General features: G+C 40.2%; 8 protein-coding genes and 2 long non-coding RNA genes across 18 annotated transcripts in view; 9 read left to right on the forward strand and 1 right to left on the reverse strand.

Moving 5' to 3' along the window:
- The first annotated feature begins 23,553 nt into the window (after nt 1-23,553).
- Nucleotides 23,554-143,384, forward strand: celsr3 (cadherin, EGF LAG seven-pass G-type receptor 3). Its single transcript, XM_085144974.1, is given in 39 exon segments — nt 23,554-29,646; nt 50,286-50,629; nt 55,171-55,459; nt 74,234-74,456; nt 79,967-80,082; nt 80,441-80,529; nt 80,851-80,865; nt 81,232-81,389; nt 84,692-84,747; nt 84,750-84,808; nt 84,810-84,855; nt 86,232-86,357; nt 87,393-87,562; nt 88,267-88,452; nt 90,937-91,047; nt 91,199-91,367; nt 102,417-102,558; nt 104,895-105,015; nt 106,749-106,932; nt 108,018-108,119; nt 108,223-108,317; nt 108,684-108,893; nt 114,025-114,223; nt 117,575-117,763; nt 117,856-118,042; nt 118,860-119,027; nt 122,547-122,673; nt 123,637-123,843; nt 128,921-129,095; nt 130,602-130,714; nt 131,179-131,258; nt 131,694-131,820; nt 131,951-132,070; nt 133,193-133,290; nt 133,809-133,900; nt 134,073-134,246; nt 136,180-136,374; nt 138,897-139,959; nt 140,346-143,384. Coding segments are annotated over 39 exon segments (11,973 nt in total). The 5' UTR covers nt 23,554-24,026; the 3' UTR covers nt 140,374-143,384.
- Nucleotides 140,817-149,458, reverse strand: fsbp (fibrinogen silencer binding protein). Of its 2 annotated transcripts, XM_085144980.1 has the most exons (5): nt 149,058-149,458; nt 147,053-147,096; nt 146,763-146,931; nt 145,331-145,375; nt 140,817-145,238 (listed from the first exon to the last, which is right to left on the reverse strand). In XM_085144980.1, the coding sequence occupies exons 1-5, from the start codon at nt 149,260-149,262 to the stop codon at nt 144,877-144,879; spliced, it is 825 nt and encodes a 274-aa protein (XP_085001106.1). In that variant the 5' UTR covers nt 149,263-149,458; the 3' UTR covers nt 140,817-144,876. The 2 variants fall into 2 exon arrangements, with proteins under 2 accessions (XP_085001106.1, XP_085001107.1); XM_085144981.1 differs by lacking the exon at nt 145,331-145,375 and having other exon boundaries at nt 149,058-149,438.
- Nucleotides 149,459-149,772: 314 nt separating this feature from the next.
- wdr6 (WD repeat domain 6) lies at nt 149,773-156,244 on the forward strand. 2 transcript variants are annotated; one of them, XM_085144976.1, is made up of 7 exons: nt 149,773-149,921; nt 150,184-150,335; nt 150,596-150,730; nt 151,071-153,819; nt 154,011-154,088; nt 154,825-154,941; nt 155,174-156,244. In XM_085144976.1, exons 2-7 carry the CDS (start codon nt 150,266-150,268, stop codon nt 156,123-156,125), a joined length of 4,101 nt encoding a protein of 1,366 aa, XP_085001102.1. In that variant the 5' UTR covers nt 149,773-149,921; nt 150,184-150,265; the 3' UTR covers nt 156,126-156,244. The 2 variants fall into 2 exon arrangements, with proteins under 2 accessions (XP_085001102.1, XP_085001101.1); XM_085144975.1 differs by having other exon boundaries at nt 149,774-149,921; nt 150,596-150,727; nt 151,068-153,819.
- A 774-nt stretch (nt 156,245-157,018) lies between these two features.
- On the forward strand, nt 157,019-164,045 carry LOC146495102 (uncharacterized). Its single transcript, XM_085144983.1, has 4 exons — nt 157,019-159,741; nt 161,421-161,487; nt 162,181-162,555; nt 163,233-164,045. The coding sequence occupies exons 2-4, from the start codon at nt 161,436-161,438 to the stop codon at nt 163,448-163,450; spliced, it is 645 nt and encodes a 214-aa protein (XP_085001109.1). The 5' UTR covers nt 157,019-159,741; nt 161,421-161,435; the 3' UTR covers nt 163,451-164,045.
- A 93-nt stretch (nt 164,046-164,138) lies between these two features.
- Nucleotides 164,139-181,594, forward strand: slc26a6.1 (solute carrier family 26 member 6, tandem duplicate 1). 6 transcript variants are annotated; one of them, XM_085144978.1, is made up of 19 exons: nt 164,139-164,254; nt 164,450-164,604; nt 164,704-164,843; nt 165,597-165,707; nt 166,015-166,154; nt 166,322-166,486; nt 167,229-167,381; nt 168,061-168,143; nt 168,753-168,900; nt 173,327-173,440; nt 173,593-173,670; nt 174,078-174,173; nt 174,281-174,387; nt 174,656-174,725; nt 176,739-176,828; nt 177,774-177,935; nt 178,977-179,031; nt 179,425-179,549; nt 180,676-181,594. In XM_085144978.1, exons 2-19 carry the CDS (start codon nt 164,459-164,461, stop codon nt 180,703-180,705), a joined length of 2,013 nt encoding a protein of 670 aa, XP_085001104.1. In that variant the 5' UTR covers nt 164,139-164,254; nt 164,450-164,458; the 3' UTR covers nt 180,706-181,594. The 6 variants fall into 6 exon arrangements, 3 of the variants coding, with proteins under 3 accessions (XP_085001104.1, XP_085001105.1, XP_085001103.1); XM_085144979.1 differs by having other exon boundaries at nt 164,154-164,254; nt 164,459-164,604; XR_014871411.1 differs by lacking the exon at nt 164,139-164,254 and having other exon boundaries at nt 164,304-164,604; nt 180,676-180,825; nt 180,939-181,594.
- Nucleotides 181,595-191,214: 9,620 nt separating this feature from the next.
- On the forward strand, nt 191,215-214,712 carry slc26a6.2 (solute carrier family 26 member 6, tandem duplicate 2). The gene is made up of 20 exons (XM_085145156.1): nt 191,215-191,564; nt 191,744-191,873; nt 194,003-194,142; nt 194,312-194,422; nt 195,498-195,673; nt 196,202-196,366; nt 196,505-196,657; nt 197,841-197,923; nt 198,079-198,226; nt 198,306-198,419; nt 199,625-199,702; nt 200,492-200,587; nt 202,260-202,366; nt 202,829-202,898; nt 204,158-204,250; nt 206,628-206,750; nt 206,903-207,049; nt 207,279-207,333; nt 209,683-209,819; nt 211,925-214,712. The coding sequence occupies exons 2-20, from the start codon at nt 191,746-191,748 to the stop codon at nt 211,946-211,948; spliced, it is 2,148 nt and encodes a 715-aa protein (XP_085001282.1). The 5' UTR covers nt 191,215-191,564; nt 191,744-191,745; the 3' UTR covers nt 211,949-214,712.
- Nucleotides 214,713-214,806: 94 nt separating this feature from the next.
- Nucleotides 214,807-257,008, forward strand: mgll (monoglyceride lipase). 2 transcript variants are annotated; one of them, XM_085145159.1, is made up of 8 exons: nt 214,807-214,932; nt 216,917-217,052; nt 228,071-228,177; nt 233,467-233,603; nt 241,449-241,559; nt 241,993-242,082; nt 244,646-244,861; nt 246,607-257,008. In XM_085145159.1, exons 2-8 carry the CDS (start codon nt 216,925-216,927, stop codon nt 246,736-246,738), a joined length of 921 nt encoding a protein of 306 aa, XP_085001285.1. In that variant the 5' UTR covers nt 214,807-214,932; nt 216,917-216,924; the 3' UTR covers nt 246,739-257,008. The 2 variants fall into 2 exon arrangements, with proteins under 2 accessions (XP_085001285.1, XP_085001284.1); XM_085145158.1 differs by lacking the exon at nt 214,807-214,932 and having other exon boundaries at nt 214,955-217,052.
- Nucleotides 217,059-218,230, forward strand: LOC146495106 (uncharacterized). Its single transcript, XR_014871437.1, has 2 exons — nt 217,059-217,793; nt 217,924-218,230. It is a non-coding gene; the product is annotated as an uncharacterized LOC146495106 (long non-coding RNA).
- On the forward strand, nt 242,089-243,422 carry LOC146495107 (uncharacterized). Its single transcript, XR_014871438.1, has 2 exons — nt 242,089-242,493; nt 242,530-243,422. It is a non-coding gene; the product is annotated as an uncharacterized LOC146495107 (long non-coding RNA).
- A 116-nt stretch (nt 257,009-257,124) lies between the features above and the next one.
- The window catches only part of prkar2aa (protein kinase, cAMP-dependent, regulatory, type II, alpha A), a 44,349-nt gene continuing 13,115 nt past the window's right edge, over nt 257,125-288,358 (forward strand). The window contains exons 1-3 of the mRNA XM_085145157.1: nt 257,125-257,266; nt 258,076-258,347; nt 284,084-284,119. Of these exons, the coding sequence (XP_085001283.1) occupies nt 258,101-258,347; nt 284,084-284,119 (283 nt within the window). The 5' untranslated portion in view covers nt 257,125-257,266; nt 258,076-258,100. The remainder of the gene's footprint in view (nt 257,267-258,075; nt 258,348-284,083; nt 284,120-288,358) is intronic.

A 288,358-nucleotide genomic window follows, 5' to 3' on the forward strand; every position in this document is an offset into this window, starting at 1 on the left:
GGTCCTTAGGGACTAGTAAAGTGCTATACAAGTACAGGCCATTTACCAGTGAAAGTGAATTGTACAAGAAAATCTCATTAAAGTTTAAACCAGATTTTAAACAGGGAAGTTGAAGAGATCCCTGGTTCATTTGCATTTTTATCAGCTCTATTGAATAATTACAGTTCAATTAACCACAAAGAATAGATTTTTTATTTATTTAAACTGACTCCTGAGATCAGAACACAAACAATCAGTCCAGAAACCTTGTGCATGCATGCCTGTGAACCCAATTTCTCCCCAAACTTGCCATGTAAATGGCATTTCTCGTTTCTTATTAGATGCAACCAGAGGGGAAAATAGTGTGAGTAATAAATAACAACAGAACAGCAAAAACCCATTTCCTTTGTGGTGACCTAATAAAATCAAAACAGGTGTAGATATCCTTTCGACAGGTGAATGAAAAATGAAGATCTGGAGCCACAGAGTCAGTGAGACCTCTTGTAAATGTGTACTGTGTTTTATTAGGACAGGACTTTCTCAAGTCTTGGCCACATCACTCAGGAACAGCAGGAGAGCAACTCTAACAGCAGGGTGGAGGCACGTCGGTGCTAGATTTGATGTCCTGACAATTTGACTGGCAGGTTCAGCATGGACTCGGCTCGAACACGCCTTGTTTTATTTAATGGACTTCTGCCCTCTTTTCTCTCACACACACTTGAGCATACAAACACTGTTATTATCTGGTGATATATTTTTTTAGTTTATTAACATCAGATAGTCATGGAAATCCTCTTCACAGGAAAACAGATTAAAATGGTTTGTCAGTACACGCAACACAAAAACAGCAAATCTGCAGATGGAGCTGCTCGCCGTTTGCTGTATTTTACTGTGTGAATCATTTCTGGCTTCACTAATCAACCAATCAACAAAAGGTTTCAGGTCTAATGGACACTGTTATCATTGACGCATGTAAAACTGTCTCCACACACCTTCCTCTGGCTTCTATTACAGCCCAACTAATGTCTGAAGATTTATTGAGGGCATAGAGTAATTTCCTCTTTTGGACTGGGGCACAGGGATCTGATTACATCTGCCACAGATCATACGCAGCCATTTACACAGAGCTGTCTCTTAAGTGTGAATCAAACTGTAAACACTTTGTCATATGTTCAGCCACTTATAGCAAGCAGTGAGGCACACGTGGCTCTTTACTGGAAAAAACACGCGCAGATTCTCTACAGTCACCTAGTTTCTGCAGTTATTTATAGGACAGCTGACCGCTGGCTACGTGTATGTAGGCCATATAGAAAAGTCAGCAAGCAGCAGGATAGTACAAGTAATCGGTTAAGCCCGTATGATTTAAACAATGTTAACATTTGTATCATTGGTAAATCTCTGTGACACACCACACACACACACACACACACACAAACACACACACACACACACACACACACACACACACGTTTTCATATCTCAGCCAGGACATCTAATTGACATAATGCTTTCCCTAGCTGCTTACCCTAACCATAACCTAATTACAACCCTGACACAAAACCACATTTTGGGTCTCAAAATGCTTTCAAACTCCTGGGGACAGGTATTTTGTCCCCATAAGTGACAGTTGGTCCCCGCAAAAATAGTAGCATGCTAATTTTCTGTCCTCACAAAGATGTCTAGACATGTACACACACAGAAATCACCCATGTCAAGGATATCTGTCCTTCACTGATTCGTGAACATAGATGCACTCACAGGTGTTGCCTTGCACAGCAACTGTGTTCAGATGATCATTGCACCTTCTCAAATCATCTTCCTAAAACACGAGGATACGTGCCAGCCATAGCTGGACTGGCCATCGGGCATACCGGGCATTTGCCCGGTGGGCCAATGGTGATTTTTTGTTTTTATGGGCCGACGTTTTTTTGTTTGTTTGTTTTTTTGTAAAGGTATAAACAATGAAAAGTGGTGGATTGGCCAATTGGTCATGATCATGACCAATTGGCCAAGATTGATCGACTCTGGGCAGGACCAATTACAGCCGATGAGGTCGAACTTTAAAGTTCCGTATTTAGGTGTGAAGAAATGCGAATTGTCCCGAACTTCAGCAAAAATTAAAAAAAAAAAGTAAAAGGACACAAAGCTGGAGTTAATCTGTGTCTTTACACTGCAGCTGCCTCTTCTTCTCTCATTCTCTCCCCCTCCATCTCCTGTTGCTACTTCAATCATGAAACTGATCAATGATCAGCTGATTGGCTTTGCTGTCCTAAGTCCCGTCTCGTTTGTTTATCGTTGCATTAAACAACAGCAGCACGTTTAAGCTTGATAAGATGTTGTTATAATTTATTTAATATTACTTTCTAGTATCAACTACACCCTGTGGGTTCAGTGGCGAGCCAATCCCAAGAGAGTGACTGTAGACGGACCAGAGTACGGTGTGGCCAGCTGTGGGATCCATCTTCAGTGAACCTCAGGACTATAACTACATTCCTTGACACAGAAAAGACTAACAAAAATCTACCCGGGTAGTGTTAGAACCAGTGGACAGAAACACACACACAAGGAACTCTAATTTCTCTTTTCATAGAGAAGTGGACTGAGCAACAGGAGCGGAAGCTCTTTAATTGAAACTCTTTGGAGAATTCCCTTAAAGAGGATGTTTGGTTTTGATTTTATTTTTGAGCCCTTTAATGCGCGTTTGTGCACTGTAGGAAGCCGGCTTTAGACAGGCAGGGTTTGTAAACTTTACAACTTTCAATACAGTTTCTATTCAAATCACATCTTATCTATCATTGTGTGGTTCCTTCTCTGCTGATCCTTTCAAGGCTCCATAGTCTTACCTAGAACTTTCTGATACTAGTCCGAAGTTGTCGAGACAATAATTTAATGCGCATCTCATATTATTTAATTGTAATACCTGTTACACTTTTCAGCTTAAAAAAAAAAAAGACAATGCAAACTCAAAATGTCAGGAAAAAAAACACTGGACTTGTATAATGTGACCATAAGACTGCTCTTTCAATAACTCCTCCTGCTAAGAAAAGAGTAAGACAACGACTGTTGGAAACCTCTAAAACAGAAATAGACTGTAAGCTGCAAACAGTCAACTATGACTCTGTGACAGCCGCAGCGTAAAAGCAGATGAGTGCACTGCAAGGAAGCAAGATGTTCATCCTTGCTCAAGAAATAGCTGATCAAAGTGGGTTGTCATATGCCATTTGAGTTGTCATTATTTGGTTGAATGAACTAAAATTGTGCTGAATTGCTGGACCAAATGATGGCAAGGATATTGTTACCAAGACAACCCTCTGTTATGGAGATAACCAAAGAGGTAGTAAGGCTCTTTAACTCTGACACTGAGATGATAGATGGTAAATTCCAGGTAAATGAGTCCACTTTACACCCGTACTTTTTCTTTTTTTGAGGAAAGCTCCCTTTTTGCATGAAAACCTCAATTATTTCTCTGAAAGGTTTTACAGTAACACAGCAATCTTTGGAGTCTCACCAAAGTCCTGTTGAATACATTTATCCTAAGTTGCTCTGTGTGGTAATGGGGCTAAAATGTAAATGTGGAAATGTAAATGCACTGTGATGCCTTGCAGTCTAGGGATACCTATAAAGAATACATGATGAGCCGTTCCCCAACTCTTGTTGAATACTCGTTTCTGTTCTGCTCTAATGCATGTCTCAAGGCCTAACCATGCCCACTCATCCAGTGATCATGTTAAAAAGTGAAGTTTATTCCTTGTATATCCCTATGGGGGGGCTGCTGTTCTGCCATAATAAGAACACTGCTATTGGCTTCAATTATACTGTCAAGTGAATGATTGGAATATTCTATATGTAAGTGGTCTACTGTAAAAAAGTATAATGGGATGTCTATTACTGTGTCTTTTATTTTCAAAATTGGAAGCCGCTAATGCTGAATTGGTGGTTCATAAGTACTCTGCTGAATGGCAGCTTGTCTTTGGTGAAAGAGACTTCTCAGTGAGCTGTGAAGGTAAGCTATTAGAGGGCATTTAAAGATAAATATTTCACATGGAAAACATCAAAAGCTGATAAAGCAAGGTTGTGTGATTTAAGTCATGGTTTAGCTCACTAATTTAGACTCCCCCCCCCCCCCCCCCCCCCCCTTTAGTCTTTATTAGCAGTCAGAATGGCATTCAGTAAATGGCCCAGGGCACAACTGGGCCCAAAAGTGATCTCTGATATTTAAACTGTTGCAAATGACGTGTCAAATAAATATAGAGAGATATGTTTTATGTGTTTTTCTAAGACATTGCAACAAATATCACATCTGAAATGGACAAAAAGGATTGGATAGAGTGGCTGAGTAGTTTCTTTATTCACTATATAACATCTTATATAAGTCTAGGTGACCACAGTCTATTTTCCAAATATTAGACATAAAAAAACCACAGAAACAACATCAGATCTGCAGCCTTCTGAAACATGTGTCACCTGTTTAGCCAAGTGAGTTGGGCTTCACCACCACAAGCTAACCTTAATTGAGTGTGTATATTCTATGTACTGACATCGTACAGCTTTTACATTCAATCGTATGTCTGTGTATTTGTGTATAAGAGCCTTTGTTTTTTTCACACAGGCTCTTCTTCATATCAGCATCCATTTTGGCTTTCCAAGCATATGTGATTAGCAGTTGCTGCTCTTATAGCACGGTGGCCAAAAAATTGGCAGATACATGAAAGTCAGCACAGGGCCAGCACAGACCCTTTGATGATAACATTTCCATAAATCATCACTTCTGACAAAGCACAACTTAGACTCACTGATGTTACACCAAGTTTAAAGGCAGTGAGAGCAGTATTGGAAAAAAAAAATACAAAGATCATGTATCCAACTATTTTTGTAACCTTAAATGTTGTAATCCTATTACTCATGAGGAGTAACTTCCCAATTCTTTACAGCTAAAAATACATATTCCTGCAGCTGGAGTAAATAGTGATCTAATCCAGTCCGGTACAATACCACCTACTGCTCTGCATCTAACCATGAGAGCAAGAATAAATTGCTAAAAGTGTAGTTAGCTCTTTTCCCTGTGCACGACTGTAATCCTGTTGCAGGTAATCAAGAGCCTAACTTTCCAATACTGTGATGTAATAAGACACAGCTCTCCCTCTTGGATTCACTATTGATCCAATTTTGTGTGATTTCCATCTGAGCTCTGGCTGCAGACCGACTCAGCTGATGCCAAACAGACAGCCTGGGTGATGGAGGAAACAGAGCCAGGGCTGCACAAAGCTAAGCTTATCTGAATATGTATGATGTTTGACTCAAGTCCAGACTGAAACAAATCGAAATTGAATGGAATCCAGTGATGAGTGGTACTTAGACTCAGATTACAGATTTAGTTTAGAGGTTGATTACCAGTTTGGTTGTCTGATGTGAGTGTCTCTCTCTCTCTGTGAGTGTCTCTCTCTCCCTGAGTGCAGGAGGGATGTGAAGCAATGCTGGGTGAAATCAGGAGCGAGTAAAGCAGTAAGGAAATTATCCACCAATCCAAAAGGGGATATGTGTTAGAGAGGATTTCCTGTGATCTGCAGTTTTAAATAAATTGAGAGAAAATCAGAAGAGTCTTAAGAAAGCTTTTGTGGACTATTGTTCCATAAATGAACAGTGAAATGCAGAAACCAAATCTATTTTGTGTGCTTTAAAGGGAGGAGATGGAACGGAGAATAAAATAAAACGAAATGAAATAAAATAAAATAACTAATGGTTATATATTGCTGTTGTAGATTATAATAGGTATATATTATATTTCTAATACAGTTGTAACTATTGATTGTTAATTTTCAGCCAAAATATATAATTTATTGAAGAAGCATTTCAGCTTTTTGTACATTCTTGACTTACATCTATTTGGAATATAATAAAAGAGGTAATTACTAATGAACTACTGAACAGAAAATCCTCTGAAGGTGTTTTATTTTCTTGTTTCAGAAAAAAACTGTTTGCACAGTGTCATTGCATTACTGTCATATGCATAATTTTTGCAAATATACATTCCTTGTAGAGAGCTCTTGCTCTGTCCATCATACAGCGCTGTCCCTGTAACCATGTGTAACTAATTTACAACCAATCTGGGTTCCTGAATGTCACGCCTGCTCAGTGGGATATGAGCCCTGCCACCTACTCACAGATTGGAACCAGTTTCATGGAAAAATGTCAGGTTCCTTCCAAAGACTCGCTTCCCCTGTTTCTTGTGGAATCATTGGACTTCAGGCTTGATCAACCAACAGAGAGAATACTGACACCACTTTAGTCAAGCTTAGAGTATTGATAGGAAAAGATGAAAGTTGATTAAAAAAAACCGCATCCATTTCAATAATTATTAGTATGTGGCAGGAAGGTAACTTCAGTCTGCATTTGCAGGTAAGATGTGCAATTCCCCAAAAATGGGGACACTTTGTTAAATAAAACCAAAAAATGTTTGCAAATATCATAAAGCCTCATCTTATTCATAATAGATCACAGAGAAAAAAAACAAACAAAACACATGTTAAAACTGAGACATTTTACTATGTCATGAAAACTGTTAGGTCATTTTGAATTAGCTGGCAGCAACATGTCTCAAACCAATTAGGTCAGGAGTGAAAAAAGTCTGGGAAAGGAGGTAATGCTAAAAAAACAACAGGGGAAACATTTTACAGTTAAAAATTGGGTTAATTTCTGAGTCTCTGAGAAGTAAAGATGGGCAGCAAAAACCTGCATCTGCAAATTGTGGAAGAATTTCAGAATAATGTTTCTCAATGTAAAATCACCAGCACCTTAAATCTCTCATCTCCATCTAAAAGTCTGAGAATCAGGAGAAATCTCTTTGCACAAGGGACAAGGTGTGAAATCAATAGTGGATGCCTGTGATGTTCAGGCCCTTGGGGAGCACTCCATTAAAAAAACAGGCATGATTCAGTCATGGAAATCAGTGCATGGGCTCAGGAACGCTCTCAGAAATCACTGCCTGTGAACACAGTTTGCCATCACAGCCAAAAATACAGGTTATTATACAAACAAGAAGCAACGTTTGAACATAATCCAGAAACACCATCATCTTCTCTGGGCCAATGGAAATTGGAAATTCCTTTTTGGAAAACATGAACATTGCGTTCATCTGGACAAAAGAGGAGAGGAACCATCCAGCTTGTTATCAGTGCTCAGCTCAAAAGTTCGGAGGTATGGAGGTGCATTAGTGGAATTAGGAACTTTACATCTGTAAAGGCACCACCAATACTGAAGGGTATATATAGCAACACTGTAAAACATAAGGTCTGGGGGCCAGAATGGGCCGGCAAAGGAGATCAGAAATTTGGGACTTTTTAACTGTAATTTCATAAGTTTTACAGGTTTTTGTGCTGATAAAGACCTCCTCATTAATGCTACACCAAAGTAATTAAGCTATAGATTTCTGTAATTTTACACACTTACTTCTTAAAATTTAAGCCCAAAGAGTTGTGGTAATAGATAACACTTCATTTTTTTATAAAATAAAATATCTCGGGTTTTGAATGTTTAGTTAAACTTCTGTACACTGGCAGAAGGGTAGTTGTATTTGTCTAGGCCACATAAGCTCAAAATGGACCGTGTGTTCAAAAGATTTGATGCATCATGAAATGAAAGGAAAAATAAATATGACATGAATCTGTTGGTGCTCATTATCTGTCATTACTAAAACCTGTGCAAAGAGCAAGAACAAAGAAAGTAAAGACCTGTGCTGGTTAAAAAGGGGTTTAAATTTGAAATATTTAAAACAATCTCAGTATGAATATTTATTGGATTTTAGCTTGAAAGAGAAAAAGTTAAAAGATCTCTGCTGTTCTGCTTTTTAGACAATAAAATGTCATCCACTGCCTGGAGGTCAAATTACTGCTGAATATTAAGCGAGGTGTGCCACTGCTGTATGTGATCCTGTTGAAAACATTTAATTACAAATGATTTCATTTGTTTTAAAGAGCCTTTATTATAACAATCGAACCCCCTCACCTTTGAGTAATCACACGAGTGAAGCCATTAAATGAAAATTTGATTTGGCTCGAACTGTTAAAAATCCATCTGTGTTTACAGGCTGTTTTGGACTAATTCCAGTTAACACATTACACAAGCTGCCCATGCCCTCACTTGGCACTGAAATCTGTCTGATGACATAAGTTTGCATCATCTGACCTGTCTGAAAAAGCTAATAACACTTCATATGAATATCAAACTGTGTAGATTTAATAACATGAAGCCTTACATGTCACAGACTTCACAAGCTCTTCCAACCTGAGCGCAGAAACAGGGAAGGAGGTTTCCCAGATTTTGGTCTGCTCCCCAAACCTTTGGACTGCGCCTGAATGCTCAGCTGGAAATATGGCAGAAAGCAGCACACGTGGGTGTGGAGAATGACTAAGGTTGTTGTCTGTAATCTCTTTTTCTGCATGAAAAGCAGAACACCCTGCCATCTCTCACGTGTGACCATGAACACTTTTTTTTCCTTTGAGAGAAATTATATAAAACACTCACTGATTGTCCACCATCACCAAATTTACATGAGAAATGATCCTTAAAAGCAAAAATAAGAAAATAATGTAAAAATTCCTATTTTTTATTTTTATAAAACTCTATTTTGCAGCCCCATTTTGCACCTTACTTCTTTCAAAAACTACATTAATAAAAGTGATGTTTCTCACTTTATTATTATTATTATTATTATTATTATTATTATTATTATTATTATTATTATTATTATTATTATTATTATTATTATTATTATTTTAATGCAACAACACTTTTCGTTTATTGGAAAGTGAACCTACCATAGCTAAATTTAGTGCAGGTTAAATAAAGTTAAATAAAATTAATTAAGTAAGTTGGCAAATATCAGAATTTAATGGATTAAGTCCACTTCATGTATATTTCCTGTATGTCCTTTATGTCGTAAGGTAGACCCTACAATAAAACATACAGAGAAAAACCCAACAATCATATGACCCCCTATGAGCAAGCACTTTGGCGACAGTGGGAAAGAAAAACTCCCTTCTTACAGGAAGAAACCTCCGGCAGAACCAGGCTCGGGGAGGGGCGGGGCCATCTGCTGGGACCAGTTGGGGTGAGAGAAGGAAGACAGGATAAAAGGCATGCTGTGGAAGAGAGACAGAGATTAATAACAGGTACGATTTAATGCAGAGAGGTCTATTAACACATAGTGAGTGATAAAGGTGACTGAAGAAGAAATACTTAATGCATCATGGGAGTCTCACAGCAGCCTACGTCTATTGCAGCATAACTAAGGGAGGATTCAGTTACTTGATCCAGCCCTAACTATAAGCTTTAGCAAAAAGAAAAGTTTTAAGCCTAATCTTAATCTTAGAGATAGTGTCTGTCTCCCAAATCCAAACTGGAAGCTGGTTTCACAGAAGAGGGGCCTGAAAACTGAAGGCTCTGCCTCCTGTTCTACGAAGTGCTCTAATTGGGTGATATTGTATTATAAGGTCATAAATCTAAGATGGGGCTGATTATTTAAGACCTTAAATGTGAGGAGCAGGATTTTGAATTCAATTATACAGTCTACATATAAATACAATAACCTTGTATTCAGCTATTAAAAGTCCATTAAAGCTGACAACTTCTGATCTCAACAACCAACCAGCTTTCAAGTGTGTGAGTACATCTCAGTCAAACAACCGTAATTCACATTTTCTTTTTTTCTACTATCATCAGACCAAAATCTCTGCGTGGCCCAAGCTGAATTATCGCCTTAGAGAACTGGCACCTATAGCACTGATGCTGTATTGAGCTTGTGGGGCAACGAGAAGATACGAAGCTTTAAAGTGATGCTAATGGATTCTGCCCTTGTTTCTGATTCCTCTTAGCTTCCCTGCTCTGAATCACAAATATAATTATTCGACCATGGCGCTATTTACATGGAGAAAAACACTGATTCTGTCTCTTTTCATCTGTGTAGGTTGTGTGTGTGTACAAATGCTTCTGTATAATGAGCCCCAACACTATCCCAGCAATTTATTTATTTAAAAAGATGAATTTCTTTAATTTGCAACGCGGTGATAAATAGTTAATGTGGCATTTTGTGTCAAGGGCACTTTACTATCCTAATGTAACTAATTATCCCTCTGTATGGCTTCAATTTACAGCCTGGCATGCTTTAGATATTTGTTCTTTCTTTATGCATATTATGTCGTGATGATGCGTTGACAGAAACGGAGAGCTTTGGCTGCAGGGAGCAGTTGTGTGTTTGTGTTGTGAGCTGGTTAGAAAGTTTTTTGTGCTCTGGAAATGTAAAAGAGGCAAAGAATGAATAACAAGCCCAGATATTTATATCTACACTGCATAATTTCAGCTGCATAAATGTCATCTCTCTCTCACTCTCTTCGCTCATTCTCACCCCCCCATCCAAATCTTCCTTCTTTCTCTGTCAACACACCTTTAAAAAAACCCTGTATGTCATATCCCTTTTCCCCTCCTTCTTTCATTTGATTCACTCCCTGTTAAGTTACCTCTTTCCCATATTGATGTATCCATAACCTGTCCTCTTCTCACTCTCCCTCTCACCCAGTTTCCTATTATTCCCTCTCTCTCTTTTTATTCTGTGATTTAGGTCACCGACTGACTAAAAGACTACACACAGCTGGCCTATAAACCCTCCTTTCCGTCCCCTCCCCTCCTCTCTGTCTCTCACACACGGGATGATGAATCACAGTCTTCCTCTGACATGCCCGTACATGCAGACTCTCCACCCTCATTTAAATCCAATAACTTGTTAGCCAGATACAACACACATACACACTCAGCCACACATTCGGTTGCAGGCAAGGGCGCAGGCACAGGCGCACAAACACACACTTAATCACATAATCTCTACCAGAATAATTAATGACATCATTTTTGGTCGGAGCCACTACAATGGCGGCCAATTGGACGCCAGAGGTAATAAAGAAAGAGCGAGAGTGAGAGACAGAGGATGAAAATGGGAACAAAGGAAGCATGTCTGAAAATTAAAATTACAGAGAGAGGGTGAAGCGAGGAAAGGGCCAGGTAAGGCAGGAAGTGTGGTGTAAACCTATGACATCTGTAAAATGAATAAAAATTCATGTATGAGAAAAAACACTCAGAAAAAAATAGAGAAAAAACAGCACAACACATAATCAGAAATAGAAAATTAACTTATGCAGTTGCAGTAGCTGCAATAAATTAATTCTGACAAGCAGAAAAGGAACATAAAACAATATTGCGACAGCTAAGCCTGAATGTAGTTTGTCATAGTCAAATGAATGACTCACATTAAGGTACTACTACTCACACATCCAGCAACTGAGCAGGTTTTTTAGTCTCATCACCTGTTAGTACATTCAGTGTTTTTTTTTTCTGCAGCAACAATAAAATGTCTGGCTTTTTAGATATTCCTTACTGTTTTTTATTACTTTGGTGCACCACACAGTCTGTTGCAGAGATATGCTGCCTCTGGAAAATCTATTACTTGAACTGTTTGATTAAAACTATTTTTTTCCTCTCATACCCACCAAAAAATAAACACACTTACAGCTTCAAGTCATTTCAGAGTGTTTTATATCAGAATATACACCATATCATCAAAATAATAGCAACATACATGAGAGAAATTGACATAATGTTAGCTAGCAGTTAGCTAGTGCCTGGAGTTTAATTAGCATGGATTAGCATGGTAGCTAATTTAAACATAAAGGATGTCTGAGCATCTGATCATGCTCGATTTTTACAGCCAATTACAGAAGAAACTGGGAATTTATAAATGGAATATTAACAGTAACCCTCACAATCATAGATACGTTCTTTTGTATTTTAACTCTGATCTTGCCAAATGATTGAGCAATGTTAGAAAGGGGCGATAACAAAGCAGAGTTATTACAAAAACTGGATTTTTCATTTAAATAATACAAACTTTTATTATTGCTTATACTTATAATAAGTTGTGTGCTGTAGGGCGGCTTCATTAAATTAATATTAAACACTATTATAGCAGATTCATGTTAAGGTAAGTCCCAGTTCAGGTAAAGCATCGCTGAACAGACAGCGTGTGGAGGAGTGCCATATGCAGTGTGCACCTCTGTAGAAATCTAATAAGACTGTGAGTAATTTTTTTTTCAAAGGACAAAACTAATTTGTTATACAGGCAAGTAATTATGAATAGTTATGAAGAGTTACTTTTCCCAGTGCAGATACGTGCCTACACTGGGAACTAGTGGACAAAACATTAGTTAGACAAGGTTATGGAGCAGTTAAAAAAGATGACCGCTTTTTGCAATGACAGCAAGTTTTGCAACCTAATTGCTTCTGGCTGAGAGGACACCTGATACTACATCCACACTGAGTAAAGTGAGCTCATTTAAACTGAATGGGAACAAGGCAGAGAATGAGAAAAGATGAACTGAGAACAGAGAGAAACGAGTAGCCAGCTGGTAAATCACAGTTATGGATCACAGGAGAAGCTCCACGGGAGGTTTTCACCTCTTTCCTTCCCATCATTCTTTCTTCTTTTCATTATGAGAGGCCCGTCCCCGAAAAGAGGCGAGGCTCATTATTCATGTGCTCGCGACTCTGCTTCTAATTCACACAATCGCAACACACACTGGGCAGCTGCTGCCATATGCCATGTAAAGTGTGTGTGTGTGTGTGTGTGTGTGTGTGTGTGTGTGTGTGTGTGTGTGTGTGTGTGTGTGTGTGTGAACGATGTTAGAGGGGGGCTTTTCCAGCAAGTGGCTCTTCTGTCATTGACTGCCTGTCTGAATAGCAGGACGTGTTCACCTCGCACTCTCTCTTTCTCTCTCTCGCTCTCTCACACACACACACACACACACACACACACACACACACACACACTGTGTGCCACCTCTGTCACCTCCACCCTGTGTTAAATATGCATCACTACTGCATCACTTCCAAACTGGACAGATGAGCAGCCGGCCAGTGGCCACCTGCTGGCCTCCTCAGGATCTCATTGGGTTTTTGAGGGGGGGTTGCCGGGAGGCGGAGGCAGGGTTATAAACAGCCTGTGCCCTGACCCACCACATTCACAAACCCCCTTCATACTCTCTCTGTGGAATGGATAGAAGGAAAAGCAAAAGGCCGAGGGCAGCAGGCAATCAGAGTGTATGCGAGCGGGAAAAAAAGCAATGAGGACGCCAGACGACCTTAAGACTGTCCCTTTCTTTTTTTGTTCCTGTCTGATGCTTATCTGTCTCTCTCTTTGTGCGTGTCTATGCATGACTGTGTGTGTGAGTCTGGGCTCATGTTTTTCTGTACTCGTGTTTCCTCTTTTTTTAGCTTTCTTTTTTTGTCATCTCTCCTGACCTCCGTGCTCACCTTTTCATCTTTCCTGTCTCTCTTTCTTTCTCTGTTTCAGTCACACACGCACACCCATATGCATGCACGCATGCACACAAGAGCAGTAATTCTCCAATCTGTGCATCCCCTCCAATCCTCACATACATACACAGTGCACGCACAGTTTCACTGGCTGTTCCCATGGAAACCCACACCGACAGAAAGAACGCTGGCCTCTGCCTGGAGGCTCGAGGCAGCGAGGAGACTTCCCATGAGGAGTCAGACGGTTATTGATCCATCACCACACGGAGACCAGCCTACTTGCGCGCACACACACACACACACACACACACACACACACACACACACACACACACACACACACACACTGCTACTTTGGCCAGAAGAAGAGATCCACTTAAACAGTCCTCAGTTTTAGCTTTACCAGAGTTTAAGAACAGTAAAAAGTCGCACTTTGGAAAAACAAAACATGTCAGGAGTCATCACTGATAAACACTAACATCCCACCAGCTGTGTCTCTAAGCTGTTTAGAGATACAGTATTTTAAGTGTTGGATGTCACTTTTCCAGCCCATGTATGGGTGGAGGAAAAAAACAAAACAAAACCGCAAAGTTTTCATAATGGTCATTCCAACAAAATCTCCCAGGAAATGCGAGAAAATGTTACAGCTGAGTAATGAAAGAAAAGTCCCCGAAGTCATGTGAAAATTCCAGTTCATGAAATTTCTTGTTGTTGTGCGTAACATACAGGAAACGCAGCACTGCTTCCCCCCAAGCAGAGCGATTTTTGAAACGCAAATGAATGCCTGCTCTCTGCCTCTACTGATTCAATTTGAATGTGGGTTCATAGCACATCTCTCATTGCACACTTGCGGTTTATTCAGCATAAAATAGTTTCTGTCAGCAGCCTTTTGTTTTGTAGGAGTTAACAAAACATCAGGCCATTTCAAACCCATCGAACAATCAGATGAAACTGCGTGAAAGACGCGTCACTTTCCTGTTTAGAGAATACTGTTAGATATTCTGTTCATGTTCATTAATGCAGCTATTAATGGGTTGCAGAGCAGACGGCAGCAGAGTTGATCTGCGGCAGCACCCAGCTGTTCCTGACCCACATTACCTCAACTAACCCGGGAATAAGATTTTCTCATTTGAATTAGGTCTGCTTAATTCTGACTCCATGACGAGTGGTGTGCTATTAAAGGCTGCACACTGACTCATGATATTAACAAGCCAGAGCCAGAGAGTTCATTTTTTAGGGTACTGCCAGTGTCGTGCAGCAAGCAGCTTTCCATGGTCCTGAACAACCAGAACAAACAGCGCTGTAAAGCATGTGTCTGCAATGCATCCCTGTTTTCTGTTTGTTTGTTTTTTGCTATTTGTGTGTGTCTGTGTGTTGTTTTAGTGTCAGTGCCATCACTTTGAACTGACATGTAAAAAATTAGCAGTTGCAGAAATGACAGCTTCAATATTTTTCTCCACTGACATACAAACCAAAAAATGAATGAAAAGTAAAGAATGCATCCTTTTCAGACATAAATAGCTAGCACTTTTCACCCATTGAACTGTACCTGTGAAAAAGAAATCTAGGGGAAATGGAAAAAGAAAAAGGAAAAGAAAAATATTCATGTGTTGAGCAACACTTTGTCAGCCTCGTCCTGCTCACTCTATAATGGCAGACCGGTCTAAAACAGGAATCTGCCCCACTTATCTAGATGCATTTGGTCCATTTATATTAAAAATATAGCTTTTTAAGGTTTGTTCTCAGACTTTCAGATAGTTGGATAGCTTTATGTAATTGCATGACCTGAGTGAGTAGGCTTCTTTTTGTTGTCAAGTTGTACCTGTAATCATAATACATACATACATAATACATAATACAGCCGACAAGTTATGGTGTAATTTCCCTCCATTTCACATGTAAATACAGTATTGTGCAAAATTTTAGGCAGGTGAGGAAAAAATGCTGTAAACAAAGAATGCTTTCAGAAATATAAACGATTGTTTATTGGCCTCAAATGTATTCTGCAGCAGGACAACGACCCCAAACACACAGCCAAAGTCATTAAGAACTATCTTCACTGTAAGGAAGAAGTACTGGAAGTGATGGTATGGCCCCCACAGAGCACTGATCTCAACATCATCGAGTGTGTCTGGGATTAGATGAAGAGACAGAAGGCTGTGAGGAAGCCTACATCCACAGAAGGTCTGTGGTCAGTTCTCCAAGATGTTTGGAACAACTAACCAGCCGAGTTCCTTCAAAAAAATGTGTGCAAGTGTACCAAGAAGAATTGATGCTGTTTTGAAGTCAAAGGGTAGTTACACACCAGATATTGATTTGATTTATATTTCTCTTTTGGTCATCCACTGCATTTTGTTGACTGAAAAAAATAAATGATTAACACTTCCAGTTTTTGTTTACAGCATTTTTTCCTCACCTGCCTAAAACGTTTGCACAGGACTGTATCTAAAATTTAAGGTGCAATTTGTAGTACATAAAATGATCATTTCTAATAAAATGTCAATTTTAGGTGCAGTTAGAAAAATGAAACAATAACTGATAGTTTTATAGGAGAAGTTTTTAAGTCATGGAACTTTTTAATTAAATTCTAAAGAGCTTTGAACACAAATGAAATAAATGCACATGTAAATAAAATAATGGATTTGTCTCGCTGTGGAGGGCCACAAGTTGCCGCAAGTGCCAAATGAATTAAATAAATACACCATTAAGTAATTAATTGAAATGGCAAATTTATAATGCATTAAATGTTTCAAATGAAATGAACTGATATTTAATTAATTCTCTATACTCACTTATTTCCGATTAGATTTTTTTAAATTTGAATGACACATTTAATTCATTATGTAATGATGTAGTTATTTAATTCATTTGGACACTCGTGGTGCTCCAGTTCTCAGCCCTAATAAATAATGCATATTGACAATTTAAGACATAAAAGTCACACTAATGCAGCACAATAGCCTTAACAACAACAATGTGTAATTACAAGCTAAGAAGGAGAAACATTTCCTTAAAATGTCTTTAAGGTACAAAAAGAATGCTCACATATTACAGTTGATGTCTGCTTTCTTTTAAAATATCCCTAAAGTATTTTGAGTAGCATTATTAGTCGTATGTTTTTCTCCTTAAGTATGTGTAAGTTTATGCTTACACACCACTCTGCATCATGAGTTATTATTAATCTCTTCTTTCCCTCACCCCCATCTGCTCACGGCAGAGCCTGAGCCTGGTTCTGCAGGAGGTTTCTTCCTGTTAAAAGGGAGTTTTTCTTTCCCACTGTCTCCAAGCACTTACTCAAAGACAATCATTTGATGGTTGGGGTTTCTCTGTATTATTGTAGGGTCTTTACCACACATTATAAAACGCCTTGAGGCAACTGCTGTTGTGATTTCAAGCTATATAAATAAAATTTATATACTGAATTGATTTGAAAATTACACCCTTATTTCATAAGAATTACATGGTAAATGCTGTGAAGTTACACCATAAATCATAGGCTGTTATGAAGTGGTACCATTGTTGACAATGGTACACTCAAAATTAACATTCTTTATTAAATCTCCATTATGTGGACTTCACCCCCTTCTTTTCCTCTCCTCCATCTCACTCTTTCCTCTCTTCCCCATTCTATGTTTTTAACCTTAAACTACCATTTCATGTCTCAGATTAAGCACTTGTTGCGGCTGTATTTCTGGCAGTGGTTACACTTTCTTGAATATCAATATCCACATTCATGTTTAAAAATGTTAGCTTAGCTATTTCACAGATAATAGCCAGTGTGGGCAGAAGGAAACCTCCGGGGGAAAAGAAAAAAAAATCCCACAGAAATTTTTCATGATTTATGCGTTACAGCAGCTTATCATTCTGCCCCTTTCTCAACCCTTCCACCCTCCTGCCATCAACCTCTCTCTACCTCTCTCTGATGTCAGTGTCCCACTGGGTCCTGTAGTAACTGTCTGTCAGTCATTTTCGTTTAGTGTTTAGCCAGTACCTCCTCTCTGATCCATTAAAAATAGCTGTAAGTGGCACAGCACTCCCTCCACACTGTCACTCAGCGCTCTGTCAATTAGACTTCACCTAATTAATCTGTCCAGTTGCTCAGAATAAAAATAAAGGTACACAAAACAGTTGCACATGCAAGAATGTGAATGGTAAATCCTATTAGGCTGTCATTAGAGAGATAAACAGGAATTATCAAATAAAATGTAAACACGATTTTTAAAATTTTGTGTTTATTTAATGAGGCATGCCGAATCATTTGTGTTTGCTTAATTAGAGCAACAAAGAAGCTGGAATCGGCCACCACTGATTTACGTCAGATTTTGATTTGATTTGACAGCCAGAGCTATTTATAATGTCGTTTTCAAGGGTGGATTGGGGATTCTTCAAGGTCTTAATATCTGTGATGTAATAAGACTGAACATTACTGAGGGCTGAACACACAGAGTTATCACTAGAAGTCCACCTTTTCGGTAGTTCATGCACTCCTCTAGGAATGTGTGTTTTTGTACTTCCAGTGTGTTGTTTAGGTTTAATGAGGGTTTGTCAGGTCACTCGCTCTTCATTAGAGTCTCTGAGCAATAAACTGTTAATTAGCCAATACCGTACCAAGGCTGTAACCACAGAGTCAAAGTGGGTCAACAGTAAGTGTGAGTGTCATAGGTCTTCTATAGGACCTCTGCAAGTTACATAAATTATACGTGCGTGGCAACATACAGTAAATGACTGAAACTTCATTCAGGCTACATGTGGGATTTCTCAGAGATAAAACAGAGTGAAAACATTACATTTACAATAAGCCTGTTCTTAGTTGCTGGCTGAATCTCCAGGTTATTAACTTACCAGGTAACTTTACTATGACAGCTCTGTGTTGGAGATGGATTGAATAACACCATTTCACCTGAACTGACAGTAGAAATGGCTGTCTTACACCTTTAAGAGAAAATATCATTTACTTAAAGGAAAAAAAAAAAAATCAAAACTAATTTTTTCATGCCTGCTCTGGCTGAAGTATGGTGTTAACTTTCTCAACATCAACAACTGGTGGCAACATTAATGAAGCTTAACTCGTTAGTGGAAGTGTCAAGGGCCTGGGTCTGGGGACCCAGGGTTTACGAGCAGGCTATGGACTTGTTTATTTTGGATGGTCATGTGTGTGTGCTGCTGTCCCTTTGTTCTGGTGTGTGTGTGCGTGTGTGTGTGTGTGTGTGTGGGGGGGGGGGGGGGCACCAGAACTGTCTCGCTGCTGCCGGACAGGGCCCAGGGCAGGCCACCTGAGGTGATTTGTTATTGTCGCCGCCCACCGGGTCAACCGCTTGATCTGTTGTTACCGCTGCTGGAAGCGCGGTCAGGCATCTGAAATGTTGAACTGAGATTCTTTTCGTTAGCTTGAGAAAATTTGTTTCTGGCCCTCTGACCTGGACCCCCCACCATGGGTTGTTGAACTTTGTTATTGGATTAGTTGGTGTTTTTGGGGCATCAGGAGCCGGCCCTCAGAGAGGGGAGGGGGGGGGGGGGCGGGGTGTTATGTCAAGGACCCAGGTCTGGGGACCCAGAGTCACTCTGCTTAGGGAGAAGCATTTCCTGTATGTTACGTACAAGAACAAGAAATTTCATGAACTGGAATTTTCACATGACCTCGGGGACTTTTCCTTCATTACTCAGCTGTGACATTTTCTGGTATTTTCTGGGAGATTTTGTTGGAATGATCATTATGTTAGTGGTCCTGGTTTACCTGGGACACCAGGCCTGGAGGGTTGTTCCTGCTATGGGGACCTGCCGCACCTGGAGGCAAAATCACACACCTGCAGCTGATCAAGGCTTGTCGGGGAAGCTACTTAGCAGTGTGGCTGAGCTCCCATCAATGCTGGATCATGGCGTGAGACTTCGCGTCAGTTTCCCAGCTAGTCATTCAGTGAGTGTGAGCTTGCCACATGGAAAATGTTCTGAGATTCCCCAGGAGGAGTGCGGAAACAAGAGGGCAGCAAGCACAGGGTTCACGGACACTAGGAAGCGAGGACACGGAACATGAACGCTGGGAAGAAGACATGGCACAGGAATCTGGGGTGCACGGGAATTTATTGTTGTGTGATTATTTGCTACATTGTAAATAAACGCAGTGTCTGAATCAAAGAGTCGTGCATTGGGTCCTCTTTCCCCACATCCCCACAGTTTGCCTACTGGTGGTGGTCAGAGGGCCCGGTGGCGCCAGTGTTCGGCAGCCTCGCCTCTGTCAGTGCGCCCCAGGGTGGCTGTGGCTACAATGTAGCTTGCCATCACCAGTGTGTGAATGTGTATGTGAATGTGTGTGTGAATGGGTGGATGACTGGATGTGTAAAGCGCTTTGGGGTCCTTAGGGACCAGTAAAGCGCTATACAAATACAGGCCATTTACCATTTACCATTGCATACCATGACAGGAAGTGAATAATGTTTCTATCCTCGTTTTCGATTTTTGAAAATAGATTTTTATTATCTCAGAATATTTTGGAGTCGAAGAGTGTGGCTGTCCCCTCCTATATATATTAGGATTGTGTCCTTGGTTGATGGTGTACTCCTCGGTGCAAATGAGATCTTTGTTGTTTAATGGGCAAATAATTTTATTTTGGTATTCAGCCGGGGTCTGTTTACATCTCAGCAAGTTTCTAAACCAACAGGCTGTTCAAGTTTTCACATTCTGCTGTTATTAGACTCGATATAATTGACTGTCTATCCTCAAGAATAGGACCCAGAATTACTTCATGCCAGAAAATGTTCCTCGGTGGATTCGCTGCTGTCTGGATTTTATGTGCCCTGATAAACTGGAGGCTATTAATACCTCAAAGACTTTCAAGGGCAAATCGGGATTAAATAGTTATAATGTGAAGGGAATTTTTATTTACGTGAAATATGCTTTTTAAATGGCAACTCCCATGGTATTGGTATAGAGAGTATAAGATGAGCTGTACATGCACACTTTGATATTAGCCTATCAAAGAGCTCTGTTACTTTGTAGCGTGTGCTCTAAAAGTGGTTACGTCTTAATATCTCAAGCGCAAACTCTCATGCCGCCAAAAATTTGAATGCCTCAGATTGCTTCATCCTGAAAACAAAGATCCCTAATTACCAGCAATTTTATAGTCTGGCCCAGTTTTAGGACAATAAAATTTCAATTTAAGAATTTAGTGTTAAACGGTTAATGTTTTCTTTGAAATCTGCAGACTTCTTTTGTCAGCTGCAGACACGGGAAATATAACGTAGCTTTTGCATAACTGAGCTGCATTCTCACACTGAAAGAGGATAACAATAAGATTTAATTACTGGTAATTGTGCTGCAGTGACTGAAATTAAAACTGTAACAGCCTTAGTGTGGTAATTTCCTAGCGAGGAATGCTGTAACAATATGCTATTTCATTTTCTGTAGTTTTGGTGACAGTGCAGCAAAAAAAAAAAAAAAGACCTCGCTTTAATTGGAGGCTCAGTCTCCCATGTCGGCAACCACCTGCCCTGATTAAGTGCGCCATGGGCCACTTTGACCTCTGACCTTCACTGACGGGTAGCAAAGAGAAGCTTCCGCGGTGTTTCTGAAAAAGCTATCATTACATCTAAACTGTCATTGCTGAATGGGTAAACTGCATAATACCTGTCACACTGTTTCTCACGCTGCCTAGTCACAACTTGTCTAGACATCCTCATGCTCCCCCGACACGTACCCCTTCCAAATCCTGTTAACGCCGGCAGCCTGCGCCACAATAACCTACATTCCACAGTAATCACACTCACTGACACTGGCGTGCGAGGATGTTGGAAGCACGACAGAAAAAAAAATGGCAGCAAATCCCAGGGACAGAGCGCGAGGGTGGAGGCAGGCTGCTGACACCCAGAGAGGGAGGGAGAGGACTTTTCTTTTCTTTTTTTGTTTATTTTTTAGTGCATCCAAATCTTTTCTGGAAAATGAGGATATGCATTTCGGAGTACCATATTGCTGTGGCGGTGCTCCAAGCTTCTATCAGCTTTGAGGACAAAAGGAAAGAAAGAAAAAGAGAGGCAAGGCTCCAGGCTGACTGAGCCACACACAGACGGATAAACCCACATTCACTGCAGGAACGTTATCTGTGACATTTGTATTTGATTTACACAGCTGCGGTTACATCTCAGCTTAAAGAGGAAAGACAGCTCATTACGATATTTGACCAGTGTGTTTGTGTGTGTCTGTTATAACTGAGGTGTAATCACTTTACATCATGCCCACTTTGAATGTAACGTCCTGTACAACGTATTCTAACTGAATAACAACAGTAAGTCAGAACAATTAGAAAACAATGTTGCATGCACATAGATGGTTGACACAGCTGTTTCACTAGTATCACAAAATAATTCATATCTCTATATTAGAGGCCTTTGGTCAATCATTTTTAACACCCGTTTCTCCAATTGGCTTATAAAAGTCCAATATATTAAATGCTGTCTAGTTAAATAAGAACAAAAATCAAAAAGGAGGTTCAGTTATGCCTGAGCTTCGTGTAAGGGTGGATTCTCATTTTACATTTTGCATGCTAAGACCAGGGCTCCTCAAATGTTTTAGGGCAGGGATTCCTTTGCAAAATAAAATAAATCTAGTTCCCACTCTCACTGCCCAAAATGCCAATTAAAACAGAATGAACTGACTTGCAAATCTTATAAACTTGCATTTTATTCACAGTATTCTATGTTTAACGTGGAGAAAATGATCATGTTAAGAAAAACATTGGCTCATGTTGATTTTGATGGCAGTAACATATCTCAAAAAAGTCAGAGCAGGGCCATTGTTGTTGTTGTTGTTGTTTTTTAAACAACACCTGGGAGATGAGAAGACCAGCTGCTGGACTGTTGGAGAGAATTGAATTGAGGATGTCTCACACAGGTGACTTAATATGCTATTTGGTAAGCATTCCCCATCTGCACATGTGCAATTTTATTTAATATTGCAGGATATTTTTCAACTGGTGGAAAAATTATTTTCATACCATGTTGAGAACCACTGAGTCAGACAAGACTACACGACGAAAACCTCAAGGGAATGAGAAATGAAAGAATTGCTCCGGTTTGGGGATTTCCCTTCATCTTTCTATCACCTTCTATCAAATGTAATAGAAATCAGTGTAACATACAGACTCAAGGAAGGCAAGGACGTGTGAATGCGCATGCATCCACAGATGCTGGCAGCACCATAGGGCTCAGATTTTGGATGCCTTTTTTTTTTCTTTTCTGGGCGCTGATGCCAGAACAGACTGACACGCCTTGTGCATCTCCTCCCATCAACAGGAATAAATCACATTCAGCTTCATCCGTGTCATTAGAAAAACTGCACCACCCAGCCGGCATTACAAATTGGTACTGAATGGGAAGATGGTGAGTAGATAGGGGAAATTTGTAGCCAGCATATTTGCATAATTTTTTTCTCAATAAGTATGAGGAAATGGATCTGCCCATTTAACCATGAGCGAATTAGTGTTAAATTAGGAATGTTGTGGGATTGCGCGCATGTGCCTTTAACACTGATATCATCACAATAATCTTAGAGTAAAAAGTGGAGGTGACACCTCAGGGACTCCCCCCTCTTTCTCTCTCTCTCTCAGTGTGTGTGTGTATATGTGAATTACTCGTGGATGCAAGAGAGAGATGACGTCACTTTTCCTTGAGCTAACCTAAGCTTACATCACCGCACTAGAATATAAGATGCTGCTTGACCGGGTGAGACCAAAGCACATGCAAATGGAGAAGAAGAAAAAACTGAGAAATTGATGTATTTCCAGGAAATGAAACATCCCGAATATATCAATGAAGCAAAATGATTTATTACAGAAGGACTAGACTGAACACTCTTTCCCCTTGCAGTAAAAGTTTCTAAAAATTACTTTTTCTTCTATAATCCATCCAAAACTGCTCGTGTAAAATTTTCTTTTTTAGCATGAAAAATGAAATAAAGTCAAAGTCTAATTTCTAGGACTTCATTGCTGAAGTCCTAGAAGGTGAAAGGTGACAGACCTGAGGAGAAATGTGTTGGGACGACAGTACGGCAGCTGATACGGCGATGACGGCGAGATTGTGTAAGATAAGGGTTTTTTTCTAGCTCATATTCCAGTTGTGGACATGGCGACCGCCGCGGGTGCTGTGTAACAGCCTTGCGCACCGGAGCCAACCATTATCAGAGAGAGAGAGAGAGGGGCTATAGAGATGCAAGCAATAGGGGGAGGGGTGGAAAAGGAGAGAGGAGGAGAGCGTGATTGTGTGAGTGTGTGTGGATGGGTGGATAGTAGCTTGCCACAGCCACTGCTAGAGGAGCGCGCACACACATGCGGACTCACACACACACTCTGAAGGCTAGTGTGTGAGCCAGCCAGCCAGTCAGTCGGTGTGAGTGTGTGAGCCATGTTGGATGTGAATGAACGGGAGGAGAGATGCTGCTGCCGCGCCGCTCCTAACGCTCAGACCTCCAGCTCCACGGACCACAGCGGGTAGATGCCAACTCTCCAGGCTGACAGAGAGACGGGGGAGCCTGGGGGAAGGTGTCGGGCGGTGCTGGCGGTCCTGGAACTGGCCACATAGCCGGAACGAAGGACAGAGAGAAGTAACGGGGGAGAAGGGAAGGCACACTCGTGAGAGAGAAAGAGAGAATAGGCAGAGGTGGAAGAGGGAGAAAGGAGGGGAGACACAGAGAAAGGAGAAGACTAAATGGCTGCACCGCTACCGGGCTTTACCCCGCTCCTGCTCTCATCTCTGGCACTCCACCTGCTTCTCCTCGGCCCTTTGTTCGCGTTCACCCCGGGGACGGTGAATACAGGAGGAGTTTCCAACAGATGGACCCCGGGCCTCTGCTATCGAGACGCCGGTAAAGTGAGCCAGCAGCAACAGCAACACCAGTGCGAGGAGGCAAGGGAGTCGCCGAGGGGCAGCTGGAATCTACGCCCAAGCAGGTGGACCGTGGAGCGGATACAGAGAGAGAGATGCTCGGGAGTGCAGCGCGCGGGAGAGACGCTGAGAGGATATCTGCGCGATGGAGCGAAGGGGAGGCGGAAAGAAGGACCGAAAGGAGTCGGGACGTTTTGGAAGACCGCAGACGGCCCTCCGGCTCCATCGCCACCTACTCTCCAACTCCACCCCGGTATTAGGAGCAGGTTGAACTCCGATGGCGTCGGTGGAGGAGAGAGAGTGGAAAGAGGAAGGCTGGGCAGAAAGGGCGTTGTTTCACCTCCCACTTCACCTGTTTCCACCCCCTCGCTGGTTCAAAACGGTAAAAAACGGGCAGTACAAAGGACTAGAGCGTGCGCGCAACGGTGGCCGGCGTCGCGACCACACCTCGCCAAACGTGGTGCCGCCGGAGCCTTTGTGCACGCCTCTGGCCTGAACGGGGCACCCGGAAGTGGAGGGAGGAGAGGGGGAGAGGTGTGGGAGAGGGCTCCTGAGGTGAAGAGACTGCTTGCTGCATGGTGCTCCCCGACACACTGGCCGTGTCCCGACAAACCACCCCTCTCCGTGGTCAGCACTCCCTCACCTGGCCTCGTCCCAGCTGGTTTCTCTCACTGCATTCATTCTCTTTCTGGATACATTTTACCCCACGCTGATGCTTCAAACACATTCAAACCTACTTTTACCAACAATTCAGACTGTGTCCGGGCATCTCAATTGGATTGCGTGTGTAATTTTCATAACATTCAGCAACAGCTAGTTTACAGGAACGGCAACAAGGCGAAGCGCTGGGATGGCTCAGTCAGCGTGAACAGGAGGGCTGGTAATTGTTCTCATTTGGGCTGGCATAATGTTATCGATCCCAACAGGAGCAGGGAGAGGGGTGACGATAGCGGTTTGACGGGGTGCATTAGAGAGAATGGGGGAGGGCCGAGAGGTGGGGGAGATGAAGGGAGGGAAGCGTACAGGTGTAGCGCGCTGGAGGAGATTAGCAATCTAGGTTGTTGGTTACCTCCTCTCTGTGAAGCAAGGTCTAAGCGTGCCAGAGTTATTCATGAAAGGAAGGAAAGAGAGGTAAATGGTGGGAGAGGGGGAGGGATGAGCCACAGCAGCAAACACATTCATTTATCTAATTATCCGGATAATGGTTTGGCTTTTCTGATACTGAAGCTCTCGTGTAGTACTGATAATGAGCTTCAGCGGGGGAAATCAGAACCAGGAACCGAGGGGCAGAGCAGTCAAACCCGGAGAGAGAGCAGGGCGGACAGTGTGGGTCCCAGTGGTGGCTCTGGTTGTTTAGACAGAGAAGAAATGGGGGGTGGATATTTAGCTGAATTTACTACACCCGAGGGAGGCATAGCTCCGAGGAAGCGCCTCACCCAAATTGCCCTCAGCAGCATTATTTCAGAGACGCCCTGCCAGCAGTCCCCATCCAACAAAACCACCGTCCCCCAAAACGCGTTAAAATACTCTGAATACTCTGGCTCTGAAGTTACTGAAACAGCGCCCACTCAAACAGAAACAGACGAGAGCTGGGAAAGTGGGAGACGAGTCACAGCGCTCAGTCTGTCTGCTGGAAAAGTGAGAGCAACTTCAGAGACACAGTCTGCCGGTGACTCAGGCTTTTCCTCGCCTGCTGAGTTTCCCGCTACATCTCCCAGTCACTCTGAAGCAGTAGTGCAGCCTGCAGCAGAGTACCTGTCGCTCGTCTCGGCAGTTAACCTGACCACATGGTCTGCGCGTTCGCTACACTCTCCCTGTGTAGAGCAGCTTTCAGCACGACGGACAGCTCCTCTAGACGCTGGGCGCGTGTTTTTGTGGAGCAAGTCCAACACTAATAATAATAATAATAATAATAATAATAATAATAATAATAATAATAATAATGAGGAAGAAGAGAGAGGCGGCGGGGGAAATAGATATGAGTCTGAAATAGAAAATTCGCTGTGGCCTGGTCAAACGCAGTGGGAAAGCGCGCAGAGAGCGATGGCTCACCCAGGATGCTCTGGTAGCATTTCCACTGACTGCTCAGCTACCGCGCGCGAGGACGGTGCACATATGCAATTAAAACCCGGTAAGCAAGTGCCACTAGAGCCCGAAGGTGTCAAACAGGCAACGGGGCGGCAGATGGGAGATAAAGGAGAAAGGCAGAGGGAGGAAGAGGGCTTTGAGGGGTCCTCTGTTGCTGCTGCCTCTGTTTGGGGAGGAAAATTTCAGGTGGGGGAGGGCCAGAGAGAGGCGCGGCTGATGGGAGGGAGAGAAACAGGGGCAGAGGAGGAGGAGGAGTGGGAGAGGGGAAGGAGAATAACAAAGGCAAACCAGGCAGAGGAGAATGAGGCAAAGGGAGAGAAGGGTCAGGACAGGGGCAGCAGCACCACCATCACACAGCCAGATAGCAAAATAGGGAAGAAAGAAAGCCAGGGGGATGAAAGCCACCAGGGAGGAGGCAGAGGGGAGGTGGAGGGGAAGGAAAAGAAAAAGCACAGTTCAATGGGAGAGAGGAGCCTGGAACAACTGATAATCGTAGCAGATGATGATACCTCACAGGGAGAGACTGAGAGAAAGATTTTCATGCCATGGTCTCGCTCGAAACGTGCAGCCAATAGGCATCCCCATTTCTCCCAGTACACCTACCAAGTACATGTGGCTGAAAACCAGCCGCCTGGCACATCAGTGATCATCATGTCCGCCTCAGACCCAGATGGAGGAGATGCAGGCAGGCTGAGCTACACAATGGCCCCGCTGATGAACAGTCGATCATCCGACTACTTCCACATTCACCCAGACACCGGGCTCATCACCTCCACTCAGATTCTTGACCGAGAGCATATGGACCTACATTACTTCCGGGTCACGGCGACTGATCATGGCTCCCCTCGCCTCTCTGGCACCACAATGGTGTCCATCACTGTTTCAGACCGGAATGATCACTCTCCTATATTTGAGCAGTCAGAGTACAGGGAGACGATTAGGGAGAATGTGGAGGAAGGCTATCCCATACTACAGCTGAGAGCGACTGACTCAGACTCCCCATCCAATGCCAATATTCGTTACCGGTTTGTTGGTGACTCAGCTACAATGGCACGGGCGGCCTTTGAGATTGACCCTCGCTCTGGCCTCATTACAACCCGTGGGTCAGTGGACCGGGAAACGAATGAACACTACACCCTGCAGGTGGAAGCCAGCGACCAGGGGAAAGATCCGGGGCCGCGCTCTGCTACCGTTAAAGTTTTCATCACCGTGCTGGATGAAAATGACAACGTGCCACAGTTCAGTGAGAAACGCTATGTGGTGGCAGTGAAGGAGAATGTCAGGCCTCATTCTGAAATTCTCCGTGTCAGCGCCACAGACCGGGACAAAGATAGTAATGCTGTTGTTCACTACAACATCATCAGTGGCAACAGCCGTGGGCAGTTTTCCATTGACAGCGTCACTGGTGAGATCCAGGTGGTGGCACCACTAGACTATGAGGCCGAACGAGAGTACACGCTCCGCGTTCGCGCACAGGACAACGGGCGGCCACCCCTTTCTAACAACACTGGGATTGTCAGCGTCCAAGTGACAGACGTCAATGACAATCCACCCATCTTTGTCTCCACACCATTTCAGGCATCAGTGCTTGAGAGTGCCCCGATTGGTAGTTCAATCCTCCACATCCAGGCCATTGATACAGATTCTGGTGACAATGCTCGTCTGGAGTACAGGCTAACTGGCACAAGCTCTGACACCCCATTTGTTATCAATGCGGCAACAGGCTGGGTCACCGTCAAGTCTATTCTTGACAGAGAATCTGTGGAGCACTACTTTTTTGGCGTGGAGGCCAGGGATTATGGCATGCCCCCTCTTTCCGCTACAGCCAGTGTGACTATAACAGTGATGGATGTTAATGACAACCGCCCTGAGTTCCTCCAAAATGAGTACTATGTCAGACTGAACGAGGACGCGGCGGTTGGCACCAGCGTAGTGACTGTCACAGCTGTGGATCGTGACGTCAACAGTGCCGTGACCTACCAGATAACAGGAGGAAACACCAGAAACCGCTTTGCTATCAGCACGGCGGGAGGGGGTGGGCTTCTCTCTCTAGCTCTCCCACTGGACTACAAACAGGAGCGGCGCTACGTTCTCACTGTCACTGCCTCAGACAGAACCCTCCATGACACCTGTCAGGTGCACGTCAACATCACAGACGCCAACACACACCGCCCTGTTTTCCAAAGCGCCCATTACTCTGTTAGTGTGAACGAGGACCAGCCACCTGGAAGCACCATAGTCGTGATCAGTGCCACAGACGACGATGTTGGAGAGAATGCTCGAATCACGTACTTCCTCGAGGACAATATACCGCAATTTCGCATCGACCCAGCAACAGGAGCCATAACGCTCCAGGCAGAGCTTGACTATGAAGACCAGATGACCTACACGTTGGCTATAACAGCCAAAGACAACGGCATCCCGCAGAAATCAGACACGACATACGTTGAGGTGAATGTTAACGATGTCAATGACAACGCTCCTCAGTTCCTCAGTCCCAGGTATCAGGGAACAGTGAGTGAAGATGCCCCTTCCTACACCAGTATTCTCCAAATCTCAGCCACCGATCGGGATGCACACGCCAACGGTCGTGTTCAATACACCTTCCAAAACGGTGAGGATGGGGGTGGAGACTTTACCATTGAACCAAAATCCGGGATCGTCCGAAATAGCAGACGTTTGGATCGCGAGAACGTGCCATTCTATGAGCTCACTGCTTACGCTGTTGATCGCGGTGTACCCTCTCAGCAAACTCCTGTCCACATCCAGGTGACAGTCCTCGATGTGAATGACAACGCCCCTGTATTCCCCGCTGATGACTTTGAGGTTTTAGTAAAAGAAAACAGTGCTGTGGGTTCTGTGGTGGCACAGATAACAGCCACCGACCCTGATGAGGGTGCCAATGCTCAGATCATGTACCAAATTGTAGAGGGCAACATACCAGAGATCTTCCAGATGGACATCTTTTCAGGAGAGCTCACGTCACTCATTGATCTTGACTATGAGACGCGCAATGAGTATGTCATTGTGGTCCAGGCCACGTCAGCACCTTTAGTCAGCCGTGCTACTGTCCGAATCCGATTGGTGGACCAGAACGACAACAGGCCAACTCTACAAGACTTTCAAATCATTTTCAACAACTTTGTTTCCAATCGGTCCAACAGTTTCCCCACTGGGGTAATAGGGAGGGTACCTGCCCACGATCCTGACGTGTCAGACAGACTGTACTACACCATCGAAAGGGGGAATGAGCTTCACCTGCTGCTCCTGAATCACACCAGCGGAGAGATCCGACTGAGCCGAAAACTGGATAACAACAGGCCGTTGGTGGCTCCCATGCTGATCTCCGTCACGGGTAAGAGACCATGAAAGGAAAAAAGTGAGAGAAGGGAGGGAGGGTGCATGTGTGTGAGTGTGTGTTTGCAGTCAGTTTAGGTTGCTCTGCAGCCTTATTCAGTGTAAAAAATATTGTGACGATAAGGAGTCCAACGCCACAGGTTTGTAAGTGAGTGAGAAAGTGGGATGACAAGGCTGCATGTCACTTGGCTGAGCTCTTTGCATTACTTCTACCTTTTCCTTTTGTGTCTTTCTTTTGTCCTTATCAAAGATACATGTTTTAAAAAGTATTTTTAAGTAGGCTGTCTGAAACCCATCCCATGTGCATGTATGCCATGCTGACGCAATGATTTACTGGAGACAAAGCCAAAAAAGAGCAGTATAGACAGATAAAAGGGAAATATTGATCGAAATCGAGCTGTTATTCAGGTTACATTTACCTGAAAGAATGCGAGATAAGAGACTGATGTTGGCCTAACACATTTTCAAAGTGTAGTGAGAAAGACACGTTTTCTGTGTAATGGGGACTTTCTGTGGAAACGAAAACACAACTGAGCAGTAAAAACATTCAAAGGATGGGCTGCTGAGGATAATCTAGGATAATGTGATGTCATATCTAATTTTTGTATCAGTCACCATGGTTGCCATTTTTCCAGACTGTTGTTAACATTGGTGTTTTGTTTTAGGCATTTTTCTTGGTGGAATGGGAACTGCATGTAGTTATAAGCAGAGATCAATATCACAGCACTGCAAACACAGTTTGATTGGCAGGATCCAGGCTAAGTGCAGTCCAAGTTGCCATAGCAATTTTGCACAATTAAAAATCTATCGAGCCGGGAATCGAGAGCGTGCATGACTCTGACAGGAAGAGTCAGATATCCCTGATATCCCATTAAATTGTCTTACTGCTTCGCAAATGCGCTGTCTCTCCTGATGACATATGCCACAGGATCAGCCTCCGTCAGCTTCTCAACATAACTTGTTCATCACGCAGCCGTGAGATGCGCTGAAGAATGAGATTAAACTGAATTCCTGTTTTGTTTTGTATTTTTTTTAAATGAATATTTTAAGATATTTTTTTTTCACACTTTGTTGATTGTTTGTGTGTATTTCTCTCTTAGCTTCGGGATAAAAGAATAAAGCCCTTTTAGGGAGTCAGTAAAGATATTGATGTTAATGATCAAAGCCTTTTGAACACAAAGAAAGGGAAGAGGAAAAGAAACGAGTGCAGCATTGTTGTTTTAAGGACCTGGATAGTGCTGTGTTTGTATTCTGTCATAAAACATTAGTAGATGAATGCTGGCTGGGGACTGTGTGTGACCTCCTACCCTATTTACACTGTTCTGATACCAGCAATGATCACGGTTTATACATATTCCACTTGATGTCATTTTGGATGAGCGAGTGAGGGATCCAAGCAAAGAAGGAAGTAAGAGGAATTAGTAAATTAAAGCAAGCAACCAAGAAATAAGTGATGGAGGAGGTGAAGGGATGAACATGACTGAGTCAATGAGTCACTCATAGTCAGAGCTTTGGACGTGAGATAACTATATTAAGGATATCTGTTCTCAGTGACATTATACAGGTCCAAGACTAGAAGAAACTATCTGAGCCAGAGCATTTGGATCAGTCTGAAGCTTCAGCTTGTACACACACTGACCTCAGTATTTATGACTTTGGCCATGTTTAATATTGTAACAACAAAACTCATAATTCACAATATTTGAAATTTAAAACCCAATGTCACGTTCTTAACTTACACATGATCATAATAACTGCTCTTTAGTGTAGGATAGACATAATGTCCTAGGATGAGGTCCTGGGCTGAATTGTTATCTCAGTCCGCCCCTGAGGCTGCGGATTTACTGTCACACTCAATTTAAACCGAAGATTAAAAAGAAAAATCATTAAAAAAAAGGCCGATTGGGTCAATAAATAAGTCACTGAGTAAATGAGCTGGAGTGTGAGCAAAAGTGCAAGTGAACAAAGGAATTAATATGAATTTGCGCATTTTTAACAAATGAACTAACTTGCGATTAAAGAGGAGCAACGGTGAGTAAGTGAAGAAGTCCGGCAACAAGCGAAACTGCTGAGTGTGTGTGTGTGTGTGTCACAACTGCATGTATGTTTGTATATTTGTGTGCATTCACCCTTGTCTCCATTGGCGTATCACAGTGTGCGCTCAGCTCGCTTGAACCAGACTTATGGATTCATTTCCAATTTTCTCACTGTGTTTCTCTCACGATGAGCATGCTTTGCCTTCTCTCCTCGTTCCTCTCTCTCCCCTCTCTCCATTGCTCCAGGATTTGACAGTTATGAGATTATAATGAAACAACAGTCAGCCAGAGTCAAGTTCGGAGCAAAGCTGTCACTTTCATTGTGTGCTGTGTGTTATCTGTGACTGCCCGTCCCTCCTCTACCCACCGCTTTCTTCTCCTTCTCCTTTTATTCTACCCATCTTTGGGTGGATGAATGAATTCTTCATTTTCATCTTTTGTAATAATTCTTCTGTCCATTTTTGTGGCTTTCCTCCATCAGCCATCTTCTTTCTCAGTTTCTCCCTCTTTCTTTCCCTTCATCCTCTCTTTTCTTCTTCTTTTCTGTTTCCCTCCTTTCCCTTATTCCATATTCACTCATGTGTTATCCTCTCCTCCTCTTCAGTTTCCCTCCTGGCATTCCTCACCTAACATGGGCTGTTCCTCTTCCATGGTGAAACCCTTTCAGCTCTGCTCTTCACTCCACTTCTCCTCTTTTCAGTTTTTCTCTTTCCCTCCTCCCTCTCCTGGTGCGTGGCTGTGCATGTACTGAATGTGTTGTATACTATCAGCAGGCGTGTGCGAGTGTAATTTATGTCTGTGCTTCAACAGCTTTTCTTCCTACTCGTGCTTGCGCATTATTTGCGTGTGTACAGCACTTCTGTGTGCTTCTGTGTTCATAAGTACGTGTGTGTACTCTCTGGTGGCTTTTAGCATTGCACTTGAGGGTGTATTCATATCTTCTCAATGAATAATATCTATGTACGCCAGAGTTCTGGGACGTCTCTCCTCTCTCTGCCCGTCTTGCTTTCTTACTTCCTCACTCGTCCATACTTTCTTTCCTCGCTGTCTTTGTCTTCCTTTTCCATTTCACTCTCATGCTGTCTTTGACAGTTTGTCTCAGTCTGTCGGTTCTCTGGGTAATTGTTGCGTTCGTAGAGATTAAACACACCATTCATGCGCGTGCTGACAACAGTTTAAGGACACACGAACACACATGCATGAAACTGGCTTTACGGTCAGCTGGTTGTGGCAGCAATAGCACTGTTTGGCACCCCAACAGGATCCGTTCAAGGTGCCCTTGAGCAAAGTAACCCCCACCTCCCAACTGCTCCAGTAGCCAGCAGCAGAGATTGTGCTTGTACTGGCAAACTCCCAGTAGTGAATGTGTGTAGCAGTTTTGACTGCACAACAGAGCTTCACTGGAACAGCAAACTCCAGCCTGAGACAAAGACATCATGGCTGTCATGGTCCTGGGTCGAGCGACCCAGTGTTTGAGTTTTATGTATCTTTTGTATTCATTTGTGCCCTAGTTTAGCTCATCTAGTTTATTTTGAGATTGCTGTTTAGTCCTTTGTTCCTTAGTTGTTTATGTCATCTCCCCCTGTACTAAGTCTCCCTGGTTCATGCGTCATGTCTGCGTGGTTATGTTTAGTTCATGTCATGTCTAATCTCCATGTTTCCTGTTTTACTTTGAAAGTCTGTATTCAATGTCAGTGTATTCAGTTTCACTTCTCCTGTCCTGTTGTTAGGTTCATGTGTGTCAGCTGTGCTCCCATGTGTGGCCACTTCCCCTGATCATCCCTCATGTGTATTTAGTCTCTGTGTTTCATACAGTCTGTGTCGCGTCGTCTTTTTTCCCCACCCTCCATGTCCTCACGGCCAGTCTGTACAATCATCGTCATGGTTTTCTGAGTCTCCTTAGTTTATCAGTATGTTTCCCAGTTTAGTTTAGGTTCAGTTTAGTCACGGTGTTTCTGCTTTGTGTTGAGACCTGTCATCAGCCACAATAAAGGCTCGCTTTCAGTTTAAGTTTACTCCGGTCTACTCTCTTGTGTTCGCACCTGGGTCCACCACACACACCACCGCACGGTCTGTCCCCTCAGACCGTGACAATGGCGTCATCATGTTTGAAGGAGTTTTTTGAATAGTCCTTTACCTCAGCAGACAGTTTGAAAAGGCAAAGAAAAACCTCTGATACTTCATAAAATGAATGACGGCTAAATTCTATTTTACTGCTTCAATTTCAGGGTTTTGATATTTTACATGTTAATGCTGAAATTACTAAATTATATACTACTTGCACTGTGAAAGCTAAACAATAACCCAAACGAGACTGTAAAGCAAAAAAAAACAAAAAACAAAAACAAAAAAAGGAGTTAGTGATAATTATTGGCATATTTGTCACTGTATACATATTGTATACACTTTAGATTCACTTTAGAAATTAAGGATGTGTTGATAGTGATGTATAGACTGCACAGATGTTGTGAGCTGGGGCAGTTTGTGTTGTGGATAGGTGGAGCACTGACATACTCGTATGACAATTACTGTGATTGTGGTACATGGAAGACACACGTGCACTGGCGACTTCATCAGTTACATCAAAACTGCTTTATAGTTTTTTGTTGCATGCTTTCAACAAGTAGAGATGATTTGAGCTTCATGACCCGATGTGTTGTCAGAAGATAGGTACACTGGATACTCAGGTCAAGAATACTCAGGTATGCGGTGGCCTTTAAACAACAGTCATGTAGTACAAAGGAGCTCAAAGTGTGCCAAGAAAATATCCCCAACACCATTACACCACCAGCCTGCACTTTTAAAACAAGGATGGAAGTATCCGTGCTTTTATGTTGTTTACACAAAATTGTGATTGTGATGTGAATGTTGTAGCAGAAATCAAGATTCATAAGATCAGGCATTAGTTATCTGTTCTAAGTTGATAGAGGTTGCTGCCAGTGTGGTCTTCAGCTGCTGTAGCACATCTGCTTCAAGGTTTGCTGTGCTGGGTTCAGAGATGCTCTTCTGCAAACCTTGGTTGTGGTGAGCGGATATTTGAGTAGCGGTTGCCTTCTTATCAGTTTGTAGCAGTTCTTCTCTGACCTCTGGCATAAACAAGGCATTTTATTCCATAGAACCGCCGCTCCCTGGATGTTCCCTCTTATTCAGATGACTCTCTGTGAATGTTAAAGATGTCTGTGGAGGAAAATCCCAGCTGATCAGCAGTTTCTGAAATACTCAGTCCAGCCCGTCTGTCACCAACAACCACGTCATGTTCAGAGTCGCTTAAATCACTTTTCTTCCTCGTTCTGATGCATGGTTTGAACTTTAGCAGGTTATCCCGACCATGTCTATATGCTTAAATGCATTGTGTAGCTGCCATGTGATTGGCTGATTTGTGCATAAATGAGCATTAACCTCCTAAGACCCGAACTCTTCCACGGCATTCATTTTTAATTTCTCTTTGATATTTGGGCATATAGGGGCCCGATGAATGTAAAAACAAAGAATTACCAGATTTGATTTTTTACCTTATTTTTGTTTTTAAGAAAAATAAGAGCCACATATGAGGATATTCGTTTAAAATTTTGATAGAACTGTAGCAGTATAATGTCCTCGTAGGTGGATATCAAGCCCTTGTAGAGCAAAATTTAGTATTTTGGTCTAAATAACCCAAGATGTGATGTCCACATATGTGGACGCCAGGTCCTAGGAGGTTAAAGCGGTTGTACCTAATGAAGTGGCTGGTGAATGTATAGGAACTTCCACTAAACTGATTTCACCCTGGAGCTTTGTAATGCATGCGTTAGCAACTAACAAACCAAACTCAAATCAGATTACATCAACGTAAACATACATACACGAGTTTAATTTATTTTGTGGTGCATATGGCATGGTGAATAAACATGTATCATATAAAGTACAGTATAGCAAGCGTACACAGAGGTCAGTGCACAGTGAATTCACTTACTGTACTTATAGGCCACTGCACTGATGTTAACTATAATCTCACAGATGAGTACACTGATGTTTCACGTGTCAGGCACATTTACATGGGGGTCTACTGAGAAATCTAAATGCCCCAGAGCATATGCATTTTAATGTTTATATATGTTTATATATTATAATGTGTTTTTACACAGTGTTATAACCCCTGAGGTAAAACAAAATGAAAATGGAGTCTACATCATTCATATTTCATCACTATTGTTGATGTCATGGTTGAAATCTGTTCTTGCTGTTCCTATTTTTTTATTTTTTTTTGCCTTTTCTATTTTTTCTATTCCACATGTAGCAGATCTTTTAGAGGAAAATACCCAAATTGTGCTGACGAACAAAATTATTGTTTAAGTTGTTTTCAATGGCATGACATTATTTCATAGTGTTTTATATTTAGATTACATTTACAGCTCACTACACAACTACTGCCATTCTTCTTCTTCTTCTTCTTCTTCTTTTTTAATTCTGTACACAACTATTTCGGTCACTTTTATGTGTCTTCCAGGAATCGAAGTAATAAATATCTTCCTCTATGAGATTGACTGACTCACGAGAATGCCTTGGAGCGAAGCATTCTAGTGTCACAACCTGGCTCAGAAGGGCCATGACTAAAGGTGGAGGCACGCTGTTTATCAAACGCAGCCTAAAAATAAAGCTTGAAGATCAGAAAAATCTGTTGTGCAGCACCTGCATTAGATTGAAATTGTGTGTGTGTGTATCATGAGAGAATGAAAAGACATAACCATAAAGAAGCACGGTAGAAGAGCCAGAGATGTACAAACAAATCAGTTTTATAGACTGGGAACACTGGGTGTCCTCCAAGTGTTTAACCCTGAAGTTTGCCTTCAGACAAATTTGGATCATGTCATCTAAATGAGTCATTATGTAGCGTAAAATCAGCTTTATTACCTCCTGCCGTGGTTATCCGATCATGGGAAGCTATGCGGATGTTTTTTGCTAAACCATACACAATACTCGCAAGACACACACGGAGCATGAGCATGTACAAAATGGGCTCAAACCCATATCATGAGTCCATGACATGTACAAAAGCCCACTTACCATCCACACTGTACTACACGTACAGTACATAGCTAACCACAATGTAGCACTTTAGAAAAAACTTCCACCAACCCATTAAAGTCCATTAGATGTCCTCTAAATGTCTCAGTCTGAGCATAGGACTGTCGAGTGTCACATACTTTCTACTCAGAGCGATGCAGAGCCAGATGGCAGGTTTCTCCGGTGGGTAATTAGTGTCATGTAATCATGACATTAAACCTGGAATCTGGACAGGTTTTCATACTGGCCAGTTTCTGTCCCATGTTTCATATCAGTATGTTTTTAAGCTTTGCTCAGCTCTTAATTATGTCATAACTGCAGATACTGGGAAATACAGGTGGTGACTGGTTTTGACGTAAGACCAGTGTCTGTTTATGAGCATTCGTCTGATTTCATGCTGTGGCTTTTCGCTCAGTGAACGTCAGAGACATTTAGTGGTGGATATTAGCTATTTTATGCAAATAAACAGATTAATAAATTGCAGTTGTGTCTGTTCCCCAAGCTTTCATATTTGCAGGATTTGCAATGAAGGATATTTTAAATGTCAGGTTACTTTGCAGTCATGCAGCTCTACAGGTTGCCACCTGGGATCTGCCCTTTATGAATGAAGTCCACTTGATACATATCTTTCTCTCTCTGCTAAGAGTGTGGTTTGAGTGGCAGAATAACTGCTACAAAACAGCGATAAACAAGGCAGCATTATGCACAGGAGGATTTCCGAGGACATGAAAGAATATTCTGACAGACATTTTTACGGAGTTGAGAGCATTACAAATTCATGTTCCCTGTTGAAAGACTTGCAGCTGCTCTGGGACTCCTCTGTTCCTGAAATCTGCTTTTTACACCTTTTTTTTGGCACCTACACTCATTCTGAGCAGCCTAACATGAAAACCTGTCCACTTAAAAGCGTCTTATTAAGATAAGTCTGTGAAGGTTCTCAGTCATCCAGGTCATCGTAGTCAAAGGAGCTTGCAAAGAAAAGCGTCTGGACTTCTTTAAGTTGCTTGAAGACGTTTCACCTCTCATCCGAGAAGCTTCTAAGGTCAAATGGTGGGGAGTCCCAGATTTATTAAGATACCTATTAAGATACCTTCTTATACTGGAGACACATAGTTCTTATCTGTCAATATCTGTCCAGAAAAGAGCTTGAAATAACACAATTTTAAGGCTGAAACTGGTGTAGATTAACCTTTTATAATGGAGGAGCAAAAATCAAATCTTCACATGCAGCCAATTTCTCCAAAACTTCTTGAGCACCCCGTCCTCCACAGGTTTTTTCTTTGAATGCTTGTAATGATTTCCTTTCGCTGAAGAAGAAACATAAAACTCATTAGAAGTTCATCGCAAACTTCAAGTCTCCTAACCTTTGAGGCACGAAGGAGCCAAGTACTGAACGGCAAGAGGAATCATAAGATTTCATAAACAGCAGGGCTTTTTTATGACCTATTTATGCTCATCTGGGGCTAAAGGAGGATGAGAAAGCACAAACTGGAACATGCTAGAATTTCAGTGCTATGTTTAGCGTTGACTCATCAATAAATCATTACCGCATTAGGTTTACGACTCTAACAGGATTATTGTAAACAAACAAGATCACTGCAAGGGGAGAAGCTGGACAGTAACCCACCCTCTCGAGATGCAGAGTTGGATTTAAAAAGGATGTAGCAGGCTGTTTGGTACCACCTTCGGGACAGCTCGGGATTGCTGTCACTTTTTATAGTGGGGGAAATAATTAGTTGATCTCCTGGTGAATCTGTAAGTTTGCAGTCTCTTATTTTTATGCTCATTTCATTTTAATGGAGAGGGACCAAATAGTTAACATTACACAAAAGTTATGAATTGATTTGGATGTCATTGACTAAAATAAGCATTTGATCTCCAAGCCAAACATGACTTAGCACTTGGTGGAGAAACCCTTGCTGGTGAGCACAGTGTTATTTGTAGTTGCTCACCAGGTTTGTGCACATCTCAGGAGGGATTTTGGTCCACTCCTCTTTACAGAAATCTCTGATTCCTTCAGGTTTCTTTGCTGCCAGCCGTCAACTTAAAGCCTGTATAGACACTCCTCTGGCCGTATGTTTTAAGTCATTGTCATGCTGAAAGACCCATCTGCATGAGGAAAGGAGGTTCCTGTCCAACATTTTATGTTACACTGGCCCCTCAATTTATTCTGTACCTTCAGCATAATGTTTTCACCTCCATGCTTGACTGTTGGGATGGCGTTCTGTAGGAAATACGCAGAATTTGTCTTCCCCCAAACACAAGAGCTCATCTGTGCCAGAATTCTGACTGGGTTGTAGGGGATCAAATACGTATTTCACTCAATGACGCACAAATTAATTTATAACTTTTATATAATGTGTTTTCTCTGGAGTTTTGGATGATATTCTGTCTAGAGACTGTTCATTTCTTTGGATGTGAGCAAACTAACAAATTCAGTGGGGGATCAAATAATTTCCCCCCCCACTGCACATGAACTGAACTGAAATATACTTGTGATGCCGTTTCAAATTTGACCTCATACGAACACGTTTGTTATTAATTGGTACTTGGGTGATCAGCTTTGATCACATGGTGCTCCGTAATTGTATCCCTGAATTATTAGTGAAAGAATTGTGAATCACAAGGATATGACACATATTGCTGCTCTTGTAAACAGGGTTTTAATTGGTAGTTAGTTGTCACTGCGTTCTCTAATTCTTTGGACATGTTCAGGTTGGCTGCGTTTTGGGTTGGCTCTAATTATCCCTGCATTAATTTGGATTTGGTCCGGGTATATGTCACACCAACCCACAGAGGTTTATTTGGCATGGATTGTCTTCCATGCCATAATTTAGGATTACATTTTGACTGTATAATTTACGCTTTTCTGCTTTCAGCTTTTCTCTTCTGATTGACGCTGCAGTAACGAGAAAAGACATGACACATGGTGCAATCGGACTAATAAATAGACACAGACACATTTGATTTCAATCTTACCATATGGAACTTGTCTTTAATGTATTTTTCATACATATTTATTCCATTATCTACTAGAAAATTGTGTTATGTAATGCTTATATGTGTATTTTTGTGGCCCATATTGAATCATAACAAATCTCTGAAATAGAATTCGAAAAGATGAAGTTATACATATAAATTTGGTTTAATTCAGAACAGATGTCCATAACTTGGGGGTTTATTATTGCATGCAACTAACCCTTATGCTAACTAGGTAAGTGCCTACACCTGGAGCATTTTTCATTTGCATTTTGCTGGTTAAGCTCCTATCTGTTTCTCCATCTGCCGCTTGGAGGTGGGGGTGGATGTTGACTTGCAGAATTATTTGGAAAAAAATGCACAAAAAAGCCAGCAAAAAAGCGTTGATATGAACACTACATGATGTTGAAGTTGAAGCAATCACAGGGTCTTCTACTGAGAGCATAGTTTCCACTACCTTTTCTCTTTACGTTACAAGCCGAGTACCAGTAATTATAATTTAAAGCATTAGTGAGTATTCTCTCTACATGTGTTTCAATGATTGGCGTACATAAGTAAGCGTCACAGTTGTCCTTATTGCTGCCCCTACTGTGCTGAGTGGACCATTACTGCTGCACTATTACACCGCCCCACAGGAGCAATTGTTTGGAAAATTTAAATTTGGGATCTTCTCAGCTGACAGACGGTCCTAACAGTGATAAGAGCAATGAAAAGCTCCAACAGACACACCCAACCTCAGGAGCTGACTTTAATAGGACAGCAACTGTGGAGCCATAATGCTACGTTCCAAAAACAGCAAATTATTTAACATAAAAGCTGCACCGGGTAGTACCCACAAAGCTCTTTTTTACACCCTTCACTTATTCCCACTCAAACATAACCTTTCTGTTTGTTGCACATCTGCGAGAAAGAGCTGAAAAAGATGCGGGATAAATCTGCAGGATGGAGGACGATGGCTGCTGCTACAAACAGCTGCTAACCAATGTCACGTCTGCATGTCAGCGAGGTCACTGCGGATTTCTTTATAAGTACAAAAAGCATGAGGGGATGTACAAATGTGATATGGGCTAAAAAGCGAGACGTGCATGTGTATCTGGTTGAATGCAAAGGATTAGAGCTTCTGTTGTTAAAGGGCGGTTTAACCCATCATGCTGCTGATGGTGCTGCATGAGCTCGTGTGTTTGTGCGTGTTTTTTTCATGATGTGTTCCACTTTACACTGAAAATAATGAGTGCCCAGACCTCAGGGGCGGAAAGGCTTTAACAAACAAACAGAGCGCAGAAATCAGCTGTCAAGCCAACGCCTGCGTGCATGTGATTGGTAATGATGCATACATCCTGTTTTTCACGCCTGTATTATTTTATCAGCATTAATATATGGGCTCCCTCTCTCTGTTTTATTTGCGTGCGAGCGCCACTTTGCCTGTCTGTACTCTCGCGCGCGCCCTGGGAGGCAAGTCATTACATTTAGGTGACTGTGCTTCAGACCCTCTATCCCGCGCTCTGTTAGCAGAGTTAACTTCAGAGAATTTATGTGTGTTCGAAAAGGGCACCATTTGTTCAGCAGCTACCGCGCCTATTTATTTTCCTGACCTGAGGGCATCTTACGCAGCTTAAAAAGTCCACACAATTTTTTTGTTACATAGCGTTTCGAAATTTCAGCCTGCCCTTGTATTTTGTTAAGGCTTTCTGAGGAGGGTGAACGTGGAGGAGAGGGAGGAAAAAAGGGCAAACAGAGGGATGTGACAACACAGTGTGAAATGGGATTTAAACCCTTGTGGTTGTGAATACATGGGCTGTGAAGTAATGGACTGAAGGCACCATGACAGCATTTAGCGTTTCGGAGATGTGGCATTTGGCTTTTGTTCAGTGGAAATCCAATTTGAGTGTTTTGGGTGTTGCATGGTTGCTGTAATATATCTCCCCTTTTGGGTTTTTTTTCTTTTAATCTCAACTCCATTTACAGTATTGGGAGTGCATACAATTTGAGCCAGACACTTAACAATGGCAGTGCTAATGCCATGTGTGAATGAATTAGCCGTGCGCGGATTTGAACGACTAACCTTGCCAGTGTCAGTGTTTGCGCACATAGCCACAATGAAAATAAAGAGAAAATTAATTTATGTCTGCATATACGTGCGCCACAATCCTCCATTCAAATGCCGCCTTTTAAAATGAATATTGAGTGTCCATCTGTAAGACATTAACTTAAATCACTATATGCTTATGTAACTTAATGGGTGTTTTCTCCATCAGCGGCAATGTGACGATTCTGAATGCAAGAGACATGAATTATATAGTCTAAATACAAAAGAACAGTTTACTTTTACAGTAAGTTCAAGTTCTTTAAGACATGTGGTCTAATATCCAGTGACTAAAAGCATTAACAAAATAAATATTACACTACAGTACTGTGCAAAGGTCTCAAGCTGCCCCTCACTTTGCTTCTGCCTTTTGTTCTGTTTTCTGTCAAGATGATCAGACACCGCTTTAATAATGTTGAGGTCCAAGCTCTTAGAGACCAATCCATGACTGATAGAGTTCTTTTGTGTGTTTTGGTATTCTTTTACTGTGTTTGGGATCATTGTCATTATGAAAAATGAAGCTGTTTTCGGTCAAACACTTTCCCATTATATTGCATCTGGATAAAAACCTGATGATACCTTTCTGTTTTAATTATTCCATCAATTTTGACAAGATCTCCAACACCACTGGCTGAAATGCATCAGCAAACCATGAGAGATCATCCACTGTGTTTTACAGATGGCTGTAGACACTCAGTGTTGCATCACTCTCTTGTCTTCCGTGCGTATTGGCAACAATTTAAACCAAATTCATCACTATAAGTCTTGTCTTGGTTAGTCTTGTCTGATTTGGCATACCTCAGCTTCTTGATTGACAACCTTCCACTGAGATCATTTGATGAGGCTTCAGTGAATGGTAAAAGGATCACCAGAAGGGCCAGATGCTCAGGTCCTGGAGCTCTCAGGTGCTGCGTCACATGTTTGCTGGATTCCTCAAATTTTTTGAGGACACACTGCACAACAAGATATGCCAAAGTTTTTTAGCCAATAGATCTTTGGGGATCACCTTGTTGGTGGAAAAATGTTCTACCTGTCAAACATCGTTTGCAGTTTCGGTCAAAGAAATTAGATCAAATTATGTTCTCATTTCAAACAAAAGCAGCCGAAGAATACCTTTGAAAAACCTCCAGCAAGCCTGTAGAACTACAGTATTGCTCAAGACCATGTTAAAAAATTACCAGACTTTTGCACAGTGCCCTGTCTCCACATACTAACTCAGTGCAGTCTGTTGTACATACTTATATATGCACGATCTGATATCGTCGTGTTGGTGTTGTTCCCAGATCAACATAGTAAATGTTGTTCCAGGATCAACATTGCAAGTGACCAATCAGAATGTTGTGACGTCATACTTTTGCGACTTGGGAAAAACCGCCGTAAAACAAAAAACTGTACTTAAGCTGCGAGAAACCGCTTCTGTCCGCCGATCAACGGACCCTGACCCTAACCCTTTAATAAACGCTAAGCAGAATTGATATTGTCCTTGCAACATTGGAATTTCATAAATGCACGAATGGCTTGGCGCGCCAAAGAATAACGTGACAACAATGTGATTGGTCACTTGCAATGTTGATCCAACACCAACACGACAATATCAGATTATCCCTTATATACATACTTATATAAACTATAATATTCCCATTTCTTCACTTTTATATTTTATATTCCCATCGACTTCCACAGGATCACCAAGGCTGCCCTCCAAAACACTTAACGTCCCACTATAAAACTACAAAAGTATGTCACTGATATTTCCATTTGCTTTTCAAAACACCTGCGCGTTTTGTGATCTTTTTAAAAAAAAATGAAGTCCATCCGAGCAGTATCTCCAAACTCTTGGTGATGTGACTGTCCTCTTCAAGGAAAATGCCTGGGCTCTGCTTTGTGGCCTATCCTTCTTCCAAGTATGGCAGCTTTTAAAAATGCTTCTAGGACTGTTTTTTAACTTCAGCTGTGGGTTTCAATTGTACGCTACTTTGCAGACTATTTCCGTCCGGATTTCCAGGAAGCGAGCTTAGGATGCTCTGACATTCAAGATCCTTTGAGTGTGCTATTAGTCAGGCTACCTGGTGCAGTGAGATAGCACTGAACCCCTTCAACCCTTTGAAACGCTGAGGACCCACAAAGCATCTTAGAACCAGAGCACCGATCAGAGACCAGCCCCTCTTTCACGGTGTGTTCATGTTCAGGAATCCATGGGACCGCACTGATGATTTCTGATCAGTGTGTTTATTCTTAGAGCCTTTATGCACGCCATCCCCAAACTCTCCACCCTCTTTGAAGTGCAGACACATGAAAGGGGAAAGCGTTGGCTCAAAGCCCAAAGGAGCCATGAGAGCTTGCAAACACATCTCCAAGTTGTTATTTACAAAATGCTTTGTTTTCCCATGGTCCGAAAGATGCCAAAATAACCCTCCATTTGCGGCGTTTTCAGTTTGGAGATTATAAAAGTTTCATTGTTTCTATGTGAGCTGAAGTGCAGTGGCGTGAAGACATGGTGATGCATTAGTTATGACTTAGCTTACAGGGGAAGATTACCTTTACTCACCTCTCACCAACAAATCCTGCTCCGTAACCAAGTGGAAGACACAAAGAGGATCAGTTCAAAATTACACATCAGGGTCGCAGACTTATGATGCCTGACGTCTTAGAGTTGTGGGAGGAATTTAAAGGACAGTAAGTCACTTGTGGTCAGGTTTGATAAACTGTTACGTTAACACAGCGGGTTGTGTCTGTTCACACTTTCTTTCTATCTTAAATCAAACTCAACATCAGTTCTGAATAGATTCCTTTAGTTGTAGAAGTCAGACTTGAGGTGAAGTCAAGAATTCAGACGTGGCAGAAATATTCTTTGACTCAAGACTCATTGGACTCAAACAGCCCAGATTTCTCACTCATTTATTAGTTGCAACTTTTAGCCAAACTCGAGTTAGGATGCCAGGTCACGTACCTGTATAGAGCTGACCTTACAGAATGAGGTGATTAGTGAAACGACCTGGTCTGTCAGCACACGGGCACGGTTTGCGTAATTGGTCGTAACAGTTGTGCATGCTGAATTGCTGCTCTTTTCAAGCTCAGTATGTCTGTGTAGAGCGATGCGTGAAGAGCCTCGTGCTAAGTGCATGCTACCCAGATTATTTAAAGTAACGAGAAGAGCCAAATGAAGACGTTTTCTGTGTACATTTATGTGTGTCTGCCAGGTTTAGCGCACTGCATTGTCTGCTGGGGGGTTGATGCTAAAACCATCGAGACAAACAGGCAGTGGTACTATTGAGTGTTTCATTTGAGACTGTTAAATGATTTGTTCAGTTGTCAGATGTTCCTGTTTGAATGCCACTGTTGTCCCCAGTGGGCCAATGAAGGAGGTTCCTAGGAGGCAGTGAAAATATTCAGCGTGTCTGGCGGATGAAATTGTTTTTTTTTCCTGTCAGAAAACATTTGAGAATACAGTTTGCAGGAGGCTAACACGATATGACTATTAAACACATAGCAGTATGCCAACAAATAAAACAAATCAATCGAGAGTTCTGTCAAGTCTTTGTGGTGCAATCTCACAGGTTCCCCATCAATATGATCAATAATAAAAGGGCATAAAGCAGCTGTGGAAAAAAGGTCAAATAATCAGATGAACGGTCACATGTATTCTCCTTTTTTGTTCGAAATTAGACATCTGTTTTGTAGAGAATGTTTGTACATTTCTTTTACTTTTGCCTCTGCCTTTTTATTACCTGTGCCAGGAGGTTGTAATTTTCATAGCATATGCATTTGCGTGTGCATGTCATCATTTCATGTCTTTGAACGCGTGATCTTGAGAAGTTTTAAATGAATTCTGTTTAAACTTCATAAAGTTGTAGAATGGGGTCATGTTAACAATCCGTTAAAATTTGGTTTACACCAAAGTCTTCAGGGTCAACGTGATTGATGATTTATTGGTCGAAAATGGACAAAAACCCATTTAACCTAGAAACTATGATTCTTACAAGTGTGATGTGTATTGTCTACATATACAAAGTACCATATAAGGATTTAAAATATGAGGTCACATTTGACCTCTGACCACTCCTTCAAGGTCAGTAGATTAATCTGATGTTTCTCACTGCCATCGTTTGTACTGACAACATATAGGAATATAGGGAATGATAAATGGGGATTTTAAACATAATGTTACTTGGTGTTTATTACTATTTTAACATTAAAAAAGATAATACTAAACAATGAAATGAATGCTACTCAAATGTAAAAACTGTTCTCAAAATTCAGTCAACAGGCTTTAACAGAAAAAGTAAAAGTCTGCATTTCCAAATGTTTTTTTTCTTACTTCAAACTTCTTAAAGTATGTTGAAAAAAAAAACCCCATAGAAAACACAATGCTATTCCACTCCTTGGTGGAGGATTGTGCTCTTGGAGTGCTTGTTGTTAACAAAAGTTTTTGGGAAAGAGAAAAATCTGCCATGTCCTCACTTCCTGAAAGAGCAGTTTGAGTTTTAACCCTGGAGAACCCATGGGGTCAAATTCGACCCCATGGTTTCCCTAGAAAACCAATGGGGTCGGATCTGACCCCATGGGTTCTCCAGGGTTAGGGTGATAATTTATAGCTGCTTTTTCTCATAGAATCAGATTGATAGGAATCTTAGATTCACGGTGTAGTTTACAGATTTTGCAGTTGTTTTTTTAACCTAATTAGTAAGGGTTGGAAAAGCTGGAGTAGACATTGTTTAAACTTTGAACAGAATTCCGGGCCAGATTAGAATCCAGACACGACAGTCGAATCTGTTTTTCTCATCTCGCTCTCAACAACACTCACATTTTTATCTACTGGATACGAGATATCACTGAAAGCCCGTTCTCCGTGTTTGAGCAAGAGAGGCTTAAAGTTCATTACTTCATGTCACAGATGTCAAAGTTGGCTGTTGGACCAGGATTGGCTTCTAAACTAGTTGTAATGACACAAATCCTGCCCGAAGGTACATGGCTTAAAATCAGACTTTTAAGAGCCTGGATTAATTTAAAAAGGGTCTCCTGATGTCAGATGCTCAACATACATCATGTTGAACAGCAATAGGGTGTGTGTGTGTGAGTGTGTGTGTGTCTATGTAAAAGAGGGTACTACTCGAGCAGATTATCCTGGGTCTTTTCATAGATCCCTGTCTCATTTCAATGACAATGGGAGATCAGTGTCAATTAGTGCCGTGTCTTTGCATTGTGATCCGGAGAGGCGATAATAAAGCTGGGTTTTAGCCCAGGAAGACGAAATGACATTTAATTATTTCACCTAATGCATCCTGTATGTGCTGTACTCTATGACTGTATCAGTTTGATCCAAATGTGTTTCTTTGTGCGCATTATTTCCTCCTTATGCTCTATTAAAATGTCCCCTACAGATTGTTTGCTAGGTTTGCTCCTCCGTCCCCTTCACAGAACCACTCTTCCCTCTGGCTGCTCATTTGTTATGATGGCCTCTGGATTTGAGTGTGTGTATGCGTGCATATGTGTGTGTGTCTGTGTGTGTGTTAGAGGTCAGTGGGGAGTGAGGCTCCTCATAATCCGGTAATCAAACCAGCTGCCACCAGACCCAACCCCCAGCCTCCATACATCCGTCTTTCCATTCTCTCTCGCTCTCGCTGTATGTCTTCCCACATTTATTCCGTTCTTCTGACAGTTTTACGTTCTGTGTTTTGATGTCTTTTTTTTACACGTTAGAGAATCGCCAAATAACCATACATAAATCAAAAATCTAAATAAAAGAATTAGATTTTTTCCCTTTTTAAAACTTAAATAAATTCAATTAATAGCATCCTGAAATATTTTTACTAAAGCATTAACAAAGATAAAGATTTGTGTTTATTTATAGTAGCGTAAACAAATTAAGCCATAATCTCTCGTTTTATTAATCCCTGGTTAAAAGCTCTCTCTCTCTCCCCCTTTTTTCCATTTCAGTTTTCAGTTTTTAATAAACCTTCTTCGCGCTCCTTCACCCTCTACCGCCTCTCTGTCCTCCTGCTCATGTCCATGTCACATCTTCCCTCTATCTCTGTTCACCCCTCACCCTCCACCCATAATGCTCCTTTTTCTCCCTTTCTTTATTTCATTCTTTCATGTCATTTCTTCCGTGTATTGCTTTCTTATGCTGTGTTTGTGTGCATTTGTGTCCCTTTATGGCTTATTTGCCAGCTTGTTGGACCAAATTGCTTTACAGCATACAACACCGCCCAGCAGTACATCCAGTATAGATTAAACACACTTCGTGTCTGCGAATAAAATGGGTGTTTGTGAGGGCTGTGACCTGCTGCGCTTCCAATGAGCTCATTTTGTGGACTCCCAGCGAAAGGAGTGCCCTGTCGAATCTTTAACTAAAGCTGCGTGTGGGAAGATGGAAACCCAACGCTTCCCTACATGAGAACGCTCAGTTTGCACGCCACCTTCTGTGTGACTCACAAATAGATGAAGACTTCAGAGGATCACTTTTCTCTTACTTAACTGTAACACATGATAATGAATTGCATCATCCTTTCTAGAGACTAAAGTGGACCTCAGAGGATTCAGCACTTTTATGCTGCAAATCTCCTATCACCACATCTTATGCCTGACATGTAGGTTCACAGATGATGACTACATTCACACATACGGCAATAGAGAGTGTCTACAGCCATGCTGTTTGATCTTCGGGGCTGTAGTGGAAGTAAGAAGAGCGAAAAAGAAGCACTAAAATACTTTGTGTCATGCTGTCTCCACAGGATTAAGCAAGTGTCAGTGAAAGCTAATGCAAAAAAATAAAGAGTTTATGTGGAGTTGCTGCCCATGTTCATACTCATCGTCTCTGCAACATATACCCTCATTGTATCAGATTTTTCATATTTGATGTTATGAATTTGCTTAAGCTTAGAAAGATTAATGGTCCTGGTTCAATATTAAAGGCAACATTAATTATTAGACAAAAAACCTTTGCTAAGACCAGCTAAACCAAGGATTTTAATACTCTAAAAAACACAGTGTGGGGCTTCTGTGCTTTGTATTTCTAACCAGCAGCACCACCATAAGTCAGTCATATTTTACCATTCCCAGTACATGTAATCCAGTTGTTTCCTCCGGTGCTTACCTAGACATTCAAGCAGACCACAAATCACCTAATAACGGCTGATCTGACGCCAGGCCAGCCTATATCAGCGGTACTTCCTGTTTTTCCATGGGGCTCACTAATTTAAGTTGCTTAAGCTTCCCTGCAGTCGCTGTTGCCTCTGCTACTCACCTTCGCTCCAGCTCCTTTAATGCTATAACTGACTTAATCAGTGTCATATCGGTTGTCACAGATTCCTGCCTTTTTGTTTTTCCCCTGGGGTCCTCATGCTGCTGCCCTCACCTTTCCATCTTTGCATATTTATTTGTTGAAATTTTGTTATGGATAAAAAAAAAAAAAAAATATTTATTACAATAACTTAGGTGGTGTCAAAGCAGACTGCTATATTCAGGCTCCATAAACTCATTTTCTTGTAACTAGACGATCATATATAATACTATTATAATACTGTATAATATGTCATACAGTACTAATTTATCTGTTAGATATCTGTGTGAGAAACTGTCAGTGAACCGCAAATGTAAAAGAAAGTGTAAATAATGTAATTATCTCATAGTAAGTAAAAAATTTTTTAGGTTAAATGTCATTAAAATATTAGAAATTAGGTTAATTTTAATTAAATTTTAAATATGTAAAGAAAAAGCTACAGTTAAACATTAACTGTAAACGATATTATAAAGAGTTGTATCTAAACAATTCAATGAATCCAGTGGATCAGATAATGTTCCTGCTTAGACATTAAGACATCAAAGCTTCCTCCTTCTTATATGAGTTCTAATGTCACAATTCCAATATATTTTAAGGCAAATAAGGATTATTTATGTTTTTGCATTAGCTGTTTTTGCTTCCCTCAGACCATACTGTCATACAGCTAGAATATTTTATATATTTTTTATGTTGTCAAATCTACTTCTAGTGACCAGCACCTCATGGTAACCTTTGGTGTGAATGGATTGTAAACACCACTTTTGTTACATGAATATAAAACTAAAATGAACTCCACCTTTTATCAAGATCAGCTTCAGTCCCGGTCCAGTGATAGAAAACGTAGTTTCTGTGGTATCATCGACACAGAAGCACTGGTAGTTTCAGTTACCTGTGACTTTCTCTCCCACTCTTAATCAATTTAACATAAAATTACATTAATTACATTACGTTAACACGGTTGTGACTACTTCCTGTTTTATCTTTGCATTGGTGAATATCTCTGCTCTTCTGTCGTCTCTGTCGTTCCTCACCTCTTCCTCTGAAGCTTCCTCTCAAAGTTTCTTCTTTCACTCTGTGCCCCGTCCACATCCTGGTCACTGACTGTGCAACTCTGACTTTCTCTCTCTCTTTCTCTTTCCTTATAACTTGCATAAGTTCCTCTTCTATCCGTTCACCTAACTGGCTGCCCTCTGCTATCTTCTTCAACTCTTCAGATGGCGTCCACAGCATTTCGGCTCAGTGTGTTCTCCGCGTCCTCATTATCACAGAGGACATGTTGGGCAGCAGTGTCACTGTCCGCCTTCAGAACATGTCCCAGGAGCACTTCCTGTCACCACTGCTGGGAACCTTCTTGGAAGGTGTGTCCGCTGTTCTCTCAGTTCCTGTTGAGGATGTTTTCATCTTCAACATTCAGCCGGATCTGGATGCAGCACCCGGAGGAATCCTGAATGTCAGCTTCTCTGCCGCGTTGCCGGGTGGACATTTCTTTCCCTCTGAGGCCCTGGAGGAGCAGCTGTACCTGAACAGGCCGAGGCTGACGTCACTGACGCAGATGGAGGTTAGTCCATGTGCAAAAACACACACACAGAGGAATCACACCTCTGAATGTCTGACTTTAACTCCTTCATCACATCACAAAGGCAAAAATGTTGGCAAGCATATAAATACCATTTAACTCTCTCATGTGGTGTTTCTCTGGTTCAAAGCATGGTCTTTTTGCTGTATTGAAAACAAGAATATTCTTTGAGATTAATGAATGTACCTTTAATAATCGCCTTTAAAAATAGCCTTACACTCTTTCAGGCTGCACATGCACTGCATGAAATTATAGGAAGTTAGTTAATAAATATTAATCATTTATGAGGTATAACATTTAATATTTCTTGAAATTATTTATTTTAAAATGTATTGACTTATTAATTCACTTTATTAAAAAGAATGACAGTAAGCCTATGTAACAGAGAAATATTCATTAACTACACCTGTTTAACTGCACATTAATGGAAATATTGATTCAGTCAAACATGGCAGCAACTTAATGAATTTACGCATGCAGACATGGTGAACCCGACCTGTCAAAGTTCAAATCAAGCGTCCAAATGAGAAAGAAAGAAGATTTTAGTGACTTTTGAATGTGGCATTGTTGTTTGTGCCAAATAGGCTGGTCTGAGTGTTTTACACTCTGATCTCCTGGGATTTTCCTACACTAGAGTTTATAAAGAATGTTCTGAAAAAGAGAAAATTTCCAGTGAGTTCCATTTGTGTGGGTGAAAAATGCCTTGTTGATGTCAGCGCTCACAAGACAACAGGGCAACAGTCAACTCAAATAATCACTTGTTGAAACCAAGGTATGCAGAAGAGCATCTCATCAAACCTTGAAGCAGATGGGCTACAGCAGCAGAATAACACCCTGGGTGCTACTCCTCTCAGCTAAGAGCAAGAAACTGAGGCTATAGTTTACATGGGCTCACCAAAAGTGGGCATTAGAAGACTGAACAAATTGTTGTCTGGTCTGACGAGTCCCAATGTCTGTAGTACGGAGCCCCGCAGGGGACATGGGAGAAAAAAAAGATCTCGCAAAACTTTTGCGAGATCTCGCAAAACAAACTCGGGATCTCGCAAAACTTTTGCAAAATCTCGCAAAAGTTGAATTCCAACAATGGCGGCAGCTACTTAGTTGTAATATTACTCTTTCTGGGTCACAAAATACACTTTTAAGATATTTTGAGACGTGAATGTAGTTGTGTAAATGTCAGATACCTGCTCGGTTTACAAGACATCACATATTTGCACGATGTGCCGCTTTCCCGGCACATCGTGCCTCAACCTCCTGGTCGGCTTCGAGCTGGCGGCCTCCGAAGAATGCGGCTAAAACTTTTGCGAGATCTCGCAAAAGTTTTGCGAGATCCCGAGTTTTTTTTGTGAGATCTCGCAAAAGTCCGTCTTAATTTTTTTTTTTCTCCCATGTCCCCTGCGGGGCTCCGTACTGTTGAAATATTTGATGTAAACATAATAAAAACATGTTTTCATCCTACCTTTCATCAGGGGTTCAGGCTGCTGGTGATAGTGTTTTTTTTCCTTGGCACACTCTGTACCAACCCAGAATCGTTTAAAGGCCTCGTCTGAGGGTTACTGACCATATCCATCCCTTTATGACCACGGTGTGCTCTTCCTCTGATGGCTGTTTCTAGCAAGATAATGTTGATTGTCACAAAGCTCACATCATCTCAAACTGGTTTCTTGAACACGACAGTGAGTTCACTGAACTCAAATAGCCTCCACATTCACTTCATGGATGTGCAGCTGGCATTGCTGCAGGAACTGTGTGATGCTGTCATGTCAATATGGAGCAATATCTCCGAGGAATGTTTCCAGCACTTTGTTGAATCAATGCAATGAAGAAGACAGCTCTGATGTGTCTGTGAAGGTTCTCAGTCATCCAGGTCATCGTAGTCAAAGGAGCTTGCAAAGAAAAGCGTCTGGACTTCTTTAAGTTACTTGAAGACGTTTCACCTCTCATCCGAGAAGCTTCTTCAGTTCTAAGGTCAAATGGTGGAGAGTCCCAGATATAAACCTAGTGGAAGTAACCCCCCACAGAGGGACAAAAGGACCTCCTGATGATCCTCTAATCGCCTGAGCCAAGGTGTGAAACTGGGTGTGGGTCCCAATCAGCCAGAGTTTCGGGTGAGTTCATTATGAAACCTGGCCCCACCTTATCATGCGAAATCCTGAGGTCAGATGGCCCAGGATGTGAGTGGGTGTTAAGGCGTCTGGGAAGGGATCTCAAAACTGGATTATAGATGGCAGAGAGTTGGTGTCGTAAACCACCGTCTCTGTTCAAAGATGGTCGCTCACAGTGGACATAGATGGCTTCTTTCACTCCTCTTTCAAACCATCTGTCCTCTCTGTCCAAAATGTGAACATTGGCATCCTCGAAAGAGTGTCCTTTATCCTTAAGATGCAGATGGACAGCTGAGTCTTGTCCTGTGGAGGTGGCTCTTCTGTGTTGTGTCATGCGCTTGTGAAGTGGCTGTTTGGTCTCTCCAATGTAGAGGTCTTGGCATTCCTCGCTGCACTGTACAGCATACACCACACGCCTTAACACCCACTCACATCCTGGGCCATCTGACCTCAGGAATTCGCATGATAAGGTGGGGCCAGGTTTCACAATGAACTCACCCAAAACTCTGGCTGATTGGGACCCACACCCAGTTTCACACCTTGGCTCAGGCGATTAGAGGATCATCAGGGGGTCCTTTTGTCCCTCTGTGGGGGGATACTCTCGCTAGGTTTATATCTGGGACTCTCCACCATTTGACCTTAGAACTGAAGAAGCTTCTCGGATGAGAGGTGAAACATCTTCAAGTAACTTAAAGAAGTCCAGACGCTTTTCTTTGCAAGCTCCTTTGACAGCTCTGATGGCAAAAAGTACTAGCAATGTGTAACTAATAAAGTGGCCTGTGAGTATACATCTGAGCTTGTTGGATGTGAACTAGTAATAACACAATACAGCTTCCTGTGGCACATCAGCCATGTGACTTTACAGAACAATGGGCAAATATGACCATTAAATGTTCTCATGCATGAAATCAGGAACACCTGGACAAGCACATCAGTTATGTAATATTTACACAACCCAAGGGAATCTCGCAGTAAGAGAGAGAGAGATAGAAGCAGAAGGAAGAAGGTGAATGCAGAAGAAGGAAATATTTATAAGGGGTGAGAGAGACACCAGTGGTGAGTGCCTTTGACCTTATCTTAACAGGCACTGTCACACAACCACACATGCAAACAGGATCTTAGCTCTTAAGAAGACACAATCTAGTGAATATATCTGGTCCACTGGCCTTAACAGCAAGCAAAAGCTGTAAATATACTATTTGGGAAAGTGACTGGTTATGCAAAGACACACAGCCCACTGCTGTCACTGTGACTGATAGCTGGGGGGGGGTTGACCTGTGGAGAAGGTTAAGACTGCTAGTATCAGTTAAATGAAGGTAATATGAATATTTTAAGTAAAAAGAACCAAGAAAACCCCAATGTGATAATAAAATGACATTGTTTAAAATGGAATAAATAAAGGTATTCCCATTTTAAATATGTATGTCTAACATTACTGAAGATTACCATTTTGAAGCAATCAAATGATAACCTACACCAGTCAGAAGTGTGAAGCCACCTAACAAGTCAGTTAGTGAGAAACTCCATGATGCAGCTCCTTCCCCAAACTACAGGTATAGACTTTTATAACCAGCCCATACATCATAGCAGAATTCAGAAGAAGGTGGGTTTACCTTACCTGCCTGCACATTTACTGTTTTGATTTATGTGCCAGTAAGTATAATATAGTAAATAAACTTTAAAAGGCTGTGTAGCATTTTTGTTTTTTTGATGCTCCTACCAGTATGACTGTGCCAGTGCCTTACAGTAACATGTTTATATAGCCATGAGCATGTTTTAGTTTTAGCTAGCATGCTAGCATTCAAAACATTAGCATGCTAGCATGTTTAATTCCTCCTAAAAGAAAAAAAACATACTTATTTTTTCTTTCATGTTATTATTTCTACCAGTAAAGGTTTTTAAAATACAAATTCAACCAGTAGCAGATACTGATGGTTGCTTAATTTGTTTTTATATTGTTTTTTCAATTTATGTATTTCCTTGTTTGCCCAAATGATACAAATTAAGTATAAGAAACTGTTTTGGCATCTTTCTTCACTTCATCATAACATGTTACAAATGCATTAAACTGTATCTTTAAGTCATTGTTAAAAATGATACTTTTTAAAAATTTTAATAATCATCAGGGAGATTTTTACTTAATTAACTTCAGTACTAGGTGCTGATAATATTTAATGCACTTTTAGTTATTTGGATTGTTATAGTGATGCTTTTACTTTGAAGATCTGAAGACTTTTTCCACCATTGCTGAAATAGATCACTGGAACACAAAAACAAGAATGATTTCACCGCTTATAAATATTAAAAAGTAACTTTATTATGAGTGATAAAAGAAGCACTGAGTGAGGACGCCTGAAAGTCTAAATTGAGAATATTCCTCACACTACACTGTATATGTTTCCTCTGCTATTGCTCCAGGTCCTCCCGTTTGATGACAACGTGTGCTTGCGGGAGCCTTGCCAGAACTACATGAAGTGCATCTCAGTGCTGCGTTTCAACAGCTCTGCCCCCTTCATCTCCTCACCCTCCATCTTGTTCCGGCCCATCCACCCCATCGCAGGACTACGCTGCCGCTGCCCAGTGGGATTCACGGGTGATTACTGTGAGACAGAGATCAACCTGTGCTACTCCAACCCCTGTCTGAACGGAGGGGTGTGTGCCCGCAGAGAGGGAGGGTACACCTGTATCTGCCGCGAAGACTACACCGGTGAGTAGCGAGGGAGTGTGTGCGTGTGCTGTGTTTGAAAGTGTTTTGTGGAAAAGTCTGTTTTTGTCTGACGAACAATGTGATATATTCATAAACAGTTTGTTTCAAGAAACTGTAGAATAAACCAGGTTTAATATAAGGCTGAGTCATTCTTGCCTTGTCAGTTAAATTTAATAGAACTGATTTATATCTAATCAGCTTAGTCCTAGTCCTTTTTTTCAACTAATTGACATTTCCAGTAGTGAGTCTGCTTTAATGAAGATGTGCTTGGAAAATGAGTGCAGGTCTTATTAGCAGTTCTTCTAGATCAAGCTTTGAGGGAAATCCTCAGAGGAAAGCTTTCATATTCTTGGTTATGATACAAAAACCAGACTGTTTAAAAAGCTTACAACACTTAAAAAGAAGCACTTTCATCGGCTTAAAAGTGGAAAATTCTACTGCAAATTACTGTTTGTATGTTCCCATTGTGCCAGCATAGATTTCCACGCCCAAGTTTCCTCCCAAACTCAAACTTGTTAGCAATGATTCTAAATTGTAAAATTTGGACCCTGTATTGGCTCCAGCCTCTAAGTTCACTCTTAGTGAAGTGATGAAAAAATTGATGAATAAACAGTCTGTGTTAAGGAAAGTCAGCTATTTATGACTGCACTTTATGCGTGCAGTATTTCCTGTTTTATTTTGATAGTCTCTCATCCTGTGTGCATAGAGTTGAGTTTTGCTTGCTCTGTCTTGTTAGTGAGTAATTAGCTACAGCTGTGTACACCTGTGGTCCACCCTCTCGTTATCCTGTGTGTGTAGTTAAGTCTTCAGTTTTTCTCTGTTCTTCGATGTCTCATCACAGTTTGCTGTGTGTTTCCATGTGTTCAGTGTGGTGTCTGTCGTTTGTTCCTCATTCCAAGTTCCTAGTTTCTCGTTTTTGGAGTTTTGTACTATTGTATTTCTTTAGTGTCTGGTAGTTACAGTAAATAAAGCTGCCTCTTTTAGTTACCCCTTTGTTCCCGAGTCCTGCCTTTGGATCCTACCTCTGGTTACCACACAGCGCCGCCTTCTGTTATGCAGCTAGGTACTATAGATGTGCAAAGATTAGCAGCTAGCTGTGAAATGAAGTAAATTCTCTGTTCTCCAATCGTCCAGATGCATCTTCACAGCATCTTCTTCCTCTTTTTACTCTTGTTGCTCTCCCCCCAAACACATCTGGCCAATAAACAAACTGGATATTCTCACATAGTTTTTAGAGATGCATTTTGGTTCACTTACAGTTCATTTGGATTTTTCTATATGTGAAAGCAAACCAATCCTCAGGGAAAAGCTACAAGTTTAGAAACTCATCAACTGATCTTTTTGTTCCGTAGTATTCACAAAGTCACAGTGATCTTTCGAAAGTTTCAAACCTTCAAATGAAATGCTTTGATTTTTTAAATATTATCTATCTATCTATCTATCTATCTATCTATCTATCTATCTATCTATCTATCTATCTATCTATCTATCTATCTATCTATCTATCTATCTATCTATCTCTATATATATAGATATATATATATATATGTGTATGTATATATATATATATTAGGGGTGCAACGATACTCGTATCGATATTGAACCGTTCGATACAGTGCTTTCGGTTCGGTACGCATATGTATCGAACAATACAACATTTTTAATTTATTTTATCAACTTTCCTTCTGACGGTGCTGTCTGTGTTGAGCGCTCAGTGGATCTGCGCTCGACACTGCAGCCTAGGCGGAGTAGTCGAACACAGATTCACTGAGCGCAGGGCAAGCTAGCCAGAAGTTAAGCGCATCATGGACTAAAGTAAAACAGTATGTTGGATGTGCCAGCAATGCTCAATTACATGGGCAGTTAGCTCGTTAACATGTTGGCCGTCCAGCCCCACGCACGGGGCGATCCGCGGTAGCTCGTTAACGGAGATTTGCCGTGTTGTGGCGTTAACCTCATTTCAGATTAACGCTGACAGCACTAGTGGGAACACAACGAATATGACTGCACATTTACGCCGACATCATCCTAGTGCAAAGACAAGTAGAAGCAGACAAAAACAACAAGCAGGCATGCTACAAACTTTACCCGAGTCATTTAGACAGCCGTTAGCACATGATTCTCCTTATGGGGACCTGATATGTTTAATATGCTGCTGAGAATATAGCCCAGAAGAAGCGTATAGTATAGCTTTTATTTTGGAAAGAGCCATTTCTCTGTAATAAACTCTCTTTTCCAAAGATGAGTGATTCCTCAATCAGATACAGGGCTCGCAAAATCGGGCTGCCCTGCCCTGCCCGTCGGCCTATCGTAGGAAGGAAAAATATATGTCAATGCTTTTGCATTCTTTCGGAAATGTAGCTGGGTAATTATGTCATTGGCATCGGTGAGCCACTGTCAATATGTGACATATTGAAATCGCGTTTGAATTTGCGCTTGTTTTTTGCTTTCACTTTGCAATCGCGTGAACTGTGTATAGAGAGCGACAGCACTGATTGGTGAGTGATGATAATTTGCACACCAATTCCTCTGACATCGTCTTATCAATCGTTAGCTTACTATGCAAACATGACAAGTGAAATCTCCCGCAGCAAGCTTAAACATGTGAGAGGTTGATTGCGCAGAGAATCGCTGAGCGTTATGTGAGTGCCTGTGTAAAAGCAGCAGGATATATGTTTTAGTTCTGCTGAGCCAAATAAGACAGGTCAGGGTGAAGAAGTGACAGCCAAAGAAAAGCTTACCACAAAACGGAAAAGTTATGACAAATCAGACTATAAGGCAAAAAGAAAGTGCAGCTTTATGGTTTCATGGACAAAAGAATTTCTGTGGCTGCAATATGACGAGCTAAATAACCAGGGCTGCACATAAGTGGTCCGCAGGTGCGCATTCGCTGTCAAAATAAAAAACGCGCACAAGATAAGAAGTTGCAACGTGTGTTTGCGTACATAAGATTTTATGGAGGAGGACAGACATTTGTTTAGAACTCTTAAAGATGTCGAAGAAGCTCCTTTAAGCAATTACTTTGGTGTTCTTCCACCTCCAAAGAAATGTCAGAAGGAGTCCGAACCACAAAAGAAGCTCGTATTCTCGGAAAAGTGGTTGCAGGAGGTGAGCTGTCTTCAAACAAATGATGAACGCACAGAGATGTGGTGCAGAATGTGCCGTGAAAATTTAATAAATGACAAATTAATAAAAAGGCATGAACATTTTTTTTGTATCAAAAAAATATCGAACCGTGACACCAAAGTATCGAACCGAACCAAACCGTGAATTTTGTGTATCGTTGCACCCCTAATATATATATATATATATATATATATATATATATATATATATATATATATATATATATATAATACACATGCTGTAATGATAGGCCGGAGGCAGCATTTGTGTGTTCAAATTGTATTACCTGCCTGTCATTGGTTTGAATGCAGTGGCCACAGACAAGAAGAGAGGTGTATTTTCAAAGGAAAAAAATGCAGTGGAGTGTGTCTTTGTGTGTTTGTCTGTTTGTGTCTGATTCTAGCCTTTAATACTGCGCTCTGAAAACTAAAACTGACTGTGTGCGTCTTTGTTCATGTCCCACACTGACTTCCGTTTTGATCTGTGCTGTTTTCACTCTTGTGTCATGTTGAGCTGAACAACATGAAAACACACACTCTGCCTCCTGGGAGAGCTTTCTCCTCCTCAGCCCTCTACCTGTTACTTAGTCTTTTGTACTCACACACACAAACACACACATATGCACATGCACGCTAGCGCCACTGCCACGCTTACCGTTTTTTAATCTGTTGCCTTTTCATACACACTCTAACACACACACACAGTGCTTCGTTCTTTCTTACCTTTCCAAAACACCGGACTTATTTCAACAGGACTCCGATTTTTCCCTTCCCTTCATACTGCTGCATTGCTTCTGCTATTGAGTGGCTGTGGGAGAGGGTAGAAGCTATGAATGTCAGCGTGTGTGTCTGGGGGATATTTCACATTGCCTTTTATTTCGAATCAAAAGAGAGCTGGGGGAGTGAAGCAACACTTTTCTTTCATGAGAGAGACAGAGTGTTTTCCGAACTCCCACCGAGGCAGACAAGAAAAAAGAAAAAGAGATGAGGAGAGAGATAGCAAATGAGCAAAGGAGAAACGGAGGTAGAAAGAGACGTAGAGCAAGTGGGAGGGAGACAAAAAGTGGAGTATGATGAGAAAAGGGAAACAGAGATGGAGAGAGGCGAGAAAGTTTAAGAAGTGGAGAGAAATTTGTAAAAGATGGATAAAAGGAACTTGAAGAAGAAGGAGAGGTATTAAAAGCACGAGGAAGAGAAAAGATTTTTTTTTTTTATAGATCACTGGATTGCAGATGATACCAGAAAGAAATTGGTAATTGAAATGGAAATAGAAATTTCTGACAGTATGTGATCCATGCTTACAGCGTCCACAGGAGCAGAAAACACATTTAAGTGAGGGGGCACAGGGTGGACAGAGAGAAATGACACAAAGTGTAAAAGATTGGATAGCAAAGAAGACAGCAGAGCTTAAAAGATGAAGGAAAAGAAGGAGGGGAGACGGCTATGGCAGCATAGTAAAAAATTAGGGAGATGGATGAGAATAACACGGACGAGGAGCTATAGGGGGAAAAAACGGAGAGGCATCTATGAGAGAGTGGGAAAGAGCGGTGAAAGAGGGAGTGAAGGAAATCAGATGGATTCTGGGCAGTCATTGTTGTGCTTTTCCTGCGTAGGCGTCGGGTGTTACAGTGTCTTGACAATACCCCGGAGCTATTGGGAAGAGGAAAAGAAGGAATACAACAACTAAACAGGGACGAATTGATTCCCAAACACTGAACTCTCCTGACTAAGTTTGTGCTGCTGCTCATTTTTCCATCCTGCCATTATCCATCCCCCCATATGCTCCTTTGCAGCTTTGAATTGGGTTCCCTGAATATCTGTGGATTGCTCACACAGGCAGGAGGTAGGCCTGAGGTTTTGACCGAGTCGGAAAACTTTCTGTTTCCATTGAGGGAGAAACTCAAAAGATCTGAGTCAGGTGTGATCTCTGAAGCACTTGCTGTTTCTTCAGGGTTGGTGGAGCACAGTATGCCCATCACAAAGAGCATAAGCTGCATCTTTATCATGATTGAGCATCTTCGCCTCCTTCACCAATGAGGTTTTCATAGTACATGTAACCTCAGGCTAACCTTTCTCTAAACTCCACATTTAACCTCGGGATAAGTCATACTTGACACGGGATAAGTCATACTTGACACTTTAAAGGCGGGTTACCACGGCTTTTTACCCAAGCTGTGTAAAAAGGTTCACACTACCTTTGTGGTGCCAACTGCAGATCTACAGCACTAAGATACTGCATCAGCAGGGGTCGTACTATTCAGCTGAGTACTGAATCCCCAGGGTTAGCCCGGGGTTTTAAATGAAACCGTGACACCTTATATGTTAAACCCAGTATGTTAGAGTCAAGGATTAAAGAATTTTAGATTAAAAACAGGATTTTGTTTGGCCTTTTTCACAGAGGATCTTCAGGTATATCTAATAAAACTAGTGAATCTCCTGCACCCAAGTTTGTCCTGTAACACGACCCTTTCAACCCAGTTTTACCACCTATTTTCTTTTCTTACTGTTACATGTTAAAAATTCTTTGTGGAAAAGTATCAATGAACTTGTATTTATAGTCTCTTGTCCCAGTCTTGCCAATGCTACTTCGCTGTGTGCACCACTTTGCCCCTCCACCGAGCACATGCATGGTGACCTTGAGGAAACAAACTAAAGGACAAACCAGCACAATGGCAAATTACTGCAGTGCTGTAACCACACTGCATTTCTTTTTTTAATCAAATTTTTGGGGTTGACAAACAAATCTTTGCACGTCTATAACAGTGCCTGCCAAGCCAAAGGAAGGGGAAACATTCAATGGTCAATTTCAGGTTTAGGCAAGATTGTTTAGCTGTCTGCCATCATTGTTTACAGTGGCCCTCAGAGGTCAAATCCATTTCAATTCAAGAAAACACCAGCAAACAGAAAAAAGCTGCAAAAACGCACAAAACACAATAAAAGTAGAATAAAAGATAACCAAACTGTTTTTGGGGAGCCAATAATGTGACGGAACAGCTGCAAAAGTAACAAGCTAACAGTAAACGGCTAATAGCAACCAAATATGTATCTGTAGTATTACATGAATTGTGATATTTTGTATCTTTTTCTCTCTCACACCACAGATGATCCATCTGTGCTTTTGCAGCGTTTATCTGTATACTGGTGAGTCATTAACGGAGCCTTATGAATAAATTTGTGTTTTTAGAGAAGCGCCCCACATTTTTACCAACTAGCATTAGCATTTGAAATGCTAACCTCTGATTTATACCTCTCAAAACTATTTCCCATCATCCTTCTGCAGATATCAAAGTCCTTCTAATTTGAGCTTTAACAAACTCTTTGTGACCTGAGATCTGTGAACTTTAGTAAAATGAGTTTAAAGTGGGAATAGAAAAATTTTCACCTAACTAGCGAATGGGTAAGCTTCTTTGTACCTGCCGTCCATTCAGATGTCTGTCTGGGGAATCCAATACATTTAAACTTTAAATTCAAACTGCATGCTCCACAGACTGAATTGTGTGTGTCTGTTGTTCTATTTATTTATTTATCGAATTACATTATTTCTTTTACCCTTTATAGTATTAAATGGTGGTCTTAAAAAGACTACCATCTGAGCATGAAGAGATGCAGGTTGTGGTGATAAAAAGTAGAAAAAACAGGGGCATTGCCACTAACTGAAGTAATTGAATGCTTTTTAAAGCTTTTACTTCTCTAATCACTTTTCCCAAGGTGACATACATAGCAAGGAAATTATAGTTCTTACCTTTATTTGTACAAAACTCAGCTGAAGCTCTGTGTTTCTATTCATAAAAAATGTAATATTTCTTGCCTTGAGCATTCATTTCTTTGAAAAACATGCTAAGCTTACAGTGCTGAAAGGGATGTGCAACAGTCATTAACCCTGAAAACAGGAAAAAGACCTCAGCGGTATAAAGACAAGTTCCCAGTACACCTTAAAGGCAGAGATAACAGCTGACTAAAAGAGCGGATATCTGATCCTCCTTACAAAGTGAAAGAAAAGACTCAGAAGCGATAAAGACAGATGCACATTATGCAGATTTAGTAAGATATACTACACCTCGGAGAGCTGGGACATGCAAAGAGAAGATGACAAAAAGAGAGAAATTGGCATGGCTGCAGACTAAATAAATTTGTGAAAAGATAAAATGGGAATAGATGGCTTACGTAGAAATTAAATCTCTTGGTTGTGGGGAAGCAGTTTGTATGTTAGATAGCGGAAATCTGAGAAACAGAAGAGGAGGGAAGGTGATGCGGTAGGCAGAGTAGAGATTAGTTTTGGGTGCGATAAAGAAGATATGCATGTTACACGGAGAAATTCAATCCAGTAGGCAGAGATGGAAACCAGAGCACACACTAAGAACAAATAGGCAATGTTTAAGCTGGTGAAGAATAATCTAAATGCATATGGAGGTTTTAGCTTTTTGTAGGAAGTGGAGAAGGTTTAGAGAGAAAAAGAAATGGGATGAGGAGTGAGTGACTGAGAAAGAATGGGTTGCAGCAAGACTGAAGTTCAGGCTGTGAGACTAAATTAGTTTGAATTAGGAAAGAGAGAGAATAAAGAAAGGGAGAATGAATAAGGAGGGAATTAGTTTGGGGAATGAAATGAAGAGTTGAGCATTTAATGCAGAAGAAGAGTGCATGAATTTAATGTGTGTGAGACAAACTGGGAAGTATAGAGGATATATAGAAGAGATATGAACTAAAGCAAATAATGAATATGGAACACCTCAAGCAAGAGAAAGGAAATTTGAGAAATGAAGTTGCAGTTTTTTGTAGCACTAACCTTTAGAGCAGGCGTGCATGGTGCACATCAATCCTGCTGTATCATTGAAAGGAAATCAGTAATTCTCCTTAAATCACTTTGACAGAGCGCTTCATACAAAGAGAAAGAATCCGTAATGTTGCACATTTTGAGGCTCAAGAACATTAACAATGTGCATTAATTATCTTTGCTCATAGTGACCACTCTACTTATTTGGTTTTTTGGTTTTAATCACACCGTTAATTGACACTTACTTATCTGCATCAAACTTAATTAACCACTTTTATACACCGCTATAAATGCTGTTCCAATACTAGAATTTCAAATGAAATAGTAAACTACTCATTACATTATAAAAATATTTTAAAGCTGTATTTTTTTTTAAACATGAAAGTGAAAACAATATAAACATTTACATCAATGATGGCACTGCTTTAGTTTTCTGATTTAGTGTAAGGTCGTCTGCCTTTGTTTCTCTCTAGATAAACATATTTCTCAGCTTCAAATTCAATATCAGTTTTAGACACCAAGATGGACCTTTGTTGCTGTTTATGTGAACAGTTTGAACAGTTTCTATCCTCTAGGAAATACATTTCAAACTGAAGGATGGCATGAGCACCAAAAACAGTTGTATGACTGGCCCCCTGAACAGCTGGCGTTCTACTGTCCTATATACCTGCTTACTGTATCACATATGCTGGGGGAGAAAGAGCAAAAAGAGGGTTTGGTGAAGAAGACCTAATCTAACCAGAATGCAAACTAAATTAACAATAGAGCTCACAAAAACAGTACACAAATTAAAATTTGATCAAAAGTCTGGTGTGAATTTTAAACCAACAATCTGTGGATTATTTTCTGAGGGGAACATTTAAGTAAAGCAGAAAAGATATTCACCTAACTCACTATATTCCCAAAGACAGAAGAGACTCAAATTTAGCACAGACAACTAAAAAGCAATCCAAATGAAAACTAAATTAGTTTTAAAAAGATAAGACGCAACGTCAGACCTGACAAGGAAAACGAATTAAGCGTCAAAGACGAGGAGCTTTAACGATAAGACAAAGACAATATTTGAGGAAAAAACTAATGAGAGGTTGTAAAAGGTGAAATTAAGATCATTAACCACAACGGGGAACAAAAAAGACGTGGTGGTGAGTATTCTATAGAAAGATGGAGTTAAGAGAAAGAATAAAAGATAAAGAGGAGTTTAGAAAAGTTTCTGGAGAGGGTTAAACTGGGAGAGTATGTGGGAGAAGAGAGCTTTGAGTTTTGTGGGGAAGATAAAACCAGGCCGGATGGGTGAGAGTGCAGGAGAGGGAGATAATAGCATAAGATGGATTATTCAGAGAGTGACATGTGTTTTAGAGGTCATTAATAGAATAAAAGTGTGTGTGTGTGTGTGTGTGTGTGTGTGTGTGTGTGTGTGTGTGTGTGTCAGAGGTAACAAAGAATAAAGTGTCTGCCAGAGCAATAAGACCAGTTGGTTTCAGGAAAGAGCACAGATAGCACGGGAGGAAATAAAGGAAATAGAAACATATAAATACATAACATAATAGAGTAGGTGTAATGGAAATATGTGCATTAAATGGGGAAAAAAACACTTTGCAGGGGATGTGATATGTGGAGTCGACTAGGCTAAATGCATTAAACAGTGTGAGAGGAAGGGAAAAGGAGGCTAAATTAGTTTTAGGAAGATAAGTTGGGGAGCAGGAGGTAAGAGGAGGAAGTTCACATATCTTGGTTCCTCTCTGGTTTTATACATGTATATAAATAGTTGTGATTTCTTCATGTACCCATAAATGCCATAAATGCATGGTTGACAGCTGTAATTCAAAATCATGTTTGGTGATTCGGGCGTTTGCTTACTCTGTAAAGCGAGTGTGTATAGCGCTGGTATTTTTAGGATCCTCTGAGTTTGTTGCCTGATCTGTTTGTACCATCAGTTTCTTTACATCACAGACCTTCACTTCAGTGGTCCATGCAAAAGTCTAGAAGCAATTATGTGGTTTAATGAACCAGTCTCACCATTAGGTACACTGATCATTTTCTACTTCACTACATAAAACTGATTTCGTTTAAAGCTAAATTTAATCTTGTATAAATCTTATATTTTTGCTGGTTCTTTACCTCACAAAATAAAGTGCCTAAAACAATTCAAAATATAGCTGCAGCTATAACATTTACTTTAATACACAAATAGTTGTTATATTAAAAATTGTGATCATTTGTCCAGTTGCTTTTGAGCCCTGGAAATTGGTGTTTGTATATAGAAATGACTGTAATTCTTAAACTGTTAATACAATACCATGTTAAAACCAAAGAATTCATGTTGAAAGTCTGCAGTTCACAATTTGATTGTTTCATTTAACACCTACTATAGAAGTGCACCTATAAAAAAGAGGAAAATAAACATAATTGTTCAAGTTCTACTTTACAGTACTACATTTATTTATGTTCGGAAATATATAACTTTGGTGGTTAGCACTGTTGCCTCACAGCAAGAAGGTCCTGAGCTCAATTCCACGATCAGGCCGGGGTCTTTCTGTGTGGAGTTTGCATGTTTTCCACGTGTGGCTTCGTTCCGGGTACTCTGGCTTCCTCCCACAGTCCAAAGACATGCAGTTAGTGGGGATAGGTCAATTGAAAAATCTGAATTGCCTGTGTGAATGGTTGTCTGTGTCTGTGTGTTAGCCCTGTGACAGACTAGCGACCTGTCCAGGGTGTACCCTGCCTCTAACCCTAAGACAGCTGGAATAGGCTCCAGCCCCCCTGTGACCATGAAAAGGATAAGCAGCAAAGAATGGATGGATGGATTTGAATACATTAATTATCTATTTGTTTTTTAGTAATTACTCTCTTAGCTTTAGCTTTCTGAAAGTGTTTTAAAAGTGGATCATAGAAATAAGGACTAAAAAAACTGATGTTACACAAAGCAGTCAAAATCACTCTATGCATCCGTAATAACTACTACATTAATTCATAAAATAACTCATCTAATGTGCGGCACTCGTAACAAAAGTTACAGTTTCTGTTTACACAGTGATATTTTGATAGTTATTTAAACTCATTCAGATAAGGACGAGGGGGTACAGAGTCGTAGAAATTATGTATGGCGCAATAAAATGGAGGAACAGAAAATGAAAAAGAGGGCGAACAGAAGAATAAGCAAGAAAAGCCTAGAGGCTGAAGAGAGAAGGTTAAAGAGAATCAAAAATCAATGTGGGAAGTGATTGTTATCAATGTCCGTCATCTGATCTCATGAAAAAGGAAGAAACAGAGGGGCAAGAGAGAGTTGTGACAGAGATGGCAGCAGATGAAAGTTGAAATGGGAACACTGAAAAAGACCAAACACGTGAAGGAAAGAGGGGGAGCAAACAAAAGAGGACAAATGCTCAAGAGTTAAAATTTTGTTTAAAAAAAAGCTTTGAGAGGGAATACATGTGTATGGGAGGGAAATACAGCTCACAAGAAACAGAAATAAGTCAATACCAAGTAAATGAATAAACAATATAGGGCAGAGGAAGAGAAATACAAAAGCATGAAGAAAAAAAGTGCCTGAACAAAGGAAAACGGAGAAATTTAGAGACTGAAGAGGAGGAGAGAAAATATGGGAGAGGGAGGAAGTATAAAAAGTGCAAATCGAAGTTGTTAAGTAAGGAACAAACAAAATGTTTTCACAAATCAAACCAAATGTGTTGAATGGCTGGTTTTTTTGAAGGGCTGAGGACGAAATCCAGCCCAAAAATCAGTGTGTGTGGAGTTAAGTTCAAGAAATGAGCGCAGAAGACTGATTTTCATCTCAGCTTGAGGCTAACGGCTCGAGGCTACATTAGAAGTGCAGCTGGTGGAGTTGAATTCTGGGTAATATAGGGACCGATTTTTCTTTTCTTTTCCTAAGAAGCGGACAATATCTCCCTCATCTATTGTGAGCCTGCAGTGTTAAATTGGTGGAGCACTCTTCTCAGCAGAGGCACACGCTGCAGCGATATCATACAAACAAATCTCGAGCTGCATGACATGCGGTGAATAATCGAACAAATAAGATGTTATGATAAAGGCGTTCCTTTAGATGACACATCTTGGAAGAATGATGGACTATCAGCGGGCTGAAGTCACCTGATGATGTCATCCTGATTCCCATCCAAGCTTTGATTTCCAGTTTAAGGTCTCAGCAGCGTCTATTGACAGCTATTGACTTATTGATTTTTTTTAAGCTGTAGCTTTAACCTACAGCCTTTCTTTTTGCCATATGAGTTGTTTTTTTAAAAATGGTTTCATTTCTTGTGATATAAATGAACCTAATAAAGAAAAAGATTTTAGAATTTCCTCTTTCGGACCCCACAAATAAGGGTGGAAACTGAAAAATAATACGCTCGGTAATATAGGCTGGAGCCCGTACTTCCATCAGTGAGTCCTGGCTTGCCTATTAGGTTTGGCCCCTTTTTATCAAGTTTAAAACTGTAATAATAGTCTTTCAGTTTTGTGTCTCTGTGCAGTGCAAAGCTTTCTATATGTGGTGTTGTTTGCTTTTTTTTTCTCATGACAGCTACATGACCTTTTGTCAGTTTATTCCAAGTAAACACATCATGATAAAATCCATTACTTCTTATACATGAAAAAGTTTTTTTTTTTCTAAGAATCCATCCCTATTGAGTTATTATTTAGAATACAGCTTGTAAGATAATTCATAAAGAGTATCAGCTTAATGGAAGCTATCGCTGTTTAATATCAGATTCATGCAAAACATCACAAATTGGATCATATATTTGGGTTGTACACTATAGGTAACTGAACACCAAAAATAAAGGAGCACAAGCAAGACCTATAGAGGTGATACAAGAGGAAGAAGAAGGGGGGGACAACTGGGAGTGCGCTAGTCTCGAGGGATGCACCATGTGTTGAGGTGGAGGAGGAGGGTTATGGGGTGGGCGATTGGGCGGAGCGAACTAAGATGCCGGCGGTGGTTGAAGAATACTGGCTTTGATGAATAAAACATCTGAATGAATGAAGGGGTGGTGTGAATGCATTAAGCCTGGCATGGGGGGGGGGGGGGGGGGGGAGAGAGAGGAAAAAAAGAAGATGGTACAAGATGAAGGGAGGAAGGAGAAAGGAAGAGCAAAGCGTGGGGCGTTTTATATATAGAGATATAAGGTGGAAGTTAGAAAAAGGAAGGAAGAAACAAAGGGCGAGGAGAGGATGCAGGGAGGGGAGGAAACAATGAGGTGATTGAAAATAGTGCTCGGTCTCAAACAACAAAGGGAGCGTGGAAGCTCAGACAGAAGTTTTCAGACTTGAATATTTTTTTCTCTGAATTGTTTTGAGCTGGTTTGTTTGTGAGTAAATGGCAGAAATAGACTTTTAAAAAATACAATAAGATGTAAAAAAGTGCGGCTATTTAGAAGATAAAATAGAAAAATGGGCCTAACTATCAAAAGTGAAATTACAAATTGTGCAAAAGGATCCTATTAAAACCCGTCCCTGTGATTCTAACTTCTAAAATATGAAGATTTGCTGCGTTTCTCTGATTCATTTCATTGTACATGTAATTTCCAAGCTTTCACTTTGACCTCTGTTTTCTTGTCATGTTATTAATTTAAAAAAGAAGAAGAAGAAAGAGTTGCATCCCTGCTCGGTGCAGCTGCAGCGGGTTGGCGTGTATTACCTTCTTAAAATGTAAATAACAAAGCAAGAAAATGCACTTGTTACTTTTTAGTAGTGGGATATTTTCATGATGCTGAGTTTTGTCTGTGTGTGATTCTTTGTTTGGCTGGGTGTATGTATTAAGGTAGCAGTGTCTTATTTGTGTGGGCGTGTGCATTTCCATTCTTGTCTGCTCGTTAAAAACCATCTGTCCATGTTCGCAAAGTGTTTGTGGGGAATTTTAAGTGCTATCTTGCTATCGGACACCCACGTTTTTAGCAATCGCTTGACCTTTCTGTCTTTGTGTGAGTTAAAACGCAGAGCCAAATGAGGAATTACAAACTCTCTGTCCTGCCTTTTGTGTGTGTGTGTGTGTGTGTGTGTGTGTGTGTGTGTCTGTGTGTGTGCGTGCGTGCGTGGTCAAAAGACCATTGTTGAGTCAGTCTGAGATCACATCTGCTCTGCTTTACTTCTTGTAATTCCAGTATGTGTGTGTGTGTGTGTGTTATTTTTGGTACTGTAAAAATGTATCCAAAGGTTGTTTTTATTTTCTCGTCAGTCTTCCGTCACTTTTACTTTCAGTTAGTCAGCTCGGTGTGCATAACGAATCAGCATGTGCCTGTGTTGTGTGTGTGTGTTTGCAGGTGTCTGTAAGTCTCACTGCCTGCATAATTCATGAGCATTAATGTCTATTTATTTATTTTAATATTAATGAGAGGGTCTGTACGGGTGAGTGGGTGCAACACACAAAAGCAGGGAAGTGGTGCTGCGTTAGTGAGTGTGTGTTGTGTTGTGTGTCTGTGGGGTGTCTCAGTTTAATTGGTTCCCTGTTGTGTGCGCTTACATTGAAGTATACGTTTCGCGTGAAATCGGAGAGAGGATGAGAGAAGCTTAAACAAGGACAGACACGTGATAATTTGAATGTCCTTGGGCTGTTGTTAGATGGGCTGGGTGTTTGACTGGGCATCTCACTGTGTGTGTGTGTGTGTGTGTGTGTGTGTGTGTGTGTATGTGTGTGTGTGTCCATCCTCAGGCTGATTTGATAGTGTGTGAGAGAGTACGTTTGTCAGCCAAAACCAGCAGATATCAGCTGCCTGGTGGCACATGGGGGAAGGTGTTGTGGGAAAACGGGTTGGATGAAATGAAAAAGATGTTAAAATGACTGATAGGGAAGTTATCGTTTGGATTTGAAGTCAAGGCGAAAAAGAGCATGCAGTGGAGGACAGGTGGATGCTGGAGAGGTGGAGGAAAGGACTAATGGCAGGGGAGAGGTGACATATTTAGCAAATTATATCACTAATTCTTTTGCGAGATTAAAATGCTTAATCACTGTTCCTTTCAGTTTATGTGGTGTGCGTCACACGTAGTCAGTATCAGTGTGTATCGAGTCTGACTGCTCGTACTTTTATAGCTTCTGTCTTTGTGTCTCTGACTGGCAGTGCATTTGTGTGTGTGGTCATGACTCACCCTCAAATTCCTGTGTGTTTGTGCGTGATGTGTGTCAGATATTATTTGTATCTGCTGAAAGGTGAGGATGTTTATTGACTTACACACGCATGATTTATTGTTGTTGTTTTTTTAGTTGTGTGTGTGCAATAATGTTAAGATGTGAGAAGTCTGCCAGTGGGTATGCTGGCACAAACTAAAAGCAGTGCAAACATAGTGCCAACAGAGACAGTAACACGATAAAACCCGACAGGCTCGAGGGCAGGAGCAATGATCCATGTGTGTTTGCATGTTTGTGTGTGTGTGTGTTCGTGTGTACGTGTGACACAGAGAAAAAGAGAATCGAAGAAAGGACATGAAATTGAGTGTGTGTGTTTATGTGTTAAAAATAATGAATTGAATTTATTATTTATATGTTTGGTTATGCGTTTTGTTTATTTGGTATCTTCCTGGGGTTGTGTGTGTGTGTGTGTGTGTGTGTGTGTGTGTGTGTGTGTGTGTGTGTGTGTGTGTGTGTGTGTGTGTTTGAAGCCATCCCCAGGTTCTAAAGTTGGTCCTCAAGGAGCCATCTATCTTAAGGCTAGTTTCAAACCCTGTCTGCTCTGGTGATGTGGAGGCCACTGGGTGTGGGTGTTTTTTGTGTGTAGCTGCTAAATGTCAGACAATGTGTGTGTCCAAATATGCTCCAGGAAAGGTGAAAACCATGAAAGAGAGAGCGTATTCCTTCATACCTTTTTATGTGGTTGACTGAATATGTGCCTCTGTGTGTGTGTCTGTGTGTGTGTGTGTGCTGTGTGGGTGTTTATGCCTCTTGAGACACTCTAGACTGGAGCTTCTTTGACTGGCAGCCAAATCTGTTTATTCTCGTCTGCAGATTTGCTCATGTTGTTTTTGTTATTCAGCAAATCCCCCCCACCCTCCTCAACCCCCTTTTCTATCATAAATTCCAAATGTTATACAGTCTTATTGTTGACAGGTGAAATCTTGCAGCTGTAATTTTGTTGTTTTAAAAAAAAAATACATGCAGTTTGTGTTTGTTTGAGTGATGGTAAATGTTAGTTCCTGCGCAACAGTTACTCTTACTACTGCTTCTCAGGAATCAGCACCCTGCCGTTCCCATTGGCTAATCAGGGAATAATTTACATTGAAAGCGCTTGAATGCGGTTGAATGCTTGATAGGAAAGGAAATCTGCCACTGCCACTTAAACGTTTAACATGGGAAAAAGACCTGTTGCTTTACAGGAAAGGTAATTTTCATGAGCCTCATTGTACCACCTGTAGGGAGACATTTCTCAGGCGACATATATATAAGTCCTGTGCTGAGGGTAATGAACCTGCGCAAACCAGCAGCGGTGAGCGTGAAAGCTACGTTTCTCTGATTCATTTCACTGTCTATCATATATGATGATGATCAGAGCTTAATGTACAACGTTATCCTAATTTAAATTTTATGCCCTTTAAGTATTTATTATTGCCTGTGCTCCTTTGCAGAATTAAAATCTGAGGGTTCCTAAAACAGGAACCTCATGTAATTTACTTTTTCTAAACTCATTCTTCAGAAACCTTTTTTATTTCAGTTTCTTTGCCTTTATTCTTATAATATCCCTAATGTTTCTTTTGTATTCAAGTCAGGTTACATACTTAGACAGGTAATATTTTTTTCTTCCTTAAGAAACTCTTGTGTGACTTTGGCAGTGTGCTTTGGATGATTGCTGTGATGGAAAAATTCAGTCAGGCTTCTGGAGGCTGTGGGAAGAGAAGTCGTCTTCTCAGACAGTATTTTGGTATATCCACAGGCGCTGACTAAAAATGCCAGTTTGCAATCATTTTACCCTATTATTGCACTACTACCTCTGTGCAGTCACTGCAGTAGTCCTAACCAGGCTCATACTTAACATGCTGGACCCCGTGATAGCCAGAGGAATACACCACACGTTTGAGCTAATGTAATGCAAAAGTGTGATACCATTAACCACAAGGCCTCTTGTTAGCTGCTTTAGTAAAAAAGTTAAAGTTGTAATTTTATGCTGAAGAGCAGTAAAGTTTAGCTGCAGTACAGTGATGTTGTTGTTATGCATCATTGTTGTTTCTACTGTATATTAGGCCCAGTATTTTCTTACTCAGGAGGCAATTTATGGGAAAAAAATAGAAAAAAAAAAGTTTTTCCTGAGTTCACCAGCAGACTTTCAGACCTTGAGAGTCAATAAATATCTGAAATGACTTGGCACACTAATGTGTTACAGCACTCTTCCCTCCCCAGCGGGGGTAAAATTTTTTTTAGCAGAGGCAGGAACATGCAGACCAGAGTGGGAGGAGTGGGAAGAGCATTTCCCTCGGCCAATCACACCCTGGTCTCACTGAAATATTTATTTTGATTATTCATAATGATATACACTTACCAGCCACTTTATTAGGTACACTTTGCCAAGACTGGGTTGGATCTCCTTTTGCCTTCAGAACTGCCATTATTCTTCATGGCATAGACTCAACAAGGTGCTGGAAAATTACACATATTCTGTTCCATACTGACCAAGTCTACATGCATAAATGCGTTGAGTTGCTGAGTAGATATTTGTGTTTACGAGCATGTGCCAAATCTGCCTATTTAACCCTAATGATTGCCAGACATTTGTTTTTAAACTGAGGTGTTTATTGCTACATTTGAGCAGTTTATTGCCTAAAAATGCATTGTGCAATTTATTTTTGATGGTTGGCATTACAGGGTTGTAGAGAGTTTGCGCATGTCTCACCATAAGTTTCAGCCTCTTTTGCAGTTAGATTGAATATAAGACATTGTTACTTTAGTGCTTAGCCCCCAAATTCTAAAAGGTCAGGTCAAAATATTGGTGATTTAAAAAGAAAAAAAGTAGTGTTGCTAGAAACTCTCCTGCTTTTCCGATAATATTACAGCTACCTGTCAACATTGATGAGACAAACACAGCCCACCCTGTCTCCAGCGAATGCATTAAAAAGTGATGATACAGCACTATGAAGCAAATCTCTTTAATCAAACTCAGACTCTAACTTCACTGTAACACACTGACTATGCATAAATTATAAAACTATCTGAAAGTTTGTGTTTTATGTGCAGTCTGTATGAGTAATTTTGAACATTTTCTCACTTAAACCATGAGGGAGTAAAGCAAGGGAGTAAACTGAAAACAGAAAACAGCTTAGTATAAATGAACAGGAAGTGCATTTTTGATTTTACTGTGGGAGAATAAAACAAGATGTATTCACACAAAATATTGCTGTAATACTTACAGCATGTTGAGAAAAACTTAAACCGTGGCTCATATTTCCCGCTCATTATCCCCACCATGCTCAGATCGGTAAATTATTTAAATCAAGACAGTGTTTTATTTCAACTTTAATCAGGGATTTGTTGCACTGGAGGTTTAGTGGATTTTTCAGTTGTGCTCTGCTGCTCTGAACAATGTTTTGTTGCACAGCACCTGTGTGTTTTGACAGACCTGCCAATGGGAGCAGTGAGGTCAGATCCTGTGAATATTAATTGCCTGTGAAACAAGCTTTGAAATGGCAAAAGTGCCAGGATACTGGTGGGAATTTATTTATTTATTTGTTTATTTGATGTTAGCCTTTTAAATTGGTGCAGAAAACAATGGTGGAAATGTTCATAAATACCAAGAATGTTTATTTTTATCAGAATCTGTTGCATTGGTGTTTCTGCATATATACAGAAACTTTGAGCGAAAGTTAGATTAACTACTGAGAGATTTACGGCTTTTATGGTCGCTTTGGTTGGCTAACACTAACATTGTGGGGGTTTTTCTGTTTCAGGTGATCGTTGTGAGTTTGACCACCGGCAGGGCAGGTGTATGCCAGGTGTGTGTCGTAATGGAGGGACGTGCCGGGAGCTTTCGGGTGGGGGTTTCCGATGTGAGTGCCCGGCAGGAGCCTATGAGCGACCGTACTGCACCGTCACCGCCCGGTCCTTCCCGCCCAAGTCCTTTGTCATGTTCCGGGGGCTCAGACAGAGATTTCACCTCTCCATCTCATTAACGTGAGTAGACTTGAGTAAACATTCTGTCATTTCCTTTCCTGTCTTCTTCTCTATTATTTTTTTGTCTCTTCTTTCAGCTTCCATCAGATATAGCAGGATGGATCACTCTCTGATTCCCTCTTATAGTGTCTCCACTTTTCTTTAAGCTGTTTTTTAAAACTATATCATCTCCATCTTGGAGAGTGATCCTTTTATTTATGGCTTCCCTGTATCCTCCCTCTACTTTGCTTCTTTAAAAGCATTGCTTCTCCATTTAATCCCATCTGCTTTGCTTTGCTGTCTTTCTTTCTCTTCTATGTTCTTATCTTCCATCTGACCATCCTGCTGCAAAAGCTCTGAAAGGAGATGACTTTATGGTTGGAACGCTTCTTTTTAATATTAAATTACCAACTCAGAAAAAAACATGCTTCTTAGTCAGTGGGGCTATTGGGGAAGAAGTGACTATGTATGAATGAGAAGGTAAAATGTTAAGTAAGCAGCTCATGTTAGCACAGCATATCAGAACAAACACCACCTGTCAAGCATGATGGTACAGGGCTGATGAATTGGGTTTTGTTCATGTGAGGTTATATTCGAGCCCTGGTTAGGACCAGAATATTTTTTTAATATGTCCTGATATGTAAACACAACTTTCAGCTGCTCCCTCATCGTGAGTCATCACAGTGGGTAACTGCATGTTTGGTTTTTACAATAGATACCTTTCCTCACACAACCCCCAAGAGATTTGTGTCTCCTCCTTAGGTTAAACCAGTAATCTTTTGCTTGTTAGGGTAGGCTGACGTGTAGTCCACCACAGTGTGGAGCCACATGATGTCCTGGCATGTTTTACCTTACCAGTCACAGACTGTGTACATTCTTTTAATCATGCGTGTACAAATGTGTATGGGGCACATTTGCCGCAAGATTTTGGCCAAGATTTCAAGAATCTCAGCATTTCTACACAAGTTATTTTCATCATAATTTTTTTATTTACTAAGATTGTAAATTAAACCTCGGCACTGACTTTACCTACAAGAGAATTTGTGCAATACTTTCCGTTTTGCTTGGCTCACTCACAGCACGTTTTTATTTGAGTTAACACTTTCTGCCTGAGCATATATGTAATGCTAATGTTGTGGCAGAGGTCAGTGACTCCTTTTACCCATCCAAAATCATTTTTCAGTTGCTGCTTGCCTCTAGACATACAAAGCCCCCAAGAGAATTGAAGTGGTGCTTAAGAGTGGTCAGGCAGGGTTATGGGATGGATGGTTGCCATGGGTGATGTCGTCTAATGATAGTTGCTAGGGTGATGTTGCCCATGGGGTTGTTGCTAAGCTGATGTGGCTACCATGGAGTAGTTGCCGTGAGACATTGCGGTCACTGTATTGCTTGCTAAATGAGCATTATTGGTGCATAAAAGCACTACATGTGGTTTCTTCTGTTGATTTGTGGTCACCATTAGTTAAGTTAAGGAATGAAGCATGAAGGGCATGTTTTCTTTTTTTTAAGAGAAGCTTGCTTTATGAGCATTTAGCAGGTATCGTGTTAACATTTCTCTGTGTGTTGTTGTTGGTTTAAAAGAGTCCCACGCTGGGTGGAAAAATCTGTGTATAGAAAGGAGTTAATCTTCCATTTTCTTTTAGTAATTTTAATCAAGGACTTCTTGAGAAAAGCATTGATTTCTTTGAACAGATAATGTGTGGTCTTTTTCAGCACCATGCTTTCACATTTGTTCAAACCCAGTCAGATCTGTGAGTTTTGTTCTTAGTGTGTAGTTCTACTTTATGGCAGCACCAAGCAGCAAGACTGAAAAATGAAGCCAGCAAAGTGCCAAAAAAAACTGCAGTTCCTTGAGTCGCCACTGGAGTCTGAGAACTTTAAAACTTGGTACAAAAAGCAGCTTTGGTTTCTAGTTAAATTCCCCCTTGATGATTTTTTTAAAAAATTTAGAATGGTCTTTTATTAGTTTTTGTTAAACTGTAATAATTCTTAAATCATTGGGTGTAGTAACATTTTAAATGGAATTAAATTCAAATAAATAGCATGGTTTGCTTTGTGCGCAGTGGTACCACAGTGCTAGAGGTCTGTGCTCCAGTTTTCATGAAGAAAATTCCAGTATTTTATTTACATGTTACTAAATAGCAGTAACCATTCACAACTGGTGGGGAAATAATTACTTGGTGGTTGCCATCTGGTCTCATGTTTGCATTAGCTGAGAACTTACGGCTTCATACTGCCATCCAAATATGTTTACTTTTGGCTCCATGTGAATAATATGGCAGCTTCCTACATGCTAATCCTGAAGCTTCAAGGGAAAGACTAACAAGCTAATGTGTGACATCACATTGGCTACGTCCATCTTTTATGTACATTATAGGGGGGATATAACTATATGGAAGACAAATTATTATGAAAATAGATAAACATGTTTTAAATTTAAGCTCCTGTTTCATGTGTTAATTGAGGGCAAAATAGACTTCCCTCCACAAGATGCCTTTTTTAGGTTTCTATAGATCTAACTGCATATGAAAGCATAAGCGACAATATGACTCTGCTCTCTATGAATACGAAACCACTGCCATGACTTGAGCTCAAGTTTTTAATACATTTGAAAGGCAGTTGCATGAGAGAGAGTGTGTGCATGTCAGTGTTTGTTTTCTTTTCTTCAGCTCTGCTTGAAATTGACTGCTAAGATAACCGAGTTTAAGGAATAAAAATGATCATAAACACATGATATTCCATCTTGTAGGTTATTGCTTTTGGGAATAAGTCACATCATATTAATTTGTTTAATGCAGTTCTTGGCGGCACGTAATGAATTTCACAAACAGCAATAACACTGACAAAAACAGACCTGCTGAACATATAAAGCATGCTTCTTTGCATTTATTTACTCCTTCGGCTCCTCTGTGTCTCCGCTTGGCTGACTCCACACATTATCTCCAGTTACTCTATCAAAGCTCAGGTTACAATTTTTATTTTTATTTTTATTTTAGCTATTTCTGGTGGCACGGATAGATTAGATATGCATACTAGATATTTTGGCACAGTGCAGTCGGAGCGACAGCAAATCCATACAAAGAAGGCACATATTTGCTAACCAGAAACCCTGGGTTTATTTTAGACAATGCCAGCGTCCTCAGATTCACCAGAACGGCGATAAGATGCTCTTATTTCCTTACAATTCTATAGTGCAGGAATGATTTCTATTGGAATTTAAACCAAGAAAATAAAATGCAGATATGATCATTTTAACTCAACAAAATAGGAAACAGTAGAAGAATATATTTCTTCAACAACTTAAAACCGTTTGAAAGGCAGACATTTATAACCATGCTGCTCTAGGGCTTCTTTCCTGTAGCTGAACCTGACCTCCTGCATCTGTGCGCTGGATTTATTTGACTCTCTAGCGGAGTTGGGCTGGATCCAATTTGTGACACCACTGAACCTCACTGAAAGTAGAGAAACCTTGAATAAAAATTTCCCTGCAGGTGCTATTTGTCAGCTGCCTACAAATTGCAGTGTACGATTTTAAAATTGAGGCGCTCAGTTGAAGGGAATAGTAAAAAACAGGCAAACTGTTGTGGTATCATGTTTAAAACAACATCTCAGTACTTTTTAATGTGGACATTTTATGCAGTGAGAATCTTTTCTGTATCTTGCCACCAGGACAGAGTATTTCTCATCTGTTCTGTGCAAAATAGACTTTTTATTTGCGTCTGAGCAGCTGAGGGAGAGGAAGACTCCAGCAGTATGGTTTATTAACTCTGGCATAGTCTGAATACCTTTTGTTCTTCCGCACTAGCCAGGAGTCATTTTTGTTCTGCTGTGTCTGAGATAGATTTTTGTTTCTGTTTCTTCCTGTATCGGAGTGAAAAATATAATTTAAAATGTGTCATATTCTCTCTGCATGCATATAAAAATGTACAGCCATGGTAAAAAGAGAGTACACCCTCTATCAATGCTAAGGTAATAAAAATTCTTATCAGGTTTTAAAATTATTTAAATATAGCTGTTGTCGTCTGGGGTCGTTGTGTTTTGGACTTTCAAATTTTCCTAATTCATTATTGTTTTGTACTTTGAAAGTAGGTTTTTGTTTCTGTCTTTGGTTTTCTTGTCCTTTTGAGTTTTTGAATCCCCATCGGTTTCCTGTTGTATTATTTTATGTATTTGGTGTAGTCACAAATTACGTTAGGTTTCTTAGTTCTCTCCCTGTCCTCTTAGCTTCTTCTCTGTGTTTTTGCCTTTAATATCATGTTGAGTCAGTCTTGTCTTTGTGTCAGTTTGCTCTTTTGCATGTGTCAAGCTGATCTGTCTTAATCCTGGTCCTTATATTAGTTACTTCCTGTTTTATTGTGATAGTCACTCATCTCTGTGCTTTATGTTTAGTTTTGCTTCCCTTGTCTCGTTATGCCTAATTTGTTCCTGCTGTGTTCCAAGCTTACTTCACTCCCCTAATCACTCTCCTGTGTATATATTTTGCCGGTCTCCCTTTGTCCTTTGTTGGAGCATCAGCTCATTTTCCCAGTGATTCTGGTTCCTTGTGCAGCCTAATGTCTTTCTAAGTGTCTTCATTGTTTAGAAGTTTTCAGTTGCTTTTGCATTTTATGCTTACTTTTGTTTTGTGGATCGTCTAATAAACAGCTCGCTTTTTGTTAAGATTATTTCGTCTCCAAGCACCTACATTTGGGTCCTCAACATCACACTTGGCCTGTTCATCCCACAGACCATAACAACCGTAAATGCACAACAGTGCACAACATCTTACACCACGTCATTATGTATTTAACAAGAATTAATCCAGAATGCTTTTTTTGGCAGCTTCAAAGCAAGTCCCCAGTTGGTATGAGGTGCTGATATTTGGCTTTCTCTTTGACTTTCTAGGTTTGGCAGGTGTGCAAACATAAGCCGAGCTGCCATGTTCTTTTTAGACAGAAGAGACTTTCTCTTGGCAGCCCTTCCAAACATCCATACTAGTTCAGTCTTTTTCTAATTATACTGTAATGAATGTTAATATTTAACATGCTAACTGAGGCCTGTACCTCTTGGGTTTTTGCAATTTCTCTGAGCATGACACGGTCTGGATGAATTTCCGGTTATGTCCACTCCTGCACAACAAAGATTCTCAGCTGTCTTGAATGTTCTCCACTTGTAAATAATCTTTCTCTGTGTATGCTTGGATAAGGCTTTTTAATGCTTTAATGCTTCAGAGGCTGATGGGCAGAAACAGTTGCTTCTTTACAATCGTTGCTGACGTCCTTCGTGTTTGGCATTGCGTTGACACACCCCAATGCTTCAGACCAACAAACTGCCAAAACTTCTACTTTTATAGCGGTAGTCATACTGATTATGATGATCAATTAATCACCGATCATCACAATTTGATCATCGATGCTAAGCATTAAGGGTGTACTTAGTCTTTCACTCCTTACCTAACAGTTTTCTTTTTACCATGGCTGTGTTAATAAATTCTCTACTGCATACAGCATTTGTCAATAAACTTCAAATATCTATGTGCATGCGTCTTTTAGATTTGCCACTCTGGAGAACAGTGGTCTTCTCTTCTATAATGGACGCTTTAACGAGAAACATGACTTCATTGCCTTAGAGATCCAAGAAGGACAAGTGGTGTTCAAATACTCCACAGGTATTGTATCTTTATGTGCACTCTTGTTTGGTTTTGTTTGCATGAAATTTGTGCTCTATAAACAGAGACCATATGTCTGCTGTTGCTGTTTGCTTTTCTTTTGACCCATGAACATGTGCAGCAGGCCTGTAAAAACAAGCGTTCCTCCTGAGACACAAAAATCTGTTTATCTAAGTGTGGATTCAGGTAATGAATGCTGCTGATTTGGTCTTTGCAAACAGTTCTTACAGAGGTTTTGGGGTAATTGTAAATAAAGCGGATATATTTGGAGCATCCGCACCCTTAAAAAAAGAGGAGACCCATAAGAGCTACATTTGAATTCATTTTAATGACATATTCTTCATTTACCCGTCTCTAGGTGAGTCATCCACCCAGGTGAGTCCCTTCCTGCCAGGGGGTGTGAGCGATGGTAACTGGCATACAGTTCACATCCACTACTACAACAAGGTGGGTTTACATCCCAATCCCATCTTCATTGTGATTCTTGCATTTGAGCTTCCACTTTGGATTCTTGATGTCTGTACTATTAGGGTTTGTTTTTCTTATGTGATTTTATTTTGCACTTAGTAAATTTGACTTGTTTTTATTGGTACTTTTGATGCGTCGGCAGAATAGTTTCTCAGCCTTCGAGCCGACGAAGCACTTTGAATTGAGCCAAAGTGTTTGTGTCTACACGACTATGTGGGTGTTTGCGTGTCATCATTTTTATTCATGCATATTCGCCGCACATCTCCTTTAATTTTCTTCATGTTCTTTTATTTTCCTCAGCCTGCTACACGTTATGTGAGTATGAGCGTGTGTCAGAGCGCATATACACTTTCTCCTTTCTTAGCTTCTTTTGCTCCTCCTTTCTTTCACCAGCAGACAGTAAGGAGAATGAATGCGCTGTCTTTCTGCTCTTAGTCTGTTCTCTTGCCCATGTGTTTGTTTTTTCTTCCTGTATGTCCTACTAACCAAAGCTTCTCCCTTTTTTCTTCCTGTCATTGTGCAAAGTATCAGTGTAAATACTAATCTCATGTGTTTACTGCTAGTTTGTATCTGATGTAATGTTTTAATGCAATGACGAAAACTCTAGATTTAGTGAATGCTCTTGTATTTCTTGAATGTTGACTGGTTTTCTGTTTCTTTGGACTGTGTCTGGATGTCCAGCCCAAGCGCAGTATGAGTGGTGAGGCTCAGGGTCCGTCAGATGAGAAGATTGCTGTGGTGAGCGTCGATGACTGTGATACAGCCTTGTCACTTCGCTTTGGTACGCAGCTTGGAAATTACAGCTGTGCTGCACAGGGCAAACAAACCAGCAGTAAGAAGTAAGTTTTTTTCTTTTTTCACTTCTTAATTGCAACACTTTACTGGGACCCAAACTTCTAATGGTCATATACCAATGTCAGCCAGTTTCTCAGCCATAACCATCGATGGTACAAAAAATGGATGCAAATTACAGAAAACTGTAAAAAAAAGTGCAAATGCAAGTGCCGTATACCTGCTTTCTATCTGAAGGCAGCCAGACAGTGTTACAAAACAACTTAAGGTCCTATAGAAGTATATGGGATGGGTATAATAACGGATTGGATTTATATAGCGCTTTTCAAGGCACCTAAAGCGCTTTACAACTCCATTATTCATTCACTCTCACATTCACACAAGCTACAGTTGTAGCCACAGCTGCCCTGGGGCAGACTGACAGAAGCGAGGCTGCTATATCGCGCCATCGGCCCCTCTGGCCAACACCAGTAGGCAGTAGGGTAAAGTGTCTTGCCCATGGACACAACGACCAGGACAGAGAGCCCGGGGATTGAACCGGCGACCTTCCGGTTACAGATGCGCTTCCCATCCCCCAGCGCCATGGTCACCCCGGGTATGTGTTCTGTAAACACTTTCCTGCTGACTTTCTGGACTCAGTCACTCATTTCAGGCATTACTGAATAGAAAATAGTAAGCTTGAGCTAAAAAAAACTTGCAATCTGGGATGCAGCAAAGTACTATAGATGGCCAGTGCAACATCTGGCCAATGACCGGACTGAACATTCTCATGTAATTTGTAGTGACGCATTTTGGTTCATTTGGATTTTCCTCAATATGAAAAGAAACTAAATCGCAGGGAAAAGTTTACAAGCTCATCAACTGATTTGGACCAGAGTAAACAAACTTTAGGAGTGAAAACGCCCCACCTCATACTGTGTTTCAAAATATGTGTGAGCTAATGTACAAAAGACTGTCCTGCGCTATCATGCTAGGAGTACTTTCTGGCACACGCCATGACTTTGAGATCAGTGTTTATGCTGTGTCAGTATGCTAATATCAGATACAAACTGCTACAAGTAGCTGGTTATCTGCACGCAGCTCACTTCAGCCGTTTGCTGACTTGAGTGATCGGGTGACTCAGTTTCTAGCTAATGTAAGCTGGGTTTGCTTGCTTTTAGCGCTGTAAGAGAGGCATTGTGGCAAAGCTGGAGAGGAAGCATAAGTATCGCATCCTTTAGCTTTTATCACAACCGTTTGACTGAATTCAGGCTCTTAAATTCAGAGACTTAAATTTCTCAGTTGTAAGACGTTGAAGCAGAGCGTAGGAGGACTACAGTGTAACACTGTAGCTTGTTCTATAGCATAAGCTTTGGTATATTTATACTGAGATAACTAATATTTTAACATGAAATGAATCTATGAAATCTTTTGGTCAAAATGATAAATAAATACTGAATGATTAATTTAAAAAAAGAACCTTAGGATGAATTCCTGCAGGTAAATTTGTTCTTTTGCCATCAGCATTGCAAATGAAAGGATGAATAGTAACTGACCCAGAGCTGTGGGAGGTGTTTTCACAGGATTTGCCAGCTTCTTTGCAAAGACAACTTTCATTAAACATAATCTGTGACTGAACAGAAGCTTAACAGATATTCAAAGACAATTTCCACTGAGTAGAAAACCAATAAAGCTGGTCATTATGTGCAGCTATGAGCAACATGCTGGCCAGCTGGTAGCTTTTTAAGCTATCTAAAGGTAAAGTAAAGTGAGTGTGTGAAGTGACTGAGGGTAGCAGCATTACATTGGGAGATACATGCATTCACCGAGCATGTCTGTGTTCGCTTAATTACCAATTAAAGTTTCATACATCTGAAATGCTAAAGTTTAAACAAAATATTTATCCAGGCTTGTGGAAAATTACCTACAGCAGAGATCAATATTTTGAAAAGAAAACAGAAAGGTGTTACATGTTAAACAACGTTAAAAAACGCGCTGAAAGTTTAGAAATCTGACAGGATTTTAAAGTAACGATCAGGGTGATGAGGTGACGGTAGGGGAGCTATGCGGGGGACTCAAGGCTTTAATGAGGCACGACTCTTTGACGTCTCTATGCTCCTTCATGTCTGTCTGTATCTCTCTGATGGTCTTGTTACCAGGCGTCTCATTCTGCTACACGGATATGTTCGTTTCTTTTCACTATCTCCGCTCATCTCTCCGTCTCACACACACAATCTCTTAGGTGTGACTAAAAGATCCAAATAGTTGGTTTTAAATGCGTTGCACTGCCTGTTCCATCTGACCTTGTCGAACTTTTGTTCATTCTTTCTCAGCTACAGTTTGTGTGTGTCTAACAAACGAATATCTCCATATATACTAACAAGTGCAAGAAAACACATACACACAAAGCGTATCCGCACATGCACTGAAAGAGCAGCCTGTCATAGTGTTGATGTCTGGCCTCTGTAAGCTGTAATCACGTTTGCCGCGTCTGTCAGCACTAAGTGAGGCTGAGGGAAAAGAAGACGGATCAAAGAGGAAGGCTAAAGACTAACACGTCAACCTTCTCTTCCTCCTGCTCCCTTTCCATTTCTCCACCCGCCTCTTGCTCAGTCTTGACATTCTCTGCCAGTGACGTCCTCTGCTGACAAAACTTTGTCTCTCTTTGGTTCTCACTCAGCGCAGTCCCGTAACTGTCACTTTCTATCCCTCCAAAATTTTCCTCCTCGTATTCCCTCTTTCCTTCCCAATACCGTCTGTCTCGTCATCTGCTCTCTTGACATTTGGTGTAACTCACACTTAATCTCTTGTTTGTTCATCTATCTTTCAAGCTCTTTTCTTCCTTTGGCATTGCCATTTCCCCCTCTTCCTCCTAGAGCAAGCTGCACTTGTATCTACCACCTTTTATTGTGTCTCCTTTCTCCTTCTTCATCTTGTCATCCACCTCTACCTCTTCTCTCAAGACGGTTGCTGTAACTCCTGTTTAATCTCCTGTTTGTTCATCCGTCTCTTCATCTGTCTTCTTTTCTTTCTCAGTGTACTTGTGTTCAATCTGTCTGTCCCTTCTCTGTTTCCATTTTTACCTTAAAAAACACCATCATCTAATTTATCCTTAACATCCCTTGCTTTTCTGTGATTTCGATTCTGAATGACACATTTCATCTACCTCTGATGACATGTTTAATCTCTAGGTTTGTTTAATCCCTCTCTCGTACCCTCTTTCATGTTCTTCCTTCTTTTCACCCCTTCTTCTTTCATCCCTCTCTCCTTCCTCTCTTACTTGAAGAAGAATAATCCTGTGTTTCTTCCATAACCCCATTTGTTCTCCACTATATTTACTCATATTGCTTTCTACCTTTGTGTTTCTTAGGTCTCTGGACTTGACTGGTCCATTATTTCTGGGTGGAGTCCCTAATGTGCCAGACAACTTCCCTTTGGCACCAGGGAGTTTATTGGTTGCATGAAAGAGCTGCACATCGATAGCAAACCTGCTGGACATGGCTGGATTTATCGCCAATAATGGAACGCTTCCTGGTCAGTGCTGGGAACCATGTTTGCTTTCCTTCAAACATGTATTATTGTGCATTAGTAACATTTAGCTCCTTCTCAATAGCCTTTTCGCCCATCTTGTGCCAAAACACACACAAACGTTAGTATTTAAATGAAGTAGTTTTTAAGGGTTTGTGTGCTACGAACCACTTTGTGCTTCTAAATATTATAGGAAACAATAATGGGGTAGAGCCACATCTTTATAGTCATATATAGTTAGGCTTCATTGCACTGAAATTGGATTTTCACTGATGGACTGGGTGCTTGCATTACGTTTTTATTATAGTCAGTGAAATGAAAGGAAAACATTTGTTATACGTCGTTGTTTTGTTGTGTTACTATGTGTAACTGTTTGCATATCTTTCATTTTCATATCGTATTTTTGAGGACTTCCAGTCGCATTCAGGGCAAATCTGTCCGATTTAAAGATAAAACACTCAGAAATATTGTGTTTTACATCCGATTGCCTCAAGGCCTTATGACATCGTGGCTCAAGAGTTGGGAGTTCGCCTTGTAATCGGAAGATTGCCGGTTCAAGCCCCTGGCTTGGACAGTCTCGGTCGTTGTGTCCTTGGGCAAGACACTTCACCCGTTGCCTACTGGTGGTGGTCAGAGGGGCCGGTGGCGCCAGTGTTCGGCAGCCTCGCCTCTGTCAGTGTGCCCCAGGGTAGCTGTGGCTACAATGTAGCTTGCCATCACCAGTGTGTGAATGTGTGTGTGAATGGGTGGATGACTGGATATGTAAAGCGCTTTGGGGTCCTTAGGGACTAGTAAAGCGCTATATAAATACAGGCCATTTACCATTTACCATCCTCCACACTATTCACTTGAACATATAAAAATGATGATCACCACTTTTCATTGAATTTTGAGTGTTTTTAACTAGACTGAAAACTTTAAACACCCTGAATTACTCCGACTGAGGAGTTTTAGTTTTAGAAAAACATTTCCTTAACATTTGTTTTAGTCAATTATTTATTTAATTACGCTTTGCCTGACCAGTGGGTTGTTGTGTTCGGCGTTCCAAAGACTTGTTGGCAACAGGGAACTTGTAGAGGTCCCTCTGATGGACAAACAGTGTAACATCAACACTCATTACATGGTTGAAGGGTGTTTCTCCATCATCTTATTTACCTTTTAATTTGATCATTTATTGGTCATTGTAGGTATTTGTCATTCCTGGTGTCATTATGATACCAACAGATCAACAAATAGCCTAAAAATCGGTTGAACTTTATTTTGAAAATGCTTGTGTATGTGGGTAATGTTATAAAGCTCACAGTGACAGCATGAAGACTTATCATGTACAGTATGTTGCAATTCATTTTTATAACTTCAGTGATCTCTGCTGCTTCCACTAGGCTGCAGTGCCAAACATCCCTTCTGTAAGTCCAACCCGTGTCAGAACGGAGGAACCTGCAGGGTGAGCTGGGAGACTTTCTCCTGTGACTGTCCCCTAGGATACGGTGGGAAGGACTGCAGCCACGGTAAGAGGCCGGGATTTGTCTTATCCCGTAGCCCTACAGTAACTACACTAATAGCAACCTTTAACAATGTTAATTTTATCATGCCACTTCAGCATAATTATTAGTAAGTAGCAAGACAGTTGCTGGTGGAACGAGCCTTTTCTAGCAGTGGCTGTGATTTTAACGTTTTATTTTTAAAAACTGATTTTCACAGGACTTTGTTTTTCGGCTGTAATTATACTAACACTTCATTAATTTGTTCACAGCTTACCTAAGCTTAAATGCCCCAGATAACACCTTTTCACTTAATGTGGCTCAGTGAGAGTGAGAGTATGCTCAGTGAGCATAATATGAATGCACCGTCTTAAATAAAAAGGAAGAATTGATGATGGAAAAATACAGTCCAACAGACTGAGCTAAGAATAAATTTAGCCCATGAGACAGTTGTTACTAGATATCTGGCTGTTTTTCCTGTGTATAACTGAACCGTAATAAACCTTTAGAGATTTCCCTCTCATGAGTGGACATTCACTAGCCCAGGTGGTTTTACTCATTTATTTTTACTGGCATGTCTTGATTGCGAGCACAGACGTCGAACTCTAAGGGGAAATAAAGCGGCAAGATTCACTTGAGGGGGAAAAAAAGAAAAAAAAAACATGGTGTTTATTGATCTCAGTGACAAATGTTCACAAGTTCTGGGACTTAGTTGTATACCTCAGAGACTGCAGTGTAACATATGTTTCATCATTTAATTTTGGAAGCTTTTATACCTTTGATTGGTAATTAAACAACAGAGAGCAAACAACTGAGGAAGCTGTTTGGGCACGAAATGCATTAAAGATCACGTCATGCCCGAACAGACATGGTCTGTTTGTCCTTCAAACCACCAAACCAATAGTCCATTGATGCTACATGTGCTTTGAAAAACACACAATATTAAAGTGAACAACTACAAGAATTATGTTGCAGACTGATGGATAAGGAAAACAGTCTCATCTGGAAATTGTTTCGGAAATTTCACAAATTTTCATTTTCGTTTTTTTCTCTTCGCCTCAGTGATGACACACGTACACCGCTTTCTGGGTAACAGCGCCCTCTGGTGGGACCTGAAGAATGACGTAACCATCTCCGCACCCTGGTACCTCGGCCTGGTGTTCAGAACCAGAGCCCGTGAAGGGACTTTGCTGCAGGCCCAGGCTGGCCAGTATATCAGCCTTGTGTTCCAGGTGGGCACGAACACATTTAACATTTAAGAGGCAAGGCCGAGATGGTTAGCCGAGGAGGGATATTGAGGATGTTGAAGATAAAACTGCAGAGGGTTGATGTAACGGAGGAGGGATGGGCTGAGATGTATTGGGATAATCTGCTGTGACGACCTTTAAAGGGAGCACCCAAAAGAAGAAGAAGTAGTATTCGTGGAAATTCAGTGGTTTACATTTTAATAATAATAAAAGAGTCTACAGCTGGGACTACTGTTCCCTTTTAAATAACACCAGGCTCCATGGAGTCTGAAAGCAGTTCACATTTCTTTAAAAGTATCCATATCTGGTGTTGAAGGAGCTTCTTATGTTTCACCCTCTGAAACACTGACTGTGAGTACATCTATAAATGGTGCCCGTCCTTTCACCAACCTTTCCACCATCACCAGAAACTCAAAAAGCTTTAACTGCATTAGGCTAAAACACAATTTGATCTTGTTTATATACGTTAAGTTTCAGATGCTAAATCCAAAGAGCGTTTTAAATTAGCAGAATCTCGGTGGAAGCTGAGCCAAGACGTCGGATTTCACGCTCCTACACACCTTCACACTCACACAGTCATAGCAGTGGGTCGTTTTTTTCTCCCTCTCCCTCTTTTTTCTTCTTTTTGTTTTTCTTTTAATGTGACTTGCGAATTTTATTTATTCATTTATTCTTCTCGCTCTCATCAGGTAATTAATGGTCAGCTGGTCTTTTCGGTGACCCGTGGCTCAACCAGACCGGTGCGTTTGCGGTTGGATCAGGTTCAAGTGGCAGACGGCCGGTGGCACGACCTCCAGCTGGAGCTGCGAGACGTTCGCAGTGGCCGCGAGACTCGCTATGTCGCCACACTTCGGCTGGACTTTGGTCTCTATCAGGTAGTGCAAATTATCATCGAAATCTCAAAGTGTTTTTAATCCAACTTTAATGTCCAGCTATCAGGGAGCACACTTACACTAGAGGCACATAGTACAGTCGATTTTTTTTAAAGGGGAGAAAATTAAAGTCCTTTAATAGCTTGAAAAAAAAAGTAAATTAAATATTAAATTTATCCTGCAAGCACAGTTTAAATGAATAAGAAGGTTTTTTTGTCGTATCTGCTTTATGAAATCAATAAGGCTTAATTTGGCTTAAAAATTAATTTTTTTGACTGTGTTCAAATTAAAAGAGGCAGTTCTTTTTTCCCAGTTGTAATTCTCCATTTATTCTGTCTGTTTGAAATATGCAGCTCCTTGATGGGCTATATTATTCGGTGTAATCGCCAGAGAAGTACTTAATTGAAATTTTAAAGCATTTAATATGAATAGAGGCAAGCAAACCTATTTAATTTCCTCTAATCCAGAATGTCCCCATACGCACAGACGTCTCTCTCACTTCCTGCTTTGAGCCAAAGCGATGAAGGATGTATTTTAGGATGCTAAACATGAATAAATAAATAACCAATCGTATGAATTCCTTAAATTAAGAAAGATATTAGTTTATTGTAGGTTGAGCTGGTGAATTTTTGCGAAAACCACCCATCAGACGACCCCTTGTAAGCAGCACTAGGCAACGGTGGGAAGGAAGAACTCCCTTTCAACAGGATGAAACCATGCTCAGGGAAGGGCAGCCATCTGCTGCAATTGGCTGAGGGATGGGTTGGAGAGAAAAGTAAAAAAAAAGAACATAGGGAGACGGAGGACACGTGTAATGATATGCAGTGATGTATAAACACATGGAGGGGAAAAAGACGTCAGTGGAGAAGAAATAATCAGCGCGTTACAGAAAGTCCTTCAGCAGACTGAGCTCATTGTAACATGAGAAGAAGCTAGTTTAGGGTCACCTAATCAGCTCTAACTGTAAGCTTTATTGAAATAAAAGGTTTTATGTCTAATCTTAAAAATACTGGCATACATAGCAGCTAAAAGGAAATGGCAAGGTTTTGGCGTGCTTGGTCAACAGGTGCTTAATAAAGTACTCTTGCAGTCTGTGTTTTTGAAAGCAATGTTTGGCAGGGTTAAAGTTTTAGCTGAGATTCTAATATCAGAGTTCATTTTCCTTAATTTACCTTACATATGAGCCATGGGTATAATTCGCACGACATGAAAAAAGTCTTTGGAACATACAAAAACGTATTTCACACACGTCTTAAGGTATATTCATAGTACATTTCAAGTATATTTCATCAAAACTAAACCTTGTTATCTTCCTATCTTTTTATTTCTTACTGCATTATTACTTCTCCCTCCTTCTGTTCTTTGCCTAACAATCCTTGACAGTGTTATACAACATCCTGCCTTTTTAAAAGAAATACAAAGCCTATCTCAAAGAAACACATACGCACATACATATAAATGTTTAGAACATATACAGGTTTTTCTATAATCCTGCAGAGCGTCAGACTCCCCAAGATGTGGGCTTCTAATCCTCGTTTCACTAATCTCCAGTGGATTATTATGTCAGATTGTACTGTGCGATGTTTGTTTGCATGCATGTGCTCGTATGATGTATGCGCCTGTACATATGTGGCAGTGACATGAACGCAGAGAAGCACGTGCACAACCACCGTCCGTATTATAATCATCTTTGGCTCTGTTTAAGCAAACACAAACAGCCTTTGTCGTGTTTTTATGTCGTGCTATTCCCTAAATCGTCTGCCAGCATGTTATGTCTTTTATCTGTTCATTGTAGTTCACCAGGCTATTCTCCAAAGTGCATCAAGTAGCACACTGAGCAAATGGTGCAGAAAAACATTTCAAATACAAAATTATTAAACAATTAAACGGCAGTTGCCTTTGAAAGGGGTTTTGGCACATGTGCCGCTGTTATCAGACATATCTCAGCTTCCATTTTAGCATCTTCTACTGCTGCTGAAACGGTGATGAATGCGGCTCATTGATTTTGCTTTCATGATCCTCGCAAGCCAAGTTGCCTGTCAACATTTCTTCACAATTCTGCTGGAGTTATCACTTGAGCATTGACCTTCTCTGCAGTGATTGCATATTATGGTTTTCTTCTGTTTAATGAAGCCAATCATTCAGTCGAATCCTTTTCACGCTCGTCTCCACCTCCCCTTCTATTTGACTGACACAAGCCTCATAATAACCTGGCGCTGCTCGCTGATATATCGGTAAATAAAAATATAGCGGTTTCTGGAAATCAATAATCCTTCCAGGAAAAAAAATCGTATCTTTTTCTGTTCATTTTGATGTAAACTCATAACAGAAACATCTTTTTAATTACGTTTTTACTGATGGTCACTTGCTTGTAACTATTTTTTTTTACCCTTCATAGCTGAGTGTGTTTGCTGCTATTAATAATCATATTCTTTTCCTTTCCTGTCTCCATCTGTTCCCCCACCTCTTTCCTTCTTTCCCCATTAGGGAACAGTGATAGTGGGAAATGAGATTCATGGTTTGAAGGTGAAACATCTGCATGTTGGAGGAGTGCTGGGATCTGGGGAGGTTCAGAACGGGATAAGAGGATGCATACAGGTAAAGGATGGAGTTTTTAACTCATACAGTGAAGATAAAAACTAAAAGTAAAAAATGACTCTGAGATAGGCCGGTGAATACGCTAATACAGCTGCTATTGTTTTTGTGTGTTGTGTCGAGATAACGTGACCCTCACTTTCTCTTCCTACAGGGCGTTCGATTGGGCGTGAGACCGGACGCCCCCGCTCTGCCCCGCCCCTCTAGAGCTGTCAAAGTGGAAACTGGCTGCAGTGTCGGTAATCCCTGCCTCTCGTCTCCCTGTCCAGCTCATAGCCGTTGTTCCGACCAATGGGAGAGGCACACCTGTCTATGTGAACCCGGTGAGTGAAGCAGATGGTGTGGGCTTTGCAGTTGAGCTTAAGCGAAGTATAGAGACGTCTATTTACAGATGTAAACTAACATGCAGTATGATGGGGGTCTCGAGTTATTAGCCATTTTTAAAAACAACCTTTTTGTTCAAGAAAAAATTACTAATATTTTGACTTGTGATGTAAAACTGTACCATTATTGGCTTGATGAACGCGCATGTACGAATGTTGTAGGTTTGTAAAAAAATTTATTTAATATAAGTGTTAGTGTGTTGTTTTCATGCTAGCGTCACACTAAGGAAAACAGTTACTGGAGACCGTGGCACGAGTGAAATGTGACTGTTTTTGGTACGTCAAGACAGCGATAAAACGGCATGAGGTTCGGCAATTACTTATAATCTGTTTGTGATAACACAACAGTTAACCGATAAATCATGAAAAATCACAAGTCTGTTTCCACCTGTTGCAAATCTGTTACTGTCCACATGTACATAAATACACTACTCACATTCACAGTCCAGCCAGAACCAGCCATAGATTTGAAATAGAAATTCAGAAATTCCTCCACAAATGGTGACATAATTGCTACAAAAAAGATAATTTAACTGAAAAATTATATGGACACTTGGCAACCTTGCTTTTATATAGGGATGTAAGTAGAGCCGGTTTGCAATCAGCTAAATTGAGTCCTATAATGCAAAGAGATGTGTTGCAGACAAGTTGCACTCCTCAGGTCAGACAGACTTAGACTGATTGCAGATGTCTTGGCAATCTGTATGAGAGTGACTGCAGTCGATCTGAGTCAGGCCCTGATTATGTGGAGACAGGTTGCTTCCCACCATGCGACCTGCGCATTGATTGAAAGCGGTCGTGCAGATGTTGAGGGTGTTGCAGTTAGTCTTTGCACCTGCTTGTAAGTGGTCTGCGAAGCTGCAGTGAGGCTGCCATCATATTTTTCCTCTTGTGTGCCGTTAGAGAGCGTTGATGTCGTGTTTGCAGCAGTGGGTAGCTTTTTGCGGCATCATTTTTTTTCTTTGTACAGTCAGATAATTTTGTGACATAATGCTCCTCCCACCCCTAAATGACCCCCCCCCCCCAGAAAATAAATAAATAAATAAATAAATAAATACATTTAAGATTGCTTCACCATCTTTGTCCCGTCTCCTGCCTTAACCAACGTCTTGGTAAATGTAGTATGCATTTTTTTCCACCCTCGGTCTTACAGCTACAGAATAATGCAACATGGTCCCAGAAATATGTGAATTTGTAACACCTAGAACAAAGATCAGCACATTTAACAAGTCTCTTATTAAATGTGAAGACACAACATCACTGCTAACTTTTTCACTACAGGTGAAACTAATAGTCATAGTACCCTGCTCCCAAAACAACTACAAAAATGCTAAAAAAGGATTGATGTGATGTGAATATTGTAAAATGAATAGATTAACAGACAAAATGTAACACACCAAAAAGTATTTTCCATTGTTGTGCGCTAGCCTCCGTGCCAGGCAAAATGGTCTAAAGTTTTGACCGTTGTAGACATTCAATGTAAAATAGCTGAGGTTTGAGAGTTAAAGGTTAAAGAAGCCAGCTTACTGAGAAACAACAAAAAAGGGGAGTAATTATAATGTGTCCATATGCGTAGGCGTCTCCCAGTGCTGTAACTGGGTTAAACTGATATTTGGGTTTGCATAATGAGTCCCCATCCACCTGAGACCAAGAGAAAGAGACCGACTGCAGGCTAACTTCCAAAAGCTCCTTAGTAAGGTGAATATAATGAGGTGGAATTAATGTGGAGGAAAAGAATATGATTAAAAGAGAAGGAGAGGGGTGGAGAAGTAAAGAGACAGAGGAGAGAGTAAGGAAAGTGTATAATGTATAGAGAGATGCAGGGAGGAAAAAAAACAATTGAAAGATGAAAAATGTAGAGGAGGAACAAAGGGAGTGAAAATATTAATGATTAATGAACAGAAAAAGGCGGGTGACAGAAATAGTGTAAAAAAAAGGAAAAACACAAAGTTTGGAGGAAGGAAGGGGAAAAAAAGAGGGCGCGAGAAAGTCAAATCAAACAGCCTGAAAACACTAGTGACACGTCTGGGAATATACGTACACAGGGATGAACTTAGAGTTGAGAGAAAATTAACATGACAGCTGCACACATGAGAGAGAAGCAAGAAAGAAGAACAGCGTAAGGAGTGATATTCGATATTTATTTGGAGCTAGCAGTTAGCAGCAGTGCATGCAACAGAAGCTCTTCAGCTCTATACATCTCAGTATTGATGTAACATGTAAGGCCAGCTGAACGGGAGGCGATTAAGAGAGATTATTTATATTATGGGTAAAAGGGTGAGGATACAAAAGACTGGCTGGCAGGTTAGCAGAAAAAGAACCATTAAAGAGAAAACCAGAAGAAAGACAAAAGTTGCCTATCCACGTTTTGAGATTAGTCACCTTCCTTCAAATCTGCCTCAATATTTCTTCAGATTTTTTCTGTACATGTAGAAAAAACTATTCTCTTCATTTTTTTCATAAAACTCAAATATTTCTTTGAGATTAGGAAGAACTTTTGTAATGTAAAGCAAACACCAGCGACAGAAACAGTAAATTATAATCAGGCAGCATCCTCTAAGGCTGAGACGTGAAGCGGAGACTGAAATGCAAAAAAACTCAAGTTCAATAAGTTTCTATTTGAGGCTGTTTCCACATACGGGTCAATGCCAGTAGACCCAATGATGAAACGTCTGGATGGGCACCTTTCTCTCTTTATAGAAAAAAAATGTGCTCAAAGCCTGACAATAAGAAAACAAAGTTTAAAGCATTTTATTATGAAAAATCTACTGATTTCTTTCTTATAACTCATTTGTTAAAGGATCAAAATTATGAAATGTGTTTTCAGTTTTCTTGTTTCCTGTTTTTTCATTAGCCAAAATTCAGTGTAGTGAATTTCAGCTTTACTCCCTCGTCTAAGTATGGCCAAAATGAAGAACCCGAGTCCACAAATTAAATGGTTATATCCAGTTTATGGTTACCACACAAAACTAACTGGAAAAGTGAAAACTCATCCATCCGTCCATTCATTCATTATCTTAATCACTTAGTCCTCTGTCACACAGGCCTACAGACTGATTGGTTACCCTCCCCAGGGATTCCTTGACTAGTTTGCAAGTGGTTGTTAAAGGTTGCAGGCGATTGCTGCAACCTCTAGCACCAGTTGAAATTGGTCACAAAGAGATTGGTGCCTCAAAAACCTCCATGTGATTACTTTGGTTGCTAGCAGATTCCCATAGGGACCCATAGTATGTATGAAAAGTGCCATCTTGTCTGCAAACATTCACCTTTAACTCTTTCAGCTGTAGTGAAACTTGGAAAAAGTGCAACACAGAGAATGGAGAACATTCGCCTTCAGCAAGTAAAAGTTGCGCGAACGGCACTAGTTTCACTTAAGACAAACATTCTCTGAATGATGGAAATTTTGCAAATTTCACAGAGACAATCACAATCACAGCAATCACTCACCTACAAGTCAGAGAATTACCATTTTTCCTCTTTGCCTGGTGGTTGCCATATGGTTGTTGAATTTCTAGGTCTATGAGACTGGGGCTTCATGCAGTTTTGGTTTGGGGGAGACCCTGCAACAGATTGCCAGTTTGTCACAGGCCTAAATTAGAGAGATGGACATCAATCAGCCAGTTTTGAATCACATGGAGAGAACACAACAGACCAGCAGATTCAAACCCAGGACTTTCTTGTTATAACGCAGCGCTAACAGTGCTGTTCTGTAGAAGTACAGGATGTGATTAGGTTGCCATTCCACTCTTTAAAAACAGACAAGCAAAATGGGTCACAGTTGTCACATATCAGACTGATTTTGCTTTGTAAGGAAAAGCAGCAAGCTTGAAATGAGATTCATGAGATTGGTAGTATGTCGTGCTTTTTAGCCGAAGGTGCCTGATTGCTAGGTCAGACTACCTCAGCACACAAGAAGAAATAAATAAATGAACATAGCAGCTTACACCCGCCCACGTCTGTGAAAACAAAATACAGGAAAGAGCATCAAGTCTTCTGCATAGACTGCTACCACAGCAGCTACCTTTAGGAGGCAGAAGTAGGTGATGAAAAGTTATCCAGGAAAGAAAAAGTGATGAAAATGCTCATGATGCTTGAGGGAGTGAAAGAGGAGTCAGTTTGACTATGTGGAGGATAAAGTAAGACAGCCTCAGGCCTTGACAGCATGGTAGAGGAAGCAGAGAGGCACTGCTATCCCTGTAGCATCCTGTACCAGCCCGCAAGCTAATGCTAACACCTAGACTTATTAACTTGGAGCATGCACTCAGACTCGGCACACACACACAGATGCCTTCACACCAAGACTCAACCACACACACACACACACACACACACACACACACACACACACACACACACACACACACACACACACACACACAGCGTTTCCACAAACTTAATATGCGTGCACTTATTTACTGTACACACATGCGCTTTCATTATCATTACATTTCATCAGCACAATGAGCATTAAAAATTGAGACCGTTATAGAATGAATGCTGCTTAGAGACAAATCAAAGTTTAATAACGGCAGAGGGAGAAAGAAGTAGATGTGCACTCTGAATAATTCCCTTTCATGTGTGTGTTTGTGTGTTTTGCCCTGGTGCTGAAGTTAGCTTAATGGGTCTCGTGTAACTGACAGCGCATCTGACCTGCAAAAGGCCTCCTAGAAGAATCACACACACACACTGAAACAAGGTTCTGCATGACGAAGCAAGGAGATATCTGCCTTCTCGTCTCCTCACTGTCTGTGTGTGTGCGTGTGTTTGTGAGAAAGCATACAGCAAGTATGACTATGTGCGTGTTGCTGCCAGCTGCTTCAGACTAATTGGCCGCTGTGAAAAATGAGATCTAATATGAAAAATTGCAGCCATGTTGATTTATGTCCATTTGAGTTCTCGGACTGTTTAGAAGCCCACACGATCATATGCAGAAAACACAATTGGAGAACGAGAACTCTTGTAACTGCTTTTACTGCAGTAGAGAGTAATTCATCAGTGTTTTTGCCTTTTGTCAAGTTGTTAGAGACTGTAAACAAGTGCCAAATAAATATTTCTTTAAATGGAGTTTGACGGGGGAAGTGCATTGTGGTTTTGGCGTGGTGTGCAGCTGCAGTGTATTAAACTCCGTGCCTCTGGGAAAAGTGGTGGAGATGTATGAGCTTCGAGTTGTAGTTTCCTGTGCTCTAACCTGGAAGAACAGGCCAGTAGATGCCAGATCCTCAGGGTGCTGAATCAGGGTAAAGTTGAACTCTGTGACAAATGACTCCTCAACTGGAAGTGTCATTTATTGATCAGATGTGATATCAAAATAAAAAACATACAGGTAGACCACTGTTATATGACTATATGAATTGTGCACTGCAAGTACTGTGTAGTGTGTACTTCTTTAATCAAAAATATATCTGAAATGATTGCAGGTCGGAGATATAAAGTGTGTAATAACATCATGACACTGAGTAATGTCTGTAGGGGATACAATGTCACAAGTAAAAGCACTTTACAATAGCTTTACTACATTAACTCTGGCTCCAAATCAGCAGCAACATCTGCAGCAAAGTATTCGCTTCAGCAGCAGAGCCAGAACATTTTTATGAAGTTGATCGGGCTGAGACCATTACTTTCATGGTGCATAAAGATAACACAGGAAGTGATCCTTCAGGTCTTAGGCCTACAGAAAATCACTATAGGCACTTAACTTATAACTAGTGCTGTCAGCGTTAATCTTGTTAAAATGACGTTAACACCATAACCGAAAAATCTCTGTTAGCGAGTTAGCGCGGATCGCCCTGTGCGTGGGGCTGCACAGCGTCAACACGTTAGCTCGTTAACGCATTAATGCATCAAAAGAAAGAGCAGGAAGTTAGATTTGTAACACTTTCAGATGATGTGAAAACACTGATGGCTGGAATATTTCATCATTAGTGTTAATCAGTCGATGAAGCTCTCAAGAAAGTCAAGTCAAATAGTTGATGTCACTGTTAAAATGTGTGTTTGTGGGAACAACAGCATGGTGAAAGGGTTCTGCTCTGATAGAAAAGGAGAAATTAAGGACTTTAACAACTGTTCATTGATTTTTGTGGGGTAGCTAGAGGGTTGGCCATACATCAGTGTGTGGTGTTCATGGCCTCCTCTTGACGCTTTCTTTTACCCAGCAAATATTTCTACATTGAAAAACTATCGGGTGGAGCTCTTCTGTAGATGTCTAATCATGGTTGAAAAATACATACTCAAATTACGGTTTGAGTAAGATGGTGGAGGTCGCGGTGATGCCAGTTGGAGGTCAGACATACAGAAGGAGGTTCATTCCTTCTGTATGTCTGAATTAGAGTAGAGTCTGTTTTGTTTTTAATCAATAAAGAGACAAAGAGTAGAATACAACAAAATTAAAAAGTTTCTTGAAAAGAGACAAACTCATTAGCAGTGAATCAAACTCTGACACACAGCTTCATGCTTTTGGGTCCACAACTGAAATGACTGAACTAATTGACTTGTCGTTTGATTGATCCCGAGTTTATGATGGTAACATCATGACCAGAGTAAGGATAACTGTAAGAGTCTGATTCATTCAGTTCACCATGCAGCGAATGAAACAGAACTTAAATGTATAAAACGGCAGCTTAACTGTGTTGTAATACTCATCTGTGTATTACAAAAAAACCCCAAAAAGATAAATGCAATTTCTTCCTTGTTATGAACTGATCTATATCTCTCACGTTCAAAAACACAGTATCATGTGATCTCTATGGAAACATCGCTGACATCTGCCTGGCTCCGGTTCAGTTTTTGGCATTGTTCCACGACCAGTTTTATCAGAGAGACGACACTGGGGTTTCGGTCGTGTTTGCTTGTCAACCTCTTGATGCTATGCAGCAGGGCACAGTGGGTTGCCTTTGCACAGAAAGTTCCTGCTAAAACATGTAACTAAAACAGCACAAACCGAACTAAAAGTTCAGTGCATATTTGAACGAGTGCTTTCTTTCTTTCATCGTGAGCCGCCGTTGTCACAGAGTTGCTGAACTCGGCGCTCAGTGTGAGCATTTTGTTTGGGAAATTTCGACACGCACAATCTTTCCACTGTCAGAGAAGACAGTTGGATACACAGAGGATGAATGGACGGTTCAGTGAACAGATGACTCATTGGTCTTTCCTGATTGTAGTCATGTGGAGAAGTCAAGCTGATGTTGTGTTACAGGAAAGTCAGACGCGAAGCTGTGAGTCACGCTGAATGTGTGTAGCGCTTGAGAAGCACAACTTTTCAAACAAACCCCTGCACCCTGACTGCGAAAGATGAAAAACGCATGCACGCCACTCTTTGTTCTTCAGGCTTGAGCCTTTCTCTCGCTCTCGTGTTGTGTCGAGAAGGCCAGTGTCATTATATGCGTCTGAAAACAGCCAAGGCCGTTGTCGTCTCCCTTTTTTCTGTTGCCATGGTGAAACTGTAAAGATGTATAGTGCTGATAGAAGAGTGTATGCGTGTGTGAATGTGTGTGTGTGTTCAAGAGAAAGCAACAGACGTGGAGAACAATAAAATTAAAGGTGGAGAAGACAGAAAATAGGCACAATGTTTTTGTGCATTTGTTGTTAGAAGAAATTGTGAGATGAATAATTGGAAACTGAACAATGGCTGCAATTAGCTTCACTGTGTGACGTTTGGAGATGACGCTGGGTTAGTGTCTGTTTTTTTTAAAAAAAAATTATATAGCATGTTTGGGTTTGATTATGTACATAGAGCATAAAAAGTTAGAAGGCCATGCAATTACTGAAAAAGGATTCATTTGAATGCTGGTGTAAGTGAATACTGAGTACAAGCAGAAGCCAAGGCCACAGGCTTGAAAGCAAAGCGCCTTCTGTATTTTCTTTAGACGGACAAGTGAAAGCAGACCTTGCACATGTTTGTCTGCTTCGCTGAGAGGAATGCAGACCTCAATAAGCTGCACGCACGCATCAGCCAGTCACACTTCGATCTGCAGAGACGTCCTTCTGTTCTGTGCCAGTAAATTAAAAAGAGGGCCTGAAAGCCAAGCTGGCTTAAGACACGAGGTGAAAGCAGAGATTTGTTGATCGGTCTGGAGCTCTGGATAAAATATGATGAAAACAAGTTGTTTGTGTTTGTGTTGTACAAGCAATCAATCATGACTGATTGGTGAGGACAAATTGTTTGACTCTCTAATGCTGTCAGGTAAGAATTTAGATTTTCTAAAACCTTGGTTTATGACAACCTCGGCTTCACGTTGTGTTTATTAGTAATTAACATGCCTGATGTAGCAAAGACCTTTAATTCCCACGGCAGCCATAAACAAATGCACAATAGGTCCACATACAATAAAGGCATGAGACTGTGCTACCTCATTAGATAGAAATCCAGGCATTTACATGTTATTTCTGTCAATTTGATAACCACAACCTTGCTAAACAAAAATATATGTTAAGTAAATGAAACCTCAAATAATAAAATATTGGCAGATTTTTCTGTGGCTCCACAGTTGAAGACGAGAATCCCCCGAGAAGGAAAAACCCAGCTGTATCAGTTGGATACATTATTAATTATTACAGGCAAATATTAGTTTTATTTTTATTATTCATTTGAGTCTGTGGAGTGTTTTATTTTAAATTCATTGCTTGTATTTCTGGCTTCACGTGAGTGTAGATTCTTTTGTCATTGAGTAGTCCTGTAATATTTAAGTCCCCCTATTAAAAAAGGCTCCCTAATGACTAAATAGCACAATTATGCTCTTTTTAATTTAGTGTGTATGTGAAGTGTATGACGGCTTCGTTCCTCATGCTGCACACAAGTATACCTTGGGAGTGTGCCTGTGTGTTGTTGAAGTGGCTTGTTCAGCTGTGTTGAAGTGTACTGTCTTTGCTTTTTATGTAGCACATTTCTGTGCTGTTATGAAAAAGAGACATTTACACTTTCTTTTCCAGTGACATTATATTGCTTTTAGTTTTTCTGCACGTGACTTGTTGTCCATAAGTGGCACAGATGTTCCTGTACGCTATCTCAGCTGCTTGGTTGTGCCTCAGTGCGCACGCAAGGTCCACATACAGTAAATATCCTGCTACTAAGTAGTACAGTCTACAGGTCCTATCTGCTTTGGTAGACTCCTGCCTCTATGCGTCTGGTGCTCAGGGCCTGTTCTTGTGCTGCCGTGATCAGAGCCTCTGTTCTGTCCTTTTAGCTGTCCTTTTCTGGCCACTGGTAAGATTTCTTGATGTCAGCCACTTCCTCTATTGTCAGTGGTTCATCCCATTCAGGGCCTTGGTCGTGTAGATTGCACCTCTTTCTGTTCCTCACCGTCTGTCTTCAGCTGCCTGAGGCATTCTTGGAGCAGCTCTTCTTGGGCGCCTGATATATTCACAGATGCTCCATGTTTCATTCTGGATTGTGTGTCTGACACTCACTAATTCTCGCCCTCACCATTTGCAGTGCTCATAGAGCCTCAGGTTGCTGGACTTCCAGTTGTGAGGAGTTTTTGTTTCTTCACATCAGTGGCATCTCTCTCCTCCTGTGGTCAGCTTGGTACTACAGTGGGGTATGTGCTGAGCAGTAGGGAGGATGTATTGATGGCTTGGATCTTATTCCTACCATTCAGCTGGCTTTTTAAAACCGTCTTATCTTCTGGAAGTATTTGTGGCTGACCTGTGTGCATCGTTATCATGGTTCCCCTTGAATTGTGGGATACCCAGGTACTTGTAGCTGTCCCATATATCTGCTATTCCTCCTTCTGGTGGCTCCACCCCTTCAGTCGAGGAAATCTTCTCTCTCTTTTTTACCATTTGGCCAGAATTACCAAAATATACCCACTTATCCAGGCTAAATGGCATCCTGATGTCCTCGCCATCGATCCTGATGAGGAGGATTGGTGAGTGTGAGGTGACTGATGGTCACTCCAGTCCTGAATTTATATCTGTATCCAGTCTTAGTGATGAGCAGGCTTACAGGACTGACGCCTGTGCAGAACAGCAGTGTGAACAGTGATATATTTTGCATTTGATAGTGACACGTGTGGTTATTACCAGGTACTTCTTGGTGAGTTTGGATGTTGGCTTTCTGCCCATCCATAGTTCTCACATGTGTGGCATATACCCTCTCATTGGGTCGGCATATGTGATACATAATAGCATCTCTGCATCAGTTCTATATTATCAGCCGTTGTCCATGGATGCTTTGTTCCAGTAGCCTACTTCCCATCAACATGTCTTGGTTCCTCCACACCTGACGTGCATATATATTGCCGTATAGCAAGTGGAATGTTTTCTTGATGCGACTGTTGTACTTGTTTTGAACTCGGAAAAAAAAAACAAAAAAAGGAAGAAGCACTGTGTTAGTGTTTCAGCGGCTGACAGTGTAGCAATGCACCGTTGCGGCATGCTTTCCAGTGGCTCGCCCAGCCGAAGTGCGTCAGGAGAATGACATTTGTGATAATCGCTGTTTGATGTTTGAGATGTTTACTTGCGAGTTGACAGGTTATTATGTGTGGTACACAGATGGAAGACGCAGCGTCATGCTGAATATTAAGATCTCAGTGTTTGCTGTGTTCTGCTTTTATTTCATCAAATTACTTGGAAGGGAAGCTCTTTACACACTAAGGTTGTCTTTATTTTTCTGTAGATGATTGTTTCCAAAATAAATCAGTTTTTTAACGTTAATAAAACTTGGACATACTCAGTGTTAATATTTAGGTAGCAGTAGGATGAATGGATATTTTCTTAGACCCACTTAAATATGCATAACAAGTCTCCTGATAATTTTTCTTATAAGTTATTATAGCAAATAAAATTGAGGGTTAATAAGCCTATTTACTGACTTCCTCCCTGTGTCCATAGAGTTTAAAGGATGTGCCACATGCTCAGGCGGAAGATACATGTCCAGTGAATTTAATCAAAAATATTATTTAATATAACCTGCAAAACAAAACAAAAAACATTTAAGAACCAAGTTTACTTACTGTGCTGAAGGTTTTTGACATCTCTCTTTGTGTCTCTCAGGTTATTATGGGAAAAGCTGCACTGACGCCTGTCATCTAAATCCATGTGAGAATGAGGCTCACTGCCACAGGAAGCCCAGCTCTTCCCATGGATACATTTGTGACTGCGGAGACAACCACTACGGGCAATACTGCCAGCACAGGTACACAGGCAAACGCCCACACAACTGATGTAACATTTGAACTTCGGGTTACCTGCGAGGTGCCAACACAGACTACAACTCTTTGTAGTCTCTAGCCCACTTAAGCTCTGTTCAGTTATGTGCGTGTCTTGGTAGCTTTAGTTCAGCCTTGTTGCCCCACATCTCCAGCGTTCCATGTAATCCACTGTGGGATGAGCGGAGTCTCAAGTCAAAACACACACACTCAGAGGTTATCTGTGGTTATGTTAAACTGTGTGAAGTAAGCGTAACCCTGACCTGACCCCGCGCCTCTTTCCTGCCTGTGAAATCCACACAGCTTAAGATTTATCTCATGAGCTGCTCATTGTGTGAGCTTTTGTCCCAGATGAACATCTTTGATCTGGTGTGTTTTTCACAAAGACACATATTTTCACCTGCAAAAGAAATAATAATAATAATAATAATAATAATGCATTGGATTTATATAGCACTTTTCAAGGCACCCAAAGCGCTTTACAATGCCACTATTCATTCACTCTCACATTCACACACTGGTGGAGGCAAGCTACGGTTGTAGCCACAGCTGCCCTGGGGCAGACTGACAGAAGCGAGGCTGCCATATCGCACCGTTGGCCCCTCTGGCCAACACCAGTAGGCGGTAGGGTAAAGTGCCTTGCCCAAGGACACAACGACCAGGACAGGAAATATCATAAAGTTTTTCCATATATTTGATTGGCAGACAGTGAGAATTGTATGAAAATTAAATCAGCACTAAGACTGGATTTATAATAATTTTACAAAGATTATGCAACAAGGACTACTTCTGTCTGTCATCGTCACTTTGGGCGATGATTGACAGCTATTTGCATCAGAATCAGAATCAGAATCGTGTTTATTGGCCAAGTATATGTGCAGACACATACAGGGAATTTGGTTCCGGTAGATGGTGGCTCTCAAGCACAACAATGTAAATCACACACACACACACACACACACACACACACACACACACACACACACACACACACACACACACACACACACACGTGTCTATATACACACATTACACATACATACACATACATACACAAAGCTGAGTAAACCAACTATAAATAACTAATCTAAACTTATATACATAAAATACAGAAATGAAATGAGGTGGAATGAATACTACAGAAATTTGCATGAAGGTTTCTGCAAAGGTAAATCTTGCTGCTCTAGGTCTTTTAGTAATGGTTCCCTGCAAAACAGTGCATCGATAATGTTAAAAGCATACATGTATTTCCTGGGGCACGATTGAGCCTAGCTTACCAATATCCATATCACAATGATGAGCCAGTTCCTATAGAACAAAAGTTCAGACTAACATGTAAAAATTAAAAGTTTTAGCTGTTTTAAAGCAAACGTGAAAAATAATCTTAAATGACTTGCCAGTTTGAACACATTTCTCATTAAGGAAAGACCCCTACAAGGCATATATTCATCAAAGCACAGCTGGAGCAGCTTCCGCTTAAGGCCCTGTCTTTGTTTCTGTGCACCCTGAGTTATGATCAGACAAAGTATTTTGCATTTAAGCCGCCAAAAATACACAACAGGGAGAGTCAACCCTGATATTCAGTTACAAATCACTCACATCTGAATTTTGCTCTCTGAGACTTTCCACAAGGTGCAATTAAGAGATGTGCACAACAGTCTGCATTAACTGCGAGAAGCACTCATCTCCTCAGTGAACCATTAGACGCTAGACATTAGAGTCTAGGAGGAAAGCACATTAGCTGAGATGTGAGCAAATGAGAAGTGTAGTGAACATAAAAAAAGTTATTTTTATTTAAGTAAGAGTTGAAATTCAGTGGCAGTTTAGTAGTTTGAGAAAACAGGTTTTAAAACGAATCAGTGAGCTTAATAAATTTTTAAATGGGTGAAGGAGGCTTTCCTGTTTAATATGCGACTGTTCAAAGTGTGGCTGTGCCAGCAATAAGTAACATTTAAAGTTTGTGGCTATGTAGGAAGTCTAATGCACCTTGTAAACCTTATTGTTAAATGTTAATCGATATATTGTGTATAATCATATCTTGTTTCTGTGTCTCAGCAAAAGTGCAAGTTCTTTGTTTGTACATCTACCTCCACATGTCAGTATTAATATTTCCTCCCAGTTCGATCCATACCTTTGCTTCCTTCATTTCATACTTGTTTCTTTCATCTCTTTGTTCCCACCAATTATTTGGAAATCAGAGGGAATGTTGAATCCTTTGAAGAACGATTAAAAGTTTTTGACAGGCTGTGTTGCTCAGTTGGTGTTTTTCTCTTTTATCTGATCTATCTTGTGTTAATGACTCTGTGTCTCTGTGTGCGTGTAGGATTGATCATCAGTGTCCCAGGGGTTGGTGGGGATCTCCAACCTGTGGACCGTGCCACTGTGACACCAATAAAGGTTTCGATCCTGACTGTAATAAGACCAGCGGACAGTGTCAGTGCAAGGTAACCAGGAGAAACACACAAAGTACATACAACGATGTTGTGAAAGGTAGTAGAAATACTTTTTTTTCCCCCTCTGGGTGTGTCGGTTTCCTCTGGATATTCCTCCCATAGTCCCTAAGCTGGATAAGGTGTTAAGAAATTAGATGAATGGATGGGTAGTTGTTGTATTACTTAAATCCTGGAGCTGCTCAAAAAGTCATTACAACACATTTTGCTATGGAACCAAATATTTAAAATTGTCATGTTTAAAATTTATGCTGTTTAGATTAAAAATACCTAATTAGTAAATTGATCATCTGCAGACCACCTAGTAAATGCCTCTCAGGTTGATAGGCTATCCAGATGTATATATAACAGCAACCACGATATGTTGATCATCCATAGATATTGAAATTTCCGATCCGTAAATACACGCGTATTGATATACTCCTCTGTAGCTGCTATATTGAATCCTGTTTTATCTAGGCTTTAATCCTGAAGATAATCTTTAATCTGTGTGATTTCCCCTAAATCCACACCTCGTGACTACATGAAGCACACATGATCACAGATCGGGGTCCAAGGGTTAAATTGGGAGGTTTTACTGAACAATCTCTATATTGAATTCCAGCTGGCAAGTAGTGTGTAGGTGGCATAAACAATGAGTGTGTCGGAAATGTGGTGCCTTTTCTCTATAGCCGATCACCATGTTGATTTGACCCCGGACAAAGTAGTTAACAACAATTTAGATTCAATTTGAAGTTACTTTATTCTTCTCATTGTTGTGCTAACACAACAATGCTTTCATTTAGCCTACGTGCCAATCATGTCGAGGCAAGTATTTCAGTGGATATCTTAAAGTAAGGTTTAAAATGAGATCTTAACAGATTTATTTTTCTATACATTAACAGTTACTTTGGGAAGTCCTTCAGAATTACATTACATACACTGGCGATGCTGCACCATCATCCTCTAACCTGGTATTATTCTTGTCCTTACTGCAGAGTTAGGTCTCATTCACATAGGCCTAGACACTGGCTGGCAACCTGCCTGGCAACCACCAGTTGCTAGGGAAAAATGTATAATTCCCAACTAGATGCAAGTGGTTGTTGCAAGTAGCTGGCAGATGCATTGAAAACAACTACTAAAATTGCAGTGACACAGGCCTGGAGACTGGTGAGTGACCCAATCATAGTCTGTTGGGAAGATGTCTGCAACTTGTCTGCAACTACTTGCTAAGCTGTGAAGAGTGCTACGCAAACAGAAAGTGGGGAATGTTGTGTCTTTTGAAATGTGTTGGTTTCAGAGGTAAAGAGCCAGCTTTTGTTTTAAAGGTGAACATTCTTACTTCCAAGTTCCACTACCGCTTGATGGTACACAGACAATTCAGTGTCTTCCAGACTTGGAAGACAACAGACAACTTTGGCAATCTGCTAGCGATCAAAGCAATCATAAGAAAGTTTTGGTGCTGTAACAACCTGCAAACACTTGCCACAAATTGTTTCTAGAGACCAGGCGGGTCGTCATATCTAGTGGTGTGTGAGGCAAAGGCATCAATATCCTCTGTATTCTCAAGCTGTGCAAACTAAATCATCAACTGTAATGCATTGATTGATGCTCTTCAACTCTCTCTTATACATGGCTCCCCATCTGATTCACTGTATAAATCTCACAGTCATGCACGCTGATGTAATTGTAACACGCTGATAGTTTGTACGGTTGAGACTCATGTGTCCGTCCATGTGTATATTCAGGAGTTCCACTTCCGTCCGCGAAACTCGGACACCTGCCTGCCGTGCGACTGCTACCCAGTGGGGTCCTTCTCGCGGGCATGCGACCCAGAGTCAGGACAGTGTCAGTGCAGGCCTGGCGTAATTGGTCGCCAGTGCAACTCATGCGACAACCCTTTTGCTGAGGTCACAAACTCAGGCTGTGAAGGTGAGAAAAAGAAGCAGGTCAACTGAGTTTGTAATTTGTGTTTGTTTATTTTTAGCTTATTTTCTTTAAAAAAAAGAAAGAAAAAAAAAGAAGCAAGCACCAGCGGGAGCTCTGAACTGTGTGTGTGTGTGTTTATTGTCATATTTTGCATCTCACTGTTGCCTGTTGAGATTACTCCTGTTTACACAACAGGGGGCTACATCATTCATTCATTCATCTGCTGATGTGAAGCTCCGTATCATATCTGAGGTGTCACCGCTTGCGGGTGAAAAAAATCAAATAAATAAATAAAAAACTTCAGTAATTCTAAAAACTGCCTGAAGGCAATATTAGTGTGAGGGAGTGAATCACTCGTAGAAAACGATTTGCTTTATGTTAAAAGTGTGTCACTGTCACAGCTCCATTGATAAAAACCAAGTAAATGAAAAAATCAGCTGCTTTTGTTCCGAGTTGGATTTAGTATTAAACCTTTTCTGCGAAGTCGTAGTTCCCAAAAGTTGCCAAAACAATTTCATCATCCGTGTATCTTTTGTGGGACTGTCAGTAGACTGGTGGCAAACTCCAGATGACTTTAAACAAGGTGTATAATTTTTAAAATGGGTTCAAAAGCCTTCAGACTAAATTATCTGTAGAGACAAAGACATGTGAATGACAATAATGAGCCACTTCTGAGCTTTTACCCTATTTACCTTCCATTGTGTAATCACAGGATTCCTGTTTCTCTGCTGTTCCATCTTTTTAAAAATGGTCATGTTTGTCAAGTCTCTGCCTGAGCCCGGGGACACAAAGAAACTGTTAATTATAGTCATCGTCTATTTAACAGCTTCCAGTTGATTCTCTCTCCCTTTTTTCCCCTGTTCTGTGCACCTTTGTCAGTTCCAGCGTCTCTACTTGTAATTACTTCTTTTAGTGAGACGCTGCTGTTTTATTCTCTACAATCATTTTCATTTTCTTCTCTGCAAGTCAAAAGAAAAACTTTTTAAAAAAAAAATGTATTTACATTGTGAGTCATATTTTGTCATGATTTTAAATGGAAAAGGTTGTTGAGCTGATAAGAATTTTAATTGGTGTTCTCTCTCCCGCAGTCATTTATGATGGTTGTCCAAAGACCATTACTCAGGGGATCTGGTGGCCACGTACCAAGTTCAACCTGCCTGCCGCGGTGCCCTGCCCCAAAGGCTCTGTCGGTCCGTATACATTAACACAAATGCATTCAAACACATTGATTTTTCATGCCAAATCATTGTGAGGAGACATTTAAAAAAAAAATCATGTTTCTCCTCTTTGCAGGTGCTGCCATTAGACACTGTGATGCGGAGAGAGGCTGGTTGGAGCCGGACCTTTGCAACTGCACTTCACCTCCGTTTGTGGAGCTCAGTGCTGCTGTACGTAGACCGCTAATGACAGTAATACAACAACTAATTCACTTTTTAACTCCATTAAAAGTTTGTTCTAAACATCTAAAATCTAAATTTCTCCTGCAGGAATATTTCAATTAAGTTTTTAATTTCATTTATTTAAAATAAACAGTAACAGGAACCAATATTTTTAATATGCAGCTGGAACGCTTTCTCAGAGATTTCCAGTTTAATTCCTGTCTTGAAGGAATTCTTCAGTCTGAAAATTATTCAAGGACAGATTTGCCTGTTGGACAGACAGTTGAAATGCTCACGCATGCAAATATGTCATCTGGCATTAAATCTCTTCATTCATTCAATAAATATTTTTCTCGCGTCTGGATGTTTGTGTAGCTTGATTCCCTGGAGCGCAACGAGACAGAGCTGAACACCATCATGGAGAAGAAGCTTGCCCACCAGCTCCGTGATGTAACCGAGGCTACCACCCGGCTCTATGGCAATGACCTGCAGATAGCTGAGCGGCTGCTGTCACGCCTACTTACATTTGAGACCCAGCAGAGTGGCTTCGGACTTACCGCCACCCAGGACGCGTACTTCAACGAGGTAAAAATTACATATTCTTGAAAATTCCTTTATCCTCTCCTGTTAGAGTCTTTACAAAGACACACTCTGCTTGAGTCTGTGTATTTTAGACTGATGTATTGAGGATGCACGTGTTGTGAAAAAAGGAAGACATTTTGCATTAACAGGGGCTGTTTACTGGTTCTTGATGATTCATCCTTTCTGATCTAAATCTAAGTGACGTCATGGAAAAAGTGTGGAAAGCAGCATTCACACAGACGATACAAACAATACAGCGAACACCATCATGAGCAGTTCAAGGACAACTTCTAGGTATATTGATAAAATGCTGCATTTAGTGAGCAAAAGCAGGACTGTTTAAAATACAGATGAAGTGCAAGCTGTGAAAGGTGTTGGAAGAATCCAGGTGTAAAAGTAAGGGGTGTTTTCATGTGTGAAAATCAAAAGTTTTTCTAAATCTCATTTTATTGGCAGCTTTTATCAGTATGTCAATAGATTTAAGTGTAACTTAACAAGCGGATCACTAAGGAAAGCGTCCAACTAACTACTCTAAATGACCTCGTGAATATGATGCGAAATTATTAATAATATCTGCTCTCTTGGTGCAAAATTAAATATTACAATAAAACATTAAGGTTTGAGTTAAAATCTGGAATGATGCGGACTTTGTGTTACTATACTACTGCCGCTAGCAACTACAAATCTGCACAGAATCTCCCAGAGGACATAAAATAGCTGCTGTTATTTAAAACTCTAGCTATGATTGATACACTCTACTATTATGGGGTACAGACCCAGACTAGATATTACAACGAGATGTCTTTTCTCAGAAATTTGGAAGTAATGTTGCTATGGCGATGTGGTGACAGTAACTCATGAAGTATTGCAGCGCGTCATCTCCGCATATTAACTGACAGGATCTCGTTTTACCTGATGCCGACGCCTTCAGCTGAGGATGCACCAGCTGACAGGCGATAATTTAAAACTTGTTGGCATTCTGACATAAAGGCGGTAACCAGACATCTCTGTTTTATTTTGCCATAAATATTTAAGCTTATATATCAAACTCAGCTGACAAGGAATGAGCTGCTCCTGTTCCATACATCACGAGTAAGTGGCTGAAGAATCCAGGAATGCAGGACCCCCTCCTGCTAGCTTCAGCCTTCCAAACTGCTCGCTGACATGAAACTGACAGCTCACTCGCTTATAATACTTTACTGCGGTAGTTACACTTATTGTAATTCATGAGGTGAATTTAAATTGTAATTCCCGCTGGAACATTTTCTCTCCACGTCACTCAAACGGTTGTAAGAGTCGTAAAGCATAATGTGGGATTTCTGCTGGAAACAAGCGATTTTTCTCATGGTTATTAATTGAAACCTCACGACATTTTTCCCTCATATGTCTTTAACTGATGAGTTGGCTCCTGCTTTTTAATGTTTCAGCCAGGGTGTGATTTATTCACTTTAATTAGGGACCTTAGTGGGCAATAAAAAGATGTATCTCTCTCCAGTACAGTATCCACAGCAGACAGCAGGATGCGATTCATAATTCATGCTAACAGGGAGGATTTTTAGCCACCCAATGGTAACCGTGAGCAGTAGAAAGTGAGCGGTTATATTTTATTCTCCCGTAGTCTGAGCACAAAATGTCATTTGTGCCTATTTAGATGTTAAAGTTCCGTAATGCAATCCCCCCCAGTGTTTTCCCACTGACATTTGCTTTGTTACTCCACTGATTCTGCATAACGCGCTTGAACTAGTCTGAGTTTAAGGTGCTGGTTTTTTGTTACATCTGAGCCACAAATCTGGTGGCTAGGAGACAGAAAGTGCACAGCAACACACTGGAGTAAGACTTCACCCTCCCTTCACTTTTCTTTCTTTTTATAAAGTCGTCTTAAACCTGTGTATGTGAATTTGTTGTGCCACTCAAAAGGTATCTTAGCAAACACAGTCCACACACACACACACACACACACACACACATACACACACACACACACACACACACACACACACACACACACACACACACACAGACAGTTGCTATGGCAACTCAGCAGCAGTATTAATGATGTCCTAGAGTGAGAGAAAACAAAAACCTTTTCCTGCCTGTCCTTTCATTTAACCTGACAGTAAATCAGAAACACGGCCATTAGGGCTTCGCAATTGGTTAGCTGGTTTGTAGTGTCACAAAGCCGCTATACGGTGTGTTGCCACATTAGCACATTAATGCCCGGCTCACCTGACTCATAACCTCGGCTTCTGGCTGTAAAACAGTTGTGCTGCCTGCGTCTGGAGGTAATGAGGTAGCTTTTGGTTTATTATGGCATCACTAAAGGGAAGCTACAGGCCGCCCTCTTTTTTTCTTCTCAACAATAGAAAATTTATATCGGATGATACTTGACACAACATTTTAAACAACAGCAGCTATTAGGCCAAGACGAACAGGTAATGCCGAACACAGTTTCTATAGTAACCCAGCGGTGGTAATAGAGCCCCGTGGCTTCAGCAGAGATGAAGGGAAGCGGGGAGGAAAGTAGAGTTTTCACATCAGGTATGTAGCAGTGAACGAAAGAAGATGAAAACCTTTCATGTTCAAGCTGTGATCAAATCTATCTGAATGCTGCTGTATGATAGGAGACGGCTGGGGCTCACATTTTGTCAAGTACGTGACAGCACAGCGACAGAATCTTTAAAATGTACTTGTAGTTTCTCTTAAATGAAGCGAAAGAAGCGCCGAAGAGCTGAATTGAAAAAGACAATTTTTCTAAATTGCATGTTGCAAAAAAAAGGTAGCCCCTCTTTCTCTCTCCGTCATTCATGCTGCCTTTGTGAATCTCTCTTTCTGGATTCCCGTCATCCGTGGCCTCTATACTGTTTCACTCTCCTTTTCTTTCCCCCCTTCACCCTCTTTCTTTTCAATAAAGTTTATATGGGCTCTCGCCGGGTGTTGAGCTCAAGAGCTGCCTATTTTCCAATTTTCAATTTTCCAGTTTTCTCTAAGTGCAGATGGAGGTTTAACTGGGCGTGCTTTCTAGGAGAACAGCAAGCATTTTCATTCAGAGGATAATTTATTCATAGCAGTCACAATCTCTCACTACACGTGCTGAAACATTTACTGCACAGAGGTCATCTTCAAAAGTAGTTGTAGTCACATACAGGTAATGCTGTACGTGACTCGATAGCCTCTAACGGATGATAAGAAGGGAGCACAAAAAACTAGAACCGTCACATTGTTCATTTTGTCCTTTCTCCCACCTCCAACAATCCTTTTCTTCACTCTATTTTTCCATCTCATCGCAACTTTCCACCTCCCTACCTCTGTGCCTTCTGCCTGTGACTTCTCATCTCTCTTATTCTCTCTTTTTTCTCCTCTTTTCACTCACTCACGCACAAATTCTCTTCTTGAATCTTTCTTTATCTCCCCCAACAATTCATGCATTCTTTCTATGCTGCACTGCATGTACTTGTACCTTGTTTGCCTGACGGTTGTGTCATATGTTATTTTTTCCTTTCTTTTCTCCCCAGAGCAATATATTACACTGCAGTACTTTATTAGGTCTGACTGCAAGGGATCCTCCCTGTCTCTCTCTTTCTCTCTTTTCCACTGATATTTCTCTTTGTTCAGCCCTTCTTGCAAGGCTGTGCAGTCCAGACTAATCTCTAAGAGGCTTCCATCCATAGTCACCAATTCTCCGTAAAAAAGCAATGACATGGGAGCACTGACAGTGGTGAAGCTTGTTCTAATTGGGGTCAGGACTTAGCTTGGATTTTTTTTATCACAGTTGTGCTCAAAGCAGCCAGACAAACGGCGTGACGATGGAGCGTACTTCTCATCTGCTCAACCAGAACCAGATTCTCGTGTTCTGACCTTTAATTCCTCGTTTTTCTCCCACTGTTAAACTTTATTGTCTGAATTGTCTCCCTGTGTGCCTTCGCCGTCTCTTATTTCCTCTATCTTTTGTCTTTCCTCCACAATTTTGTGTTTAATATCATTATGCAGTTAAATTTAAAATTGTGTTTCATTATTTATCTTTAAAAAAACAACAACATAAAAAACAAAAACAGCGCTACCAGCACAGGGACACCTTTATAGATTTGATTTATGCTGTTATAAAGACATGCAGGTTTTCACACAGTCAGCTTGGCTAAAACTAAACGTGATCCTGCCTGTTTACTATGTTTAATGTAAAGTCTTCAATACTGTAAAACCTTAAATTAGTTTCCTTTATATAACTTAGGTGTAAGGTGTAGGTGTATCAGTATCACTATAATAGTAATTTTGTAGGAATGGGCTATAAATGTTTTTTTTTTAAATATAGAGAATATAAATTATTTATTTACAGGAGATCATACAAACAATGTACTTCAGATGCAATGTGCACCTCACAAAAAAGGAAAGAAAAATAAGAAAATATTAAAATGTTTGTCATAACCCAACCACACGCCAAAAATACAACAATGCAAAATGTGTTTATTCAAATAATCATTCATTAATAAAAAAATATGTTTGGTGCAAACTGAATGGATACCAATCAAATTCCCTTAATGTTTCAATGTTTCACATTGTACTTGTGCAAAAAAAAAAAAATTTACTTCAAATCTTGGGCATACCCAGGACATGCTGGAGTGATTTCATCCCCTGGCTGGCCTGGGAAAGCCTCTGTGTTCCCCTGGATAAGTGGAAGAAAATGGATGGATGGATGCATTTTGGGCAAAACATTTTTGAGTGCAGTCTCAGCAGGCTTCAAGTAGTATTCCAGTCATATGCAAACCAACATAATCTGTTCCCTGAAAGTCTCAGAACTACTCCGGTATAACAGACGTCATCAGAGGATTCAGTGTTGTTAGCAGAAAACACCATAGCTGATTGTCCTCTGTCCACAAGTCAACTTTTATTTGAGTCTTTAACCAGTGTTTAAGCAGCTGTCTGCCTCCGTGTGGGACCAAAGAACTTAAATATATATATTTTGTCACCGTTCACAGTCTCAGACTGATAATATTTAACATTTTTTAACAGTTGTTATTAACTATGAAGCTCGTCTGTCCTTGAAGACAGTGCAGCGAAGCACCTCCTAAGAAGCCATGATACTTTTTTTTCTGTTTTTATTTCTGCTTTTATTAATTCTTTATCCTTCTGCTGGTGCCAGAATGTCCTGCGAGGCTGCAGTGTGCTGTTGGGTCCGAGCACCTCTGGGCTTTGGCGTGCTCTCGCTCAGAGTCAGAACCACATCCCAGGCGGCGGTCCGGGAGCGCTGACGGAGCTACTGGAGCAGTACGCCAAGAATCTGGCTCAGAACATGAAACTCACCTACCTCAACCCGGTGGCGCTGGTTGCTCCCAACATTGGTGAGTTTGGACTGCAGATGCAGACATGCAGACACAATACAATAATTAATCACTGATCACACCCCCAAATTAAACGAGACAGTAATGAAATCTCAATCTTTGCAAATGATATGCTTCAGTTTTCTCACAATACTGTAAATCGCTGCTGTGAAATCAGCGATAATGAGTCATTGTAAAGCATGGGGATGAACAGCACTAATGCGAGTGATGATGATGGCACAGCCAGAATGTTGGCAGCACCACAGAGAGATGGATTTCACACTCCCACTCAGACAGCAGCTAATGCTTTCAGCACATCCACAACCCCCCCGAAGCGCCGCAGCACTGGCCAACATACATCATCTACATATACAGATGCCAGACAGACACATGCATCTCACACAAAAAACACATACACGCTGGCGTTTAACATCACTGGACATGCAAAGCTCCTAAGAGTCAAGGTTATTAAAGTTTCATTTAGTTTCTGCCATCTCTTCACTTGTGCTTTTTGCTCTTATCCACATTTTTCTGTCACTTTCACAGTGTCAAAAAATGCTGTTAGATAATCTGCACCGCTTACAAGACGAGGTGTTGAAGTGGCAACAGCAGCAGCAGCTTTGGCAGGGATCAAGCCAGTGACAATGAATTTCACACTCGGTTAATGCTCTTAACTGCACACGCCGATTGAATTCCTTCAAAATACTTTACACCCAAAAACTCATCAAAGTATCCAGCTGCTGAATTTTGCCTCAGCAGCTTCTTCTTGTGTACCTTTGGCCACACAGTCAGTAATCTCCTCATGACGTACCTTTGTTGGCTAATATTGACTTACCACTTGAACTTCTATATGTTTGTGAATCTTTTTGTTAGTTATACCTGCGTTTGCTCTTGGATTCTTTCAAAATCGAGTTATTTAACTCTGAATCGAAGCCAAGGCGACAAGCAAAGAGCAGCAGTGAAGGCAATACTAATGAGAAACATGACTGACGCAAGTTTTTTCACTCCAGCAAACACACAAACACGTGGCTGATGCTCCAAGCTAAACGGGTAAAAATGAATAACATGGGAGAGGATGTGGACGAACTTGATGGGTTGTCAGCCTTCGGTTAATTTTGATTTTTGCTGCTTTTGTTGATGATGCTGGCAGTAAAACCCCATATTTGCAATTTCTTACATTTTATTTAACAAATAAACCACTTTACATGAATATTATCGGATAAACTCTCATGCCTCTCACACCAACAGATTGATTGCTATTTGCTGGATCAAATGTTTCGTCGTTATTGAACGCTCCATGCTGACGTACTTCCACTCTGTGTGCGTGTTTGGGAATTTTTATATTCTCTTGCTACCTAATGATTCACTAATCCATAGGAGAAATAATATTTTTAATGACACAGCTAAAAATGACAATTGTTCTATGACTGAATCAAAGAGGAAAAGCTAAACTTAAATAAAACAGACAAATCAAGTAGCTGTATGAGCTGTCTCGTATTACTTTTAATGACTCAAGGTCACACGGGTCTGACACGCAAGCTGCTTCGACGCTTAATGGCACAGAAGAAGATAAGAGTGCTGGTTGGGGCTGCACGATTATGGCTAAAACGATGATCACAGTCCTTTTGTCCAATATTGCAGTGAATAAACAGAACACTGGTTCAGCATCTTCACATCTCTACAAATCTCTGCACAGAAACAAAATTTTTCCTCCTCATTTCCTTAAATTCAGTGCAGCTCTTTGAAGAAATTTTTTTTAAACTGTACCAAAACACAAAATTAAATCAAGAGGTCATATTCCTTTTAATCTCTTCAAACTACCATTTGCAGACAAATATGTGTTTGTACATATACATCATTCATTGTACCTACATGATGGATGTGAATAAAACTCATATTGCGTTTATAAAATAAATAGGAAAATACCATATCGTTTGTCCAGTGTGTCGACAATGTTATTGAAGCCTTCGTTACTCTAACTGTCTTCGGCCGTGTTGGTGATTTCAGTTGGTCAGTGTGAGCTGGATGGATACATAGACTGCTTTTATGGATGTATGAGCTGATGTTGAATGAGCCGTGTCAGCAAGCATTGCCTTGTTTTCTTTGTCCTGCATTCATCATGCTGCAGTTTGCGGTGTTTTTCCAGGGGGTTGAATGTTGATTTGAATTTGAAGTGAAATTTGAATTTCAACGTAGTGTTACTCATGGGTGCATGGAACAGCTGTGATTGGCACATACAGACACACGGTCAGGCACTAATTTAGGGGACGCTTGATTTGCTTTTGCTTTGTATTTTAATTGGCAAAGCAGTGTTAGATGGTCATATATGTCCAAAGTTTGAGATAATGAGGTCAGCATATGTAAAAGTAACCCATCAAGTTTCTGATTCCTCTAATTGCTTGGATTCAGTTTTTTTTCCTACTTTTTTTCCTAGTCAGTTAGCTTAATGTTGGAGAATATTCTTGATATAGTTTGTGTACTAAGAGAAACATCATGGGTAGTATTGTTAAGAGACAGTTTATCCCATAATGATTTCAGGGTTATTTTCAGGTAATGACCCAGTGTGGGGGTTCTTTCATTCTTCTTCTTCTTGATGGATGTATTTTTTTTCATCACAGTGAAATATGAGCAGTTATAAATGGAGGCTGTAAGCCAGACTGCCCATAACTGTCTTTGTTACGTGTTGATGACCAGGCTCTGGATGCTGTACTGGGGTCAGCATGCACTCAGGTTTATCACCAGTTTGGGTTCTGGGCTAGCTTTGTGTTAGCATGCTATTTGTGCAGATGCTTGCAAAAAGCTAAAGTTTTGTAGGCAGTGTAATGCAGTTGTTTCTCTCTTAGATGCAAGTAAAAGTAATTTCCATATCTCTGCTGTTAATCACTTTACTGTTTTCCTCCTGCACACAAACTGAAAGGAGCTCATTTTAACGCAAGTGGACAGGATGAAAAAAATGTGTTTGTTTGAGGAGTTTTTCCTTCTGTCCATTTGTCCACAGCAATGCATTACATTACTGTGTTACTGAAAAATGTAATACAATTACAGTAACATGTTTCTTTGTGACATGCGACACCCAAAATATGGTGAAATAGGGACCAGTGACATTGGTTTGCTGTGATTGTGACACTTTGTCTTATAAAGGTTACTACAATGAGCATAGCTTAAAATCAGGATAAGGACTATCTTTCCACTTTTTAACATACTTTTAAAATCAGAAAGCGAATGCATCACTGCTGCTATCTAAAGTGTAAGATACATGTTATTTTAACCAGTCATATTATGCTAATGTAACAACATAATTACCCAACATCTGTGGGAATTTCATCCAAAAATGTGTTTTTATGTGTCTGTTGCTGCATGTTTCTTCATCAGTTATGAACCTGGACCGCATGGAGAACCACACCCACGTGCGGAGGCGTTTCCCACGCTACCACACCACCCCGTTTCGTGGTCAGGCTTTTTGGGATCCCTATACTCATGTGATACTGCCCCCTGCTGCCCTGGTGCCACAACGGCAGCGGCTGCATAACTGGAAGGAGAAGGAGAGGACAGAAAAAGAACGTAAGAACAGACACACACACTGAATAAAAACCTTCAGAGTGTTTCGGGCTGAACCCAAGAAACATATTCTGACTCAAATTTTTCAGTTTCAGCCTCAGATCCTCAAAACACCGCTTCGGCGCCTGTCAGTATCTCGGCCAATCAGACAGGAGAATACACTGCGGCAAAACATACTGCTGCGTTGCCTGAGCCGCCCATAACCATCGTGATCCTGCTCATTTACCGAAGTCTGGGTGCTGCCCTTCCTCCCAAGTACCACACAGACAGACGAGGAGTGAGGTGGGAATCTGAAACACACAGAACACTAAAGAAAATCTCATTACTGCAACTCCAAAAACTTCTCATGATTTATGCCCGTATGTCTTTGATTTGGTGCTAATCAGTCTGCAAAAATTGCTTTTAAATAACGTGAGCATCACATCATTAAATATGGATCATTATCTTTCAATTCTAGCATCAACATGCCGGGATTTTACATATATATGTGTATAAAAAAGATCCAATGACGATAATTCATGCTATTGATCATTTAGTCTCCAAAAGTGGGAACAAAAGGTTGAAAAAGATCCATCACTGAAGCCCAAACCCACATCTTCAGGTTGCTTGTTTGTATGCGCAACCATGAAAGACACATATGAAACACGCAACACGGTATCAGATCTTTGCAAGTAGGACATGTTTGGCATCTTTGCTCATAAATGATTAAAAGAAGTTGTGGCTAATTGAATTCATAGTCATATGAGGAACACTGGTAGGTCAGCAGAGTATCTGCATCAGGACTAATTCCAGCAATCTTTTCTCTGTTTTAATCATCCTACCTTTACTTTGTTTTCTCTCTTCTTCCCTTCTGCTGTCCCCCACTTCTCCTCTGGGCCTAATTACCGAGTAACAAGCTGTCCACTTCTCAGTTGGTATCAATAATAAGTCTTTTGTGTCTTATCTGGTTTACAAAACACACTCTTCTTTTTTTTCGGTTTGTCTCTTTTTTTTGGTTACTGTGTCTCTGCCTTTTTTAGCATCCTAACCAGGATATCAAACTCTGCTTTCTGTCTGATCTGGAGGATGTGTTGTAACTTCTGTACTGTCTCTCCTTCAGGCTTCCCAGACATCCAGTAATGAACTCCCCGGTGGTCACTATCTCTGTCTACAACAACCAGACGTTTGTGGGCGGACATTTAGAGCAACCCATCTTACTGGAGTTCAAGCTGCTAGAGACGGCCAATCGCAGCAAGCCTCTGTGTGTACAATGGAACCACAGCAGCCCGTGAGTACATAACATGCGATGTTTCGCACTGTATTGATACTGTCGATACTGAAGTCCAGGGTATTGCGGTATGTCACTGCGTGATTAAAAGATACACTACTGTGTAGAGTTTGGAAATATCAAACTGTCATTTTTGAAATTTGCTAAATGCAAATATCTTAAACTTCAGATTTGAAGTTAATATGATGACTTTGGGTTTTGTCTTGTTGGCTTTAAAATATAAAATATATCTTTATTCAGACTTTCTTGCACTGCTGTTGAGGCAGCTGTTAAGTGTCCACTGTTGTAAGTTAGGATGCACAAGAACAAGAACTAGAAATGGTCTGACAAACACAGTGGGCTGAATCCAAAGAAACCCAGAAAATAAGTAAATAAGTAAAAACTTGTGCAGCAGGCTGGTCCATTGTGACAAAATTTCATTGCAGGAACTTAAAATAATATTCAGTAGTTTGTTTGACCCCCATGTGCTTTGATGAGGGGGGCTGACAATGTTGGGGCATTTTGTAGCTCTGGCAGTTCTCATTCTATTCATTCTATACGTCCTTGCACAAAGGAGCAGTTACTATCAGCAGGAGTCCTGCTGATAGTAACTAGTAACTATAGTAACTCCTGGAATCTCCTCCATGTTCTTGAGACTGTGCTGGAAACACAGCAAACTTTCAATGGCAATCGCACGTATTGATGAGCCATCCTAGTTGGACTACTTGTGCAACCTCTGTAGGCTCAAGGTATCGCCTCATCCTACCACTAGTGACATTGACTCAAGTCAAATGCAAAAAAAACAAAAATTAAGAAAGAATCAGAAAATATACCAATATCCTAAAAGTTGAATTAGCCTGATCATATACACTGATTAAAAAGTCTTTAATTTTTTTTAGCAGCACATATAATGAAGCCACACCTACTATCTTTACCACAGTAAAAACTACCATACTAAACCATTATAAAATTTGATTTGATTTGATTTGATATACCTTTATTAGTCCCACAAGGGGAAATTTCATAAGGCTGCCAACCTATTGCACGCAATGGCGGCGCCATCTTACCCTCCGACCATACATACATTACACAAAACATCACATGGGGAAGGCAGGTCAGAGAGGTATAACAATGGAAAATGCACCACATGAGAAAAGATAAGGAGAAAAAAATAACTCCCCCCAGACTGAGCTCCAACAGGGAGATCAGTTTGAGAACAGAAAAAAACACCTCTGCACATAGCACATGAAAAAACTCTTAATACACCAAAGAAACACATGAGAAGCAACAGGGGTGGGTAAAGGGTGCAGCATCGGAAGGGAATAAGTGTCAAAGGCATTTGGAAAGGGAGGGGGGATGAGTGTGTGCATATCATGTATATGTATGTGTGTGCGTGTCCAGAGTTCAGCTGAGACAGTGTCCTTCGCCCTGCTAGGCTAAGTAAACAGTCTTCCAGCCAACCCAGGTGGCCTTGCATGGAATGGGAAGGAACAGTCTAAAAACAGTCGTTATCAGGGTGTTTTGTTCAGCTCCGGCCTTGAGACCGCAGCTGGCGCCAAAGGGGTATCCGCATAAGTGATGGTGGTTTTTACTTTAGTGCGAACAGCTCAAATGAATTTCAAAGCAGTTCTACAGTCCAACACTGGTCTCTCAATCTCCCGTTGGAGAGCCGCGAGCTTCGCCATACTTGCGTTCTGTGATGTTGTCATTTCATGTGCTCAAGGAGCCGATTCTGAGAACTCACGGCAGTGTGCCTCCCCAAGATGTCATCCAATTTGCGCCCAGAGATGTTATTCCGAGCTAGCCCTTCCGAGATGTATCCAGTCTGCAGTCAGAGATCTTATTCTGAGTATTCACAGCAGCCGTAGCCTCTCCAAGATCTTATCCGTGCTGCACTCAATGAGCCCATTTTGAGAAACTCACGCCTCTTCCCATTATTTCTATCCCAGCGGGCAGCCTTGTGGGGGTTTGAACAGCCGGTTCCGCTTTCTTAATTCTTCGATAAGTCAGGGCCAAGTCAGCTCCGATCCGCCAGAACCCTGTTACCATGGTTCCGAATAGGTAGATATCTTCAGCACTCAGGCTCACCCAAGCCCAAACGTCTCGTTGAGAAAGGGGTGTCAATTGCATTTAGGGACCAGTTGATCCAATCCATAATTCCTCTTTTAGGTTTTAGAGAACAGACTGTGTGAGAGTGTTCCAGGGAAAAGTAATACAAAAAACACGAGACTAGACAAGGACATAAGAGGCTAAGCAGGGAAGCTAAGGGAGAGGAGGAGGAGGAGAGGAGAAAAGTAAAAGTAGACGGGAGTGTCTGATCTGCTTTTAAAATACACTTTAGCCAAAGGATTATTTCAAATGCTCACTGAACACCTTCTGATGTACACATATTTGACACAGAAGTCTAATTAGCAACTCAATGCGTTTAGGTATTTAGACGTGGTCAAGATGACCTGCTGAAGTTTAAACTGAGCATTAGACTAGTGAAGAAAGATGATTTAAGTGATTTTGAACCTGGTGTGGTCTTTGGTGCCACATGTCCTGGTATGAATAATTCAAACTGTTACCTACACAACAGGATGAACTAGGATTTTAATAGAAGATTAGAGTTAGCAGCAGTTCTTTGGGTGAAAATGCCTTGAGGTCAGAGGAGAATGGCCAGACTGCTTTGAGCTGACTGGAAGGCAAAGGTATCTGAAATATCCATTCACTGAAAGAAAGGTACACAAAAGAGCATCTCTGAATGCACAGTATGCCCATCTTGAAGCAGATCTATTTAACCTTTATTTATACAGGTAATCCCATTGAGACTCAATGTCTCATTTAGAAGAGAGGCCGGTTTCAGACAAACAATAAACGATGGCCTGCGGCGGCAGATGACCACACCCAGTGGGTGCCACTCCTGTTAGCTAAGAACAGGATATTGAAAGGATAGACCCATCTTATAGCCTTGGATCAATGTTTCAGGCTGCTGCTGCTGGTGTAATGGTGTGGGATATAGTCTTTGCACATTTTGGCCCCTTAGTACCAGCTGAGGATCATTTAAACATCACAACTTTCTTTCAGTACTGTTGCTCACCACATCCATCCCTTTATGACAACAGTATATCCATCTTCTGATAGCTGCATCCAGCGGGATAAAATGGTTTTGGGATGCGTTGTAACAGGAGATGTGCAGCTGAAAATTCTGCAGCAGCTATGTCAATATGTATGGAAATATTTTTATGTCATATAAAAATGCGTGAGCAAAAACTAATCAGAGCAAATGATTTAATTTCACAAGAGCAATTAAATTCCTCGCGTGTAATCTCTGAGGAATGTTTCCAGCACCTTGTTGAATCTGTGCCACAAAGAATTACAGCAGTTCTGAAAACAAAACAGGGGTCCGACCTGGTACTAACAAGGTGTACCTAATAAAGTGTCCACCGAGTGTTGTTTTGAGAGCATGTGACTTCTATTAATTATGAAAAACTGACACATGGGCAGCAGCAGGACATCCTTCTTGAAATGTTGCTTATTATTCCGTCTCTGTCCCTGCAGGTATGAGATGGGAGGTTGCTGGACGGTGAGAGACTGTATGGTGGTGTACAGAAACACGTCTCATGTGCGCTGTCAGTGCCAGAGACTGGGCACCTTTGGCGTGCTGATGGACAGTTCGCAGAGAGAGGTTAGTGATCAGTCAGTCAAGCGCTACTTACTTTTAATCAAGATAAATCAAGATAAGTCTTAATCTTCTCTCGTTCCCTGACCCTTTCTGTAGTAATCAAGCATTTCCCTTAAGTGAACCTTTTACTTCACCATGCCTGCCACTTTGCCCCAACACATTTTTTTTTTCATTTAACAGTGTCAGCTGGTAATTGCCCAGTTTGAAGAAGGGGAAAAAATGTCTACAAATCCTGACTGACATTCAGGAGGCTGAAGAAAGGCCTTGTTACAGTTGTAGAAGATTTTCACAGCTTAATGTAAAACCCCTTACCCACCGCTCCCAAGCATACTAAGTTGAAGATGTGTCAGATCTCGAGAAAGGGAGCGTGTGGAATCAGAAACATCATTGTCTTGACGATTTCCATTTCTCCAAACTGGAAACAGTTATATAAGATTAAGTAATTCATCATCATTAGTCTGGTGGTATGGTGGGGTATCTTATTCTCACTCACTTGAGATGCTGCAGGGAAGCCCAGTTTGCCCAAATGGAATTCTGGTGGTGTCTGCTATGTTTGCTGGCAGCAGAGGCTTCCAGAGGAGGCAAATGCACGTGCTGAATTGATTTTATACTCTAGTTTCTCCTGACAGATAAGCTTGGTCTGCTAGCTAGCTTTTGTTTGTCGTCTGATTCCTCTGTTTTTTTTTCCTGACTGCTTCAAGAAAAATATATTTTTTAGATGTTTTTAATAAAGGGATTTAATCATGTACTTACCTTTCATTAGATTTCTTTTCTATAGATCGCATACTTGGTTGTCATATAAATATTGTCAGTTCACACTGATGGCAGACAGGAGAGTTCAGATAGAGATGTTGCATTTCAATGCAGTTGTAACGATTCATCTTGTTGGATTGAAGTTTCTTTTTTCAACAAGTTTTCTCCCTCCTCTTCCTTTCACCCCCCTCCTTTGCATCTCTCTGTGAGTAGCAGTTGGAGGGCGACCTGGAGACGCTGGCCCTGGTCACATACTCTTCTTTGTGCGTCTCCATGCTGGCGCTGCTCCTCACTGTCCTGGTGCTTTCCTGTCTCCGGGGCCTGAAGTCTAACACCAGGAGCATCCATTCAAACACAGCGGCAGCCATGTTTTTATCAGAGCTGGTGTTTTTGCTTGGGGTCAATCAGACTGAACAACAGGTATGTACTGGCGGGGGTGGGCTTTCTGCATCCATCTTTTTTCTGTTGCCTATAGCTTTAGTTCCTTTTTTCACACCACTGCACAGTCAGTCACCACTTTATCCAGTGTACAGTCATGGTAAAAACAGAGTCCAACTTCTGTCATATCTAGATAGATAACCTGTGATGAACAGAAAAGTTATTATTTATTTAACAATAACAGAGCCACGTTGCAAAAGCACTGTTAGAAGACATCATTTTCTGTCCTACTTTGTCAATCTTTCACGTTGTTGTGGAGGAGTTTACTACTCTTTACAGCATTGCTTCAGGTCGTTGAGGTTTGCAGGCATTTGTGTATGTACAGCTCTCCTAAAGTGGCACCACATTTCAGTCAAGGTGAAGTCTGGCCTTTGACTCAGACATTGCAATACTTGGATTCTTTTCTTTTTCAGGCGTTCTGCTGTAGTGCTTGGGATCATTATCCTGTTTGGGACAGGCTTTAGCTGTTGGACAGATGGCCTCAGATCTGACTCTAGAATACTTTGGTATACAGAGGTCAACTCAATGAGTGCGAGGTCCTGTGACTGCAAAACAAGCCCAGATACTCACCTCTCCACCACTGTGCTTGACAGTTGGTATGGGGTGTTTCTTCGAACATGGTGCTGTATACTATAGGCCAGGGGTGGGCAATTCCAGGCCCCGAGGGCCGGTGTCCTGCAGGTTTTAGATCTCACCTTGGGTCAACACACCTTAATTACATGATTAGTTTGTTACCAGGCCTCTGGAGAACTTCAGGAGCTAATTTAGCCATTTAAATCAGCTGTGTTGGTTCAAGGACACATCTAAAACCTGCAGGGACACCGGCCCTCGAGGCCTGGAGTTGCCCACCCCTGCTATAGGCCAACGTCTCCACTTTGGTCTCGTTTATTCAAAGGGCGTTGCAAAGTCTTGTGGTTTGTTCAGCTTTTCAAACCTGAGCTATGCTGCCATGTTATTTTTAGAGAGTAGAGAATTTCTTCTGGCAAGCCTTCCAAACATGTCATACTTGTTCATGATGCTTGTAGAGTCTGAGATGTAGCTCTTGGTTTTTGTTTTTGTTTTTTTGCGATTTCTCTGAGCATGCCCACTCCTGGGAAGATTGGCAACTATCTTGATTTTTTTTTTTACCAATCACAAAATAACAAAGGCTCATACTTTCTTTGTTTTTCCTCCAGTGTGTTACGGAAGCAGCCTTCCGTTGTGAGCATCCTCTTCACATAGGTCCATATCTTTGATAAAGACTGGGCTCACACTAAGTATTTTTTCTAAAAGTAGACTTGTTTGTATGTTTGTTTTGCCCATGGAGTATCGCACTGCATTGCAATAGTTCTTCTTGCATTGGACAGACAGAGATTCAACATCCATCTATTCTTACTGTATTTATTTTTCCCAATTGATTGGAAATGGCCTTCTAACCCTTGCCAGACTGTTGGGCAGCAAGAATCATTTCTCTAAAATTAAAATCTTTGGCACACAGTTGGATGCTCCAGACCAGACAAACTTCTGGTTTTATAGAGGTGCCTACACCTGCTGATGATCTATTAACCAAGTAATCAAGGAGCTGATTATTTCTACTGCATCTCAATGCATAAAACCTTAAAATCTTAAAGAGGTTGTACTTTGTTTTTGCCATGGCTGTGGTGTATATCTAATTTTTAGCGACATTTAGATTTACAAGTTCATTCATCTTCAAATAGTATCTGGCAGTGGCCATGTTTTTTCTTAAACTGTTGCCAAAAACAATATCATAAGATGTTCACTCTTTGCAGTTTTGATGTCGACAGCTCTTCTTGCCTCCGAGTATTTTGTTTTTCTTCCTCTTTCTTATCCTCTGCTTGGGTGCTTCCTGTCGCTCTTCGCTCTGTGCTTCACTACATCACACTATCCTCTTTCCTTTACGTTAAGTCCTCTATCTTTTTTCTCGTCCTCTGCCAATTTTTTTTGACCACTATATCTCTCAGTTTTATTGCATCACACGTTTCTAAATAAAGTGTGTTTAAAGAGCAGCGAGTCTTGTCGAGAGGGTACTCCAAATATGTGCTCACTCAGCATGAAATCCAATTAATTAATCTTTATCCCCCACATAGTCGGCAGTACTGCTCTTACAGTGTGACTGGTTACTTCTAGCTGAACAATATGTTCTCTAATTCATGTACTCCATGCTTGGGAGAGCATTTTAGCGCTTGCAGCGGTTGTGTGTTAGTTTTTATGCGCCTGTGCATATTTAGTCTTTCCATGCTTATGTGTATGGCTCGTAGTGTTTGCTTTTTGTGTGTGTGTGGGAGTGTGAGATTCATCAGCTGGCTGTATTACTGCCAAGGCGGCTGCTTTTTCTGTGTCATCTTTGGCTCTTCTTTGGAAATGAGCGTCTTTTAACCTCTGGGACTTAAATGTCTACTCTCCTTAATTTTCTTCTGAGTTGTATTCATTATAGATTTCATAAGCAAATGGGCCAGTTCATCCATTATCATCTATGATAATATGACAGTCATATTTTATATTAACTTCTTTGAGACAAACTTATTTTAATACATAAATGTTTGTCTAAATCATCATTTGTCAACCTACAATACTCGCATGGCCTTTTTGGGGGGTACTTTTCTGTGTTGAGTGCAGATTGCAGTCACATTTCAGAAAATCAGAGCTTGTAGAAACTCACATGTGCTCAGAAGATGGTTGCTCATTAAACTGAGGGTTCAGTGAACTTGAACAACTTTGCCAGAGGACATCAAAGCAAATCTGATGTCAGTCTTTGCAGTTTAAAGCAAATAGACTGCCTAAGCTTTTTGAAACTGTAATCTAAAAGACTATGCAACAGCTCCGCTCTCCTCTGTTTAAAGTACAGAGCATCAGTGGTGGACCTGCCAGTTCTGGTATTTTATGGCAAATACCAGTTGGGCTCCATGGCGCTAGGCAGTAAGAACTGATCCCATCAGAGGGCAGTGGGCCCTCCGGTCACCGCAATTAAGTCTGTTTCTGAGAGGTCATTCTGTAGAGCTCTGGCAGTGCTTATCCTGTTCCTCTTTACACAGAGGAGCAGATACTGGGGCTGCTGATGGGTTAAGGAAACTCAGTGGCCCTGTCCAGAGTTACCGCTAGCCTTCATGATCTCAAGACTGCGCTGGGAGACAAAGCAAACCTTCTGGCATTTATACTTATTGATCCATCCGCTTCCATCCTGGAGGAAAACTGACGCTATCAGTCATGGACATTATTTTAAGCAGTGTGGGATCATTTTGACAGAGAATGCAATAAAAGGCAGCCAACATCCAAAGATGAGCTTTGAATGTCTTCCACAAAGCCTGGAAAACTATTCCTGGAGACTACGTAAAGAAATTACAAGATGCCTAAGAATAAAGGTGATCAGACCAAATATTGACTTAAAAGCTTGTTAAAACTATACAAAATCTTTATTTGTCTCATGTACTATGTTTCGATTTATATTTGCACAGCAAATCACTGCATCTGCATCTACATTTGCACATTACTGCACCTTGTCTCGTCTTTGTGTATGTTAAGAACGCATTTGGCTACAAGGTCACGTACTGACACGCCTGTCAGGTTCCCACAGACATCTTATTTAGTTGTGCATTTTCAAGCTGTTTTCTGAGGCTGGTTTAGATTTTAAACAAACACCACTGCAGTTCTCTTAGACGAAGTTGACTTGCTTTTTCAAAGTGCTGTAATTCAGTGCCACTTGAGTTTGAATGGCATCGTCCTCATCTGGTCAAACAAATCAATTCAGACTAAAAGGCTGCAGAGTTCAAATAAACCACTTGAGCCATTCTTGAATGCAGCCTGAAGGTAATTTCACAGAAAGCCAAAATGTTAATGCTCTGCATTATTCATGGGGAAGCCAAGTATCGCTGCCAAACCAACCAGCAGCACCTAACTAAAGATGGCTTTGAAGTTTATCTCCTGCCTTTACTGGGATTCATTCCTGATGATATGCAATCTAGACGAATGACCTCAGAAATGAGTCCTGCGGCAGATTACGTCATCCTTTTATTTATACAGTGTCCAAGTTATTGTCAGTAAAGCAACATTTTCTATGTGAAAATGAGGCATAGATTAACCATCACCTGACACACCAGATGGTTTGTTTAACAGAACCATCTGAAAAGTCGTCCTTGGAAACTGTTTGGAAAAGGGTAGGCACGCACTTGGCAGGATTTGCCATCTGTCTATTACTGTCGATCATTGGCAGCCAATCAAAAGATTTGTTTTTGAACAAATAATCAGTTCCCTCTGTTGTCACCATCAGCTTTCATAAAACACATCCAGACATACCAGTAGATCCTCACAGGACGCTTACTGTGACTGTGGATTGGAAGTAAGGTCATAGCTTGAACCCAAGCATAGTTGCCTCACACCTCGATTTATATCTCTCCGTTATTGCTCAAAAATGCAAGGTGTATTTTTTTCGGTTGAGCTAATTGTTCCCCTTAAACAACGAATTTGCATTATTTTTGTTTTCTTGATGCTTTTATTGTCGTAAATACATCATGTTTAAAAATAGCTGTTAAACTTCTACAATCACAATTAATATAAAGGCGACATTACCTGTTTGGGCATTATTTACCTTCCTCTGCAGATGGTGCAAATTTTCGTAATCGGAATCATAATTAAAAGACTCTTGGGTGTTATTGGTAAAATTCAGCTCTTACAACATCATTTACATTCTTTATTTTTTATGCTTTTCCTGGACAAATTGTAACATGCTGCCGTTATCGCTGTTCATTAGATGCATTAGTAATGTAATCATGAACGGCTGTTATTTCATTGCTGACACCTGCTTTGCTGTAATAAAGACTCGTTGGTTGGTTGCCAAGACATCTGTATTTCAGCTGTCGCACAATCCTTGAAAGGATTATGTTTTTTTATCTTTTCACTGCTAACGCATCTTTCCTGCCTTTCCCCCTTAGCCTACCCCTTTCATTCCTCTCTCTCTCGCCTCTTAATCGTTTTTTGCCACTTTCCTTCTGCTAACTATAATTTCCTGCTCCTCCCCTTTTCCTTTTTTTAATCACTCTTTTTAAAAAAAAACCTCTCCCCTCAGTTCCTGTGTACGGTCGTCGCCATCCTGTTGCATTACTTCTTCATGTCCACGTTCGCCTGGATGTTCGTGGAAGGTCTTCATATCTACCGAATGCAAACAGAGCAACGCAACATCAACTATGGAGCCATGAGATTCTATTACGCCATTGGCTGGGGCGTTCCCGCCATTATCACAGGTAACACAGTCATGTAGACATGCAGGCACGCAGTCCTCGATATGGCCTAGGAACATGTTTGTGCAGCCATGTAAAAGCAGACAGTCACAACCCTGTTCTTGCCACAGCTGCACAATAATGATTTTCTTATATGAGCACAGGCACACACACACACACATACATGCATAGTGAGTCTGGCTGTGTAGATAAGGTGTCCTATTGACATTTGGATTAAACAGGTTTCAGTGGTATTTTATAACAGAGACAGTAAAGCAGAGATACTAATGCAAGCAATTTCTGCCATGACACAGTTTAAGCAAGTCACATCTTTCTACTTTCTTCTCTATCCCCTTCACACACACGCACAAACACACACACACAAACACACACGCCAAGATTGGTAGTTTGCATCCAGGCTCATAACATACTGTCAGCTTCCCTTTATCTGTTGCTGTTTGTGTCACTGTCTGTCTCTCAAATCTACACACACACACACACACACACACACACACACACACACACACACACACACACACACACACACACACACACACAAGAATGGATGTGTCTCCCACCATCATAAACACACTTTAGCACATGTCTCTTCCCTCGGGCTGTGAGGTGTGTTTATCTGTCTTTGTTGAGGCTTCTTCTGTCTTTTCTTTTGCAATTTATTTCTAAATATTCTTTATAGCCACGCCTGTCAAAACATCGACAGTTTCATCCAAACAAGGATACATGACTGATAAAGATATCACAGTTCAAGTCACAAATTTCCTACTAACCACATCTGGTGCTTATATGGAGCACTGGTGCCTCAGGTTCTACACTGAATCTGTGCTGTAAGTGCATGCGCACACGAAAGAAACTTCAGGTGAAACCGTTTTTGTGTATCCCCGCTCAACATAAAGAAAAAGACAAGTCAGACTATCACGTATCCCTCCTGCTGCCACATACTGCCGTTATCATGCAGATCACCTATGATGCACTCCAGACCTGACCATGAGCACCGTTAGCTTACAGCCTGATCTTCTCCTGACTCTGACAGTCAGTGAATTTTTGTTTGTGAACTTGATTCACATGATTCAACCAGAAGCTGAAAATCAGGGGGTGAAACATTTCTGCTCTGATTTGGAATAATGTGTCATATAGGTCATACGAAGTTAAATTAAAAAGAGAAATGATGGTTTGTGTCTTTGCCGTTTAATCGTAGCAGCTTAGTGCTCAAAGTTCAGCAGAATTTAACATTTAAAATCTAAAGATCCAAAGATGTAATCAAATATTTAGAGAGTGCTTTCAGGAGCTAATTTTCTCTAAGTCCTTGATTTATAAATCTAAAAATATTCATTTAATAAAAGCTAAAAACATACCTAACATTCATAGAAGTGTTGTGGTGTTCCAATAATGGCCTGCAGTCACTGCCTATACTGTTTCCCTATCTTTGAGGCTGCTGTCTCTCTGTGAGTGACAGCAGAAGACATCACAGAGCTGATCTGTCTAATCTCACCGCACATCTGTTTGCTTTAGGCCTGGCGGTAGGTTTGGACCCAGAGGGTTATGGAAACCCAGACTTCTGTTGGATATCCATCTATGACAAACTAATCTGGAGCTTCGCTGGTCCCATCGGCATCGTCATACTGGTAAACATCTCTCTGTTTGTCTGACACATGGCAGTGAACTCTACGTGCACACAGACTTAAATGATATGAATGAAATCTCAACCTGCACTTTCTCAAGTAAACATAGGTTTAAACCTAATTAACATTCACAAGTGGCAGCCCTCCAAATGGATTTTAGAAAGGCGACCCACTTGAGCCCAATCATTTCATTCAGGCCTTTCGAAACTTCACTTCAAGACATTTGATGCAGTGCTTTAAAGTGAATGATTACAGCGTATTACAGTCACACCTGTGAATCCACTTTTTCTTTTTTTACTTTTTTATACTGTCAGAGACTTGAATGGCTTTGCTTTTATTAAACGTATCTTTTCCCTCCTATGTGACTAATTTATCCACATTGATTTTGTCCTAGTCGTTGCTAATGGCCGTAGTGGATTAGCTGAAATCCATTTAAATGTTTTGTGTATTGATCTTTCACTTTTCAGTTGAATGGGGGCATTTTCACCATTGTAGCCAAGATGTCGTGTAACCCATCTCAGAAGGAGACCAAGAAACTTCCTGTCATGTAAGTGTCTGCCTTGACACTATTCTCACTTTAAAAAAGTGACCTTGAAGCCTACCTTCCAAAGTACAATCCTTTTCTTGTGTTTTGTGCTGTTTCAGGCTTCAAAGGGTCCTATATAAAATTCCCGAGTTTCTCTAAAGTAGTCTTTCAGATTTGAGCTGTATGATAAGAATTGCTCTGTAGTTCCTCCAGTGCTTCTACTGTCGTCCATTAGTGTGGTTGCTCTTTGCTGTCTCTATATTTCTCTGTTACCCTAATCATGATGACATATAGTGAAAACATCATTATTGTGTTATAAATAAAGGTTTAGTGTGATATAATGCTGCAGTCGACTGGCGTATGCATCAGAGTGTATCACAGATTCATTCTGGCGAATCCAATTCTAATCTTTTTTCTCCTCCACTGCCCTCTTTGCTTCTGTCTGCCTCTCTGCAGCGCCACTATCCGCAATGCCTTCTTGCTGTTGCTGGTGGCCACCTCTACCTGGCTGTGTGGTCTGATGGCTGTAAATAACAGCATACTGGCTTTCTACTACATATTTAATGTCCTCTGCCTAGTACAGGTACAGACAAAGCATGATCAGATACACAACAAAGTGCGATCTCTACCTGTAGCTTTTGAATCTTGTTTGTCAGTCTGTGTGTTTTTGTTTTTGTTATTTTTATTTTATATCTCTTTATCATCTTTCCCAGGGTCTGTCAGTGATGCTAGTCTTCACCGTGTTCAACTCAGAAGTTCAGGAGGCATGGAGAGTCGCCTGTTTGGGTAAAAAGAGTCCTGGAGAAGATCCCCCAAGACCACCGCAGAGCACAGTAAGTCCAACATACATAAATATCCAGTTTGCGAGCATATCTATACTACTACCGCTAAAGCGAAACACCTTTTTTCATTTGTTTCTTGAATTAGCCTGACTGTTGAATCATTAATATACTGCATTAGCAGAATGCATGCACAAAAGTATAGCAAAATGAAGATGAAAACTAATTGTTATCATTTAAAAGAACTATGGTATCCAAAAGATTATTATCATTATTATTGCACAGTGATGACAAGCTAAGTGAATCTAAGATCATAATGCGAAGGCATAAATGTCCTAGCTGCGTGATCCTTAAAGCCATTTACTAAGTTTTCTCCTGCTGCTGTGCCCATTACTAGACAGCACAATAGCCCTCCTGCCCTGAATTTCTCCTTCCCTCTATCCTTCCATCAATCTTTCCTGTCGTGTCTCTGTCCTCTCCAGCTGCCCTCAGGGTTCCTAGCTGACCCACATAAAACATTATACCAGCCAGTGGATCCCTGCCTGCTCTTTAGCCCGCTTTCGCAAAAGCACTGTGCAGTGCCGATTTAATGATGCTTTTATGCGCGTGTATGAAATGCTATCCTACTTTCACATCTCTCCTTACTTCCCATGTCTCGTGTGTGTGTGTATGTGTGTGTGTGTGTGTGCGTATAAATTCTCAGCCGTCAGCATCAGAATCTTTACTATTGCTTATGTGTGTTTGAACTTTGTATATGTATACATGTTCCATATTTCCTTTGAATCTCTGTCAGTGCAGTGAACCCCATACAGTTTGTTGCCAGTTTGTGTGCCTGAGATGTTGGTGTGTATGTGTGGGGAAGTTTACGTGTGTGCGCGTATGAGATGTGTTGTTTCCACCCTTTTAAACCCCATTTCCTCCAAAGGTCTTCCTCTCTATTACTGAGTCATATGGGCAAAATTCAAGACTATTATTATGTGCACTATGCTGTTTTTAGCACTGATGTATTATATGTATGGATGACCCATATTAGCGTCCTTTTGTGATTTATCAACAGATAACAGAAGTCTTGTCACATCTCAGAGTCTTATGTTCCACATGCCTAGCCTCCTGGACACAAGTTGAAAGCTGGGAGCTATTTTCTAAAGCTTCTTGTGTGTGTTTTTGTGTGCTCAGGCACAGAACCCCTATCACAACGCTTCACTGTTGGAGCAGAGCGGGCTGCACCGCATCACACTGGGAACCTCCACAATCTCCTCCGTCAGCTCTGCCAGGTATCTGAACGCATGCACGCATGAATGGACACGTGTCACAGTTTTTACCAATATATTAAGGTAGATGTGCACATCGTGGTGGTTTAATGTCATAAAATATAACAAAAATAAATTGATGCTTGAGAAACAAGGATAGTCTATCATTCAGATGGGATTCTGGCGGGTTTGTTGGGTCTGTGGTTTTTGGATAAAGTTGCCTTAGGGAGGAAATTCCCTCCCTGCATATAACCCTGTTTTTCATTTTGTGGGTCAGTGGGATAAAGATGAAGAAGATTAAACTGAACAATGTACTGTACTGCATGTAGAGCAACACTAATGTACCCTGAGAGTGGCTGTTAATGTCTTCATGGCTCAGTGACTGTCTGTCTTAATACCATGTCTTGGCCTGTATGAAGAGTGCACACGAGTATTTGTGTTTGAAAGGACTCTCGCTTTTTTTCAAATATGTATCTGCCTGTTTCTGTGTGCTTCTATTGTTTGTGTGTGTTCGCCTAACTTCTCTTCTACTCCCCTGTTAGAGAAAACCTTTTGGCTCGTCAGACTCTGGAGCAAAACATCGTCCACACTGGTGCAACCGACCTGGATGTAGCCATGTTCCACAGAGACGGGGGTGAATATGCATAATGAGCAGACATGAATCTCAGAAAAACAAAGACTTTATCTCTGCCTATATTTAACTAAGGATCAAGAACATTTACTCAAGAATACCAACACATCAGCCCTATCCTTTTCCTCACTTTCTCACTCCCGCTTTATCGTCCCTTCTCCCTTTCTTTATCCAGGTGAAGATTCCGACTCAGACTCGGATCTCTCTATGGAGGAAGAGCGCAGTCTCTCCATTCCTTCTTCGGAAAGCGAGGACAACGTCCGTCTCCGTGGCCGCATTCAGCGGCGATTCAAGCGCTCCAATCATGGCGAGCGCCTGCTCACAGAGCCCGCCAACAACGGCACCAAAGGTAGATTTTCCGTGTTACCGAGTCTATTTTTGACATTTTTATTGTTTAAAGTCAGTAATGGAGAAGTGTCTCATTAGGAGTGCTTCATCACCGAAAGCCTAAGAGTTATGGGTCCCATCAAAATGTTCTGCTATGTCTGGATGTCTTTTGTTGGCACAAAACATTTAATTTTTTCACTTTTTTTTAAAGACTACTTTCAAATGTTCATCCTCGGTATGTTTGAAAGGTAATTAAAGTTTACAAAGAGCTCCTTTACAGAGTAATAAAGCTTTAATCAGGTTGAGTTCATAGCAATTACAAGAACACAGAGTCAGTGTGCAGACTCAAGGCAACAGCAGATTACTATAACTTCAATATAAACTTTTAAAACTGCTCCTGCAGCATAATTCAATTATCTGCAATATCACTGTGTTTTTATAGTGTGTATTATGTGTCCAAACAACACATATTAAACATATGGATTCTGCCGGTCTGTGAAATAGCATTTAAATCATTTGTATATTGCATATTTGTATATTGTGCGCTATGTGTAAGCAAGAATAGCATCCACCTCCAGGAAGAGGAAATGTCAATGCAGGCATACATTAATCAATACACTCCTTCTTGTGATACACAATAACAAGTTTATCATGCATAATATATGAGTTTATGCACGTCATAGTGTGTGATATAAATGTCACGCAAGTACAGTTTCCGTGAAACGTTTCACTCTGAGAAAATGCCAAATATCTGCAAATCTATAAATCCATTTAACCAATCAATTCTTAGCTTCTTAAGCCGCTGGGGTCACACGAACTCTGTTCAGAGTCTAACCAGACCACAGCCATCGTTCAATAGAGGAAGGCAAGATCCAGATGGCTGTTACAGTCTGATCAATACATCAGTGCAGTCAAACTGAAGGGCCTGAAACATTTTGGCTTTTTACTGGAAGGTCAAAGTCTGAATGCGTCCAGTTCTCTGTGACAAAGCATTAACCCCTGCATCTCCACAGTGTTCGAGGACTGCACCGGGAATGTGTTCAGGACAACAATATGAATAGATTTTCTTTCTTTTTTTATAACCCGGTGCCGATGATCTTTTGTTTTATTTACAGTCACAGCAGGCTTGCTGATTTTAAAAGCCTGAAAAAGATGAAAGCATTTGATGTATCAGTGATGCTTGCTCTCATACATGTTACAGCTGGAGGGAATAATCATTATTTCATTTCTTTGTAGTTCTGACGATGGATTATTTAGGAAGTTAATCATTTAAGCAAAATGTAAAATATTCTTTGGTTAATAAGTTAAAAATGAAATACATGAAGTTTTCCCCTTTAGTTTAAAAAAAGATTCATTTAAAAAGTAATTTTGAAATAAATTGATGAATCTTTACTTGCAGCCTAAATTCTTCATCCACACAACTTTTCACAATTATTAAATCCTTACCACTGATAATATCCTTTACAAAATGTCTCTGTCTCGTTCTCCTTAAATCAGCTTCTGCTGTGCATGCTAAAAACTCGAGTTCATGGGTCGTTTGCAGCGGCCTGAAAAATGTCCTTTTTGACACTTTTAATTAACTCTGGCTTCTGATTTGATAATGAACATATGCTATTTTGTATGCTGACAACTGCTATTAGTTGCAGACATCTGTTTTTGTGTTCTTGGGGACGTGCATGAGGCAATAAAATGAAACTAAAAAGATGAGAATATGATCCATTAGAATATAGCTTTTTATGACTGTTTTTTATAGGCTATAATAAAAATAACAACTATTTTAGTGACGACTGCATTAATAGTGATTTAGACTACTTCCCAATAAGGTCTCCTTTGTTTTGTTACTGCTCACTACTTAATGATCAGACATAGATTTCGGTTAGATTTCCCTCATGAGGTGTCACTGATGTTAAGTTTGCCAGTAACCACAGAGAGTTTATTCTTTCCCTGTACGACAGAGCTGGATGGCAACGATCTTTTATCCTATTGGCCAGCTTTGGAAGAGTGCGAGGCACGCACTCTGCAGAAGTGGGGCTCAGAGCGCCCCCTGGGGGCAGATTACAGCAAGGACGCAGCAAATAACAACCAGCTAGACGCAGCGCTCACTAGTGGAGACGAGAACGGCCTCACCCAGCCACACAGGCACCGCAAAGGTGAGAGACACATGTGAACAACTAGACACAGTTGGAAGGGTACACATACACTTTAGATCGTGCCTTTTTTTTACTTCCATCCATCCATCCATTCGCTTCCGCTTCTCCTTTTCAGGGTCGTGGGGGGCGCTGGAGCCTTTCCCAGCTGTCATAGGGCGAGAGGCGGGGTACACCTTGGACAGGTTGCCAGTCTGTCGCAGGGCTAACACACAGGGACAGACAACCATTCGCGCTCACATTCACTCGCACATTCACACCTAATGGCAATTTGGATTTTCCAATTAACCTATCCCCACAAGCTCCATGTCTTTGGACGGTGGGAGGAAGCCGGAGTACCCGGAGGGAACCCACACAAACACGAGGAGAACATGCAAACTCCACACAGAAAGACCCCGGGCTGATGTTGGAATTGAACTCAGGACCTTCATGCTGTGCCTTATTTTACTTTTATATGTAAATTAAAGCTTTAGATACAGACTCATGCAAGGTACAAACAGCAAAATGGAAAACAGTGATGACTATTCTGAAACAATGAAACTTGTTCCCTCCGGGTACTCCGGCTTCCTCCCACCGTCCAAAGACATGCAGTTTGTGGGGATAGGTTAATTGATTAGTCTAAATTGCCCATAGGTGTGAATGTGAGTGTGAATGGCTGTCTGTCTCTGTGTGTTAGCCCTGCTACAGACTGTCGACCTGTCCAGGGTGTACCCCGCCTCTCACCCTATGACAGCTGGGATAGGCTCCAGCACCCCCCGCGACCCTGAAAAGGATAAGCGGAAGCGAACGGATGGATGGAACTTTAATGTGACGTTAACAGACTCTTGCTACTTTTATTTCTTCTTTTTTTGTCATCATTATAAATATCTACTTGGTAAAAGTCATTGACTGTCAGACAGACTGGGCCTCTGCATATCAGTGCCTGGTCTGAGTATCCTAAATCTGTGATCTTCTTCATCCTGTTATCTAATGAGTGTCTCCAGATATCCTGTCTGTGTAATGCAGAATGGGACATTTTGCCAAGAGGGAGATGGAGGTGGTGTCAGCTGCATGAGCTGAACCAGCAAAGCATAATTTAAACCAAAGTTCAATAACCGAGAATTTATCTGCTGTTTGTGCAGTTTGTCTCATATATGGGTTGATTATCTCAGTTCATCTTCGGGGTGACCCAGAGATCCGTCACTCACTCAAATATTTCTTTTATTTTGGACCTTACTTTAGCTTTTTTGTTCCTGTAGTGCTGTAAATGTACAACCTGATAGTTTTCTTGTTGTCATTTATACTTTGATAACCACATGTGTATTACATACAGATGTTTTGTATCCTAACATAACATAGTCATTGTTGCATTCCTGTCAACTCGAAGCAGTTTGACCAATCTCCTCTGTCTGCTGACATCGACAGGGCATTCTCTGTAAACCATAGTGATGGTCGTGTGGGATAAATCCTAATAGATCAGCAGTTTCTGAAATACTTAGAACAACGAACACCATGAACAACCATGTTCAGAGTCACTTTCCTCATTCTGATTCTCAGTTTGAACTTTAGCAGGTCGTTTTGACCATGTCTACATGCCTGAATGCACGGGAGTTCTTGCCATTTGATTGGCTCGTTAGATATTTGTGTTGACAAGCTGCCGAACAGGTGTACCTAACAAAGTGTCTATTGACTGTATGAAATATAATATGCATACTCAGCACTCATATAGTATATAACTGGCATGTGCACATGTAGAAATAAAGGCCCAATCAGATGCAAGTAAGAAAAAGAAAAGGTTGTAGCCTGAAAGCATGAGTGACATTTCAGGGAATGAATATAGCCATATACCCAGTCATATACCGACAAATGAACACCCGCGTAGGCATGCAGAAGTGGTTTAATGTGAGAAGTCCTGCTTTTTGGTAAATGTGATAGTTGTGTGACTCATCTCTGCCATCGTCTGCCTCTTTCTAAATGGCTCCTCTTCATCATTTGATTTCTTCCGCTTTTCTTCGTCTTCTTCTCTCATCGTGAGACTTTTACAATGTAAATGCCTGTCCTTACATTGTAAGGCAGATTCTCTCAAAAGTCTTAAGCTTCATGTAATCACAGTCACTGGAAAAAACATTTTTACTAGGCTTACTATGTTGTTGCCAAACCACGGTCGAATTGGAACAGTCCAGCGTCCCACGATGGATTAACAGCCAATAAGGTCACAGCTGCGACAGGTTTTAGGTGTCACGACAGACTGACAGTTGATCTAATCAACAACCCAGTATTTTTTGAAAATGAGCGCTCGTGAGCACCTGTTATGTGCAGATTTACTTAAGAAGACGAGGCTAAGACAGCTTGTATTTCTCTGAAAGCTCTCTTTGTATCCTCAGGTTTCCTGATTTGATTATTTTAAGCCAGTTATTGTGATAGATGGATGATTCATCCAGTGACCTAATGGAATCTAATCTCTTCTTCAGGTTTCTCCTTCTTCTCCGTTTCTACCACTAACGCCTTCCTCTTTTTTTCTTGTGGTTTCATTTTCTTTGTCCCAGGAATCCTCAAGAACCGTCTTGGCTGTCCTCCCGCACTCCAGGGTCTTTCCAGTATGGGCCGGGTCCCCAGTGAGCTCAACTGGTACCGAACCTCTACTCTTGGCCACCGAGGTGTTCCTGCTGCCTCCTACGGTCGTATGTACTCTGCCACAGCTGGTGCCACTGGAGGCTCCGGCTCTCTCTCCCAGCCAGCTTCCCGCTACTCCTCTAGGGAGCACCTGGACTCGCTTGCACGGAGGCAGCTGTCCAGGGATCCACTCGGGAGGCAGACGGTCGGAGGATCAAGAGACCGGTTGGACTGCCGAGGCTCCAGGGACAACCTGGATCTCTTACCCAGGAGGAGAGAGCTGGGGCTGGGGCCAGGGTCAATGTTAGGGACCCTGGATCACCAGCGAGTCTCATTATCCAGGGAGAACTTGACAGGATCCAGGGACAGACTGGACAACCACCATGCTACTGGCTTCCACGGATCGGGGGAGGATGTGAGTGGAAACGGAGGGTCTGTCGGTGCCGGGATTGAGGGATACCTCGGCGGATCAAGGTTGCAGCTGAGCTCACTGACTCGGCGACAGGCCTCATCCCGGGAGCACCTCGAAGAAGCTCTCGTGAGCAGTAGATCAAGGGAGCAACTTGACACCAATGGAATGGGAGCCCAGGCCCAGCCGTGTCGGGAGTGGCTCCGCACTCTGCCACCCCGCCAGCCTTCACACCCTGACCAGCCGCCCTCCTCTTCTCCTCCTCCCCCGATATCTGAGGAGCCTCAGCAGGAGCACCTACCTCCTTCAGCTCACGCCAGAGGACGACTGGACTCAGCTTCATGTAGGTTTCCTGGTCAGGTCGCCACCCAGGTCGCAGGTTCAAATCCAAACCCCTTGGGTCGACAACCGTCCAGTGAACACCTGGATATTCTTTCCTCCATTTTAGCATCCTTCAATTCCTCTGTCCTCACTCCTCCCCCTGCTGCCCCAAACACTGGTCCAAACGGCTCCGTCCACGGACCCTCCCCATCCCCGTCCCAGTCTGCCACCTCCCATAGCATATCTGAAGTCTCCCCTGACTCGGAGTAAGTCCTTCTGAGTGGAAAATGCACCCTCAACCCACTCTCCTCCTGTCCTTTTCTCACATGCATCTTCTTCTCTTCCTCTTTTCTCCAGCATCTGTCATCTTGGACTTTTGACTTGTGCTGTTCTAGTTTGTTTATCTCAGCCTTCCCCAACCCTTACGGCAGGCTTGCTGTGTTCCAGCTTCTTTATCATCTCTTCCCATGTGTCTCAGTCTATTTTCTTCTGTTTTCCATCTCACTCTTCTCTCCCTCTCTTTTTCTTTGTCCTTTTGCCTGCAAAGCTCATTTCCATTTTACTTCTGTAGTGTCACTGTGAACTTGAATTTACAATTAGTGAAGGGCTGTACAGACGTAGTGATGACTCATTTTTCTTTCCTTCACCTTAGAGCCAACAGAAGTGAGGGACAGTCTTGATGACAACCTCCGCATCCCTTAATGCATTGCTACAGTGCTGGGGTCACATTGGACATGTTCAAAGGTCACGGATGGACCTGAAGCACCGGGACAACCTGGAACATTCGAGGACAGGGAAACAAAACCGAGACAGAGGAAACGCAGAGACACAAAGACGGACAAAACATCCAATGATAACACAGATTCAAGAGAAAGTCAGTGGGCGGCGTGTACTGTGTAAAGAGTTTTCGAGTGTCACCGCCCACGGCGAACGACGATGTTTCTGTGGACGATGAGTCAACCACCTCTACTACCTACAAACTCTTAAAGGCAAAAACACAAACTCCTCAGATTTCAAACAAACGAGATCCGTCAAAATGAAAAAAAAAAAAGAAACTGTAAATAACATTTTTATACATTTTGTATCTTTTTCATTGGAGATGAAGAAGAAATCTCTTGTGATGTTTCTTTTTTTTTTTTTAAATGACTGTGCTCATGTGAGGTTGTGAGTGAGGTTGGTGTGAGTGCAGTCTTGGTCGTTGCTGAGGGGGGGGGGGGATCCCCCTCCCCACAAAAAGAAAAAAAACTCCCCAAATTTCTCCCTAAAAAAGGTTTTCCCTACAAACATTTCTTCACACACATCAACTTTATGTATAGCGACAGGGGTCTGGCAATAGAATCGAATGAGATTATCGAAACCGCGAGATGTGGTTGGAGGGAAAGTATCAAAGCAGGAGGAGGAAGTGATTGTAAATAGAAGGAGGAGTTATTTTAAGAGATTTGATGGAGCGAGATGATTGTTCAGAGAAAAAGACTGAAGGTTTAAAGTTGGCGGCTCAACAGTTAAAAAGCTCAGTCACAAGTGTCAGTGCATCAGCTCTGTGCTGTATATGAATGTGACCTTGTCATCTATCTGTGTATCTTCATGCCTGGTGCTATCTGAACCAGACCATATCAGATGGCTGATATTACAAGACCATATCTGTAGCGTTCTGGAGACCTGGTGGGTGAAGGTTGATTTCTCTGTCTGCCTCTCTGGATGAGGATGTATCGCGTAACAACCGTTTAAATCCCCTCAAAGTTTTGTGCACTTTGATGCCTGCCTCGAGGGACGACACAGGTGCAGCCGAACCTCAAGACCATTCGTAAAAGCTTCTCCGCAAAACTAAACCAAAGGGACTTAAAATCTGTATGAAACCCTGATATTCTTCTGTTTCCTCTGATGGAAATGATTTGTGCAGGGCGCGTTGTAGCTCAGTTTTGTTAAATCATGATCTTTTTCAGTAAGAAGTCTCAAATGAAAAGCTGTTTCTCTTCATGAGGCCGTGATCAGCGCTACTACATAACCCGCATAACTGTTTGGCATTTTATTTTACCCGCGTAGTACATAAGCAAGCGGATTTTCATGTGGGAAGGGAGCGGATAAGACTCATCGTAACACACTCAGATATTTGTTTGAAGACATGAAAGCAGCCCTGTGGTATGTTCACAGCATGGTGCCAACCTGAATATTTAAATTGCTCCTTTATATTTGAGAAATTCAACAGAAAAGAAGCTCATGCTTCAGAAACAATCCAACACGAGCCCACAAAAAAAACATGAAAACTGATTTTTATTTATTTAGATTCTCATTTAGATGGTTTCACAAAAAACGAGTTATCTTTCAAGATCCGTCAAAGCTTCTGCGGCAGATTGCAGAGGGGAGAGGAGATGTCAGCTGTGTCAGCGCTAAAAGCCTCTAAGTGGTTTCGAGATGCAGGTCTTTCCATCAGCAGCTGCATCTTTCTCGCAGCTGTCGGAGGAAGCCCAGAGTTCAGCCCTTAAGGTAACAACACATGGGCGTTTTCAGGAGTGGAGACGGGGACAGGGAGGCTTTTTTCTATAGAAAACTACAGAGGGTTGTAAAAACTGAAGGAAAATGGGAGTTCTGTGTTGCCAACATGTGTTGTCTGTGTCTTTGAGCAGAAAACAGCCAAAAGCCAATGCAAAAAGTAATAAATAAAAAAAATAAGGCTAAGATATTGCATAACGGGAAAGATTTTTTTTAAAAAGATACCAAATCAGGCAAGGTTGCAAGAAGAACAAATTGGGTCAGGAAACATGACTGCAGAAATGTAGCCGCAGGGAGGAAGGCGTGGATGTTACTCATCACAGGGAGACAGAGAAAAAAAAGACACGTGGATGGAAACGCTCGAACTGGAAATAAACACACACCTTACAAATAAGTGCATATCTGCCTGCTCTGACCGCTGCTCTGTCGGTCCCGTGTCCCTGAGACGTGACAAGCACAACCTATTTGCGACAGTATTATTGCCAAAAAAGTCCCGAGTGCAGCGCAACACCACCCACCGGTCTGTTAGCCTGACAAATCCTATTTTCTTCTCCATCTATATTTTTCTTCAGCTGACCTTCAACTTTGAAAGACATGAGATTTACTTTATTTATTGATAATTTATTGACACTGTATTGGTTATTTATTTTCGCCATCTGAATGAGAGGATGTTGAGGAAGCGCGTGTGTGTGTGTGTGCACGCGTGTGTGCGCAAATGTTCTTGTTGTCATATGTAACATTTCCTGTCATCTGACTCTCACGGCTACAAATCCACAGATGAAAGGCAAGAAAAGAATCCGAACTTACACCTGGAATTCAAATCTGAAGAGTTTAGTCAGTATTCAAACTGGATCTGTTGTCTAATCTTAACTGTTAATCTATCCAATTAATGTGCTGAAATAACAGAGGACTCTTAACTACAGGTTTAACAGTAGTTCGGACCAATCCGAGCCACAGAAGCGAGGGCAGACAAACAAACAAGCAAAAACCAACAACAACAACAAAAGATGATTAGAGACAAAAAAGAGAGGAACATAGAGAGGTGGAGAGATGATGGGAGGTTGTATTTGTTAGCTTGTGTGTTCATTATTGGATGCCTTCTATCTTGCCGTCTGGATGGAAACAGCTGTTCCCCTGTTACCGCGGAAACAAGAGAAATGTTGGACATTAAAAAAGAAAAAAAATGACTTATTCCTACAAGGCTCTGTGTTCTTTCTGATTATTCTTGTCTGGGAGACACAAAGAGGTTTGCTGTTTCATATTCATGCCAACAGACATTTTCAGGTGTAGAAAAAGTGAGCGGAGGAAAGATCCTGTGACAGGGGGACACGTTTTTCTCTAGAAGGCTCCTCTACCTGACTTGCGTTGACTCTCAAAGTATTCTGTCACATTCAGAGACATCAGAGGAGGGCGGAGACGTTTAGCTCAAGAGACGGCGGGGATCAGCGGCGCATACATAAATACATAGAATCTTAAGATTTTAACCTGCGCAGGGCTGAAGCAAAAACTCATAAGTGCTCTTATTAGATTATTAATGTTACCGCTTGGTCACAGCCAGGTTCATTAGGCACTGATGTGCAGTAGTAAAGCTAAAAATATTTGATCTAAAATGTTGGGATCCGAAGGGGGGGGGGGGGGGGGGGGGGGAATGGACATTTTTGCCAAAAGTTGGCTGTGAAGATCAATACCACTCTTTTCTGAGTGTCAGCTGGCATAAAGCAGAGGGAGAGCAGCCATTTTTCAAAGCGTTGCATTTTTCATCTATTCTCTAAGTGTTTGAACTGTACCAGGGGCCTTAACAGCATTCATCAAAAAGATAATAGCCTCTTTTGGTGTTTTTGACGATCGCTGAATGCGCCTAATTATTTTGCTGCAGATACTCTTAAAGAGTTTTTTTTTTTTTAACCCCTCCTACCACCACAGTCCCAGCAGAGAACTTTAAAAATGGCCAAAAGAATGTGGACACAAGGCAACCTGACCTTCTGTCCATGTACTCCAGTGTATTTGTAGGTAAGTGGTGTGATCCAATACTTTCCTCTATATGCTGTCTTACAACTCAATATTACAGACCTCTCATTTTCATAAGAAGACGCACAACAATCACAGGTTTGCACATACATCAGTGTGGTACCTGTTTCTCCCACTTATTTATTCACTTACATATTTGTTTACTTACATATCAAAAACAAAGTTAAAGCATGCACTACAAAAGTCTGTTAAAAGATTGTCCTTTCAGGAATGTCATTTCGTCCCATGTGCGTGTCACCTGCGTACATTCTTCTTTTAAAATAACCTTGAACGAGCTTTGACCTTTAAAAAAATAAAAATAAAAAATACAGCGTTAAGACGATCAATGAAAATTGATTTTTTTCAATCCGGGGCTAGATTGTGATAGATGACACATAAAACAGGGTTGTCATTACAAACCATTTCAACAAGGAGTATAAAGTGACTTACAGTTATCCGTACTGTTGTGTAGTTTTTAAAGATTCGTTCAAAAACTGCTTAAAATGTTTCTCTATTAAGATGGAACTCACATTGCAGAGGGATTGGTTGACGTGATTACAACAATTGTTGCTCAATGTGAAACTCTTCAGCAGCAATGTGTAAAAAAACCCCAAAAAGTAGTGTCATGGCGTATACACAAAACAATACAAGAATGACACTCGGAAAAATAGAAACATTTGAGCGTATCAGCCAGTCGGGTCAGACGTTTTCTCCGCTTCGTCGCCACTACTGGAGGAAGATGGCGGCACGTCCTCGCCCATCCTCTTTAGCTTGGCCTTGTAGTAGGCCTTCTTCATCCTGAAGGCTTTCTCCTTCTGCCGGGCTGCTCTCCTCTTCTCCCTCACCAGCTCCTGCTCCCACGCCAGCACCTTCATCCTATTCTCCCACTCCAGGATCTTCATCTGCTGCTGCTGCTCCAGAGCCTCCGATCTCTGCTGGTGCTCCAGTCTGGACAGGTCTACGGAGTCGCGCTGAGCTGGGCGGCGCCTGGCGTCTTCCGTCTTGCTGCCTGATGGTTGGAGATGCTGGCTGCTGAGCCTGGAGGTGCCTGAGAGGTCAAAGTTCAAAAACTTCACTGTGGTTTGTACTAAAAAGCACGATCTGAGGTTTGCAAGGCAACTTTAGATTCACTTTTCTTACTTTCAAGGCTGTTTAACACCAGGAGCTGCAGTTTAGAGAATAAGGCTGAAATTTAAAAAAAACAAAAACACTTTAATCCCAGTCAGATCTCCCTGTGTCTTAATGCCAGAGCAAAGCTGATAAACCTATCGTCTTACAGTTTTAACCTGGACTATATTTTGAAAATCCTCAGATTTATTTAGGATAATAGTTTTTCCTTCTTGCGAGCCGCTTTGCGATCTGATGCAGGCACAGCTGTGCTTACTGTTAGACTCAAAAAGCCCAAGTTGGCTCACCAAAGGTATACCTTGTCACAGGTAAACAAAGCAAAACTAAATAAATACAGCACGTTATAGTTTGTGTTAGATTTAATATGTGTCACAGGGCTTAGATGTGAAATGCTATGAATTAATTAGAAAAGTTTCTTAATAAAGTGGGTTAATGAAAACAGACTTGAACGTGCTTTTGCAGTACAGCCACAGGTGTAAGCGGATGATTTATACATCCATGTGTGAGGTTGTCATACAGTGTCTGGGTCAATTCAATAACTGTATCATCGATGGAAAATCTATTTAGAACTCTGTAAAGAAAGATTCTAATTTACTGACCTGAATGCTTCTTCTGGATCTATCCCGATCACTTTTGCCTAAATTTATGAAATTATCAATGCTAAAAAGTACTGTACTGCATGTGATACCATCAGGAAAGACTGTCAGCATGAAACACACACAAACAGTAAAAACATCCCTGGATAGAAAAACGTAACCTGAAGAAAGATTTCTAAAGACTAGCTCACCTATGAGAGTTCAGGCTGTGTTTGGTCACACCAAACAATGACTTTCAAGCTCGTCAGAACTGTGTATACTTTACTTTTTGCCTCATATATTACATTTAAGTAATATATGACGAGTGGCTCGAGATTTTTGCACAGTACTGCAGGTTGTCAAAACATTCAATTTCAGCCACAAAAGGGGAGCCTCAGAGCTAAATTAGAGGAAAAGCAGAGGAATGAACTAAACAGCTATTTAGTCTCATATTTATGATGCACAGTGGTACACATCATGGTACACGGGCACTCCAAACAGCATACCCCTGCTATTAATTGGGCTATCAATCTTCTTAATGACAGTAATTTATTTAGGTTGGTCACATGGGCTGCTTCTTCCCATTCACAATCTTCTAATAAGCATTCAACACTAAAGCCATCTCTGCAGCAAAACAGCTATAACTTATTGAAGTCTGTGTATAATTACGCCCTTTCCTCCTCACCCTTAGTAATGTTAACTGAGCCAATTATCTCCTTCAGCTCAAGGTTATTGTTTCTTAATTAAGAGCGGAGTATTAATCAAGTTAATAGTAGAATATCCCACTATTTGCCCACAGAAAGTTCCCTGCGCAAGGGTTTCCAAGCAACACATGCTCAAGCAGCTTGCAGGGTGTTATTTGTTGGTACCTGGTGCTGTGAAGTAGGCAGCAGGGAATGCCACATCCTGTAGCTCTGCATTGTGGGAGGTGGAGTTTGTAGAGGGGCTGTGGTGCAGATCTGACCAGTCGTTGCCTGTTATTCTGTCCAAGGCGTCACGCTGGAGGCAGATGGCCACTTGCTCCTTGCTGTCCTCTGCCTAAGGAGGCGAGCCATTTGGTGTTTCTGGGATTAATGTTTCTGTCTGAATCTAAGGTGTCATGAGCAGCTCCAGGTTTACCTCTTAAATAAAATGAAACCAAAACTTTAAAAGTAATTACCTGATTCACGCTGCCATTCACCTGTCCTGTCACCATCAAACAGCCTGATAATAAGGAAGAAAAAAAAAAAAAAGGATAAGGAGACAACCAGGGAGGGACTGCAAGTATATGTCTATCAGAAAAATGAACAAAGAGCGCCTCCTTCTGGTGGACACAAGCACAACATCACCATAAAGCACCTTACTCAATCATGACGGCCATCAACAGAAGCAGAAATGATATCGGAGCTTCTGCAAAGCAAACCTAGAAAGTAAAAAAGTCCACAAAGTAAGTGCTGTCAGTAACCTGGTGGCAGGTGCACTAAATGGAATGAAGTGAAAAGTGTAAAACGTTTAACATTTCTTGGTGTAGATGAGCAGTATCGTGAAAAAGGGGGACAGTCATAAAATGAGCACAGTCCTTTTAATCGCTCTGTAAACAGAGTGAAACAAGATGATTTCAGTACTACACTTGTGACTTGATATTTTTGTGATTTTTAACATTTTACTCATTATTCTGAGTATTGCAATAACATATATTGTGATTTATCACCGTTTTTCAACTGCAAATAATGTTGCAGTTACATGCAACGTGCTTCGTATAAAGCAGCAATTAACTGTGACAAATCACTGAAAATTATATATGTGCTACTGTCTACACAGAGAGAAATTTACATCTAATTATTATATTAGTGCTCAACAACCTTCCTGTTCTTTAGGACCAGAGTACAAGCAAACTCTGACCCCAAAACCATCAAACACACTTTTCTTGATAAAGTTATCTCCTAATTCAAAGCAAGCTCATGGCTCAGTCACATGAGTAAAAATAGGACAACAACCTTCTTACATCAACACACACACACACACACACACACACACACACACACACACACACACACAAAATTACTTTTCACAGGTCAAATAACAGGAGGCAACCTTTCTGCAATAAGTCGCAGTCTGACTTAGACCAACTGCAATCACTCTCAGACTGACTGTCGAATCTGAAGGTTTGCAAAATAACTGTTGTCTAATTTATGAAGGCGGACAGATCACCAACATGTCACCATCAGTCTGAACGAGTCTGTGTCAGTGAGCATGACTCCAGGGGACTTGAATCAACAGGCTGCTAGCTGGTTGTACTTTAATTACATTCCTATAGAACATGAAGGCTAATATCATATTAGAAAATGTGAAAAATCCCAATAATATCATATCGTGGTGTGCCTGATGATTCCCACCTCTCACTGTTAAACACACTTTTCATGCCTGTGCTCCCAGGTTATTTAATTACATCAAAGACATAACAACAACAATAATAATTTTTCATTAAATAAAAAAAATATATATAATGCTAAAGAGCTCTAAAAGAAAGAGAAAAACCCGGAAAAACAAACCTTTAAGTTACCTGGATTTGTTTTACAGGGTCAGTAAACGAATGAATGAGATATTGGGTGTTCCAACTTTCTGTTAAACAAACACAAACATCATTACAGTCTTAATTAATTACCCTAATTAAATCCATTGCTTAACCCCTCAAACTACGCCGTAGACCAAACTAATGCACCTTATATTCATTGTATTCTAAAAATGTATTTAATGAGCCATAATTTAATAATAATAGAAACATAGTTGCTATCCCAGGAGGAAGTCTTATTACTTCAGCGGACTCTGGATGCTGGCTGCTGCTCCTTGCTATTGTTTTTAGGCTACAATGACACGGGATATAAAACCTTAAATCAAAGACATAACAGACATCATATAAAGCAACTCTGAAATTGCATAAACTGTACAGCTGTGCTCGGTGATGTCCTGATGACCGCTCGTCCTGGGACAGATGTTTTTACACTCCTGTCTAGACTGGTGTAGCCACACGCACACACACCAACGATAACACCACATCACGATTAAACCATCTGAACAAACAGCGATGAAGCAGTTATCACACCAAGATCTCGTGAATTCTCTTAACAGATTTCTGTCATTCCTTTCAAGATGTTCTCCAGTCTGAAAAACTGGAAGTGACCCACCTTCCAGCAGCTTGCGGACCGCTGCTTTGTGGCCAGCTCCCCCTGCGTGGCTGGTAAGGGCAGCCTCGCCCATCGTCTGAAGTTTGATTGATTTGCAACAGGCCCTGCATCGGGCAAAATGAATGTCCTGGACGTCCTTAACCAGCCAGTCCTTGTAAACATCCTTTGCGAGCCAGGAATCTTGGAATTTACATTTGCCAGGCATAGCTAGCTCTAAAAGTTAGCTGGACCGCTACCTCCCAGCCTGGAGCAACCTCTTACCTTATGTACTGCCTCGTGATGCGTTCACGTGTTCTGCGAGGATTTGCAGACACAATTACGCTGTTGCGCACGTATCTTTTGGCATTAGGTTACAAAATATCGTGAAAACGTTATAATTTAAACGCTGAGATAATTAACATGACTTTCCAGTTATGTACCCCAAATCCCACTGAAGTAGGCAACGCAGTAGAATCAGAGTGCCTGAATCTCATCACTACAGGTGCAGCTGTGGAATTAAAATGATAATAATGGCTTTTTGTATAAAGAAGTGGGGGTAAAAGCGCTTTGAAACTTCTTAGTAGGTATCATGGTATTTTAAGATCAATGCCTGCGACTGAAGGCTACTGACTGAGTTTTATCGAACATCCTTAAACGCAGCATAACATAGAAGGCTGTCCCTCACGTGCACAGAGTTCACCAATAAAAATACGATTAACCTCCTACTAGCCAATCAGCGTTGAGAAAGCCGGTAGTCCAGCTTGATTGGTTGAAACCCGGCAAGAACGACTGTACAGAAACACATGGGTACCAGACTGCCTTTTGGTGGACGTTAATAATGATCTTATAACGTTTCTGAACAGTTTCCTGCATTTGGGAGCGTGTGTAAGTAGGCACGTCGAGATATTATTGTTTACCTGTTAAAGTTTTCTGCCGTTCGATATCTTATTCCTTTCCAAATAAGACAAGAATAACTCCTCCTGTTAGCTTGTTTTGCTAATCATAAGGGTAATCTTCACTCAGCATTGGACTTTAGTAAATACAACAGCAGACTGCTCTACCCGGAGTCTCAGCATGCTTTACAGTTTTGTTAAAACTGCATATCTTCCCTTCATAATGGTCTTATTTTTTCGGCTGCTCTCTTTAGGGGTCGCCACAGCGGGTCATCTGTCTGTATCGCACCGTATCCCCGTCATGTGCCTTTGTTGACCGCAGTTAATCTTTAAGTGATGGAGACGGTGGCCCTGGTTGCTCCAGTTACAGCTTTGGAGTTCCTTCAGGATGCGTTTCTAATTAAAGGTTAGTGTTCAACATACAAGATAAGTAGTTATTCTTGTGATGCTCTGCTGTGTTTTTCCACAGTGCTCCTATATTAACTGCATTTTTGTTAAAAGTTCTTTATTGTTAAACTTTAACTTATTCAGAACTTCTTCATTTTGTATCTGTGTCACATTCTCTTTGTAACTCTGGTTGCTGTAATGGTTAGCTTGAACTTTAGAATTCCAAATTTTGTACATTATTGCATAATACAAACACGCACAACTTTTCTTTCGTGGCAGGTGAGGGTCCGGTCTTGTCGGTGTACAGACTCAAGCCTTGCCCTAAAGCCTGTGCCTCATTGAGCGTTCTCCATCATTACCGGATTCATGGAATAAGACCTAGAAGGTGGGAAGCTGAGCCACCACGGAGTGCTGGTTAGTATAAGCTGTTAGTATGAGCTGTTTCTTGTTTCGTTTGATTGTTTTTACTATATGTTAATATGTAGAGAAAATTATTTACAGAGCAATAAGAAAGTGAAAGAAAGGCAAGTCTGGAACCAAGAATGGATTCTCAGCAATGATAAAAGTTAAATTATAAGCAGTTAAAGGTATGCTTGCAGGTGTTAGATTAAATTGAGGATATATACATATTATCTTTATTGGACAATTATTTATTGCGTATTAAAAGTCTTTATTCACGTAAAGCCTCCAGCTATTTTTGCTCTAATTTTTTAAAATTTTAATATATATAATTTTTTTTGCTCTTATTCACCAGCACTGAGCACTACAGAGCCAAATGTCTGTGACCTTGCAGTATTTGGAGGCAAAGCTGTGAGGCTTGTAAGGTTCCGTGTGGAGGATGGGGAGCATCTTCGCCTGGAGGTCCTGGGTCCCCTCATGGAGCTACAGGACTGGGCTCTGGATGTCCGCTGGCTCTCTGGAGGCAAACAGCCACTGCTGTGTGTGGCTCTTGCTCATAATAGTGCTCTTCTCTTGGATGTCACAAAAGGAAATGCCGTGGTGCAGCGTTCCTGTCTGGAGGGGTGTTTGTTGTACTCTTCTCTCCTTCTGGTTCATGAATCCTGGGTGGATACTGTCATAGTTGGGGGGACTGTGTTCAATCAGCTGGTTCTCTGGAAGCCCGGAGGAGGAGACAAAAGTGGCAATCCTGAAAACAAAGCTCCAATTGAAAGGCGTCTACTGGGCCACACTGGGGTCATCTTCAGTATCTCTTACCTCCAGGAGAAAGGATATTTAGCTTCAGCCTCTGATGACCGCAGTGTACGGGTGTGGGGTGTTGGCACTTTAGGTGGGCCTGAAGGGAAATGTGGGGACTTGAACCCAGTTTGTTTAAGGATCCTATATGGACATCAGGCCAGGGTGTTCTCAGTCCGTCTCTCATTAGGGAATATCTTCAGCGCTGGGGAAGATGGCACCTGTTTAGTCTGGGACTGGGCTGGAAGCGGGAACGTGGTTCGCACGTTGAAGGGACACCGAGCAGGGGGTGTTCGTGCACTGGCAGTCAGCGAGGGAGAGGACGCGAGCTGGGTGGCTACAGGAGGGGCGGATGGAGGGGTAAGGTTGTGGAGAGTGGAGGGCAATGAGAGGAAGGAGTGTCTAGAGGAGGAGGCAGTGACAGAGAAACTGACCGACCTGAAATTTCCTGGTCAAGGCCTGCCTAAAGTTGTTTGCTTAGCAGGAGAAGAGGATGGCAGTACAAGCTGGAGTCAGTGTAAGCCTGTAGTTTGCACTGACAAAGGAATAGTTTACCAATATAGTGTTGGGAAGTGGGAAGTAGTGTGGAATGGGACTCCAGAGTTTCAGTCCTACTGTGTGATGGAAACGATAACTATCACTGTGAAGGAGTCGACAACCAAAGTTGATTTGTGTGCTGTGGGAAACCTCAGTGGGTGCTTACAGATCTTTCCCATGTCTCATCCTCAGTCTGGAATTCTGCTTACTTGTGGATCAGGGAAGATCCATAGTCTTATTTGGCAGAAGGAAAAAGAGCGTGCGTATTTGTTAGCTTCAGCTGCTGAAGGACGTGTCTATCGCTGGTGTGTAGAGACAAAATTCAATGAAACCTGTTCTTTAGCTCTCAGCATCACTGCTCTACCTTCTTTCCTCCTGCCCTCGTGCGCTAAGCGCTGGCTTACAGCTGCAGTGCGCCTCCAGCGCAGGTCAAGGGAGGTGCTTTGGGTGTGTGGAGACAGGAGAGGATCCCTGCTTCTGTTTCAGGAAAGAGAAAACTCAAAGCAAAGAAAAGGAGATGGTGAGGAAACAAATGAAGAATTACTGACAGATGGTAAACAAGGTGACGATGAGGAAGGCGGGCCTGAGGGAGAGGGGAAAGGCAAGTTGGAGAATGAAGGAAGCAAAGAGGTGCATGACCTTTTGCTGCATCCTCTGAGCTGTCTGTTTGGGGTGCACGGGAAACAAGGCGTAACCTCAGTGTATGAGTACCAAGGCTTGTTCTATAGCACTGGCAGGGACGGCTGTGTTAGAGTTTTCAGAGTGCGTCCATCGTCACCAAAGAATCTTGAAGAAAGTAGAGAAGATAACGCTGCGGAAAAACGTGAAATGAATGAAGAAAGGCTTCAGCTGGAGGTTCTCAGGGTCCAGCGTGCCTGCAAAGGAATGGAGTGGCTGGAGAGGATTTTAATTCTTGAACCTGAAAAAGAAGTTGAGGAGAAGGAGGAGGAAGAGGTCACAGAGGAATATGAAGAGCTATATAACAAAGAACACCAATTGACCGAACAGGTGCAGGTTAAAGGGGAGGAGGCAGAAGAAGAGCGCTTCAGAGAAGTAGAGAAGGAAGGCAGAGAAGCCAGATTTGTAATTGTCGGCTTTCATGCAGTCCATTTTGTTGTTTGGGATCCGGTGAGGCAGGAGAGACTGTTAGCAGTGCCTTGTGGTGGGGGGCACCGCTCTTGGAGTCTGTGGCCATCCCTCAAAGGAATTTGGCTCGGATATGGAGCTTTGGTGTTTATCAAGCAAGGGGCTGTCCTGGCTTCACAGCCCCCCGGAGAAGCAATGGGTTGGGATGGAAAGACAGGAAGGGCTGGAGGAACAGGACTGAAAGATGGAGTCCATGGAAGAGGAATTGGGTGTGTATGCAGGCTGGGGAGGATAACAGACTTTGGGAACGGGAATCAGGCAAACCACTGGGAGTTAGTAGTGACAGGTGGAGAGGACACTAGCCTGAGTGTCCTGGCGGTACATCCCTTTTCTGGCAATATTAAAGTTCTTTCAGTTATTACCGACCACATCTCGAGCATCCGCACGGTGACTGCGATTGTTCGCCCAGAGGGGGGGAGTGAAAGCCAGTCAAAGCCTCTCTCTGCTCTGCTCGTGTCGGCCGGTGGGCGGGCTCAAATCCAAGTTTACCGGCTGTTAATTGTTTGGGACGGGCAGAGACGGGCTCCTTCCTGTCAGGTGATCCAGGTAGCCAGTCACCGTTTGGACAAAGAGTGGGAGAGGCGGCGCAACAGACACAAGATGGTGAAAATGGACCCGGAAACGAGGCAAGTTTTTTAAAGCTAGTGTTTAAATAGCCTCTGACCTCTTGTTATTTGTTCTCTGCATATATTTTCTCTTCCTCACAAAGACAATCTGCTGTTTTTGTTTGGGTTTTTTTAGCTGAATATAACTTCCGTGTTTTTGTTTTTTGCATTTTAAAAAATGCACCTCTGATTACAGCTCTGTGTGTTTTCAGGTACATGTCTGCGACAGTGGTGAATGAAGAAGTAAACCGTGTCCTCGTGGCTCTGTCCTGCAGTGACGGGGCTGTCAGGTCGGTATTCATCACAGCAAGAGTTCACACAGCTGGAATTTTCATTGAAGCTGCAGAAAAGAGAAAATCAGAGTGTCTTCGCATTGAGTTGATGCTCTCAAAAAGGATTATATTCAGTACTGGGGTGATGGTACTGGTGATTATAATAACCATAATGATGAATGTAACAGAATCAAAGGCTTTACATTTCATTTATGTGTGTCTGATTGTGTATTGTGGCAATAATGAGCTGCAATCATCAGTTTTGTATTTTCAAGTATTTTTGCTCAATTTGCCAACATGTGTACCATGCGGTCACAGACGTTAACATATGTGTAAGGAAATATGCATTGATCCTGCAAGATCTTATGTGGTCAGAACATCAGTATAATAACCAGCATTATAAATTTTTACCTAGTTATAGTACAAAATCTCTTCCTCCCTCACACTTGTTTATTTGGGCTGAACAATGGAGTTTTTGGAGTTTAACATATTATTCTGTAAACATCTTACTCGTATGTTTATTTTGTATTCTCATATAGCCTGGTATTGAATTTAGTCAAGTTATACTGTGGTAAGTTTTAGCATAGATTTTTAATCTTATTTTACATGTATATTCAGATAATTAAAAGAAAATATGGTCATTAAAAGTCGATTGGGAAATTAAAGGAACTGTTTTGGTAATCATGTACATGAACCCTGTGTGCTGCTATAGTTTCTAATGTTCTCCGTAATACTCTTCTCACTGTTTTTCCAGACTGTTCTCTGTCAATGAAGCGAAAGGTCAAATCGATTTGCTGTGGGAAACATTCTACCATCAGCGCTGTGTACTCAGTGTCGCCACCTGGAGCCTGGAGGATGACAAAGGCAACAGGTTATGACTGTGATTGCTCATCTTTTTTTCCTGGGTTGTTATGTCATGCTTTACAGAACCAGACCAATGCTTTTGCTGTTTAATCTTTTTAGACTTAAAGTGAAATATATATTTTTAAAAGCGGCTGGCGTATTAATACTACAGATGTACAGTATTTAGGAAAGCATGGAGAAAGTAGTTCTTTTTTTTTAACACTTAGTTTTATATCTATAACTGTGTGTCTCTCTTGCAGGTATAAGCTGCTGTTCAGCGCTGCGACTGATGGGAAAATCGCAGTGTGGAATTTGACCAACTCTTTGTCCTCATCAACGGATAATTCGAGCTGTGCTGCAACATCACCAGTCCCCTGCCTCGATGTTCCCACCCACCAGAGTGGGATTAACTCATTGGCTGTTTGGGCAGAAAAAATGGGACAACAACAGGGTAGTTGCCTGGTAACTGTTGCTAGCGGAGGAGATGATGGACAGCTGACTGTGTCCACAATCGGGGTGCAGCACTCAGAAGGTGGGAAAATCGGGAGCCAAGTAGGGTTTTCTCAGATTTCTGAGTCTCAGCCTCTCCTACAAAAGCAGCTCCCGTGTCTAGACAGGCTTCAGATTCATCTCCACTCCCAGTGCCACATACCACTGGCCCATGCTGCCCCTCTAACAGCACTGAAGGTCCTGAGACCAGACCTCTTGGTCTCCACTTCCTCAGATCAGAGGGTTTGCCTTTGGAAGGTCTGCAGTAACAGTATCAGCCACTATGGGGCACTGTGCTCCCACGTTGCTGATGCTGCAGGGCTCGCAGTCTGGGAAAGTGAGAAAGGAAATCAGAAAGTGAAGATAGGATTTGAGTCTGAGCAGGAGAATGCTGGAAGGCTCAAGAGGGATAAAGAAACAGCTGATGAGAAAAGCGGTAAAGAACCTGTTGAGGTAGAGAGCGAGACAGGTGACCCAGTTAGTAAGACTACTGGTGAGAAAGAAGAGACGGGCACAAGTCCAAGAAATCAACCAGAGAATGACTGCGTAGGTAAGCCAGCGAGTGCAGTAAAGCCTGAGACAGGTCTGAGGGAGCGATGGGCGCTCGTCTGCGGTCAGGGCTTCCAGCTACTACGAGTCAAGAATCCGGAGATGGATGCAGAGAAAAACGGAGAAAAGGGAAAGCTGGCTGAGCGAATTAAAGTGACTCTCCAAGAAAAATGATTCTGAATAAAAAGATTAAAGATACTTTTATAAAAACTTCACAAAGGGACATATTTTTTTTAATTATTTCTCAATTACCTGTCTTAATTGCAGCTGTATACTTTGATGTAAATGTATGTTTCTGGTAATTGTTTAAAGTATTTATTCTCTAGTTTTTGTTTCTTTATTTTTTGTTGCATGAAAATGATAAAAACATTTATTCCCAGTCAGGACTGGACTGGGACAAAATATCAGCCCGGGCATTTTGACTAAAAACAGCCCACCAGGTATTATAGGAAAAGCTTTAAAGCCTTTGAATGAAAACAAATGCTGTCGTGACAGTGATGTATGCTGTCTTGTTGGTATATATATGTATCAATCTAGTAAACTTAAACCTACACCATCCTCCCTATTCTGGTATTTTAAACAGTACTTACCGGAAATATCAAATTACATATACCTAACTAGCAGGGTTGCCAACTCCCAGCAAAAAAGTAGGGAACCACACCCCACCCTCTGCCTCATGATGCTGTAATCGACTTTAATTTATTGCCAGGGTAAAACAAATGCACAGAAACCAATTATTTTTCTACAGTAATTAAATAGATTCAACATCTTTCCGCAACAGAATTGCAGACTGCACACATGGTGCCTTCCCAAAGGAAAAAGTACTATAGCTTATTAGGGCATATATTAGACTTAATATTTACTATATACAATAATGAATTTTTATATATTTTACATCAAATGACCACTTTGGTTGTAAGATTCGGTTGTATTATTGAAACCTAGAAATTTCCAATGAGAATAAGAAAGAAAAGTATTTCTCTGTGCTCCCCCCCCCCCCCCCCCCTTTCACTGTTAATGCCCTACCTGCCCCCCTGGCAAAACTTTGCTAGACCCGCCCCTGCACAGTTACCAACTGTTAGCTAAGTAGAAAAGGATTCTGGTGTTATTTGTCTCTCAGAAACAGTTCATAACTTCCCTTCCACTCATTCATGTCAACTAACAGGTAAACCCGTTTCTCCATCACCTGTTCAGCTCTGATGTTTCAGTAAGGACATCTCCTGGTTTCATCTGCATGTTTCCCTCTCACTAGATATCGGTTGGGATATCTGGTGAGAGGGAAACTGTGTGTTGACCAGCACCTTTAAGGCTGTGGCTCCAGCAAACGTCAGTTGATCCTAGAAAGTAATATTAAATAAATTATAACAACGTCTTATCAAGCTTAAACGTGCTGCTGTTGTTTAGCGCGACGATAAACAAACGAGACGGGACTTAGGACAGCAAAGCCGATCAGCTGATCATTGATCAGTCTCATGATTGAAGTAGCAACAGGAGATGGAGGGTGAGAGAATGAGAGAAGAAGAGGCAGCTGCAGCGTAAAGACACAGATTAACTCCAGCTTTGTGTCTCTTTGCTTTTTTTTTTTTTTTAATTTTTGCTGAAGTTCGGGACAATTCGCGTTTCTTTACACCTAAAGAAACGCGCTTTAAAGTTCGACCTCATCGGCTGTAATTGGTCCTGCCCAGAGTCGATCATGACCAATTAGCCAATCCACCACCTTTCATTGTTTATACCGTTACAAACAAACAAACAAACAAACAAAAAAACGTCGGCCCATAAAAACGAAAAATCACCATTGGCCCACCGCCGATGGCCAGTCCAGCTATGTTCCCAGTGTAATTAAATGAAAGATTAAAAATGTTCTTTAATTTGTCTTAACTGATTTCAGATAGTTTAAAAAGCAAACAATTTATTAATTTCGTAGATGTGAGCAGCTATTTCTTTTCTGGTGTTTCCTTTAAGAAAACACTGAAAGCATTCACGGCACAGAGAACATTAAAAAACCATCTCTGATGTGTTTGTGGCATCTGTGGCCTACTTTAGGGAATAGTACCAAGCTGCACAAAGATGGCTGAAGTGACTGGAGTTATTTTTAATACAGTATGGTGCATCTCATCCAGCCAGGAAATAAAGGCCTTTTTGTTTTTAGATGAAGAGTCTTGGGAGTTCATTTCTCCACACAGTAAAAACCTCAAAACAGAAATTTGCAGCGTAAATCTAGGCTATCACCTCACCTACTCCCAAGATTTGTCCTCAAGCAAGGTACTTAAATTCAGATTGGTTTATGTTCCCAAAATGTGTCTGTCTACCATTGTGATGGGCTTAAAGCTAGACATAAAAATGCCAACTGTCAAAATAATTGTCACAGGACCAATTATTTGAGATTAGAAGTCTCAGGAATCTCCTCTGAGACCTGACTAATCTGCAGCAGAGGCTCCCACTTTGTCACGCAGAAACCATGAGGGTTTAAAAAAGTAATTGTAGTTTGAGTCAGTTCATAGTGTCAGTATGCTGTGTGTTATTGGCTGAAAGCGAGGATTTATATAACCACTCCTGCCTATACTGTGTATTTGCGCATTTGTTTATAAAATGCAAATGTAGTGCTTTGAGATGAGATGCTTAAGTGGCACGTTGATATGAGACTGTGTGTGTGTGTGGCACGCAAATGTAGCTGTGGAAGATGCCAAAGAGAATATTCACCTCAGGCATGTTAAATGTCAAAAAGTGCAAAAGAGTGTGTGCTTAAATGTGTGTTGATTCACTGTCACCTGCTTGGAATTTAACTACGAACACAGATGAAGTGCCCACCTGCACTGTGTGTGTGTGTGTGTGTGTGTGTGTGTGTGTGTGTGTGTTTGCTTGTATTCCTCATGTTGTGGGGACATTATAAAGTCAGTCACATGTGGGGACAGGGGGAGGGTGAAAAACAAGTCCTCCTAATATTAGTATTAGATTACTACACTTAAAAGTGAATTCCTGGTTTATTATTAGACTTCCAATAAATTATGGCAAGTCCATGTAATGTCCTCAGAAGTAATGGAAACAGGACTCTGTGATGATTGCTGGTTACTTGACACATGGTCTAAACGCTGGGATTACTGACATTAGCTAAATTAGATTCCAGTGTGTGCACATATCTGGATGTGTACGCACTTGGACGGCTGTGTGCAGGTTGGGGCACACGGAGGGGGCCGACTGCAGGTGTCCATGAATATTTTAATATTTCAGTCTTGTCTCATATTGCTTTCTGTTGACCTCCCATCTCACTGCCTGCCACTCACAATGAAAGAAGAAGGAAGAGAGAGGAAGGAGGAAACGGCGAGTAAAAGAGAGGGAGGGTGTTGAAGAAGAGGGACCTGAAAGAGAACGGAGAAGACGGCTTCTTGCACCATTTCCCATAGCTCTCTTTGTGACCACAACTGTCAGTTAGGAAGGAAGAAAAGATGAGGGGCTAGGGTGAGTGAGCGCATGAGTGCTTGCATGGTGAGGGTGGTGGGGGGCTTCTTGCTGCTGGTTTTTGTTGTTTGAGGAGCGAGAGAGGCAGGATTGTAGGATAATACAGGGGTAAAAAAAATTTTTACACTTTATGAAAACCTTTTTGTTTGTTTAGTTTTTCGCCTGTGGTTTTCAAGCAGGAGAGTGGAAATAAAAATAATAAAAATCCAGTTTCAGAGATCTTCACAGACTGGTGTGGGGAAGTGTGAGCTGGGAAATTGCCCCTGAGTCTTCTGACCCACTGACCCTGTGTCAGCGTCTGCAGAAGGAGGAGCATTTTACATCTATCAGAGAGGTACACTCGCTCTCTCTCCTGGCTTTTCATCACTGTTTCTGATGTTGATCCATTACTTCTTGTTGTTTGTATTGCTGAGATGTGTTGTTTGTTTATTTGTTTTCCCTTTTTGTTCCTCAACTTTAATGGGTAATACTCAAATATTATCTGTGTACAGTACCACGCAAAAGTAATGATTACTTTATATTTTTTCCTTCCAAGCCAGCCAACCCATTCTTGTAAATTTGTTCTGTCTTTAGGCACTTTGTTACTAGCAGCCTGTGACAGAAGCACATCATTTTTCATATTTCATTAGTCAAAGATAACACGTTTATATGTGTGTGTGTATTGGATATAAATTAAACTGTCTGCCTTAATCTTAAGCCAGACACTACAGCTTATATACAGCTCACCTGCCCTAACTATAAGCTAAAAAAGAGCTTATAGTTAGGGCAGGTGACCCTGAACCACTCCTGAATTATGATCCTATAGGCTCAGATTGCTACAGGACTTGCACAGCACTTCACGTTCTTCTTTTCTCACTTCTTTTTATTTCCCACCTATTTATATATCGCTACAAGATGTCGTTAAACTTTGCCTGTTTTTCCTTCTCACAGTTACAAAGTGCTTGCTTTTAGGGAGTTATTTGATTCTAGGGCTTTTCTCTCAAATACTCTGGGCTCTTTAAGCATCTTGAGGAAAACTGTTTTTGTGATCCGGTGCTTTTACCTTCATTTAAAGGAATTGGACAAGTGAAGGACGACAGAAGTAATGACAGGCCTAAGGAGGGGAAAAAAAGCTTCAACAGAAAAACAGTATGGGAAAGTCATGTCCCCAAGAAATAGGGGGGGGGGGGGGGGGGGGGGGATACAGCAAAGACCTGACACAAGACCTGAGAGATGCATCTGGCCCTTCAGTTGATCCATCTACTGTTCACTGAAGGGCCAGTGCAGGGTCTCAGTGAAGGGTGGCTGTCAAGAAGCCATTCATAAGAAGGGAAACAGGGAGAAAAGGCTGATATATGTCAATTTACACAAGAATTGGACTTAAAATCAGTCACAACAGGCCTTAGGAATGAATCTCAATTTGAAAGTTTTGGTTCAAATCATCAACATGAACAACAGTGAGTCTCTACAGCCATCTGTAAAACCTGGTAGAGCTTCCATCATGTTAGACTTCAACATTACTGAAGCAGTGTGGGATCATCTTGACAGAGAACGGAACAAAAAGCAGCCAACGTCCAAAGAAGAGCTTTGAATGTCCTTCAAAAAAGCCTGGCCACGTGTACCTGGAGACTGCTTAAATAAATTAGAATAAAGCCTAAGAGAGACTGTACTGAAGAATAAAGGTGGTCTTACAAAATATTGACTTTCATCCTTTATTAGAATTGTACAAACAGTTTTTGCCTTGTATGTATTTACATTTATGTTTGCACATTTCAACAAATCACTGCAAATCCTTCTTAATTCACTTACAAATATAAAGAAATCAGGGCTGGGAGGAGAGCTTTGCTTTGGTGTCAACATGTCTATTAGTCTTAACAATATTTATCTTTTGTCTTAACCCAAATCCAAAAGTATGGTATGAAAGGAATTCCATCCAGCAACTGTTTCTTTCTCTAAAAGTGGACTGCCTTGCAGATAGACTCAGTGTGATCCCTACAGCTACAAAGATTAAAGAAAATGTATATTTGCTCTCAGGCTCCTGGACTGGTAATGTCACCTGACCGCCTGCCTTCCATTGGTTCATCTGGGACTAAATCAACAGGTAATCAATGAGATTCAAGGACTATATTACTGAAGAGTTAGATAAAGTGATCTAACTCACAGCTATTATAATTAATGAGTGTTTTATTTTGTGCAATGTGGTTATTTCTGTGGCAGAGTTGCCCTTTTGACAGTGCAAGCTCTCCGCGAACAAAATGATGCAAGTTATGAAATCATACAAGCAGAAGTTTTCATGTAACATAAATCCAACTCAAATTGTGTCACCTCTTTATAGACATGTCTTTATCTCACCACATGACAATATTCTGACACTGGTCAACAAATGCACTTTGTTGAACACTGTCCTTTTCAATGTGCTATAGAAAAAAAGATTGATTGATTGAATGAGGATTTTGCTACTGGGACTCTTTAACCTGCACTGTGAAAATGTTCACTTGCTCACCTTTTTTTATTTAGCGCTTTCCATTTTTATGGCATGATGTTCAAAGTATTGGACAATGAGGATTTCAGCATTTAAGAAATATGTTTTCAAGATTAGACTTTCCATACTTTTCTCCAACAAATCAAGGCAACGTCAGCGATAAGCATGGGGATAGACTTCATCAAAAAATGAAAGTTATGGAAAAATTATATTAGGGAAATCAAATCAGTTCTTGTTAGTGCATTAGTTCCAATTAGAGTTTATTGACAAAGCAAAAGTTTCTCTTACCATCTCCACTGCTTTTGTTTACAGCCAAGCCAACCCCCTCCTCTCCAGGTCTCTGGCACCCCCACCAGTCCAGTCGCAGAAAGCGTAACAGACAGCAGAAGGCTTCTTTCTCCTCTGACACTCACCCTCATCCAGGACCCTCCTCCATCCTCCTCTCAGACGCCACCATGACTCCTTGGGGAGGGCTGGCTCTATCTGAGTCCTGCTTTGACTCAATTCCCAAAATACTTACTCCACGACCCTCTCCACCTCCACCCCCAGCCTCTCCTGTTCCCGAGCAAATACCGTCAGCTACCCCATATCATGGCAGGAGACAAGAAGAAGACAAAGACAGTTCAGGCTCAAGTTTTAACTCTCAAATTCCATCTCCACCTGTGGCAGTCACGCAAAACAGCGCAGGTACGACTACAAAAAGGGACAGCCATTACCAAACAAAACCAGATGACAATATTACTTAAAGTCTAATGAGTCCAGCTACACACATAAGGTCCCTGCAGGAACACTTGGTAGTGATTGATACCTAATAGCTGATAGTTAATTTAATGGAGCCTGTAAAATTTAAAAATAATTCAAATAAGATCACTCACACACTTTAGTATACTGTAATTATGCTTTACGATACAAAGAAAAAGTTGGCAGCAGACAGATTATTTAAAAAAATGTTTTTCATGATTAATTATTAATGCTAAATGGATCTTTGTGTGGTAACTACACACCCAGTGTTATCACATGTAACGCATTAATTATTATTAATTATTATGTTTCCTTGTTATTAACTATGATAACTTTAGTGCTACATTGTGTGTCTTATAAAAAGACTTTGACGTGTTACATTATACAAAGCACATAAATAGAGTGAATGCAGCTAAAAATCATGTTAGCCTAGCTTTGAGTTACATTGTAAGAAGAGGAACAGAGGCATCAGTTATCAGTTAATCTGACTCATTTAACATGTATCTCCTGTTGATATTATTGTGATATAAAATATGTAATATTCTATATTTAATATTGTCCTTTAACTGTCTGTGTTTTAATCACTACTGGCCCTGCCCTAACCAGAACATCTTTTTGCACAGGTGGAGCAGCTAAAGATTTGCAGTTGAGGCGGAGGGTGTTGCCTCAGTGTCGGCTTCCTCGTGCCCCCCGTCTCCCACCGCTTCACCCCGTCACTGACCTCAGTTTCTCTCGGAGCTTCACTTTCTCCTTCTTCGAGCTGCCGCTGCACCAGTCTCCTCGCTGGCGTGCCGAGCGTGTCAAAAACCTCTTATTGCTTTTGAAACAGATACACTACTGAAGACGCAGAGCTGCGTGCTCCTACTGATAGTTCAAATCTGCCTTTGTTGAGTATATTATTGTATTAGTAAAATGTGATATTTTATTTTCAAAGTAAGAGTGATGGGTGAGGGATTTATTTATTTTTTTGGCACAATAAGATAAGACAATAAGACTGCATGTTATTCTATTCAATCGTGTTCATTGCTTTTCGAAAGCTGGATTTTATTTGTTTGATGTTTTGAAATTTATTTAAAAAAAATAGTTTCTAAGGGTGTGAGTTCATTCCTCTGGTTTTCAGCTCCACAGCGATTTACTAACTTTCCTGTTTTAGATATATATATATGTGTATATTTATGAAATAAAAACAACTTTACTATCACTCTAGTTGCTCTGTTTTATCAGCTTTCTCTGTTTTAATGGCTTCTGTTTCATACATATAGACCTCCTGTAGATTCTCATTTACTCTCTATCACCTTATCCTTGCCTACCTTTCTCACCCTGTTCTCTCTCTCTCCCTCTCTCGCTCTCTCTCACACACACACAAACACACTTGCACACACACGTGAGTCTGTGGAAGCTGAGCTGGAATAATAGAGGCATTCAGAGGTACTGAATGAGCTGGTGAATGGGAGGAGAAAGGGGCTGTAAACTAACTGTAATGTCCAGAGTTCAAGGCTCTTTTCCCCTTTCCGTGACTCACGTGTGAAAGCGTGTGAAAGCCTGTGAAAGCGTGTGTGTGTGCTTTACCCTAATACATGCAGACTCTCACTGTCACCCAAGTGATCTCTTTGTAATAATGCGGCTTCTTGCTGATAGAGATTAAGTAAGTCTTTTTTCATTCACTGCTTTAATTTGTTTAAGTTTTCCTGAAGAAGTGCTTCTTTTCGCTTTTGTCATGTGACTTTATTCACAGATTTGGCACACATGACAACAGGTCAGCGGGGCACATTAAACAAACACACAGTGTTCAAACACAGGCAGAATGAAACTTCACTGTGCTCTCAGTAATCTTCCACAGTTATTTCAGATGGACAACGTTGAGCAAAATGACCGGCCACGCTCCAGGCAGCTTGTTCTCGCACACGCCCTGGACGAAGCACAGCTGGATCTCCTCGGGCAGAGGCTAGAAAAGAAGTGTCTGTCACTTTCAGAGAGGGTAAAGTCACAATGTCGGTGAGTCAAAGGATAATATTTTTTTGGCCTTACTGCGTTTGACCCAGCCGTGTCTATCTGAGGCTTTATAGCTGATAGCTTGTGCGTGTTTTCTTCCAGGTGTTCTGGTTCCAGGATAAAAAGCTTCGTGCTGGAGGTTATTCCCATCCTGTCATGGCTCCCACATTACTCCGTCAGACACAACGCCGTCGGAGATCTGGTGTCTGGCATCAGCGTTGGGATCATGCATCTACCCCAGGGTTAGGCTACAGCAACAGATAAAAGAGTATCATAAAAGTCATAAAAGAGTCTAAACTACAGTCTGCCACAATACCTTCACTCACAAATCTATAAAGGCTTCCTTTTTTTTTTTTTTTTTACTTTATCTCATTAAGATTTACAATATGACTTTGATTGACAGAGACTAAAGAACTATAATAATCTTTAACCAACAATAAATTATTAAATCCATCAAACTTTCACATAGATCTTTGTGGCAACTTTGTGGCCCTAACCTTCATTTAAGCACTTAAGTGAGCTGTTTCTTTCTTGTAAAATTTAATATGCTGAATCCAAATATAACATCTAAAATAGCTAATTCACAATCACGTTTAAGTTTCTGCATTTTACAGCCTGTAAGGTTAAGGTGTAGTGTGTAGGTGGGAGGTTGTGATGCAGAGAAACATTGCTTTCATTGGATAAATATGTAAGCCTGGCCACACGTTTTAATTATTTAAAAATGGAAACTGCAACTGCCAGTTCTAGAGGTCACAGCACATTGTGAAAGAAAATAATTAAAAAACATATAACGTTGCGTTGCAGCATTACAGACAAAGTGTCAAATTGAGCTAAGATTTATCATTTCAAGTTCATATCAGACTTCATATGAACCCAGTTTCATTCAAATTTGCTGAATGGTTTAGAATGAGTGTAAATGTGAATATTGGCACCTATATTATCCACAGATTTATTCAACACTGATTTGCACAGCCGCCTCCTTTATTCTTTTCCAGGTATGGCCAATGCCATGTTGGCAGGAATTCCTCCAGCATTTGGTCTGTACGCTTCTCTTTATCCTCTGATCGTCTACTTCATCTTTGGCACATCCAGACACCTCTCCATCGGTGATTCTTACATTTGACGCTTTTCTGGATTTTCCTACAGTCATTCCATACAGTGACGTTTCCATGAGCACCTCTGAAAATCTCTTAGGAATTTTTTCTGTTGCAAAAGAATAATTTAATCGTTTAAAAAGTATTTGTCTTATTCAATCGTTTTACTAATTAAAGCCTAATTCGGTAACTAAAGATACTTCAGGAAAGAGTAAAGTAGTTCTGCTGCTCTGTGTGTGTGTGTGTGTGTGTGTGTGTGTGTGTGTGTGTGTGTGTGTGTGTGTGTGTGTGTGTGTGTGTGTGTGTGTGAGTGTGACAGGTCCCTTTGCCGTCCTGTCCATCATGATTGGGACTGTGACAGCTAATGTGGAGTTGCTTAGCGACGGTGATGAAGCAGCTGTTGAAGCAGCCAAAGTAAACGTAACGGTGCAAGTCACCTTCCTTTGTGGCCTAATACAAGTACGCACAAACACACACATACACACACACACACACACATCCAGAATTGTGATTCTGATATTTTGTAAACTACCATTCATTTATTTTTTAATTAATTAAGACTAGAGTGGCACTCAGTCAAAATGGAAATACTAAACCTTCTTGTGTCTGCGTTTGTGTGTCTTTAGCTCCTTTTGTACCTGCTGCGGGGAGGTGTTGTGTGCCGCTGGCTGTCGGATCATGTAATCAGAGCCTACACCACAGCAGTCGGCCTGCACATGATCATCGTACAGCTGCCACTAATGACAGGAGCACCAGTACAGAAACATACTGGACAGCTGGCTTTACCTAGGGTCAGTTGAAACATCTGCACTATCATGCACATGCATGCCACCTTTGAGCTGAAATAAGTAAGCCCAGAAACAAGAAACAGTGGAAAGCATCATCTTTTTTTCTAGATTTTGTGTAAAAAAAACCTCTCTGTGACCTTTTTTTTAATCAGGAATAAAGAAATAATCTAATGACACCTCCTAACTGCATGGGCCGTGGCTGTAAATTGATTTCTTTTTTCTTTGGCACTACGTGGTGCAAATTAAACTCCTTCAAAGACACATCGTGTCACCTCTACACTGACAGCATTGCACTTCTTAAGTGTCAGGGTGTTTTCTCAGCACTTTGCAGGTGGTTGATTTCCTCCAGAGCCACTGAACTGTAAGGTTTGATGTGCACTAGAGCACATGAATCTGAAAATGTGAAAACCATTTAGTTGGGCATTTCGACATGTAAGTATATTCTTTTGGAGCTGCCTCAGGTGGCCGTAAGAGGAAATGCAGTTTCCTGCTGCGTTATTAAAGCAGGTCCTATAATTTGAAAGTGCAGCTGGAAGGATTGATGCAACATTTTCCATTTTCACAGTAGTGCTAGTCAGCCACTTCAATGAGTGTGAGCCGTTTGGTTCCACCTTCAGAGAGGAAGGGTTTCTCCTGAATCTTGCAAATCATGGGATAACTCTGTGTGTGTGTGTGTGTGTGTGTGTGTGTGTGTGTGTGTGTGTGTGTGTGTGTGTGTGTGTGTGCGTGTGTGTGTGTCTTGCAGACTTTCATAGATGTTCTGTATGGAGTGACCAATGCTGTAACAGGAACTCTGTTAGTCTCTTTGGTTTCTTTGGTGATGCTCATCGGAGGCAAACTGCTGAATGAGCGGTTTAAGAACAAACTGCCTGTCGCCATACCATGGGAGCTTATACTGGTGACACACACACCGACACACACACATGCACACACACACACAAACACATAAACAGTAGACTCATGTCCATAAGATGCACCCAGATGGACAGATGCCACGGTGATGAACTGATGAATGACTCATAATTATATAATAATCTGTTTTTATCTCCAAAGCCACGATTCTCCACATACAGCAAATATGTGCACCTGGACACTGGTTAATCATCATTCTCTTGTCTGATGTGTTGATAAGAATTGAATTTGTTTGTTTTTACTGCTTCTCAGTTCTTCAAGTAATTTAAAGATTTCAATTTAGGATTACTGTAACATTTTTTTTAATGTAATTACAGCTGTGTAATTACACAGCTATTTAATTTTATAACAAAAAAAGAGAGCGAGAGAGGTAAAAAACGTACTGCATGCAAAAGAACTCCGGACATTTGATCTGTTTTTTATGCTTCATGTTTTCAGTTATATACAATTGTAGGTTTTGTAGTATATCATAGGGGAAAAGCTTTAAGACAAAGGCTAGTTTTATCAGTTAATAGACAAGACTCTGATCATATATCTGTTTATGTCAGTGTGTACTTGAACTGACCGATTTATGTGATATTGGGATGCAGATTACTTTATATTCTTCTTTTCCAAAGTGAACATTCAGTGCAGAAAATGTCACTTCCACTGCTTTTCTCTCATAGATTGTTCTCAGCACCCTCCTGTCAGTACAGATGGATCTGGCTGGACAGCACAGAGTCCAGGTGGTGGGACACATACCCAGTGGGTCAGTAGAACTGGGTTATTATTTGTTTGCTTTAGTCATTTAGATTTGCTTTTTCTTTTTTTTTTAAAAAAATCAAATAGTCACGATTGTCAATGATTGTCAAGCTGGAAATGCTAACTTCTAACTGTCAAATGTAATATTCCCTCCAACACAAAAGCAACAAAAAGACTCTGAAAAATCCTTTTAGAATAATGGTCTGAAATGAATCATTTTAATGTGACTCCAGAAAAATTTAATTCTCTCTAACTCAAAGTGAGTCAAGTAGATTTTTGGCAGAAAAAGACATTATACTGCTTTTATTTACCTATTAGCTTTAAAGTGTTAATATCATGCAAAGAAAAATGACACATAACATCTAAACTGTGGCTCACAAATATTTCTATGAGAAGAAAAGTATCAGTTCTTCATGCTTTTGTTGTCATATTGCAAATGTGCTGCTAGCTTTGTCACATTGTACCTGACAGCTTTAAGAAAATGCTGTGTTATGATGAATAATTCACAAGGTAGTCATAATTCTTTATAATACTGTATATCATAATTTCTTTCCTTTTAATAATATCTTAGTCACTGAGTCAAAGAACCTCTCCTCCTCCTCCTGCTCCTCTCCAGCCTGTCTCCCCCAGCTCTTCCCTCCTTGTCTCAGTTCAGAGAGCTTTTCATTCCAGCTCTGTCCATGGCTTTGATTGGCTTCAGTTTCCTCTCAGCCATGGGCTCAATGTTTGCCAACAAACATGGCTACTGTGTGGACCCGAGTCAGGTACATTCACCCCAATAACAGTTTAACTCAGATCAGAAAATACATACTCTGTTATTTGTTTCAATATTGTGCAGAGAAACTGAGAGAAGTGAAGGTAATTAAAGGTGTTTTAACCCTTGTGATGTCCACGGGTCATTTTTGTCCTCTAAAGAAATCTTTTGCTATCAAAAATGTGTTTTTTATTCATTAAATGGTCTGAAAATAACAGAAGTTATTCATTACTATACTATGCGTGATTGGAATAAGTTTTAAGTAATTTGATTTATTTATGGGGTTTTTATTGGATTTTATAACAGCTGCTGTCCTCAGGGGTCAAAAATGACCCCAAAGTACAAAGTGTTGCAAAGAGCCGTATTTTCACAACATACTGCTTTCAAACATCTTTGATCTTGGATCACTGATGTGTGGGGTCAAGCACTGGTCATAACAACCAAAACAACAACAACAACAGGCAGCACAATGAGGAGGCAGGTGCTCTATATTCAATGAAAGTTTATTTACACAGCACCGAATCACAACAACAGTCGCATCAAAGTGCTTCGTATTGTAAGGTCGACCCTACAATAATACATACACAGAAAGTAGCTCACAAGCCTCCATTGCACTAGAGATTTGCATACTTTGATGAGCATACATTTTTTTACCATGTTGTGCAAAGCAATGACCAGCAGGACAAAGCACATATTGTCCTCTAGTATAATGAGGAGGGAGAATCAATGTTCAGGAAGATCCAGGGTTAGAAGATAATGAAAATATAGCCAATATTTAGAGCACATGTTAACCTTTCTCTGAAAAAGCACATCACCCACCTGCAGAAGTGGAAGAAGGCTATGAAGTGAAGGAAAGTGATGAAGAATCTGAACTATGTTCAAGTAGGTTCTCAGGCCTCCAGGGCTTGGTAGTCTGAGGAGCTTGGAAAGAAAGTGACTGGGCTTCTTGAAGTTTCTTGAATTTTCAGGATGTGAAACTGAAATAGAAGATGTGTCAGAGGACTGCACATCTTCTATTTTAATTATGATGAAGACAAAGAATCAAGCAGGAAAGAGGAGTCAGCTGAGACAGAGGAATATTTGCAGTAATGTGAGGAAACATTGATCTGGTCTTCTATCCTTCCCAGTGTCAGACGATGCATGACTCTCTCATGGGCCTCAGAGAAAGACGATCTACCACAGTCCAAGCACATGTGCCAGGTCCCATACTCCTTCAGTTACTTTTCTACTCGAGTACTGAAAGCATTACACACAGTGTATTCTGCTTGTATTCTGCCTTTGAACGTTTACATGCCAATGGATGCATCAGAGACCAAGTTGGGGTTCAGTAACTTGCCCAAGGACACCTTGGTAAGAACTCCAGACTAGAGCACACAGAGATTGAACCAACAACCATCCAATCAGCAGATGACCTGCTCTACAGCCAACTCAATGACGAACAAGGAGGGACAACGAGAGAGGAAGAAAAATGGACCGAATGCAGCTGTAGGCGTATGTGTGTGTGTTGATTCTTACTGCCGAGCATCCAGTAGAGTCGCTACGGCCAGTTTATGACATCCTGAGTCTGGTAGAGTAGTTTTAAAGGTGACACAAGATTAATCATAGAAGCACAAAAAGGATATCATTTCTTGATAAAGACACAATAGATGATCATCGTTCATGACACAAACGTGCTCCCATTTGAGGTGTATGGAGCAAGTGGGCGTGTCTCCTGCTGTGATGTCAGACCCTGGTACTGATCTGACTGTATGAGCACCAAGTCCCCTTCAGAGGACTCTGTCCAACAGAACATCCAAGTAAACCAGGGATGAGATAAAAACATGGGCAGCATGTGATGCAGGTCCAGCTGTACATGGAACATGCTAGTGTACGATGGCAAACCGTCTCCTGCAGTCAGGACACGCCAGTTGTCCCTAACATTGCAGAAGGTTTCCAAAAGAAAACAATCACCTGTAACAACTTGTTTACTGTATATGACCCTTGGCCTGCAAGTGCAGAAAGAAAGCTGTCCATGATGGGACCAGTGCAGAGGAATAAACCTGAGCTTCCTCCTGATGGGACCAGTACAGAGGAATGAACCTGAGCTTCCTCCTGCACTTGGGTAAAACATGGACACGCCTTTGTTCTTGCTTCAGGCTCTCATGTGTTCACTCAGACTCATGCCCTGGTGTCCTATCATGCCAAAATATAGAAAACTGTCAGGTAATGAGTTGGAATAAAGTTGAATAAAACCTTGAAACACAGAGATGGATGATATTTTATACTTCTTGCTTTATAAACAGTCAAAGCAAACGGGGTCATTTTTGAGCCCAGAGGACAACAGATGTGATTATTTGCTGCCAGTAAAAAACTTTAAGTAGTTTAAAAACAGCTTTCTAAATTAACTTTGACATAAACCCGTCTGTGATCATCTGTTAAAGCAACCGACTCTGGTTGTGAAACGATAATCACGATAACTGATGATTTAATTTATTTTTTACCCAAAAACAAAGAAAAAAAATCATTTTTATGAGGTTTTTATCAGACTTAAATTTGAAATGGAATAAAAAAAATGTTTAAAAATGTTTGAATTAAGTTTTAATTAAAAGTGGGGGAAAAAATCGACTTCATATTAATTAAGTATCAATCAAACCAGATGGGGACATTTTTGACCCCTGAGGACCACAGGTGTGATTATGTGCTGCCATATAAAATTTATAAATGGTTCAAAAAAAACTTTCTCACTAAAGTTCAACATACAGCACTCTGTAGTTATTCAGATAGTCAAAATTATCTGAACATTTAAATATTTTATTTTCTCAATTTGTTTTTGCTCAAAAACACAGTGTACTTTATGTAAACAAGGTGTGGTGGCCCTAAAATGTAAAATGTTGGGTAAATTTTGTGTTAATGTGTTGGTCTTAAATAAAACTAAGGTGTAACACTGAATTGATTGACAATTTATAATTTATACTTGAAAAAACAGTCAAATGAAGTGGGGACATTTTTGACCCCTGAGGACCACGGGTGTTATTATGTGCTGCCATTTAAAATTTATAAACGCTTGAAAAAAAACTTTCTCACTAAAGTTCAACATACAGCACTCTTTAGTTAGACAAATAGTCAAAATTATCTAAACAATTAAATATTTTATTTTCTTGTTTTATTTACACTCGAAAACACAGTGTACTTTATGTAAACAAGGTGTGGTGGCCCTAAAATGTAAAATGTTGGGTAAATTTTGTGTTAATGTGTTGGTCTTAAGTAAAACTAAGATGTAACACTGAATTGATTGACAATTTATACTTTATACTTTAAAAAACAGTCAAATGAAGTGGGGACATTTTTGACCCCTGAGGACCACAGGTGTGATTATGTGCTGCCATTTAAAAAATTTAAATGGTTCAAAAAAAAAATTCTCACTAAAGTTCAACATACAGCACTCTGTAGTTAGTCAGATAGTCAAAATTATCTAAACAATTAAATATTTAATTTTCTTGTTTTATTTTCGCTTAAAAAACAGGGTGTATTTTTTGTAAACAAGGTGTGGTGGCCCTAAAATGTAAAATGTTGGGTAAATTTTGTGTTAATGTGTTGGTCTTAAGTAAAACTAAGGTGTAACACTGACTTGATTGACAATTTATACTTTATACTTTAAAAAACAGTCAAATGAAGTGGGGACATTTTTGACCCCTGAGGACCACAGGTGTGATTATGTGCTGCCATTTAAAAAATTTAAATGGTTCAAAAAAAAAAATTCTCACTAAAGTTCAACATACAGCACTCTGTAGTTAGTCAGATAGTCAAAATTATCTAAACAATTAAATATTTAATTTTCTTGTTTTATTTTCGCTTAAAAAACAGGGTGTATTTTTTGTAAACAAGGTGTGGTGGCCCTAAAATGTAAAATGTTGGGTAAATTTTGTGTTAATGTGTTGGTCTTAAGTAAAACTAAGATGTAACACTGAATTGATTGACAATTTATACTTTATACTTTAAAAAACACTCAAATGAAGCGGGGACAGTTTTGACCCCTGATCACCCCAGTTGTATGGAAATCGGGGGGACATTATGAGGGTTAATGAAACTGCACTTCCAGTGCCTTCTGGAGATTTCTGCAAATGTAGGCACACTTGCTGAACCTCAGTGATGACGCAAGCTTTGATTCCCTTCAAACTCTTTTTTTGAAGTTTGTCTGACTTTCCTGGATGAATCTTCTTTGAACAATTCACTGCAACTACTTCCTTTTTTAGCCTCATTGTTAAATCTGCTGTAGAGACGACTGAGAGTAAGTCAGAGTTTTCTGCCCGTGCATCCCAGGGCAGGGCAAAAATGAAGAGTAGGGTGATGTACTGTAGATACAGAACATGTAGAAATCAAATATAAGTGATAAATGTGATGTAGCTAGTCATTTAGCCATTTAAAGATGTGGACTCAGCTGTATGTCCCTGCCTCAGGACCTGCTGGCCCTGGGTCTGTGTAACACCATTGGAGGGATGTTTCAGTGCTTTGCTGTCAGCTGCTCCTTTTCTCGCAGCACGATCCAGGAAAGCATCGGTGTCAAAACACAGGTCAATTATCTTTTTCAGAAGTCCAGCTCCCTTCAGCTAAACACATTTTTAATCAGGCTAAAATAGCACCTACTAAAACGTTATGAGTCTCATAATGTGCTGTAAGTCATTTTCTTCTTTGCTTGCGGTGTTCTTTTTGTTCATATTCTTAGATGGCTGGTCTGGTGTCAGCTCTGTTGATTCTGACAGTCTTGTTGGAGATTGGTTATCTCTTCGAGCAGCTGCCAAAGGTAAAGCGAATCTAACATAACAGGTATTATTAATGTTTATTATACAAGTTGTTGCAGCTAGAGTTCAAATCACCAGACTCTCACCCATGGCAGTCACATTTTCCAGAAAGCAACAGAGAAATGGAATATTTAAAGTTTTTAGTATTATTTTGATGATAAGTAAGAACTTCTTTCTGGCAAGTTTACACGTGATTACAGGACATGAAATGAGGTGAGTCAATGTCTCGTAACGCTAAGAGAATGAGACAACAAAGCAATCCACTGTTGTTGTAATGGAAACAAATGCCGCAGAAGTTTGTGTTTGCAGTTCTGCAGGCACCTTTACTTTCCCTAAAGCATGGAAACGATCACCAGGGTGATTCACGTGTCTAAGCCAATGTTGGGTAATGGTTTGCTGTGTGTACCAGGCAGTGCTGGCAGTGATTATCGTGGTGAACCTTCAGGGCATACTGGCTCAGTTCAGAGATGTGCGTCTGCTCTGGAAATCTGACAGATTAGACCTGGTGGGCTTGGCACACACACATCGATAATCATTGCACAGAAACAGCTACAAACACCATTCCAGGACTGATCCAGGAATTTTCCCTCTCATCTCCCTGCTTTCCTTTAGCTCGTGTGGATAGTGTCACTGACATCCACCTTCATTTTTAACTTGGATCTGGGTCTGGCTGTGGCTGTCGTCTTCTCTCTGGTCACACTCCTTTACAGGACACAACAGTGAGTGAATGTGATTTTACAAACCTTACATGGAGCATTTTGGACCAAAAGAAAAAAATGATCACTGTATTTATTTTGGAGTGAAAATCCAGAAGTCCCTGCCAACATTTATTATGTTTTCACAAAGTCATTGCTTCACATACTTTTATATGGTTTAAAAGGTTCCATTGTCTGTTTCTCTCCCCCCTCAGGACTCAGGACGACATGTGCACTCATCAGTATTCCCCTCTGTCTCTCTCACACTTTTCATCTTGTCCTCATCTTCCAGCTCCACCACCGTTGTTTTGGGTCACATTCCTGGTACAGACTGTTACAGAGATGTGGAGCTCTACCTTGAGGTAAACTTCAGAAAAATATAAATCCATCTCACAACAACAAAAAGAAAATCAGAAAATCATTAAAACACAACCCCAGTGAAGTCCCTGTTCTGTTTTGTTACAGTTTTAACTTTGAAATCTTTTCCAAGCGACTATAAACGTTGAGAACATGACTGTCGTTGATCTAAAGAAGAGATTCTTTGAAATTCTTATAAGGTCAGAGTATCAATGAGGTTTCACTACACAGCTGCAGAACTGACTGAATTTAAACTCTCTTCAGACTTCTTATTACACTTTTATTTGGGGTTTCCCCTCCTTCAGCATCTCTCTGTGATTTAAGCCCATTTCCATGATCAGGTTCAGTTTTACACACCCTTTATATTTGCTCGTTAAGGCGAAGTATTCCTCGTATCCAGATGTGTAAAATATGTCTGTAGGATGAGGGTTAATAATCCAGTCGTTCATAATTGGGTCATGGGCTATTAAAATGTGAAGAGCTACAACGATTTATTGATTGGCAGAGATGAATCACGCTGACATTACACGACTCCTGATGATCCTGGCTGGCTGCAGTCTGTGAGCTAGCGTATGTAAAGTGGTATCAGTATGAAAGCCAGTCAATTATGAATTCTCCACAGCTTGTTTTGTATCTGCACATCAATCTTTCAGACAGAGGCTGGTGTGCAAATTAGCATAAACACAGCAACATCAACGTCAGCGTGAAAGACTTTTTGTAGATTTTTTTGACATAATGGAAAAGCCTTTGGGAAATACGTAGATATATTTAAGCTGGAATATTTCAGTAGCTGTGTATGCATGCATCACAGCTATTAAATCCCTTCGCCCTCATCAAACCGTTGTTTATGTTGATGATATAAAGTACTAAACCCCCCACTGACAGATAAAGCATACAAACTGACACCCAATAACAAACCACATTTTCTTCCTCAGGTCAGGTTTTATTAAGTGAAACTGTCACAGAGCCAAAACCTACTAAAAATATACCCCAGGCTGAAACCGACCATCTGTCACACATCAAAACACCAAACTGCAACCCAAGGCAATCTGTCTGGGCACAGAGCATCAGTGACTTCCTCTCAACTTCTCACTCTCTGTTCCCTCCACTCGATTCTCTCCTCAGTCTGTTACTCTGGTGGCTGCTGCACATCTCCCCTCTGTGTATGTTCTTCCTCTTACATCATAGATGCTGTGGTATTGTATACAGTGGAATTCCCTGTAGAAGACCCTACATGAATCACAGATTCCCCAGCAAAAGATCCAGATTAGCTGACAAAAAAAGAACCCATGTCTCTAAAGTCTAAATACAAACAGCCATTTTCTTACTCTTTAACTTAGCGGTTAGCAGTTAAGTCTCAGGGTCATGTTATATTTGAGCAATAAGAAACAGCCTTTTTTTTCTATAGCTATATAGACTTAAACTGTTTGACCCTAAAATGAAGAAGAATTTAAGTCTTTATGTGTATAGATATTTAATGGTAACAATAATGAATATTTCCAAAAGTTGATTCTGTTCATCTGAACGTAGCGTTTTCTGGGAGAAACGTTTCGTCACTCATCCAAGTGACTTCTTCAGTCTCAGCTGACTGCAGGTTTCCCCAATCTTATAAATAGACTGAAGAAGTCACTTGGATGAGTGACGAAACGTTTCTCCCAGAAAACGCTACGTCCAGATGAACAGAATCAACTTTTGGAGATTTATTTTCCTGGATGATTGAGAATGCATCAAGACGAAATAATGAATATTAAGTCTGTCCATACATCTGCTGAAAATATAACAGCAAAATAGAGAACATATACAAATACCTTCATCAATATCTAGTAGCATCTTTTTTTAATGAACAGAGGAGATGGCACAGGTGTTACCCTACTGTACTGCACACATCTGTTTTTCTAATGTCCCTTAATGTGAGTGCACCAGACTTTTGCTGCAAGTACTGCCCATGTGTCACTACAGTAACCTGTTACACTGTGGATGCTGTCCACTGTTAAATGCATGTCTGTTTTCCTTAACAGGCGAAGCAAATTCCAGGTGTGACGATACTCACATGTTCAAGTCCACTTTACTTTGCCAACTCTGAACTGGTGTTCACAAAGATCAGACAGGTGCCAATACACACACACACATACACGTATGCACACACACATTGAGCTCAGAGACAGGTGATTTAGGTGACTTTGAACGTAGGATGAGAAAAGACAGGCTGGACTGAGTATTTCACAAACTGCTGATCTACTGCAATTTTCCCACAAGACCATCTCTACAGTTTGCAAAGAATGGGATGAAAGAGAGAAAATATCCTGTGAGCAGCAGTTCTAAAGGAAGAATGGCCTTTTTATGTCAGAGGTCAGAGGAAAATGACTCGACATGGTAGACATGGTAACAGAAAAACGACAGTAAATCAAATAATCACAGATCACAACCATGAAGAGCATCTCTGAACACAAATGTCGAAGCAAACGAACTGCAGCACCACAGGACCACACTGAGTACCACTCCTGTCAGCTAAAGACAAAAAACCGAAGCTGCAATTTGGCAAAACTGGACAGTAGAAAATTAGAAAAATGTACCCTCATCCGATGAGTTTTGATTTCTGCTGCAATGTTCAGATGGGAGGGTCAGGATTTGGTGTAAACAACATGAAAACTTGGCACCATCCTACCTTGTATCAACAGTTCACTGTATTCAGATGATCTCCATGGTCACCAGATCCCATAGCGCACCGTTTGGATGTGGTGAAATTTGAGATTCACGTGAAGGATGTGCAGCCGACAAATCTGCAGCAACTGTGTGATGCTGGCACGTCAGCGTGGGACCAAAATCTCTGAGGAATGTTTCCAGAAACTGAATCGGTGAAAATGTCCATTGAGTGTAACTCTGAGTTTCATCGCCAGCCCCATGCTTATGCAATGTGCTTGTATGTGTGTGGATTTGTGCACTGGATTTGATCCCTCTAGTTGAAATAGAAAAAAAGCATGTTTGAAGCACTGAAATGTAAATTTTTCACTTGTAACTTTTCCTCTTCACTTCTTTCCTCTTGCAACTTGGAGACGGTGAATCATGGTCAGAAGGAAAACTCAGCTGGAGTTCACATCGTTGCTTCTTCGGTTTCTTCCCCCCCAGCGCAGACACACATGCACACCTACTGCTTGGTTCTGGATCTCAGCTCTGTTACCTTCATGGACTCTGTGGCCATGACGGCACTTTGCAAGGTGAAGAGAGAAGTGCAGGATGGATGCAGCTAATGCATTTCTATGAAGTTTCATGTTGAATAAATTACGTTACTTTAAACATGGAAGAAATAATTTATTTGTTTGATATATTTATATTTACTCTAAACAGCCTAAAGGGAACTTATTCTCTGAGGCACTGTCATAGTGGGCAGTATTGTAGGTTTTTTATTTGTTCTCTGAAAAAAACTTCTCTTTCCACTATCACCCAGAAAAAAAAAATTACTGAATAAAATCTATAGAAGCCAGTAACATGCTACAAATAATGCTAATGCTAATGTAAATGGGTAAGATGCTAAATAATGACAAGATAATTAAACAAGACTAGAGTCTACAAGACTCCAGGTCAAACAGAGTCCAGATATATTTTTCTGAGACAATATTTCTAAGTTCCTGAAATTTATCTTCATGTTTGAAAGTAAAGTGAAATGTTTTTTTGCAGGTTTTTTTGTGTGTGATGGAGCAGATCAGTGTTGTGTCAGCAGCAAATGTGGAGAATATGATGGAAACTACAACAGACTGAAGCTGAATGAACAAAATAATGACATTTTCTTTCTCACTAAACTAAAGCTTTTCTTTACCTACAACTTTTTGTCACATTTGTCAAAGATAAGACAGAAAATATAGTTTAGAGAAATATTCAGTCAGTTGTTTTACGTCAATATCACTAAAAATAAATTCAGCTTTAGAAATTGGATCACCAAACAGATGTATTCACTAACTTCTCAAGGCTTCAGGAGGGAAAAAGAGCTGTCAGCCTTGTATCTTTTTGCTGATCAAAGATATTAGCAAGAAATGATTATGTAAGAAAAGACCAGCGTATACTGATTGCGTGTGAGATTTAAAAAAAACACGCGATTAACAACGTCACATGTGTGCATGTTGACGCAGAGCTTTTGCATAATTCTTATCTAATGGATAAGGAGAATTGAAACCTATTTGTCCCACTATGTATACATGTGCTTTTATATGATATTGTTTATATGGTCACAAGATCCCTATGTTTGTGTGTGTATTCACCAGGTTGTAGAAGTCTTGGACATCCAGGGTGTCGGTGTTTTTCTGGCAGCTTGCCCAGGTCAGCCTCATGTTTCATGCGCTCTTACTGTATCTCCCACAGAGTGACTTATCTTCTATTTCTCTCTCACACACTCATTCACGCACACACCCACACACACACCCTCCGTTTCTCTTGGGTTTGGCTGTTACTGTTTCCACAGGTCAGGTTCTCACAACCCCTCCCAACTGGAGCTTTGCTTCAAGCTTCTTTTTCTTTCATTTTGAACTTCATGTAGCTACCGCATTTTTTTTCTTTAGGAGCTTTTTTTGTATGTCAGTGCACACACGGCAGGTTGTGTCTTTCTAATGAGACATGGGAGTGTAGAAGCATTTTCCATGTGATTAACATCAGTAAATATTTCAAATTATGCTGTAAATTCTGTCATTTCTAATTCTCTCTGCATGTTTACAGAGAAAGTTTTATCCCAGCTCCAGACTCAGGGTTGTATACCAGACAGCCTGCCCCGCTCCTGTCTCTTTCCATCGGTCCATCATGCCGTCCAGCACTGCCTCACCATCCTGCCCAGGTCTCTGGAGGTACGCACCATATATCTCTCTCTCTCTCGCTCTCTCTATATATATATATATATATAGATAGATAGATAGATAGATAGATAGATAGATAGATAGATAGATAGATAGATAGAAAGAAAGAAAGAAAGAAAGAAAATTCTTTTATTCTGCCTATCGCAACTGCTCAACTCCACTTTTATCAGGACAAAAGGTCTCACAGACATACCTGTATCAAACTTTCTGGCTGCTTTTGTTACTGTTGTATATAAAATTTTGCCCTTACATATTAAGGTCATCAGTATGAGTCTATGGTGCTATCTATCTATCTATCTATCTATCTATCTATCTATCTATCTATCTATCTATCTATCTATCTATCTATCTATCTATCTATCTATCTATCTATCTATCTATCTATCTATCTATCTATCTATCTAATATTTAAAAATATGTGTTTTGTTGAGCAGCAGGTTTTCTGCTGTGTTTGTGTAGCCACATCGAACATGTAACTGTTTACAGCTCCTCTCTACTGTACTACTGCATCTGTGAAACTGACTCACTCACTTGAGAGTGTAGTGAGTACAGGCTGAAAAATACTAAGTGTGAAAATGCAAATTGAAAAAAGAAAAGACAAGAAAGAAGGGTAGGGGTGTAATTAGTTAGAGGTGAATTTAGCAGACTGTAGGCTGGTACACTGTCTCTGATTGAGGCGGGAGGATGTGAGTCTTTTCAGTTGCATTTTAGATCATGTATGAAGGTGATTGGATCTGGCTGACCAGAGGAGACAGTGTGGATCACAAAATATTATTCCTGTGTCCAAAAACTCTCTTTGCTCATTCAATCATTTCACCCAATATAAAATTAAAATGCTTAGTCATAGTTACCAGTAAACTGAGATTTTGGACACTTATTGTCACAGGTGCAGTCACAGCTCTTGGGAGAATTGTATGCGTGTTGTGAATACTATGTTTGTTTTGTTCTGTTGGGGGGATTTTTACACTCACAACTATTGAACTGTAAATCTGGTGAACTGATATTTTGCTGCGCTGGTTTTCTTTCCTTTAAATTGCTCATTTAAACTGTAATCTGCTATTGTGTGCTTTTCAACATATTTAAAGATTTTCTCTGTTTATTCTTTGCTTCTAACCAGGAAATCAACTCGGACACAAGCGTTTGTTAAAACAACAAAGGGACAATAATCCTGCATAAAGCAGACCCCAAACACAACCCTGGGGTGGACGGCGTCCATTTATTTTTGACAGAAATGCTCTTTTGCATTTGCATGTTGCACATTTCTCAGGTTGGCTTTTCTCAGTCTTTGCTTTTTTGTATTTCCACAAATAAATGTAACAACAAATGTATTCTCCATTTCATGCTGTTATTAAAGATTCTGAAATTTTGCTGATTTTCAAGGCAGAGTGAAAAGTATGAATCTCCTGGTTTTGAGCCTAGTACACCTGCTGCTCCGCAGCACTATCTGTCACACCAGAAAGGACTCAAACCCAAACATCCTAGCTTTGAAGAGAAGCGCCTTATCCATTAAGCTGTTGAGACTTGATAATACCTGATGACAATGCAGACACAGAGCGCTGATGGGCATTTTGTATGTTCTGTGAGTATATATACAGAATTGCTAGTCTACTGCATGAAACTACACAAAACAAAACAGTTTACAGTGCTGAACGTTAGAGTATAAATAAAAGACATGTTTTACCTGTACATACTAGTGACAGATCTCCTTCACTTTCACTGTTATGTTCAAATGGCACTTTGTACAATTCTTTCATGCGCATTTCTTTTCTCTTGAGCACTCTGTCAGTTGTTGCAATTGACACAGATCCAATATTGCCAAATACACCGTTATCCTCTATGACAGTGCTTTGGGTTTCTTTCAACTTTATTGCATTGTTTGCAATCACCATTGCACAAATGGCTTCCTCTTGCTGTGGGGTAAAAAGGGGTCCTCTTCCACCTCCACGAGGTAATCTTTCAATCCTTTGTGGTGCAGATTACAGTAAAATTACAGTAATCTACACTCAACATGAGATATTATGAGATGTTGGATTACTTTCCAATACTATACATATCTGTTCTCCCTATGAAATGTTTGAATGATTGAATTCCCAGTGGTTCTTTCAACATTTGGTTGCACCCTCCCTCATCCATTGTGAGGCCGTGATTGACAACATGGTCAACAAGTGTTGCCCTAATTTCATTAGGAATCGGCCCATGTATTTTGGCGTCTTCTCCCTCTTCCCCTGTTTTGTCCCCCCCCCCCCCCACATCCTCACCCCTCTTCCACGATGCTGACTGTCAAGAGATTTATTCTAAAGACACTTCTTCAGCTAAGAATCTAAAGGTAGAAACACACAGACGCTGCAGTTTTTACTTGCAAGGGCATGATCACAGAACGCTCACACCAGAGTGGGGGCCCTGTGATGTGCGCTTTGTTCCTGCACTTGCCTTCATTTATATACAAAAGTAATACAACAGTGAATACGTCTATTCATTAACAGAGGAATGTTAGTATGTAGGGAGTGAAGATAAAAGTGGTTCAGGTGTATGTGTGTGTGTGTGTTATTCTGAAGGACGTGGACCCTCTTCTTGAAGATAAGAGCATCCAGCTCCCCTCTTCCTGGCAGGAGTGATAACAGTGATAACAGCTTGCTCAGCTATTATCACTGTGAGAAAGAATTTATAAAGCAAGTCTTGATTCCAACAACAGTCTAAGTCATAAAAGGGTCATCATGCAGTATTCTATAATATGCAAACTTATATCACTAAAAGATTATACTGACTACTAAGTACAATTTTATATTGACACTGACCTTCCATTTTTGTGTCACAGAATTGTAGAAATGGTACACACTATGTCCTGCTCAGTTCATATAGGCTTCCCAATTGAGGGTTCATGGGATTGATCCATGAGTGATTGTGAACAAGCGGCTTGGCATTGGTTACAACTAATACTTCACACACCTCCTTGTCAGTGAAAGCTGAAGTTCACCTGAGAGAAATTGTTCAATTTCCGGGACATTTCCAGGAAAAAATAATAATTAAAAAAAGTATAACATTTGCTTGACAGCATTTGAAAACTATACTTGTATATAATGACTCAAGCAATGAAATGAAGACAATTAGTTTTATTGGGAACAACTATTCAGCATCCAAAAGTATAGTTCATTTTGACTGACATGACATAAGCAAATGATAATGTTGTCGATGGCAGAGAATTGTATGAAAGCAACTGATACATGTCCAAGAGCACTTACAATTTGTTCAGAGGAAGGAGAAATTGCTATGATGTGCTTAATGTGCACAAATGACTAAATGTTGTTGAGGTTTCACTAATGGCTTTGAGAATTTTCATTCTGATCTGAGAAAAGCACCAAAGCGACTGAGAAAAACTGTAACTAACTATGACTAACTATAACCTATGCAATATAGAGTAATCCATAAAGATATACGAGATTTGAATGTGATGCACAGTCTTCAGAATGTGGTAACAGCATACCTATTGTCATGGTCCGGAGTCTGTTACTCCGTGTTTTAGTTTATTATTATTCTGTGGTTTTGTTTATTCTGGGTTTTTGTACTCTGCTTTTTCACGTTTCATGTTCCTATGTTCGGTGTCCCCCAGTCTGTGTCAAGTTTGTGTGTGTGTGTTGTGTCATTACGTGTATGTGTTTCCTGTTTTACTTTGAAGGTCTCTGTCTGATGTCAGTGCGTTCTGTTTACGTTTCCCATGCCTCGTCAGCTGAGATGTCTCCCAGGTGTGTTTCCCTCCTGTTTCCCATCCCCTGATTGCTGGTCTGTGTATTTATAGTGTGTGTTCCCTCGTCCTCGTTGCTGGTTCGTCTGCGTTATTCCCCTCCATCATTCTGTGTAATTCCCTGTGTATCCCTACATCGCCATTTCTGGTTAGTCTCTGTTAGTTTTTCCCTGTTTAGGTCATACTTCTCCAGGCTTCTTGAAGGGCATTCAAAGCTCTTCTTCAGATGAAAGACATGTGGATGAGAAAGAACCAGTACTTTCTGATGAATGTCATTGCTGGATTTATTAAAGCGGAAAAAGACATACATGTTTTAGCCATAAGCCATCATTAGCATAACGTAAAACAAAAAGCAGTGACAATATATAAGGAGAGGTCCAAACGCCTATTCGAGTCCTCTCATCAAACACTGAATAATCATGTATCTTTGTGAGAATAATTTGAGCACACTCCCAATGTCAGTATCACTTAAAGACAATCTTATTAGAAACATAATAAAATTGTGCATTACAAAGTTTTCATTGATTTTAAAAGAATGTATGTAACAATCTCTATGTGAGTTTTCAAGGTTACTGACGTGACATTGCAAATGTGTGTGTGGTGTGTCGAACCATGTTGGAAAAAGGTCAGGATGAGGTCTATGAACCTTCACTATCATTAACTTTGACAGGATTACCCCGTTGACTCACTTAATCCCTGACACTGGCTCAGGAAGTAATGACCAGCCTAGTTAGTGTACTATTCCCTGTAGCTTCACATTATCACGTCGCTATGGCGACTAAACAACAAGAGTTGGAACCATGTGATAAAAATCCAGGTTGGTCAGGTTTGTAACACATGCACCAAAGCCATACTGCCATGAACTATGTGACTGGATTGTGACACCCTGTTTTTGTTTTCATGCATTTTTAAAGTTATACAATGATTTAATGCACACAATAATGCAGGTTAACAATACAGCTTGTATTTAATGACCGGCTCAGTCGTCTCCGTCGTCGCCGCCGCTGCCTTCCGCTGCCTTCCGCGCGGCCGGCCTCTGGACCGGCTCAGCCGTCCCCTTCGCTGACGACGGTGAAGGACCAGTCACTGGGTAAAACTATGTCACTGGGTAAAACTATGTTACTGGGTATAACTATGCAAAACTGAACAAAAATAAATTCTCTCTCTCTTTTTTTTTTAGAAAATGTTTGATGAATTGTAAATGTGTTTACACATCATGATGTGCAACTGTAATTAATGATTCACCATTTCAAACATAATATCCAAGATGATTAAACTGATATTACAGCCATAACAGATCCCCTCCCTTTACTGTTCTCTTAAACATCAACTTGATTTCAGGTAGCAGTCATGTGTCTTTCCAAGAAATTGTTCTCGAGTTCAAAGATTAAATCTGAGCAAAGTTCATGGTTTGAATGCTGCTATGTTCAAATGAACATGCTGCTATATATTCTCTTTACTTTTCATGTAGATCCTTCTCATTAAAATATACTGATAAAAGTTGTACAAAAGGTTAGACCCTTCTCAGTCTTATCAATAGACAAAGGGGCCCCATTATAAGACCTGTTAATATTCTTTCCTGAGGAAGAAACCTCACCAGATATCTCTACTGTGCCTTTTGCAAAACACTGAAGACAAGAGTCAATCTCATTTGTGAGTAGGAATGAGAATTGATAAGAATTACATCCAATTCCATAATCGATATTACTTATCGATTCGATTCCTTATTAATTCTCGATTCTAGATTGGGTTCTCACTAGCTCTGCATTTAGAGTTACCACCATCACTAAGCAGCATATCAAAGACATTACATTTGAGCAAATTAATTGCATGTTGTCTGGTCAAATGTTTGCGTACGCTGGAGGTATTTCATCTCTTTGTTAAGATCAGTGTCAGGTCAATACTCAAAAAAGTAACACTTTTATTAAAGGTAATGCAGTACGTTACTTAATTACTCCAAGAAGAAAATAATTCATTATACTCTTCATAACATTACTTTCATCTTACTCTGTAAAATGACCTGAAGTACACTGTCTTATAATAACCATTTCACAATATAAACTTGAGGCTACAGCCCCACACACCAACACAAATCCCTATCCTGATGAGGACACATATATGAACAGAAAGCCAACAGCACAAATGAAAGAGGAAGCATATGTTTCTTCTAATGTAGAAACATGGACCGATAGAAATGGAGGCTGCAGCCTGACTGCTCATCCGTTTGTTACCTGATGAAGTTCAGCATCAGCTTCACCGCAGCTCACAAATGATGGCTCACTTGAGCCGTCCTGGGCTGAGGTCGGCATTCCATCAGCTTTAGCATCACTCTGGGTTAGATTAGGCTAGGCTAAATTAGGCTAGGTTAGGCTAGATTAGCATTAGCATGCTGTCTGTGCAGGTGTTTGCAAAGAGCCAAAGTTGTGGTGGTAGCATAATGCAGCTGTTTCTGTTCTGGATGCAGTTTGCACTTTACCATTATGCCCTTGTCCTTTAGAGCAATAAAAATAGAAGTAAGGTCCATACCCATGATGCAAACTGTCCTGCTATTTTCCTCCGCTGACAACTGAAATTAGCTGAATGTAGTGCAAGTGCAAGAATCGGTGAGTCCAAGGGATTCGACTACTAGGAACTGGTTCTTGAAGAGAACTGGTTCTCAATTCCCATCCCTTTTCATGTGACATCATCCTCTGGGGTCTTGGTCATTGTTTTCAGTCGTATCACATATTAGCGCTCAGTTACACAGGCCTAAGGACTGATCAGGGTTCCCATGGCAACCTCCAGACAGCAGAACAAAATATGTATTCCCCAGCTGGTTTGCGAGTACTTGCTGGGTGAAATCGGCCACAATGTGGGTGCTGTATCTCTTTGTGGCCTTCCAGTTGCTTTGGCTGCTAACAGATTGCCACAGTAGTTTGCATGGAAAATGGCAACTTGTCTGCAAACACTTGCAACATGTTTGGCAATGAACAGCGAAACCGCAGAATGTCTAAAGCCAACCACAAATTTTTCTCCATTGGAGTAAAAGTTGTCCCTTATGTGCAACCAACACAGTTCAAAAGGCACAACTTTTACTTTGAAAGTGAAAAGTCTCTGTTTGTGGTTGGATTTGCTCTTTTTCAGGTTTCACTACAGCTCAGGCAGCAAATGGTAAATGATTGCAAACGAGTCTGGGTGTTCCATGCAAACTATTGGCGACTGTCACCAATGCTTATGGTATACTTATACTTGTGTTTATAAGTATTTCGACAGTGCTAGATTTTAACCAAAGCACTTTTATCTAATGTTCACACACACACTTACACTCCAATGGGGCAACTCTGGCTTTACTATCTTGCCCAAGGATACTTCGACATGCAGACTGGAGGAGCCTGAGATTAAACCAGCAACTTCCAATTTGCAGACAACTGTGTCTCTCTGTGTGTCCCGGTACTCTGAAGTACTTCATTCCAGATGTATGTTCACTTTGAAATAACTATATGCATGCTGTATTAAAATGCCAAGCTTTGGCTTTTCTTTGAGAGTAACTTCCTATAAATAGATTGTGTACATAATGTCGAGATCAAAAAGTAATTGGACACGAAGTCAGTAAAAGTTATTATATTTCATATTGTGTGGAAAATGCTTTTACTTTTTGACCCACAGACATCAGCAGATGGTTTGCCTCTTCCCCGGTGAAGCTCTCCCTGTCATTCACAGCAGTCACTGTCAGCTTTTGGTTTTTTGGGGACTCAATCAATCAAAAATATGCAACCTCTTCACCATGTGTTCACATTGGCAGTATGAATGATGAAATGTCATCTCATGAGTTTTGATGAATTTGGCTGAATCTGAGCACTCATTTTGCTTGCATCTTGGCATTCACCCCATTGCTTCTGCCAGCAGTAAATCCTCAATAAATGTCATGTTGCCAGTGTCTTTGGCAGCTATACATGCCCAAGTAACTTTGATGTCTCTCTAACACATTAATGCTTTGATTGAATCACGTTATTCATATTATTTACTTGTATAGTCAATTTTTTAAATTGACAGGTAATTCCATCTCAGCGTAACAAGTGACTATCAACTCTCAATGAGTTTTTTCCTTCGTGAACTTATGCTGAAATAAATCAAAACTGCCCACAATATGTTATATTGCAGATGAAGTACTATTCATTAACTGCACAAATATTGTGTTCTGCATGCTAGTACTACAACTAGCATGCAGAATGTAATACGAATACTGTGCCATACTAGTACTATTGTTGCAGTACTGGTATACTGCAATAAACATAGTGGAACATACATTACAAACAGTGCATAGTGGAATCTAAATGGATCTGAATGGTGTCTAAATACACTTCAGAGCTTCATTACAGAAGAAAAGCACACAAGTTTGTAAAAATCTTTGTGTGTGTGTTGATTTTTGTGTGAAATCGCTTCCCATTGTAGTTACTATTAACATGACAGCGATGAGGAAAGCTAAAATTAAAATGCATATAACTGCTATCACAGTTGGTTAACAGTTATCTGGATGAAGTTTATGATGTGGGTTTCCAAATACAGATCATTAACTTTGACTAAATTATCTTTTTCAGAGAGACTGCAAATCTAAGTCACTGGGTCAGGAAGCAATGAATAGCCTAGCTCCACGCCGTTGCATTACTGTTGCAAACTAATCAGTAAGACCCAGTTGAATATCAACCAGGTTTCTGGTACTGGCTGTGCGTGTTTTTCTAAGAAAATGTCCATAGGTGGAAAGATTAAGTCTGAGCAAAGTTCACTGTGATGTTAAAAACCCTTCTAGATAAAATAGATAAAACCTTTTTTTATCAGTCAACAAAGAGGCAACTTTCAGAAGTTGATATTCTTTCCTAAGGACAAAATCCCACCAGATGTGTCTGCTGTGCCTTTTGTGACATGAAGTAAGAAGCACTGAAAACGAGAAACTAATTTGTAAGTTCTTAACCTTCTGGGCTCTTGGCCATTACTGCTCTGTACAGATGTGTCTGATGTTTCATGTTACTGTGTAAAAATGTTTAAATTCAAATGATTTTAACAAAAACGTAATGTTCTTTTTAACACGAGTTCCTTTGCAATGCTAACACAAAACCGTCTTTAGTTTCTTTAAACGGTGCATTATGTTTAAAGCAGTTCTATATCAGCCTGTCAAAAAATCAATACAGTAAAAAGTGTTGTTGCTGTTGTTTAAACTGTGTTGAATTTCAGTCTTTTTGAAATGCTATATGCTCCGTTTACTATTAACATGACAATGATGAGTAAAATAAATGTATATACAATACAAAGTAAAGGTCTGGAGTCATCCTTCATTTTATTACATTTTATTTAAAAAAATGGGAAATACTGTATGTGCAGTGATTTATTGAAAAATGTGTATAGATACATAGAAATCAGAGCTTCTACAAGTCTAATAATCATCAATATTTGGTATAATTACCTTTATTCTTCAACACAGTCTGAAGTCTCTTAGCCAGCTTTCTTATACTTTCTTTAAGTAATACTTCTCCAGGCTTCTTGAAGGGCATTCAAAGCTCTTCTTCAGATGAAAGACATGTGGATGAGAAAGAACCAGTACTTTCTGATGAATGTCATTGCTGGATTTATTAAAGAGGAAAAAGACATACATGTTTTAACGATGAGCCATCATTAGCATAACGTAAAACAAAAAGCAGTGACAATATATAAGGGGAGGTCCAAACGATTCTAAACTATTCGAGTCCTCTCATCAAACAAATCTTTGTGAGAATAATTTGAGCACACTCCCAATGTCAGTATCACTTAAAGACAATCTTATTAGAAACATAATAAAATTGTGCATTACAAAGTTTTCATTGATTTTAAAAGAATGTATGTAACAATCTCTATGTGAGTTTTCAAGGTTACTGACGTGACATTGCAAATGTGTGTGTGGTGTGTCGAACCATGTTGGAAAAAGGTCAGGATGAGGTCTATGAACCTTCACTATCATTAACTTTGACAGGATTACCCCGTTGACTCACTTAATCCCTGACACTGGCTCAGGAAGTAATGACCAGCCTAGTTAGTGTACTATTTCCTGTAGCTTCACATTATCACGTCGCTATGGCGACTAAACAACAAGAGTTGGAACCATGTGATAAAAATCCAGGTTGGTCAGGTTTGTAACACATGCACCAAAGCCATACTGCCATGAACTATGTGACTGGATTGTGACACCCTGTTTTTGTTTTCATGCATTTTTAAAGTTATACAATGATTTAATGCACACAATAATGCAGGTTAACAATACAGCTTGTATTTAATGACCGGCTCAGTCGTCTCCGTCGTCGCCGCCGCTGCCTTCCGCTGCCTTCCGCGCTTTTTTTTTTTTTTTTTTAGAAAATGTTTGATGAATTGTAAATGTGTTTACACATCATGATGTGCAACTGTAATTAATGATTCCCCATTTCAAACATAATATCCAAGATGATTAAACTGATATTACAGCCATAACAGATCCCCTCCCTTTACTGTTCTCTTAAATATCAACTTGATTTCAGGTAGCAGTCATGTGTCTTTCCAAGAAATTGTTCTCGAGTTCAAAGATTAAATCTGAGCAAAGTTCATGGTTTGAATGCTGCTATGTTCAAATGAACATGCTGCTATATATTCTCTTTACTTTTCATGTAGATCCTTCTCATTAAAATATACTGATAAAAGTTGTACAAAAGGTTAGACCCTTCTCAGTCTTATCAATAGACAAAGGGGCCCCATTATAAGACCTGTTAATATTCTTTCCTGAGGAAGAAACCTCACCAGATATCTCTACTGTGCCTTTTGCAAAACACTGAAGACAAGAGTCAATCTCATTTGTGAGTAGGAATGAGAATTGATAAGAATTACATCCAATTCCATAATCGATATTACTTATCGATTCGATTGCTTATTAATTCTTGATTCTAGATTGGGTTCTCACTAGCTCTGCATTTAGAGTTACCACCATCACTAAGCAGCATATCAAAGACATTACATTTGTACAAATTAATTGCATGTTGTCTGGTCAAATGTTTGCGTACGCTGGAGGTATTTCATCTCTTTGTTAAGATCAGTGTCAGGTCAATACTCAAAAAAGTAACACTTTTATTAAAGGTAATGCAGTACGTTACTTAATTACTCCAAGAAGAAAATAATTCATTATACTCTTCATAACATTACTTTCATCTTACTCTGTAAAATGACCTGAAGTACACTGTTTTTGTTTTCATGCATTTTTAAAGTTATACAATGATTTAATGCACACAATAATGCAGGTTAACAATACAGCTTGTATTTAATGACAGGGATGTGTGGATATCCCCAAATAATATTACATTTAGCTATAGAATCTATATGGTTACAGAATATATGTGAAACTAGTGTGTAAGAGGGGTGATAAGGATGTGTGTATTTGAGGTTTTTTTTTATATGAGTATTTATTTCATATATTTATAAATTTCATCTCTAAGATTTAGTGTGTAATGTGAGGGAGGACAAATATGAATAAGCAACGACAGGATCATAAAGCTCCAAGTCCAAAAATAAAACCTACTATATTTCTGGTTGGTTATCAGTTTATGCAGTGATCTGTAATTATCCTTCAGTGTGACCACAAATAAATCAAACAAATCTGACTCTGCTGAAAGGACCAATATCTTTAATCATGCACAGATAAAACATAGAACACAGATAAGGCGCAATAAAGGAAACTAATGCGTAGCAATTCAGTCTGTAGTTATCTCATAGGTTAACCTGTGTGCGTCTGCTGTCTATACCACAAAGTCTTTTATGGTAGTACCATAACATGCCAGAGTACAAATGTATTCTGAGACAAACCATGATTAACAATAAATAAATAAATAATTTTAAGTACAACATGAGCGATGGAAATCCCTCATTAAATCATAAAACAAAAATGTTCTGAACATTTTTCTACCATGTCTGTTTTCACTTGTACAGCACGTACAAGGAACTTTGTCCTCTTCCTCGACTGACATGTGCTGTGTCAAATCTAGAGTTGTCTTCAAGGTCTCAAAGCAATTAGACCACAAGACAGACAGCAACTACCCTCAGACAAGTTGGGGAGAGAGGAGCTCAGGAGCTCTCTTGGCTTTCAGAATAAAACTTTGCCTTTATCTCTTTGCTACAAAAAAAAGAATATAGAAATACATAGAAATACCGTCACTACTTGCAGCCACTTGGATCTGATGCAGAAGATTTTATTTGATGCCTGTGCACCATTGTCCACAAGAAGGATTTATTTATCCCAATAGGTATGTACAACTTTATTACTAGCTTTTGATACAGCTGCAGACATAACAAGGTAGTTACTGACAAATGTTTAAAGATTTTCACACATTATTTTCCCCCCACAATAATTATATTTTATCATGATAATTTTTCAATAATGTCTAAAGTACTGGCAAAGATAAGAAGCATTTTTGTACTTCAGCCATGGCAGAGAGAAGGCGAATGAGTTACAGCGTCCACAGGGAGGTCCTGGATGAAAAAGCAATGGATGAGATGGGACAAAAGTCTGTATCAAAAACATCTCTGCGTGAGAAGGTCAAAAAGTCAGTAAGGTAAAGCACTTTACAGTATATTTAATCAACTGTATATCTCATCACATTCACAAATGACATTAACATTATAAACAATAAGCGTTCTACTGATGAATGATATCAGCAGACATACTCCAGTTTTACAGTTGATCATAGAAACGATGAGATCAATGAACCGAACAAAAAAAAAAAAAGTATATAGACGAGTAACATCAGCATCACCACAGGTATTATGCCAAAAAATGTATTTCTAAAGACCACAAGCTGGCTGTACACATGCATATATCTGCTGTAAAGTCTTTAACTTCATGTGGCTGTCCGACTGTGTAGAAAGGGCGATGGCTCACTTTTGGGACCAGCCTCAAGTGGCTATCCTAGGAACTGCAATTAGAGATTGAATTCATAGCTCTTGATCACATAAACCAAATCAAACTCAAAGAAAAGTGTTAAGTCTTGCTTTATCTAATTATTGCATGCAAAAGCCATATTGAAGTATGAGTCTCACTTCACACTTTTGTTAAAGCGTCTGCACTGGTCTACACTTAGGTTAAGATATTTTTAAATTAAAAAATTTTAATTTTAAAAATTTAAAAATCTTGATTCTTGTTTTTATGGCCTTAAGAGTTAAAGCTCCCCCACATCAGTCTACTCCACTCCTATTCTCCAAACCGGATCCTTAGGTCAGCAGATAGAGGTCTTCTGCTGAAAATTAAGGGGGATTGCGATCCTTAGCGACAAAATTGTGGAACAGCTGATTAGGGATGGGTATTGATAAGATTTTCACGATTCCGATTCCATTTTCGATTCTGTTTAACGATTCGATTCTTTATCGATTCTCTTATCGATTATTTTTTTTTTTAAAAAAGGAGAACACTAAGGTCAATTAGCTTAGATCTTTGTTTTACATCTTCTCTTTGAACAAGATAGAAATTTAGGAGTAACATGGCCTTACAAACCCAACAGTGAGATCTTAACAGATCCAACCTACGGCTCTTCAATGGGGTGTCACAGGGTCCCCAGGAAAAAAAATTGTGAATGTAAAATAATAAAATAAATATTCTTCTGTAGCAATAACAAAGTATAACATAAATTATTCAGTAGCAATTACACAAGAATATCCAATAATGTTCCTGCCTACAATTAAACACATTCACTTACCGAAAATCGGGGGCATCTGCTGTGGCAAATGGGTGCAAGCCTTTGACCACAAACTTAGTCACAGCTCGGTGACATTCGTCTATCCTGGCCTGAAAGGAGACGCTACCGGTAGACTGCAGCGAGAACTGCCAGCATCTGAGCCAGACTCTGTCTGTCTGTCTCATCGTGGTCACCTAAATGCACAGTAATGGCAGGTTTTGTAATAAGGCAGATCGCGCTAACATAATATGCACTGTTAGTTGATTATTTACCTGCCGTATTAACGGGAGAGGACGTGCAAACGTTACCGCTGCTGCTGGGTTGAGATTCACGAGTCCGGAGCGGAATTAAAAACACGACATTCATTTAAGGTCATCGTGTGTTTTGTGAGCAAATGCTTTTGCATATTCGTAGTGTTTCCTCCATTAAATTAAATATCTACTTTGCAAGTATTGCAAGTTGCCCTGTTGTCATCCGTTCTCGTAAAGTATAACCAAACTTTTTAGCGTTTGAGCCGCCATGTTTCCTGCCAGGTAAGCGACGCTCCGCAACGTGGTGACGTCATTCGGGGCGACTGGAATCGATAAGGGAATCGTTTGCAAAAATGGCAAACGATTCCAAGGAATTGAAACAGTGGGAACCGGTTCTCAACAAGAACCGGTTTTCGATACCCATCCCTACAGCTGATATCGCTCTATTCTCACCCTCGACTTTGTGGCATACAACATCTGAAAACACATCTTTTCAGACAGGCACTTGGGTAATGTCTCTGTGTTTTATGTTGTTTTACTTGATTTAGGTGTGCTCATTTTGTATGCCTCTGTAAAGCACATAGTGGCTGGTTTTCGTCTTACTTATTAACTTTTTCAGTAGTTCAGTAAAAAAGCTGGAGTCATCAGAAGTGGTTTGGCATCAACTTCATGATTAATAAAAAAGCTTATCCCTGAAGTATTTTCTTTTAAATATCACTTTTTGCATCTATTTTTACCCTCTGCTGACACAAAACACATCAGGTGTTCTGGCCACCGGATGAAGAGCTGCCTGCTGGGTACTGTTCCTATTTTGTCATGGCTTCCCCGTTACCCCATCAGAGAAAATGCCTTGGGTGACCTGATCTCTGGGATAAGTGTGGGCATCATGCAGCTGCCACAGGGTGAGATGAAAGTTCAAGAGATAGTAGGAGAGCTAGATATAGGTATAATGTTCTAATTTGTTTATCATAAACTGCAGTCAAAAATGTTTCTTCTCCATTGTTGAAATAATAAAATGTTTCTTTATCTATTATAAAAAGTGTAGAAAATCCTCTGTTCCTATCACTGCAGGTATGGCCTACGCCTTGCTGGCTTCTGTTCCTCCAGTATTTGGCCTGTACTCATCCTTCTACCCAGTCCTTATCTACTTCATCTTTGGCACATCCAAACACATCTCAGTTGGTATGTAATAGTTTATGGTTGCATGTTCTATTACAGCTTGGTATTAAACTAGCAATAATGTGGCAACAGATAGTTACTACTATTAATTACAAATTAACATACAAGTAAATATCTTGCCTCAATATTGGTTATATATGACTAATATTACCTTGAAATGTGTGTATCACAACAGAAAGTGATGGTAATAATACTTATTCATACTTATACAAACGTATGTCTATGAGAGAAAAAGACGAAGAGTAATAGTACTTTGGTATGTTAATAATTAAAATATTAATGATGACCTGATATCAATAAAATGGTAACCTTTACACCTTTGAATTTTCATATGCTGACATTAGTAGTAAAGTTGACGAGATGGTGACCCCAAATCAAAAAGGTGATATTAGGTGATTTCTTTTATATTTAACAAATAAAAAGGTGAAATTAATTCCATCGTAAATCCCCAGCATTCTATAGTGTTCAAAGGTTTAAAGGTACAACACTACTCAGCATTATGTTTAATGTTGTGTGATAATTACCTGGAAACATGTGACAACTACATTCAACAACCACTATGGAGAGTGCCGTAGTTTTACAAGATTATTATGTTGGTCAGCAAATGCCTAATTTTATATTTTAAAGTCTAAAAGTTTGCTTACATGCGCATTTGTGGACATATTAGAAAATATTCAGTAAGACGTTGTTGTAGAGACACATCAACACTTGTCTAAAATAAAAGTTTTTGTAAATCTATTTATAATATTTGTTTCCTAAATCACTAGACGACATTAAAAGGCATCACACTTGGAAAAGTTGCCTTTTAAACTGGCTATTCAAAAAGGAAACAACTTGGAAGCGAAGTAACATTAATCAGAACGAATGGAGACTTTATACCCTAGTGATATGATTCCCTCAGAGCAAAGTCCAAATGACTTCATGTTTGTGAAGGACCCATCAGTTTCCAGGCTGAAATAAATCAGTAAAATAAAAAAATCTGTAATAATAAAATTATTAATCAGTGGAATAACATGTTGCTTCACTATGTTTTCATAACGCCGCCTAATAGAAATCATTTTCTATCTCTGTTTTTTAGGAACATATGCAGTGATGAGCGTGATGATAGGAGGAGTGACTGAGCGACTGGCCCCAGACTCAAACTTTATGACATGGGACAATGTGACCAACACCAGTATAATTGACACAGTTGCCCGTGATGAGGAAAGGGTCCGAGTGGCTGCAGCTGTCACATTTATATCTGGGTTATTTCAAGTAAATATTTGAAATCACTCAAAATTTCCACCCTGCATTCGTAAATTTTGGAGCCATAAAGGGGCACTTGTCTCACTGAGTTTGGATGTTTCTTTTGAACAAATGGAAATATCTTGTCACCATCAACAGGCAGCTGCTGCTCAAACATTAGTGAATAAAGTATAATGCTGTGCAAATGCTAATAAGCTTACATAGCTCTTTGAGGCCCATCTGCCTGACAGCAAATGCTTTTAGACTTCAGTTTCAATATGTTATTGATTACTTCAAAAGAATGAAAAGAAGCTTCTCGTTGCATGAGCCTGCAGGGACTCTGGGAACTTCAGCCTGCAAACTGATGATGTTTTTGAGTCCAACGGCTAAAAGGGTCAATTTAATCTAGTTCATTAATTTTAAACACTATTTTTTTGCATTTCTAATAATTTGCACAGCTCCTGTGTCATGAATGTGAAATGCAAATGAGTGTTCTGAGCATTCACTTTTGCAGCTACTGCATGTTAATCTCCACTGATTCATGTGATGTGTGTGTAGATTCTACTCGGTCTGGTCCAGTTTGGTTTTGTGGTAACCTACTTGTCTGAGCCACTGGTCCGAGGTTATACCACAGGAGCTGCTATCCATGTCATCGTGTCTCAGCTCAAATACACCTTTGGCGTTAACCCTGTGAGACATAATGGACCTTTATCCCTGATATATGTAAGAATTACATTAACTTAACCATTTAGTGCTCTTGCTGGCAATTTTATGTACTCTTTATTTTGAATGTTTTGTATTTTAGATCCATTCAATTATTCACCTATTTTAGCAGTCATTTTCTTGCTCCTGTCTTCCTAGACTGTATTGGAGATATGCTATCTCCTCCCAGAGTCAAACATCGGCACTCTTGTAATCAGTGTTATTACCATACTCGGCCTTATCGCTGCTAAGGAGTTCAACGCATTTTTGGGCAAGAAAATACCCGTTCCTATACCCGTGGAGCTGATTGCTGTAAGTATGCAAGAATACAAACAGTACTGTGCAAGTCTTGAGTCACACTTTATATCTTTATATATTACTTCCAATGAGCCAAACATGTCTTCAACAATAGTTCTCTAGTCTTTTTCAAGGTCGAGGTTTTTTGTTTGTTTTTTTAAACACTGGCTGTTTTTTCTCTCATTTTCAATCCTTCTTTGTACCCGACCATTTCACAGAATTGTGTTTTGTTTGTTAACCCATTTAACACCAACCTATGAATCATTGGCCAGTGGTGTACTTATTTGGTACCCTGAGGTACCCCTAAACAAGGTACCTTCCCTGCCCACTGCTTCACTGAGTGAATGGGTTAAATGCAGAGAGGATTTCCCCATGGGGATCAATAAAGTATATATGTTATTTATATGGTTGGCTCAACAACAACAAAAATCCATTTTCAATATGTGTCACATACACAAATGCCAGCAAAGAGCTGACAGATGCATCTGACCTCTACTGCTCACTGAAGCCTCATCATTAACAGTCTCAGTGGAAGAGTGGCTGTCAAGAAGACAATTTATACAAGAACTGGACTAAAAGTCAGCAACTGCAGGTCTTGTGAATTAGTAATCCAAATTTGAAAATTCTGTCGTCAAGATGACAACAGCGTCTACAGTCCAGCTGTAAAACACGGGGTGGCTCTCTCATGGTTTGAGGCAGCATTTCAGCCAGTGGTGTTGGCGGTCATTTATGACCACAGAAAAGCACCATCACAGTTTGATCCACCATGCAATACCACCTGGAAAGCATCTGATTAACAACAACTTCATTTTCCAGCATGGCAATGAGTGCAAACACACTCCCATTGTGGGAAAAGCATACATACAAGAGAACAATATCCCAGACCTCGATATTATTGAAGCAGTGTAGCATCATTTTGACTCGAAAGGAATAAAAGGCAGAAACATCCAAAGAAGCCTGGAGAACTATTCCTCAAGACTAGTTGAAAATTTCAAAAAAATAAAAATGAATATTAAAATAGCAACCCTCAAGTTTGTAAGAATTGTACTGATTATATTTTTGTTTGCACCTTACAATTAATCGCTACACTTAATCCCTATTTTCCAAGTAAAATATAAAGAAACTGAGTATTGCTCAAGACTTTGTACTGAAAAATACAAAATGTGTACCCTGAAAATTACTATTATTTTATTTCCAGATCGTTATAGCTACAGTTATCGCATGGCAATTTAACCTGCAGCAGGAATATGGAGTGGATGTAGTGGGAGTTATTCCCTCAGGGTGAGAAACAAACACACACACGCGCACACACAGGCACGCACGCATGCGCACACACACACACACACACACACACACACACACACACACACACACACACACACACACACTATGAAAAGTAACGCTTTTCTTGACTCTTGTCTCTTCCTGTATATCAGTCTCCAGCCACCTGTTTTCCCAGACACCTCTATTTTTGGCCAAGTGATCGGTGATGGCTTTGCTCTGTCTGTGGTTGGCTACGGCATCGCCATCTCTCTGGGACGAATCTTTGCCCTAAAATATGGATACAAGGTTGACAGCAACCAGGTAGGATGATTACAGGCGGACACAAACATGAAGTGATACTTTAGTACACTGTAAATAAAAAGTGTGTTTCATGTTTTAGGAACTAATTGCTCTGGGTCTGAGTAACTCCATTGGAGGAATTTTTCAGTGTTTTACTGTCAGCTGCTCCATGTCTCGCACTATGGTTCAGGAAAGTGCAGGGGGCAAAACTCAGGTCAGTAGAGAGTTCAAAAAACTCTCTCTTGTTTTCTCACCTATCATTCCTAGTATCCATGTTAAAGAATACACCCACAACCAGCAAGCACCAAAAGAAGTTTAAAGCTGGGATATGGAACCTGTTTTTGGTGTGTTTGAAATTAAAAAACAACCCCAGGATAATTATTCAGCATCTTGCAACTCAATTGATCTAAAACAAAAAACAAAAAACACTCTTGCACCTCCTTTTGGTTCAATGTTCACCTTTTAGAAAATCTAGGCCATGACAGGAGTCTTGTTTACAAACCAAATCAATGAGTAGTATAAAACAGTATGAAAAATGTATAACAGGGAAAAATGTTTTGTAGATGACTCTCATCTGAAGAAGCCAATATTAGGAGCTCAAATCCCATGTGGAGTCAGATGCACTGACTTACTTTTGGTGGATTCTACATGTAGCTCTAAGTGAGAAAAACAATTTGAAATGATCTCTTTTCTAGAGATCAAAATCTCTTACTTGGGAGACCTTTGCCCCACATAAATCAACCCAGAACCAACTATTTTAGCTCCACACATTATACCACAAACTCTGTAATGTATGAATCTGATATTTTGCCCTAAACAAACCACAAAATATCATGAAACTCTGTTCCCTTGCCATAGCCTTCAACTGATTTAGTAAATCCAATAAAGATAGAACGGTTTTCTTTATTTGTCTTTTGTAACATTTGCCGCTTTCCCCATCTTTGTTCTGCTATCTTTGATATTTGAACGCTAATGATGTTTGATGCTTTGCTATATTTAAGCTCTAAAGGGATGCTTCATGAAATCATTGAAAGCATAAACATTCTCATCCCTGCACTTCGCTCTGCCTCTAGCGAAAAACAAAGATCACAAAGGTTAAATGCAATGAACCACACATCATAATTAACGTTACTCTGATACAGTGCATGATTAAAAAACGCTTAGGGAATTGATTTTTTTTTTCTCATCATCAAACTCCACCTACACAAGTACAAATTTACTGAAAGGCTAAACTGATTTAGTCTGACAGCACCATTAATCAGCCAAGGGCTATCGAGGAGAGGAGAGGGTTCAATCGATGTGAGTTCGCTTTATAATCATATTCAAACTAATGACCCTGACATCAAGCAACTGTTTCGCCGATCTCACTGTCCTGATTGCCATTCACTGTGTGCATATTTCCCCGCCTCTTCGCTCCAGGTCGCTGGGGCTCTGTCAGCAGTAGTGATCCTTTTTATCACGTTGTGGATTGGATCACTCTTTGAAGATCTGCCCAAGGTACTCTGTGTGTATGCATGTGTGTGCATGTTCCTGTCTAACTATCCTTGTGAGGACTGAAATCTGCATTTTACTATACTTGTGAGAACCAACAGTCACTTGTAAGGACACTCACCGGTCCTCACAAGTTTGAAGGCCTTTTTGAGGCTCAAAAAGTGCTAGTGTCAGGGTTACAATTAGGTTATGGTTAAGTTTAGGGTAAGGGTTAGGGTTAGGCATTCATTTTTAATGGTTAGGGTTAGGTTAATCAGAATCAGAATACTTTATTGATCCCTGGGGGAAATTTGTTTTTGTTACAGTGCTCCATTATAAACCAACATTAACAAGACAGACAATACGCTAACTAAGAATAGTACACTATATACATATATATATATACAAAATCACTCATTAATAAATAGCTGGAAAAGGGGCTAGGGAAACCATTATGTCAATGAAGGTCCTCACTAAGATAGCTGAACGGGGTTGTGTGTGTGTGTGTGTGTGTGTGTGTGTGTGTGTGTGTGTGTGTGTGTGTGTGTGCGATCATAAGCATACGCATGCTAATCTCTTAGCCTTAGGTAAAAAACAACAGCTGAGGTTATGTTGTCAAAATGCACAAACAGGTATTTCTTCTGTCTCAGGCTAAAGTTATCAGCTACTTTTAGAAAATAGTTTTTTTAAGCCCAAACATGGACTGAGCATGATGTAATAACTACTATTAAACAGTACTTCAGTGAGAGGCTAATGAAACTCGTTTCGACTGTTTCGAGAAACGTTTCCACTTAAACCGTTTCCCTGATTTTGCAGGCGGTCTTGGCTGCCATCATCCATGTCAACCTCCATAGCATGATGAAGCAGTTCTTGGACATCCCTGCTTTGTGGAAAACCAACAGAGTGGATATGGTGAGTGCACTAAAAAGGCCACAAGGAAGTGGTTAATGCAGCAAAGGTATTTTACTGTGTTAACATAGCATATCATGTACTGCATATACTGCATATCTTCCTTACCTGCTTCACAGTGCCATTTTATAGAAATGATTTGGAATACAAACTACCTGGATGAGCAACTCCATATAAGAAATAATCCTGGCTTCATATGTTTCAGCTAATTTCCTTGGAATTAGCTAAAAAAAAACAAACAAACAAACAAAAAACTGTTAAGCAAATGATGCCCATAAAATTAATGACAGTTTTCTGCCAACATGTGTACATGTACAACATGTGACCTGCTAATAACAATCATATGTTTGCTTCCTCACAACAGTCCCCCATTCGCTGTGGAACGTTTATGTAGGTCTTTGGACTACAAGTATGCAGGCAGACAGGCTTGTGTGAAATAAAAACCAACAGTGCACAGCCCAGTGGCATTGACACAGGTAGAATGGCCAATGATAGAAAAGTGGACTTGAACAATAAAGATAGCAACATTTCACCACAGGGAGGAAAATGCAGAAAAAACTTCAATGACTTTTTATTTCAAATTACAATGTAATTATATTTACAAATACTGTATATTGTATAGTATTATGTGTTTTAATACTATGCAATACTATATAAGTATAATCTACAAATACTTAAAGGTAGGCACACTAGAATGAGATGTCAGGTTATTACAGGATATAGAAAAATAATTATACTATAAGTAAATTAAAGTACAGCGTAAGTAATTTTTAAAATTGTGCAATTTCATTGTAAATTTGCAGAAATACTAATTATATTTCCCCATCTCACATCCAACCAATGCTGTGATGGTGATGTGTGTGATAGAGCTTCTTTTATTCCACTGGCCCTTTACTTTGCCAATATAAATGTCACAGCGACTGTTCTCCCTTACCAATTTACAAGAAAAAATAATAACTGTCAACATTTTTAGACTTATGTCACTTCATATTGATAGAGACAAGTCTTAATTTTTTCCCCACAATCACTGTTCAAACATAACTTTTAAAAGGACTGTAAAGGAAAGAAGTGTCTCCTTTACTGTGAAATACTCAAGATTTAGAGGTTTAGCCTCTTTATAATATGACCTTGGTCCCCCAAAGTAATGTGCACGTACAGTGTAAAATGGGGAAGTATTGTTGTTTTTCAGTAAAATTATCAAGAAATTTAACAGTACCTAAAATTAATTCTGCAGTACCATGATTAATTGTAGTATAAATAATTACAAATACTTATACAAAGTACTAGAAGTAATCATTGTTATTTATTTAATTACATTTATTATTTAAATATAATTGTAAAAAATACAATAAATATAATTTTTTAATAATCAGTCATTTAATTTCAAATAAAACTGAAACATTGAAATTTCATTTAACTTTAAGCGAATGACGTCTTTGGTCTGGTGTCATATTATAAAGTGTTTCTGGCAATGTTGCCCTCTTTTTTTCATGCTATCAAATCTATTCTGGGCTTCACAGGTAGGGGGCGTTAAAGAGACCGAGACTAACGTCTTTCAAATATAATAGAGGCAGGGAAACAATGTACAGGATGTGACAAATGAGGCACTTTTTTTTTTTATTACAGCAGACCACAGGCGTAAGCTATTCCTTATGCTCTCTGTTTCTCTTTGCAGCTGGTCTGGGTGGCCACCTTCATCCTCACCTTGCTGTTAAACCCTGACATAGGACTGGCTGCATCCATTGGTTTCTCCTTGCTTACTGTCATCTTCAGGACACAGCTGTAGGCACACTTTGCGTTGGGTTATACATATATTCACAATTAATTATGTTTTTTCACAACCATGTGGTCTGTCCTGACCCATGTGTTCATGTCAGCATGTCAGCACAACTTCACTACAAGTACGCAAACAAGACATGTGCACCAAAAGAAAACAATAGCTGCTTTTTTTGTTACTGGTTTGGTCCTCAGCTTGCCAAACAGCCATACACAGCACTATCTTATATACACTTCCCTCTGTAAACATGGCCTGCACGTATCTATGTATCTATATATATACATACATAGATATATATCTATATCTATATCTATCTCTATATAGATATAGATATAGATATAGGGAAGTGTCCAGTTGAACATTAAAACTCACTACAATTCAAACTGATTAATGGCCTACAATGGTCTATTAATGGATTAAAGCATTATAAATTGTTAATTAAGGTTTTCCATGTGTGACTATTTCAGACCTAAATATTCCATACTAGGGCAGGTCCCTGAAACTGACATTTACAAGCCACTGGACGAATACCATCAGGTACAGAACTGCTTTTTTTTTTTGCTTTTTAAATAAACTGAAAATGGAATGGAAAATGAGCACTGGTACAAAAATGAACAGCATGTTTTTAGTGTAGTTACTCTTATATCATACTGATACTATATAAAATGTCTTCTTTTATTATTATTTCAAAATTTCAGTTTAGCTAGTCCCAGCAGTCGGCCATGAAAGACTTTTTCTAATCACATTACATCTCTGTACTTTAAATAGTGTTGTATTATCAAGTTTTAAATATCATTTTTCAAAAGTGAATTACTTAATAAGTGTTGTTTTTATTCTGTCAGAATTTTACTTGGTTTGGTCATTGATGGGGAAAGCATGGATATGTAACAGATGAAATAATGATGAAACAATGAAGTTTTTTCTCACAGCAGTTTAGTTTTTGTAGTTCCACAAAGACAGTTTAACAAAAACTACAAATTCCTCATTGGCTGGGATGTAAATTTAAGATGCTTCCTGTTTTTTAGTTAATTAAAAATCTCCAAACCATATTGGTAGCTTATGCCCAGTGGATGGTGATCAGGGGTGGAGGCCCAGTTTACAATGAGGTATGCTGCAGTTATAGGGGCATCACAAACAGCCTTCCTAGGAAGCTCTACGCCGGGGTACTGGAGACAAGATTTCATCCATTAGTCGAACCTTGGATACAGGACATTTGGTACTCATACAATAATAGTGAGAGGTTGGCCTGTGTTACCACCAACAAATCAGACCATTTCCTGGTGGAGCTGGACTCCATTCACGATAGAGGGAACAAGTCATTTTGTCTGTTTTGGTTAAGCAGACTATTTAAAACAAGCTACATTCACACCTTCACCTATGGCCACAACCTCTGGGTAGTGACCAAAAGAATGAGATCACTGATCCAAGCCATGGAAATGAGCTTTCTTAGACATGGGATGAGGTTTTGTGACATTTAGGGGATTTTATTAACTAAAATGAGCCAGTTGTTGAGATGGTTTAGGCATCTGACCAGGATGCCTTCAGGACATATGGTAAAGTGAGGTGTTTTCGGCAAGCTTCAGGACCTAGAACACACTGGAGAGAATTCACTGGCATGGATGGATGGATGGATGGATGGATGGATGGATGGATGGATATATTGATATTAGATAAATTGCTATGAAATTATGAACAAAAATCCATATATCTGATTGGTCAGGTGTAACCTTTACTTCATACTAAAGCCATAATGGAATGTTTTGATTGATTAGCCTGTTTAATCCATTCGATTTCAGGTGAGGCGAGTGCCAGGGATTTTGATCTTCCGTTCCTCTGCCACCCTCTACTTTGCCAATGCTGAGATGTACCAGGAAGCCTTGAACTCAAAGGTGGGAACACAGATATCCTAAACCGAAGCTTCAAACCAAATCTTAATCCTAAAAAAAGTTTTTTTTTAAAAAGTGACAAGAAAATGTCTTTTAAAAACATCATTACTCTTAAATTCTCACAAAGAGCACAAATTAACTTACGTGGGTGCATTCACCCCCAAAAGACCATAAAGCCAAAAACAAAACACAGTATCAGTTTACAAAGCACAGCATGACATACTAAAAGCTCAGATTTAAATGAATACACAGAAACAGCACACCAAAGCTACACACACACACACACACGGAGAAAAAGAAGCAGCCAAACACATCATGTCGCCGTTTCCGTGCAATTAACTCCTCTTTTAAAAACATGATTTCTGACACACTAATAGCCAACCAGACTTGTCACCAATTCACACATCACAACTGTGACAGACATTGTTCGCAATGTCATTCTCTTCTCTCATTTTTTTCCCCACTCAGCTTTTGTTTAAAACACCCCATCCCACTCGCTCCTACGCTTTCTTCCTGCCCCTCCTCTTCTGTCACGCCGCTTTGGGGTCAGTGGGAAGACAGACAGAGGGAAGTTGGAAATAGGATGACAAAAGATGCGGAGAGGGAAGGCACAGACACTGAATAAGCGAAGGAGATAATGGAAATGTTTCATTCATTAAAATGTCAGCATGTCAAAGTCAAAGGGTTGCTTTCATGCACAAATAAGCTCTTGCTGAGCAGTCTGGCAGAGGCTGCAGGTTTGTTTGCAAGGTGAGACAGACTCAGGTGCTTTTGTGACACCAGTTCTGACGCGTTCTCGAGAAATGTAAGATTACTCCCTGCGTGTCCTCACCGGCACTAACGAAGCTTATGAGCCATGCTGTTACAGGATTGTTACTGCTCCAACTAGTGATGTCATTCAGCACAAAATTCCACACAGAAAAGCCCCAGCAATCAAGCCCAGGACCTTGTTGCTGTAGGCTAACAGTCCTAACCACTGGACACTACACTGCCCACTTTGAGAATCTTGTTATATCAAAGTATACAACAACGGGAAAGAAATAGCCAAAGTATGTCCTTATATACTTTTTACTCAGTTTTACTCTTGATGTTAGAACTATAATTAGGGCCAGTCTCGTAACATGAACGTTACAATTTACTCCTGTAAAAATAAGTCATATATAGCAAAGACCAAGCCTCATAAAAATGCAGTGCATGACACTAAGATACACACTAAGTTACATTTTTTGCCATGCATTCGAATTACAATTTGCTAGAAATATAAAGGATCATCATTTAAATTAAAAATAAAGTTGGATCAGGCATGCCCAATTTTGTCTTTTTCTCTACAACAAGTTCTTTATTATTTTTTTTTGCCTGTCCCGTTTGGCTCCTTAGGCGTCAGAATTGTTGTCTGAAGGCCAACAAAGATACCCAACAGATTTACTTTATCAAGTGGATCATCACGACCTTGCCATATTGGTCCATTTGATCGACCTTTGTTGTTGTTATTTATTTTGTTTTATTTTATTTTTAGTTGTTACAGATGGGACAGACATGGCTGGGGGATAGGAAAGGGAGAAAGAAAGATGAAGGAAAAGAAAAACCGAGGGGAAGACGGACAGTGAGAAAGGGCACTCAAAAAAAACAACTCCCAGACCACCTGTTGAGAGAAAAAAAGACAAAACAAGCAAAAATAAAGAGCGCAACATAATAAACACAACACCATCGCATTAATCTAGCTAAGTGTAAATACCAGTAAATACTAAATATTGAAAGTAGTTGTGCAGCACGCAGGACCGACGGCGCACAATGTGCTTTGTGGTAGCAGCCAAGAAAGGTGAAGTTTGTGTGTATGAACAGTGAACACCTGTGTGCACACCTGTGTGGATGAGCGCGTTTGTATTCAAAAGGTTTCTCTGTGTAAAAAGGTTTCTGCAAGTAATGGTAGACTTACAACAAGTAAGTCAAGTAAAAGAAAGAAATCCATTACCATTCCTAATAATCAGTCATTGTATTGTAACAGTGACTCCATTCATTCAAGCTGCTGTCTACCACACCTCTGCTGCTTGGTTGTTTGTCGTGGTTATATTATGTTGGTGCTAAAAAGAAACTGGACTGACTGAACTGGCCAAACTGGCTGAGAATCCCCACACAAAAGTTTAAGCACCCAACATAATGTATCACCTAAAGGTGAATGGTAATTTGTCTCTTCTTGTGTTAGCCCTGTGACACGCCGACTCACTTTCTAGGGTGTACCCCATTAGTTTCCCATTATTAAAACACCAACCAAACACTTTAAGTTTACGGCTTAACAAAAGGTTTTAGTTTTTTTATCAGACAGGGTAACTAGCAGTGGTATTAAGTAACCGATCTGACTGTTCTTTGTTTTGTTTTGTAGTCTGGCTTTGATATTACAAAGCTCCTGTCAGCAAAGAAAAAACTGGAAGCCAAAAAGCAGAGACACGAGAAAAAAGAAGCCAAGAGAGTCAAAAAAGAGCTCAAGAAGAATGGGGTGGATGTGGTAAGGACAAACTAAGAGATGACAGATTTAGAGGACTTTATTTCACATTCGAATGCAAGAGCTTCCTTCCACAAATACCTGTTTCAGCATTCCAGACCCTATAGCTTCGATTGTGGTCGTCTTAAATGTCACTTTGATTAATATCTACCCAGAACAGGGAGCCAAACATGGAGGAGCAGAACCATGTGTCTGTCATTGAAGTAGATGCTGAGCGGGACCCCTCACTCCCAAGAGCCATTGTTCTCGACCTTGGCCCTGTCAACTTCCTGGACACCGTGGGGGTCAAGACACTACGAAGTGTAAGGACAGATCAGTCACATTTACATGCATATATACAAAAAGAGCAAAATGTAACATCTTTTTCAAATGCTTAACAAAACTGAAGACAACTGCTAACTGCAAAAATCAATCCCTCTGTCCCTTTTGTTAAAATTTAGCTCTCAGGTGGTAAATTTCTGAATCAAATCATGAGAATAATGAGATCATTCACAGTTTGTCCCTCTCTCTGTGCTTTTTTGTGTGTTTCAGATTCGGAGAGACTACGGAGAAATTGGAGTGGAGGTGTTTCTTGCTGGTTGCCAAAGTAAGTCCAGTTACTTTCAACACTCTCACTGGAAATAAATGCAATACACTTTATTATGACTTTATAAGGATTTGGTAGATATAATTTTCCATGTGCAGTTTTCTAAGAACCCATTTGTCTTTTTGCCTTGTAGTGATCTAAAAATACCTTCTGAAAACCATTAAGGTGGAACAGAAATACTCCCAAATAATATTACTTTTTACTCTTACACATGCAGTCCTGATCTACTCGGTCACATGCAATCTGAGGCGTTCAATGACAGTAGATGTTATAGTGCATAAAGTACCTGACATGTTTTCTTTTTTCAGAAGACTATGTAATTAGCCCTATTCATGGCAAGCTAACACATATTTTTAAAATGACATCTGGTCTAACTAATGTGTTTTAAAGCCTTTACTCTCAGTTTTTATTTTTTGACATAATAGCCTCCTAATTTAGGCCTTACTTGCAGTATGTGGACAAAACACATTTCTCTGGAACCCGGCTGTGTGGAGGTGGGGATCTTATTTCACAGAATCAGCGCCTGCACTTAATACAGGCTCGGGACTTAGCAGTTAGACAAAACCAAGAAGGACAAAAGACAAAAACAGAAAGTGTTAAAGTGAACTTTGAACTTAAGAAAACAACTAAAGAAAACCAAGGAAAAGAATTACACAGGACAGGAAGCAAATGGCAAATGGCTGGATGGCTCTAAGGACCAAAACAAATTCTGTTTTTCCTCGCTTTTTCTGGAACGTGTCAGTTTAACTGAGAAAGAAATGACATGGAAGTGTTTGTATGACAGCCTTAATAAGAGCTGTTTGAGTTCTTGGAAGTACCAAGGAAAGGCGCTTCGTTTATTACTTCCTCTAGCAGAGGACACATTGCTCCATCCTCTATGAAAGGGAAGAAATGATTTCATTTCATAATTCACAGCAATAACAATCCAGCCATTCATAAAAACCATTTCTGTATTTCCAGAATTTGGGATGATCATGAACATAATGAGAAATAGGGTGGCTGTAATTTATTAGGCAGAGCGTTGGTGATTCGATCCCTGGCTGCTCCAGTCTTCATCCCAAATATCCTTGGGCAAGATAATCCCAAGTTGCTCTTCAATGCATCTATTGGAGTATGAATGTGTGTGAAAGTTAGATGGAAAACACTTAAGCACAAAAAAAAACCTTGTGTAACTGGGTGAATGAGTATAAAGTGCTTTGAGCGCTAAAGTTCTGCAGAAAGGCGCTGTATAAGAACCAGTCCATATATGTCTGAGCCTTTGTGATAAAAGGTGAACACAGAGAATTTTACTTCAGATATAGAAATCCTAGGCAAAGAGGATAATAGATCACATCTAGCAGAACTAAAAAAGAAAAGAAAAAAGAAGAAGATTTATTTCATTTTGTGGGGTATATTTTCCTGTTTCTTTCAAATTAAAGGCATCATAATTGCAAAATTACTGATGTGATGAGGAAAGACAAGTCTGACTGTGAAACTGCATGCTTATTGACTAATAACTCCTGACTGACAGCTCGTAAGCCCATGAGGTTTCTTACCACAGACAATCGTCTGTCCTGAAACATGCTAGCCTATGACCAAGATTTAATGTAACCACGATTTTATTTTTGATTCACTGTGATCCAAAAAGTGCGACTAAGCCCACAAACTCGACAGGAAATTGTTCCCAAAGGTCCCATCAGAAAGCCATTTTTCCATTGACCTCTATACGACCAGAAGTCTTTTTACGACCACAGCTATCGCCATCTGGTGGGCTTCAGACAGAATGCAGCTTTTAGGCGCTTCCACAGTGACTTCGTTTTTCTGACCTGGAAGCTACCACCATGTTTGATCCTGTCTATGATTCGAATGTTTCCTATGAAAACAATGAACAAATGCAAGAATTAAAAATAGTAGAGTATATTACATTTTAAATACAGCAAGTCCCATGAGGAAAACAGTCTCAGTCACTGAAAGACAGTTAAAGTATACATAAACACGCATAAATAAAGAAAGGAAGACACAAGCAGGAAGGCGCGGAAGGAGGGGGGAAGTGAACACTAGGAAAAAGCACAATGAAAGCCAAAGAAAATTGTGGAGCTCATAACAAGTTTATTGTTAGTTAATATTTACACAGGTAGGAATTTTATACGAGAGCAGCCCTTCCTGTTTCTCCGTTCTCTCCTTTTCACATTTAAGACCTTGTTTCTTTTTCTGCTCTCCATGCTCCACTCTGTGCCTCCATCTCTTGTTTCTATTCTATTGCTTTTCTTCCTACACCGACATGCTCAATTACCCATTTCATCTTCCTCCAGCTTTCTTCGCACGTCTCTTTTTGTGTCTTCATCTCTGCCTCTCTCTGTGTCTGTCTAGGCGGTGTGGTGGATAACCTTCAGACCGCAGGTTTCTTTAATGACAAAGTAACAAAGTCTTGTCTTTTCACCACCGTCCACGATGCCGTTCTGTACTGTCAGTCTGCCATAACACAGAGCCAAAGCATGGAATATAAGGTATGAGCACTCAAGCATACACATCATGGCACATGATGGAGGATGTCAAATGCACTTTGATGTTATATAAAGTGATGAAGAATGCAAAGAATAAATCCTTTGCACTTAAACCTCCAAAGCAGGAAACTTTCTTTGATATTTATTTGTTGCAAGTCATTAAGCTGTACAGCATTGTTGCTTTCTCAAACACCCAACCTCTAATTTGATGTTTGTGGGTAGCTAAATTTGCAGGAAGCTGATGTTACTGTTTCTTCCTATGAGTTAGATGGGCATATTCTCAAATCTGTCCATTAAATAAGAAGTCGAAGGAGCCAGAAGGTGCTTATTATAGCGTGCTTTTAACAGTGGGAGCGGTTATATCTATGTTTGCATGCTTTGTTTTCTTGTAATGTTTAACTTTAAAGTCTTTGCTTCCATCTTGCTGTAATCACCATGTGGAAAATGTGAAGCCACATTCCTAATTACCTTACTTCATTGCTAACTATATTAGGGGAGTGATTGAGTTCACTTGCAGTCAGTGGTGTGGAAATTATTCATTAAGCTAATCTTTATAGACAATAATTAAAATGTTTTTTCGGGATTGGTTCATTGATCCTTAATATGTCCAAGTAGTGTGACCTGCACCTCAAATTGACTGCACAACAGATGGGTGATGGCAGATGGGTGTTGGAAAAACATGGCAAACATTTTCTTTATTTTGAAATTTATTGAGTATCTACATGTATTTTTCTGTGGTTTAACTCAAAGTTCAATTTAAAACACCAGAATTTTTCACCTCGTGTATACATTTAAGTATCAGAAATGCTTCACACACCCACCACACACCATCAGTCTCTGTCTGAAGGCAAATTACATTCTGCCTACACCAGGCCAGTGTGTGTGCACGCACGCGTGTGCATACGTGTGTGTACGTCTGTGAGCTAATCTCATTTATTCACCTGTGCTTCCATGCATGTCCGCAAATTGTTCGGCGTGTATGCTTTTGTTTCTGCCTGGTCTGCCTCGGTATTTAATTGTTTACGTGTCTTAATGTTTCTGTTCCTGTACAAAGACAAAGGAACAAAGACTATTCAGGGTGTAAAATACAATTAACAGAAGCAAAGCCCTTTCACAGAAGAAGTGGGAAGCTCACACAAAAACACACACATATAGCTGTCTAATTTTCCACTGCTACTAGCTTAACCTAGCATTGTGAATTATATTGATTGGCTGATGAATGCTAACATCAGCAGCTTTCACTAATGTTGTTCCTTATTGTGATCCTAACTGGGATAGCTGATCAAATACACACAAACATGTTGGGATACCGGTGATGTAAAAGTCGACCGCTGGTCTCACACACACAAAAAGCAAACACAAAACAAAATCACACATAGTCATGTGCACACAGAATTCCCTTTGAATCCGCATAAACAGCCTATACTATATACTGATACCAGTGTGGATCCATACTGTGGGTTTACATGCAGATGAGAGGTTTTTGGAAGGTGATAATATAAGAAGCAGGAGAAGGCAGTCTATCTCCCACACTACACAGACAAATGCACATAAGGAACTGCTTTGCCATGAAAACTTGTGTAAAGAGGCTCCCTGTGCACGACTTGGTGCTGGTGTCAATGCCAGAGGAGGCTTCGAGATCTGCAGTTATTGAGTCAGAAGAGTGTTGGAGACTTTTACTCACTATGTGATTCAGCACTGTGCTTCCCTGTCGTATACGTTTACATTGTCTGCCACTTTGTGGCTGGGTTGTTGTGACAGCTAAATGCTTCCCCTTTTTCAACAACAACACCACTTACATGGTCATTGAATATCTAGACCCACGTCTTGCAACAGTGGCAAACTGTTACAGCACTATGTGCAATTTCAGTAAGAGCTTTAGGAGAACCCAGTCTTTCACAAATGTCTGTGACAGACTGCATGGCTAGGGTTTGGCAATGGAACTAAAAACACCTGAATTCAAAAAGGGAGAACATGGTGAATCTCCAGTTCACTTAATTTGAAATCTATCATGTTACTCTCTCTAAGGTAAACTTTAACTGAAAAAATTAATATAACAATATTGTGGAGCTTCTTCTATATTTGATCACTCCTGTTTTATTTCACAGGAGATTGCTGCAACATATTTTTGAGTCCACAGAGGAAACAATATGATATTATAAAGAAGTGACAGACACTCTGTCTGTTGGAGGAGTTATCCATGGAGCTTCAGAACTGAATCTACCTTCTGTCTCAAACACAGAGACATTTACACACAGTACAACAAACACAGTACACATCATGTGTATGCATATGCACAGCTATCTGTTATATGTGTACGATTATATGGTTATAAGACTTTGTATGTAATAGAAGTCACTGTAATAAGCTTCACTTTTCTGATCAATATTATATGCAAATTTTTTTAAACCTTTAAGTGCATTAGATTAATTTAATTTCACATTATCTGTAAAAGTATACTATCCTTCCAGTATGTGCGCATCCATATAGGTAATGGTCTGCATATTATATGGTGCTCTGTGTATAGACATATAGACTCTAATCAATCAATCAGTCAATCAAATAATATGTATAGATTGTTTTTCTCCTGTGTAATTTTTAGACGAACCTTGCGTGTGTTTTTTGGTTTTGTTTATGTTGTGTTAGTGTTTTGTTTAGTTTTTTACTGTTAATCATTACATAAATGCTTGCCATGATAGATTATTTATGAAGGCAGCGTTCGTGCTCTTACATGGAAAAATAAATATTATTTTAAGATACTTTTTGTCTGTTGCTTCTTCCAAGGAAGACGTTTCATTCTGTGTCACAACAACAGGAAATCTCTCGACGCTTTTGAAACAGTCTGGGCAGATGACGCAGTTGTGGATGTAGGATATTCTGTTCTCTCTGAACTGGGACTGGCTGCCTAAATATAAACAGACACCGTTCATCATATTTTGACTCTTTAACGTTAGGCATGGTCAAAAGAAAGGCATGTGACTGAATAGATTCCAGCTGTCTTCACTCTTAGATCTGCCTATGTCTGCTGTTGGTCACGGGTGTGCATACGAAGTGAGCGAAGAATAAAAACATTTCTATCCAGTGTTTCACCCAAAAAAGATTTGCCTCTGCTGTTAAGCAAAACCGGGTGTAATGAGTCATTGTTTATTGCAATAGGAAAACAATGAATCATATTTAGCTGTAACAAAACAGTCCATTTTCCCATAAAGGTTTCCATTAAAATGCCCTTTTTGTTCTTTGGCATAAAAACAAACCTCCTATTTTCTGTGTTTACTTTCAGAGTTCAAAAAACATACAGCCTATACATATTAAATAAGTAACAGCATGGTTCTGCTCTAACACTTAGAGTATGTTTTGGTTAGCAGCCATGTAAAAAAACAGCAATGCTTTGAAGTCCTCTCGGATTAAAGATTTACACCATGACATTTCTACATAACTGTAACAAGGTAAGAAATTAAACCACTAGAAGTCAGGTTTGATATTGTCAGATGTATATATGCTGGGTGAGAATGAATCTTGCCCTAAACCAACTACTATTACCATGTGGGTGGTGATAAGTTCTGAAACCAGGATCTTTTTCCAACATTAAATCTGCACTAATCGGTATGTTAAATAAATAAGAGCTGCCATGATTGTGTGCAGTGTTACAGTGGTCACTATAAATGTCAGCCCCACAGAGAGGTGGTTAGAAACACAAGTGATTGTTAATATTGCTCTTTGTCAACAGAATATGCAAACACCTACTTAAAGTGTCCAAGCAGAACTTTCTGGTAATATTCTGTTTTGTTTCTTTCATATTCTTCCTTACCTTTAATGAGTAAAAGGAATTTGTGACACATTCACTACTGCAAATTAAAAGGGTAGCCCAAATATAAACTCAGGGGACATTTCATTAGGTGATGTGATCAGTGTGGATAAAATCTTTTAGCGACATTTCCAGTAACTTGCTGAATATTTGCCATGAAGAATGACGGCATACCTAAATAAAGTTGCCGTGAAGCATGTGCTTCATTAATGGAATGCCAGTGTTTATCCTAAAGAGAGACTGGACTGAGATTATTTTTTTAATCTTTGCCCATCTACTTCTGCTTATGTATGTTTTATATATATATGTGTGTGTGTATTTAAGATTGTGTACATTGTTCACATCACCTCCACAAAAATGTAAACTGTAGAGCATGTGGTTGGAAGAACTGTATTGTTTGTAATTCAGGTCTTAATGTGAAATATATGAAAATTTTGCATGAAACATATGAAACAGGGCTGTATATATGACATAGTGATTGTAGTACTATTATAGTACTAGCCAGTACAGTTGACTATATTAAAGAATCAGGTATGTGACAGAAACCGTGCAGTTATTTTTCCACCATTGCAGGTCTGTGAGTTACCCATGGCTAGTTCTACTGTCATTTTCAGATGTAAGCACAATATGTCTGTTTCCTGTATTGTATGATTTTCATCATTTTCTGTACGTGACATTTTCTGACTTTTCTCAAGCAAGGTAGGCGGAAGCAAGTATACTCTGCTTCTCGTAATAGAGCACGGCCTTACAATGGCTTTGTTTGAGAACATGTTCATCTACATTCTACAAATTTATTTTAGCTCAAAAAGGAATGCAGAGACTATAAATACCATGCCAAGAAGAAACATCCCATACCGAGAAGTACTTTAACCTAACCCTAGAGCTGTAACATGGGGCTGTTTTGGAGGACAATCACCCGACTTGTTTTGTGGTGTCAAATGGAGCAGGCGCTCCATTGCAAAGAATGCATGGGGGATGCCCATGGTACTATTAATAAGTAAATATTAATGGGTCTGGTATGTTCCAATGTGAGTCATGTGGGCTGGGTTATTTTTTTAAGTGTGTGCTAAATGAGGCTAAATAGAAAGGGCGCATCCCCGCGTCTGGGGAAAAAGTATATGTGAGTATCGGCTCTCTGTGCGTATGTATGAGAGAGAGAGAGGGCGTGTGTGAATACTTTAGGTTCTCCCTCAAACGCCGCCGATTGCATTCTTCTCTTGACGGGCGGCGAGAGGAGAGCGTCGAAGCGAGAGGCAAGGAGAGCAAGAGAGAGATTAAGGCTGAAACTTCTCTGCAGACGCTCCTGAACAGGTCAGCTCCTGAACGCTGAACGCTGAACACTGAACGCTTCATATTCTTAGAATATCCTTTTAATACTTCTGCATATGGGGAATTACAGTGCGGGACCCTTCTACTGTTTTTCTCCAGCATCGACACAATGTTATTGCTTTAACCAGTGAAACTTGTTTTGTGGTGGGTTCATGCGCATCCAATATAATTTCAGGCTTTCATTCATCATTTCATCATAAATGTGAGTGGTACTGTTGCAGCGCAGAGATCCACTGGTATCGATACGCTGCGCATAGCAGAGGAATCGATGAATTAAAAGCTAGTAGGTATCAGGGATGCGTGCAGGAACCAATCATTTGCTCTCCTTACTGGAGGCACGCAATTGATGTCCCATCCTCGCGCATCTCAGTTATTTTTCGTATTTATTGGCGCACGGAGACGGGAATGTTTGATTGCAGCACAAAATGAAAAAAAAAAAAAAATCGGGGGGGTTTGCACACACATGTCGCCAATTTGTTCCAGTAATGAACAGTCTGCACGAACGGAAGCTTATTTCCGCCTGTGTGCGACACATGAATACTGTTACTCACTGACTTATTTGCCCTCTTATGATCCTGTCAAAAGCACCTGACGCGAGCCACGTTTCCCCGCATAGAAAACGACACGGAGCGCATTGCTGAGGGAAAACTATCAATCACAATCCATTCTCTTACACCCGAATATGGATGTCCGGACATCACTGGCTACTGGTATTGAACCTAAATTAACAATGGAAATGTTGAGCGGAAGTAGATATAGAGTTTACTCACATTGTAGCTAAGTATTTCTTTCCTTTAATTAAATCTATAAATAAATAAAAGGTTGGGTTGCAGTTCACCAAAACTGAAAGGGACGACGCGATATCTCAGAAAACTGCTTCACACCAGAGCTATTTTTTTTTTATCTCAGGTGATTTGCCAAGTGTTACACACGCCGCCCTCTTCGTTGTAAACCAACAATACTATGCAGACTGACACAGTGTATTCAGATAGACCTAGAAAAAAAAGCCTCAATGATGCAAGACATGAAGGAAAAGAGAGAAGGAGGAAGGGGTGTTGTGTAGAAGAAAGAAGTAGGATATACTAAGATTTGTAGAGCAGTAGAAAAGGTAGAATAACTGGAAAGGCATATCCCTCTTTTTTGAATTTTGATTTTTTTTTCCTGCGGCATTTACAGCATAACTAATCCAGTTTATACAGTTTAGAACTACTGAGAATCTTCTTCTTCTTCTTCTTCTTCCGGCTGCTCCCTTTAGGGGGCGCCACAGCGAATCACCTGCCTGTATCTCACCCCATCACCAGCATCCTCCTCTGTCACACTAACCCTCTCCCTCCTTCACTACATCCATCAGTCTCCTCGGTGGTCTTCCTCTCTTCTTCTTCCTTACATGGCACCTCCATCTTCGACACTGTCCAGCATATCCACCATCCCTCCTCCGGACGTGCCAAAACTACCCCAGCCTTGCCTCTCCAACTTTGCCTGATAATTTATAACCTGTGGAAACTAAACAAGTAAACATTCATTTATATTTCATCAGAGCTTTCCCGCGCTTTTTGTCATCTCGTTTTCGTGCACGACAGTGTAGTAACGCAGTTCTGTGACATCGCAGGCGCAGTGTAGGAGTCTAAACTCAATTAGAGAGAGAAGGGTTAAAGAAAGAGAGAGCACGTGGAGAGAGAGAGCGAGAGAGCCCATATGGTCTCGTGACGTAACGACGGACGCTCGAGCCTCTGCTTGTGTGTGTTTATGTGTGTGCGTGTGCGCGCGCGCTCTGCTTAGAATCCGGATCCTAATAATACTCTTTAGTTGAACACACTGTCGCCGCCGCGTGCTTACAGTAATTAAACAACAACAAAAACAACAATGAACGCCGTGACCGCCGCGTCCTGCCTGCTCGTCGCCGGCTTCAGCTTCTACCTCTACGGCAGCGACGTGTTGTCATCGCTGCTCCGTGTCTCTGTTACAGACTCCTCCATGCCCGAGCCGGGAGCTGCTCCGCGGCGAAGTCCGCAGGGAGTCCCCTACTCTGACCTGCCGCACATCGTCAACGCAGACGGATTGCACCTGTTCTGCCGCTACTGGGAACCCACCGGCCAGCCAAGGTCAGTGAAACGGGAACTAAATGTGTGGCTGCGTTCACTCTCTGTGTGTCCCTTTGTTAGCCCATAATCTGTTGGTCTGCAGAGGAGTGTGCGGCTGTCATTTAAAATAAAAATTTTAATTGTGTTCACATGATTGCTCTCCTGTGAGTCACATGATGACTTTTTGACGCTTAATTTTCAGACATGCGCGCAGTCCACTATTACAGAGTTTGTTCCGTTCAGTGTAAAACCGGCACCAGTGCAAACAGTTTGAGTTCATTTATTTGTATAAATGAGAAGTTCACTCAAGTTTCACTTTCAAACCGCCTCCCAGAAGGAACTCTGCGACTGGTTAAACAAGTTCAAGAGCTCTCCAATCACAACTCGCCGTCTTCTAAGCTAGTACAGGAAACCAGAATATGTACTTGCAGATGAGATATGAGGCCTAACATCGTCTGAAAAGCACCCAAGATTAAAAACAGGCTGTGTGCAGTAAATCAGCATTAATGAGTCTCTTTGTCTGACCCATGCTCAGAGACATTTTAATTGTGTTAATCTCCTCATAAAGGGGTGACCAGATGCACCAGTGACAAACACTGGGCCATGGTGATTCACTAACACACACAAAAAAGCAGATCCAGGATCAGTTGATTTGAATTTATATATAAGCCTGCAAAGCTGATCTTTTTTAAACAAAGCTAAAATATCACACGGTTATCTCTCCTCATAGAAGCTTCATTTGACAACATCAAAAGTGTTTTTGTAAGAAGACGCCCTTGACACAAATCTAAAACCATACAGAGACTGCATACATCATCTCTGTATAAGGAACCTCATATGGAGCCAAGCATGTCTTCCATCTGAGCTGCAGCTGCTCGTAGGGACACACGAGAGAACCAATGAATGAGCTGAGAGTGTCGCTCCAGACTACAGCTCCTTTTCAAAACCTGTCCCAGCAGGAGGAATTACTGGTTTTACAGCATCGGCATTTGTCCACCCTGTATTCGCAGGCGCTTGAGTTTTTAAGGTTGTATCCTTTCGCCTTCCCAGCAACAGTGAACGGCATCATAGTTCATGTGCGAAAGGCCTCAAATCCTGACTCATCCGGCATTCTGGTGTGTGAAAGAGTGTAAATGGCACTCCTGCCTCTTAGCCAAAAAGACATCAGACAACAGAGCTGGTTGATTAATGGGTCGAGTTTGTTAAAAAAACACACTGACTGGTTTGATAGTGAAACTTTCCACAGTCTGCTGTTAGAGGCCCTTTCGCTATCACTCACACACTTCGAACATTTTGAAGTCTGCAGCCTCTGCACATGTGGCTGTGGCATGAAACAGAACGCAGAGGTCACATTCGTTTACAAATCACACTGTCACATGCTGGACGAGAGCACAAAAAGACAGATGTGGAAGTACCACCAAACATCTGGAATCAAGTTATTACTGCTCACCCATACGTCTCAGGGGAGCAACGACTCATTAACTCATACTGTGTATACGCCTTTGCTGTAAAATTGTGTATTTGCTCCATAAACTCCATCTTATAGTTTACCACAGCATGTGTGAATGTATGCATGTTTACTCTGCACGCATACATTATTTGTGTGTTTATAGCTGTGTATGTGAGTAGCCTAGATAGCTCTATATTCTAGCTTTTACTAAAACATAAATGTGCAAGTGGGACAAAAATTACTGCTTGTTATTGCTCACAGATCCACTGTGGACTAAAGCCTCACTGTAGTCACATGAAAACACCAAAATCACCCAACAATATTGTAAGGCTTGTAAATATGGTATCTGGTCTTGGCTCATACTTTAGTCCTGCACATGCTAGGTGAGTTTATTTGAGTTTAGTGTCTTGCAAGATCACATTTAACAAGTAGAGCTATAAAATAGCCAACTCTCTGACTGGTGGACAAGCCACCGAAGCCACCTTGTCAATAGAGTATTTGGAAATAGGCAGTATGATTGTTGTTTGTGGTCCCCAATGTCCCCAGTGTCAAAAATACATAAATAAAAAAATGAATTCCAGTGGCCGATCATCTCAGCTGATGATTTCTCCTCCTAATCATATGTAAGAGAAGTTAAAAGCTGAATCATTGCAGAATTAAAATAGCTGCAGAGTCCTCTGTGTTGTAACACTTTTAGAGCAGAGCTTTGCCTGGCTTATATAAGAGCGTTCTCACTGGAGGGCCAGCCAATGAGCACGCTAAAACTGCATGCAGGGATGGTAACAGGGAGACATGCAAGAGTCAGTTTAATGATGTAATGTGTATTGCCCAACTCTTACTTAAAGACTGATACAATAATGCGTAGTTATATAGCTGAATTCAGCTATATAACTTACAGCTATATAATATTTTTCTTGGTGTTTTGTGGGCAACGTTTTACAGCCTCCTAATCAGCAGTTTATTAACAATGTCAAGTGAATAAACCCCAGAAGCTGCATTAAAAATGTTTACAGGATGCTTAAACTCTTCAGTGAAACCCAGACTTATAAAATTCTTTATTTGAGACAGCAGCTCCTGTACGTTAGACGAGGTAGGTTTATTAGTTTTAAATGATCACAGGTGGTCGTCTAACTGTTCTCTGTATTACTTTAGGGTCTTTACCTTGAAAATATAAAGCAGCTTGCAGTGATTATTGTTGTGATTTGGTGAACTGAATAGACCACCAAGATATCCATATGTTCTTCAAGATATCCAAACGTTATCCCTGTTAGTTCAGAGTTAACAGCAGCATCTCCCAAAACTTAGTGTGATCTAAATCTCTCGTTGTAAAATCAAAGTTGGACAGTGAAGGTACAACTGCCGAGGACAAAGCGGCACTCAGTCTTTTGTCTGTCGTACGGCCTACGCTTAAGAAATTCTCTCCTGTTTTTACATGTTTCACAATGACTTTTCTGTAGTCTGGATGATGGATCCACAGGCTCACAGCTACCCACTCACTGCAGTAATCAGATTAGTAATTTAACACAAAGTGACACAGTGTGTCCAATTTGTGAAGTCTTTGTAAGTGCAGCTTAGCCAGAAACTTTTTAACAATATTATGTGTTCATGTGTTATTAACAAGGGCTTACAGTTGTTATCTAAGCAGAACTATATCTGAACTGGTATATACTGTACCTAGGGGAAAGATGAATATGTTATAGGTTAATAGATTGTTCCTGAAAGCAGCAGCAGGAGTATTTATCTTTTTCACTTTTGTGATAAGAATAGTTTCACGTCGGCCTCAGTAGCACCTCGTGTAGAGATAAACTCTGAGGATCAAAGAAATCTCCAGACAGGGTGTTTTCCTTTTGACAGTTTATTAAAAACAGCGAAGGGTTTGTGTGGTTATGAATAGAGTGTAGCAATGATAATGACATTATGTGATCATCTAGGACTACAGCTTATTATTTTATTTATCATGTTTTTGCCAGTGAATCAGACAATGATAAAAATGAGAATTTCATGAAGGCAAAGTGACCTCACAGCTACTTTCACCACGGCTGTTAACATCACCAAAGTTATGAAGACAGGTGTTGTAACCATGGTAGCAGGCCAGCAATTAATGACTCATATCTGTGTGGGCCATGTAGTTTATTGCATGTGATGTTTGATTAGTGACGAAGCAGAAGCTGAGCACATGGTTGGAAAGCAAATGTATGCACTGGAAACTTCAGCTCCTGAAAGCATGTCAAGGCAGGTGTTTACCAGGCAGCCAGCACCACGCACCTTTGTAGAGCTTGTACAGAATCAAGCTTCCACAAATCCTTGATTATTGCTGTTTAATTAACGAGATAATCCTGCATGGAGCAATAGCCACACGCTCTGACTGATGGACATGTACGATATTTAGGTAACTTCTAGGGTGGCTTTGCTGTTGTTCAACATTTTCCAGAGTGAAATAATAACTAGTTTCGTAAACACTAACACTGACTACTGTTATAAACCTTATCAGTGCTCCTCTGTTTTTATATCTTATTTCACGTTTAACTTGTACTAAATAAGACATTTTCATTCTTAAGTTAAATAAGGCTCTGTTACCTTCACTCTGTTGTTGCCATTTCATTTAATGATGCATGGAGAATGCAGATGTACAGAATAGATTTTTATGTTCACAAGCTGTTAACTGGCTTTATCTTTTATTATACAACGTAAAGCCATATTATATAGTTCTTTATTTTTTTCAGTATTTGTTATTTGCATTAGGATTAGAGGAAAGGTAAAAGGTCAAAGGCTTCTGAAAGTTCTTTCACTAGAAGCAGGAAGTAGGTGAAAAGTCGACGGGTGGACTACTTGGATATAAACAATGATTGACAGATCTTCCACTACTTGGATGGACACTAGTATACCACACACACATACATTGTACACCTTTATTTTTACAGAATACAGCACACAAATATGTACACGTACACCAATCAGGCATCACATTATGACCTTTCTATCAGAACCAGCAATTTGAGCTACAGTTTTTCAGTAATTTGAGCTACAGTGGCTCGTGCTTTGGATCGGTCCACATGGGCTAGCCTTTGCTCCCCACATGCATCAGTCAGCCTTGGCTGCCTATGACCCTGTTGATGGTTCACCACTGTTCCTTCCTTGGACCACTTTTGATAGATACTGACCACTGCAGACCGACACTGACACCCCACAAGAGCTGCTCATTTCCACTGTATCCATGATACATGATACAGATACTGTATGAAGACAAAAGATGCACTGCATCGTATTTCTTTTCGTGTTGGAGCTTGGGGGGAAATTAGGCTGAGTAATTGAGTATAAAATATGAGCACCATGTGAAATTTCCCAAATGGGTAAATCCAGTTGCCAGCTGGGATAATTTACTGTAAATTAATATAGAAAAGAGAAAAAAAAGAACTGACTCCAAGTGATCTACTAAACAGTAAGTAATCATTTTTGCATAATTATCACCTCCAGCAGCCTTTACATTAAATGAGTTGAGCCATGGATTTTCCAATTGAAAGCATAAATAGCCATTTAGATACTTCAGGTGGTTATGGTAGGTAATTTGGTAACACTTATGATAACAGTGATGTATAGTAACAGCAAGTAGCGATAAAAAACATATTAAAATGCAGTAAGATAGCAAATGAAGTGCTATAGCATTACATCACCATTGGTTTAAATTAGAAACGAGAACAAATATGCAACAGGTGTAAGTGGATACCTGTGCAATATGACTTAAATGTCAAATTATTCAAAATTGTAATAGCTTCATATTTCAGACATATGTATTAGTTCCAATGATTTCCAGTGTTCTTGGTCTATCTGCATGTCTGTATTTGGGCTCCTTGGGGGAAATAATTTCTACTAAATAAAAAATCTGAACAAGACACTTCAAAAAAATGGAGAAGGATACAGACAGAACAGTGATAAAATAAGAATCAGTCACAATCGAGCTGCCGCAGTAATCAGGAGGTACAAAATGAGTACAGTGCAGTTTATCACAGTAGCTGTGTGGCTCTGCTTTTAAAATGATGTCAGAGATGGTGCACCTCATGAGCAGTCAAGCCCCATAAAACTCTGGGAAAGTGCTTCAGTCTTGGCACAAGAGAATTTTGTGTGTAAATGTGAAGATGTAAAAGTCTTAATATCGGAAGTACAGTTTTTTGGTCAATTCAGATCAATGTACATTTCTTCAGCTCAGACGGTGTCCAGCATGTTTGGTGTGAAGCTCCAGTAAATGCTTAAGAGGTGGGAGTGTGATAATGTAATGGCTATTTACATTTATAGGCAGCACCACAGGAGCCTGTGGGTATACCAAAATAGGGACTGACTGACTCTCACAGTCTCCAAAAACCTGACAGGAGAGGAATATTCCAGCTTGTTAACAATTCAAACCATGTAGCTAAAATCAAATTATGGCTGGGCCAAGTATGTTGACCGACTTCCAGTCGGTCAACATACTTGGCCTGGCCACAACCATTTGGGGTTATTTTAAAGAGAAAAGTTGTGCAATAGGAAAAAATGCTTTTGTGTGCGTTACTCGTGTCCTCCATGCTGAGGGGGATTGAATCCATCATTAACACTCTTTGTGCCAATGACAAAATATTCCAGCAATCAGTGTTTTTATATTATGGATTAGTGTTAAAAGTCGAACTTTCTGCTTTTTATTTTGATATAGAGTGCTTATCAAATTTATTAGACCACCAAAATTTATGCTACAGCTGTCCTGAATTAGTATTGGTGATTACCAAAATAATGTTTCAGTAACGGTTAATCCACCTGCATGCACAGGCTCTAAACTGTAATCCTGCTCACTCAGTTTAAAAGTAACATGATTAGTGGAAGGTGAAACAATTGTGGTTCATTTATTCCTGTTTACTGTATGAAACAGAGGAACAGGTTAACATGTTAATGTGAAGACATTATTACACACGCTGCCTGTAACTCATGTATGGTAACGTCGTTCCTCTCAGGATGTTTTTGCACTGGACGCTGACTGCAGACCAGTTCACTTCATTTATCTTTTGATATGAAGCCCTGCTTTACATGTGCATCTCGTGCCTGAGCCGATGTCCTTCTGCTTGAAAGTAGACAGCTGGCAAATGTACTGTGACATTTCATTTTTAAACCTTTCACAAACAACGGGCTGTTTGACATTAAATTAATACCATTTGTTGGAATTTCAACAGCATGTGCACTCTTTAATTGAACTAATCGTTTTTTTTTTTATTTGAAATGTTTCACGGTGCAGAAGAGTATTATTTATCTAAAGACCGTAAATATTTAGCCATTTTTTCTGGTTTGAGTTTTCATTTCACTGGTGTAAACTTTCTCGGTAAACATCTTGACATTAAATAACCGTCGGCTGACCGTCTCTCCTCAATATTTAGTCTTGGTGGAAAAACGGCAGCGTCGGCCTCTGAGATATAAGTCTGCCTTCAACATCGTCTGGAGCAAGAGAGTCAGAAAGAAATTAATCCACAGAAACAAAAAGATTAGTGGAAGAAAGCCAAATAAAAAATATCTGAGCCCATGAGCATGACAGGGGCCCAGTCCTCAGCCCTCAACAGATGACACACTGACACTGCAACACAAGTCTATAATCTTGACATCAGGAGCCATGGGTGTGGTTCACTATGCAAGAAATGAGACAGAACTGACATTTGGACATTTGGAGCCTTCTCAAGGCTCTTTTAATACTAGTCTGTGTACACGGAGAGACCTTTGTGTGGACATCTGGTCCTTAGCAAAATTAGCTTTGTACTGAAATGTAATTTTGTATTAATGTATTAAAAATAAATAAAAATAAAAAAGAAATCTTTGTAAAAAGACAGCTTGGGTGTACCACTATAAAATGTGCACTTTGCAGTGTTTTGCCATCATACTGCCACCAGTTTTTACCCTCAAGATAACATTGCTGTCTCAACCATGTTTACTGGGTTTCTGATGAGACTGCCTGCAGTCTGTCTCCCTCATTTCTTTCCATCACACAGCAGTCGCTCTCTTGTCTGATTGCGTGTGTGTTTTTTACTGTCAAGCACACCTTTGCACACCTTCTATAATAACACCACCATTTCTAGCGTAGCTTTCCATAGCAGTTTGTCACAGTTTCTCTCTCTCCAAACCTCCTTGTCATTTTCCGCCTGTCACATCGTTCTTCTCTGTCATATCCACTTTGTTTTGCTCCGATTGCATCAAATCTTCCTGTCACCTTGGAAGTTACTGACTCATACGAAAGTCTGAAGGTCTGAAATGTCTTGAATCGAGCAGACTTGTTACAATGCAGTCTTTGTGTGTCTTCTACCACTGCATTTCATGCTGCAGAGTTAAAGAACTTGTATAGCAGTGCAAGGTGCTTTGAATCCTGGATTTCTTCCAGTCACCTGTTGCATTAAAAATAATCTCATGTTGTGCAAAAGGCATGCTCTCTATATAGACCACTGTTAAAAACAAAAATGTAGAACTTGACAGGACACCAACTGCAAACCCCATATAGTACTTGTATTGTGCATTATTTTTAATCCAATGACATTTCATCGCTGTGAGGCTTTCTCAGATTAAGCTCTGTGACATGCTTAAATGCCTAGAGCCAGACAGCATAAATAAACCTGTGGAAAGAGTTCCTGTGGAAAAATGTACAAGGACTTATTTGTGTCCCCCGTTTTACTGTTTGCGAGCATCAAAATGCCAGAAATGATTTAACTTTGCATTTGAACTGGAGAATTTGAGCTCTGCTGGTAGGTTCTATAATCTTGCTTGTAGTCCATCAGCATTGTGTTAGGGGATTAGCTCCTTGGTTTTGTTTAGGCCTGTGGTTGTTTAGAGTAGCTCTGAGTAGAGCCAGTGGGAGGCATGAGTGTTTTAATAAGGCTGGTTATAAGCCATGCTGTTCCAGCAGCTAAAACTGTGTGAGAGACAAGTGGATCTCTGGTTCCCATGAGAGAAAAGACAGAATAAAAAGAAATAATGAGAATGGGTGAGAAAAGTCTTTTTTTTGTATGATTTAAGTATTTCAGCTTCATGTATGAAATAATCCGAGCTCTAATTCATTATGCAAAAGAGTCATCATGCAAGTGTAATGAGCCACACCAGGATACAGCTTAGAGATCATTTGCAGCTGCTCCAGCTTTCAAGACATCAAGAGAAAAACCTCCAATTCTAAACATCATTAATTCAACATACAGATTCAACATACAGAACTGCAACAGACTTCTTTCCTGTGGACAGACGAGACCAAAGTAGAGATGTTTAGTCATAGTGCACAGCACCATTTTTGGCAAAAAATTAAACATAGTATTTGTGTGCAAACAACATACCAACTGTCAAGAATGGTGGTGGAGGGTGGATGATTTGGGCCTGTTGTGCAGCTACAGCATGTGGGCACCTTGCAGTCACTGAATTGACTATGAGCTCCTCCTTACCAACGTATTCTAGAGTTAATGTGAGCCGATCTGTCCGAAAGCTAAAGCTTGACCCAACCTGGGCTGTACAACAGGACTGCACAGAGTCCTGTGAAAACTCCAATTAAAGTTGTATATCGCATGTGTGTCTTCTCAGACATACAATATGCACCTATAGCTTGAATGGTTCGTGTAGTTGTATGAGTGTAAAGTGTAAATTCCAGATATCGTCTAATCCAATTATCCAAAAGTGCATTCTGACAGGACACGTGGCTAACATTTGATATTTTGAAACTCCTATTGTTCTTCTTCTGTAGCGAGAACTCGTCCACTCAGTTAAAGGTAAGGTTTGTATTTCACAAAGAGTCAAATGTCAAAATGCCACAGTCTTCTGAACTATTTGCAAGTAATTGATTCAAGCGAACTCCTCCTGCCTCTTCCTAGAAGACATTTAGCAAAGTGAAATTGCTTGCTTTGCAAGGCTGACCCAACACACCACTGCGGCCTGAATATTTCTGAAAACGATTCTTCTGGAGATTCCTGCTGTTGAATGAATAGAAACATATGTTAAGATTCAGTTAAATCCTTACATCTCTTTCTGTTAGCTGCCAGCAGACAGTAGCTACACAGATGAAGCGCCATTAAGCTAAAACCTACTGAAGGATGAGAAAGACGGAGAAAACTGGAAGAAAGAGGAAGAAAATGATAAGATCCCACAGACATAGGAGGCATTTGAAAAGCAAAGACACCAAATTAGCAAAGTGGGCGTGTATCCTATTGTTCACCATGCAGTTGTCTTTACGGTGAACTTAGACTAACCCCAATAATCCCCTGCTGCCCCTTGGCATGTGTGTTACACAATATTATCCTCATACAAAGATGGTCATTCACACACGTGCTTTTTTTTGCAAGCTGAGGAACATGTAGCCCGAAGCGACGGCTCTCTCTCAAAAAAAAAAACAAAAACAAAAAAAACGAGGAAAAGAGCTGTTAGTGAAATTTGCTAATGAAGCCTGATGAACATCTTCTTCTATTATACTCCTCTGCATCCACCCCTCAGCTTGCCTCACACTTTCAGTCCCTTTCCTCCTGTTTCACTTGGTTCCTTTTTTCCCTCCCTCTGAATACATTTGGGCTAATTGTCTGCTGCTGATTGAAGCTTTCACAGCCTTCTCAGTGCTGCTGCTGCTGCTGCTGCTTAGAGTGGGAAAAAAACGCTTGAGCATTTTGGTGCCGCTCTGCTGCTTAATATGCACCGATAGCAGAGGCAAAACCTTTTAAAAGAAACTTGTCTGACAGGAGAAGACTAGACTGTTAATTAGCAAAAGATATCCCTTTCTGAGTAAACAGGAACTAATAGCCTCATGTCACAAAGTACCTTTAATGTTTGAAATATAAAATTGTCTATTTGGGTGTAGAAGAAGAAATGATGCTTTGTTATATTTAGGGGGGCGTTAAGCAAGGCACTGAGTCTCTACATGCTTTGAAGAATAGTATGTTGTTGTAAGATTCTGAAAACTTGTTACACATCACTGACAGTGATTGTTGCAGTAGAAATACTTGTCAACTGTGTAACTTCTAGAGCAAATGAATCTTTTCTCTCTATGCTATCCTTGTGATGGACATGTGCAGTGTGTACCTTATCTCTTGCTCATTGTCAGTTAGAACAGGCTCCAACTTGTGTCCTGCTTCGAATGGATAAGCAGCAAAAAAAGAAACAGATGAAAATGGGTGAGCAGTGATGGCTCACTCTTTGTTTTACTGGACTCCTCTGATTCTGTTTTGAGTTGAAGAGGAAGGGATTGGTTGAGGCAGGCATGCAGGCAGATGGACGATAGCTGTTATCTCTGAAAACACAGCCTGCCCATTCTTTATCTGCCATTTTTTCCCAATGTCCGGCTTCACAATCCCCCCTTGACACACGTACGCAAATACATTGATGCACATCCAGTCAAGTAAGTGGTGGGCAGATGCGTGAATTAAATCCTACTGTTAATAGGTTTCTTTTAGATTACATTTAGATGATGCTTTTCCATCCATGAACAATTCTACTTTAACCCCATTTTAAGTGGTCAGTGCAGGAGTTTATCAGGAAATCTAGGAAGTACGGTTCTGCACAAAAAACGGGATAAAGGTCTGTGTTTGTGAAAAGCTAAACAATTTTTTCGTGTGTTTTTTCCTCTCAGGGCTCTGGTATTTATTGCCCATGGAGCTGGGGAACATTGTGGCCCATATGATGAGATGGCACAGAGACTGAAAGAACTCTCCTTCCTGGTATTTGCACACGACCACGGTGAGTGACAGACATGTAAATCACAGTGCTGTTTTGCATCCATGCATTTACACTTCATTTTTTATCAGTAGTTTGCATGCAAAGCAACTGGCACAGAAAATCCATCACTAAGGAGAACTAAGGCTATCAGGGAGAATTAATTCGTTTTCATTTTCCCCTGTTGTTCCACGGCACTGCCTCTCTGCATTATTGTTTTAATGCCATGTCGAGGAAAACTTCACATTCAAGGCTGGCTGTAATAATGAAACTTGTGACTTGTGGTTTAGAAACAATCCAACTGACCTCTTGGCAAAAGAAAAGAGCCCAGACAAGAATCAGACAAGACACAGCGTGCTTTAGGCTTTGGGTTTCGGTTTAATGAAACAACATCTCTGTTAAAGATCACCCTTAATAGCACTCTCGAAATCTTTTCATTAACTATGAAACTCTTGCGATAGATTGGTACTTTAACGCATTCTATTCAATCCAAAATCATGAAGACTTTCCATAATTGTTCATCAGCTGAAAAGGCTGATTGAGTGGATTCATTAAAGTTTAAAAACTGGCTTATCGTGGTACTAAACTGTGAACTTTTTGAGTAATATGTGGACTGTGAAATGACACACAGAAACTGGCTATGGTGGTGCTTTAAATTACACAGTAACCACCAATATTTTGAAATTTACCTATTAAACATTATGTGCCTAAATGTTGCGCCTTTGAGAAAGGCGCCTGTAATTGTGCAGCTACGCTGTGGGTTTGGGTTTACTGAGGTCAGTAAATCTTTGCTATAGACTGAGACATCTCCACATATACTTAGGAGCAGAAGTCATAAAAAGAACTTCATGAATTTTCATAGTATTTACCGTTTATAGAGAAATGACTCACGTAGTGACTTGGTCGGGGGGAAGTGAAAGCTTTTGGGATTTCCCTGATCAACACCTTTGAACATTTACGGCACATTTCCGCCCTTGTTTGAAACGATCAGTTGACAGACTACAGTGACCACCTTGGTTGTATTTCCTCAAAAACAAAAGAAAAAAAAGAGAAATGAACCCAGGCACACTTTGGGCCATTTCTTCCTCTCTGACATTGCTCCCAGTGTAGATACTTATATTTGAAGTCATAGTTGTTTTATGCAAAGCCATCAGAAATCCATGCCAGCACCAATAAAGTAAGAGATAAGCTCAGAGGAATGCAATTCAGATGGATTGGACAATCTGGGAGCAGTTCTCAAATGGAACTGACTTCACCTTAAAAGCACTTGATATAGTTTATAAAGCATAATCTAGTCACTACATGCTCAATGTGTTCACTTAAAAAAGAAAATGTAAAATTCTTTGAAATGAAAGGTTTGGGTAGAAAGAGAAGGACACAGAGTGTTAGCTTTTTAGTCGATAGTAATTAGGTAATGGCTTGTTAGTCAGTAGTAATTAGATAAAGGGAAATGTCTGTCCCGATGCCTCCATCAACAAGGAACGATGTGCTCGTAGGCTAAATACAGCAGGGACGTTTAAATCCATGTGACTGTGCAGCAGTTGCCGTTGAACGGCAGTCTGTGCACTCAATAAAACTCCATAATAACAACAAAAAGAGTGAGAATGAGATGACAAAAAAGTCTCAGTGGCAGAAATGTGAAAATATTTACAGAGGTGAAGATCCTAATAAAGAGCTGACAGATAATAAACTGGAGTGAATGATAAGGACGGCTGAGGCTGCTCGCAGAGGAGCAGTTTGTTCAATGTCTCGCAGTAAAATGTCACACTGTTAAATGGAAAATACTGAACTGGAACAAGTCCCTGTAGACTCCAGTTTTTCATCTATTTTGTCCACATTTACACACACACACACATCGCCTTGGGCAGCTCTTGATAGAGTTTGCAGATGAGATCTTTCACTCTTTCTCCTTTTTTCTGTCTCTTGTGTTTTCTTTTTAGTTATTGGCCGGTAAGGTTTTCATTCATTCACACCCTGCATTGACTGGTGTTTTTTTTTCTTTTTTCTATCTAGAACAGGCTGCATCTTTCTTTTTTTTTTTTACCAGTTAACAATATTTACAGATCAGGCTGCAGATGGCTGTTGTTTCTTTGAAAGTTACTGATTTACAGAATGCAAAAGCAAAATGCAAACTTCAAAAACCAGGTAGCTAGCAAATATTAATAATAACCTTTGTAGTTCTTATTATCTTTATATGCTTTATTACAAGTGAGTGCCGATTTTAACCACCTTCCTGATCTGGATCTTAGATCTCTGAGAGCGTGAGATCTGTTGATCTGCCATGCTCTGGGGGCTGTAACGCTTACTGGAAATCGTTTATGTAAGGGGCATCTCTGAAGAAATGCTCTTCACGGCTTTTTGACTTTGCATCTCATAATGCAAATGCAGATACTATGATGGGCTAATAAAAAGGACCTCCCTCTCTCCTACATGAAAAGCTCAGTCGTAACCTGACTCATTCACTGCAAGAATCACAGGTTAGAACTTAAAGTCCCCGATGCTGTAAACCATATTACTGAGGCAACAAGGCATTTTCAGATACTTATTGACTGGTTATGGCCACAGAGAGTCCAAAAGCCTGCTGTGTTTCTCAGTAAATGTGTGAGGGTTTGTCTCCTTCCCTGTCTGGAAATTTGCAGAGATGTGGGTAAAAAGAGCAGTGACACACCAGAGGTGAATCCCTCCGCAGGAAAACAAAAAGTCTTTGAAGCAAAGCAGTTTTCCATTTGTCTATACTTTGGTAAACAAGGGAAAGAAATTCCCAGATTCCCTGAGCTCGACAAAAGTTCTGAATCTATTTAGGTACCGTTCATAATTATTCTGTAAATGCCGGGCTGACATTCATTATTTTCACTCTCCTCTGATTCATAACTGTTTCTAAAATCTTTGTATGTAACATGCACATTTGTTCAAAGCAAAAAGGATGAGGAAATAGGACTTTTTTGGTGGTGAGGGTTGGTTGTTTTCTTTTTACCTGTTGCAGCTTTTGTAATGAAATGGTTTGTTGGATCTGAGTCCTGGAATGTTCTCATGGTCTTATCATAACCATCAGTTGTCTAAAAGGTTAAGTGTGTGCGGGGATATGTGTGTTTTCCAGAATACCTGTTATTACCTGTACTAACAGAAGATATGGATTTAATGGGGTGAGAAGCCATTGAAAGAATAGAGCGGTGGTGGTTTACTGTGCATTGATCTCAAGTTTGCACCACTCCATCACTGAAGCTGTGATTGGACATTGATTTGCACACAGTGATGATTGCTTTTGATGCTATTGATGGACATGAAAGCACTGAGGGTGAAGACGTGCTCTTGTACAACCCCTTTTCCAAAGAAGCTGGAATGATGAAAAACAAAAGGACAAAAAGACAAACTATCAGATGTTAAAAAAAGGAAATATTATTCTTTTTAGAAAAATTGGGTGACATGTTTGGACTTCTTGCAGGCCAGTTTAGCACCTGGATTTTTCTTCTTTTTTTTTTTTACTATGAACCCGTGCTGTGGTGATGTGGTTTGGCATTGTCTTACTAAATAAATAAACAAACCTTTTCCTGGAAAAGATGTTTTCTGTATTTCAGAGCTTGGATATATTGTATGTGTTTTGACATTCATGATAAGAGAGCAGCTGAGCTGTCAGGTGACCACCACCTGGTGGTGAGTTGGATCTTGTGGTGCAGAAGGATGCTGGGTAAGCCTGGCGTGCCAAAACGTTTAGTTTGAGGATGTGCTGCGAGCACATAGCAGAGGCCCCTACCCCAGAGATCTTCAACTCCCACCATCAGCAGAGATTTGACACCATCCTGAGGGAGGTTGTGGACATTGAGCCTGAATAGATCCACACCTCAGATGAGCTACAGCTGTGAGGGGGCATGTGCCTGCAGTGGTGGACATTTCCGAATGAGATGCTGGACCCCAGCCATCAAGCTGAAAGAAAGAGTCCTGTTGACCTTGGTTGGTTGGAATTCGTAGGCTGGAAGGTACCTGCAACTCAAGCCATGCGTGGCTTGTTCTAAGGAGGAGATTGAATATGATTTTCAGTCAGGCAAAGCGGAATCTGGTAAACTGTCCAACTACTCTTGATGCTGTGGGACTGTCTTAGATGACACACCTCTGAAATAGGACATGGAAGTTTGGGACAGTGCCTGTAGACACTTGTGTTCCAACTTGCTGGGGATTGCCCTGCCTACCTGGGGTTGCCCTAGAGAGGAAAGATGGCAGAATGTTCACATACTGTTCAGCATTTATGGTTAGCCAGGCCATGTAAAAAACTACTCTTCTCATACCATAATGGATGCTTATATGTAGCCACTGAGTTCTAGTTTCATAGCCCTTTTCTTGCTTAGAGACTTCTCTGAATTCTTCTAATCCCATGTCATGTATTTGTTATCTAGATAATGAAATCCACTAATGCTCTGCAATTTTACAACAAAAAAAAGAAAAAAAAGAAACATCACAAACTTCTTAAAAGCGGTAAACCCTTCCACATGTTTACTTGAAAACATCTTGAAATTCAAAATAAGCATACATTTTTTGAATGCGTCCCATCTTTTTTGGAGTGTTTTATAGGAAGCATGCATTTCTAAACACTGACACACTTTCAACATTACAGAGCCAACGGGAGAAGGTGTGAGATGCACATGTGAATGTTTATTAGCTAGTGTTATTGGGTTGGTGGTTACCATGGCAGCCAGCCTCACCTCTCAGTTATTGGTGCAGAAAGCCTGAGGACAGCACATATATAATATATGGATGTGCACATACATATTCAGATATTTTCCCTCCTCTCCATCTGTCAAGCTCACTTTTATCATCTCTGTCTTCGTCTTTTCTTGCCTTCATCTTCTTGTTTGCCCCCTTTTCCCTCCTCTTTTGTCTTGAACCATCATTTTTTTCACTTCATCTCTTCCCCCATACTTTTCCTCTACTAGTCCATTTTATTCTTACTCTCCCCATTTTTTCTGTTTCCCTTTCCATCATTTCCTTTATTTTTCTTTACTTCTCTCATAACCAAAGCAGAAGGCTTCCCCTTGAGTTGAATTGTATGTGGATGCAGTCAGTCCTTAAAAAGTTTAAGGAATAAATGTAAAACATATTTTTATAGTATGCCTGTGATTTGCCTTTTATTCTCATGCAGTAACCCTTTCAACAGTTTTGTGTTTAATTCAACTTGTTGAACTGCTATAAGCTATCACTCTAGACTTATAATTACCCTTGTATCATGCTACTTTGCCCTCTTTTCCTAAAAAAATGTGACGTTTTCTTGTTTTTGAAGGTCTTAAATAATGTGTTAAACTTTCCTGATTCTTTCTTCCACAGTTGGCCATGGCCAGAGCGAAGGTGACAGAATGACCATTAAGGACTTTCAGATTTATATCAGAGACTCCCTTCAGCACATTGACCTGATGAAGTCTCGCCACCCTGACCTGCCTGTATTTATTGTGGGCCACTCCATGGTAAGACACTTTCCATGAATGTGTGTCAGTTCCTGGAATAAACCATGCGTGTCTTTGGAATTGTTTGCACAATGATGTCTTGTCTTGTTCTGTGTCCTGGGAGCAGTGTTGTCTTTTGATCAGGTTGGTTTTCCTGTTTTGTTTGGTGTTAAATTGCATAATGTGCCTGAGATCCTCATACAGTATGCTTGACACAAATAGAGCGAGAGAGCTGGCTAAAACCAATGTGCAAGTCCCGCTCAAGCACACATTTGATGAGGCTTCCTATGACATTTTGACATGTAAATGAGGAAAGTGTTCCTCGTCTAGTTGCATGGTTTACTGCTGCTCTGGACATGCAAGTCTAGATAAACTGGTTGTTGAATATCAGCAGAATCAGGCATTTTTTAAGTAGCAGTGATTAAGTAAAATACTAAGTAAAATACTTAGTAACTTGCTACCTTTAATTATTAATTGACTTGCCAGGAGAACCGCACACAGTTTCTCTGTATAATGGTCAAACTTTACCTATCATGTAAAGTAAAACAGACCAACAGTTCAGGGAAGGCTTGCGAAGTTCGCTGTTCTTGGTAAACCCCAGTTTACCTTTCACCTTTCACACAGTGCCACAGATTCCTGAGAGCCTGCAGCTGCTACGGAAAACCTCCAACAGGGCAGTTGCAGGTTCAGTGACCTGCTCAAGGGCAAATGTGTATGTATGGCAGACACAGACAGAGAGTGTTCACTTTCGTCAGTCTGCGTAGAAATCTTCTATTGACCTGCCTCATCATTGACTAGCCTATGTGTTATTATCCACTAATGAAACAGATTTACCTAGCAAAATGAAAGCATTACGGATTCCAGTATCATCTACATTACATCTGAATAGAAGCTAAAGCTAGCTGCTGTACAAGCAAGGAGCTGGTGCTAAGTAATGAGCTACTGGCTGCTGTATTTTACCTGCAGTCCTTCAGAATTATTTGTTGTTTTTTTTTCCATTTTAAATACAGCCAACTAACTTTCAAAACCCTATATTAAACTTAACAGACCGTTATGCTAGCTGCTTGTCATTCTCGAAGCTAAACGTATTACCCCTTGACTTGTTCTTATATTGTACTTTTCTACTCTAATTGAGTGGTCAAAAGACTCTTTGCTACAAGCAAATTCAGTGAAATGCAGTATTAGTTGTTCATTTAACTGAACCAATTAAGCGTAGACTCCACTTGTTTTCCTCAAAGCTTATCCAGCTGGGCTTGCATATCCGGGCTAGTGCTAATTGAAATGGCAGTTCATTACATAGCTCACTCAGAGAAGCATAGAATCTTTAATTCTCACATAAATAGCTATGGCCAGTTAACAATCGTTAATTGACTTCACAGTGGACTGTGGAGGGAGAGCTACAGGGTGTGAACTCCATACAGAAAGGCCTAACCAGGAGGTTCACTGGGCAGTGCACCACAAAGTTGCTCTACTTTCTTAAACAACGCTGACACACCCAAAGAAAAATTCCTAAACTAAGAATTAAAGCTTCGCTTTAATCCCTTGTTAACCGTAACAGTTAAGTTCAGCAGAAAAAGTTATGCTGGGTCTTCAGCTGGTTTAAACTTCAGTGCAGCGAACATGAAAAGAAAATTCAAATAGCCTTTACTGTGGCTCTGTGAATTCGGCAGACACAAAACTGAACCAGAATTCTCATTAAAAATAATTAGACAACGCCTGGAAAGCTTCAAGGCCAGCTTTGGAGCTATTTTTAACTGATTGGTTTATTCTGTGTTCACAGCCTCTCGTTGTTGTGCTCTGCGACCCAACTCTCAGCACAGCTAACAGATCACAAATGGTAGTGATGAGTTATATAATAAATGACTACTGTCAGTGTTTCTAGGTCGAATCACTTTGTACTCCCGTGAACTTGTTTCGGTTAGATGAGCAAGTCGCTCCGATTCTGCATGCGAACATTTTTTATGCTTTCATATGTGAGACTTTATGTTTCATAAGGAAACTGACATCACACACTGAAGTCAAAATCTAAAACAATAAGTCCTTTGATTATTGCGCTGTGCAAGTCAGAACGCTTCGAAACGAACCCAAGTATGCTTTCAAAATTTTTTAGTGCACAGCTGCAGGTATCAAGCAGAGAATTGTGAGTTCATTGCAGAACTGTTTCGCCATGCCTTCCAGCAGAGCTCTACATGCTGGTGTATAAATACTGGCTCATGAAGCTCTGTTTTTGTGATTAGGACCTTTAGTTCATTCAGACAATCACTAGCTAAGTTCAGGATATACTTTTTTGTATTATTTTCTGCTATAAAGATTTTAAGTGCTATGTTTTGCATCTAACTGTCCTCTATTAGAGATAACAGCTCCTTCTTTGATGTCTTTCTTTTAAATAGGTCATATTTACTGTCGTCACTTGGGCCTTTAGTTGCTTCAAACAACATGCTGTTTAATTAATGGGTCCGCCTTGGCGAGCCATTTATGGCTCATGCGCTTTAGTGCAGTAGGACTGTATACAGACTGAGGCTGTGATGAAGGGATCTTAGAAGCACAGAAGTACATACTTTGTGTAAACTCCATTGTGGGATCCCAGGCTGAGGCAGAGTGCTTGTTTAGACAGCAGATTCTGTAAATATTAAGAGACAGCTGAGCAAAGTCACAGCAAAACCTCTTTCTTTTCCAACTTCTTTCTCTATTTTTCATCATCCCTCACTTTCCTGCTTCTTTTGGACTTCTAATAAATTCATTGAGTGTGTCTCCTTTGGCCTTTTCTGTTGCTGGCTAAGGATTATACTTGTGTATGTGCACATGGACAGTTGTGGACACCCTAGATATTCTTCAAATCTGCCTGAGGGAAGCGTGTTACATTGTACGTCTGTGCAGCAGGGAGCTTCTTGTTCCCCTTCTGGTGATGAAAATTAAATCACTCAGACTGAAGCAGACCCTACTTACTCATGGACACTGAAAGTCATAAGACTCTCAAGTTATTGGTTTAGACTCAGGTCCTTCTTTTTTTTTTTTTTTTTTTTTTTTGTTGGTACCACCTGTGATAGCAATGGAAATGAAATTGACTGGGATTTATGTAGCTTTTTCTCATCTGACTGACTACTCGAAGCACAGAGAGGCCCCAGCTGGAGATAAACCTATTTTAACTTTCTCAAAGGCAGTTTTGAGTATCTGGGCTTGTGTCTGTCTATCTGCATTGATGTCTATTGACAGCAACAATGCAAGAAACTAAACAGCAGGGGTGTCAAATATAAAGCCCAGGGGCCAGAATTGGTCTGACAAAGACTCCAGTCCATCTCACTGGACTAAGACCTCAATTATGGCCAAACCACAGTTACTACCACAAATAATTATTATGTGGAAAACAATGAAATGACTGAAAAGTTCCTATTTTTCACATTTTTTTACAATGGGTCCCCAGTAACAAAAAATATCTGAATATTTTCTGTTAATTGACAAAAACTTTCAGTTTTCTAATTACATGGCAGTCTGGGCAATTAGCTTTTTGCTGACAGAATAATTTCATTTACAACAACAGCATTTCAATGCTGTGTAGAAAAATGACCTACTGTTATAATTGCTCTTCTTTTTCTTATATTAAGAAATCACCAGGATTAAAAATGCAGGTAAACTTCTGCACAGTGAAAGACAGAAAGGGTCCGGCCTGCTTAAGATTAAAGTGAGCTGTAAGTGGCGCACGATGTAAAATGAGTTAGACATCCCTGTCGAACAGTCATGAAACTTCACAAGCGTAATTGAGATTTAACTAAAGCCAAGTTTGGAAATGACTCACTTGTGTATTAGACCCATAAATACAAGTATACATGTAAAAATGAAGTAGTTACTGCTCTAGGGTCTATGGGGGTGGCTGTGTTTTTGTGTAAAGACCACAAACACCGTCCATTTCAGTGACTCCGATCAGCTGAGGTAATACATTGCAGGCTGGAAGCAGCCACACCCATAATGATGCACAACTTTTAGCTTGTGCTAAAATTAAATTAAATCAATTTAATGGTGTGAGTTATAAAAGTCAGCTTTATTTTTAACCCCGTTGCTTGTTGCTAGACAACATCAGAGGGGTTTTGTAAGGTTTTTTAGGTTACAGCTGGAACCAGAGGAAAATCCTAAAAAAAACACCCTGAAGATGAAGTCAGTTGTGTAGTTGACTGTGTAGTGTAGAAATGGGTGTGTCTGAGGTTTCACTGGTGTCACTAATGTCAGTTGGGCACTAGTTTCCCTTTCCATTTAGTTTCATATCCTTCTCCCTAGATATAACTTTTTTTTTTTCCATTTTCATCTCTCTTCATTTCATCCTCTGCTACATTCTTGTTTCCTTTGAAACAAATAAAAACCCAAGCTCAGTTTTCAGGAAACCTGCCGCGGGTCAAGTGATGTGCAACTGTGTTTTTACAGGCCTCATTTCCCAGTTTCCCGGTGTTTTCACTTTGCATCCTGTTTCTATTAGTCTGTTCCTCTGCTTCTTCAGTTTTATAAATCTCTCAGGCCACGATGACGCAAAAAATCCAAACGACAACACAATAGAGACCACCTGGGTATTCTGCTGTGTGTGTTGAGAGGCTGCTCGAGTGATAACATCCTGTAATGTAGTCGGCAGAGTCAAGTTAGTCTGTTCTAACATCATCAAAATGTTAATTTATAGTTATTCACAATTGTACCATGTTTTTCATGATATTTTATATTTTATTATATTTATTAAGACCTGTGAAACAGGAAAAAGTCTGTTAAATTTCAGATTCTTTGATCCTATAGTGTAATTTATGTCACAGTAGTCTGAAAGTGATTTTCGACCTACTGATGACCATGTAAACCTCAGAACATGAGCATTTTTGTAGCGTGAGTTTAAGTTTTTAGCTCAAGCTATTTACAGCTTGATGAAAAAAAATACCACAATTCATTTTCACAGTTTCCAGAACACATAAACATGTGTGAGAACTTTTAAACGTGCGACAGCAAGAACTAAAAAACACATTACGGTTGCAAATTTACACAAAACCAAACACTCGACTTTTTTCAGGGGCTCCGCTGTATCTCTTTTGGTTGAGCAGTGACACAGAAGTTTTCAGCAGTTTGTCCACGTTGTATCTGCTCGTGGGATGCTGTAAAATCCCTTCAGCTTTGGCGTCTTCCCACTCGTACTCATTTCTTTCTTTCTCCATCAGTATTTCTGGCCGAGGCTTACTTGTCCTTCCTCTGTGACAGCCTTTTATGTAACGGTTCAGCAGTGCTTAGGAACTATTTGTTCAGCTTCTAAGCCCTCTGTCTCATCTCCCCTCAGTATCCATTACTCACACTAAACAAAAATTCCCTTTGTGATGCACCTTCAATGGCTTCAATAAAAACGCTTCTTCATTTCTAATCGGCTTGGAAAACTTCCATATAATGGGTGACATTTTTTTAATTTGAAACATCAGTTCAAGTTAAACATCTCTTGGTGCAGTCCCTAATTTGTCCTCTTGGCACCATTGAACAACACCATTGCATTAAGGGAATGTCTTCAGTTGTTTTTGTTGTTTTTTTTGTTTTTTCTATTAGTGGTGAGTTCATACTGAATGCAACAGGTGTTCACTTATTGGCCATATAATGTTTATTAAGCCTACATCATATAATGCCGCTATTTTAGCCTTCTAGTCTCTTCTGTGCTCTCTGTTTACACCATGCAGTGTTAGTGGGGCAGCTGTACAGTCCATATAATATCAGAGTGTTAGCTCCTTGGGCTATTTTTTGACAGTTCGAGTCCACCCACTGACAGTGTGTAGCACTGTGTACAATACCAGCATTCATCTTGTCAACTCAAGTTCAGAGGTAGAAGAGTGTATAGGGCCTCTTATCAGCTTCTGAAAGAGCCTCTCTGTCCCAGTCATCCATCTGTCACTCTGTCTCCCTCTCTTCCCTTCCCTATTCACACTTATCTCACTCTATCAGTGCAGACCCTTTGACACAACTGCATTCATTGGCATTTTTTGTTGATATTTAACAGGCACTAAATATGCTGAACCAATCAGCCACTTTGCAGCTTTTAGCAGCCCCACCACCACCACCAAAAAAATGCAACTTGAAGTTGAGCATTACTTCTGTTTTTGCAGCAGTGCGTCCTGGTGTTCACATGTAGATGTTTTGACTTGTTGTTCACTGTATGTGTGCATGTTTTAGCGAAAGACAAAAATAAAAAGAAAGGGGAGATTCAGGCAGCTGCCCTCTTTTTTTCATACTCCCTGTGTGTTTGCATGCAGGCGGCGATGCGCGAGCGTGCACTTGTGTCTTTACAGAGTGAAGTTTTCTGGTGGGAACGGTTTTGTCTTCCTTTCGGTACCCTTTTTCAACAAAGCGAGGCTGTGATTGGCCCCCGGGCTGATGAATATTCACGTAGGTGACAAAGAAAGCTCCCCACATAAACAAAGTTGAAGCCAATTAGTCTCCCACACAGAATCACTGTGCTCCCGTGCGTGTGTGTGTCATGCACTCGTTGCGTACGAGAGGAGAATCCGTGCCAGAGTCGACCCCGACGAATCGATTTAGGTTTTGGCTGCCATGGAGCTGCTAATTGTCGTGGCCCTACGTTACAGAATTGAAATCACAATATGAAAAAAATGTCAGCGTGGGTGCTAAAGTGTGGCCCTGGTGCGTATGTTCTGTGGAGCTCAGCAGTGTTGTGCCTCCGGGGCCCATGGTCCCACACTGACATTTCTCTGTGTGGAACAATAGCAAGAAAAAATAGGGTTGGAGATCTACACAAAAGATGGCTTGTTTCATGTTAGCTGTGACCTCTGAATAGTTTTCCTACTGCTCCTCGCATCAAGACCTTTCACCTACTTTAGGACCTTTCCACTTTGATCACATGAGAAAAGACACTCCTTTTCCTCTATTGGAGACTAAAGAAGTAAGACGTGCCGAGTCTGTCTCCTTACTGAAACCCTGTCTTTATAACTAATGCTGTTATCTGTGGTTTTCTGTTTTTTGTTAAATTTTTTCTCATTTTTTCGATTTATTTGGGGTCCCTTGAGATCAATATGCTTTCTTTTTAAATAACAAGATATCATACATCGTACATGATGAGGTTACTACTGCACTGATCTGTACACAGCGACCAGTGACAACATCCACTGAGGTGAAATCTCCATGACTACCATTTTCTTTTTTTATTTTAGATATATGTGCTTTTTTTCCTTTGGCCTTTAGTGAGTGCTCTCACCTTTATTTTGGTGTGTTATATAGTTCATTATCAAACAACAGCTGTCGACCGTAGCACCGCAGAATCTTTCATCTACTCATGACTGGAGGCTCATGCTCGTGAGAGCATGACAGGATATAAACATTACAGCATCCTCCCTCTGCTGAGCTGTGTTGTTAGCTAGCTGCTTCTTTTGATAGGCGGATAAAAACAGAAGTACAAAGAAAAATTAGTTCTTACATAAAGAAAGCTGTGCACAACAAGTAGGCTATGATTTCTGGTAATTTACATGAATGTTGGCGTTATTAAATGTGTTTTTTGTACACCACCAGGCAGCTGCCATTCAGTCTTATATTATTTAAGAAAAGAAAGTCGATTTTTCCCAAACCAGGATTTTCACACGTTAAAAAAAATGTTGTACATGCCAAAAGTAAAATATGTTAAGTTTTACTTTTCTAGATAATTTTAAATAATGTAACCAAGTTTGGTAACCGCAAGAATCTTCATATCATATTTTACATACAACATCTTTAAGCAGCATATAAAATTAAAGAGGAAAATTCTAAATTAAGTGACAGAAGCATAGCATGCGGGCAATAGATTTAAATAAATAGCTTGACAAATATTATTTGTATTACAGTTTCATTAAGCTAATATGTTCTGCATTTCTTTTATAGGGTGGTGCTATCTCAATCCTGACAGCCTGTGAAAGACCTGGTGATTTTGCTGGAGTGGTTCTGATAGCTCCCCTGGTCCAGATGAACCCGGAGTCAGCCACACCATTCAAGGTACCACATACCAATCACCGACCCTTTAAACCACTATTCTCTTCTTTCTGTTCTTTTTCTCTCCTCTCCCAACCCAAGAGGCAGTTATCTTACTTTACTCAGGTTTGCTGTGGATGGTGTCTATAATACTTATAATACTGGCACCTTTTATTTTGTGTGTCTCAAAGGTAACAATCAGTTCAGGTATCACTAGAGCTGCATAAATGGCCTCTCACTGAGCCTTTGATACAAGTATGTCCCAAGTGTGGCCAATCTCTGACAAATCTCATAGAGGAGGCTGTTTTAACAGAAATAAATGACTTTTTTATTCCCTATTTTAAAAAGTCTAATACTAATACATAATACTGCAATATTTAAAACCAAAATAGGAGAAGGAAACAGTCTTCATGAATGATGTCACATGAAAATAAGCTATGCTCTTCTCTGTTTGTAGGTTTTCATGGCAAAACTGCTGAACCACATGCTGCCCAGCCTCACTATGGGCTCCATCGAGTCCAAATGGCTCTCACGGGACAAGAGGCAGGTGAGAGACTGATGCTGGCAATGTGTGTTTTGGGTGGCTGAGCACTCTTGTTGTTTGAAATTGAAATATCACTCACGGAGATTGTGGGAAATAGAATTTACAAGGTGTAAATTTGTCCGCGGTAGATTGTCTACGCTCATGTCAAGTCACACTTTTTTATTGTCCAATCCCATGCCAAAACACCACATCTTTGTAGACACTGTACGCCTTTTCCAAACAGCAGGACAGGTTTGGGTGCGTCTGTTGGTTGTGTTATTTTGTAAACACAGTACATGCTACACACCCATACTTTGTAGTGCCCCTAGAGACATCCCTGGAGAAACAGAAACAAATTCTCATGGTATGTCACCACGCCTAAATTTTGTGTGTGTGTGCGTGCGTGCGTGCGTGCGTGCGTGCGTGCGTGCGTGCGTGTGTGTGTGTGTGTGTGTGTGTGTGTATGCCTAGTTTACATCAACATTCCTACATCCTGCTGCTTCTGCTTCCTACAGTCAGTCAGAGGAAGTTGTGTTCTTCCAGATACAGGAATAAACAATAGCAGATAAATACTGAATCAAAGGATGTAATCATGTAACATGTAATCTAGGCACACAGGTATCCAACTGCATAATGAGACTATGTGATACGATATTGTTACTAGAATGAAAGTTGCATGGGTGGATCATACTTTGCTCAGATTTCTCACTGTGACCTTTTCTTCATGTGTTTTCAGTAAAGTAGAAAGCTCAATTTCACAACTGAATATGAAACCGTTCGGTAGCCTTATGTTGTTTTATTCATTGTGAGCGGGGATCAGTGGGAATGAACGTCTCAGTCAAGTTCGGTACATAAATGTTCATGGCCTCAAGATGTTCTTTCACCAAAAGAAAGGAGACTAAATGAAATTTGCTGTTGCAGGATTTATATTTCTTTTTTCAGCATCTACCACCAATCAGCTCACAAACGATCTTATGATCAGTAGAACTTTTTGATCAGTAGAACATTTGCTCTCAAAACCACCGGGCGTCACTACTTAAGAGCTTATCACACAGTTAAATCCATCCACACTTCAAACTGCTAATCACACCAGACACACAGGCTGTTTTTGAGCTTAATGAATACTTTTTTGTATTGGTCCTTTTTGCTCCTGTAACTGCAAGTCATTGTTATTTAGCGAACACGCAGTGACACTAGTTGTGTAATATTCAAGATGCACAAAACAGTGTCCACTGATCAGTTTGCTGACTGTCGCATAACAAACAAATGCAAAACGTTACTAATTTTAAAATGAGTGATGATAAAGCATGAGGGAGAACCATAAATGAAGCATTGATGCACATACATAAAGATACAAAGTTCCACCATGCTACAAGACCCTGCAGCAGTTACATTCTTGCACGTTATCTTTAAAACGTGAAATACAATCATTAACATTTAATACAGAAAACAGTGGAAAAAAAATAGGTTGAAAAGAAATAATAAACTATTGCTCTCATCAAAAGATTTTGAAGTTAATTTATTTCATTTTGTAGCCCAAAGTTTTCGATGATAGATTAGATGGAAGGACGTCATCTACAGCACGAGGTTTCACAGTCTCCTAGGCTGATGTAGTGTCATTAGTCAAGCCGCCTGTGACACTAGAGGAATGCTCTTTCTGTCAAAGTCAGCCACAGCTGTGCTTACATAGATGCTGAATAGACATGAGTAACTGTATGACTTATGTGACAGCTACTTGTAACTACATGTTTAATGTCAGAGAAACAGGGAATTCCCTCTGCGATTTACCTCCTTAGCCTCCTTTTTCCTCCTTTTTCCTTTCTGCTTCCTTTTAACGTAACTCCACTTTATCATCCTGCTTCGCTCACATTTTTATTTCTAAATAAAACTCCCTGTCCATTTATTAGCGACCATTTGTTCCCGCTTCCCCTCCAACTGCCACAGATTTCCCAGGAGTCTTTTCATTTTCATGCCCATATTTTCTCCCCGAGAACAACTTTTCTCCCTTCAGCGTTATGCCATATTTGGAGAAAACTACATTATGTATTTGCTTGTTCATTCTAGGCTGTGCACACCCTTTCTAAATGTGTAACAGATATCTTCTCATAGTTATATATTGCGAGAAATTAGAAAATGATTAGGCTTGCAAGATCTTGCCTCTATTACAAGTTGCATCAACATTTAAGTGGGGTTTTTATTGAGCATTCTAACAAATTAAAATTAAAAAAATTCAATATTAATTTACTTGTATGAGTTTAAATTTGTACTATTTTTTTTCTGGCTGACACGTTTGTGCAATTTATTGCCCACAGTAGCGCTGCATGCATCTAATTGTACACAGACTCTCACTGATGATGTAGAGGTGTCAAAAACTTAAAAACTTGGCATTACAAGGTTGAAGGAACATTTGTGCTCTATGAAAGGATTGCTGAGTTGAGTTAAGCCTGACCAAAATTATTTCTCTGAGCTTAATTAGAAAGAGGAACGGCAGGAATGAAGTTACATTGATATCAGTCCAACATCCGGTGGAGAGAGATGAGAAACCAAAGCATCTCCACCCTGGCTTCTTTTGTTTCTCTCCTGTCAGGTGGAGGCATATGACGCTGATGAGCTAAACTATCACGGCGGGGTGCGAGTATCATTCGCCATGCAGCTGATGGCGGCAGTGGAGCGTATGCAGAGGGAGATCCCATCCATCAGCTGGCCCTTCCTGCTCCTTCACGGTGACGCCGACAAACTCTGTGACATCAGAGGCTCCAGGATGATGTATGACAATTCACCGAGTACAGACAAGAAAATCAAGGTGTGTATGGTTAGTTTACAGAAAACTGTATCTGTAGAACTGCCTTAGGTTCAACAAGGTGTTGGAAACATTCCTCTAAGATTTAGATTCATATTGATAGATTAGCATCACATAGTTGGTGAAGATTTGTTGACTCATTGTCATGTTCAATACACCAGTTTGACATGATATGAATAAAACATGCCATGCTGGAAGCAGCCATCAGAAGATGGATGGTTGGATGGTGGTGGTCAGCAACAGTACACGCTGGGTACAATGCTCAGTTGGTACTAAGGAGCCCAATTACACCACCAGCAACACACTAAACTATTGGCACGAAGCAGGACCGCTTAATGCTTTAATGGTGCTGTAGAAATAAAATAAAATTGAGTTGAATTGAATTGAATGTTGTTTATGCCAAATTCTCTCCCTACCATCTGAATGTTGAAGCTGAAATTGAGAGTCATCAGACCAAACAACACAATTTCTGGTCTTTTGATATCCAATTTTGGTGAGCAGGTGTGAAACACAGACTCAGTTTTCTGTTCTTAGCTGACAGGACTGGGATGGTCTTCTGCTGCTTGAAGGTTCAATCTATTGTGCACTGAGAGAAATTGTTATGCATATCTTGGTTAGTTGGTTATTTGACTTATTGTTGCCTTCTTGTCAGTTCAAAGCAGTGTGACCATTACCGCGACATCTGACAGTGTCCAGGAAAATCCCAGTAGATTAGCAGTTTCTGAAATACTCCAAATACTCCAAATACACCAAACGCCATGCCACGTTCAAAGTCATTTAAATTATGTCTCTTCCCCATTTTGATGGTTGGCCTGAATTTCAGCAGGTCTATATGTCTAAATACACTGATATGTTTAAATATTTGCGTTAATAAAGTTTCAGATGAGTGTTTATAAAGTGCAACAACTGAACGTGACACAGTGCATAAATATGGTGAATAACGTTGCCTCCAGCATTAAAGGTGTCTTCTGACACTTTAAAAATGATGATTCGAGATTACAAAGCTGAGGTATTTGTGTTTGATTAATACAGAAACTGTCAGTCATTAAAACTCATTGTTATTAAAATATAACATAGAGATGGGTGGCAAACTAAAGGAAAAATATACAAACCCTTGACTTTACAGTCAGGGGATTTTACACAATGCTGTGAAGCATTTGACAGTGATGTGATGCAACACATGCCTATACCTGTATTACATTATGAAATGCAGCTTAAACCTCTTAAATCCCAAGAGCTTCAACACTGGTATTTGTAAAGAGGGAAGTTTCACACACTATGTTGTTACATGGTTCATCACATGGAAGTTAAAAAGAGGATGAACAAGACACATGAGAATGAGACACATGAGAAGTGAAATCAGATATAACGAATGTTCTGTTTTTGTGCAGCACCGTGAGACAGATAGTGCAGGGAGCAGAAAATCAAGTGGTGCTTGTGAGGCTCAGACGCTTCTTTATCACATGTTTTATCAAAGTAATAATTGGACCAAATGCAGGGGCTTTCCACGTTAGTTCAAGCTGTAAACGGAAGTCATTTGATCACAGCAAAATGTTTGGTGTGATCAAATGACTTTTGTATTAAATCCCTGAAAGTTTGGCAAAGCAGGAAGAATCCGTTGCAACTTTGACCACACTGCAAGTTGTTTAAAAGAGGGCTTTTCCAAAAAAAGCATTGTAGAACAAAAATGAAATGGTTTTACATACATCCCTTTGATCGTTTCTTATCATTTCTAAATGTTATCCCAGATCTACGAAGGAGGCTACCACGCTCTTCACCATGACCTCCCTGAAGTGGCTGAGTCCGTGCTAAAGGAGCTGACCTCCTGGATCACAGAGCACATCCCAGCTGCAACATCGCAGGAAGCGCAAGGCTCCTAAATGTATGGCCTGACACCTCTGTTGAAGCTCTGAGGAAACTGCCAATCTCGTCATAAAACGCCTGCTCACGTTCCTGTAGTGCGTCGGGCATAATAGTACTACTGCACTTTCCTGTCTGGGAGTTATTTGGGCATACTGATGGACATTATAGTCTCTGTATAACAGGTTTATTAGCAAATCCTCTGGGCTACTGTAAAAAAAACACACTCTTCCTCCTATCTATACATCAGGCCACTGATATAAATTGGGCAATAGGGTCAGTTCTTATTGTAAATACTCTGTAGCAATGGTCAGCATCATGGCAAAATTTCTGATCAGGGATGTGCCTCATGTGTTTATATGCTTCACATCATCTCCACTGAACTGCTCGTGTGCAGCTTTTAGAGAGTAAAGACTGTCACAAACTTTACTCCCTAAAAGCAAGGTTTCGAAGTGCAATAATGGGTATGGCCTTTCATTTTCTCATTTTATAAACAGGCCAGATCTTTGAAATATTAATAACAGAGGCAGCAGAATACAGAAGCATTTCTTTCTGCCTCAACTACCATTAACAGACTGGGTTAGAGGTCAGGAACAGAAGGAGGACGGCACCTTTGGAGCTGTTGTCGGTTCAGGGATGCATGAATACTTAGTAGATAACTTAGCATTTAGTGACACTGAATAGCCATCTTAAAGTCTCCTTAGTTTACTCCACCATACTCTCTGACCTTATCCCATCTCCTCTTCCTCTCCTGCCTCTTCACTGACTGCGCTGTTTTGTAATATCACATTTCTGATAAAGGCAGCTTTTATAGAGCTGATCAGAAGCATATACTGAAAGCACTCTATATGTAATAGTCTTCTCCTGACTTCCTCTTTGCTTGATCTGAGGACAGATGGTTAGCCTAAAGACAGATGGTTGACAGTGATACATCATATGAGGATAAGGTACTGTAGTCAGTCTAAATCCAGACGATGATCTAGCTTCATATATTTTGTCCTAATGATGATATAAGTACTTCTTATCTGCCTAACTGAGTGACCGATTATTAAAATAGTTTTCCATATAGGTGCTATATTTGCGATCCTAGTCAAGAGTGTAAGATGAGGCTAAATTATTCAGATGAAACTGCTTTGAATCGCTCTGCAGGTGGGAGGTCAAAGGTGAAATGTTCTTTGACCTTTATGGCCGTAGTCGAGCTCACTGTCAGTTGTTCGGTGAGGCCATGTCTTGATTGATTAAGTTCAGGCTGCAAACTGGGGGGCCCAGCTATAAAGTGAAAGGGGAACATTACATGACTTTATGCCAGGAAGCAGCCAGTCTGGCTTCCTTTTTTTTTTTTTTTTTTTTTAATCTTGTTCTGTAAAACTAACCTTTGATGTTCTTAAAGTATAGGGACATCAAAGGTGAGGACAAGGGGCCGTTCAAAGGGTTAGCATTTAAAATCAGCTCTTGCTCGATGTGGGTTTTCAGCTGAACCACAGCAATAATGTCAAAGTAGCCTACATTTGTGGTTTGTCAGTAATTATAAACTAGATAGACACGCTCTGAACTACCTATTTTATAGTGTCATGTAGACTGCAATTACTGGTTACATACACTTAGCTTTTACCTGTTCGTCAAGCACAATGAGGTTTCAGATTATTAAACGTGCACCGCTCACAACTTGGAAAGCAATTAGGGTCTTTTATGGTGCTTCATTTTTGACACCAGACATCCGTGATACCGCTTTTAGTGACTCGTTCTGTGGTGAACACATCCAGTAAGCAGTTCTTTGATAGAGATTCAACTGGCCAGCCTGTTTTTTTTTTTCTTTTTTCGGTATTACCCGGAGTTCAAAGAGACTCATGCACATAGTGAAGGGGGAAGCTTGCTGCTGTAACCAGGGTGACCGTTACTCTTGTTTAGTCATAGCAGCAGCAGTGTGGCAGAAGAGTCCTTTTTTTTCTTTTTGACATGTGTTGTCACCACGGTGACCACTAAAAGACTGACAGAATGGGAGCAATTTCTGGCCTCTCTGTCTTTATGTCTCTTCCCTTGCTTGCCTTGTCTCACCCATACTATTTTTTCTTTCTTTGTTTGTTTGTTTATTTTTTAGCCACAGTAACCGGTGCTCTTTGTTCCATCCATCATGCAAGCCTTTGTTCTACTACATACTCAAACATTGTGTACCCTCAGCCACCCACACTGTCCCTAGTGGCCAATTATCAGAGCTGCAACAGGTTATATTGTAAAGTGTTCAGATACTATTTTTATCCTTTTTTTCTGATTCTTGGACCATATGGCTGAGACCAAGGGTGCTAGATGTAGGTGGGAGGAAGGGGCCATTAAATCATTTTTCTTTTTTCAGCTTCTTCTTTAGATGAGCTGGTGTGCTTTAAATCAGAAAATGGGTTTCTGCAACATTAACCAACAAGAAAGACTTTTACATCGCAGCAAAACAATCAGAAGGAGCAATTTAAAATGTCATATTAAAGACATTTTAGTCTGACGTTGTTTTGCTCCCAGTGTGAAAAGATTACATAAAACGACTGATGATGAGGGAAAAGGCTCTATTATCTTAGGCAGTAGACCATGTGTTTTTTTGGTAGGGGGTTGTGGGAAGGAGAGGTTATCATAAGGTCAGTAGTTTGACTTCCAGGTCTGACATCTTTAACAGCTTTTTGCCCACCTGCTTTGAAATAAGTCGAGCGTGACACATACTTTAACTTTCCACCGCACCGTTTAAATGTGACCTGAAGTCGCTTACTTACAAACGTTGATGTGGCTTCTTCTTCTATTAACATCTTTCCTGATGTTTTCAGACTGAACTGCATCAGCTGTATAATCGAGTTGCATTAGAAAATAAAATAATTAATCGTTATCGGTAGAGTGCTTTCCATAATGTGAAAAAAATAGCATTGAATACAAAATACAACATGAGACATGAAAGCAAACAAATCAGTGTAGAAGAGGGAATAAATAGAAGGAACTTCAGGATGTAAGTGCATCCTCTTCTCTATTTTTACAGACGTCAAAAAATACTTTGCCAGAACAAATATTGGATTACTTTGCAGCGGGTGCAGACATAGATGGAGATGTAAATGTATTCATCAGTCCCGATGGGAGTCAGACCCTTAACCTCAACTGAACTGCAGGGGTTTTTATCATCAGCCCTTCAAACACAATCTGCTCCTGATTAGGCTGCAGCAGGAACAGCGCACACAAGTGTCGCGCGGTCCCAGTTTTATTCAAACTCATAATAGCACCCCTGCTGCAACGCATCAGCGTGATTGTTTCAGCCTCGCAGGATCCTGCGTAATTTCAAAAAGCTGTACCTGTCAGACTACATGAGTGCATAATACTGCTGTCGCTGGCTACGGGGGTGGAGAGAGATGGAGATATGGTGAGAGGGGAAGAGAAAGAAAAAGGAGAGGAGAGAAGCTGTCAGTAACCATGGCAGCACTGTTTTTTTTGGGGGGGGTTTCAGAGAAAAAATGTGGATTCATTGATGCTACAGGAAGTGTGCCAGACGTTTGTGTGCTTTCAGGGCCGGTTGTCCATTTGCTGCTCTGAGGATTCCCTTTTGTGTGAGCACTGAGATAAGAGAGCAAATAATTAGCATCATCAGCTCACAGTGAATAATAAGAGCTGCACACACTCAGTGAATTTGGAAAAAAAAGACTGGCTAGTCTGCTGTTTGGTCCAAAAACATACTATTTCCATTGAATGATTTCGAAGACATAACAAGGCCTTTTATCACATAGGTTTGTGCATTTTCCTTATGGAAGCAAAACCTTTTCACTGGATTTTAGTCCTTTCTTAATAAAGTGTAGTCCCCTTATATTGTCTTTACATCTTGTGAAGGCTTGTAAGCCATCACATGCCCCCTTTTCCCTAATATGTATCCTTACAAGCATGGAGTGAGAGAAGGAATCCCATAAATGTGCACATATATTACCCTATTAATAAATGATAATCCACTTGACTGTTAAGGTCCTTCAGTTTTTAGGCTTAGGAAGTTCAAATTAAAGTAGAGAAAAGAATGAGGGCAGGAAACCGCTCAATCTGATTTGGCTGCAGCTTTCATAAAGAAATGTGTCACAGCCTACAGGGTGGTGTAATTAGGCCGCTTCAGTTTAATGTTTGTCATTTTTTTATTTCGACTGTATGACTGTTTCTAAGAGAAGAGCTGTTTTATGCTAATAAGCCTGAGGTGCACAGGCCAGTCTTTATGTAGTTTTATAAGATTAAAGTGCACTTGAAAGATTCAGTTTGCATGAATGGGGCTGTGGAGTGAGTGCTGAAGAAAGCAGCAAGAATTGAAGGGGTCGTCTTCCAAAGTGAATGTAAATCCAGGAAAACGGTTTTATCTTATTGTCGTAATCATGTGTGTAGAAACAAAAACAGATGCTCCAGGTTGTTAACACGTAAACCTTTAAATGTTTGAATCGTCATTACTGTGTTTTGGAGCAACGCCCCAGCTCAAATCTTGCTGTTCTAACCGACAGTTTTGACAAACTTGATTTGTTTCCAGCCGTCACGCTGCTTGGTTGCTGAACACAATTGTAATACTCTGTACATAGAAATGCTAATGAAGAAATGAAGACTACATTGTATTTTACATATCTTTTATTTATCTTGTATTTATAGAAATTCATTTAATGTATAGGCATCAAAGTACTGATAACACATCACGACAAGGCACTTTCTTTTATACCACAATCCAGTCGCTCATTGAGTTTCCCATCTATTCAAGACTTCATAACACTTTTGTTGTTATGGAAACTGGTTGACGGTTGTATGTTTGTACAGTTAAGCAACCCAGAAAATGTATGGCAGTGTTTCTGAAAAGACTCTGTCTACTGAAGTTCATGTCTTGAAAAACGTCACACACTGTCTTTGTCAAAGATTTTTGTTTAAACTTCCAGATTTTAATTTGACTTTTTTTTTGTTCTTTTTAAAAATATATATATATATATTTTAAAAAATGATTAACAACCAAAGGGTGTTACTGCTAAAGGTTTGTTGCCTTGTACTTCTTTATCAAATTAGATTTTCAGGAAGTTGTTTTCTCATTTTGATCTTTATCTTAAGGTGAAATAAACATGAGTGCAAAACATTTACGTAACACCTGCAATTTATACACCACGCAAACTACTGAAAGAAAAAAAAAACAGTTATCAGGTTTTCAAACAGATAAAAAAGCAACTCTAATAAATTTGGGGAAATTTTTAATTTCATATAATTGAAGAGATTTTTGTGACAATAACTTTTGTACATTTATTTTTGAATTGTATTCTGGTTGTTGTCTGTGCCTTATTATGCTAATGGATGTGGTTTTATGCTCACGTGTGAGTCTGTGAGTGTTTTCTGCACTTGAAGCATCTGTTTCTCTGTTTACTCTTTTCTGAGTGCGTGTGTGTGAGTGGGTGTGGTCACGTCTGTTTCCGTTCCTGGTTGAGTAATTGTGTCTTTCTGCTTATCGTCTTCCTGTCTGTCTGTTTTCACTGATGTCTGTCGAAATTTCTGTCTTAATCGTGGGTCTAAGCAGGTTGGGGTTGAAAACTGTTTCCGAGTCTTTCAGTACAGGCTCAGCTACAGCACATAAATACCTCCCAAATACTTTAAAGACCTGTTTTGTCTAAGCCATTTAGAGAAATGCAATATTTAACAGAAAAATTGATGCATTTGGCTTGCAAATATGGCAACAGTGTTGCTGGGTTGTCTTAAAGTTATTTCTTTTGCTCCCAGTGGGACTCAACAGCAAAAACAGAAAGTTCAATCAATCACATAATAATAATAACAATAATAATGATACGAGGGTTTGTAAAACAACAGAAATAACGTGCAGATTTTTCCATTCTGACCACTGTGTATTGAACGCCTACATTATTCAAGTGCTGTGAGGTTAAAATTATAACTTTAGAAAGTCTCACAGCTATGTCGTCTGTCTTAGAGAGTCCAAGATTTACTTTAATCTGCGTTTGTGTCAGTATTTCATTTTGATTTTTAAGGGTGGCACGGTAGCCTTCTTGGTAGGAAAAGCTCTACATCTTGATAAGCGGAGGAATTTTGGCACTGCGGACAAAATTGTAAACACAAACCCTAACGTAATCTTCGTAATCGTGCATTTGCAATGTCAAATCAATCAAATGGTTAGTGTTTAGAGACCATACACCACAACCTACAAAAAAAAAAAGGATTTGTTTTGTTTTTTTATGACAAAACTTTGAGTCTTCCTTATTAAATTTTTTTTCTCAGTTTATGTAGTACTGGATGTACTTTATGTTAACAGTGTTGATGTGAAAAATGTGCCAGTTTTTAAACATTTTCTACACCTCTAAAGACCATAGTGCACACTTTCATTTAACATCGTCCTATACTTCTCATACTTCGCACTGATGCATTATAGTCACATCATAGGTTGAGTGTCAGCATTTGACATTTTACTTCAAATCTGGCACAAAATTGTATATAATATGTAATAATGGAAATACTTCTGAATGGGTGAATGGCAACTTATTTGTTACTAGACTGTTGATAATGTCCATACTCTCTTACAGAATAAATGACTGTTTAACTGAACAGGCTGGCTGGCTGGACTTACTGCTGTCTCAATTCTGTTATGTGGCTGGGTATGCGTAAAGAGGGGAGGTTATCAGTCATCTTCATTGTTATTATTGTATTTTGAAATCACATGTAGCTCGTGACCTTAAGTGTTAAGGTCACGATTAAGGTCATAAAAATAACAGTATCACATGTGAGAATTTTTCAAATTTCTCAAAGAGTGTAAACAAAGAAAAAACATTTGGATTCAGCTCCTACTTCAGGTGAAATGAAGCTTGGAAAGTAGATTTTTACACAGTAATACATATTGCAGGGTTAAGTGAGGTGTGACACAGGTCAGTAGGCTTGGTCGACCTGATTTTAGTAGTGTTTCATGAGCAAAACTAAAGACTTACCTTGGGAGAAAAAAAATCGGCATTTGTTTTGCCAGGCTGAATAGCACGCATCAGGCAGTAGGTGGCAGTACTGGCTCATACAATTCACTGAAGACAGGCTTGGTTATATGAATGTGGTACTGGAACTGGTACACACACATGCAAAGCATGAATGAACCGAGGACTGGTGTGAGATTTCTAGGGGTTTTTTTTTCAGTCTTGGAGCATGAATGTACTCTGACATCTTGTCCACAAGCTAAGGTCCTTGTGTTAAGCGCTGTCTTGTCTTCCAAGTGCTGACCAACCTTTCTCTCTGTCTCTCTGCTACTGCTCTGTCTACCTCTCCCTAGCCTCAGCGTGCGTGTGTGTATATGCATGATAACTCTTCTTACTTCCTCTCAGGAGTAGGCATGGCCACCTAAACTCTAATGATACACCTGTCACTCGTTACCTTCATCACCCTCATCTACAGTACTTAAAACCAGCTCTGCTTATCATTCACTGCCAGACTGTTGCACTACACTGCTGCTAACATTATTCTGGCTTTAATTAAAATTCCAGTCCTATTTAGCTTTGCCTGTACCTCACTGCCTTAGATTCATTCCTGAAGAGTCAGCTGATTGTTTTGGGAGGAAGCCAGCCCTAAGCCCATCTCCAAGGACTACCAGCAGGTGGAGTGAACATTTGGAGAGCAGAGTCTGGGAAGTGTTTCAGCATCAACCCTGGGAGTCATGTTTTTTAGACATCTGGACATGGATTTTGTTTGGAGCTTCAGATTAATCAATCTGGGGGAGGTTTGATTTGTTAGTCTGTCTTAACTACTTTAGAAATCTCCTTTCTGATCTGGTTTGATACTCAGACTTGTGAATGAACAATCTGCAGGCAGATCATTGTAGATTTATCCAATGGAAGAGACTAAACTTGATACTTGATAGAAATATTTTTGAATTTCATTCTCCATCATTCTGAGTTTTTCTGCTGGCAATGTTCACATTAAAATCTCTGAGCTCTTTGTTGCATGTCCTTTTGGTAACAAAACACAACACCTTGTTTAATAAATTTAACTGTATTCTTAGAGTGGCAACATGAAAACATCACTTATGTGTAATTATTTTGGCTTTCCTCCTTTACCATTTTTTTTTCTGCTCAAAGATTTTTGCCATGTAAAGTACAGCCGTAGAGTCATTTAACATTCTTCGAGTTTATTTGTCTTAATGCACAGGTGAGACAAAGTTTGCTAGAAGCATAATAAGCCACGCAAAGCACATCAATGGAAGCAAATCAAATGGGACCTATCATCAGTCTTCTCTCCTCCTCATCCATCAAAGTTGTTGTATGTCTGAAGTCCAAGACTCAAGTGTTTGGAAAGGATAAATACAAAAGCTGTCCAATTTTCTTCTGGTTCCCTGTTTTCTCTGCTTTTCCTCCTCCTCTTTACCCAGTAAATGTAGGTTAGTAGCTCTCCTTGAGACAATTTTAGAGTTTGTCAGGACCACGTTAGCAGTAACTCTCAAAGGATGATACTTCCAGGAAAATCATGGCCAGAATCCACACTCTAAATCTGTATATTATACCACCGTGGTAAGAGATAGATAGATAGATAGATAGATAGATAGATGAAACTTTATTAATCCCTCGGGTGGGTTCCTCCGGGAAATTCAGTTGCATGTTACAGATACAATAAGGGGAATGAGAGTAAGTAAATACTGGGCCATTTTATATATACAAATTACACATGGGTGATTTCTCAGGATAAGGGATAGGGAAGTTGGGTTAACAATAACTGATTTCCACAGTTTATCGTTTTCCACAATCTAACTTGTTCAATGACAATGTGGAGGTATATTTTTATATATAAACGTTTTACTTGTTTTATGTTGAGTTCATTCTTCCAGCAGGGGGAGCCTGGAGGTAGACTTTCCCGTTTGTTGGAAACAAAGATCTGAGCCAATCAGAAACCGGTTCAAGGAATTAAATCCGGGCTCGCTGTGGCCATGGCAACGGATTTACCTTGGTGACAGCTGAGAAATAGAAATGGAAGAGGAGATGCGACATGGGCTGTAATGGTCCTGAGCAATACTCTCAGAATACTTCAGAGCCACCCTCGGTGACCCCACTGCACCATGACAGGTTAATTTCTTCAGGGGGTGGACTCCCGAAGATCTGCAATAAAACAAAGTAAACAAAGGCAGGAATATGGAAAGGGAAACAGCAACCTTCAGTAGTACCCTAATTCAGGAGAGCTCTGTGTATGAAAATAGAAGTAAATATAGACTGGTGCATTTAAGGAGATGATATTCAGAAGAAGTTACATGAAGATTTGATGTATTGGCTCAGAGGGTGATAGCAGAGACTGTTGCCTAATCTGAACATATCTATGAAAGCCCAGAGAGTCTGGAAAGAAGGAAAGGATAAAAGATACCAGGTTAAGGACGAAAATTAGAAAGTGATGAGAGCAAGTGAACACCAACGAGGTTACGGCCGTTCAAGAAAGGTTTTCTGTTGCAGCTTTTTATACAGTTTACTATTTGATATCATCCCATTTCAGCATTTAATTTGTCAGGAAAATGTGTGTTACTTGGGTTACAGTGAAACAAAATTGACCATTGTCCTCATAACTATAATGATAATTCTCAGAGACACCCCATTGGCAGCTGGACAAAGGCAGATATTCACATTCAGCAGCGTCTACATATATAAATGTTTAAATTATCACACACACATATCTTTACCAAATTGTCAAGGCCACTTCTGTAGGTGTGGTCCTCTTGTGACTGTACAAATATGGTTCTGCCTTCTCTACCGCGTCTAATCCAAGAGCTGTATGTAATTGGCTGTGGTATTGGAATTTTTTATTTTAATTGGCCCTGGTTTCTGTCACTCCACGTCAAACGCTCTCTGCTCACTGTGTAACCACGCCTCCTCATGCTTTCCGGAGCCAGTGGTTCATTCGTGCGTGTAGAGCCGTGGATTGCCTCGCCGGGAGGGAGGAAACGTGTTTCGTTTAATTTTGCTGGGTTCTCGCGCTGTCATTAGCAGTGCTGCTACTACAGTAACGTTTTAAACAGTATTTTCGCGGGTACTTTGCGTTGTAATTAACGGCGGCGTGGCATAACGTTGCGAACAGCAAGGTTAGGCTCTGTCACCTGGCTGCAGCAGCTGACTTGGTGTCTTGCGGAGAGTGGCGACAGTTCGCAAAAGAAAACAAGCAATTGCTAGTTAGCAATTCAGCCTGTTAGCTAGCTAGCTCTTGCCTTATTGCCACAGCAAGTCCCTCCCTCACAAAGTGCGTGGACGCTGTTGGCTGCGACGGTGAAGTCGAGTGTTTTTTTTTCTTTCTTTCGTTCTTTTCCTTTTTTTTTTAAAACTCCCCTCCTATCAACTTAATAGCCAGCATCCCTATACAGTTAGTTTGCACGGGAAATACCCCCCACAAAGGTTAGATAGGTTAGGAGACGGTAACGTAAAATTGCTGGCTTTACGTTCGACAAGTGTGTTCTGTGGAGGGATACGGATCATACACTGGCAGAGAGACTGGCTAAAAGAAGACGCGAAATAAGAGCGAACAAGGAAGACACCAGGAAGGAGGGGACTGGCTAGTTTAGCCGGGGAGACTGAATCGCACGTAAGTGACTCATACTTCGCAGCAGTAAGTTAGCTTGACAAATGGCTTAACCTGTACAACTTGCACTGCTTGCGGCTATCCAGTCTTCCACTCTTCTGCGGCTTAGCACCTACAACCAGTACGCCATACTACAAATGTTAGCTAGCTGCACAGGCTTCCTTGAAGGTGGCTTAGTAGCTAGCACGACAGCTAATTGAATGGTTCGAAAGTGAAAATGTATTTGAAACACATCTCGACTACGCTTTCTTCACACGTTCCGTCTTAACTAAGGCTCAGTTAAACAGAGGAGTTTAGACAAGTTGGATGTGTGGCTTGAACGGCACCGTGTACCAGCTAGTTGTCATGAGTGGGAGCTTATTAGCCGCTTTGCTAGCTAATTCCTGCCGGCTACCCACTCAGATTGACAGCTCAGCTTCTGACGACACGAAACCTGAATATTAGTGAAACCCAGCTTGTATCGCCCCTTTACAAAACACAGGGCTCATATCTATTACGTGCAGCTGTGGGAACTGTGTGTGCCTGAGCTGAACCAAAGATAAACTTGTCAATGTCATGCAGAGTTCACATGACATTACACTATCTTGGTTATAAATGACTGTAGCTGTCAAACTACTCAGTTAATCAGTTTTCTCATTTGTATAGGTTTCATCAGTCACTTAGCATTCACAAGTCATGCACACGTTTATAGTAGTCTATAGCAAGCCACAGCTGTGTAAATCAGCAAATAGGCAACAGCACAGCCCTGCACTTAAACACAATTATGATTCTGTACCAAGATCAGTTGTGACAAATATTCTCTTCTCTTTTAGATAGTACATCAAGCCACACACAGCCATGAGTATTGAGATACCGGTTGGGTTGACAGAACTGCTGCAGGGCTACACTGTGGAGGTGCTCCGACAAAGGCCGTCAGACCTGGTGGATTTTGCCGTACAATACTTTACCCGTTTGCGGGACACCAGAAGTCAGGATGGGGCCAGCACAGGCGGCAAGACGGGAAAAGGAGTGATGTTTGACGGGGAGCCGATGCAAACAGAGTCCAATGGAGAGGATGATGAAGATGATGACTCCGACTTTGAACGTAGGTTGATCTTTTTGTTGTTGAGATTGTCAGCTGTTGTGGTGCACGTGCTTGTGTGAGTGAAATGGGACACAATGAGTGATTGTGTTTGATTTTGTTAGGGAAAGAGCAAGTGAAGGTGAGGCCCAAAGACTTGTCACTGATATGGTCAGAATTTATCCATCTTCTTGGGAGATTCTTTAGCGTGTTATGTCTGCCATATTCTCATACATGCACTTGCTCTCAGAAAATCCCACTGAGCAGACAGCTTGGCAAAGCAGACATGATCTAATCTGGGTCTACTACATTCTCATCATCTGACTTTCAGGATCAGAAATAATTTATTATTTACATGTGTCTAAGGATCTGAAAGAGCCGTCTTTGTTACATATAGATTCAATCTGCTCTTTAACATATTCTTAAATTAAATTTATACTTCCAGAAAACTGAAGTAGCCCAAGATGCAAAAGGTAACAAGGTAAAGCTGTCCTGTAACGACATATAATGTTGTAATAACAAAATTGGCATGTTGTTTTCCCAGAGCAGTGAATGTGTGTGTATATATAACTCTAAATTGTACCTCAATAGTGATACTGGGCCTCTTTTGCATCAATCCCTTGTGTTTGGCACACTGGCATAAGATGTAAGCTGCTCCCAAACTCAGCTGTCCTCTGTGCTCCTGAGAGCAATGTGGCCTAGATCACACCAGTATGTTCACTGGCATCATATGTAAACTATCATGCATATATGTGAAACTATGTGGAGATAAAAACTGAAGCCCCTTTTTTGTTTGTAAATAGTAATTGGAATCCAAATGCTGCAACCTAGCTGGCTGCACAGCTTTTGTCAAATCACCAGCAGGTACCGGAGCACTAAAGTGAATTTTGGGCTTCATGAGATCTATTCTTTTTGGGCCTGTTGTTAGTATTCATTTTTTTGAGCTTCTATTTTAGTTTTGTGGTTTAACAATTATGCCAAATATACAGTTTTAAATATACAGTTTTAATCTCTGCTGAAAGCAATGTTGGCCAGCCTTGTAGATTGGTACATGGTGAACAGGGATTATGGTTTCCTTTTCTGCTAATACAAAATGGGTTCTGCCCGCTGTAAAACAGCTGTGACTTCAGCTGAGAGAGTTGTGTGTGTGTGTGTGTGCGCGCACGCGTACGGTTTGGTGTACACGCGCCAGATGTATTTGAATTTCAGTGAGTCCTTTTGCATACTTGTGAAAGTAAGCAGTTGTGTTCTGGCATTATTTCACACCCGTTCAAATTCCAGCCTGGTGACGACATAAAAAAATGTGTCCAAGTACACTGTGTTTAGCAATCACACCTCATTCTAGGGGATAATAAAGGAAAGGGAGCTGCAACAGTTGTGCTCCAGGGAGAAATCTGGATTCTGGAGTTCACACACATGACTTCCATGACATTAGATTATCCAGTAGGCTTGTGTATACTTCCCCCAGGGGAACATTAATTTCTGATGGTAATAACACAGGCCTGCATAATGAAAGGTATCATTTGCTCTTGCCTGACCACTGCTGCAGCCTATAGGTATAAAGAGTGATCTAATTCAGTTAGTTCACTAGCACGTGCTCTAAGACAGTTGCTTGAGACACCAAAATAGCATTTTTAATCCACAAACCAAGAACGTCATTACTTATTTTTCTAGGTGAGAAATACAAACCTGGTTCTGTTAGCTATAAAGGGGACATTCTGCATAACTATCAGCACAGTCTGCAAACTATGCTGGTAAAATACAAATGTCATACTTCTACTTACTTGAATTGTGATTGGTTATTTGGGGCATTTTGTTGAATTTGGTGCTTGCTGCATGTCCTTTCTTGCATGCCTTCTGCTCAAGACTAGGAGTAATTTTTCTCACATTTAGAGCACAAAAACAGGACGTCTTGTGGTAATTTACTTGTCTTGTTTCTTTAACTCCTGCTGCCTGAATCCACTTAGGGCTCACCACACAGGTCTAAGCTGGTTAACAATAGGGGGTTTAGTTATACATCCATCATATTTTGGTGATATTCAGGTTTTTAAGTAACCCTTTTTATATTGAGGCTGAGCTTTTAAGAAGTCATTTATTGACAATTTTATAATCTTCTTTCTTTTTGCTGAACGGGTGACATGGACACCAAACTGTGGGTTTCTGGTAGTGAATTTAAGATTTGTATTTGGCAGGAGTAAAATTCACTTCTGTGAATATTAGGATTGCATCATACTTACCTTTTAATGGTTAGTAGCTGAATCCAGAAGAAATGCGTCCATTTTACTCAGTTTTCAGAAATACAGTGATAATGAGAAAAAGGGTGCAACACAAGGGCATCTTTCTAATTTGTATATGTGGTTTTCCTCTCCTTGCCTCCTCTACTGTCAGTTTAGCAGTGCTTGTTCACTAAGAGAAACAGGAGGGGATGAATGGATGCCTCTGACTGAAACAAGCAGGGCTTTTTAGTCAAAGATGGATGGAGGGACAGATGACTCCTAGAGATCATAATAGAAACTAATTAAAAGTGTTTTTATAAGAAAGACAGCAGGGAAAAAGCAGAGGCTGTATTAAAAAATAATTGAGGGAGGAGAAGAGAATGGGTTTATGTAATTATTCTAAGCTGCACAAAGCTTTGTAGAAATGCTTTGTAGCTAGATGGTTGTGCTGCATGGATTCATAACAGAATGCTAGCTTAGATTTTTCTCTTCAGAGTGCAGATTTTCCATAGATTAATAGCTCTTAGCCAGTTTTGTCTAGTAATGATTTAACTGTAACACTTTAAAGTTTTTTTCCTTCCTTAAAAGCATCGGTCCATATTTTCAAAATTCTACCTCAGTGTGTTGTTTTGATTATTTATAAGCACTGGTATTTTGAAAACAGATATCTTGAGAGGAGTCATAACGTCATCAGTGTTTCCTTTTCATCGCAGCAGCTCTTGCAACAGTAAGTGCAAATTTTCCCAGATGGTTGGTATCCATTTCGGACTGCAAATCTTCTGTTGCTGTTAAACACACCATTAGATTAAGAGATAAGGTCTGTTAGAAATTTTTTTTATGATGCATAGACATCTTTCTAAGAAGGGTGTCCACCAGTCTTTAAATGTCATCAAAATGGAACACATTAAATAACAGGATTGAGGGCCTTACAAAAATTTAATAAAGTGCGATAAAAGGTTTCAGATCTCAAACTCATTTGCTGTTTTATTTAGGTGCAAATTAAATGTGACAGTGTGTCATCAGGTTTGTTTTGATGTGATTAAACCTAGAGTAAATGTTTTGAGTTAAAGTGTGTTTGCCCTGTTAAGAGTAAATACTGTTAGGAATTTATGTATTTAAGTTCTTCTACCAAAGAAAATGTACAGGAAACATTAAAGCTCTATGGTTGAAACACCAGTAATTGGAAAAATATATATTTTTGAGTTTGTGTTGCAAGTGTCAAGTGTTTTCGTTTCTGTCATATCTGTCCAACATGATAGAAAAACACTGTCATGCACTTGTAGATTTGCATTGAAGATGTGGTTGTGTTCTAGTTTTGCATGGCCACAAGAGTCCCCCAGTCCCAAAATTCATCATCTGGCCAAATCCGAAAGCTTCATCAGAGCTCAAAATTTATCAGTTCGAGTTTGGCATATGAGCTGACAAATGTGTGGATGTGTCTGTCAATGCAGACCACAGTTTGTTTCTGTGTGGAGTAGATAAAATGTGTTTCTTGCATGTTTGGTTTGTGTCAAAGGCTCTGCGTAATTTAGCTCAGAGTATGGCCGCACACAATGTAATGAAATTCTGCCTGTGACCTCTTTCTGTCTCCACCCTTACTCTGTCACCACCACCTCAGTGTTGTTTACACCCTGCTCCCCCCAGTCTCTTCCTTTGCTCCCATAGTGTTCTGCCTTTCTCCCTCTATGTCCCTCTTTTTTCCCTCCACATTTTTCCTTTGTCTCTTAAGCAGTTTGATTTGGCTTTTTTTTTTTTTTTTTAAGTAGATAAAATTAACTCATAACACGATTGTCAGAACAAACTGTTTCTAAAAGAGAAAACAGAGAGACTCCTATAGTTTTCTTTGATGTAAATTGTGATCCTGCTACTGTTTTCATTTTTTTTCTATCCCTCTTTAATTCATACATTTGCTACTGGACCATTCCCCCCCTTAATATTGCTTTGTGCTTTAGTTTCACTTATTTGGGATGAAAGTACAGACTGTTTTGTCTCTAAAGACACTAATAATTGGTTCAGTAAGACGAGCTGAGATGTCAGTTTTCATTTTCGTCTAGGAACTTTGTGTCTGTGCACAGTGGTAACGGTGATTAGTGGAAGAGGGAGTACATTTACACTCAAATGACTTTTGTCACTGTAAGTGTACACAATTTTATATCTGTAGGTTTGCGTGCTTAGTTTAGTGTTGTGCAACAGGTGACCTGATTAGTAGACAGCAGTGTATGTCCAGGGTGCTTTTAGCCTTCAGGCAAATCTCATCCAGCCTACTATGGAGACCAGTTGGACTGGCAGTCTGATGGTGTTAAGTGGAAAAGCCCCCAGACGGCTCATACTACTCTGCCTGGCTGACAGTTCACTAATGCAGTCGCTGTCTTTACTCTTGTCTTATTTTTATCATATGCAAAAAAGACAAGTTTTGAAAATGCCTTTTTTTAGCCTTCTGTCCAGATGACCAGATGAAAACAGGGTTTTTGTTCATGTTCAGGGCAAGTAATTATCAAATTACCAGCATGGTGTTTGTGTGACCCTCGTAGGATTGGCTACCTCCATAGACTGAACCTGACTGAATCTAAACTCGGTAGCCCAAACACATAAACTGAACCAGCTGTAAGATAATGGAGTGCTGGGAATAGGATATTCAGAGGGGAGTAATACCACACTTATGGCATTAAGAAGAAGAAGGAGTAGGCTGTACTAGCTGAAAAGTCTTCAGATACAACTATGAAAAATTTTGCCTATCCCAGTTGGTGACAATACGTGATATTACCAATTATTAAGTCATAAAATCTGTCTGGGTCTGTCTCACCTTTGCTCTTCTCCATGCCCTTCCTACACACAGCAGTTTCAGTGTGACAGTGACACCACTTTAATCAAGAAATTGAGGAGTAGTGGCAAAGTTGTGCATCAGCAGACACAATTACAAGACATTTAATAATGATATTCATTTTCTGCATTAATTGGAAAATAAGCTACAAATTGCCTGGATTGACTAATCATTAATACCAGAGCTCATTATCCATCTATTTTAAATGCCGTGTAGAGTACATAGCAGAAGATGTGATGTTCCAAATTCATGATACAAACATCCTTTGTTGTGTATTACTATCCACACCTATTTTATGGTCTTAGTCATCTCTACGCTAGTAATAATAATATAGAAGAAGAAATCTTGTGGAAGAGACGTTAGAAAAGTTATGTGAAGTATGACCAACTGGAATTTGAACCAAGTTTATGGTCAAATACGTCTTTCATTAAAAAAAAAAATGTATATGGAAACCAACAAATTTTCTTAATTCTATTGTCCTGTTTGTATATTTCTGTATATGACTTTTTGAAGTATTTGTCTTTACATCATTTTCTGGATCTATATCTTTTTAAAATAACAATACACTAAAATAGTTTGAGATGGCTATAGTGTCAGTTCTTTAGTCACTCTTCAAGTCTCAAACACTTTATGTGGAAATGAGATTTCAGGAGACATTTATGTAGCTGTCCTAATCTCCGTTGTCCATTTAAGGGATTGTTATTGGTACAGCAGGCTATGAGACAACTTGGCTTGCATGTATTTGCTAGTAGACATCATTTGAACCTTTGTACTTCCTTGTTCTCTATCCTCTAGCCATCTTAGTCCCTGCAACAAAATAAGGAAGTGGTGAGGGATGACTGGCTTAAAGAGAGAGATTGCATTTTATCTTCTGCTGCTCCTCTTTGAAGTTAATATGCATCCCGTGGCTCTAGCACACTATTCTTGTAAATCATAATGCTGTCTGAACCCTGCCTTGCCAGTCCAGTTAAAGCCTTCAGTGACACATATATGTAGATTTATTACCGCCATCAGAGGCATCTAGATTACATACTTCTGGACAACAGATCTGAGTATGATGCCAGCCTTCTTGGTGTACATTAAATCCAGGCTGGAACCCTCTCAGGAGACTGTCTCTGTCCCAGTCGTGCAAAAGGGTCAGGTTGACCAGTGCAGACTACTGTCATGTCATCATGTTGATCTCTTTGGTGCATTAGAAGAAGGTGTGATGTTTTGTGAATTCAGTTCATTATGTGTTACGTCTCACCTTTTGATTGTCATATGCAATAGATAATGGTATGAGCCAGACTTCCCATCAGTGGAAATGATCAGGTCTGTACTTTAGTTTGGTTTGGTTTCACTCTTTCTTGAAAAATAAAACAATAGTCTTTTTTTGAAAAAGTTAAAGGCTCTAAGTTATTTAGCTTACCCCAGTGTTCTAACAAAACATGCTGTATTTATCCTACTATACGTACTGTATATGAAGATGTGCAAATTAAAGTAAGAAGAAAGAGAGCAGGAAATAAAAGAGCTGAGAAGCATCAATGTTTTTTGTAGAAAATGTTTTAACCAGTTGTTTTTTACTTTTTCCCCCCCAATTTGGACAATCCACAAAGCAAGAGTTTTAGTTTCAATTCACTGGCCAAATAAAGGCAATAAAACTAACACTAAACCAATATTCTAGGTATCAGAAACATGCTCATTTATTGATGTTTCTCCTGGGAGAGAAGCGGGGGGAACTACAGAGGGGAGTGAACAGATGAGGGCATGGGATAGCAACAAAGTTAAGGAGGATGACAAAGACCTGAATTGAAATTATAAAAAGAAACAAATACAACTAAAGGATGTGGGAATCATTCTTTCAGCGTTTAGGGTTGTTGCTGGCGCCACATTTGTCTCAGAGGGCCATAGCTCCAGGCTGTAATTTGGGAATCCCGGTCCTTACTAAGAAGTAAACCAATGCTTTTTTTTTTGCTTTTTTTCCACACAATTTCATGGCACTCTAACTGATTCCTGATGTATACCAAAGATGTATCCTCACAGAAATGTATCAGATCTATATGTCTTATATTGTTTTGTCATTTTTGAGCACTCTAAGCCACTATTGAATTGTCTGCAAACATGCTTCCTGTGTGAACAAGTGCTTTTCCTTTTCATGGAGCAGCCATTGTTGATTATTCTCTCTTAGCTCATGCTGCTCTCATGTATTCATATAGAAAACATCTATAAATGGAAATTATAGCGCATATAGTACAGAGCAGGATTGTCGAACTCATTTTACATCACTTCAGTTTTAAGTGGGCTGCATCAGTGCAAGTCCCCCTTCCTGACAATGGATGGAAGTTTAACTACATATTTAATCCTTGAGATATCTTAAGATCAGAAAAAAGTGCAAAAGTACATCTCAGATTTTCTACATGATAAAGAAATGCTGATGCAGCAAATGGAAGAAAGCTGTCAGCACAAATTAAATATGTACAATTAAAGAAAGAAAATCCTGGTAGCCCAGACTCCTGTAATTACAAAACTGAAAAGTTTTGAACAGAAATTTCTATAGTGGATGGTGATTAAAAAATGAATTTTTCTGTCATTTAATTCTCTATCTCTTACAAAATTACTTTTGAAGTATGAATAGCCATTTCCCTAAGCCTTCCAGTGGGCCGGATTAGAGTTTTTACCAGGCTGATTCTGGCCACTGGGCCTTATGATTGACACCCCTGGTGTAGAGGAAAAATTGTGTTCACATAAGGTTCAAAGGTAAATGCTGAAGGGAAACTTTGTTGTCTGAGTATGTATATACACATTTTGAATAGTTCATTTAGTATGAAGTCAGCTGCCTGTTCAATGCCGTAAACTCAGATAAGCCTGTGACCAACAGTTGTTGTTTTAGCTCTGTTTCACAACCTAGTGATGTGAGATAAGAATGAACTGACGAACCTGAAACCTGGTCGGTTATCAGTTTATTTTTTTAAATAATTTCTACCAAAAATACCTGCATTTATTAAAAAAATAAAAGATATCATAGTAACTTAGTATTTAATGTCCTCCATTGGCAGGTTGTTTACCTATGTGTTAGCCATGACAGAACACATCATTTTAACCTTGGTTCTTAAATAAGTAGGACATTGTGTAAAAGGAAATTTATGATTCATATTTTGCAAATCATGTAAATCCTATATTTTAATTAAAAATAGGACAAAGATGACATCATCATGTTGAAATTGATATATACACTCTTTAAACATTTGAATTTGGATTTTATGTCAACAGTCATGTCCTCCCTTTGTTCTCCCAATCGGTCTGTCAACTTGCCGTTCTGTTTCCACTGGAACCTACTGTGTCATTCTCACGATCTCCTTTCTCCCTTGGCCTGCGTGTGTTTGTCTTGATGTACTTGCCCAATCTCATTAGGTGACATGGCTTAGAGAGAGAGGTTATTAGGGCGGTTTAGCAGAACCATCTTTGGCACAGTAAGAAAGAGAATTAACAAGGGTTCGAGGTACTGAGAAAGAAGGAAAGCATGAATGAGAAGAGGAGACTGAATGAGCGAGAAAGCTGTGGTTAATATCAGCCAAATATCTTTAAAGTTTGACTTTATCTGCTCTTTCAGCCTCTTTAGCTGACAGGATGTAAATACTGTTCAGAAGTATTCTATAATACAATATTATGTTGCATAACTGCTTAAAGGAGATTTGTTATAATCAATCTAAATAATCTGTGGCACAGTGGCCTCCATCAAGTGTTGCTGAGGAGGTAAAAATTAACCTTGCAGGGTTTTTGTTTTCTTTATCTCATTAAATAACATTTTAATATTGGAGCCACTAGGCAGCAGGTATTTGTATAAATGTGTTGTTCAAATAAAAACAATCACAACAAAATTCAGACTGGGCATCCTGGAACTTTATATTTCATGGGATTTTATTGAATGCACAAGGAGAAAGCTTTATGTAGACAAGCACTAATGCTTGTTTGAAATTAGCCTTTTTTTTTCTTTTTCTTTTTTTTTTTTGTGTTAGGCAAAAGTCATTGGGGATTTTTTTTTAAATTTCTAAACTTGTTGATTTGTAAAAGGAGAGATGAACCTGAGGTATATAGGTTATAACAAACTGGAGTCATTCATGTGCCTCAAACCTCAGCCTTCCAAAAACCCTTCCTTCCATACCAACCCACACTATGGGTTAGTGTGGAGGGAATGGTTGTAGGGAATGGTGGTAGTTTACATCAATACTAGAGCTATTCCTTCTGGACTTCCAGTGTTCATTTTAAAACAAGATGTAAGCCTGTTATAGACCATTTATGAATGCAACATCTGGAATTAAAACACTTACTAGAACAGTAATAAAATAAATAAAATGGTCTGCAGAGTTGGACAATTTGCTCCATAGTCTATCGATCATATCATCCACCTTTGGTGTCACTGCTAGGCAGCAGAACAGGCCTCCTGATCCACCTTCCATATTGCATAATGTGTGGCCCTGTTGAGAGAGAAACACACAGACTGATGTTTCTCACTTGCTGCATAAAGAAAAGTTTAAACATTAACATATGCTGCTAATTGATTTAGACGACCATAATTAGTTAATGTAAGTGGACAGATAAACAGCTATGCTGAGCAGCTATAACAGTAGCAACTTGTAACACTCGCTGGTTCTTTACTCATTTACCTTGGACCTACAGATCTACTGTCTATATTTCTACCAAAATGTACAAATGTACTCTGTTCTCTGGCTTAAAAAAAATCTATTAGGAAAAAATCCAGCAGTTTGCCTTGTTTCTCATTTGATGATGATGATGGATCAGTGTCGCCACTTTAAAAGTAAGCATTAATTTCAAAGCCGGTTTTGTTTTTTGTGTTTTTTTTCCCCCCCTCCCAAGATTTTGGGATGTTTTGTAGTTTACAGACAAACATGATTGAAAACACAACCACCTTGTAGGAGGAAATGGCAGGTTGCTTTTAACAAAACCATGTGAATGGACTATACTTGGTGAAAGAAATTTGTTTTATTTGCTAACAGTTGATAATGATAAATGGTGAATCCCAAAACCCACCAGTAGTTTTCACCACTTACCTGACAATAGGGAGTCTAAATAACTACCTTTAAAATAAAAATGAAATTGTTGGTTTCAAGACATGTAGATTGCCTTCAACATTGCGCTCTACACTATTGCAGCTATTGTTACCATAGAAACCACTGTCCTTGAGAATACTCTCAGCCAATTGCTGCTGGACATGACAGTGAAAGGGAGCGGTCTCACATAATTGTGAATCAGATAAAGAAAGTTGGGAGGTCACAGGTAGTTCACAGCCCTCACTTCCATGACAAGTATCTGTAGCAATATATTTGCATAGCCTTGATATGACTGACTTTCATAGCCCTGTCCTTGCGTTGCACTTCTGATAATGTGGGTTTGTGTAACCCTATTACTGTTTTTCTTCTTAAAAGAGTAGCTGCTCTGTTCATTGGCAGTCAGTAAGAATTGAAGCTGCAAGTGAGAATCAAAGAAAATAAGAGTGAGTAATTAAAAACAAAAGGAGGATGAGTGCAACCTGTCACTTGTTTGCTTTTGCTGTTTGTTGTATATTTATCTTTCTAAATCTTATAGAGTTCCTTCATTTCCATAGTAACACAACCTAATTATGTGTACTGGGTTGGATTTGTTGACTTGACTGAAGGACCAGGTCAAACACGCTTGGCTGCTTCAGTGGCATAACAAGTGGTACCCATGAGTTAGGTAATTAAATTCACTAGCATTTGACATTTAACTGTAAACATAAGCTTGAGAATTTGGAATTTAGACCCACTTTTGTGACTGTAAATGGTCATGTAATGGGAAACCACATTGGCCTTGTTTATGTTATACTTCAGTGCTTTGATCAGAATATGTTACGCTCTAGGCTGTGCAGGCTGACTGTTCTGCAGTTCATAGTTGTACCACCACACAGTACTGTTGAAGGTCTTTTTTTTTTTTTTTTTTTTTTTTTTTAACTTGGGCGTTAATGACATTCTTCGTCATCCTGCAGATTAAAATAAATGCATGCAGCATTATCATGGGTACAAGTAATCTTACATCAGTTAGCCACAGCAATAACACCAACTCCCTAATATTATCTAGATCTGCTTTGTACCCCCAAAGTAGCCTTTACCATTCAGTGTATGGACATTGGTGCACTGGGAATGCACATTTTCACATTTGCAAATGTGCAAGATCCTTCGGGTTCTGGGAGTACATAAATAAGAGTACAAAATACCATCCTGAGCAGTAACCAGTCAGTGGCTGTAATACCACTGTCTGGTGTGAGGACTAATATTGGTACTAATATTGATATTGGCCAGATGGCACATGATTCATTATAGCTATTCATGTTTTTTGCTTTGGTTGCCTTTGTCATATGAAGGATGTGTCATCCCTTGAGCCCTTTTCTGACATGGGATACATAAATCTTTATCAATCTATCAAAGTAATGTTATTCATAATGGCAAGGTATGTTGCTGTGCTAAATTTTGTGTGTTATTTAATTTTAAATTGGATGCTTTGTAATGCGCTTGTGTAGCACCTGTACACTTCACATGATGACATAATTAAAGATGCTTCACCCTACATGTGGTTACGAAAACGCGTCTATATACACTTTACTAAAATTAACTAAGCAACAAAAAAAAAAGATTATAAATTGTGTCTCTATGCTGGGGATATTATTTATGGCACCCTGTACATAAATTCACACTACATTCTCACTTTGTAGAAGGTTATGATAGATGTAGCTGCTGTATGTCTGTAGTCTGCAAACTAACCTTAGTTCCTGTTAATGTACTTGCCAAAGCTCAGATTATTTTCATTACTGGTGAATCTCTAGTCTGACACGTTGCAGTCTTCATTCAGACTGTTAAGTTTTATTCCATAAACATTTCAGTCTTTAATACAGCAACTTGAGTGAAGAAAAACTCAATGTAGGAGAGGTCTGTGTTCATCTCTTTCAACTAAAGTCTTGCTCACAAAAAAATGGAAAAGCAAAAGCACAGAAAACTGCAGGACCATAATCTGGGAGTTCTCTGCACGACATCGGAGTCACCAAAAGGGGAATCGAGGTTGGTCATGACACAGGCGCCTGAGGCTAAGGACTATAAATTATTTCCTGCTATTTACAGATGATAAATGTTGCAGAAAAACTACACCAGCTAGGTTCATAAATTTAGTACCAGATAAAGTCAGAAGGGGGATTGCTGTCATATACGTTCTGCAGCGTCAGTTTTCACCGGTGACTGATAATAATGCCCAACTTGTGCAGATTTATAATCCAGCAAACTGTCAGATATATCGCAGATTCTGCTAACATTAACGTACTAAACATTACTTAAGAACCAAACAGTTTTTGGTCTTTAAACGTTTTTTTAAATGGAAATTTAATTGTTGCAATTATACTCGTATTCATATCTTGGCTGTTACTTGTCTCTGACAAGCTGGCAGCTTGTTTTGGGCTGCTATCACTGCCAATACTCAGCCACACTCTGCTGAATTGTGTTAGAAGCATCGTGTTAACCTCATAATCCCGTAGTCCTAATTCCTCCAAAACACAGGTGAATCCTTCAGCGCCATTTCTGCAGGAATTTAAACTGTTCCCGTGGTCTTCCTCTGTTTTTTGTAATATTAACCATCTTTTATCATCCTTTTTCTTGTGCAAGATTGCACAAATTCCTCGATACTGGCACAAGTACTGTGCATCAGCTTTGACATCAGCATAAAGCTGTCATCAGTGATCCCCAGTAACTATTAGCTGTCTTCATGAATGTGGTGTTTCTAAGAATTTCTTTTTGGGAGGAGGCAGCATATTGGTCATTAGAGACAGTGTATTGCCCCCCTGAGAGAAGAAGTCTGGGAAAACAAACTACAGTGTAGTCATTTTAGCTTGGTCACTCCCATAATCAAGTCATAACTACTAGGTTATGAGTCAGTAATATGTATTTTATTAGGTAGACAATCATCAGTGAACTGTAACCTCTTAGTTTACTCAGAATGGTCAGGATTGCATTAAGTAACTGCTGCTGGATTCAAGTGACACTTGACGCTGATTAGTCTTGGTGTCATGTAGCATAGTTTGTCTGTGCCTGTTTGTTTGTTTGTTTGTTTGTTTTTTTCATTGATGCTATGTGATGTCCAATAATTGAAAAAGATGGCACACTCACGATGTTTGTAAAAGAGTGGTGCTTCTTTCGCTGCACTAACTGCTACCCTGTGTAAATACTTGGGAATTGCATAGTATTAACACTACCAGGGGCATGGGGGATTTCCAAAGACCTTAAATAAGCACTTTCTCGTGGTGCTTGAATATCATTTGCAAAAGCCTTCGTACGCCTGTGTCTGTGCTGCCATTGCTGCTGCTGCTTACAAACTTTGAAATTTTAGTGAGACTTTTGTATAACTTGGAGTATATACCTAAGTCAGACTTCGGATAGCTGAGTAATCAAAATAAACATTACATTTTTAGCTGTGTTGTCGATCTTTTCAGCCACCTCGCATGTAAGCTGTGCAGCCAATTTATTTTTTTCTCTGTGTGAATTGTGTGCTTTTTGGGTTACACAGTAAACCATCTCCTAAGGGATGTGTTTTGCTTTCCACTCCATAGATGACTCTTTGAGTTATCTTTCTCACCAAAAACAAAGGACGACAGGTTTGTTATATTACAGCCAGCTACAAGTTGACTTTGGAAAGTAGTACATTTTAAAAAGCCAGAATGTACCTTCTACTTGACACAAAGAAAACATTTTGCTCCCTGTGTGAATCTAACTAGGAAGTGGCAGGGCACATTTTTTGGGTTTTCTGGTTACTTGCTACAAGTTCACTTTGGAGTGCATTTGATTTTTAGTGGTCAAAAACTATCCAGTTCCCGTAAACACGGGTAATACAGGAAATTGTATTAGTGAGAATGTTTTGACAATGTTACTTTAATATCACATTTTGTGACAGATTGAAGAAAAATTGTCAATTTGAGCTTAAAGACATTAGAGGCATTGGCAAACCTGATGGCTGTGGTGATGGGAAAGGGTTAACACCAATGCAGCTATAAGCAGTACAGGGTTACTTCCTTTTAAGGGCCTAAGTCTTAGGGAGCGTGTGATAGAGGGAGATAGATACTGGGAAAATGAGTGAGTCACATATGGGGCAAGAGGAAAGAGGGAGAGGACGAGACTTTTTTTGTGTTGAGAGATGGTAAGAGTTAAATCATAGGCAGGATGTGGAGTGAGCAGAAAGTCGCATGGTGTGAAACAGACTGAAACAGTAACTAAACTGAGTGTAATAGCAAAAAGAAGAAGCATTATGACAAAAAAGATAAAGGTATAGGCTTTGAGAACTGCCGAGACGTTTGTTTTGGCAAGGACGAATCGAAATAGTCTTAATCAGTGAACAGTAGGATGCAACATTTACAGCAAATGCCACTGCAAGCACAGTACTCTAGAAAAGGAAGGAAAGGGCAGTGTAAAGATACAAGCAAGGTAGATCCTCCAAGACCAACATAAACAGAAGGGGGGAAAAAGTAGTATGTACATATCAAAAGTATAGGAAAAGACAATGTGGAGGATAAGATGAATAAAACAAAAAATAAATTATTACATAGTCATAAATTCCACTACACATGGTAAATCACAGCTAACTATAGGCTGTGCCAGTTTAATTTCTTTGTCCCTTTATGTCCATACTTTCTATATTACATGTCATCAACCATTAGTTTTTGCATCAGCATGTCACAGGGACTGTACAAGCTATTGTTTTATGCCGAATTGCCTAAGATGGGGTATAAGATGTAGCTGGTAGATTTACTGCTCTTTATAGAGATATAAAAGCTATTTTTCCTCCCTCCTTAAAAATCTATATCAGCACTTGCCAAAATCCTGCTTGGCTCATTGCAGTAGCACCTCATATCTCACCACTCAATTGTCTTTTTCCTCCCGTGAACTCCTGAAGAATTGCTGCTTAAAATCTTCTAAATTTCTATGCAGTCCTGATTAACAGGTTATGTTATTAGTCTGCATCCATAAAGAACTATTTCTTGCACAGTCTTCCAACTGTTAAAAAGAGTTATTTTGAAAAGTTGTTTTTGGTTATTTGGGCTGAGGCTTAACAGATGAGATTGATGTCATGTATTTGTCAACAGTACAACCATAGTTTTTGCTGCTGTGACTTATCTTGCTTATTTTAGGTGTTGAACTTTAAAAAAAAAAAAAAAAAAAAAGTCCAAAGTTCATAAGCTTGATCCTTGTAATCTCCATCCTACTGCTGGTGATATGAACGTGCAGTTATGAACTGATGTTAACTATAATTTTGTTGAAATATTAAGCATTTTCAGAGTGTGCTCTGTCTATTTGGTAAGGTCCCAATTTGCTAGATGCAGTAATTGGCAGGTTGCTTGACACTCATAATTTGACTCTGGTATGACGCACTGCAACCAGCAGGCATGATATGTCAGCGTTCTTGATACCTGCATTGCACTACATATTTTAACCCAGTATGACACAAAAAGATGCCACAAGGTTTGTTAGCAATCTGCTTCCTCTCAGTAAAGCAACCACAAGTGTTGGCACATTCAGAAACCACACACTGAACTGATTTATCAGAAAACGGTGAGAATACTGTTCTTGATAAGACAATTGAGATCAAATTATTTAATTTTTACTGCAAAGCTATTTTGTCACCACTTTTTTTTTCAGTTTTTTACACTTGCTGCTTAGTTCACCTAGAGTTATGAAAAAAAAAAAACATTTGGTCAACAAGACCAGTCTAAAAGGAATAAGTTGTTGTAGCTCTCTTGTTGCCCAATAAAAATAAAAAAAATTAAAAAAAGACAAACATTCACTACCCTTGGACTTCGCCCACCATGTCCACCTATTGTATCCCCACTAGAGCTGTGCCGTGTCATATTGCCCAATAATACCAGTATAAATTTTTACATGATATTAAAATGTCATATCGTGATATCATTGCTATAGCAACATTATGCATTTACCTTAGTTGTTGTGTGCACTAGGGAGATGAGACTAGGTATGTCTGTGAGCAAAGCTGCCTGTAAGGCCTCCCATGAAGATTTAGTACCTAAAAAGAGAACTAGCTTAACAGCCTATAACAAAGCATAGTACTTTGGGAAATCTGCAAGAAGATTGTTCCTGCTAGTGAACAAGATGGAAACGGCAAACTTGGTTCACCACTTCAAAAACATACCAGTGAGTACAAGGATACACAGGAGGAGATGCTAGAAGCTGGTGATATGCGACCCAAAAGTAAACAAACGACTCACTTGCTAGCTGGACACCATATGACAGGAAGAGCAAATAGTGGATGGAAATTACTGAGGTGGTCACATGGTAAAAAGGCAGGGTTTTAAAGCAACTGGTTAAAAATCTTGGCCCAAGATATACAACATACCAGCTAGAAAATGTTTTTCAATTTTATTTTACAGGATTAACTCTTACTTCTTACTCCTACTTCTGTTGCTGTTAAACTAAAGTGTTAAACAACTATATTATACTTTTACTTAAAATTTCCAGAGAAAATACTACCTAGGCTACTTTAGTGCTTACATCTTTATGCTGGATATATTGCTGTGTCACTACTGTTGCACTGTAATGCTTCTGGTGCTGGCACCTTGCTTCAATAGCTTCACACTTCAAATTATGTAATGGGTCATTTCTGACAGTTGTTCATTAGAAAAGGATATTATAAATAATGCTGCCTGCAAGCTGCAAGCATTGATGAAATGTTATGTATTTTTTCTGTATCTTCAGAAATCTTCTTGAAATATTGTGATATAATTTTGAGGGTATATTGCCCCTATTCCCTACTATGCATTTAGTTAAATTTAAAACTGTATTCATTAAAAATCCCTGTTAAAAATTGTATTAAAAAAATGTATTATTGTTACTGACTGCTGATATATAGGGGTACATGTGTAAATGTTATCTGCGGAGGAGGACATGCAGGGTAATGGCAGAGATTTTTTTTCTCCCTCCACTTCAGACCAGTCTGCCAGTCCTCTGTACTTTTCCCTCCAGTGAGTGGATTTGTATTCAGTGTACAAGGGAGTGTGCAGTACTTCTCGAGCTGATGATGTGCTTTATTGAGTCTGCTTTTGAGCTTGCCAGTTATGGGTCTACATCTCCTGTTTGTGTGCCTATATGAACACCTTTCTTATGCTTTATGTATCTGTGTGGATTGCTCTTTCTGTCTTGCTGTGGGTCCAAATGCCTGTTTAAGCTACTGTTTGTAAATGCATGCGAGTGTGTTTATGTGAGGGCGTGCCAGCAGAGTCTTGCTGAAGTCCTTGGCGGCTAGCTCTGGAGGAGAGGCAACACGTGAGGGGAAGCTCCACATCTGACCCTGACCCCTGACGCTCTTATCAATCAGGCCTTGAGAGGCATAAGTAAGAGGAACAGGCATAAGCATAGAGGCTGAGAGGACTGGATGAAAAAAGATGGAGAGAGGAGGAACAGATGGCAGGAACTGTTGCTGAGCAGGGAGAGAGGGGGGGGGGGGGAGAGAGGAATAGATAGAATACATCAAATCCAAATCACAAATGTCTGTAAAGTCGTAGTTTATTCTCAGGGCTAGTACCAACTAAGTTATTATATTTGTTTTTTTGCATTTATTGAAAGATTATTGAATGTGTGTTTTTATATTTTAGATGTATTCATAGATCATCTGTGAACATTATAGATGCAGTTGTTGTTTTTTCTATGAGACATAAAGCAACAATATCAAAACAATAATACTAACATTTTATTTTTGCAGGTTCAGCCAAGTTGTAGGGATGAAACTATACAAATTTCTCAGTAATTGGGAGTTGCTACTGTGGAATTAGAGATAAAAAAGCAATCAATCATTACACTTCTTCAGCTGCACCCTGATGCTTGGAATGAGTCAACCACTACCCCTTATGTTTTATATGCTGGCAAAATAATGGTCTTCCCCCTCCCGTAATAGGACGTGTGCATGTGTATCATTTTTTAAACTTGAGTTAGGGACTTTAGACTTTAAGGTAAATTTTCTTAATTTAATAAAGGGTGTCAAATAGTCACACATAGTCTATTTTCAGTGTTGTTCTGAAAAATTGCCAGCAGCACATACATGCCAAGCACGATCAAGTCCCCGTAGGGTTGTGCAATATGACCAAAATCTCATATCCCGATATTAAGACATCTATTGTCCGATAATGATATAAATCACAAAAATGTAACATTTTATGTAAATTCTGTGAATCTCGGGCAGCTCGACTTGCATGAAGTGTTTTCAGCTGGGCGTCGCAAACCTGGAGTCAAGTGTTTTAACTGATGCATGAAACTATACATTTTTAGACATAAGTTTTAACGGCCGCCGTTTTCTTTGAGTATTTATTACACAGCGTGCTGCGGGGAAAAGCCTGTTCTAACGTTTGAGTCTAAGGTTTATTTTTTAGCACCTGACGGCTCTTTTTTGCTTCTCATCCGTAAATAATCTGCTCTTTCACGTGATTCAGTTTATTTTGAAAAGTCTCAACAGGATCTTGAGCTTTATTGTGAAAGGTTTATGTGGAACAAGTGGACACGCGGTGGTTTTACCGCTGTTGTTGCTAACGACAATGCATAAAAACAAACACTTGTCTGTCTGTAGTGTGGTTAAATTAAATATAAAAGAGAGAGAAAACTTTAAGAAATTAATATAGCCACTACAGTGACCATCAAAATAATGAAAAAATATTGCTGTAAACAGTTTATTTTGCGACACCACTAAACAAACGATAGCGTAAATTGAAACGATAGACGTATTTACATTGTCATCCGATATATATCGTTATATCGAACAGCCCTAAGTCCCCGTCACTATTTTATTCTGCCAGACTCATTCTGTTTAATAGATTGAAGACTCTAAATGGTGTTTGACTCTCTGCCAGGATGGCTAATGTAATGGACTGACCCGGTCTTTTAAAAGCCAAAAATTTCCTCCATTTCAGTGTTACTATTCCAGGAAGAGTGGTTAAACGGAAACTAGGAGGTGTGAGCAGCTAATACCAGACAAATCCAAACTTGTAACTTTTTTCTTGTAGCACTTCGCTTTGAAAGCCAGCACTGCTTCCTTAGTTTAAGTTGGGGCTCATTTATTCCTTGTTAACTGTAGCAGATCTGTCTTTTGTGTTTTCTTCAACTGTATCTCTCAAACTTGTCAGTCTTATTAGTGTCATCACCTAGTAGGCCTGTTGTTGAAGCAAACATTGCAGAACTGGAATTTGAAGCGTCTTGTGGCTAAATACCTCATTTGGTCTCCTCCAGCTAACTGAATGATGTATCGATGGGCTGAGCAGACAGTTACACACTGAGAAAGGTTGCAAGGGAAATCGATAGAAAACACCAAGCAGGGAATCTCTCTCTCTCTCTCTCTCTCTCCCCCCCCCCCCCCCCACCCCCACCCGTCATATCGGTTTGCCCACTTCCTGTATTTATGCACAGTCTCAAGTCAGGGTGCTCTTTTTTTCCTTCCTTTTTTCCTTTTCTGTATTGATAGTCATACAAGGTAGCTCAATAGTCATCACTCATCAAATGCCATCAAGGCATTTTAGTCTTTTTTTCTTTTTTTCCTTCACTTTGTTTCCCCCTCCACAGTCAGAATCACTCTATCACCCCTTCTGGTGTTTTTGTTTCTTCCTCTGTGGCCCCCTCTCTATTTTACTCTTCCCTCCATCTGTTAATGCTGTTATAGCTGTGCGTGGGAGTATAGGGAGGGATGGAGAGAAATGGAAAAAACACGAGGAGGGGGGTGCTCTTCTACTTGTTACGAGCTGGATTGTTTGGGGTGGGGTGGGGGTGTGTGTGTGTGTGTGTGGGGGGGGGAGATTGTGAAGGGGGTTGTGTTGTTATGGCAATGAGATCTTCTTTGTGTTAGGTTGCCAAGGCAACTTCAGGCGTACACTTGGTACCGCCACCACCACCACCCTACCCCGCCCCCAACCCCCTCAGCCACATGACTGCAGGGAGAGCACTTCACGCTTTGCATGCGCAGCCTTATGCACCCACACACTGGAAATGCATAAAAGCATGTGCACACACAATTTTATTATATCTGCAGACTGACAGTACCCAAGTCACTTTTAAACTGACTATTGTAAACAAACTATTTTACAGTTAAGGTTTAGATATACTTTTTTTTCCTTAGCCATTAGCATGGACATTTGAAAATTATCCAAACATCTACTGGCTACACTGGAACACTTGAGCAGCAAAGTCATCAGACCAGAGTTGATGGGTTTTTAGAATAGATTTATTTTTAAATATTAGAGATCTACTTTTCAGATTTTTTGGGGGGTGGGGCTGAAAAGATTTCTGCAGCACAATTGTTTCTCACCTCAACACTGCACCTAAATCACCCCGAAAGATCCACGTCTACTTGCTGTTTTGTTTGTTGACTTTGGTTGCAGTTTGACACACATGGTGGTGAAGTGCATAGCTCTAAAAAACCACAGGACGAGAGAAAAGTCATCTCACTGTTCACGTCACTGCCTAGACTTTATATCGCATTAAAATGGTCTGTTCTGAAGTAAACACAGTGCAGCAGCAGATCACCAGTGCAGTGATCATCACTTATGTGAACTGCTGCAGATCAGCAATTTGTGATAAGATCCTGCGGGTGTAGCTCCTCATACCACTGTCATTTCAGTGCAACCTTCATGGCAGCATTGAAATATGGTTGCAGTATCACAGCAGCAGTAATCCCAGGGCAGCGCTAAATATATCAGAGCCCTCAGTGTTATATGGAATCAAGCAGTATACTGCCTACAATCAGGGGACACAGACAACCAACGGGAACTTAACCTCCTAGGACCTGGTGTCCACATATGTGGACATCACATTTTGGGTTATTTAGACCAAAATACTAAATTTAGCTCTACAAGGGCCTGATATCCACTTACGAGGACATTATAGTGCCACTGTTCTATCGAAATTTTAAATGAATGTCCTCATATGTGGCTCTCATTTTTTCTTAGAAACAAAAATCAGGTTTTAAAAAAAATCTGGTAATTCTTTGTTTTTACATTCATCGGGTCCCAATATGCCCAAATATCAAAGAGAAATTAAAAATGCATGCTATGGAAGAGTTCGAGTCTTAGGAGGTTAAAAGCAATTCTTATGGACTTGTCTCTGCCCAAAAGAAACTAGATGAGCCTTTGAAAACTTCTGGACACTAAGAAGAGGGAATCAATCTTTTGCATTTAAATAAAAACACCAAAAAACACCAAAAAATTTAGGCACCATTTGAGGATACAGTAAAATCATGGAGGAGGACAGTATTAACTTGTAAAATATGTGATTAGTTAGTCTTTTAGATTGATCATATAAAGGAACGTGAAAACTAAGCAACAGTGGTCCGGAAATCAGTGTGTGCTTTAAATGTAAAGGGCAAAATTACAGACAACAGCCGTAAAACAAAGTATTGTCTGCATGTATTCAGTCAAACAGCAGTGAGGTGGGCATTATAGCAGCTTTTTGCTGAACAAAGTACATCAGTGTTTCCAAGAATGGCCTTTTGTGGTCTATATGTGGATCTTAAATTCTGTGTGAGAATATATATATATTTTTTTCCCTCTCTCGTCTTTGTGCCTCTTGCCTATGGTACCTGCAGCGATCAGACCTGTTCGTGAGTTTGAGTCGGATCAAAACAAATCATTTTAAGCAGTTTGGAATGTGTCCTCCCTGTTGGTGGGTGAATGGTAGCGCTTAAGGGAAATGGGGATTGTGCTGAAGGGAGAGAAAAGTGTGTTTGGGAAAGGGTAAAAATTAGGTTAAGCTGAAGTTAAATCTTCCCAGGTGGTGTCGGGATTTTTCTCAATGCACCTCTTTTAAGAAACCAGCTTATGTTATGTTTTTCGTTCAGTGTATCACAAATTGTATATCTTCAGACCTACCAAGCTCTTATGGAAGAAGGACTGATAGATGAATGAGCAGGTGAACTTGAGGTCAATGATGGAAGAATGTTAGTGCTATGTGCATGTGTGTTAAAGGCATAGTACATTGTTATGGATTTTGGCATGTTTAGCATTGATGTCTAAGTTAACTACAGCACATATTCATCTTGTTAGTTATAGAAAACAGTATTCTAGTTTATTCAAGAACACTTACAGTCAGTGATAGACCATTTAATTTTAACCCTGAACTAATGGGTGGGTTGTTTTCCAGCCTTGCTTTTCTGCAGGCTTCACCTCGAGTGCTGTGTGCTGACCACATTTCTTATGGACATGATTTCCAGTGAATGAGGTGGAGGAACAACTAAACATGTGAAAAAAGGGCAAAAAGTATACTACTGCTCTCTGTGAAGCTAAGACTTGTTGACTTTGGTTGCATGACGACACATCTGAAGTCAGAGTGTTGTTAGACTTCATCACAGTAATTACCAATATAGAAAACAGTGTGCATTTATGAAGCCATACTGACATCACTACTGTAAGACATAAGTTAGGTGCCCGGACTGCAATTTTCTTCTAATTTCACATGAAATATATTAGGTTCCCCGTTAAATAAGGGAAATAGGATATCAGTGTAATTGTGTGTCACCACTGACTGCTCATGTGATAAACAAAACAGTGACCCTTTTTGTAGATAAAAAGACTACTTTTGGATTTTTTATCTGTATTTATGAGCCATTTGTGGGGTGTTTTTGTTTTGTTTTTTAGACAAACATTAGTTTGTCAAAGTGCTATTTTACTCTCTCTCCCCCCCCCCCCCCTTCATGCATTAGTACATTTGGCAAAATTAAAATTAATCTACTTCCTGTTTTGGCTAATGTTCATTAACATGACCCACCCAGTTTTATGAGAAAACACAAGATTATCTGCCTCTGCTTTGTGTAGAGCCTCTTCAAGAGCTATGTTTTTGCTTTTATTTGAATGGTTAAATCATAATCTGCCAAGGACTGCTTCAGTTGGGCTTGTAACTTTTATGGGAGGCTCCGACACTGTTTTACTCATGCATGGCATTAAAACTGAACATGCAAGCAGGCAGATCCAGATTTCAAGTAAAGGAGATCACAAGAACCTGACTATCTGGTATATATATGAGAGCTAACACACACACGCACACTTGTGTATCATTTACTCTTGGATGTGACACAGATGTCAGTGTACTATTAACTAGGACCCCTCTATGGCTTTATCTGTTGAGCCAAAGTAAGCCTGATCTCCAGAGAGAGCAGGCATTGTTAAACCCATATCCCCAGATGACTGCAGTAAAGTGGTGTGTGTATGTGAGTTTTCCCCAAGCTCCTGTCTTCACAGTCCAGATCTAATTTGCTCTGACAGGATGGTAATAAGGTAGCAATAGACACATGCTGTGTGTGTATCTGTATTTCAGCCGTGAACCATACCCACGCTGGCTTGTAACAGCCCACTGCTAGAAAGCAGGTGTTTAGAACCTCAAACTTACCCTCTGCGTGCGTAAATGAAGGCCATGTTGCACACAGACTTAAATACTCACAAGCACATACAAACTCGAGGGCACAGCTGTTGCACTGGCTTTACCGAAGAAACACATTATGTAACCAACTTTAGTTTGTCTAGATAGAAGTGATATTGTCTCATTTTGTATCTCATTTGAAAACCTATCAATGCACTAAAGTAGATATATTTTAGATATACTTTACTTCCCAGCCATAACTAACACACACACACACACTGCTGATACATTGTTTCACTGTACATATGTCATCTCACTGTTCATATCATCTACACTGCTATCTATTTATACCCAGCTGTGTTCTTCCGGGCTGCCATAACTCTGAAAATTTTCTTTTGTCAAGTGCGCAGGACTTGAAATCATGACCAGATATTAAACTTGATTATAGTTGTTGTTGAAACATTTCCAGGAAACATTCCCTGATTTAGGTAGGATGTTTTTCCTGTGTTTGGATTTAATGTTGTTACTAACATTGGCTAAAGCCAGCTCCTGTATAATCAACTATCAAAGTAACAGAGGAAATTAATGTGTTATTGTCCAAAACAGGCTAGAAATGTTAAAGCTGTTTTATTTCCTTTTAAGAGCTCATTGCCCTGTTAATAATTTCTTTGCCACGGGGCCTCACCGGTCCTTGATCTTGAGAGGCCATAAAGCCAGGAGAAAAGATTGTGAGCAAAAGGATGGCTTCCTGGCAAGTATTCCTGTGGCTCAGCTGGGAAAAGTCTGAAGAAAAAAAACCCAAAACAACAAAAAGGGGCAGCACCAGCAGTGAGTGTAGCTGCTCCATGCCCAAACGGTCAGCTTACACTCGCAGAACTAGACCAGTTTCAGGCTGTAGTCTCACCCAGTTAACTCTAAGACTACAGCCCTACTTTTCATGTCTGGTATGCACTGTGGATAGCTCGTTTGTAGCATGATAAAGAGTCCAGTATTAATACATGCAAGTTTATTGGTGTCCCTAAGGAGAAAGGCCTTTACTAGGTGTTTTAATCAAGACTGAAGGCAAAGTTCATTTCTTGTTTTATTGCTCCTTGTATCATGATTGACGCCATAAAGGGACTTTTTCATGATTGCTCTTATTTATAAATTATAGGGCAGTGTAATAAAAGAAGGGTTGCTCCACTTTATTTTACACATGTCACATCTGAAACTGTATTGTAATCTGAGTTCATAGTGCACTTCATCCACTTGAATGAACGTGACTCAATTTGATAAGCATCTTTGTAAATATGCAGTTATTAATGTAAATGCATTGACCATTATTTGGCTCAGTGTTTGTTTAGTTTGTACAGAGTACAATGCGTTTAGCTTTGGGTTTCAGGAATACATTGTTTTTTATTGCCCAATCTGGGATGAGCAGAACTCAGAAAAACACATCATGCCGCCTCATATTTTGTTTTTTCTTCATCACATTGCATTGATCTGCAGCGATTACCGTTACATACTGGTAGTGGAGGTGCATGCTGTTTTGAGTCCTTGAAAGCTGAATTTGAAAGCAGAGACAGATCACATGTGCTACCCTGGCGGCTCAAAAATGTTAACAGCGCCCCAGCAGCATCTGTGCATCCAAACAGTGCTTTGCAGCAGCTTGAAGCTGGCTACACTGGCGTGCATACAAGTCGTCTTGTCGAAACAAAATATAAACAAACCGCAAACCTCTGAATGCAGAAACCTGGGGGGGGGATTGTGTTGCTTATTTAGGCAACCAAATGATTATTACATGTAATGTGATCTGTCAGCTGGATTTTATTCCAGCATACCGGTAACCTTAATTACACGTACAATTAGTTAGAAATGTTTTACTTGTAAACATGCATCTGAGACTTCCTTATTAAGTTATTTTGTTTTGTTTTTTTGTGATCAACTTTTGTTTTATTTTTCCACTTTGTAGTCATGAAAAAATGCATCTCTTCAGCTCAGGGAAAGTTTGTGTGTGTATGCTGGTGTCTTTAGTCACTGCTCATTAATGTGTATAAAGAGACTGATAACTGTGCTAATCTGAAAATGCTCTTTGTTGCGTTCTCATATCTCTTAGCCTAAATCTCTCCTGGTTGCACTTGGTTTCTCTCTAAATCTTCTTGCCCACCTGCATCTCTGAATGTGTCCCACTTTTAGTCTCATTATTTCTGTCTGTCTACCTTTTGTCCAATCTCCTTCAATTATGAACACCGTCTGTTCAGAGCACAAAATAGTTATATGGATTTTTTTTCTTCCATATAATCATGAAATTGTATTAAATGTCACCACATTGAAACATAATTCTTTCTTTCTGTCTGTTCACAGCTCCACCACCAAGCAGATTCAACAGGAGAGTGTCAGGTAAGTTCACCGGCGTGTGTTTGTGTGTGTTTGACGTCATGTCCCCCAAGTGTAAACCACACCATTGGTGACATTACATACATCACTGCCAAAACAGCTTACCAACAGTTTATTTGTGTGTGTGCGTGCCTGTGGGGCTGCTTAGTATCTGCTTTTGCAGTAGAACGGTGTTTAGGCATTTTTTGGGGGGGTAATCACTGTATTTGTGCACGTCACAAATGTACAACAGTGTTAAGAAGCTTCACTGTGGTGTGTTTTGGGTCTTGTGTGTCTGCCTCGTCTCTGTTTCTGTGCTTTAGCGTCTGTGGTTTGGTGTGCACTGTGCTCTTGTTTTCTCACGCTCCGTCATACTTCTGTAGTGTTTACACGAGTGGCTGAATGTCGTCAGCCGTCACAGAGCGCTGCACTTTGATTAGGCTCTGGGTGTGTCCCCTGATGTTTATCTGCACTGCTGTTTTATCATTACTGACCTCCTGTCTTTACCACAGTCTTATGGTTTCCTTGGAGAAATTGCACATTTTAACAGAAATTGCACATTTTAACAACTTTTTTTCTTTGTTTTTTCTTTTCTTTTTTTAAAAGCTAATTTAGAACAATGACATTTTGCTGCCCAGAGGTCCTTGTTGCTATGATTTGGTAAACAAAACTGTTCAAATATTCTTTGTTGACAAAGATACTGTGTGGTGCCACAACCTTTGTTGTGGTAATGTTGTAAGACACGATGATCCCTTCTGATCCATGAGGAAGAATTGCTTTAATATAGCAACAAAGATGGAGCGTCACTGTGCTCCTCGAAATGTTTCCCAGAGATGTCACTGCAAAGCTTCTTCAGAAACGAAGGCCCATGTTTGTAGTTTTCCTTTTCAGGCATTTGTATGTATATTCAATGATGGCTTCATTTTTAATTTTTTTGGCATTTTGGTTGTGATGTACAGTTCTTTGCAAAAGTCTTAAGCTCCCCTTGTTTCATTATATTTTATGAGGAGCCACACTTTTTTATTTTTAAAGTAGTCTTGAGCAGTAGTTCTTTTTGAAGGTCTTTCAAAGGTTTTCTTTGGAGTTTGGCTGCTTTTTCACGCATTTTTAGTCCAACGTATATTCCTGGGCCCGTATCCCTAAAGAATCTTTGTGCAAAAAGTGGCTCCTAGCGGCCAAATTCTAAGAAAATTCTCAGAGTCATGACGTTTTCTTAGAATTTCCCCTAAAAGTGACACGACAATCCCAGTTAATATAAAAGCTATTCCTCAAGATTCCTAGCGCTTAAAAGGGCTCCTAAGGCGAGATCTGCTAAGAGCAGGGAAGAGGACTTTTAGTGGCTTAGGAGTTCCCCTAAGTAGCTGCACAAAATGGCCAACAGAAGAGGCAGGAGAGAAGTCCTGCAAACACTGGATGACAGGGAATTATTGGATCGTGCAGGAATCATGTTTGTGGTGGATCTCCTTAGAGATGCAATTACTTCACCAACTCGACGCCACAACGCTATTACACCGGAGACGAAAGTAATCACAACCCTGAGGTATTTGGCAACCGGGAAAATGCAACAATGCAGCAGTGACTACTTGGGTCTGTCCCAAGTCATCACTGAATTTCTTGAATGTGAAATATTATTTACAATTACAGTCAGCATAAGATTAGAGTGTATAATTATGTTTATTGATTTGAGGGTACATCCTTTGCTCATTATCACCAAAAGCTAATTTCCATCAAACTTGTAGGATCAACCAATCACGGCTTTTGAAATGATGACTCATACCTAGCAACGGGGTCAACCACACCTCCTCACTAAGATAGGATTTTCCATCCATTCCTTGCTCAGAGTTCACTGAAAATGTTCTGGAATCACTTCTAAGCTAAAACTCCTGGCAAGGAATTTTTAGGTTAAATTAGGAGCTCTCTGAGAGGATTCTCAGAATCTTTAGGGATACGGGCCCTGACCTTTTACACAGGATGCTTTTCTTTTTTTTTTCTCTTTGAATGAATGAATCAGTCCTGTATCTACACATAGCAGACAATCAATTTTCAATTGTATCCTGAGGCAATTTGTTACTAACAGCCTGTTGCAAAAACAAATTTGCTCCAGTTGTTTAAAAAGTTTAATCTTTTAAAAAAATCCCAAAGAAAACAGTTTGAAAATGGGTTTAGAGCTATTTGGAAAACTGTAGAAGTGGAGGATAAAGGAAGAGGTTATAGGCCTTAAAAAACATACACAAAAAAACAAACAACAACTTACACCAGATGAACAAATATCCCACGAATCCCCAAATTTTACAAGAACTGGATTGAAAGTCAGTTGGGACAGGTCTTACGGCGTGATGAATCCAAATTTGAAATTTTTGTTTAAAATTTCTGTTGGTATTGATGGAGAAGGAAAAAGAGGTTCAACAATGTCTACAGCCATCTGTAAAACATGGTGGAGGCCCTGCCATGCTTTTCAAGCTGCACGTCAGTCAGTGGTGTTGAGGATCTTGTCAAAATTGATGAAATTATGAACCCAGAAAACTACGATCAGATTTTGCAATATATCTAAAAGGCAGCCAAAATCCAAAGAAATGCGTTGTCCGTGTGTTTCATTAAAAACAAAGGTGTAGTCTGCCCTTAAATGCATAAGAGAAGAAAAGGGAGTAGAATACTGTCCAGAAAAGGTGTAATGATGTCATCCAATAGTTACACAAAAGCATTTACTCTTTACTTTTCTAAATGGCTAGGTAGGTGTAGCATCCAAAACTTAATATGTGACTAATTTCACAAGGAGATTGTTATTTAGATACAAAGATGTTTGCCTAAAACCTTCTTGGCATTGTCTTGTAATTAGGATTCCTTAATAATTAGATTATTTTGTGATATTAAACCACTGGTCTGTGGTTCATTTAGTAACAGGCATGATTTCGCTTTCAGACCGTCTAGTGCAGTGTCTGACAACACTTCCAAATAAGTTAATTAAACAAAGATGGGGCATCGTTTGTTGTGGCTTGGCACTATAAATCAAAATATCCTCTCTGTACAGTGATATTATGAGAATCCTGCTTTGTATTGTAGCAGTTAATATGATCTGCTCAGAGTTTCTGGCCGCTCTAATGCAAGAACAAATAGTTGGGGGGAGAGGGCCGCTTTCCAAGGACGTGCTAAGTAAAGGAATTTCTGATTACGTAGTTTAAAGTGTTAAACAAAAAATTCAGCCTTGGAGCTTTTAAACTGTGCTTTAAATCAAAAAATGCACTTATCATCATTATTTTCTTTTTTAATAATACAGCGTTTGGTCCAAACACTTGTATTTTGGGGCAGAAAAAGTAAGGAATAACCTATTTGGATGATCCAATATGTCCATTACCTTTGTGGGTGTGATGCCTCATTGTTTGAGATTGTGTTCTCACTCCTAATTAACTACCATATTCTAAACTGAAGAGCACTGAAACTCACACTTTTGCATATTTATTTCTTCAAACTGAAACAAATGAGTTAGCACATTGACTCTCTAGAGATCACACTGCATCAGACATCATTGATATGACTGCTGGAATAGAAGACTCTACTCTTGCACACACACACGGAGGCATTAATGTGTTTTGTGAGAAGTGGTGTCTCTCTCTACAGAGGTGGAGGAAACAGATAAATAGTGACGGTCCTCTCTTTCCCTACGCTTGTGTGTAGAAACATTTGTTTGTTTTTCCTTGTCCAGAAGAATGTGAGAAAATTAAATTATCTTACAAACATAATTATCTTACATACACACACTTTTTGTTGAATGGACTCTGGGCTGTTAAGAGTGGTTCATTTTGAAGTTAAATTAGTAAATTAGCTTACCAGTTTACAATGTAAGGGACAGAGTAGTGTATTTTTGACAAGGTTTTTAAGGCAAGTTTTTGGTATGTTTATAACAATCTTATTACATTTTTGTATGCCTTCTTGTCCTGATTATTTATAGCTTGGTGAAGTTATTATACAGTGCTATGCAAAACTCTTGAGCCCCCTTATTTTGATTATATTTTGCTGCCAAGCAGCCAGACTTCCTTCAGTTTTTTTGTTTTTTTTTTGTCTTGAGTAATAATTCTCCAGACTTTCTAAAGGTCTATATATTGGCTGCTGTTACACTCACTCACATCTGACCTTTCTCAGAGCAATCTTTTTTAAAGACTTGACACTAACATATGAATCATTAAGGAGTTAAAAAAAAAAAACCTACTTAATTCAACGATGAACCAGTGTTGCTTCTACACATAACAAAACAAGCCATAATACCAC

The sequence above is a fragment of the Neolamprologus multifasciatus genome, chromosome 20, assembly GCF_963576455.1.
Source record: "Neolamprologus multifasciatus chromosome 20, fNeoMul1.2, whole genome shotgun sequence".
Classification (NCBI taxonomy): Eukaryota; Metazoa; Chordata; class Actinopteri; order Cichliformes; family Cichlidae; genus Neolamprologus; species Neolamprologus multifasciatus.

Bases quoted from the DNA above. Each gene is read 5' to 3' on its own strand.
- fsbp (XM_085144980.1), bottom strand. From the start codon at position 149,262: ATGCCTGGCAAATGTAAATTCCAAGATTCCTGGCTCGCAAAGGATGTT. The intron at 146,932-147,052 runs GTAATTACTTTT...TCGCCTCCTTAG, and splicing joins TGAATGGCAGCGTGAATCAG to GCAGAGGACAGCAAGGAGCA. The intron at 145,239-145,330 runs GTAAGAAAAGTG...TTGACCTCTCAG, and splicing joins GGTGTTAAACAGCCTTGAAA to GCACCTCCAGGCTCAGCAGC.
- wdr6 (XM_085144976.1), top strand. From the start codon at position 150,266: ATGGAGACGGTGGCCCTGGTTGCTCCAGTTACAGCTTTGGAGTTCCTT. The intron at 153,820-154,010 runs GCAAGTTTTTTA...GTGTGTTTTCAG, and splicing joins AAAATGGACCCGGAAACGAG to GTACATGTCTGCGACAGTGG. The intron at 154,942-155,173 runs GTTATGACTGTG...TCTCTCTTGCAG, and splicing joins GAGGATGACAAAGGCAACAG to GTATAAGCTGCTGTTCAGCG.
- LOC146495102 (XM_085144983.1), top strand. From the start codon at position 161,436: ATGTCACCTGACCGCCTGCCTTCCATTGGTTCATCTGGGACTAAATCA. The intron at 161,488-162,180 runs GTAATCAATGAG...TTTTGTTTACAG, and splicing joins ATCTGGGACTAAATCAACAG to CCAAGCCAACCCCCTCCTCT. The intron at 162,556-163,232 runs GTACGACTACAA...CTTTTTGCACAG, and splicing joins AGTCACGCAAAACAGCGCAG to GTGGAGCAGCTAAAGATTTG.
- slc26a6.1 (XM_085144977.1), top strand. From the start codon at position 164,414: ATGAAACTTCACTGTGCTCTCAGTAATCTTCCACAGTTATTTCAGATG. The intron at 166,487-167,228 runs GTCAGTTGAAAC...TGTGTCTTGCAG, and splicing joins GACAGCTGGCTTTACCTAGG to ACTTTCATAGATGTTCTGTA. The intron at 177,936-178,976 runs GTGAAGAGAGAA...TGTATTCACCAG, and splicing joins CCATGACGGCACTTTGCAAG to GTTGTAGAAGTCTTGGACAT.
- slc26a6.2 (XM_085145156.1), top strand. From the start codon at position 191,746: ATGGCAGAGAGAAGGCGAATGAGTTACAGCGTCCACAGGGAGGTCCTG. The intron at 196,367-196,504 runs GTAAGAATTACA...CTGTCTTCCTAG, and splicing joins GACCTTTATCCCTGATATAT to ACTGTATTGGAGATATGCTA. The intron at 197,924-198,078 runs GTGAGAAACAAA...CCTGTATATCAG, and splicing joins GTGGGAGTTATTCCCTCAGG to TCTCCAGCCACCTGTTTTCC.
- mgll (XM_085145158.1), top strand. From the start codon at position 216,814: ATGAACGCCGTGACCGCCGCGTCCTGCCTGCTCGTCGCCGGCTTCAGC. The intron at 228,178-233,466 runs GTGAGTGACAGA...TTTCTTCCACAG, and splicing joins GGTATTTGCACACGACCACG to TTGGCCATGGCCAGAGCGAA. The intron at 233,604-241,448 runs GTAAGACACTTT...TTTCTTTTATAG, and splicing joins TTATTGTGGGCCACTCCATG to GGTGGTGCTATCTCAATCCT.